The sequence below is a fragment of the Ursus americanus genome, chromosome 18, assembly GCF_024610735.1.
Source record: "Ursus americanus isolate L20-20 chromosome 18, mUrsAme1.1.p, whole genome shotgun sequence".
Lineage (NCBI taxonomy): Eukaryota > Metazoa > Chordata > Mammalia > Carnivora > Ursidae > Ursus > Ursus americanus.
The window spans coordinates 1-237,655 of NC_142144.1; the positions used below are offsets into that span (position 1 = coordinate 1).

The 237,655-nt window shown below is 50.7% G+C and overlaps 1 protein-coding gene, 1 long non-coding RNA gene and 1 pseudogene across 3 annotated transcripts; all 3 read right to left on the reverse strand.

Moving 5' to 3' along the window:
- Nucleotides 1–16,957: 16,957 nt before the first annotated feature.
- On the reverse strand, nucleotides 16,958–18,044 carry LOC148108528 (histo-blood group ABO system transferase 2 pseudogene; annotated as a pseudogene).
- A 7,651-nt stretch (nucleotides 18,045–25,695) lies between these two features.
- Nucleotides 25,696–49,447, reverse strand: LOC148108529 (uncharacterized). Of its 2 annotated transcripts, XR_015727534.1 has the most exons (5): nucleotides 49,346–49,447; nucleotides 49,080–49,212; nucleotides 48,532–48,631; nucleotides 27,400–27,837; nucleotides 25,696–26,723 (listed from the first exon to the last, which is right to left on the reverse strand). It is a non-coding gene; the product is annotated as an uncharacterized LOC148108529 (long non-coding RNA). The 2 variants fall into 2 exon arrangements; XR_015727536.1 differs by lacking the exon at nucleotides 49,080–49,212 and having other exon boundaries at nucleotides 49,346–49,445.
- Nucleotides 49,448–73,279: 23,832 nt separating this feature from the next.
- Nucleotides 73,280–226,587, reverse strand: CACNA1B (calcium voltage-gated channel subunit alpha1 B). Its single transcript, XM_087869664.1, has 43 exons — nucleotides 226,416–226,587; nucleotides 225,644–225,796; nucleotides 224,204–224,394; nucleotides 215,306–215,409; nucleotides 212,059–212,174; nucleotides 211,404–211,460; nucleotides 210,245–210,334; nucleotides 201,872–202,081; nucleotides 197,547–197,659; nucleotides 193,294–193,406; nucleotides 190,891–191,022; nucleotides 190,585–190,657; nucleotides 182,049–182,166; nucleotides 179,544–179,611; nucleotides 176,537–176,646; nucleotides 168,446–169,237; nucleotides 167,285–167,502; nucleotides 134,552–134,678; nucleotides 131,420–131,549; nucleotides 131,063–131,122; nucleotides 129,890–129,996; nucleotides 127,065–127,161; nucleotides 125,244–125,404; nucleotides 122,165–122,302; nucleotides 121,188–121,389; nucleotides 120,743–120,907; nucleotides 120,333–120,443; nucleotides 119,833–119,916; nucleotides 107,572–107,688; nucleotides 107,126–107,191; nucleotides 105,631–105,722; nucleotides 103,252–103,396; nucleotides 97,542–97,669; nucleotides 91,669–91,765; nucleotides 88,529–88,637; nucleotides 82,420–82,527; nucleotides 81,780–81,892; nucleotides 80,690–80,817; nucleotides 79,180–79,315; nucleotides 78,896–79,012; nucleotides 77,499–77,706; nucleotides 77,005–77,249; nucleotides 73,280–76,603 (listed from the first exon to the last, which is right to left on the reverse strand). Exons 1-43 carry the CDS (start codon nucleotides 226,585–226,587, stop codon nucleotides 76,073–76,075), a joined length of 6,552 nt encoding a protein of 2,183 aa, XP_087725790.1. The 3' UTR covers nucleotides 73,280–76,072.
- Nucleotides 226,588–237,655: the final 11,068 nt, after the last annotated feature.

Sequence of the window (237,655 nt, forward strand, 5' to 3'; positions counted from 1 at the left end):
CGAAGGATAATGGAATATGAAACCGGAACACATAGATATGGCAATCAATATGATCATTGCATGGGCACATCACCAAGGAGGTCATGCTGGCATAACAGAGAACATAGAGGAAGCAAAATGTATACTATTACCAACGACTCACTGAGAGAGAGAGAATGCCATGATTGCCAAAGTTAAAACCAAGAGATCTCTAATGAATACCCCACATAAAGTCAAAGCCGACAGACTCTTCCAAAATATACAAATTGAATATAACCAACCCTTGTCTGTATCAAAGAATAAACTATACCCATGTACCATTATAGACACATGGTCAAAAATAGTGTTCTCCTATTCTCAGAAAAAAATGCTTTAAACACTATTATCAAAGCATTAGAAATCTGGATTCATTGCTATGGTATCCCAATCATTATCAAATCAGATCACGGCACCTGCTTCACAGGAAAGCAAATACAACAGTAGGCTAAGGAACAAGGGATAATGTGGAACTTCCACTTACTCTACAACCCAACTACCACTGGGTCAACGGAAAGGTCGAGTAGCTTGAGAAATCAAGGAATCAATCCCATTTAAAATTGCACCAAAAGCCATAGGATACCCAGAAATAAACCTAACCAAAGAGGTAAAAGATCTGTACTCAGAAAAGTATAGATCACTTATGAAAGGAATTGAGGAAGGCACAAAGAAATGGAAAAACAGTCCATGCTCATGGACTGGAGGGAAAAAAATGTTAAAATGTCTTTGCTACCCAAAACAATCTACACATTCAATGCAATCCCTATCAAAATAACACCAGTATTTTTCGCAGAGCTGGAACAAACAATCCTAAAATTTGTATGGAACCAGAAAAGACCCCAAACAGCCGGAGGAATGTTGAAAAAAGAAAGGAAAGCTGGGGGCATCACAATTCCAGACTTCAAGCTCTATTACAAAGCTGTCATCATCAAGACAGCATGGTACTGTCACAAAAACTGACACATTGATCAATGGAACAGAATAGAGAACCCAGAAATGGACCCTCAAGTCTATGGTCAACGAATCTTCAACAAAGCAGAAAGAATATCCAGCAGAAAAAAAGATGGTCTCTCCAACAAATGGTGCTGGGAAAATTGGACAGCCACATGCAGAAGAATGGCACTGGAGCACTTTCTTACACTGTCCACAAAGATAAACTCAAAATGGATGAAAGACCTAAATGGGAGACAGGAATCCATCAAAATCCTAGAGGAGAACACAGGCAGCAACTTTTTTGACCTCAGCTGCAGCGACTTCTAGCTAGACATGTCTCCAGAGGGAAAGGAAACAAAGGCAAAAATGAATTATTGGGACTTAATCAAGATAAAAAGCTTTTGTTCAGCAAAGGACATAGTCGACAAAACCAACAGACAACCTATAGGACGGGAGATTTTTACAAATTTCTTAACAGATAAAGGGCTACTATCCAAGATCTATAAAGAACTTACCAAATCAACACCCAAAGAACAAATAATCCAGTCAAGAAATGGGCAGAAGACATGAATAGACATTTCCCCAAAGAAGACATACAAATAGTCAACAGACTCATGAAAAATTTTTCCACAGCAGTTGCCATCAGGGAAATACGAATCATAAGATACCACCTCACACCAGTCAGAATGGCTAAAATGAACAAGTCAGGAAATGATAGATGTTGGCGAGGATGTGGGACATCCTCAGGAATGGGACAGACGTAGGAACCCACCTACACTGTTGGTGGTAATGCAAGCTGGTGAAGCCACTCTGGACAACAGTATGGAGGTTCCTCAAAAAGTTAAAACTAGAGCTACCCTATGACCCAGCAATTGCACTACTAGATATTTACCACCCAAAAACAAACGTAGTGATCTGAAGGGGCACCTGCACCCCAATGTTTATAGCAGCAATGACAGTTAAGTGTCTGCCTTGACCTCAGGTCATGATCCCAGGATCCTGCGATCAAGTCCCGCATCAGGCTCCTTGCTCAGCGGGGAGCCTGCTTCTCCCTCTGCCTGCCACTCCCCCTGCTGTGCTCTCTCTCTCTCTCTTTTTCTCTGACAAATAAATAAAAAAAAATAAAATACAATTTAACAAAATAAATTGTGTTGGGAAGCTGGATATTCCCATGTCAAAGAACAAAGATGGACTCTTCCATTTCACCTTTTACAGAAATGAACTAAATAATGAAAGTCCTAAAACTGTCCATCTCCCATAAGAAGACATAGGGGAAAAGCTTCATGACACTGGATAGGACAATGATTTCTTAGGACACCAAAAACATAGCAACAACAAAACTAAAAGGCAAGGAGGACACATGAAAGTAAAAAACTGTTGTGAATCACAGGACACAACAGGTGAAAGGGCAACCTACAGAATGGGAGAAAGTGTTTGCAAATCATATATCCGATGGTGAGTTAATATCCAGAATAAATAAAGAACTCATGGGGTGCTGGAGGGCTCAGTCATTAGGCGTCTGCCTTCAGCTCAGGGCGTGATCCTGGCATTCTGGGATTGAGCCCCACATCGAGCTCCTCCGCTGGGAGCCAGCTCTTCCTCTCCCACTCCCCCTGTTTGTATTCCCTCTCTCCCTGGCGGTCTCTTGCTCTGTCAAATAAATAAATAAAATCTTTAAAAAAAAAAAAAAAAGAACTCATACAGCACAATAACAAAACAAATGACTTGATTTTAAAATGGGCAAAGGACTTGAATTGACTTCTGCAAAGATGTATGCAAATGACCAACAAGCATATGAAAATACACTCACATGACTAATAATCAGAGGAAACTAAACCACAGAGCTATCAGCTCACATTCATTCTGATGGGTACTGAAAAAAAAAAAAAAAAAGACAACCAGAAACAGAAAACTCCAAATGTTGGCAAAGATGTGGAGAAACTGGAACTTTTGTGCACTGTTGGTGTGATTGTAAGATGGTGTACCACTATGGAAAACAGTATCAAAGCATCTCAAAAACTAAAAATTCAGGTACAGTATGATCCAGCAATCCCACCTCTGGGTATATATTCAAAAGAATTAGAAAGCAAGTTCTGGAAGAGATATTTGCACACCCATGTCACAGCAGCACTCTTCACAATAGACAAACGGCCAAATGGTAGAAGCAACTCAAATGTCCACCAATGGATAAATGGATAAACCAAATGTGGTCTATCCATCAATGAAATATCATTGAGTCTTACCGAGGAAGGAAGTCCTGACACCTGCTACAACATGCATGAACCTTGAGGACACGAGGCTCCGTGAAATAAGCCGTCACAGAAAGACAAATACTGTAGGAATCCACAGCTGGGAGCTCTCCAAAGTAGCCATATTTCCGGAAATAGAAGCTAGACCGGTAGTAACCAGGAGATTCAGGGAAGGGGGAAAAGGGGGAAGCTGTGATTTAATGGGTGCAGACAGTCAAAGGACCATCAGAGAAAGACAAATACCATATGATCCCACTCATATGTGGAATTTAAGAAAGAAAATAGATGAACATGTGGGAAGGAGGAAAAGAAAAAAAGCAGAGAAGGAAACAAACCATGAGAGAATCTTCATGATAGAGAACAAACTGATGGTCCCTGGAGAGAGGGGGTGGGGGAGGGGCTAGATGGGTGAAGGGGATTAAGGAGGGCACTTGCTGTGATAAGCACTGGGTGTTGTATTCAGTGATGAATCACAGAATTGCACCCCAGAAACCAATATTGCACTGTATGTTAACTAAAATTTAAATTAGAAATTTAATGGCAAAATTAATGTTATGATTTTTTACAATTTTTTAAAAGTACATTCTGTAAGATTTCATTTTCTAATAAGGATTTTATTTATTTATTTTAGAGAGAGAGAGCGCATGGCACGAGAGTGACAAGAGAGTCAGGAGGTGGAAGGAGAATCGTGAGCCCACGCTGCACTGAACACAGACCCTATGTGGGGCTCAATCCCACGACCATGAGATGGCATCCAGAGCTGAAATCAAGAGTCAGTGGCTTAACCGACTGAGCCACCATCCATCTCCTTGGGCATTAGTGTTGTTCCGTTCCCTGCTCTCTCCACCACTGCTGTGCTGAACACTCCTGGAAATACAGCCAAAGCACTGGGCCAGAGTTCCCGGGGGTGAGTCTGAGGACAAGCATGCTAGGTGATGGGTGCACCTGCGGCCTGGGATGGGTACTGCCCACTGTTCTCCCAGACAGGTGTACCCGACACCCTTCTCTCCAGGGCAGCTGTCGGGGCCACCATGTCCTCAGGCACCTGAGGGCCACCCGGCCCAGGAATTCACCTTCTCCCACAGAGAACAGATGGTACTTCTTTCTCTCCAGGAATAGGAACCCTGATCCCGGGAAAGGAGAGCACTCCTGGGACTCGTGGCCCAGCCAGGCAGCCATGGGCACCGTGTATGTGACGGAGCCAGAGCGGCTGGACCTTGGAGGGAATGTGTGCCTTACACCAGCCGTGTGCAGGGCAGGCAGGAGCAGCAGCCCCTGCTTCCTGGGGAGCAGTGATGTGTGCAGATGGAAGGAGGCAGGGGCGGAGCCTTCCCAGCCACACCACAGTCTCTCCCTCCGTCCTGAAGCCAGCAGGAAGGGAGCCCCGAGGGCGGAGATGAGACTCCAGGAGGATTCCCATCCAGGGAAAGGGGACCTGCAGCCCCTGGAAGGCATTGAAGCCTCCAGCCCCACCAGCCCACAGGCCATTTGCACAGGATCACCTCCAGCATTTCCTTAGCACATTGTCCATGTTCGTGTGTGGACAGTGATTGGCCCACTCAGTGCTGGTGCATTTCCAGAGGCAGACTAGAAACCGTCCAGTGCCTGCTAGTGGGACAGAGGACCCCCACCCAAAGAAGCCAAGGATGTCCCTTTTCCTCCAGAGCTGGAGAAGGCAGCCACTGTCCCGGGGCAGGACCTGGTCCAGGTGTGTGTCCTTTCTGAAGTCCCCGCGTTCAGTGGGCATCGCTGTGCCTGAGAAAGGCCCCCTCAGCCTTAGAGTCAGAAGCAGTGAGGGGCTGTCTCTGGCCCTGGCCCAGGATCACGACCCAAAACCATCCTGCCTTTGGGAGGACATGCCCCTCTCCCCTCCCCAGGTTCAGGACGCCCGGGACCCTGCAAGAGCTCTTCATTCGAGGCAGAGTCCTGGAGAGCATGTGTGTCTCATCAGCCCAGCAAGTGAAAGAACCACCCCCCCCCAACAATGCTCAGGTTCTAACCGAAGCAGAATTTCCATGTACTCTTCAAGTCCAGATTTACTGTGTGCAGCAAGGACACCTGCCCCTCCCCACTAGGTAAGTGGGTGCTGGGGAAGGGCTGTCTGGGCATGGGGACAGCCTCCTCCCCTCTTACGTGGCCTTGGGGGACCCCAGGGAAAGTCTTCCTTGCTCTCCTTCCCTCAGAGGGAGGGGCTGGCCTCATGCTCCTGGGGTCCCCACTGAGTCCCCACTCCTGAGGAAGAGCCACCCATGGACCTCGTGTCAGGAGTGTGGTCTGCCACTGCTCCTGGGCTCCCAGCCAGGGGCCTGGCGGCTGTGTGGAAGGCCTAGATTGCTTTTGGGGGGAGGGGTGCTCACTGGTGACCCCACTCACCATCCCCCACAGTGGTCTGCAATCCAGGCTCTGTGCCCAGCGTAGGTCAATCACCAGCACCCCACATGTTCCTGCTATGGGAGCAATCATTCAGCATCACCCCATTGCACAGAGCAGGAGAGCGGGCCCCAGAGAGGGGAGGCAAATGGCTCCAGTCACAGGGCTGCTCTGCAGAGAAGCTGGAGGCCCAGCCCTCCCAAGCCCCCACTAGCCCACCCAGAGACTCCCTGAGCCCAGAGTGAGCCCTCCCCTGCCTGTCCAGCCACTCACTGGTCCCTGAGTTTGATGAGGGCCTGTTCTTCTTGGCTCTGAAGGTGTTGCTGGTCGACTAGGAGGGGGAGTCCAGCAGGAGAGACAGGCTGTAGCTACAGGACAGAGAGACACGTCTGAGCTAGCAGGAGCCACACTCTGGTCTCCGTCCCAGAGCCTGCCCGGGAGCTGGAATCTGGGTGCCCTAGGGGCCAGCATGCAACAGTCTCTGCTGACCAGGGAGCCGTGGCCTTCAGGGAGAGTCCACTCTGTCCTCTCCCTGCTCTTGCCCGTCCTCACCTCTCCTCACTGTGGGGCTCCGAGACCCAGAACCAGGCCCCATAGGGCTGCTCGGTATCCAGCTTGTAACGATTTTGCAGCCTCCAGAGCAGCTGGATTTCCTGGGGCTGGAGGGAGGACTGGCTGCAGACAAGGACTGGGCTGGGGAGGATGCAGGGCCTCGTGGGGGGGTGGGTAGGATGGGGCAGGGGGCAAGTCCTGGGGCCATTGCTCATATCTAAAAAGGGCTGAAATCCCTGAATGCCCACGGGGTCCCTCATTAGAGTAACAACACCCTCACACTCAGGCACCCTGGTGGTGGGCCCCTCCTCCCTGGCCTCCTTCCTGCCCCTCTGACTCTAGCCAGGGCTGCAGCCAGGGGCAGGCTGGACCTCTGTCCCGGGTCCTGCCAGGAAGATGAGGCAGAATGAGAAGAAGAGAAGGGGAAGGGATGGACCGATCTTCTCCCTGCCCTGAGTCAGCCTCCATTGCTGCCACCAGGTCCCCTGGCCCAGCCATGCACTTAGCTAGACCCTGGGAGGGAGTCTGCATTCCAGGCCAGCTGGGTGGGGTGGGGGGTATTCAGTGACCTTTGCATCCCCAGATATCCAACCCACCTGGCCTTGCACCCTGAGACTTGCTGTCCAGCGTGGGCATGGTTCTGGGGCTCAGCGGACTCTGGGGCCACAGAGCACTTGGCGGTGGTGAGGGAACATGAGGGACCAGTCAGGTGTGGAGCCATGGGTCTTGTGCACGTCCACAGCAGGACTGGGTCATGATACACATGCTGTGTGCAGGTCCCCTGTGAACACCTAACCCTCTCAGTGGGGAGGCCTGTGTGACTGGTGCACCTGTCCTCCACCTACCCCAGAAGAGCGGCCACATTCAAGCATTTCCATGCCCAACCCTCAGGGACAGTTGGGAAGCTGAGGTCCAGAGAGGCAGGGACTGGCCCAGGACAAATGAGGGGTGCAGAGTCCAAGGAGCAGGGCTGCTCTCCAATCCTAGGCCAGCATCAACCCACCCATGAGGTTTGCTTTGGGTATGAGAGCCCCTCAGATCCTTGGGGATAGCTCCCCACCCCGTCCCATGTGGGGACATGACCTTGGGCATCCCCAGGCAGGTAGAGGCATGTGTACCTGTGTGCACAGACACACACACACACACACACACACACACACACACACACATATACTGTGACTGCCCAGCTGGGGGTCAGAAGGGGAGGACACCCTGGGAGTGAGGTGGGTGACAAAAAGAAGAAAGAGGTCAGAGACAGCTGGGCCATGGGGCAGGGGCATCAGGACTCCTGGCCATACCCCAGATCCATAGCATGGGGAGGGGAGACACGTCAGGCTGATGGTCAGGGGGTCCCCAAGGGGCCCAGGAGGGTTGCCAGGGCACTGGGAGAGGACAGGGTCTGGGGTCCGGTGTCCATCACCTCCCTGGGCACCTGGAAGTAGGAACAGAAATCCCCCGCTAGGAGGGGGCTAAGGCACAAAAGTCCTCAGCTTACTCTTCTATCAATTGGGCTGTAGAGATGGGTGTCCCTAGGGTCCCACAGGCTTGTAGAAGAGCCTGCTGGCCTTGGATCTCCGTCCCTGACCCACTGTGCTCCCAGTCCTGGGAAAATGCTTTGTACTCCCTCGAGGTCCTTCTGAGCAGAGGGCAGCCTGGGGGCTTGGGGGGCTGAGGACCTGGGTATGCAGAACGTGGCAGAGCACTGACCACTGGTCGGGGGACCAAGGTCAGGACCCTCCTTGGTGCAGCCTCAGGGTTCCCATTTGGAAGAGGTTCCAGAGTCAGTGCTCTGGGCATGGTGAGGAGGCCTGAGGAAGGAACTGAGCACCAGGACAGGAAAGGGAAACAGGGACAAGGGAGACTTCTGAGGGTTTCTCACATCGTCCCCGGAGCCCTCAGATCCTGCTCCTGTGAGACACTCAGAGACAGAGACAGAGACTGAACACAGGAGAGAGGAAACCAGGAGAAGTCACAGACTTTCCTCCATCAGCTTGGAAATGACATCCCATCCTTTTGCTCCATTCTCTTCCTTAGAGCGCAGTCACAGAGGCCATCCACCCTGGAGGGGAGGGGACTCCCCAGGGATATGTGACCAGGATTCAGGAATGCCCGGGAACCACTGTGGAGACTGCCCCGCACATGGGCACAGACAAGGCCCGGGGACCTGAGCCTCAACTTAATGGGAGCCCCTGGAAGTCTGTGTCACCAGGGGATAAGGTTGGAATCAGTTCATTGCAACCTTCCCACAGGGCCTGGAACAAAGGGGTGGCTTTGCCTGGACCCCAGAGCAGACCCAGCCCCTCTGAGCTGTGTTCCATGCCCCGCCCAGCCCCTGGCTCATCCTTGCATTGCCAAGTGCGTGCCCCAGCCTCCTGTGATAGCAGGTACAGAATGTATGTAGAGGTCCTACCCCTGATGGCGTCCCTAGAAGTAGAAACCAGAACACCCCACTGTGCAGATGGGGAGCCTGGGGAGGCCCTGAGAGGCACAGGGTCTGTCCAGGGTCACAGCCCTGGTCACGAGCAGAAGCCCGGTCTGAACCCAGCTCTGCGTCCTCACAGCGGGGACACTGGCTGCACCCAGGCCCCCTGGGGGCTGTGGGTGGGCTGTGTGGGTGTCACTGTATGGATGGGCCATGGGGGGGAGGGTGAGCATAGAGCAGCTGGGGGAGGGGGGCCCTCGGGGGCTCTTGTAGGAGAAGGCAGTCGGGCAAGGGAGCCCCAGGCAGTGCTGACCTCACTTCCCTGACAACGGACCCCAACAGAATTTGGAACTCGGGTAACCAGGCACCCACATTCCAGAGCCAGCCCCCTGCCCAGCTCATTTCGTTGGAGATCCTCGAACGAAGAACATGTTTGCGTGTTGCATCCCCAAGTCCAGAGGCTGCAGGCTGAGGAAAGCACGCCCTGCAAACACTTTCCCTCGCTGGGGATGTCGTGTCAGGGCTCCCCGACGCCTCTGGCCATTTGGCAGGAAGGACCGAAAGGTGACACCATGAGGCCCAGAGCCGGCCAGCCCAGCCCCACACGCTCTGATCTGACTGTGCAGCCCCAGGTCCCCTCCGTGTGTGTGTGTGTGTGTGTGTGTGTGTGTGTAAGAGGGGTCTTGTAGGGTGGGGCCACTCCGAGCAGGAGCAGGCTGATGAGGGGTCAATGTCCAGTGGGCAGGTCATGTTCACACCCCAGGTCAAGCCTGGCTGGGTGGGAAAGGGTGTGCGGGGGCTACGCCCTTCTGCCCAAGGTTGATCCCGAGCCCTGCAGGGATGGGTCACTGCATCCCAGGTGCAGGGCTGTGCACGCACAGGTCTGTGTCTGATCTGGGAGCAGCAGGGGGCCTGGGCAGGAGGACAGTGAAGACAGCCGGGCAGGGCTGTGATGCCTCTGGGCCGGCTACCGGTCCCTGTCTTTGCAGAAGACCATGGATGAGACTGAGAGGAAGCTGGTGGACACGCCCTCCTCTCCAGGAGCAGGGACAGGGGATCACCTGGGAAGGGTTCTGACTCCGCCCAGGCCACTGTCCCCAGCAGTCATTCACTCAGTGAGTGTGATCCAGGAGCCAGAGCTCACAGAGGCCGAGCCCGAGGGTGAGAAGGCTGGGGCTGGGTGTGTGTGGTGTGTGGGGATGGGTCAGTGCTGGCCCCACAGGGAGGAGCCCCCAGAGGCTGGTGTGGGTCCAGGAGCAAGGACCGGGCTCAGAGCACCCAGTGGGTGGACTGCAGTCGGGGACACGTCCTGGTCAGGGTTCCTTCCTGGCTGCAGCTTCTCTGGGAGCCCCTGGGCTGGATTCTGTTTCTGCAAAGGCCACGAGAGGCAGACAGGAGGGTGAGCTTTTCTCCTCTCACAGCTGCTCCGCCATCTGAGGAACTAGAGCCGGCTCCAAGTTCATGGGCAGCTCCAGAGGGAGGGGTGGTGCCTGCAGTGACTTCAGCAGGAGACCAGGAGCCAGCGGGTGACCTGGCACCTGCCCACGGAGAGCCTGAAGCTGTGCAGGAAGAGCCTGCTGGAGAACCTGCCCACGGAGAGCCTGCCCCTGAGCCTGGCACTGCTCCTGCCCCCAGACCTGCCCCTATCTGTGCTCCTTTTCTTGCCCCTGCCCCAAATCCTGCCCCTGCTCCTGCCCCTGCCCTTGTCTGTGCTCCTGATCCTGCAAAGGATGAAACTCCTGCCCCTACCCCTTGCTCTGCCTGTGCTCCTGTTGCTGCCCCAGACCCAGCTACTGTCCCTGTGCCTGCCAGAGCCACTGCCCTTGCCCCTGCCTGTGCTCCTGTTCCTACCCTCCAGCTCTTGCCCCTGCTCCTGCCCCTTCCTCTATCCCTGCCAGAGCAGCTGCCCCTTCCCCTGCCTGTGCTGCCATTACTGCCCCAGAACAAGCTCATGCCCCAACTCTTGCCCCCTCCCCTGCCAGAACTGCTGCCCCTTCCCCTTCCCCTGCCCCTGCCAGAGACCCTGACCCTTCCCCTGCCCCTGCCTGTGCTTCTGTTCCTGCCCTGGACCCAGATCCTGCCCCACCTCCTGCCCCTTCCCCTGCCAGAACTGCTGCCCCTTCCCCTGCCCCTGCCAGAGCCGCTGACCCTTCCCCTGTCTCTGCCTGTGCTCCTGTTCCTGCCCCAGACCCAGCTCTTGCCCCAACTCCTGCCCCTTCCCCTGCCAGAACTGCTGCCCCTTCCCCTGCCCCTGCCAGAGCCGCTGACCCTTTCCCTGCCCCTGTCTGTGCTCTGGTTCCTGCCCTGGACCCAGCTCCTGCCCCAGACCCAGCTCCTGGCCCAGCTCCTGCCCCTTTCCCTGCCCCTGCCTGTGCTCTGGTTCCTGCCCTGGACCCAGCTCCTGCCCCAACTCCTGCCCCTTCCCCTGCCAGAACTGCTACCCCTTCCTCTGCCCCTGCCAGAGCCGCTGACCCTTCCCCTGTCCCTGCCTGTGCTCCTGTTCCTGCCCCAGAACCAGCTCCTGCCCCTACTCCTGCCCCTTCCCCTGCCAGAACTGCTGCCCCTTTCCCTGCCCCTGCCTGTGCTCTGGTTCCTGCCCCAGACCCAGCTCCTGGCCCAGCTCCTGCCCCTTCCCCTGCCCCTGCCTGTGCTCTGGTTCCTGCCCTGGACCCAGCTCCTGCCCCAGACCCAGCTCCTGGCCCAGCTCCTGCCCCTTCCCCTGCCCCTGCCTGTGCTCTGGTTCCTGCCCTGGACCCAGCTCCTGCCCCAGACCCAGCTCCTGCCCCAGATCCTGCCCCTTCTCCTGCCCCTGCCTGTGCTCTGTTTCCTGCCCTGGACCCAGCTCCTGCCCCAACTCCTGCTCCTTCCCCTGCCAGAACTGCTACCCCTTCCTCTGCCCCTGCCAGAGCCGCTGACCCTTCCCCTGTCCCTGCCTGTGCTCCTGTTCCTGCCCCAGAACCAGCTCCTGCCCCTACTCCTGCCCCTTCCCCTGCCAGAACTGCTGCCCCTTTCCCTGCCCCTGCCTGTGCTCTGGTTCCTGCCCTGGACCCAGCTCCTGCCCCAACTCCTGCTCCTTCCCCTGCCAGAACTGCTACCCCTTCCTCTGCCCCTGCCAGAGCCGCTGACACTTCCCCTGTCCCTGCCTGTGCTCCTGTTCCTGCCCCAGAACCAGCTCCTGCCCCTACTCCTGCCCCTTCCCCTGCCAGAACTGCTGCCCCTTTCCCTGCCCCTGCCTGTGCTCTCGTTCCTGCCCTGGACCCAGCTCCTGCCCCTTTCCCTGCCCCTGCCTGTGCTCTGGTTCCTGCCCTGGACCCAGCTCCTGCCCCAGACCCAGCTCCTGGCCCAGCTCCTGCCCCTGCCCCTGCCTGTGCTCTGGTTCCTGCCCCAGACCCAGCTCCTGCCCCAGATCCTGCCCCCTCCCCTCCCAGAACTGCTGCCCCTTCCCCCTGCCCCTGCCTGTGCTCCTGTTCTTGCCCTGGACCCAGCTCCTGCCCTGGATCCTGCACCTGCCACTGCTGCTGACCCTGTCCCTCCCCTTGCTCCTGTCCCTGCCCCTATCCCAACCCCTGCCCCTACTCCTGCTCTTGCAGGGCTCCCAGAGCCACATCCAGAGCCCACAGCCCTGCAGGGAGAGCTCCTTGTGCAATTACCCTTAGTTCCTTCACCTGAACCCGACATCCCGCCAGAATGTTTCATCCCCTCCCCCTATATTCTTTCTCTCTGGTACATATTGACTGTTACTTTATCTTTTCATGTTCTGTATACTGTTTATTATTTGTTTTAAGTAAAATTACTTGTTTTCAATTGAACATGTCATGCACATGGAGTATATTCACAATGTTGTGCCACCCCACCAGAGAACATTGCTGCAGAATATCTCCTTCCCCAAAGGAGTCCCTGAACCAGAAGCCCTCCCTGCCCATTTCTCCCCCAGCGCACACCCTCAAAACCCCTAAGCTGCTCTCTCTGTTTCTTTACCTGTTCCGGATGTTTCTGTAAGTGGAATCACAATAGGTACCTTCGTGCCTGCCCACCTATTTTCAAAGGGGACTCTTTTTTTCTGTGTTTATCTGACATAGCATTTCCCTTATTCGATACTGAAATCCCCGATGGATTACAGATCAGACATAATCACAGAGACCACTTCAGGACTTATGGGCACAATCTCAGGGCCGAGACCCCTGCTCCTGCTGGGACACCACGGCCTGACCTCAGACAGGAAACAGCTGGCTCTTCCTGTGACCCACACAGAAACCAGGGAAATGCAGAAAGCTAGTAGACACACCACAATGGGCAAAAGCATTGCTCACAACCCAAGGCCAGAGAAAGGTTTCCCCTGCCTCTGGTCCAAACCGCGCTCCAAGTCACTGGGTTCCACAGGGACAGAGACCAAACACATGCAAGTCCAAGGGGGAGGATAGGCACGTGGGGAGTATGTGTCAGAGATGCGGGAGCTCCCGGGGAAGGACTCTGGCAAAGGAAACCCTATGGAGGCAGCACTGGTCACGTTCAGATCAGCAGGTTTCTGGTCAGGGAACCAGCAGCCCTGGGGAGAATGTGAGGACACAGAAGTCCCCTGCAGGTCCCCTGGAGAGAAGGGTGACGGGCACCCCTGTCTGGGAGAACAGTGAGCGGCACCCATCCCAGGCCGCAGGTGCACCCACCACCTAGCATGCTCGTCCTCGGACTCACCCCTGGAAACTCTGGCCCAGTGTTTCAGTTGTATTTTCAGGAGTGTTCATCACAGCAGTGGTGGAGAGAGCAGGGAATGGAACAACACTAATGCCCAAGAAGATGGATGGGATCCTCGGTCCCAATCCTCATGAAAGGATGCCCTGTAGCTACTGTCACAGCTTCCTCCGGGGCACAGGATCTGGGAAGCCCCTCCTGAGACTCCCCTCCTGCCACCCTGCTCCTGGGAACATTCAGAATTGTCTGAGGAGGAGGTGGAGAGGATCCAGGATGACAGCAGGTCCGAGGAGAAGGATGGTCAGCACTGGGAGGACAGTTGGACGTGCCCTGAGCCACCATCCAGGGCCCGGGCTATGATGCCCTCGGACCTCACCCCAAATAATGGCTCCTGATGTAGGGACCCTACTTCCGTGGTTTCACTCCCTCCCTTCCTACATCATTATTCACTCCGTCATTCATTACCCCCGCCTCTTTCCTGCTCCTCCACCCCTTCCATCCTCCCTCCCTCCCTCTTTCCCTCAGTCCCATCCTCCCTCATATCTTCCTTCATTCAGCAGAGGATCTGGGGTCCCTGCTGTGTACTGAGCACTGGGGCTTCATCAGTGAGCACCCCCAACCCATGCAGTCACATCCACTGTGGGTGGTGACAGGGGCCAGTCCTCAGGGTGAGCAGGAGTGATGAGCACCAGGAATCTGCTCCTGAAAACAGAGACCAGTTGCACAAAGAAAAGAATGGAGAGACTCACTCTCAGTATTTCCTCTAGAAAAATCTAGTCTTGAAAAGAAAGTATATCCTAGACTTAATGCAATGTGAGTTCTCATGGCAGGTACGCACTGATTCCTAGAACCAACGAAGAGTAAATCATCCAGTCTTGATGGGGGTTTGTGACAGACCTTTTCTGACCAAATGACAGCACTTAACCAACATCTCCAGGGCCTCCAAGTCTTCCCAAGGCCTCTGTGATCCTCTGACTCTTCCATTGACCTCCTTGGGAAGCTCTGTCCTGTTGTCTTCCTTGTCGCCTGTCTCTTCTGGAACCCTCTGTGGCCTCCCCACCAGGGCCACCCTCACCAGGATTTCCCGTGACCTGTGGCTAGGTGCCCGCTTCCTGTGCTGGGCCCCACGAGCCCCGTGCTTTGTGCAAGTCCTGTGTGCTCACTCTGGGTCACTTGGCATCTCCCCTTACAGCGGGCTACATCTTCCTGCGCTGGGTCTCCTCTGAGCAGTCTGAGAGGCCGGACTGTGCCCATGTCACGGGCACTGAAGCGTGAGTCTAGAAGGTCCAGATGACCCACTCCCAGTCCCAGCATGTAGAGAACGGGCCGAGGGTGGTTCCCAAGCAGAGGAGGACTTGGGCCCAGGGGGCCTGAGGGAGGGCATGGCATAGTGAGCCTGAAGAAGGAGAGCGAGCACCGTGGCGGCCTGGTGCTCAGGCCTGCTGGGAGACCAGGTCCCACCTGCACTGGCTCTGTCCCCAGGACTAGACGCCATCAGGGTATCCACACTCCCAGGCTGCAGGCTGGCAGTGACTTGCAGGGGGGAGGCACCGCTGGTGCAGGCGAGAGCCCTCCCCAGGGAGGAGGGGGCAGGTGCTCCCTCAGCAGCAGGTGCACTGGGGAGGGCTGAGGGGGCATCAGCAGACAGCAGTGGCTGCAGCTGGGGTCTCCACACAGGCCCCTGCCTCAGGCCCAGCACGAGATTGGATGGCCTTTGTCCCCGAAACACAAAGTCTGGCCCAGGACCCCTCCCTCAAGCCCCCACTCCCAATCCTTTGTACTCAGCTCAAGTGACAAGAAATGGCCAATAGTTTAGGTGGTGCTGGGTGCACAGGGACATTTGTTTTTCTGGCCCATGCTGTAACACTGCTGGCATTTTAAAGATCTCAAGGCTTTGATTCAAAAACTGTAGGAAGATAGCTTTGTAGCTTTCTGGAAACTCTGTGCCTTGCAGCCCTCCCATCCCACCAGCTCTGCTCAGAATCCCTCCAGGCCACAGACCCACAGTCTTGGGTCCTCAGATGGCCCAGACGATGTGATACAGGTGGGGCAGCAGGACACACTGCGGATTTCAGCAAACCCCCTCCCCCAGAAAGTGAGGGTACCACTGGGCGAGGTGTCTGAAAACAGCCAGGTCAGGGTTCCAGGAAGACACCAGAGGCACAGGAGGAACTGGGGAGCATCTGAAGGTCAGGTGGGGACAGTCAGAGCTTCCAGGCCCTATTCCCTAACGCTCCTCATCACTCAGCCTTTCTTCCAGTGAATCTGTTTGGTTTCTGTTTGCCCCAACTGTTACCCGTTGCCCTGGGCAGCAGAGACTCACATATGCCTTTAAACGTTTAGGACATCGAATGCCCTCCAGTAGCCACCTCACTACAGTTGGTGGTAAGCAAGAAGTCACTGAGGTCTCCAAGGGTCTGGACTTGGTGTTTCCCTCTTCTGAGATGGGGACAGCTGTGGAAGGTGCAGGTGGCCGGCTGGGGGTGGGGGGCAGGCACCTGACATGGACAGATGGGGTAGGTGAGGCCCGAGGCCCCGGGGGTGTGTGTCCGGCATCTGCACTGAACAGGTCTTCAAAGCTGCAGATTGGCTGGGATCATCTTCAGGCTGAGAAGGAAGATGAGGGGAGCAGAGGGGAGCAGAGGAGGCTCAGCTTAGAGAGGAGAGGGCTGAGCCACTGCTTTGGGGGAAAAGTGGGTCAGGTCCAGGCTCATGGGGACAGACCTTAGGCCACTGTGTTATGTGAAATAAGCCAGTCCCTAAAGGACAGATACTGGAGGACCCCACTCGTGAGGGACGGAGAGCACTCCAATTCACAGAGGTGGAAGGAGCTGCTGGGTGCCGGGGCTGGGGAGGGGGAATGCGGGTTAGGGTCTCGTGGGTAGAGGTTCAGTTTGGGATGACAATGAAGTTGTGGCGATGGATGGAGGTGGCGGGTGCAGAGCAGTGAATGTACGTATTGCCGCTGAATTGTACCCTGAAACGTGCTTAACAGTATCAGTCATATGTCTATTTTTTTTAAAGATTTTATTTATTTGACAGAGATAGAGACAGCCAGCGAGAGAGGGAACACAAGCAGGGGGAGCGGGAGAGGAAGAAGCAGGCTCACAGCGGAGGAACCTGATGTGGGGCTCGATCCCGTAACGCCGGGATCACGCCCTGAGCTGAAGGCAGACGCTTAACCGCTGTGCCACCCAGGCGCCATGCTCTGCCCCTTATTGATGACTGAGCGCACAGTAGGCACTCAGTGAATGCTTGCTAACACATAGTGCAGAGAGAGTCCACAAGTGCAAACCCTCCAGTGGGCACTGAGGGATCCCAACAGGACGCGCATCCAGACGGAGCCAGTGCCCACATCTCACAAACACCAGCACAGAAATAGCCATTTAAAACCAAGGCAGGAACCAGAAATAACCCAGAGGGCTCCATGCTCCTGGAGGCCGTGCTAGCGGTCACAGCCTCTTGGCGGTCAGAGAGGTGGCTCGGCGCACCCCTGACCCTGAAGGCCCATGGCTGCTGCGAGGTGCAGGGACTGGGAGGAAGACCCAGCCAGGGCCCATTCTGGCTCCAAGGCTGCTGCAGGGCCGCTCCCAGCCCACCAGGCAGTGTCTGTTTAGAACCAGGGAGAAAACCTTTTCCCTCAATTGTTCTTTTTAAAGATGGTTGCTCAGCATTGACACAGAAAAACATTCTATGTAAAACTGGAGCCGTTCACAGCTGCAAATGACCCAGAAATCATCGAAATGCACTGACCACAAGGAAAGGAACTTGTGCCCCAGGCAGGCCTCCTGTGCATGGGGGCAGCTAGGGGCCCTGGACATGCCCGAGCGGGCAGTGCTGGACTCCACAGTTGAGGGGACAGAAGAAGGAATCTGCTCTTATGGCTCCGCTCAGAGAGGCCACCCTGACGGAGACAGGGCGAGCCCCTCATGCGTTCTGGATGTCCTGGTGATTCTTGGGCACTGCCCGAATCTCAGCATCTTCATGACCCGAGTGGGGGGAGGGCAGCCCAGCAGCCTCAGGTCCCATGTGGCCTCCGGGGCTTGGTGGGCTTGAGGTTCAGGTGGCTCTTGTCAGGCCACATGGCCTCCATCCCATTGGCCAGGTCGACCCCCATTGCCTGGTGACAGGCCAATGTCAATCAGTGAACCTCCACCACTGACCCCCCAACAAAGGCCCCCATATAGTAAAAGTTGCCCTGGTGCCTGGGGATGTGGGCCTGGGACTGTGGCCGGCGCGCGTTGCTGAAGTTCTCATTGGCCACCCAGTAGAAACTGGGCTACAAGGTGACAAAGGGGGGGGGACAGGATCTCCATACCCACGTGGTCATGGAACTTCATGTCCACATCCGCGCACACCAGGTCGTCCACCTCACAGAGGAAGCGCTGCTCACAGAAGCGGCTGATCATCGCCATGTGCTGCATGGACACATCCTGCCAGAGCGGGGCGCCGCAGACCCCGAGGACCACCACCCTCTGGCCTTCCCAGAGAGGCACACAGGCCCAGCAGCTGGTGGTTGGTGAAGACGTACTAGGTGACCCTGTGTCCGCCATAAGGCACCGCGGACCTTGAGGACCACCACCCACTGGCCCTCACGGAAGGGCACACGGGTACGGCAGCTGGCTGATCGCTGAAGACGTACTAGGTGACACTGTGTCCACCATAAGGACCACCGCCCTCCGGCCCTCACAGAGGGGCACACGGGGCACAGCAGCCAGCTGGTCAGTGAAGACGTAGTAGGTGACCCTGTGTCCCACCATGAAGTGCTTCTTCGCCGTCTGCAGGACAAGCTCCAGGAAGACCACATAGCTACGGGGACAGGGGACAGGGTGAGAGGAGGGTCACTGCCAGAGGCTGGCAGCAGGACCCCGAAGCTGAGGGCCATAGACCTGTGTACCTTCTTCAAGGGGGCAGGCCCTGGGCTGCTTTAAGCAACAGCCACTCTCCTGGCCTCTCCTGAGTGAGCCTGCCCATGCGGACTCCCTACCTTCTGCTCCCAGAGATGGGGGCCGTCAGCACCCCATCTTACAAAGGGGTGCCTAAGGCTTAAGAGGTTGGAAGCCCATGCAGCCCCACATGGGCTCTAGCATGCTGGAGCCAGGAACACTCCCCCTGTGCTGAGCTCCCGGGCAAACCCCCAGTTCTGTCCCCACCTGTCAGGAGAGGAGCACCTTGGGGCACAGCCCTTGTTTCTATGCCCTACAGTCTGGGTAGAACCAGCAGGGCCGGCCACCGGCCCCATTTTGTTTTGCGTGGGATGTCACTGTCCCCCACAGAGCTGTCTCCACCTCCTGTAGGGTCCTCCCTTGAAGGCTACTGGGCATCCTGCTGACAAGGTCCTCAGTAAACCCCTGGTATTCCTAGGAGGGGTCACCCTCGAACTCCCCCAGGTCAGGAATCAGGTCCAGCCCATGGTCAGGGAAGGGGAAAGAGGACCTCTGGAAGAAGAAGGAGCTTGCTTAGGCCCCAGCCTTGAATCCAAGGGTGTAAGCTCCCAGGTCCAGGTCTACATCTCCCCAGACAAGAAGTTGGGAGTCTTGTCCAACCGCCTCACATGACTGGTCCCCCTTTGAGGGGACTACCTGCTCCCCGCCATAGGGAGAGCAGCTCCCCCATCATCAGGCAAGTTTGGTGAGCCCCTCTGAGACTGATTTTTTATGCAGACACTAAGGCTACGTCCTTACACCTGCCCCATCACGGGCAGGTTAGCAAATTGCTCACATCGGGAAGGCAGGCACTACATTTAAATAGCAGATAGGCACGCTCAACCAGCAGACATGAGTCAGGTTATCAGGTGGCAATTCGGGGCCCAGCCAACAGGGAAACAAGCCAAACATGAAGCAGGGGGAGAGAAGAGTGCTCGTGGCAGAGGGCACAGTGAATGCAAAGTCTTGGACTCAGGCCTGAGGCACATGTGGGACTATCATACCCCTGGGTGGCCCACAGAGGGGCAGGCTGTGATGGGAGAGGTGAGGCTGGAGAGGATGGGCAGGAGGGGAGCAGACCACAGAGAGGCCCAAATGTTATGTGTCGAAAAGATCACTCTGGTTACTGGAGGAGAATGGGCTCTGTGCGTAAGAGGACAGGGAGACCCCTAACCCTAACCCTAACCCTAACCCAACCATAACCCTAACAACCCGTAACACCAATCCTAACCACTAATACCAACCCGAATGAAATCATCACAAAATCAGCAAATACATCCCTACACCTGTCTTAAAATAGATGTAAGCCTGATCAGAAAAATTGCAAAACCAAGAGCTCTTAAATATATTGTACATCATAAGTGTCTCTTCACAAACATCTCAAAGATTGTTCAATATAGTGAAACCAAGCAATGTTATACTCCACAATAAATTTTTAAATAAAAACATGTGGTCATATTAATTGATGCAGAAAAGGTTCTAACCAAAATCCAAAGTCTGTTGCTGATATAAACACTCATGAAAACAGGAATAAGGGGTAATTTTTTTTTCAATAAATCTATAGCAAACACCATGCTCAAGTCTGAAAACTGACAGCTCTACTCTGAAATCAGGAACAAGGACAGGATGCTGGCTTTCACAGAAGGGTAGATACTGTGTGATTCCACCTGTATGAGGTGTCTAGAGACAGAAAGTTGAACGTGGCTGCAGGGCTGAGAGGAAAGGGGAATGGGGAGTTGGTGTTTCATGCATACAGTCTCCCTCAGGGAGAAAGAAAAAGTTCTAGAGAATGATGTACCACCGTGTGAACTCAGCTAAGGCCAGACAACTGTGAACCTGAAATGTTTTAAGTGGTAAACGTTATTTATGTTTAGTCACAGTGAAAACATGAAGGACTGATGCATGTCACCACGTGGACGGACACTGAAAACATCCCAAGCGACATAAGCCATCCAGAGAGGCCACCCAGATTGGAGCCATCTGTGCTCCTAAATCCATCAGGGTTGTGCAAATACGGGAAAGTCTCGGGAGCAGTTCCGGAAGAAGAAAACTGGATCCGAATGGAGCAGGACATTTCAGACAGTGGGGCAGGTGGCGACAGTTCAAGTGGACCTGTGGTCTGGATTATAATATGGAAACCGTGATGATTTCCTCGTTCAGGGCTATGTGGTGGTTCCGCGGGAGCGTGTCCCTGTTCGGGGTAAAACGCACTGAAGTAACCCGTGTGGTAAAGAAACGACAGCTGGGAGTCCGAGTGTGGAGATAAAGCGTATTTGTGCTGCTGTGACAGGTTCACTGCCCCTTGAAATCACCACAGAGTCAAGTACTCTTACAAACAACCAGGTCAGCACCAGGTCACAGGAGCAGAGCCCACATCAAGCTTCCTGATGGAGGCCAAGTCCTCCCAGACCCAGTTCACCCACCGCGGAGAGGCCACTCACCAGTGTAGGAGGCCACAGGTTAGCAAGAGACTCGTGGGAGGATGACATCGGGGGCCCCTGTGTCTCGGGTGCAAGAGAAGCAGCGGGATCTGGAATTCGAATTTTCCACACACTCCACCAAAAACAGGTTAGAACTGTGAAAATGCATGAAGGGAAGGCTCAGTCAAGTGGACTAGGGTCGCCAGAAGGGGCGCTGGGCGGGGAAGCCAACCGCTCAGTGTCAGTCACAGGAACAACTGTCAATTACAGACCCCACATTAGAAGCCCCACAGCAGAGACTCATGAGTCACAGGCCCCAAAGGGGAAGACGCGGGTTTTACCTCCTCCAAGAAGTCACCACCCCTGCAGCTCAGTGGGTGAGAACCTTCCATCACCCCGAACCCCGCTTTTCTCCAGAATGACCCTCCCAACTTCCTCCTCCTCCTCCATGAAATACTGATCAGGGGACAGCCCTGCTCGCGGACACCCGGGAGACACCGATGACCGACATCCAGGCAGACGGACAGCCCTGCTCTCCAACACCCATGAGATACCAACAACAAATGTCGAGGGAGACGGACAGCCCTGCCCTCGGACACCCGGAGACACCGACGACAGACGTCGAGGGAGACGGACAGCCCTGCCCTCGGACACCCAGGAGACACCGACGACAGACGTCGAGGGAGACGGACAGCCCTGCCCTCGGACACCCGGGAGACACCGACGACAGACGTCGAGGGAGACGGACAGCCCTGCCCTCGGACACCCGGGAGACACCAACGACAGACGTCGAGGGAGACGGACAGCCCTGTCCTCGGACACCCGTGAGACACTGACGACAGACGTCGAGGGAGACAGTCAGCCCTGTCCCCCGGACACCCGGGAGACACCGACGACAGACGGACACCCGGGAGACACCGACGACAGATGGCGAGGGAGACGGACAGCCCTGCTCTCGGACACCCCTGAGACACCGACGACAGACGGACACCCGTGAGACACTGACGACAGACGTCGAGGGCGGCACGCGGAGACCGGAAGACACTGCGCTCGGGAAGAACCGACGCCGTGAGAACACCTGCTCTCCCCACAGCCGTCTGTCTGCAGAGCGCGCGCCGTCGCTACCGAACCTCCAGACGCCAAACCGACAGCCCGGACCGGGTGTGGACGCGGGGAGGACCCTGCGGGGCCGAGGCCAGGGGAGCACGAGCACCAGGTGGGCGGCCGGAGGCTCCCTGACTGCAGACTGCCTGCGGAGCCCCTGGAACCGGATCCGTGTGCGCGTAAACACGGACCCGCGGACCAGCCCAGCGGATCCGAGCCCAGAGAGGGGAGACCCCACAGCCCCGCGCACAGCCCCGCCAGGGACCCCACGGCACCGCACACAAACCACGGAAACCCCACCGTCTACACAGCGCGCCCTTCCTCCGCGGGGTCCTGTGAGCACGGACCCCTCGGCAGTCCCTGCTCAGGCGGCTTCTCCTCACCTTCTCCTCCCGCGGCGGGTGCTGAGGAGACCTGGTTCTGTGGGTGTGGACACCGCTCCATGTCCTCCACTGCGGGTCCTTTCGGTGTGGACGCGGAAACACGTCCTCCACTGCGGGTCCTGTCCGCGTGGACGCAGCCCCACGTCCTCCCTTAGTCTCCACAGCGGGTCCTGAGGAGGCCGGGCTCCTGTCACTGTGGACACAGACCCACATCCTCCACAGCAGGTCGTGGAGAGGCCGGGCTCCTGACCGTGGATGAGGCCCCACGTCCTCCCGAAGCCGGGGAAGGGGGGGGCGTCAGCACAGAGGGTCCTGAGGACTTGGAACACCTGCCAGCTCCTGGAAAGCGCGTGCCCCGCCTGGATCGCGGAGCGGGACTCGGGCGCCCCCTGCGGGCGGTGGGGGCGGTGCAGGGTGCGGTGCGCTCAGTTCAGTGGAGGCACCTGTCCGTTCTGGGGTCCAGCTGAATCCATTACATTTTAAAAATTCAAACCGAAATGGAGTCCAATTACCCCCGACATCTCCAGAAATAAACAATTAATTAGAAACCATACAGAATTAAGTGAAATGCAGGCACAAGCTTTACAACTTACACCAAAATTCATTCAACATTGTAGATAAATTTAAAATGTAAAACTGTCAAAAAGAAAACATAAAAGAATATCTACATGACCTTGGGTTTGGTGATGAGTTTTAACACAACACCAAACGCCAATCCACTAAAGAAAAAAAACTGATAACATGAACTTCCTAAAATTAGAACTTCTGCTATGTGAAAGACCTTGCTCAGAAACTAAAAGACAAGCCACAAACTGGGAGGAAATATTTGCAAAACATATATCTGGTAAAAGATCTGTATTCAAAATATACAAAAAACTATCAGAACTGAACAATAAGGAAACAAACATCCTAACTGATAATGGGTAAGGGTCTGAAAATGCCTGGACAAAGAAGATATGCAGACACAGAATAAGCTTAAAAAATATGCTCGACGTCATCATTAGGAAAGAACAAGTGTAAACGACAGTGAGACAGCACTGCACACCTATTCCAAATGCTGAACTCCAGAAACAAGAATACCAACTGCTGGAAGGTGAGGAATGGCAGCAACTGTCCCTTCAGAAGACAGTTTGGCCATTTTCTCCAAACCTAAATAAGTCTCACGTTAAGGTCCAACAACTGTACTTCTGGTATTTAGACCACTGCTTTGAAAAGCTATTTCCAAACAAAAACATGCAGTTATGCACAGCAGCTCTATTCATGGTGGTTACAAACTTAACGAAGCCAGGATGTCCTTCCAGTAATGAATCCATAAGCACACTGAGTGCATCCGTGTGAAGGAAGCAGAATATGCCAGGCAAAATGTGCCTCTTTGGCACAAGGGTTATTTGGGTGGATTAATTTTAAGAAACAGCAGACATGGGAGAATCTCTGACAACTGGGTAGAAGTTGCTGTTTGGTGAGTGAAAGGTACGCTGATAAAGGAAAGCTCCATTGGTAGGCCTGTCTCCCTCTGTATCAGGAACAGAATGACTAAATCTCAAGAAACTCTTACTGAAAGAAAAAGCACAGACTTAAATCTGTGTAACAACCATTCCCTCACTTACTGTGCTCACCTGATAACATCCCTTAACTGGCCTTCCCACCACCTAAAATCTTTTGGTCTTTAGTTGAAGATGGCATTTAGAGTGAGGGCTGGGTCACTTCAAGGGGTTACTCCGTTTTCCTGGGTATCTCCCATGAATACAGGACATTTGAATGATATTAAACCTTGACTTGTTTTTCTCCTGTTAATCTATTCAGCAATAAAAAGAAATGAACCATCACCCTCACACAGTGACATGGATGAACTTTACACGTATTTCTCTAAGTCAAAGAATCCAGTCTGAAAAAGTTACACACTGAGTGACCCCATTTGTAGGAGATTCTGGAAAAGGCAAAACTAGAGGTGATAAAATGATCAGGGGGTAAATTCCATCATATTTTAATGATTTATACCTGCCATTACTCATTTGTCAAAACCCAAACATTTTGGGGCACCTGGCTGGCTCAGTCGGTGGAGCATGCAACTATTGATCTAGGGGTTGTGAGTTCAAGCCCCATGTTGGGTGTGGAGGTTACTTAAAAATAAAATCTTTGCGGCACCTGGGTGGCACAGCGGTTAAGCATCTGCCTTCGGCTTAGGGCGTGATCCCGGTGTTGTGGGATCGAGCCCCACATCAGGCTCCTCTGCTATGAGCCTGCTTCTTCCTCTCCCACTCCCCCTGCTTGTGTTCCCTCTCTCGCTGGCTGTCTCTATCTCTGTTAAATAAATAAACAAATAAAAATCTTAAAAATAAAATCTTTAAAAAACACAAACAAACATGTTTACATCCCCAAAAGTAAATCATAAGCTGCTGAAATAAAGTTACTTAGGATGTGGGAGTGTCGCAGGGTGGTGTAGGGGCCAAGGGCAGGCTGCCCCAAATCTGCCACTTTGACATATAGATATTTTAAATAAAAGTTAGTTAAGAGACAGCCTATGTAAGAGGGACACTCAAACCCTCCTCTGTCCCCCTGGAAGCAGGAAATCTATCCGCACATGAAGATCTCCCTGTACCAGGAGGTGAAAAGACTTCCTAATCACCAGAGATGGGAAATTTAGAGCCCAGAAGGCTGCATAAACAACCCTTGTTACTTTTGACTAACTTACTACCCCAGCCTGAATTCTGTTTAGAATTCCTTACTAATTGAGCTCCCAAGGTTGTTTTCCTTCTTCTGTGAATTTCTCACAGATTTATTTTCTCTTTGTCCACAAAGTATAAAACCTGCCTGCCTTCGTCATTTAATCATGTGTACATGATTAAACTTTGTGGGCTCAGCAGTTGGGCGTCTGCCTTCGGCTCAGGGCGTGATCCCGGCATTCTGGGATTGAGCCCCACATTGGGCTCCTCCGCCATGAGCCTGCTTCTTCCTCTCCCACTCCCCTGCTTGTGTTCCCTCTCTCGCTGGCTGTCTCTCTGTCAAATAAATAAATAAAATCTTTTAAAAAAAAAAACTTTGTGGGCTTTTTCCCTCCTGTTAATCTGTTTCATGTCAATGTATAATTCCCAATCCAACTGAAAGAACCTTGAAATGAGCAAAATTTCTTCTACCCCTTCAGTGGGATACAGAAAATGACAAAGACTCTAACTGTACTGGAAATGTATGAAAAACACCCACTGCAGGTTGTATGGCAGAAGATGCTGACCTAAGTAAACTTTGGAAACAAGTGGAATCTGTAGACTAAAGGAAAAAGTTCTTTCCCATCAGGGTGGTAGCTAACAGATCTGAAAACTCCCCATCTGTAATCTGGAATGGAGCAATGAATTAAATACATGGCAGGTGGTGAGAGCCAGTTTGTCACTGTTGGAGTAGAAAGCTACAGATCAGCCAAGGAAGAATATCACAATACAACCAGGTTGGAGACATCAGAATGAACTCCTCTTCGGCTCAATACGGATACACACAGTACCACATGGACATCTTTAATTAGGTGTGCTTACATTGGTTGGAACACATGCATATATTGCCTTCCATTGTCTTCTGAGCACATTCAGTTCCCACAGGCAAGACTTTAATACCATTCTCTAATAAAAGGAGCCAGAGCTCTTCTAAGATATTGCTAATAGTAGGACTGAGACTGTAAATATAGGAGCCAGGATAATCTTGAAGTATCAGAAAGTAAAGAAGTACCACAGAAAACCCTACAAAGATGGAATGATGTCCACAGAAAACAGGAGACAATGGAAAACACTGGTAAAAAATAAATGATTTGTTAAAAAGAAACCACAGGCCCCAAATGGAGTCACTTAACATTAAGAGACCCGGGTCAGCAAACGAGGTCTTACCACCTAACCCAACTGCAGTTTCACACACCCCCACCTCCAAGTAAACTTTAACCAGTCAACCAGGAATATGTACTGAATGGCCCCTTCTGTTCCCCTTAGGAGGGCAACCCTGCCTTAAACAATGCATTGTTTGCTAGCGATTTCCTTTTTTCAATTCCCTGTCTGCTTTTAAAAGCCTTTCCTTCCGTGCAGCTCAAAGGAGGTCCTTTCTATTTGCTAGATGGGATGCTGCCCAATTCATGAATTGTTCAGTAAGGCAATGTGATCTTTTAAATTGCTCAGTTATATTTTTTATTAACAGATTACACAGGTTTTTACAATTGGGGTTGAATAGACCTCTTCTAACAGAATTCCAAATAATAAATATAGACAGACCCTCAGCTACCCATCAAGGAGGTGCAGCTGACTCCCCTCTCCTACAGTGTGTGGGCTCCGCACAGTGTCTTCCTGCTCACGAGGACACACCATAGGCACCTGGGAAAGTAACTTCATGGTGGGGAAGCCCGACCAACACAGCCTCAGCCAGGTGACCAAGGTTAACACAGACAGTGACAAGTGTTCCTTGCTGTACAGTGATGACAGAGCACTTCACCTCTGTGATCCGCTTCCCTGAAAACCACAACCCCCGTCTAACCATGAGAAAAACAAGTAAATCCCAATGCAGGTCTATGTACAAAATGCCTGACCAGTCCTTCTCAACACCATCCAGGTCATCAAAACAAGACAAGTCACAGCCAAGCAGAGCCTAAAGAGACATGACGACCACATGTCATGGGGTGCCCTCATGGGATCCTGGAACCAGAAAAGGTAGAACAGAGGGAACCTGGATAAGTATGGACTTCAGTAAATAATAACGTATCAACATTTGTTCATTAATTGTGACAATTTATGACAAATTTAAAGGTTAAATAAGAGAAACCTCTTACATCAGACTGAAAACCTAGAGGAAATGGGTGGTTTCCTAATAAAAATGCACATTAACAAAATAGACCCTAAAATAAGGAAAAAACAAGCAGACCAATTAGCCATCCAGGGCCTCTTCCTCGTGCTGATTCTCCTCTCACTGTTCTGGGGTTTTCCTCTCTGGGGCAGAGAAGGAACAGGGACAGAACTACTCTGGAGCTCTGCTGAGACCTGACCTCACTCACTGTCTTCCTCTCCCCCAGCCATGCTCCTCCCAGTGAGGACACGTGCACGGGGAGTCTCAGGGATGGTCAATGCTGATGTGTCACCTAGCACTTTGGATGGCAAGGGACTGGACACACTTACTGAAGTAAAAGAAGTTAATATATTTTAATGGTAGAAATATGTTAATACTTGCAAGAGACAAGTTAGCAGTGGTTTTGGACTGGCAGGTCCAGAGGCTGACAATCATCCTGCTAAGTGCTCTGGGGTGGCCCCATTCCCAGGCACAGTCTGTCTCACTGCATCTGGGGCCTCCCACAACTCCAGGCTGACACCCACTCACCATCCGTTCTACTGGGAAGGGTTTCTCTTTCCCTTGGGTTCCATGTAAAGTCATGACTTTCAGTGTCTTTGGCCCAGCTTGGGTCACACTCTCATCCTTGAAGCCATTAGAGCACCCAGAGAACAGAGCATGGGGTTGGGTAGACTTGGATCGTACGCCCATCTCTGAGGTGGGTGGAGAGTGGGGTCTGTCCTCTGGAACTGTTTGGATGGGAGGCAGGTGAGATGTGGTTCCCAAAGGCAAGCTGAGATGCTGGACTTGGACGTGAGAATGGATGCCAGGCTGGGAAAGCAGCAGATTCCACATCACTGGTGGCAGACTGCACAGCTGTGGGATCTGAAGCCCAGGGAAGGAAGGAGTCACTTAGGGTCAGGGGCTGCAGCTGCCCATCCAGTGCTCTTGCTGTTCTCCCACGATGGCAAGACGCTCTTCCACTTGCTGAAAAAGCAACTTTGCTGTTGGTGTGAAACAAGACTCCTGCCCTGGGCACTGGGTCCTCTCGTCTCAGAGACTGGAAGGCACACAGACCTCACTCGTGTCCCTGGGAGGAGGGAGCCCCGGAGTGACACCTGCCCCCACATTAATCACCCATCCCCAAAGAACAAACTGGCTCATTTTCCAGTCTCTTCTCTGTCTTTTACAAAGAGCAGAGACCAAATGTGTGGATGGTGAGGAAATTATTGCTCAATGAAGCAGTGGGAGGCTCAAGGATTATCCCACAGCACAGAATCCACACTTGGCAGGCTGTTCAAAGGCCACAGACCCTGGGTCATGCATGCAGTCTCAGTGAGAAACTGCCTGCTGGGACACACAGTTGTTCCTATATCCTTGATTCCTATTTTTTTTTAAGATTTTATTTATTTATTTGACAGACAGAGAGACAGCCAGCGAGAGAGGGAACACAGGCAGGGGGAGTGGGAGAGGAAGAAGCAGGCTTCCAGCACAGGAGCCTGATATGGGGGTTGATCCCAGAATGCCAGGATCGCACACTGAGCCAAAGGCAGACACTTAACGACTGAGCCACCCAGGCGCCCCCCTGTATCCTTGATTCCTAACAAGTATGCATGGCAAATATTTGCATTATAACTGGAGGCCAAAGGACTGCCAGGCCAGTCTGTTGTATGGCTGTTGTACCCAGAGCCACACTCTGTATTTGGAGGATTATTACCGCTCTTAGCAGGCTCAGAGGCTGTGAGGGAGGAGGTGCTTGTCTCAAGCACACAAATGTTAGGAATGAAAACATCCCATGGCGCTGTCTACACTGCCCATGGACCTGTTACGTTGCCAGGAGCGCAGTCAGCTCAGTAACCTGCTGGGGGTGGTCAAGATCCAGACTGGCCTGAGCTGGAGGACCATAGATGTCTGCCTGGATGGTTGGAGGCCAAAGGTTGCCCTTTCTGAGACCTGTCTACTGCTAATCACTCAGATAGGACCAAGGATCCAGCCAGTTGCAAGAGGGCCCCACCAGCCCCACAAGAAGGCTGTATATGGGAGCAGGTAGGCCTCTGCACCCGGTCCTGTATGGATCCATACATGTCTGCTGCATGCTCTCGTGGGTCAGGGCTGTGCTGGAACCTGGGGCAGCCCAAGCAGAGTGGGATCAGTAACTGGTATAAGCTCTGCACAGCCCTTGACTGGAGTGCAGCTGTGTTTCAAACAATCAGTGCCCAGAGGGATATCTCACTCTTCTTCTGTTAGAGCCCAGGACTGAGGGACAGAAGAAAAAGACTCCAACTCAGGCCATGACTCATGTGTGACTCTGGGTAATTCCTGTCCAATGTGGTGGCCCAGAGACATGGAGGAGGGGAAAGTGAGCCCATTAGGCATAAACCCAGACCCTGACCCTGATCTTGACCCAGAACCAGACCCTGGCCCAGACCCTGACCTGATCCTGACCCAGAACCTGACCTAGACCCAGACCCAGACCCTATACTAGAGCCCGACCCAGACATTGGCCCAGACCCTGATCCTAACCCTGACACTGGACCAGACTCAGACCCTGACCTAGACACAGACCCAACCCTGACCTTGGTTCAGACCCTGACCCTGACCTAGACCTAGACCCAGACTCAGACCCATACCCTGACCCAGACCCAAACCCGGGTCCAAACCCTGACCCTGACCTAGACCCAGACTCAGACTCAGACTCAGACCCAGACCCAGACCCTGCCCCAGCCCAGAACCTGACCCTGACCCTAGCCCTACCTCTGGACCAGACCTAGGCTCTGACCCCTGACCCCTAACCCTAAACCCTAACCCTAAACCCTAACCCCTGACCCTAATCCGACCCTGACCCTAAACCCTAACCCCTAAACCTAAACCCTAAGCCCTAAGCCCTAGCCTCTATCCCTAACCCCTAACCCCAGAGCATTCAGGACAGGAGAACCGGGAGGGCCCCCGGAGCCCCCCACAACCTTCGGCGATCCCCAAGCCCCAACCTTGAAGCCCATGCTCACCCTCCCCTGTGTCTTCACCTCAACCCACTGCGGAGCTCACCACATAGCAGGCAGATCCGGCCTGCGGGGCTCCTGGGCTCTAACCCTAACCCTAGTTCATCTGTGGAGGGGCCCCTCCCCAGGAGCCTGGAGCCTCAACCGCGGGGATTTGGGACACTTGAGCCCCACCGCAGGACTCTGTCTGCCACCCCGCAGGAAACCGTGCCCCTTGGGAGGCCGTAGAGCATTCAGGGCGGGAGAACCAGGAGGGCCCCCCTGAGCCCCCGGTGAACTTCGGCGGCCTCCCGCACCCCAACCCTGAGGCCCACGCTCACCCTCCCCACGCCCTCACCTCAGCCCGTGTAGCTCGCCGTACAGCCAGCAGATTGGGCCTGCGGAGCTCCTGGGGTCTAACCCTAACCCAAGGTCAGCCGCGGGGGGGGGGGGGGGGGGGGGCCCTCCCCAGGAGCCTGGCACCGCAGCCCCCGGGGAATTGGGATACCTGTGCCCCACCGCAGGACTCAGCTTGCCACCCCACAGGAAACCGTGCCCCTTGGGGCACTACGGAGCATACAGGGCACGAGAACTTGGGGAGGCCCCCGGAGCCCGTCCCCATCTTCAGCAATCCCCCGTGCCCCAACCCTGAGGCCCATGCTCACCCTCCCCCACATCCTCATCTCAGCCCTCTGTGGAGCTTGCCGCACAGCCTGCAGATCGGCCCTGCCAGGCTCCTGGACCCTAACCCTTACCCTAGGTTGGCCACAGAAGGGCCCCTCCCCAGGGTCCTGGTGCCCCACTCCGGGGGATTGGGGACACCCGAGCCCCACCATAGGACTCAGCATGCACCCCACAGGAAACCCTACCGTTTTGGGGCACAGCAGAGCATTCAGGGCAAGAGAATTGGGGCACCCCCTAGGAGCCCCTTCTGGTGAACCCCAACCTTTGTGGGCCCTCCCGGGTGAAACCCCAAGGCTCACACTCACCCACCCTTGTGCCCTCATCTCAGTCGGCCCGGGAGTTCTCTGAGCACTGGGCAGTTCGGACCTTGCTGTCTCTTGAGGCCTAACCTAACCCTGGGTCTTCTGCTGAGGGTCCCCTCCCTGTTTGCCTGCCTCCAAGGCAGCAGGCATTGGGCTCGCCTCTGCACGACTAGAGGACTCAGCCTACCCCACAGCAGGAAACTGTCCGTTTGGGGCTGCAGCAAGGATTCATAGCAGGAAAATCGGATGGCCCCCCTTAGCCCATCCCAGGGAACCCCCACTTTCAGAGATCTCCCCGGATCCAATTACTAGCCTCACACTGACGTTTAAACTCGCTCTCCACGGAGATCTTTTGAAATTCACAATTCCAACTGATGGCATCATCCAGTCAGTGCCTTACCCAGCTTTAGGTCTTGAGATGGATTAAAATAGGAAGTCATTTCACTGATGATGACGTACTGGTGGCCAAGAGATACCTGCATAAATGCTTCATATCACTTGGCTTCAGGGAAATACAAATCTAAACCCCTATAGATGCCATATCACACCAGGCTGAATATCTAAAAATAAGAAGACATGAAACTACACATGTTGGAGAGGATGTGGAGAAGGGGAAACCCTCTTATACCCCTGTGTGAATGCAGTCCGGTACAGCCACTCTTGAAAATGGTACGGAGTTTCCTCAAGAAGTTATAAATAAAGCTACCCTATGCCCCAGCAATTGCACTACTGGGTATTTACCCCAAAGATACAGAGGTAGTGAAAAGACGGGACACATGCACCCCAGTGTTCATAGCAGCAATATCCATAATAGACAAACTGTGGAAAGAGTGCAGATGACCATGGACAGATGAATGGATAAAGAAGATGTGGTTCATATATACAACGGAATATTACTCAGCCATCAGAAAGGATGAATACTTACCATCACACCAACCTGGAGCTGGAGGGTATTATGCTGAGGGAAATAAGTCAATGAGAGAAAGACAATGATCATATGCTTTCACTCCTATGTGGAATATCAGAAACAGGGAAGAAGAGCATAGGGGAAGGGAGGGAAAATAGGATGGGAAGTCATCAGAGAGGGAGAAAAACCATGATAGACTTAAGTATCGCAACAAACTGATGATTGCTGGAGGGGGGGGTAACTGGGTGAGGGGCATTAAGGAGGTCACGTGATGCAATGAGCACTGGGTGTTACACACGACTGATGATTTATTGAAGACTACATCTGAAACTAATGATGTACTGTAAGTTGGCTAATGGAATTTATTTTTTTTTATTTTTTTTTTAAGATTTTATTTATTCACTTGACAGAGAGAGAGACAGCCAGCGAGAGAGGGAACACAAGCAGGGGGAGTGGGAGAGGAAGAAGCAGGCTCATAGCGGAGGAGCCCGATGTGGGGCTCGATCCCAGAACGCCGGGATCACGCCCTGAGCCGAAGGCAGACGCTTAACGACTGTGCCACCCAGGCGCCCCTGGTTAATGGAATTTAAATTAAAAAATAAAAGAATTCAAACAATCCTAAAAATTTGTATGGAACCACTAAAGATACTGAACAGCCAATGCAATGTGGAAAAGAAAAACAAAGCTGGAGGACTCACAATTCCAGATTTCAAGTTATACTACAAAGCGGCAGTCATCCTAACAGGATGGTACGACACAAAAATAAACACAGTGACCAAGGGAACAGGATAGAAATTCAGGCATAAAACCACAATTATGTGGTCGATGAATCTTCCACAAAGCAGGCAACAATAAAAAAAAGGGAAAAGTACAGTCCCTACAACAAATGGTGTTGGAAAAACTAGACAGCTATGCACAAAGAATGAAATTAGACTGCTTTCTTACATCATACAAACAGAACAGTTTCAAGAGCTCAGTGTGACCTGAAACCATAAAAATCCTACAAGAGGGCAAACAGTAGGGGACGCCTGGGTGGCATAGTCGTTAAGCGTCTGCCTTTGGCTCAGGGCGTGATCCCAGCGTTCTGGGATCGAGCCCCCATCAGGCTCCTCTGCTAGGAGTCTGCTTCTTCCTCTCCCACTCTCCTGTTTGTGTTCCTTTTCTCACTGGCTGTCTCTCTCTGTCAAATAAATACATAAAAATCTTAAAAAAAAAAAAAAAGAAAAAAAAGGAGGGCAGACAGTAACTTCATGACATGGACTGTACCAACATTTTTCTAGACTGTCTCCTGAGGCAAAGGAAATGAAAGCAAAAATAAACTATTGGGAATACAGCCAAATAAAAAGTTTCCACACAGCAGAAGAACAATGAAAACGTAATAATAAGACAACCTACTCAAAGGGAGAAGATATTTGCAAAGATCATATGCAATAAAGGGATAGTGTCCAAAACATATAGAACTGATACAACTCAAACCCCCCAAAACAAATAATCCAGTTAAAAAATAGTGAGAAGACAGGAACAGACATTTCTCCAAAAAAAAATACAGATGGCCAACAGTCCCGTGAAAAGATGTTCACCATCACCCATCATCAGGAAAATGTAAATCCAAAGGACAATGAGGTATTACCTCACACCTGTCAGAATGGCTAACATCAAAAGCACAACAAAGAGCAGGTGTTGGGAGGATGTGGATAAAGGGGAATCCTCGCGAACTGTGGGTGGGAACGCAAACTGTGGTGGCCACCGTGGAAAACAGTATGAAGGTTCCTCAAAAAATTAAATATAGAACTACCCTATGATCCAGCAATCACACTACTGGGTATTTACCCAAAGAACAGGAAAACAGTAACTTAAAAGGATACGTGCACCCCTTTGTTTCTTGCAACATTATTTACAATATCACAATATGGAAGCAATCCAAGAGTCTGTTGAAAAATTGATAAACGAGATGATAGATGTGTATATTCACACGCGCGCGCACGCACGCGCGCACACACACACACACACACACACACTGGAATATTACTTGGCCATAAAAAGAATGCAACCTTGCCATTTGCAGCCACATGGATGGAGCTAGAGAGTATCACCCTAAATGAAATCAGTCAAACAAAGACAAATACCATATGACATCACTCTTACATGGAATTTAAGACACAAACATACATACATAAAGGAGAAAAAGAGACAAACCAAAATACAGACTCTTAGCAATAGAGAACAAACGGATGGTTACCAGAGGGGAGGTGGATAGAGGGAGGAGTGAATAGATGAAGCGGATTAAGAGGACACTTTTCTTGATGACCACTGAGTAATATATAGAATTATCGAATCGCTCTATTGTACACCCAAAACTAATGTTAACACTGTATGTTAGCTCTACTAGAATTAAAATAAACTTTTAAAAAATATTTTTCTTTCAGTAACCTATTTGAAAAAGCTTCTGCTGTGCAATGTGCATAAGCCCTACTTGGGAGGATTCACTCTACAATAATTATTCACTCTATGCCTTGAATTCAAATTTCACTGAGTTCTTACACTCTACGTGTAGATCCCAGCCCACAGGAGCCATGGTCCTTTTCTTTCCAGGCTCAGCACCTATGCATTCAAGATTGGAAGTAGAGACAGATGCCATTTCACAATCCAGAAAGTTGTTATTCTTTCTGTTTTAGTGTGAGATAGTCACAGAGTGTGGGACAGGTTTCAGAGCGGGTTTGTTATATATCCTGGATCCATTTGGCTAATAGGTTCTGTGTGTATGGGCTTCCTTCCAAGCACATACATGGAAGATGCAAAGGTGGGTGGGCTCAGTGCGGGATAAGAAGAGGACCAAGTACAGACAAGGGTACGAACCCTCCAGGATTCGTGATCCAGGAACTCCTACGGGAGTGGGTACGGGTGGTAGAATCCATGGGAAACTCCAAGGTCACCAGGTGAACACAGGAGGCACAGGTCAAGGAATCTGGATATGCAGGGCTTGGAGGCTGCTCTGAGCTACCTCTGGGAGGGAGGGAGGGAAGGAATGAGAAGCAGACATTGCCTGCCACTCGACCATGCCATCTGCCCACCGCTCTGGCACACGTCAGTCTACACAGCTGACACAGCCTTGGCTCAGGATGGGCTGGCTCGGGTCCCTCAACCCTCGGTGGGACAGCTGGCTCCAGGGCTCAGGGACATGCTGAGGGAGGTGAGAGGGAAGGCTACCCCTCCCGAGTCATCCTCTCCTTGAGCAGACAGCCCCCCAGGACTGCTGAAAACACACTAACTGGTTTGAAAGACATGCCATGGATGAAGTAAGGCATAAAGAAATACAAAACAATGTTCGTTTTTAAGTTCAGAGCTGTCATCTCAGGAAGCGGGGAGAGCTTCCCTAAAGAAGACTGCGAGGAGGGCAGGCCAGGCTGAAAAGGGAGACGTGGCTCTCCTGATTGGAGACCTGCAGCTCCCCTCCAGGGCAGGGCATCATCCTCACCTCATGGAGGATCCATGGAAGTGTTCCTTCAGGGGACTGACAGGGCCAGAGGTGCATCTCGAGAAGGCTACCCTGGCATTGGACTGCACAGGGCACCAGGAACGAGGGCCAGATGGAGGACGGGCAATACCCCAGAGGCCATGGGGCAAGATTAGAGGCACATGACCTTGGAGATGATGATGAAAAGCAGGAGGTGGCAGCATGGAGCCGGCACGAAAGTGCCATGGGAACAGTGCCCACAGCTACACTGACTGGGTGCCTTCTGTGCCAGGTGTGGCTGACTTCAGTGGGCTCCAGACTAGTCCTGACCACAGCCCTAGGAAGTGTGCACCACCCCCGGCCTCCTATCCCCTTGCAGCTGCTAGGAATCATGGTCACAGACCCTGGTCAGCTTTCGTGGAAACCAAGCAGTGGCTCCCCTGCACGCTGCACCTCTGGTGGTGGTCCAGTGTGACCCTCGTGCCTGGCCAGAGACTGATGTCTACCTGTCTCCACACAACTCCGCAGACAGGAGGGTGTCCCTGAATTCCACAGGACCTGATGAGACAGATCCACAGAACCCAACACCCAGTGGGTCACTTGGGACCTCACCTAGGGTCATGAAGCTCACCATGCCCTATTTCTGTCACTTCCCACAGAAAGCCTGGTTCTGACCCCCACAATACCATACAGCCTGGTTGCTGACGTGTGGTCATGCCATGAACCCACATGGCACGTTTCTTTTAGAGAAGGCTACGCCTACACCTCCTAGAAAATATTTCTAATGAAGTACAAGTCCATCAGGACTACGGTGTGAACGGTAGCACACAGCCTGCATGGTAGTAGTCAGTAATTCTAACAAGAGCTGACCCCCCCCTCCCATCTCACAAAACCTTCCTCTGTCCCCACAGAACTCACGGTCTGCCCTCAGAAAAACCCCCAGGAAACAAACCTTTAATCTGAATGCTCCCTTCACCTTCTGGTTCAAATCTTGTCCAACCACAATGATATGAAACAAGAAAACAGTCTCAAGAAGAAAATGGGACATGATGGGTAGTAAGGAGGGCACGTATTGCATGGTGCACTGGGTGTTATACGCAACTAATGAATCGTCGAACTTTACATCAAACACCAGGGATTTACTGTATGGTGACTAACATAAAAAAAAAACATTTAAAAAAAAGAAGAAAATGGGACAGTCAAAAGTATGTGGAGATTGGGGTGCCTGGGTGGCTCAGTCATTAAGCATCTGCCTTCAGCTCAGGTCGTGATCCCAGGGTCCTGGGATATAGCCCCTCATCAGGCTCCTTGCTCAGTGGGGACCCTGCTTCTCCTTCTCCCACCCACCTGCTTGCGTTCCCTCTCTCGCTGTCTCACTCTCCGTCAAATACAGAAATAAAAAAATCTTTACGAAAATATGTGGACATTTAACAACATGCTACTGAACAACCAACAGTCAAAGAAGAAATCAAAAGAAATTTTAGAAGTACCTTGACACAAATGAAAAAGAGAACCTACAAAAACTTATGAGATGCTCTCCAATAAACAACCTGATTTCATGTAGTAAAGAATTAGAAAAAAAAAAAACAAGCAAAGCCCCAAATTAGTAGAAATAAGGAAATAACAAAAAGGAATGCATAAATAAATCCAATGGAGACTAAAAAGACAAAAAATCAATGAAAATAAGAGCTGCCTTTTTTGGAAAGATAAACAAAACTGACAAACTTAGCTAGACTCACCAAGAAAGACAGAGGACTCGAATACAATCACGAAAGAAAGATAATGGATTCCTGTCTCACATCAAAATCAAAAGAACACAAGCAGCAAACTCTTCGACCTTGGACACAACAACTTCTTGCAAGACACGTCTCTAAAGGCAAAGGAAATAAAAGCAAAAATGAACTATGGGGACTTCATCAAGATGAAAATCTTCTCAACAGCAAAGCAAACAATCAACAAAACTAAAAGGCAACCTACAGAATCGCAGAAGATATTGGCAAATGATATCACAGATAAAGGGCTGGTATCCAAGATCTATACAGAACTTCTCAAACTCGACACCCAAGAAATGGGCAGAAGACACAAAGAGATACTTCTCACGAAAAAATGCTCCACATCACTTGCCATCAGGGAAATACAAATCAAAATTACAATGAGATACCACCTTACACCACTTAGAATGGTTAAAATGAACAAGGCAGGAAATAAAAATTGTTGGAGAGGATATGGAGAAAAGGGAACCCTCTTACACTATTGGTGAGAATGCAAGTTGGTACAGCCACTTTTGAACAGTATGGAGGTTCCTCAAGACGTTAAACACAGAGCTACCCTACGACCACCAATTGCACTACTGGGTATTTACCCCATAGACACAGAGTAGTGAAAAGAAGGGGCACGTGTATCCCAATGTTCATAGCAGCCATGTCCACAATAGCCAAACTCTGGAAGGAGCCAAGATGTCCTTCAGCAGATGAATGGACAAAGAAGATGTGGTTCATCTATACAATGGAATATCACTCAGCCATCAGAAAGGATGAATACCCACCATTTGCACCAACATGGATGGACCAGGAGGGGATTATGCTAAGTGAAATTAAGTCAAGCAGAGAAAGACAATTATCATATGGTTTCACTCCTATGTGGAATGGAAGGAATAGCATGCAGGACATTAGGAGAAGGAAGGGAAAAGTGAAGGGGGAGAATGAGAGGGGGAGATGAACCATGAGAGACTATTGATGCCGGGAAAAAAACTGAAGGTTGCAGAAAGGGAGGGGGTGGGGGGACGGGTTATCCTGGTGATGGGTATTAAGGAGGGCACGTGTTGTAATGAGCACTAGGTGTTATATGCAAACAATGAAGCATGGAACACTACATCAAAAACCAATGAAGTACTGTAGGGTGACTAACATAATTTTTAAAAAATAGGAAGATATGAAATCCACACAGAAAAACTGTCACTATTTGCAAATGACATGAAATCCCTAAAGATTCCACAAAAAACCTGTTAGAATAAACAAATTCAGTAAAGCTGCAGGATATAAAGTCAATATACAGAGACCTGTCGCATTGATTTTTTTTCAGATTTTATTTATTTATTTGACAGGGAGAGAAAAAGCACGAGCAGGGGGAGTGTCAGACAGAGGGAGAAGCAAACCCTCGCTAAGCGGGGAGCCCAACACGGGGCTCGATCCCAGGACTCTGGGATCATGACCTGAGCTGAAGGCAGACGCTTCACCGATGACCCAACTTCTTGCATTTCTATATACTGATGACACACTTTCGCAAAGATAAATTAAAAAAGCAATGCCATTTACAATTGCATCCAAAAAAAAAATCTAGGAATAAAAGTAACCAAGAATGAGAAAGACATGGTACACTCAACACATGGCAGAAAAGAAATGAAAAATATGTGTGTCCAGGGGGGCAGAATGTATGGGTCAAAGATTTGGAAGGCGACACAAACAAATGGAAGCATACGCCATGCTCCTTAACTGGAAGAGTTAATTATGTGAACATGTCCATCATACCCAAAGCAATCGACAGATGTGATGAAATCCCTATCTGAATTCCAGTGGCATTATTCAAGGAAATAGAAGACAGTCCTAAAACTCGTATGGAATCACAAAAGACCCCAAATACCCAAAGCAACCTGGAGAAAGAAAGGTGCAGTCAACACACTCCTGGATTTCAAGCTGGATTACAAAGCTGTTGTCATCAAAACAGGATGTTACTGGCATAAACACAGACACCAGGTCAGTGGAACAGAACAGAAAGCTCAGGAACTTACCCACACGTAGATGATCCTAACTTACGACACAGCAGCAGAAGATATGCCATGAGGGAAGGACTGTCTCTTCAGTGAGCGGTAACAGGCAAACTGGACACTAAATGCAGAAGAATATAACTGGGCCACTTTCTTACACCACACACAAAATTTTTAATGGATGAATGATTTGAACATAAGACCTGAATCCATAAACCTCCAAGAAGACACAGGTACTAAGTCTCTCGACATTGGTTTTGGCAAAGAGTCTTCAGATCGGACACCAAATGCAAAGGCAACAAAAGCAAAAATAAACAAGTGGAACAACATCAAACTGAAATCTTCCACACGGCAAAAGAAACCAGCAAAAACTTAGAAGGCCACTGAGCCAATAAGAAAAAAATATCTGCGAATCATATGTGTGAGAAGAGGCTAATATCCAGAATGCACACAACACTCTTACAAATCAAAACAAAAAAAAACTGTATAAAAAATGGGGGGAATATGTGAATAGATACTTTCCAAAGATGGCACACAGGTGCCAACAGACAGAAAAAGTTGTTCGACATCACTAATCATCGTCAGGGAGACATAAGTCAAAACCACAATCGGCTATCCCCTCACAACTGTTGCAACGGCAATCGTCCCAGAGGCAGACGACGGGACCCTGTGCACTGTTGGTGGGAATGGAAATGGGTGCACCCACTGTGACAAACGGTATGGAGGTTCCTGAAAAAATAAATACAACTACCACATGACCCAGTAATGGCTCTACTGATTATTGATTTGGAGAACACAAAAACACTGCCTCAAAAAGACAGATGCACTCCCACGTTCACTGCAGCATTATTCACAATAACCAGACATAGAAACAAAGACTTTGGGAGCCTTATGCCAAGTAACTCAGACACAGAAAGACAAATACCAGATGCTCTCATGTACATTCCACGTGGAATAAACAAATACTGAACGCATAGATACTGAGAACAGATGGGTGGGTGCCTGATTCGGGGATGGGGTGGTAGAAACGGTTGAAGGTGGTCAAAGGCGCAATGTTTGAGTGATAAAATCCAACAGTCATGGAATGTTCTGTCCAGCAGGGAGACTAAAACTAACCCCGCAGGATGGGGTATAGGTTTCCCTGCTCTTTGAAAGTACAGTGTTCCAAGGAAACCTTCCACAGAAGAAATGGTGTCAAGAAGGAATGACCATTAATTTATATGGAAAAATTAGAAAGCACGCTCAGACTCCAAAAATTCCTTCTCTTTGGCTTTTCTTAGGCCTCAGGACACAACTCCTAACGGATGCCAAAAATAAATGGAGATAAAGCACAGCAGAGCCTCACAGACACAATTCAAAGCACTGGTGGCTGGATGCCAAGAGCGGTTCCCAGCGGAAGGAGCTGGTTGGGGTGCACGCCGCCTCTGTCATGCTTCTCCCCAAAACAGACACGGAACGCGATTCTCACTGTTTGACTTTTTTCATAAGAGGGAAATCTTCTTCAGGTCTCTTCCTCTTACTGAAGCCGGGTAATAACGTAGATCTTTCAAGAAAGCCAAGTGTCTTACTGTGAACATTTAAAAAGTGGGGGATACCTGTACTTGAATGTTGCTGAGGGAGGAGATGTGAAAGGTTCTCCCGGACACAAACTTCAGCAGATCCACTGGGAAAGGCACCTTCCTCAGCATGCGGCACACGGACTACCTCCTACCCCCAGAAACCTTCTCCTTCCCCTAGCTCAGGACAACCCACAACAGCTGGGAGTTACCCCAGTTCCTCCTTTCTCTCATTTCCAATATCTAAGCTGTCGGCAAATCCTGTGAGCTCCATCTTCAAGACGCACCCAGAATAGGACTAACCACTCCTTCCAAGGCCACCTGTCTGGTCCACACTGAAGCTCATCTCTTGCTTGAGTTCCTAGAAAAGGGTCATCATTGACCTTACTTGCCCATCCCCAACCCTCTGTCATCTGTTCTCAACACTGAAGCCAGGATGGCCTGGTGAAACAGGGTCCCGTGGGGTCACAGCCCTGCAATGGCTTTCTGTCACGCTCTGTCACGTCCCTGAGGTCATGTCCTAAGCTGTCTCCTGTAGCCATAGGGCCTTCTTGCTGCTCCTGGACGCGCCTCCTATGCTCCTGCCCCATGGCCTTTACACATGCTTTCCCTTCTGTTTAGAATGCTCTTGATGTAAAAAGGAGAATTACAGACCGATATCCCTGATGAATATAGACGCCAAAATTCTCAGCAAGATCCTAGCTAATAGGATCCAATACATTAAAGGGATTATCCATCATGACCAAGTGGGATTCATCCCTGGGATGCAAGCGTGGTTCAACATACACAAATCGATCAGTGTGATAGATCACATCAACAAGAAAAGAGTCAAGAACCATAGGATCCTCTCAATGGATGCAGAAAAAGCATTTGACAAAAAACAGCATCCTTTCCTGATTAAAACACTTCAGAGTGTAGGGATGGAGGGTACATTCCTCAAGCTCAAAAACCCATCTATGAAAAGCCTACGGCGAATATGATTCTCAATGGGGAAAAGCTGGAAGCCTTTCCCTTAAGATCAGGAACAGGACAAGGATGCCCACTCTCACCACTATTATTCAACACAGTACTAGAAGTCCTTGCAACAGCAATCAGACAACAAAAAGGAATATAACATATTCAAATCGGCAATGAAGAAGTCAAACTGTCTCTCTTCGCAGATGACATGATACTCTATATGGAAAACCCAAAAGACTCCACCCCCAAATTACTAGGACTTATAGAGCAATTCAGTAATGTGGCGGGATACAAAATCAATGCTCAGGAATCAGTTGCATTTCTTTACACGAACAATGAGACTGAAGAAAGAGAAATTAGGGAATCCATCCCATTTACAATAGCACCAAAAATCATACGATATCTCAGAATTAACTTAACCAGAGAGGTAAAGGATCTATATTCTAGAAACTACAGATCACTCTTGAAAGACATTGAAGAAAACACAAAAAGATGGAAAAACGTTCCATGCTCATGGATCATAAGAATACACAGTTAAAATGTCTGTGCTACCCAGAGCAATCTACACTTTCAATGCCATCCCGATCAAATTACCAATGACATTTTTCAAAGAACTAGAACAAATAGTCCTTAAATTTGTATGGAACCAGAAAAGGCCCCGAATCGCCAAGGAACTGTTGAAAAGGAAAAACAAAGCTGGGGGCATCACAATGCCGGATTTCCAGCTGTACTACAAAGCTGTGATCACAAAGAGAGCATGGTACTGGCACAAAAAAAGACACATAGTCCAATGGAACAGAATAGAGAATCCAAAAATGGACCCTCGGCTCTTTGGGCAACTAATCTTTGATGAAGCAGGAAAAAACATCCAGTGGAAAAAAGACAGTCTCTTCAATAAATGGTGCTGGGAAAATTGGACAGCTACATGCAAAAGAATGAAACTTGACCACTCTCTCACACCATACACAAAGATAAACTCCAATTGGATGCAAGACCTCAATGTGAGACAAGAATACATCAAAATTCTAGAGGAGAACATAGGCAGCAACCTCTACGACATCGGCCAAAGCAACCTTTTTCATGACACATCTCCAAATGCAAGAGAAACAAAAGAAAAAATGAACTTGTGGGACTACATCAAGATAAAAACTTCTGCACGGCCAAGGAAACAGTAAAAAAAACTAAGAGGCAGCCCACGGAATGGGAGAATATATTTGCAAATGACACTACAGATAAAAAACTGGTATCCGAGATCTACAAAGAACTTCTCAAACTCAATACACGAGAAACAAATAATCAAATCAAACATGCGCAGAAGATATGAACAGACACTTTTCCAATGAAGACATACAAATGGCTAAAAGACACATGAAAAAATTTTCAAGATCATCAGCCAACAAGGAAAATCAAATCAAAACCACACTAAGATACCACCTTATGCCAGTTAGAATGGCAAAAATGGACAAGGCAAAAAACAACAAATGTTGGAGAGGATGTGGAGAAAGGGGAACCCTCTTCCATTGTTGGTGGGAATGCAAGTTGGTACAGCCACTCTGGAAAACAGTGTGGAGGTCCCTTAAAAAGTCAAAAATAGAGCTACCCTACCTATGATCCAGCCATTGCACTACTGGGTATTTACCCCAAAGATACAGACATAGTAAAGAGAAGGGCCGTAGGCACCCCACTGTTCATAGCAGCATTGTCCACAATAGCTAAATTGTGGAAGGACTCGAGATGCCCTTCAACAGACAAATGGATTAAGAAGATGTGGTCCAGGGGCGACTGGGTAGTGCAGTCGTTAAGCATCTGCCTTTGGCTCAGGGCGTGATCCCGGTGTTCCGGGATCAAGTCCCACATCGGGCTCCTCCGCTGGGAGCCTGCCTCTTCCTCTCCCACTCCCCTGCTGTGTTCCCTCTCTCGCTGGTTGTCTCCCTGTCACATAAATAAATAAAATCTTTAAAAAAAAAAAAAAGAAAAAGAAGAAGAAGATGTGGTCCATATACACAACAGAATATTACTCAGCCATCAGAGAGAATGATTACCCAACATTTGCAGCAACATGGACAGGACTCGAAGAGATTATGCAAAGTGAAATAGGTCAAGCAGAAAAAGACAATTATCATATGGTTTCACTCATTTATGGAACATAAGAAATGAGATAGGTAGGAGAAGGAAGGGAAGAATGAAGGGGGGGTAAACAGAAGAGGGAATGAACCACCAGAGACTATGGACTCTGGGAAACAAACTGAGGGCCTCAGGGGAAGAGGGATGGGGGATTTGCGCTGGGCTAGTGATGGGTATTAAGGAGGGCACGTATTGCATGGAGCACTGGGTGTTATACGCAAATAATGAATCATGTAACACTACATCAAAAAATAAGGAGGTACTGTACGGTGACTAATAAAAAATTATTATTAAAAAATGCTCTTGATGTGATATCATTCACCTTCTTTATATCTTGACTCAGGTAACACCTTCTTAGTGAAGTCCCACCTGGCCCGTATGTGAATAGCAAACACCACCCTCACCTCCCCTTGTCTGTCTCCTGTTTTATATTTCCATAGCACTTATCAAATGTCTCCAGTCCATCTCGGCAAGCAAGAAACCAAGGCAAAAACTGTTCGCTTAACCACCGACTTCCCCCAATGTCGTGCTCCAAATCCCCAGGGGAAAAGATGCCCCAGGCTCTTGCACAGCCAGGATGCCTGGGACACGGCGGTCCACCTCCTGCACCCTGAACACCATCATGAAAGGGAGCCATACAAGGAATCCACCTGCACAGGAAACCTGAAACCAGACACCTTCCTCGATGACATGTGAGCACACACGCTTCCTCCCCTTGCCTGAGGTGCTCATCCAAGAAAGCTGAGCAAAGACGCATCCCAGGGTCCAAATCTCCCTCTGGCTGAGGTCCTGGGAAAGAGACATCTCTCCTCCCTGCACCAACCACCTGGGATTGGTGTCCGGAATCCTCCTGTGCTCAGGCAGAGCGGTGCTCCTGTCCCTCTTTCCTGTGAGGTCCTCACAAACCAGTGGTCAGGAAGGAGCCTGCAGCAGTGTCAACAGGCCGCCCAGCTCAGCCTCAGTCCTGCACGTCCGCCCCACGCAGAACTGGACCTTCACAGAGACTGGTGTCCTGTGTGGCCTCAGAACCTAACGGCAGGAGCGGAGATTTCAAGGTCCAAAGGAACACTGACCTCTTCCACAAAGCACAGCAACGTGGAGAGAGGATTTCTCAGGGGTGTGGCTCTGGAAGAAGTGCTTCTGCTGGCTGAACTCAGACACCAGGCAGAGGACATCTGCTGTGTGTCCTCCGAGGAAACAGGCAGCACACTGGGCAAGAATCCATAATGCTGCCTGGGGGCTGCTTCCCACTGACCACCCTGCTGAGCCGAGGGCTTGAGAACCAATCAGGAACCAACTGTGTTATCACATATGCAGCCAGAGTGCTGCCGGGGCGGGGGGGGTGGGGGTAGGGGTGGGGGGAAGTGACCCCAGTCCCGATCCTTGTAGCAACCTGGCCTGCCCATCAAGAGCGACGGTCCAAGACCATGACGTCACAACCCCCCAGCTATCTGATCCGACCACCCTGCCAGGCTAGCACCTGCTCAGTGAGTCCTAAGACCCAGAGAATTCTTTGCACTCCAGCTCAATCCTTCTCACAGAGAAGCAATCTCCAGCCTCAGAAAAGCCTCATCATTAGCTCTGGAATTCCCTGGGTTGTGTCTACATTGGCCCACACAGGGGTCCCATGCAGACCACTCCGCAAATGCCCTAGGGTTGCAAGCCACTTTCAAGCTGCCCTTAGAAAGGCAGAAACTGGCCGGGTTAGGCAGACCAGCCAAGTGACTCGATGTGCTGCAAACTCGGACAACGTCCTCCCTGAACACCAGCGCTTCTGAGCCCAAGCTTCCAACCTTCGCTCACTGGGCACTGAGTACCACGTCGGCATGAACACTGCTCTTCGATTCACTGGCCTCCCAGTCCTTCCAATCAGAAACCCAGCTTCAGACACCACTCTAGTTTCCCTTCAGAGAGAGAAGTCAACTGATGGAATAAAACACTCCCTGTGCACAGCACACTTCTATCCACATCGAATTCCTTGGTCTTTCTCATTCGGGCAGCCCTACAAGACCCACACCAATGAGAGATACCTCAAGTTCAATCATCACGTATATATTTGACCTTGTGTTGTTCCTTTTGCTATGTGTATCTCAAAGTCAATGTCTATATTGCTTTCTTAAAACATCAATAATAATAATGACACTGTCACCTAAGGGTTAGGATCACCACAGCCAGACAACATGACTCTGGTCCAGATAAGGACGAAGACACAACCTCAGCCCATGAATCAAACCCCACACCCTCAGGAATCCCGACACACCTCACGGGTGAAGAGTTCCTTTGCTACATGGAGTTGTCTGCGTCCAAAGGATACAGGCAACCCCCAGCATTCATTCTGTTTTCTTCGTCAATTCCCCAGCTCAAGTCGCAAGTGACTCACTGGGTCAAGCTTCCAGAGCCCAGGATGGGCCTCCAGGTAAGCAGCACCCCCCCCCGCCCCCACCCCGGGAAAGGTAATGGGGGGGGGCTCGATTTCCTTTGGGAGCACAATGTGCCACTCCCCAAGCTCCTAAAGAACCCACACTCCTTCTCCCTTTCTCCCTCTCACAAAGGCCACCAAACCCTGTGACAGCTCTGAGGCTGTTTTAACAAATAATTTCTAATATCGGAATGTGGCTCGCAGAAGAGAAAAACATGAACACCCACAAAGGATTCTCTTAATATTTCAGAAGACTGTTTTTCCATTGTTTAATTAAAACAGGAAATAAAAGGCACAGATAGCCCCTTCCACTAGCAGGTCCTATTCACTTCACTGATGGAAAGTAGAGCAGGAAATAAAAGAGTAACAGATGTTCTGAGGACCCACCATGTCCATCACCTCAGGTTTGAAACTTCTCACGCATGCAAGGAAAGAAGCACCACCAAACATCTCGGCCTGGCGACTCTGACAGTCTGAACTGGAGTGACAGGGACAGACGATGAGGCTGTGTGTGCTGGCTGAGGCTGGTGGCCCAGAAGAAGGGGCTCGGCCAGCTCTCCACCTGTGCCTCACCTGTCCTCAGACAGGAACTTGCACACGGCCCTCACCTGTCACAACTCTCACACAGGAGACCCACAGCCACCCCTGGAGCCCACCCTGCCCACACCCTGCTGCAGAATGCACTCAGCTCTCCTCTGGGACCCCTGTCAGCTTTACCCAGACCTGGAACTCCCCCGTCTCCTGCAAAGCTCCCGGATTCCCCCTCTTCTTCTAAAATCACACTGGCTCAAGGCTTTCATGAGAAAGCTATAACGCTAACTAATGAAAGGTTCACACTTACTTTCCCCTTCTGTAGCCTTTCTCTCCTTCTGTCCTACCTGTGCAAACTGTAACATATCAGTGGAACATGAACGTGCTCTGAGACCTGGATCTTTCATTGCAGCTTTCTGAGGACTCCTTATGTGATAAGAAACTAGAGTATCCTACAACAGGGTGTTTTACAACTATCATCTATAGAATAGTACAGCCCAATTCACTATAATTTTACCTCACTCTTCATGAAGCAGAACACTTTTTCCTTTCTTCTTTTACTTAAATTCCAGTTAGTTCACATGCCATGGAATATTCGCTTCAGGGGTAGGATTTAGTGATTCCTCACCTGCATACAGTACCCAGTGCTCATCACAAGTGCCCTCCTTAATACCCCTCACCCATTTAACTCTTCCCCCCACGCCCCTGTCCTGCAGCAACACTCAGTTTGTTCTCCAAGGTTGAGTCTATTTCCTTGTTTGCCTTTCTCATCACCCCTCAACTCTGTTCATCTGTTTTCTTTCTGAAATTCCACATGAGTGAGATCATAGGATATTTGTCTTTCCTCACTGATGTTGCTTAGCTTAATACACTCTAGATCCATCCACATCCTTGCAAATGGTAAGATTTCATTCTTTTTGAACCTGGGTCATATTCCATTATATATATGTACCCCACATCTGCTTTATCCATTCATCAGTGCATGGACTTTGGGATTCTCTCCATAGTTTGGCTACAGTGGACATTGCTGCTATAAACATTATGGTGCATGTACCCCCTTTGAATCTGCATTTCTGTATCCTTTGGGTAAATACCTAGGAGAGCAATTGCTGGATCATGGGGTTGTTCAATGTTTAACTTTTTGAGGAGCCCCCACACTGTTTCCCAGACTGGCTGCACCACTTTGCATTCCCACCAACAGGATGGGAGGGCTCCCCTTTAAGCAGAACATTATCTGCCGGCAATTTCATAAAAGGAAACAAAACCTCTGGGAGATGCACCCAGGGTCAGGCAAGCAGTTGCAGAATTCATGCCAGGGCTCCTGACGCCAAGCCCCTTGAAGCCACCAGCATGCCACTATCCAAAAGAATTCCCACACTCTCCTTCTGACTCCACCACCAAAGAAACTACAGAGAGAATATGGCACCTCAAAATTTCGAGATAATACATTTAGTAAAACTAGAAAGTCAAGCTCAACTTTTAAACAGGAACAGGCCGCTTTGGATAATTTTGAATTTTCCCTCCACCCTAATTTTAACTCTTCCAATGAAAAGACTAACCAATGATGAAACATCACCTTTGACAAATGACAAGACATCATCCAAGTCTGTATCTGATGACAAAAAGCCACCTAACTCTAGATGCTGGCCACTCAACCATATCTTAGGCCCAATTGAATAAACAGTGTTAGACGAAGGAACAAATTAGATGTTACAAACAGGCACAGAGTGAATCTCACCTTCCCTTTCTAATAAAAGAGGGTTCCTAGGAAACAGATGTTCAAAATACATTTGTAAGCAATAAATGGACAAAGAAATTGTCATCCCCTGCAAAGTTCTACATGTAGGGAAACTATGTAACTCTTGCACCAAATCCAGAATGCTGACAGCTACTTAAGTTTTACTTTGAGGCTCAACTAGAGAAAAGAGAAAAGCCCAGCAGGTTTTGGGAAAATGAGAGGTTTTACCTCCAGTCCTGACATAGATAGGACATTTCACCAAACGTACGTGTGCTTTCTCTGAACGCTGGCGTCCTGTGACAAGCTGCCTCGCTGACTCAGATGCTGAACTCGGGTCTTGTGGAGCCAGAGCAGAGAAGTGCTGTCAGCTGGGGAGAAGAAGGCACCTCTGACCTAAAGCCTGCACACCTGCTTTGGTTTCTGGGCGAAGGGGCAACACATGCTTGTTGTTTAGCAGCAATTATCTTCATTCTAAATAGACAATGACCTTGCCTTTTCTGGAAAGCGGACTTACTCTCCTAAAGAAGCCCTCAATTCGTCTATTCCAAATGCAACTGGTTTACACCCGCCTCCAGGCCCCCACCTGGAGGATTTTCCAGCACGATTCTAACAGCCAATTACCACTAACCTGGGGGCACATGGGGCATAATGCTGAAGTTGGGGGACGGCTCTGGGGCTTGTTACCACCACACGTATGCCTGGGGGAACAGGGAACACCCTGCTGAACTCGGGGTACTGCTCAAGCTCCATCACCTGCACTGTGTCAGGGAACCGGGAGACACTCCACTGAAGATGGGGACTGTGTGCGGCCCTTACCTGCACTCTTCCCGGGGAACACAGGAAACCCTGACATTCTGCAACCCATCCCACAAAAGCTCAGGTGAGCGGGCGCCCTGGAGTTCACGGGTCTGGGGAATACGGCCAGTTGACGGACATCGGGCAGAAGAGACTTTAAACGGAAAAAGAAAACTCACCTGAGTCCCCATGATGAACTCTCTCCACGCGCCCTTCCAGAACCCCGCCTCCCACCCGGGGCGCACCCTACCCCCGGACCCCCACGCCAGTGCACAGCGCTCACTCACCAGCGGGGAACTCCGCAGGGCAACTCTCTCTCTCCCAGCGTCCCTTCTTCTGCCCCAGGTCGGCAACCCGCTGCAACTCCGGGACCGCCCACAGAGACGTAGCTCCACCCCCACACAGTGATTGGTCGGGGAGGGTGGTGCCCAAGCCCCTTGGATGCCGGGCAACCCGCCCTCGCATCCCGCAACCCTGCCAGTGCAGGGGGTCCAGGAGGCGCCTCACTGCCCCAACACCCAGCGCAGGCATGGGTGGGGTCGTGGGCCGGGCCCCACTCACACACCTGGCCCCTTCCGGGGAACCCTCTAGCTGCAGAAGACCCTCAGAGCCCTGCCCCTTCCCTTTCTGCACCAGCCCTCCCTGCTGGGGTGTGCCTGGTTCCAGGCAAGGTCAGCTGCTCTCAGACCCTCCAAGGCTTGGGCTTTAGGAAATGGGATGATTTCATGCATTTCCAAAGCAACTTTAAGACTCCAAAAGTAATGCTCTAATTGGGAAGAGCTTCACCTTCTGGTCTCACCCATGGAGTGGACAGTGCTTCTCAGACCTTCAAAGCATCCTTCTAGGATGAGCCCATTTGTGCTGGAATCTATATACACATGCTTGGTTCTGCAGGGAGGCGTCCAGGATGGAGAACAGCCGCCCTTCTGTGCTGTTGCTGTTGTGAACCAGGAACATTTATTTTTCACTTAAAAAGAAAGTGTATTGTTATTGTCGACACTAAATGAACTAAATAAACATTTTAGAGAGAAGGGAAGAGAGTTTTATTCAAACCCAAGTCAGGACAGCTGCCTGGGAGACACAATCTTCAGTAAGAAGGGAGTGCTCGGGGAAGGAACATTTGGGGCAGGGTTACATATTTGTTCTGCTTTGTTTTACGTACAGAGTTACACACCACGATGAGGAAGAAGATTCCAGAAAGTTACAGACTTGTTCTTATGTTTTCAGTATGTGCAAGTCAGTACGACTTTAATCTTATGGGAGCCAAAGAGGTTCTTTATTTTTTCTTATCTTTATGTTGGCATTTTTGGTTATTTTTTTCTTCTCGAAGCAGATGTCCAACATGTGCTTAGGGCAGAAATAGGGCCCATGCTTTGAGGTTTTGCCCAGTCATTTTGAGCTGGGTAAAATGTTAAAGGATAGCTTCCCTGGGAGCCCAGGATCAGGGCCCACAGATGATATAAGATAAAAATTACTTTTATCATTATAATTACTCCTAAATGGAGGAATTTGAGACAAAAGCACCTTTCACAAGACTACCAAGAAATCAAAATGATGCCTACAGAAGGTTACCTGCTCCATGGTCAACACAGGTAACAGAAGTGTTCACAGTCTCTGGACTCCTCCCCTTGTCCTGCCCAAATCTCGGAAGCACACAGATCATTTAAAATCAGAATTTTAGGGGGCCCGCCTGGGTGGCTCAGTCGTTAAGCGTCTGCCTTTGGCTCAAGGCGTGATCCCGGCACCTTGGGATCGAGTCCCACATCAGGTTCCTCCGCTGGGAGCCTGCTTCTTCCTCTCCCATTCCCCCTGCTTGTGTTCCCTCTCTCGCTGGCTATCTCTCTCTCTGTCAAATAAATAAATAAAATCTTTTTTAAAAATAAAATAAAATCAGAATTTTAGAACTGCTGGACACCTTAGAGATGTCTGGCACCATTCCGTTGGACTACAGAGTAAAACACAGTAGCTCATTGTCACAAACTAACCTAAACATGAAGTGCCCCCTGGATGCACTAAGTTCTTTCTCTGCAAATGTTGACTAATGTAAGTCACATCATACCATATAAACACTGCGATGGCTGGGAAGTAAATAATCACAGGTAAGGGAATATTTTAGCCATGTTTATAAGCATTGGCTCACTTCGTAGAAGAGGCTGAGTGTTTTTAAATACTATTTCAGACCTGTCTTACAGCACACTCTGAACATAACAGAGCCTGAATCGACTAAAAAAGATAGTTGGTTTCAGTAACTTTAATACCAGAAAAATATTATACTGTCTCTATTCCTAAGGATCCTGGAGTATCTCACCAGAGGTCCTCCACTGAGATAATTATCTTCATGAACACCGTGGGCAGAGGTGAAAAGGCCAGCTGAATTCATTCCAGTTGGCCACACGACAAGAAAATGCTGATACTTGATAGGTTTCCAGATCGAGAAGCCCAGAGATAAGATGGAAATAATACCCTGTATGGAACAACAAGAGATTTGGAGTCAATTTGGGGATCCCACTTAGGTTTCTGACACTAAAATCCTCTGTGGCTCGTATTGTCTGAGTCCCCATCTAACCATCTAGAAAACGGGCCTAATAATATCTACATCCTAGCTGAGAAGTTTAACAGGGACTATGCTACAAAGAGCCAGTATGGTGTCTCTTAAGAGCAGGTGCTCAGGAAGCCATAATTACTATTGAGTCTATTTCTTTTCCAGAAGAAAGAACACATGTTGAATCCATGTTTCTAATAGATGACTCACCAGATGATTTTCAAACCTGAAGGAAGGTCAAGAAGCTACTCTGTGTCATATTTCTCTGAGAAATCATGTTTTTGCAGTGGTGAGGAAAATACAATAGCACCATCATCACTAGGAGTGGGGAGTTTCCCATTACCATACGGCCATGTTGACGCCCTTAGCTCAGGGCCACCAGAAAGGGAAGCTGGGGGCGGAGGCACAGGCCAAGGCTGCTAAGTGTGGCTGGGGCAGGCAGAGCTCTGAAGCTGAACTCCCGTCTAGATTAGGATAGTGAGGTCTCTTCACAGATAGAGGGCCATTGTCTGTGAGCCCTGACATGGAAAGGTGGAGAATTTCTATTGCGATTCCCTCTCTGACCCTTAGGATATGCAGCAAAGTTACATTTAATTTTTTAAACATTGAGGGACTTCCTGGTTTTCTTTTCATTATGACTACAGGCTCAATTCCCCTGTGGTCTAAGAATAGAATCTAGTTAATGTCAGGCTTTTAAAATTGTAGACTTGATTTGTGACCCAGCGTACCATCTATTTGGGTAATATTCTGTGACCACTAGAAAAGAATGTATTCTGCACTTATTAGGTAATGTTCCATATATGTCAATTAGGTGACATTTGTTACCAATGTTTTGTCTGCTTTTTCTATCAGATACTGAGAAAGGTATATTAAAATCCTCAAACAATGCTGCTCTATTCAACATTGCATTGGAGAATCTACCCAGAGTTATAAGGCAAGAGAAACAAAAGGTATAAGAATTGAGGGGATAATTGTCATTATACACAGATAATATGATGGTGTACACAGAAAATCCAAAATAGTCTATAAACACACTATTAGAATTAAAAATGGAATTTAGAAATTTGAGATGGACCATAGCTTACTGTTAGACCGTTTCTGGAAGATGTGTAGAAAATGTTGATCTTGGGGTGGGACACAGACTGCACTAACCTTTTGAAAAGATTCAGTGGGACTTCATACAAATGTGACGTTTCTCCTTATCTCATGACCATTAAGAAAATGAAAAGGCAAGCCATAGACTGGGAAGTAAAGATTTGCAACACACACTGACAAAGACTCGTCAATAAAGAATTCCTATGCATCAACCATAAAAGACAGTCTATTTAAAAATGAATACTTCAAATGTTGGAGAGGATGTGGAGAAAGAGGACCCTCTTACACTGTCGGTGGGAATGCAAGCTGGTACACCCACTCTTAAAAACAGTATGGATGTTCCTCAAGACATTTGACCCAACAATTGCACTACTAGGTATTCATCTCTAAGATACAAATGTACTGATCCAAAGGGGCACCTGCACCCCAATGTCCACAATAGCCAAACTGTGGGAGGAGCTGAGATGTCTTTTAACAGATGAATGGACAAAGAAGATGTGGTTCATATACACAATGAAATATTACTCAGCCATCAGAAAGGATGAATACCTACCATTTGCATCAACATGGTTGGAACTGGAAGGGATTATTCTAAGTGAAATAAGTCAATCAGAGAAAGACAATTATCATATTATTTCACTCATATGTGGAATATAAGGAATAGCGCAGAGGACAATAGGGGTATGGGGGGCACTGAATGGGAAGAAATCAGAGAGGGAGACAAACCATAGAGACTCTTGACTCTGGGAAATGAACTGAGAGTGAGGAAAGGGAGGTGGGGGGAGGGTAACTGGGTGATGGGCATTAAAGAGGGCACATGATATGACTAATGGTGGCTATTATACTGAACTAATAAATCACTGAACATTATATCAAAAGCCAATGATGTACTATACCTCGGCTAAAAATTAAATTAAATTAAATTAAATTAAATTAAATTAAATTAAATTAAAATGGATGTTTCTCAAAAGATGGCCAATAAGACTGGAAAGGGTGCTCAACAGTATTATTTTCAGGAACATCCAGGACCTTTCTAAAATGAAAACATACACACAAACCAGTATTCCCTAGATGGATGACATCCTTATTTCTGAGGACAACTTGGAGAACAGACGAGCATCCAAGTCAAGTGATGGAATTCCTGACACTCAGAGGATGGACAATTGACCTAAGTTAGGGCTGAGGACCTCAAACTACAGTACAATTTGTAGGCATCATTCGGTCCTCTAAAGGCAGACAACTACCACACCCCTTCCTACACCACACAGGTTGTTTCCCAACCCCTACCATAAAGGAAGAAGATCAGAAACAGATAGGACTGGTAGGAAAGAGCAAAAATCACATGTGGGGATTATCCTGAAACACACTGGTCACGTAACTACTGTAAGGAAGTGTAGGGAACTGACATGGACGCAGACCCAAGAGGTACTTCTTTGGGAAATGCTGTCTGAAATCGTCACATGCTGGCACCAGCTAATGAGGGCTCTGAGCATACCCTAGAATGCGTATACTCACAAGGGTTTGCGACATGGTCTCTGAGGACTGAAACTCTTCAAGACCTCAAAGTTTACCAGATTGACCGCTTGACTAAGAGATTCCCATGTTCTGAGAACAGATACCAACTAATTGGAGGCTCACCTGGGCTCTCTCAGAGGCCCTACAAAAGGCTGGACCATTCACTGAAAATCAATCGAAAGGAAGAAAGGAAGAAAGAAAAGAAAAGAAAAGAAGAGAAGAGAAGAGAAGAGAAGAGAAGAGAAGAGAAGAGAAAAGAAAAAGAAAGAAAAGACACCAATGATACAAAAGCTCCAAAAGGCTATTCTGGAGTGGGAAAAGCAGATCCCAGATGAACAAAGCAGAACCACTCCTGACCTTAAGTCCTACTACAGAAATGATAATTTTCTGAGTAGGATAGACAGACAGACAGTCCTACGCGTCCAATGAGGGTCAGCACAACATGCAAAACAAATAGCTAGAAAACTAGTGATTGATGAATCTGTTCAAGAAACCCAGAATGAGATGTATCTGTTCTCAGACTCATGGCAGTAACTAGTGACACAAAACTGTGGTTGGAAATAGGTCAGAAAAATGACTGCCCAGTAGAAAATAAGAACATAGGAGTTAAGAACATATGGCAGAAATTAGCGCCGGCTGGGGTGCCTGGGTGGTGGCTCAGGACATGATCCCAGAGTTCTGGGATTGAGCCCCGCATCGGGCTCCCTCCTCTGCTGGGAGCCTGCTTCTTCCTCTCCCATTCCCCCTGCTTGTGTTCCCTCTCTCGGTGGCTGTCTCTCTTTCTGTCAAATAAATAAAATCTTTTAAAAAAATTAGCCCTGGCTGACATTTCCATTTTCATCATGCATGTTTCTGTACATCAGAAGAATAACTCTAAAGTAACCAAATTAAACACCAGGCAGAGAACCTCATTAGGAAAATGAGTGAGGCCAGAATACCTAAAAGCATCATTTAAAAAACCAATAATTTTGGGGGGCACCTGGGTGGCACAGCGGTTAAGCGTCTGCCTTTGGCTCAGGGCGTGATCCCGGCGTTGTGGGATCGAGCCCCACATCGGGCTCTTCTGCTATGAGCCTGCTTCTTCGTCTCCCACTCCCCCTGCTTGTGTTCTCTCTCTCGCTGGCTGTCTCTATCTCTGTCAAATGAATAAATAAAATCTTTTTAAAAAAAAACAATGATTTTTGGCAGAAGAGGAAAACAATTCAAAATGGAACCATCCATGAATACGAAGGATAATGGAATATGAAACCGGAACACATAGATATGGCAATCAATATGATCATTGCATGGGCACATCACCAAGGAGGTCATGCTGGCATAACAGAGAACATAGAGGAAGCAAAATGTATACTGTTACCAACGACTCACTGAGAGAGAGAGAATGCCATGATTGCCAAAGTTAAAGCCAAGAGATCTTTAATGAATACCCACATAAAGTCAAAGCTGACAGACTCTTCCAAAATATACAAATTGAATATAACCAACTCTTATCTGTATCAAAGAATAAACTATACCCATGTACCATTGTAGACACATGGTCAAAAATAGTGTTCTCCTATTCTTGCCAGAAAAAATGCTTTAAACACTATTATCAAAGCATTAGAAATCTGGATTCATTGCTATGTTATCCCAATCATTATCAAATCAGATCATGGCACCCGCTTCACAGGAAAGCAAATACAACAGTAGGCTAAGGAACAAGGGATAACGTGGAACTTCCACTTACTCTACAACCCAACTACCACTGGGTCAACTGAAAGGTCGAGTAGCTTGAGAAATCAAGGAATCAATCCCATTTAAAATTGCACCAAAAGCCATAGGATACCCAGGAATAAACCTAAACAAAGAGGTAAAAGATCTATACTCAGAAAAGCATAGATCACTTATGAAAGCAATTGAGGAAGGCACAAATAAATGGAAAAACAGTCCATGCTCATGGATTGGAGGGGAAAAAATGTTAAAATGTCTTTGCTACCCAAAGCAATCTACACATTCAATGCAATCCGTATCAAAATAACACCAATATTTTTCACAGAGCTGGAACAAACAATCCTAAAATTTGTATGGAACCAGAAAAGACCCCAAACAGCCAAAGGAATGTTGAAAAAAGAAAGGAAAGCTGGGGGCATCACAATTCCGGACTTCAAGCTCTATTACAAAGCTGTCATCATCAAGACACCATAGTACTGTCACAAAAACCGACACATTGATCAATGGAACAGAATAGAGAACCCAGAAATGGACCCTCAAGTCTGTGGTCAACAAATCTTCAACAAAGCGGAAAGAATATCCAGTGGAAAAAAAGATGGTCTCTTCAACAAATGCTGTTGGGAAAATTGGACAGCCACATGCAGAAGAATGGCACTGGAGCACTTTCTTACACTGTACACAAAGATAAACTCAAAATGGATGAAAGACCTAGATGGGAGACAGGAATCCATCAAAATCCTAGAGGAGAACATAAGCAGCAACTTTTTTGACCTCAGCTGCAGCGACTCCTAGCTAGACATGTCTCCCGAGGCAAAGGAAACGAAAGCAAAAATGAATTATTGGGACTTAATCAAGATAAAAAGCTTTTGTTCAGTGAAGGACATAGTTGACAAAACCGATAGACAACCTATAGGACAGGAGATTTTTACAAATTTCTTAACAGATAAAGGGCTACTATCCAAGATCTATAAAGAACTTACCAAATCAACACCCAAAGAACAAATAATCCAGTCAAGAAACGGGCAGAAGACATGAATAGACATTTCCCCAAAGAAGACATACAAATAGTCAACAGACACATGAAAAATTTTTCCACATCAGTTGCCATCAGGGAAATACGAATCATAAGATACCACCTCACACCAGTCAGAATGGCTAAAATGAACAAGTCAGGAAATGATAGATGTTGGCGAGGATGTGAGACATCCTCAGGAATGGGACAGACGTAGGAACCCTCCTACACTGTTGGTGGGAATGCAAGCTGGTGAAGCCACTCTGGACAACAGTATGGAGGTTCCTCGAAAAGTTAAAACTAGAGCTACCCTATGACCCAGCAATTGCACTACTAGATATTTACCACCCAAATACAAATGTAGAGATCTATTTCCAGAAATAGAAACTAGACTGTTAGTAACCAGGAGATTCAGGGAAGGGGGAAAAGGGGGAAGCTGTGATTTAATGGGTGCAGACAGTCAAAGGCCCGTCAGAAAAAGACAAATACCATATGATCCCACTCATATGTGGAATTTAAGAAAGAAAATAGATGAACATGTGGGAACAGGGAAAAGAAAAAAAGGAGAGAAGGAAACAAACCATAAGAGAATTTTCATGATAGAGGACAAACTGAGGGTCCCTGGAGAGAGGGGTGGGGGAGGGGCTAGATGGGTGATGGGGATTAAGGAGGGCACTTGCTGTGTAAGCACTGGGTGTCCTATTAAGTGATGAATCACAGAATTGCACTCCAGAAACCAATATTGCACTGTATGTTAACTGAAATTTAAATTAGAAATTTAATGGCAAAATTAATGTTATGATTTTTTACAATTTTTTAAAAGTACATTTTGTATGATTCCATTTTTCAATAAAGATTTTATTTATTTATTTTAGAGAGAGTGTGTGTGTGCCATGGGAGTGACGGGAGAGGCAGGAGGTGGAAGGAGAATCGTGAGCCCACGCTGCACTGAACACAGACCCTGTGTGGGGCTCTATCCCATGACCATGAGATCACATCCAGAGCTGAAATCAAGTGTCAGTGGCTTAACCGACTGAGCCACCATCCATCTCCTTGGGCATTACTGCTGCTCCTTTCCCTGCTCTCTCCACCACCGCTGTGCTGAACACTCCTGAAAATACAGCCGAAACACTGGGCCAGAGTTCCTGGGGGTGAGTCCGAGGACGAGCGTGCTGGGTGATGGGTGCACCTGCGGCCTGGGATGGGTACTGCCCACTGTTCTCCCAGACAGGGGTGCCCGACACCCTTCTCTCCAGGGGACCTGTGGGGACCGCCATGTCCTCAGGAACCTGAGGGCCACCCGGCCCAGGAATTCACCTTCTCCAGCAGAGGGCAGATGGGACTTCTTTCTCTGGCCAGGAATAGGAACCCTGATACCAGGAAAGGAGAGTTCTCCAGGACTCCTGGCCCAGCCAGGCAGCCGTGGGCACCGTGTATGTGACGGAGCCAGAGCGGCTGGGCCTTGGAGGGAATGAGTGTCTTAAACCAGCTTTGCGCAGGGCACGCAGGAGCAGCAGCCCCTGCTTCTTGGGGAGCAGTGATATGTGTGGAAGGAAGGAGGCCAGGGGGGAGCCTTCCCAGCCACACCACAGTCTCTCCCTTGGTCCTGAAACCAGCAGGAAGGGAGCCCCAAGGGCGGAGACGAGACTCCAGGAGGATTCCCATCAAGGGAAAGGGGACCTGTAGCCCCTGGAGGGCATTGAAGCCTCCAGCCCCACCAGACCGCAGGCCATTTGCACAGGATCACCTCCGGCATTTCCTTAGCACGTTGTCCATGTTCGTCTGTGGATGGTGATTGGCCCACTCAGTGCTGGTGCATTTCCAGAGGCAGACTAGAAACCAGCCAGTGCCTGCTAGTGGGACAGAGGACCCCCACCCACAGAAGCAGAGGATGTCCCTTTTCCTCCAGAGCTGGGGAAGGCAGCCACTGTCCTGGGGCAGGACCTGGTCCAGGTGTGTGTCCTTTCTGCAGTCCCCACGTTCAGTGGGCATCGTTGTGCCTGAGAAAGGTCCCCTCAGCCCTAGAGTCAGGAGCAGTGAGGGGCTGTCTCCGGCCCTGGCCCAGGATCACCACCCAAAACCATCCTGTCTTTGGGAGGATGGGCCTCCTTCAGGAGCCAGGGAGAAGACTGGCCCCTCTCCCCTCCCCAAGTCCAGGATGCCCAGGACTCTGCAAGAGCTCTTCATTCGAGGAGGAGTCCTGGAGAGCGTGTGTGTCTTGTCAGCCCAGCAAGTGAAAGAACCAAACCCCAATGCTCAGGTTCTAACCAATGCAGAATTTCCATGTGCTCTTCAAGTCCAGATTTACTGTGTGCAGCAAGGACACCTGCCCCTCCCCACTAGGTAAGTGGGTGCTGGGGAAGGGCTGTCTGGGCATGGGGACAGCCTCCTCCCCCCTTACATGCCCCTGGGGGACCCCAGGGAAAGTCTTCCTTGCTCTCCTTCCCTCAGAGGGAGGAGCTGGCCTTGTACTCCCAGGGTCCCCACTGTGTCCCCACTCTGGATGAACAGTGACCCATGGACCTCGCGTCAAGAGTGTGGTCTGCCACTGCTCCTGGGCTCCCAGCCAGGGGCCTGGCGGCTGCATGGAGAGACTAAATTGCTTTTCAGGGGAGGGGTGCTCACTGGCGACCCCATTCACCATACCCCACAGTGGTCTGCAATCCAGGCTCTGTGCCCAGCGTAGGTCAATCACCAACACCCCACATGTTCCTGCCATGGGAGTGAACATTCAGCATCACCCCATTGCACAGAGGAGGAGAGCGAGGCCCAGAGAGGGGAGGCAAATGGCTCCAGCCACAGGGCTGCTCAGCAGAGAAGCTGGAGGCCAGCCCTCCCAAGCCCCCGCTAGCCCACCCAGAGACTCCCTGAGCCCAGAGTGAGCCCTCCCCTGCCTGCCCAGCCACTCACTGGCCCCTGAGCTTGATGACAGCTTGTTCTCTTGGCTCTGAAGGTGTTGCTGGTCGACTAGGAGGGGGAGTCCAGCTGGCAGGACAGGCGGTAGCTACAGGACAGAGCAACACGTCTGAGCTAGCAGGAGCCACACTCTGGTCTCCCTCCCAGAGCCTGCCCGGGAGCTGGAATCTGGGTGCCCTAGGGGCCAGCATGCAACAGGGTCTGTGCTGACCAGGAGTCATGGCCCTCAGGGCCCTCTGCCCTCTCCCCGCTCCTGCCCGGCCTCACCTCTCCTCACTGTGAGTCTCCAGGACCCAGAACCAGACGCCATAGGGCTGCTCGGGCTCCAGCTTACAATGATTTTGCAGCCCCCCGACCAGCCGGATTTTCTGGAGCTGGAGGGAGGACTGGCTGCAGTCAATGACTGGGCTGGGGAGGATGCAGGGCCTCGTGGGGGTCCAGGATGGGGCAGGGGCTCAGTTCTGGGATCCCAGCTCATGTCTGAAAACGGCTGAAATCCCTGAATCGCCATGGGGTCCCTCATTACAGTAACAACACCCTCACACTCGGGCATCCTGGTGGTGGGCCTCTCCTCCCTGGCCTCCTTACCACCCCTCTGACTCTAGCCAGGGCTGCAGCCAAGGGCAGACTGGACTTCTGTCCCAGGTCCTGCCAGGAAGATGAGGGAGAATGAGGAGAGGGGAAGGGGAAGGGGCAGACCGATCTTCTCCCTGCCCTGAGTCGGCCTCCATTGCTGCCTCCAGGTCCCCTGGCGCAGCCATGCACTTAGCTGGACCCTAGGAGGGAGTCTGCATTCCAAGCCAGCTGGGTGGGGGGGTATTCAGTGACCTCTGCGTCCCCAGATGTCCAACCCACCTGGCCTTGCACCCTGAGGCTTGCTGGCCGGGGTGGGCATGGTTCTGGGGCTTAGCGGACTTTGGGGCCACAGAGCACTTGACAGTGGTGAGGGAACATGGGGGACCGGTCAGGTGCAGAGCCACGGGTCTCGTGCACGTCTGCCACAGGGCTCGGTCATGATACACGTGCTGTGTGCAGGTCCCCTGTGCACACCTGACCCTCTCAGTGGGGAGGTCTGTGTGCCTGGTACACCTGTCCTCCACCTACCACAGGGGAGTGGCCACGTTCAAGCATTTCCATGTCCAACCCTCAGGGACAGTTCGGAACCTGGGGTCCAGAGAGGCAGGGACTGGCCCAGGACAAACGAGGGGTGCAGAGTCCAAGGAGCAAGGCTGCTCTCCAGCCTAGGCCAGCCCCAACCCTCCCATGAGATTCACTTTGGGGGTGAGAGCCCCTCAGATCCTGGGGGATAACTCCCCACCTCATCCCATGTGGGGACATGACCTTGGGCATCCCCAGGCAGGTAGAGGCATGTGCACCTGCATACACACACACACACACACACACACACACACCACTGACTGCTCAGCTGGGGGTCAGAAGGGGAGGACACCCTGGGAGCGAGGTGGGTGACAAGGGGAAAGAAGAAAGAGGTCGGAGACAGCTGGGCCATGGGGCAGGGGCATCAGGACTCCTGGCAATACCCCAGATCCATAGCATGGGGAGGGGAGACACGCGAGGCTGATGGTCAGGGGGTCCCCAAGGGGCTCAGGGGGGTTGCCAGGGCACTGGGAGAGGACAGGGTCAGGGTCCAGTGTCCATCACCTCCCTGGGCACCTGGAAGTAGGAAGAGACACCCCCCCCAGTGCAGAGGGGGCTCAGCTTACTCTACTGTCAATTGGGCTGTAGAGACGGGCTGTCCCTAGGGTCCCACAGGCTTGTAGAAGAGCCTGCTGGCCTTGGGTCTCCATCCCTGACCCACTGTGCTCCCAGTCCTGGGAAAATGCCCTGTACTCCCTCAAGGTTATTCTGAGCAGAGGGCAGCCTGGGGGCTGAGGACCTGGGTATGCAGAATGTGGCAGAGCGCTGACCACTGGTCTGGGGACCAAGGTCAGGACCCTCCTTGGTGCGGCCTCAGGGTCCCCATTTGGAAGAGGTTCCAGAGTTAGTGCTCTGACCAGGGTGAGGAGGCCTGAGGAAGGAACTGAGCACCAGGACAGGAGAGGGAAACAGGGACAGGGAGACTCCTGAGGTTTCTCACATCGCCCCCGGAGCCCACAGATCCTGCTCCTGGGAGACACACAGAGACAGAGACAGAGACAGAGACAGAGACAGAGACAGAGATTGAACACAGAAGAGAGGGAACCAGGAGAAGTCACAGACTTTCCTCCAGCTGCTTGGAAATGGGATCCCATCATTTTTGCTCCATTCTCTTCCTGAGAGTGCAGTCACACAGGCCGTCCCCCCGGAGGGGAGGGGATTCCCCAGGGATGTGTAACCAGGATTCGGGAATGCCCGGGAACCACTGTGGAGACTGCCCAGCACATGGGCACAGACGAGGCCCGGGGACCTGAGCCTCAACCTAATGGGAGCCCCTGGAAGTCTGTGTCGTGAGAGGACAAGGTCGGAATCCGTTCATTGCAACCTTCCCACGGGGCTGGGACACAGGCAGGAGGGGGTGGCTTTGCCTGGACCCCAGAGCAGACCCAGCCCCTCTGAGCTGTGTTCCATGCCCTGCCCAGCCCCTGGCTCATCCTCGCATTGCCAAGTGTGTGCCCCAGCCTCCTGTGATAGCAGGTACGGAATGTATGTAGAGGTCCTACCCCTGATGGTGTCCCTAGAAGTAGAAGCCAGAACACCCCACTGTGCAGATGGGGAGCCTGGGGAGGCCCTGAGAGGCACAGGGTCTGTCCAGGGTCACGGCCCTGGTCACGAGCAGGAGCCCGGTCTGAACCCAGCTCTGTGTCCTCACGGCGGGGACACCGGCTGCATCCAGGCCTTGCGGGGGCTGTGGGTGGGCTGTGTGGGTGTCACTGTATGGATGGGCCATGGGGGGAGGGTGAGCATTGAGCAGCTGGGGGAGGGGGCCCTCGGGGGCTCTTGTGTCGGGGGAAGTCGGGTAAGGGGACCCCAGGTGGTGGTGACCTCACTTCCCTGACAACAGAGCCCAACAGAATTTGGAACCCAGGTAACCAGGCACCCACATTCCAGAGCCAGCCCCCTGCCCAGCTCATTTCGTTGGAGATCCTCGAACGAAGAACATGTTTGCGTGTTGCATCCCCAAGTCCGGAGGCTGCAGGCTGAGGAAAGCGCGCCCTGCAAACACTTCCCCTCGCTGGGGATGTGGCGTCAGGGCTCCCCGATGCCTCTGGCCATTTGGCAGGAAGGACCGAAAGGTGACACCAGGAGACCCAGAGCCATCCAGCCCAGCCCCACACGTTCTGATCCAACTGTGCAGCCCCAGGTCCCCTCCCTGTGTGTGTGTGTGTGTGTGTGTGTGTGTGTGTGTAAGAGGGGTCACGCAAGGTGGGGCCACCCTGAGCAGGAGCAGGCTGATGAGGGGTCAGATGCCCGGTGGGTAGGTCATGTTCAAGGTCAAGGCTGGCTGGGTGGGTTTGGGTGTGGGGGGCTGTGCCCTTCTGCCCAAGGTTTATCCCGAGCCCTGCAGGGATGGGTCACTGTCCCGGGTGCAGGGCTGTGCACACACAGGTCTGAGTCTGATCTGGGAGCAGCAGAGGGACTGGGCAGGAGGACGGTGGGGACGGCTGGGCAGGGCTGTGATGCCCCCGGGCCGGCTACCGGTCCCTGTCTTTGCAGAAGACCATGGATGAGACTGAGAGGAGGTTGTTGGACACGCCCTCCATCTCCCTCTCGGAGGAAGTCAGTTCAGAAAGCTCTCCAGGTGCAGGCGTTGGGGACCACCAGGGAAGGCCTCTGACCCCGCCCAGGCCACTGTCCCTGGTGGTCCATTACTGGACTGTGGTCCATGAGCCCAAGGGTGAGAAGGCTGGGGCTGGGTGCATGTGGTGTGTGGGGTTGGGTTAGTGCTGGCCCCACAGGGAGGAGCTCCCAGAGGCTGGTGTGGGGCCAGGAGCAAGGACTGGGCTCAGAGCACCCAGCGGGTGGACGGCAGTCGGGAGACGTCCCGGGGAGGGTTCCTTCCTGGCTGTGGCTGCTCTGGGCGCCCCTGGGCTGCGCTCTGTCTCTGCAAAGGCACAGGGAGAGGCAGGCACATGGGTGAGCTTTTCTCCTCTCACAGCTGGTCCACCGTCTGAGGAACTAGAGCCGGCTCCAAGTTCATGGGCAGCTGCAGAGGGAGGGGTGGTGCCTGCAGCGACTTCAGCAGGACACCAGGAGCCAGCGGGTGACCTGGCACCTGGCCACAGAGAGCCTGAAGCCGTCCAGGAGGAGCCTGCTGGAGAACCTGCCCACGGAGAGCCTGCCCCTGCGCCCGCCACTGCTTCTGCCCCCACCCCTGCTCCTGGCCCTTCCCCTGCTGCTTCCCCTGCCCCTGCCTGTGCTCCTGTCCTTGCCCCTGACCCAGCTCCTGCCCTGGATCCTGCACCTGCCAGTGCTGCTGACCCTGTCCCTCCCCTTGCTCCTGCCCTTGTCCCTGCTCTTGCATCTGTCCCTGCTCCTGTCCCTGCCCCTAGCCCCACCCCTGCCCCTACTCCTGCTCCTGCAGGGCTCCCAGAGCCACATCCAGAGCCCACAGCCCTGCGGGGACAGCTCCTTGTTCAATCACCCTTAGTTCCTTCATCCGAACCCGACGCCCCCCCACGATGTTTCGTCCCCTCCCCATATATTCTTTCTCTCTGGTATATTTTAACTGTTATATTATCTTTCCATGTTCTGTATACTGTTTATTATTTATTTTAAATAAAATTAATCGTTTTCAGTTGAACACGTCATGAGCAAGAAGTACATTCCCGACGCTGTGCCATCGCGGCACAGAACACGGCGGCAGAACATTCCTTCCCCAAAGGACACGTTGAACCGGGAGCCCTCCCTGCCCCTTTCTCCCCCAGCCCAGACCCTCGCAACCCCTCAGCAGCTTTCTCTCTGTGTTCCTTAATCTGTTCTGGATGTTTCTGTAAGTGGAATCACACAATAGGTGCCTTCATGTCTGCCCACCTATTTTCAAAAAGGGACTCATTTCTGTGTTTATTTGACATAGGATTTCCCTTATTCGATATTGAAATCCCTGGTGGATTACAGATCAGATGTAATCATAGAGGCCCCTTTAGTAAATACGGGCACAATCTCGGGGCCTAGACCCCTGTTCCTGCTGGGACACCACAGCCTGACCCCAGACAGGACACGGCTGGTTCCACCTGTGACCCACACAGGCACCAGGGAAATGCAGAAAGCTGGAAGACACCACAAAGGGCAAAAGCATTGCTCACAACCCAAGGCCAGAGAAAGGTTCCCCTGCCTCTGGTCCAAACCGTGCTCCAAGTCACTGGGTTCCACACGGACAGAGACCAAACACATGCAAGTCCATGGGGAAGGATAGGCATGTGGGGAGTATGTGTCAGAAATGTGGGAGCTCCTGGGAAGGACTCCGGCAAAAGAAACCCTATGGAGGCAGCACAGGTCACCCTCAGACCGGCAAGCGTCTGGTCTGGGGACCAGCAGCCCTGGGGAGAACATGAGGATGTGGAGGTCCCCCGCAAGTCCCCTGGAGAGAAGGGTGACGGGCACCCCTGTCTGGGAGAACAGTGAGCGGCACCCACCCCAGGCCGCAGGTGCACCCATCACCTAGCATGCTTGTCCTCGGACTCACCCCTGGAAACTCTCACTCGGTTTTTCACAGATGTATTTTCAGGAGTGTTCATCACAGCGGTGGTGGAGAGAGCAGGCTATACACCGACACTAATGCCCAAGGAGATGGATGGGATCCTCGGTCCCAGTCCTCATGATAGAATGCCCTGTAGCTACTGTCACAGCTTCCTCTGGGGCACAGGATCGGGGAAGCCCCTCCTGAAACTCCCCTCCTGCCACCCTGCTCCTGGGAACATTCAGAATTGTCTGAGGAGGAGATGGAGAGGATCCAGGATGACAGCAGGTCCGAGGAGAAGGATGGTCAGCACTGGGAGGACAGTTGGACGTGCCCTGAGCCACCATCCAGGGCCCAGGCTATGATGCCCTCGGACCTCACCCCAAATAATGCCTCCTGATGTAGGGACTCTACTTCCGTGGTTTCACTCCCTCCCTCCCTACATCATTTATTCACTCCGTCATTCATTCCCCCGCCTCTTTCCTTCCCCTCCACCCCTTCCATCCTCCCTCCCTCCCTCTTTCCCTCACTTCCATCCTCCCTCAGGCCCTCCCTCATTCAGCAGAGGATCTGGGGTCCCTGCTGTGTACTGAGCACTGGGGCTTCATCAGTGAGCACCCCCCAACCCATACCGTCATGTCCACTGTGGGTGGTGACAGGGGCCAGTCCTCAGGGTGAGCAGGGGTGATGAGCACCAGGAATCTGCTCCTGAAAACAGAGGCCAGTTGCACAAAGAAAAGAATGGAGAGACCCATGCTTAGCACTTCCTCTAGAAAAATCTAGTCCTGAAAAGTGATGAAAAGTAGGTATATCCCAGACTTGACGCAATGTGAGTTCTCATGGCAGGTTCGCACTGATTCCCAGAACCAACGAAGAGTAAATCATCCAGTGTTGGTGGGGGTTTGTGACACAACTTTTCTGACCAAATGACAGCCCTTCAGCCAACATCTCCAGGGCCTCCAAGTCTTCCCAAGGCCTCTGTGATCCTCTGACTCTTCCATCGACCTCTTTGGGAAGCTCTGTCCTGCCCGATGGACAGCCCTGCCCTCGGACACCCGTGAGACACCGACGACAGATGTGGAGGGAGACGGACAGCCCTGTCTTCGGACACCCGTGAGACACCGACGACAGACGTCGAGGGAGACGGACAGCCCTGCCCTCGGACACCCGTGAGACACCGACGACAGATGTCGAGGGAGACACGCGGAGACGGAAAGACCGACGCCGTGAGAACACCTGCTCTCCCCACAGCCGTCTGTCTGCAGAGCGCGCACCGTCGCTACCGAACCTCCAGACACCGAACCGACAGCCCGGACCGCGTGTGGACGCGGGGAGGACCCTGCGGGGCCGAGGCCGGGGGAGCACGACCACCAGGCGGCCGGAGGTTCCCTGACTGTGCAGACTGCCTGCGGAGCCCCCGGAACCGGATCCGTGTGCGCGTAAACACGGACCCGCGGACCAGCCCAGCGGATCAGAGCCCAGGAAGGGGAGACCCCACAGCCCCGCGCACAGCCCCGCCAGGGACCCCACGGCACCGCACAGAAACCACGGAAACCCCACCGTCTACACAGCGCGCCCTTCCTCCGCAGGGTCCTGTGAGCACGGACCCCTCGGCAGCCCCCGCTCAGGCGGCTGTTCCTCACCTTCTCCGGCGGCGGGTCCTGGGGAGACCCGGGTCCGTCGGTGTGGACGCGCACCCACGTCCTCCACTGCGGGTCCTGTCGGTGTGGACGCGGAAACACGTCCTCTACTGCGGGCCCTGTCCGCGTGGACGCGGCCCCACCTCCTCCCGAAATATCCACAGCGGGTCCTGAGGAGGCCGAGCTCCTGAGTGTGAATGAGGCCCCACATCCTCCCGGGGCCTGGGCGTCAGCACAGACGGTCCTGAGGACTTGGAACGCCCGTCAGCGCGCCGGAAAGCGCATGCCCCGCGGGAGTCGCGGAGCGGGACTCGGGCGCCCCCTGCGGTCAGTGGGGGCAGTGCAGGGTGCGGTGCGCTCAGCTCAGTGGAGGCACCTGTCCCTTGTGGGGTCCAGCTGAATCCATTACATTTTGGAAATTCAAACCGAAATGGAGTCCAATTATCCCCTGACTTTTCCAGAAATAGAAACAATTAATTAGAAACCATACGGAAGTAAGTGAAATGCAGGCACAAGCTTTACAACTTACACCAAAATTCATTCAACATTGTAGATAAATTCAAAATGTAAAACTATCAAAATATCAAAAAGAAAACATAAAAGAAAATCTACATGACCTTGGGTTCGGCGATAAGTTTAAACACACGACACCAAAGGCCAATCCACAAAAGAGGAGAATTGTTAACATGAACTTAAAAAGGGTATAATGAAGGGGGGGTTCTGAACAGAAAAGGGAATGAACCATGAAATACTATGGACTCCGGGAAACAAACTGAGGAATTCAGAGAGGAGGGGGGTAGGGGAGTGGGAATAGGCCAATGATGGGTATCAAGGAGGGCAGTATTGCATGGTGCACTGGGTATTATACACAAGTAATGAATCATGGAACATTACATCAAAAGCTAGGGATGTACTGTATGGTGACTAACATAATAAAAAATTATTATAAAAAAATAAATAAAATGTAACCACTAAAAAAATAATTAAAAATAATAAAATAAAACTTCTGCTCTGTAAAAGACCTTGCTCAGAAAACTAAAAGACAAGCCACAAACTGGGAGAAAATATTTGCAAAACATATATCTGGTAAAAGATCTGTATTCAAAATATACAAAAAACTATCAGAACTGAACAGTAAGGAAACAAACATCTGAACTGATAATGGGTAAGGGTCTGAAAATGCCTGGACAAAGAAGATATGCAGACACAGAATAAGCATACAAAAATATGCTCGACGTCATCATTAGGAAAGAACAAGTGTAAACGACAGTGAGACAGCACTGCACACCTATCCCAAATGCTGAACTCCAGAAACAAGAATACCAACTGCTGGAAGGTGAGGAATGGCAGCAACTGTCCCTTCAGAAGACAGTTTGGCCATTTTCTCCAAACCTAAATAAGTCTCACATTAAGGTCCAACAATTGTACTTCTGGTATTTAGACCACTGCTTTGAAAAGCTATTTCCAAACAAAAACATGCAGTTATGCACGGCAGCTCTATTCATGGTGGTTACAAACTTAACGAAGCCAGGATGTCCTTCCAGTAATGAATCCATAAGCAAACTGAGTGCATCCGTGTGAAGGAAATATGCCACCCAAAATATGCCTCTTTGGCACAAGGGTCATTTGGGTGGATTAATTTTAAGAAACAGCAGACATGGGAGAATCTCTGACAACTGGGTAAAAGTTGCTGTTTGATAAGTGAAATGTACGCTGATAAAGGAAAGCTCCATTGGTAGGCCTGTCTCCCTCTGTATCAGGAACAGAATGACTAAATCTCTAGAAACTCTTACTGAAAGAAAAAGCACAGACTTAAATCTGTGTAACAACCATTCCCTCACTTACTGTGCTCACCTGATAACACCCCTTAACTGGCCTTCCCACCACCTAAAATCTTTTGGTCTTTAGCTGAAGATGGCATTTAGAGTGAGGGCTGGGTCACTTCAAGGGGTTACTCCGTTTTCCTGGGTATCTCCCATGAATACAGGACATTTGAATGATATTAAACTTTGACTTGTTTTTCTCCTGTTAATCTATTCAGCAATAAAAAGAAATGAACCATCACCCTCACACAATGACATGGATGAACTTTACACGTATTTCTCTAAGTGAAAGAATCTAGTCTAAAACGGTTACACACCGAGTGACCCCGTTTGTAGGAGATACTGGGAAAGGCAAAGCTAGAGGTGATAAAAGGATCAGGGGGTGAATTCCATGATAGTTTAATGATTTATACCTGCCTCTATGCTCAGCCGGTGGAGCTTGCAACTCTTGATCTTGGGGTTGTGAGTTCGAGCCCCATGTTGGGTGTGGAGATTACTTAAAAATAAAATCTTTTAAAAACACAAACATTTTTACATCCCAAAGAGTAAATCATAATCTACTGAAATTAAGTTATTTAGGATGTGGGAATGTCACAGGATGGTGTAAGGTCCAAGGGCAGGCTGCCCCAAATCTGCCACTTTGGCAGATAGATCATTTTAAATAAAAGTTACTTAAGAGACAGCCTATGCAATGAGGACACTTAGACCTTCCTCTGTCCCCCAGGAAGCAGGAAATCTATCCTCCATGTGAAGATGTCCCTGTACCAGGAGGTAAAGAGATTTTGACATCACCAGAGTTGGAAAATTTGAAGCCCAGAAGGCTGTATAAAAACCTGTGTTACTTTTTACTAATTTAAGACCCAAGCCCAAATTCTGTTTAGAACTCCGTACTAATTGAAGCTCCCAAGGTCAAGCTTTTTTGTCCTGTGATTTCATCACAGGTTTATTTTCTCTTTGTCCAAAAAGTATAAAACCTGACTTCCTTGTTCATTTCTTTAGAACTCAGTTTCATTATTGGGTCTCCATGTGCATGTCATTACACTTTGTGTTTTTTTTAATCTCCTATTAATCTGTCTCATGTCAATTTCATTCTTAGTCCCGCGGTAAGAACCTTGGACCAAGGAAAATTTTTTCCTCCCCTTCAGTGGAATACAGAACATGACACATAATCTAAATGTATTAGAAACATATGGGAAAAAAACCCTCACTGTAGGTTGTATGACAAAAGTAACTTTGGAAATGAATGGAATCTGTAGATTAAAGAAAAATGTACCGTACGTACACAGTGGACTCTATTTGATAAAGTTCTTTCCCATCAGAGTGGTAGCTAACAGTTCTGAAAACACCACATCTGTAATCTGGAACGGAGCAATGAATTAAATAAATGGCAGGTGGGGAGAGCCAGGTTTGTCACTGTTGGAGTGGGAAGGTACAGATCAGCAAAGGGAGAAGATCACAGTCTCCACATGGTGATGGACCAGGTTGGAGACATCAGTATAAACTCGTCTTTAGCTTCCTATGGACACAGACAGTTCCACGTAGAAATCTTTATAATTAGGTGTGTGAACATAGATGGAAATACATGCATGTATTGCCTTGCATTGTCTGCGGAGCACATTTAGCTCCCACGTGTAAGACTTTAACACCATTCTCTACTAACCAGGGCTCCATGAAGAAATTGCTGGCACTGGAGCTGAGACAGTAAGTATAGGAGCCAGGATAATCTTGACGTATCAGAAAGTAAGGAAGTGCCAAGAAAAGAGCCACGGAGACGGAATGATGTCAATGGAAAACAGGAGCCAATGGAAAGTGCTCTCAATCACCAAAGCAGGAATGAGCCAGCGACCAAACACTTTCGTGCCAGAGCATAACCTACCCTGGTGTCCACACTGGTAAAATAAATGAGCAACAGACCCAAAATAGAGTCAGCTATGTCAAGAGACCCAAGCCAGCAAACCAAGAATTACTGCCTAACCTAACTGCAGCTCCACACACCTTCACTTCCACATAAACTTTAACCAGTGAACCTGGAAAATGAACTGAATGGCCCCTTTTGTTCTCCTTAGAAGGGGAACATTGTCTAAAATAGTGCATCCTTTTCTAGTAATTTCTGTTTTTCAATCCCCTCTCTGCCTTTAAAATCCTTCCCTTCCCTGCAGCTCAAAGGAGCCCCTTTCTTTTTTTCTAAATGGGATGCCACCCGTTTCATGAATTGTTCAGTGAAGCTAATAGGATTGGGATCTTTTAAATTACTTGGTTGGATTTTTATTAACAAATTACATAGTTTTGTATAAATGGGATTGAACGGACCTCTCCTGTAAGAATTCCAAATAATAGATGTAGATACTCAACCATTCATCAAGGAAATGGAGCTAACTCCCCTCTCTAAAGTGTGAGCTCAGGGCAATGTCTTCCTACACATGGGAAAGAGTAACTTCATGGGGGTGGGGGGAAGCCTGACCAACACTGCCTCAGCCAGGTGACCAATGTTAACATGGACAGTGACAAGTGTTCCCTTGTTATAAAGTAACGACAGCCCACTTTACCTCCCTGATCTGCTTCCTCAAAACCCATAACCCCAGTCTAATCGTGAGCAAAACAAGTAAATCTCCATGTGGGACTTTCTACAAAATGCCTGACCAGTCCTCCTCAACACTGCCAGGGTGATTGAAACAAAGCAAGTCTGAGAAACTGTCACAGCCAAGACAAGTCTAGAGAGACATGAGCACATGTCACGTAGCACCCTGCACGGGATCCTGGAGCAAGAAAAGGTGGAACAGAGGGAACCTGAATAAAATACGGACTTTAGCTAAAAATAACCTATCAACATTTGTCCATTAATTATGACAATTTTGTAGAAAACTAGAAAAAGAAGAGAAATTAGGGGTACCTGGGTGGCTCAGTCAGTTAAGCATCTGCACTCAGCTCAGGTCATGATCCCAGGGTCCTGGGATCGAGCCCCACGTCGGGCTCTCTGCTCATCAGGAGCCTGCTTCTCCCTCTCCCTCTGCCACTCCCCCTGCTTGTACTTTGTCTCTCTCTCTGTCAAATAAATAAACAAAATCTTTTTTAAAAGAAGAGTAGAAATTAAAGGTCAAATAAGAGAAACCTATTGCATCAGACTGGAAGCCTAGACGAAATGAGTGATTTCCTAATAAAAATGCACATTAACAAAATGGACCCTAAAATAAAGAAAAAACAAGCAGACCAATTAGCCATCCAGGACCTCTTCCTGCTGCTGGTTCTCCTCTCACTGCTCTGGGGTTTTCGTCTCCTGGGACAGAGAAGGAACAGGAACAGCGCTGTTCTGGAGCTCCACTGAGACCTGACCCCACTCACTGTCTTCCTCTCCCCCAGCCCTGCCCTGCCCAGTGAGGACACGTGCACGGGGAGTCTCAGGGATTGTAGACCCTGATGTGTCAGCTGGCACTTTGGATGGCAAGGGACTGGACACACTTGCTGAAGTAAAATAAATTAATATGTTTAATGGTAGAAATAAATTAATACTTGCAAGAGACAAGTTAAGAGTGGGTTTGTAAGACCTGGCAGGCTTAGTAACTGGCCATGGGGATTGTCAAGACCCTGCCTGGCCTGAGCTGGAGGACCACAGATACCTCCCTGGATGGTCAGAGGCCAAGAGTTGTCCTGTCTACTGACTGCCTACTGCTGATCACTCAGATGGGACGAAGGATCTAGCCAGTGCCAGGAGGGCCCCACCACCCCACAAGAAGGCTGCACATGGAGGCGGGTAGGCCACTGCAGTCAGTCCTATATAAATCCATACGTGTTTACTGAGTGCTCTTGTGGGTCAGGTCTGTGATGGAACTTGGGGATCCCCAGGCAGAGTGGGGCCAGTGGGACCCTTCCCAGGTAGGAGGGCGGAAGAACGCTGTATAACCTCTGAGGCCCTCCACAACTCTTGAGTGGGGTTGAGTTGGATCTCAAACAGTGAGTGGCCAGGTGGACATTTCACTTTTCTTCTGTTAGAGCCCAGGAGTGAGGGGCAGAAAACCAGTGCTCCAGCTCCCCTCTGACTCACGTGTGACCCTGGGTGAGTCCTGTCTATCCTGGAGGCCCAGGGATATGGCAGAGGGGGAAGAAAGCCAATTATGCCCCGATCCAGACCCTGACCCCGATCTCGAGCCTGGCCCTGACCCCAACCCATGACCCTCACCCCAAATCCACCCAGATTCTCAGGCTGATCCGCACAAACCAGTTTTCTCCAGAGAGCTCCTCAGCTGTGCACTCCTGCCCACATGCCCACAGAGGTGGCCCTGCCTCTCGAGGACGCACAGATTGCTGAATCCCACACCCCTTGCATACATCACCCAGCAGCATGGTGGGGTTTGTTTTGATTTTTTGCTAAGTTTTATTTTAATCCAAGGACTTTGATTCATACAAAATGTCATTGTAGAAACAATAGCAGAATCCAAAGTCTGGGTGATCAATATTACTCAGGCAGCAAACTCGTCAATCACAGGATTGTTTTAAAGCAGGTCCCAGTTGTGTTGCATGGTTGGGACTTCTTTTGGGTTTTTTTTTTTAACACTGTTCTTAAATATAAAGTTTTGCAACAAACCTTTGATTTATATCAAATATAATTAAAAATTAACAAATGAGTACATTGTATCAAAAAGTACGAAGATCTACATTTTCATGCACATACTTGTATATATGTATATACGTATATATTTTACATGCACACATAACTTATTCAAACTACAGCCACTGCTTGACTGGTCCAGATGCAGACAACTGGTTAATGCATTTCAAATTTGGCAACTCACTATGAGATTTCAGTGGAAACATATGATAGCTGAGAAGAGACGATACAGAAACAAAACCCAAAGTCAGGAAAACAAGACACAGTATCTCCTCCCCCACTCCCTGTAGTTTTCACCAATTCCAGGGTCTGGAAGAATCCAGACACACTGGTGAGGCTCTGTGGGGCTAGAACAGTGATTCTCCACCCAACATGGCCTGGGAAGCAGCTGTGGTTCTGCGACAGAATGGATACATTCAAAATAACATGGGCCAGAGATGAAACATCAGTATCAAAATACACATCCTTCTGCTTTGCAACAGGAGCACAGCAATCTCATGCACAGTCTGAGATACCATTCCAGTTATTATTTCCTATTGCAGTAAAATACTCTGTAATCTTAAAGTTTCAGAGTGTTGTGCCTTCCAGTAAGGAAATTCTACAAAATGGTTTGGTCACAATCATGCTGAAACCCTAGAACAGGTGGCGGTCTTATGTGATTTATTTCTATTGAATGTGTGTCTTTTGTTGCATAGCCCTATGGGTTAACGACATCCACTCACTGGGCCACACCTCCACACAGAGAAACGCACACGCACATCACAGGCCAAGTTTCTTTGAGTCATGGGGTAACAGCCAATGGGAACACTCAAATGATCCAGCAAAGAGATCATCTGACATTTCCAAACATGGAGGATGCACCAAAATCTAATCATCTAAATATCCCTTTTGTTCATGAAACAAAGGGTCTCCCAGCATTTTATGCACAGCCTCCTAACTATGGTGTTTCCCTTTTGAGAGTGGCCATGAGGTTGGATTTCTCTTTCGCTTCCTGCTTTCCCATGTCTTATGCCACAAACAGTGCTGGGCTTCAGATGCTCCCCCCTGAGCCGCTGTAGCCAAGCTTCTCCTTGCCCCATCGCTTCCTCCGAGCTTTGGCCTCATTTCAGTCAGGGCATCCCAAGTCACCGCATCTGCTCAGACACAGGCCCTCCTCCCTCCTGCCCCAATGGCTCCATCTCCACTGCCCCCACCTCTCCCTCTTCCCACCACCTCTCCCTCTCTCTGGCCGTATCTGAAAAGAAACTTTCACGACAACAGATATCATGCCCCCTTTGGCAGGCATCCCATCCCTGAGATTCAGATGTGGAACAGACTGAAAACACCCCATACAAGGACACGCTCTACACCGCTCTGTGGCTTCCCAGGAAACCCTTCCACTAGTCAGAGGAAAATGGGGAAATGGTCACTTCGCTTCCAACTACAACCGTCTCCCTGGATGTTATATGAGTGTTCCCTACTGACACCAGCTTTCTACTTGGTTGATATTTGGAACTGGAAACAGTTCCAAGGATTCACCCACACTTCACAAAGGCTTCACGTCACCACCCCCAGGAGCCTGGCACGAGAGGGCTCAGAAGTCAGGCACTTGGTCGAGAGCAGCAGGGGCCAGGGGAGCTGGGGGACCACCCAGGCTGGACGCAAGAGCATCTCCTCGCACAAGCCACACACACACACACACACACACACACACACACACACACACACGCCGAAGAGCTGAGAGCTTCCTACAGGTTGGGTTTTTTAAAGTTATATTACTATTTCCTTCCCCATTTGTCTATTTTTCTCTTTTTTCTAGATCAAGTATACGGAATTGACAAAAGAGGGAAGGGTGTCGCAATTAAAAACCAAAACCAACAGCAAGAATTTTTTCCAGATTTGGTCCCTGTCAGGGTTGACAGCATCTGGGAGAGGACAGAGGGTGTGTGAGTGTACTTCTAGGGTCCGTTTGCTGTTTCAGGTACAAAGAGCCACGCCGGGCGTGTCTGTGTTTGTGGGCGTTGACAAGAACGCATGGTGCCACAGGCCGGGCTCCCGAGGCTGCTGCTGTTGACCGTCATCTCCGTCTTGTCTGGCCAGGTGTTTAAACATGCCAGGCTCCTCTGTACCACACACTTGGATAAAGGATGGTCTCCACAAGATCCAGACCTCCTAAAAATGGCTCCAGGCACACACCCCAGATGCTGGGATCCATCACACAGGATTCAGACTGGCAGGGTCCTACTCAGCACATGCAGCCACTTCCCATGTGGGGTCTGTGGTATGAGACCCAGGCAGGCAGCATACAGGGGATAGAGAGAGACACGTCCCTCTCCGGAAGGGCTTTAGGAATTGGTCCAGCGTGAAAGAGGAGGCAGGGGTGGGGGCGGTGGGGGGGAGCAGTGGGGCCTCCCCCCAAGCTGGCCCCAAAGGCGGGGCCCCTCCTCCCAGGGGCTGCTGCCCCCGCCTTGGTGCCCCTGAGTGTCCCCGGGAGCCCAGCGTGGATGATAAAACTCATCGACTGGACGCGCCGCCGAGCCAGTGCGTGGGGGGGCGGTGCACCTAGCACCAGTGGTCCTGGTCGGGGTGGTGGTAGCTGTGCCGCACCCGGCCGCCCGAGCTGAGTCCCAGAGTGCAGTGGTAGCCGTTGGGCACGCGGCGGAGGGGGTGGGGCTGGGAGGTCAGAGAGGACACGTAGGAAGTCCGGGAGGAGCGGCCCGAGTTGGTGGCCACAGCCTCCTCGAAGGTAAGCGTGTCCTCAGGCTGGGTGCGGGCAGTGTCCTCACTGTCCAGACGCTGCCCCAAGTAAGGGTCGGAGCCGATCCTAGAGCCGGCGGCCAGAGGCTGGCTGAGGGGGTCTCTCTGGAGCAGAGCGTTGTGTTCGGAAAGGCCACGGCTAAGCCGGCCTGGGGAAAAGGTGGGGAGGCTGGTCTGTGCCCCAGCAAAGTGCACAGGCGAAGAGTTGGCCGTCTTGTAGGTGACGCTGGGCCGGGGTGTCAGCGGGGTCTGGGGGAGCTGTCTCCGCCCACCGCGGCCAGGGGTGCTAGCACCGGATGTTGACAACAAGGGGCTCCCACTCACTGAACCTCCACCCTGCAAGAAAAGAGAACAGAGAAAAAAAAATCAAAGAACTAGACCAGAGGCCAATGCGGGTGAGAACCATGGAGGTGGGGGGTGAGGCATGGAGAGAGGTGGGCACCCTGGGAAGAAGACAGGTAGGGTGCGTGGTTGGGGGGGGCAGGAAGAAGCTGGTGCCAGTTAGGCCTGGGGAGGTGCTCAGGGAACAGTGGGTGACAAAGGGACAGGCACGGGGAGAGGAGAGACCAAAGGCCAGTCCAGGGCAGTTGGGGAGGGAGGTTTGGGCTGGTGGGGGAGGAATGGGGCAAGGAAGCGGGGAGTGCAGACTCAGGCCTGCAAGCCAGGACAAGAAGGAGGATTCGGAGCATGGGGAGGGGGGAGCTTGTAAGGAGGGGCAGTGAGGGGTCCTGTCTTACCGGTCTCGGGGGTCCTGGCTCCTGCCCAGCTGTTGGTGATGTGGGGTGGCTGCTGAGGGAGGGTTTGGGCTGCGAGGGCTCACGGCCCCCAAAGCGGTCACAGGAGTAGAAGCGCTGCTTCTCCGAGGACGAGGAAGAGGGCTGCCTCCGCTCTTGGGACCGGCCCCGCTCCTGTCTGCGCTCCCTCCGGCAGCCTGTGGGCCCCTCTCCCGGGGGTGGGCCTGGCCCCGCAGCGCTGCTGGGTGCTGGCCAGGAAGAGGAGAAGTCAGCACAGCGAGCCAGGTGGGGAGACAGACCCCCACCCCAGACCTGGTCCCCAGGGCCAGCAGGGGGACCCAGGAGAAGAGCTGAGGTGGGCGGGTGATTCTGCCAGTCCCACACCTGGGACTCTCCACCCCCTACTCAGGGCTGCTTGCACGGTTGAGGCACGGAAAGGAAGAGGGTCTCAGATCCCTGCCTCAGGCGCTGGCCATTTGAGGGATCCCCACACGCACCGCCATCTGTGTCTGCGGACAGGCTGGGCCCCTTCTCCAGGGACTTCTGCTTCCGGTCCCTGCGGCGATGGCAGCGGTGGTGGTGGTGGGCCACAGCCTGGCTGGCTGGGGCGCGGTCCAGGGCAGCGCTGCAGAGATGAGCCACGTGGGGGCGCTGGGGCGCCAGAGTGGAGATGGAGCGCTTCATGGGGCTGGCGTTGGGGGCCGGCTGCGGGTGGGATTTGGGTTGGCACACGGTCTGAGAGAGGGCCCTGGGGCAGGCTCCAGGGCGGCCAGCAGCAGCCATGACACTGAGGGTCTGGGGTTCAGGAACCACCAGTCCCCTCCCTCTCCTCTGGAAAGTTCTTCCCCACCCAAGCCCACGCTTTCTCCCAGAGCACGTGGTGCAAGGTGCTGTCCATCTCTGCCAGCAGGGCCCAGACAGCCTGGGGGACAGGGAGGATGCCAGGAAAAGGGAGGCTGTGGGCCTGGCTGAAAGAGAACCTGAGGGATGGCTTCCTCTGCTGGGCTAGGGCCATGGGGCTTCTGCCCCAGGCTGAAATCAGGACCTGTGAAAATGGGCCCTCCAGGTGGAGCTGACCCGCAGCCTCTACTTGGCATCCTCAAGCTGCCAACGCAGCTTGGACAGGGTCAGGAAGGGGAAGAGGGCAGAAGCCACCACTAAGGGAAGGCAGACACAAGTTTAGAGAATGAAGTCATTTTGAATGTGCAGAACCAGGCACCACAAAAGGAGGCAGGGACAGGGCCAGCCCCAACCAAACACCAAAGGTTCTAGGCTGTAGGCCATGTCCCTCTAAAGCCCCTCACCCCCTCAACAAGTGAAAGCAGGGCCCCCTGACACAGCCTCAGGTCTGCAGACCCCGCTCTGAGTCCTTGTGAAAGGGCCCACAGCCCCCTTGCCCTAGACCTTTCTGCTCAGTAGTCAAGGCAACCCTGAAGGAGCAGGGGATGGAGGGGTCCACCTCCAGTGTCCAGAGAAAGAACAGGCAGGTCATCCCAGAGCTTCAATGGGGAAAAGGGAGGACCAAGGTGTGAGGCATCCCGGGGCGGCGGGGGGGGGGGGGGGGGGAGCAGAGTGCAGGCTGGGGTGGGGGAGGTGTGTCCTAGAGAGAGGGAAAGGCTGGGTGAGGGACGCTGGGCTGGGAGATGGAAGCCCCAGTACCCCAGTGGGAGGCCCAGCACAGGTGGGTGGTGGAGACTCTTGGCAGGCTCAGAGGACTCTGGCTGCACCTCTTGAGACCATCATGGCATTCTGGGAGCTCCCAACAGGGCTGACAGTGTCCAAGCTACAGTGCAGGTGGGAAGCCTTCACATAGGACACAAGGCCTCCCCAAGCCAGGTCTCCTCACTCCCCACTCCCCACCCTCCCACAACCCTGACCCTCCCAGACCACCCACCTGAGTCTCTGCAGCCAGGCGGGGCATGGAGGCCGCTCGTCCTTGGCTCTCCAGTCCAGGTTGGGGCTCCCCGTCAGGACCTCTCAGGGTCATGCTCTGCATCTGGACATCCACAGCCTGGGCATATAGCAGGCCGCAGTCACACCAGCCCCCACTCCACTCACCTTCTCCCCCATCCTGGGCTCCCCCCCACATTCCTGCCATCTCCCACCATCCCTGTCTCACTCCCATCCCTATCTCATCCCCCATCCCCAGCCTGACTCCCCAGCCCTGGGAGCCCTCACCGGTTTTCCTGACTGCACCACTGGGATCTCCGTAGAGTGGCCACGCTCCAGGGGTGTCCTTGCCTCATAGGGTACCTCCTGGGTCCTCTGAGTGCCCCAGGAAACAGACTCCTTGATGCCACTCTCTTGGGTTTGTCTGCAGAGAAGAGAGGATTGTCCTATTGGCTCAGAGGCCTGTGGGTCATGGAATGCCCATCAAGGACCCGGCTCCAACCTGCCAGGAACCTACACAGGCCCCTTCTGCTTGGGTTAGAAGCAGCCCAGAGGCATGAGGCCGCTCATGGGCCTGCAAGGAATGTGGACCCAGTGCCAGGGCTCAGAGCGGATGGTCAGAGGGGTCCTCCGCAGATGAGTCTGAGGGAGGTCTGGGCCCACCGCTTCCCGGTCTGGGGACATTCAGCAGGCTCCTCAGCCCTACACAGGGCCTCCCATGTGTAGTGGGAGCAGGGATGGTTCTTGGCAAGGACAAGCCCACAGGTGTCCAGGGTGCATAACTCATAGTATGGACATCCTGTCTACGCTGGTGCACGGCAAACCCTGACCACTAAGTTATGGGAAGTTTATCACTAGGCAAAACCTACCCAATTAACAGCCCAAGACCCACAACCGGGCTTCAGAAAAGAACATCCAAACATGTACAGATGAGGAGGAAATCGGAGCCCTAAAAGCATGCATGCTGTGCCCAGTCTGGTATCAGGCCCCGCACCTCAGCCCTTGCTGGATGACGCAGAGCACAGGCCCCCCTCTTTGGGCTCAGCCAATGATTTGCTTTAGCCAGTGGGGTGCTAGGAGACATGGGAATGCTGCTGGCCCTGAGGAGGGTGGCTGAGAGGAGCCTGTCCGCTACCACTCCTCAGTGAGCGACACGCGGCGCTAGACAGGGGACCGTTACATCACAACACTCGGTGCTGGGTGGTTCTTACCAAGAATCACTGTGGCAAGAGTGAGGGGATAGGTAAGAAGGATGTTACCAATTTGTCTACAAAATACAGTTGCTTCAGAAATCACTACCAGAGTGGAGATCTGAGAGGAAAAATGTCTTAGAGGAGTTAGGAAGACTAGACACATACAGGCCGTCAACAGAATGGGGTGGGGATTGAGGTGGAAACAAATATTTTTCTCAATGGTCAGTGAGGAAGCAGAGGCAGAGGCCCCTCACCGGAAAGGGCAATGCGCACGCACAACGGGAGGTGACAGCGGGAATCATCGGCTGTCTAAATCCGTCGACCTCAGTGCCGTCAGAGGCACCTGTGTAACGTTTCAGGAATTAGCTTTAGAATCCACCACCACAGATGGCTCCAGCAGCCGACCTGGACCAGCTTTCAGGCAGCACCCCCGGGGAACCATTTGGGTGGAGGTGGGCAGGGGGTGGACAGTGGAGCCAGTCTCCCAAAGTGGTGATGGGATCCGAGGGCTCCCTGTCCCTGCAGCACTGCCTGCAGGGAGCCCCTCTGGGAGGTGGAGAAACCAGGAGAACTGCCTCCTCCTTGCACCCTGGCCAGGTACTCACACTGCCCCACCATTGCTGAGGGATGCCGAGCTCTTCTGCCGAAGGAAAACCCGGGCTCCTCGGAGCACAGCCGGCTGTGTCTGCTCCAGTGTGGCCTTCAGGGGGTGGAACAGGGACACAGGGCCCATCTGTGGAAGGGGCGCAGAGAAGACGAAGAGCTCTAAGGGCAGAGATAGGTGTGCCAGAAAGCTGCCCTGACCCCAGCCCTACGTATGAGGTAGCCAGGGGCTTACTCCCAACCTGGCCTGTGAGTGACATCGGGAAAGTCATTTCACTTCTTGGAGCCTCGGTTTCCCTACCTACAAAATCTGGGGACAGCATCCAGTTACAAATGTAAAAAGATTTCATCTCACCATCGACTTGGATTGATGGGTAGAGGCTGCATGAACCCCAGATTAAGCAGAATTCTGAGGAGATTTCAAGGCTCAGGGGTGGGGGTGGGGGCATGGATGGGTGACTGCAACAGACAGGGGAACGGTGGGGGGTGGGGGGGTTGTGCACCAGATACTTCCCATCCCAAGATGGGTGAATGACCCGGTAAGCTCTGAACACCAAGCAACCTTCTAGACAGAGTCTACATATTGGTCACTGAGGCTTCGGCTGTGTGGGAAAGTTGTTATCTTTGAAGGATGAATCAGGAAGATGGGGCCCCAAAGTAGCCCAGTCAGAGTCAGGAGTGGACCCATCAGTTTGAATCTCTCTGGTCCCTGCCCATGTGCATGGTAATCAGTTTCTCCTCACATCTCCCCAAACAACCTCCTCAAGTATTCTTCAAACGTCTTTCTTCTACCACTTAAAAAAGTGGTATCTCCAGGGAACATGTTCTCGGCTCCTTGTCTACCGCCCTGGAACACTAGCTCTCCAGGTCAGGGCCCCCCAGTACCAGCAAGAGACCAGCCATTGGAAAGCATACAGGCTGCATGGAGTTTCTGACTTTGAGGCCGGGGAGGTGAGGCCCACAGTCAGAACCTCTCATCTTCCTTCTCCTGCTGTGCAATCTCCAGGAAGGGTACGGGTTCCCCCTGACGTCCAACAACTGATGGGTGCCAGAGCCTGAGGTTTACTTCCTGGCAATCCTGGAACCCGGTACCTGGGACAGGCCTCCCGTGGCCTGGTGAATCTGGTCTCTGGTGGTCTTGTTCTGCTTGTAGAAGTCAAATATCATCAGAGCTGCATACACTTTTCCCACTGTCATCTCATCGGCTGGAGGGAGAGAAAACAGAGGATGGGGTGTGGAGGAGGAAGGCAGGGTGGGGCATGGGAACAGCCCCTACCACGAGGACTCTGGGACACGCTCGGGAAAGGGCACAGGGCTTGGCCAAAGTTGCGCGGCCCCCACATGGCATCTTTGGACACTGAGTGCGTGCCCCCAGCAGATACACTGACTCTCCACAAGGCCCTCCCTCTCCCCCCAGTGAAGTGGATGTGGGGTTTAGTCTTTAATCACCTCATCTCTAACTGTAGGAGTTTCCCTGCTGTTCTCTGGATTTTTTTAAGTATAACCGCCCCCCCACCGCCGCCAGGAATGAGGGTGACTGTGGTCAACAGAATAAAGCCCAGGTAATGCCCTCCCACAGTCCCTATGTACCCACTGGTAAGACCATTTTCCCTACAGGTGGAAACTAAGTCTAGGCTATTGACAAGATCACCCTGGCCCAGGCCTCCTGGCTCTGCCTCCGGGTGGGACACAAAAAGGGGGTGAACAAGGGGAATTTCTTGATCTCACTTACGTTTATGGGGTGGCACCAGTAAGTCCAGGGTCTTCTGGGGCAGATTGGCCCACACAGAGGAAATCTCCTTCCTCAACTCTGCATCACACTGATGCTGCTTCGTGCCAGCTGGGGCGGGACAAGGTGTGGAGGGGAAGAGAGATGTTAGGAGCAGTCTCACAGCCCCCTTGCGGGACCAGGCAGGGAGAGATGTGGTGTGGGGGGAAATGGGGCAAGGACAGCGCTAGGAGAAAAGGCGGAGCAGGAAGAAGCGCGGCCAAAGTGGCTGTCAGAGCACCCTGATGGGAACCTGCCTAGAGACAGAGGCATGTGTGCATGCCCTGGGAGTGGAGAAGGGATATGGTGGCAGTCCAGCCGTTCATCCACCCGTTCAAAACCATCAAGGGAACACCTGGTACCGTCCTAGGTGATGGAACAAAAGCAAAGGGGCTACCTTTGTGGCACGATGTGGCTTGAAATCAACAATAAAGTGGCAGTAAGTTAAAAATCTAGTGTGTTGGGTGCAAAAAAACCAAGTGGGTAGGGATGAGAAATATCAGGAGGCTGCAATTTTGGACAGGGTAGTCAGGAAAGGTCTCACCACAAGGTGGCGTGTGTGTAAGACCCTAAAGGCAGAAAGGGACCAGGGGAGTGCAAAGGTCTTGGTGTGTCACATAATGAGCCAGGAAGGCAAGGCTCACTGAGCAGGCGATGGGGGTGGGGGGATAGCAGGGAGCAGATGCTGAGATGGGAAGCAGCAGAGGGTGCTAAGCAGCGGGATAAATTGCTCTGATTTATCTTTTTGAAGCATCAGGTTTACTATGGTATAATGTACATATGGTGAAATTCACCCTTCTCAGTTATCCCATTCTACGAACTTTGGTAAATGCATAAAGCCACGTATCCACCCCCACAACTGAGACACGGTGCAAGGTACCACTGCCGAAGTCCCTCTGTGAACCTTTGTAGCTGACCCCTTGGCCTTCTCCCATCCCATCCCTGGTGTGCTTCCTGTCTCGGTTTGTTTTGCCTTCTCAGAATGCCACACAAATGACATCATAGGGTGTATTGGCTTTTGAGTGTGACTTCTGCACTCAGCATGGAGCATTTCAGATACATCCGTGTTGCTGAAGGTAGTGGTAGTCTGTTTCTTTTGGTTGCTGGATACTATGTTATTGTATGGCTAGACCACAACTTCTTTATCCATTCAGCAGCTGTGAACATTTGAGCTGCTTACATTTTGAGTTGCTTATGAAATAAAGCTATGAACGTTCGCATATATGCTTTTGTGCAGATGGGTGTTTTCTTTTCTTCCCACTTAGGAGTAGGACGGCCGGGCAATACAGTCAGAAACTGCCAGACTAGGATCACAAGAATTCCATGTTACACATTCTCACCAGGACTTAATATTGTCATTTGAAAAAGTATTTTAGCCATATTAATAACCATGTAGTGTTATCTTCTTGTGGCTTCACTTTGGATTTCTCTAATGATCAATGACGTTGAGCATCTGTGTAGGTGTTTGCCTTCCATATATATATTTTGGTGACATGTCTGTTCAAATCCTTTGCCCATTTTTATTAGGTTATTTTCTTATTATTGAGCTGTGAGAGACATTTATCTATCCTGGAAACTGATCCTATATCAGATATATGTTTCAAAAATATTTTCACCAATGCTTTAGCTTGTCTTTTCATTTTCTTAAATGTCTTTTTGAAGAGCAAAAGTTTTTAATGTTGATAAAGTTCAATTTATCAATTTTTCTTTTATGGCTCATGCTTTCTGTGTCTTAAAAAATCTTTGCCAAACTCAAAATTGCCAAAATTTCTCTCCTGTGTTTCCTTCTAGAGGCTTTATAATTTCACATTTTACATTTATGTCTGTGATCAATTTCAAGTTAATTTTTGTAGGAGGTAAAACGTACGTGCTGTGGACTGCGTTGTGAACTGCCCCTGTTCACGTGTTGAAGTCTGAACCCTCACTGTGGACTGCGCTGTGAACTGCCCCTGTTCACGTGTTGAAGTCTGAACCCTCACTGTGGACTGCGCTGTGAACTGCCCCTGTTCACGTGTTGAAGTCTGAACCCTCACTGTGGACTGCGCTGTGAACTGCCCCTGTTCACGTGTTGAAGTCTGAACCCTCACTGTGGACTGCGTTGTGAACTGCCCCTGTTCACGTGTTGAAGTCTGAACCCTCACTGTGGACTGCGTTGTGAACTGCCCCTGTTCACGCGTTGAAGTCTGAGTGACTGTATAAGCCCGAGAAGGATGTTATTTGGTGAAATGAGGTCAGAAGGGTGGGGCCCTGACCCATAGAGTTAGTGTCCTTATGAGAAGAGACACCATTTGTTCACTCTCTGCATGCACTCAAGGAAAGACCATATGAGCACACAGTGAGAAGGTGACCACCTACAAACCAGGAGAACAGGCCCAGGAATGAAACTGACCTTCCTGGCACCTTGATTTGGACTTTCAGCCTCTAGACTGTGAGAAATAAATGTCTGTGTTTAAGCCACTCAGTTAAGGTACTTTGTTATGGCAGCCCAAGCAGACTAAGACACTAAATGTCAAGATTTTTCCCTTTTGGCGGGGGCGGGGGGTGGGGGGGGCATACAGTTGTCTAAATTTTTCTAGTACCATTTGTTGAAAAAATTACCTTTTCTCCATTAATCGCCTTTACAAATTCATCAAAAATCCACTGGCAATGTAAGTGTGAGTCTCTATTGTGTTCCACTGACCCAAGTCTCTGTCCTGTCACCAACACAACAGGCCTCAATTGACATGCTTTATAGAAAGTCTTTGACTCAGGTGGAGTAAGTTTTCTAACTCTGTTCTTTTTTCAAAATTGTTTGTTACTCAAGTTCTTTTGTTTTTCTACATACCTTTTAGAATCCATTTGTATATTTCTACCTAGAAACCTGTTGAGATTTTTATTGAGTGAACATTTTTTCTATTGATCAATGTGGGAAGAACTGACATCATGACGATATGGAATCTTCCCATGCATGAAGATGATCCAGTGCTTGATTTATTTAGGTCTTCTTTGATTCTTTCAGTCAATGTTTTGAAATTTGCAACGTACAAATCTCACATATATACTTTTTAGAGTTATCCAGCAACACAGAAGTATTTCATGTTTTTGGTGCGATTTTAATGGAACTTTTTCCCATTTCAATTGCTCATTGCTAATATATAGAAATACATTTGCTCCTTGCATGTTGACCTTGTATCCTGCAACCATGCTATACTTGTGTATTGTTTTAGTAACTTTTTTTTAACGGCTTATAACAATAGAAATTTATTATCTCAGTTCTGGACTCCAGAAGCTCAAAATCAAGGTGTGAGCATGACTGTGCCCCCTCCCAATGCTCAAGTGAGGAGTTCTCCCTAGCCCGTTTCTAGGTGTTGGTGGCTCCCAGCCATCCTTGGCTTTCCTTGGCTTGTAGATGCCTCAATTTTATTCACTTTTTCTTAGTCTTTCCGATTTTCTGCATAGATAATCATGTCAGTTGTGAAAACAGGCAGTTTTATTTCTTCCTTTCCAATTGGTATGCTTCCTATTACTTTTCTTAACTTATTACAATGGCTAGGACCTAAAGTATGATGTTGAACAAGTATGGTGACAGTAGACATCCCTCCTTTGTCCTTGATCTTAGGGGAAAAGGAGTCAGCATTTCTTTGTTAAGTGTGTCATTTGCTAAAGGTTTTTCATAGATATCCCTGATCGGATTGAAAGGGCTTCCTTTAGTTTCTACTCTATGCAAAATTTTAAAAATCATGAATTGATACTTAATTTTTGTGAAATGCTTTTTCCGCATCTATTGAGATGATCATATAGTTTTACTCCTTTGATCTATTAAATTATATTGATTGATTTTTAAACTAGAACTCAACGTGCATTCCTGGGATAAACCCTACTTTTGTCATCAAGCAAATAGATATATATAGCCAGATTTAGTCTGAGAAAGTCATGTTGAATATTTTTGTGCCTATAGTCATGAGGGATATTGATCTGTAATTTTCTTTTCTTATAATGTTTTTGTCTCATCTTGGTATCACAGTAATGTTAGCATCATACAGTAAGCTGAGAAATATCTCTTTTCTGTTTTCTGGAAGAGTTTATATAGAACTGGTATTATTTCCTCCTTAAATGTTTGGTAGGCTTCACCTATGGAGCTAACTGGGCCGGGGATTTTCTTTGTTGGAAGGCTTTTAACTATAATTTAATTCATTTAATAAATATAGTGCTACTCAGATTATCGCTTCCTTTTTTTTAACCCACTCAGGTTACCCATTCTTGAATGAGCTTGATAGCTAGCATCAAGGAATTTTCCCATTTCATTTAAGTTGTTGAAATTATTGAAAGTTATTCATAAAATTTCCTTGTTGTCCATTTAATGGCAGCAGGACCTGTAGTGGTGTTCTCTCTTTCCTTCCTTTTATTGGTTATTTTTATCTCTTTTTTTCTTGATTGGTCTAGCCAGAGGTTTATTAATTTTATTGGTTTCGCTTTTAACATGATCATTCTGGTTGTTACCTTGAAGGCAGATGAGAACAGAGGCAGACCAGTTGGAAGCTACTGTAAAAATCTAGTCAAGACCCAAGAGAGAGTGGCTTGGACCAGGAGCTGGCAGTGGGAGAGGGCAAAGAAGTGATCATATTCTGGTATGTTTTGAAGGTAGAGTCAGAAGATACGACGAGAAATCAGATATGATTAAAACTGGGGCAAGGATTAAAAAAAAAAAAAAGAGGAGGTGAGAATGACTCCAAAGGTTTTGGCTTGAGTGCCGAACTGGAAGAACAGAGTTTCCACTGATGGAGACAGGAAAGACCACGGGGAACACGCGGCGGTCAAGTTGGGCCAAGGGAACTTTGGCGTGCTTATTGGGCCTCCAAGTGGAGATGGTAGATAACTTTTCTCATTCAGCTCCTCACATGAGACTGCAGGTCTGGGGTTCGGGAGGAGGCCTGCACTAAAAACACCAAGTTGGAATCCCCAGTATTTAGAGCCATCAGAATAGGTGGAATGACAAAGGTGACAAAGAGAACAGTCTGAGGGGCACAGCGACATTCAGAGGGTGGGAGACATGAGAAAACAGAATAAGGAACATCAAAGGGAGTCAAAAAGAAGGAGGGGACAGCCGAGGAAAGGCTGAGCTACAGATAGGTAAGATAAGGACCGAGCACATGGACGTCACTGAACAGCGTAGCGAGAGCGGCTCCAGCAGCATGGCAGTGGAAGCCCAACTGCGGCCCAAACAAGACAGACCAGACAGACAATACAGACCAGTCTCTCAAGGGGCTGGTCGCGAAGAAGGGAAGAATAAACGTAGGGAAGCCAAGGGAGGGAGAAGAAAACCTTTTAAAGATGGGAGAGATCATAGCGTGTTTTATGCTGATACAAAGAATCCAATAGGGAGGGAAAAAATGACAGGGTAAGAAGGAGGGTGCCAAATTTCTGGCGCGACATCTTTGGGTAGATGATGAGAACGAGACCTAGAGTGCGAGGGCGGTTGGGGTACGGGACTGGCCTTGACTCATCCACGAGGAATGAAATGGCTGAACTCAAGGGCATGAGTGCAGCCAGGAGGGTGGTGTGGGGGCAGGGAGAGTGCAGATCCCCTCTGGTGGCTTTAGTTTCTCTCTGAAGGTAAAGCAGTCATCATGGGAGGGTGAAGGTGGAAAGGACACCCTGGAGGGTTGTTCTCTCTTAGATTTGGCACAGGCTACGCAGTCCTGTCAGTTAGCTCGGGAGAGGACCTGACAGGGATTGGGCTCACTACGGGGAGTGGACAGAAGGCACACAGACTCTCCACCCTGGAAAGTTGCTAGCTCATGTGAACCTATGTTCTGCCACCACACGCTCTAGTTCTGGGTAATCTGGACAGGTCATTTAACCTCACTGTACCTCAGCTCCCTCACATGAACATGGGATCGTTACAATGCTCGCAGGCAGGGCAGTTCTCAGGGGATAAGGTCCGTGCCCAACAGAGGCACCATGGGCAGCTGTCCTTGGTCCCATCCGGACAGGCCTCCTCACCTCCCCTCCCTGCACACCCACCTCGGGGTGGCTCTGGAGTAAGACTGCCCGGCCCTGGCTTGGTGCCCTCCCCAGATGCTGCCTTGCTCACCTGGAGCCAGCTTGATCTCCAGTGCAGTCCGAATGAGGGCCATCAGCGTGGACGTGAAGTGGACAGTCATGTCCTCATTGGAGATGGGCATGTTCATGCGAACCAGGCGCTAGGGACAAGGGGAGCAGGTCAGGGCCAGGCCTACCAAGGTCCCTCCACCACAGGACTACAAGGTGCTCGAGGCCCCTAGAGGCTGGGCTTCGCCTCCTGGGGGTGGCTTCTGCAGGTGCCCAGGCCCAAGCAAAGTTGGGTGGCTGAGAGTTTTGCCAGCATTCATACTCACCCTTGGACCCCCACCCTCATGGGAGCTGAGGCTTCTCCTAGCTGTAGAAAAAGAGAAGTCCAGGTACAGACTGTAGCATAGCACCAAGCCAGAAGCCTGGAGCCCTCTGAAAGAACAGGCACATGCTTAGCCAGAAGGACTCCTGCCCAAGGCTGGAATAAGGGGCATGTGGCCTAGGCTGAAGAGGGAGGGGTCTGGGCTGCAGAACTGAGGCTGGGGCACCCTGAGATGGCCCACAGAGAAGAGGGAAGATCCCCGTCCTTACAGCTCTGCCCAGTGTCTCTTCTCCACCGGCAGCCTGGAGCACTGGACAAGGGGCGGGCTAGCCAAGAGCACAGCTCTGAGCTCTCACTCCCAGTGAGGCATCCCTCCACCCCAGGAAGGCTTCTGTCTCTCACCACCCAGCCAGGGGGCCTAGAAAAGGCAGCCGGCACCCTCCAGTTAGAAGGACCCAGAACAGACAGGACCGCACAGGGCCACCGTGAAGGCTGGTAGGGTAAGGCTCAGAGCCATTGCACAGGAGTAAAAGTACTCCGAACCAGACTGGGGGCAGTGCCCTGCTCCTTTACTCCCTGCTTTCCCATCAGGTGAAGAGCCCCTTTCCTCACCTTGTTTTTCAAGGACAGAACAGCAGGAAACAGACGTGTGTCTGTACCACAGACCTCCGGGTATACCCAGTAGCTTCCCAGAGCCCCAGGCTCTGAGAACTTATGTGCTGTCCAGGAAGAAAAGTACCCTGGTGTGTCTGGAATGGCCTCAGCATGGGAGGTCACCTAGCTGGCCAGGTGGAGCCCTAGGGGTACCATGACCCACCTGTCTTCTCCCAGCAGTCTCTTGTCCTCTACCACGAGACAGAGCTAGAGATGGGGACACAGGGCCCCTCCCTGGGGTCTGCCTGTCCTCTGCCAAGCCCGTATCCTATGACACAGCAGCTTCTCTTCCCCTCTGGGGAGGGCCCCCAGCCCTGCCCCCAGTGTCTTGGCCCTAAATCCAATCCTCAGCCTAATAGAGATTGGGTGGCTAGAGACATGAGCCCTGACTCTGCCCCCCTGAATGCTGGCAAAGCCCCACCTGGCACATCGAATCGTGGTCCCAGGACCTCACACATCACCTGTGTGATGCACACCAGGAAAATCGGCTTTCCAGAGCACAGTGTCCCTGTGGACCAGCACCGATGGCAGTAGGAGAGGCATAGGGATTCCTCGCCAGGGAAGTCAGGGAGTCAGGCACCAGCGTGAAGGAGGAACAAGCAGGTGATTTCCAAGAGAAGAGAGCTCTGTCCAGGGCACCTTTACCAGAGGCTCTCCTCTGCCTGTCCAGGCCCTAGAAAGGCCGGGATCTCAGGAAGCAGCAGAAGGATAAGGCCAGGGTAAACAGAGAGTTATCTCTACCCTAGGCCTCGACCCTCCTGGTCACAGCACTCTGCGCATGTCCTGGACCCTCCCCAGCTCCCCAAACCCATCCACTCCTACCCACCCTGAGGCCTGCCCTGGTCTGTTCATGACCAGAACCTTGGAACTGGCCAGCACAGCTGGGGAGGGGCCCTAAAGCCTAGCGCATCAGGGCCCTGCATGCCCAGCCTGGCCGCAGGTATCAGTGTGGACAGAACTCTCCGTCTTGGGAACGCAGCTACAGCCTTGCGTGCAGGCCTCCAGGCAGGCGCGACATGCATGCCAGGCAGGGGAGGGCTGAGGGAGACAGCAGAGGCATCTGCCGATGGCTCGAAGGAGCCACTTAGCTTCCAAAGGCTGTGCTGAGCCAGGTGACAGAGACAGGCCCAGATCTCGAGCACAGAGACAGACAGCGTGGACAGAACCAGAGAGATGAAAGCTCTGCTGGGAAGCTCGCTCAGAGGGAGGGCAGTGGTAGAGAGGCTCCAGACACGTGCTGGTTGAGCCACAGGACTCAGGCTGGCTCTGTTTTCTGGGAGCAATGGGAGCTGCAGGAGAGCTCTCGGTGCAGAGCCGCGAGTGGGGGGGTGCTGGAGGAATGGAAGGTGCCTATACACCAAAGCGGGGGGGGGGGGTGACTGAGGGCACGTGGGCAGGTGGGAGCAGGCTTGGGACTGGGCCATGTGACCTGCTCGCCCCCCAAGGAGGGAGGCCTGGAGATGTCCCTCAGTTTACCCCCTCCTTGCAGCTCAGCCTCCCGGGCTCCTCAGCAATGGAGGGAGGGGGCATGGGACCACCCGGGCCCCTGAGGCTGTCCTTACCCTGCAGCAGCCCTCTGAAGCCCCAGGAATGACAGCAGGACGCCTCTCCCTGGCACCCTTTCCTTCTTAATGCCACAGTGCCTCCTTCCCACTGTGGAACTTACAAAGCCCTGGAGATGCTTCCTCCCCAGGCTGACAGCAGCCCAGACCTGGGGAAATTCTGCATGTGCGGAGCTGGGAGTGGGTTCCTCAGAAGCGCCAGAAGCCCTGCAGGCCCCTATTACCCCAGGGTCAGACCCGAAGGGCTGGGTAACTCCTCGCTCAGGCGCTTATGGGACAGAGAAGCTGAGTGTGGTCCTGAGCCCAGAACAAAAACAGCTTCTGTTAAAAAGGTGGTCTGTCCCCTGGTTTCCACGATACAGAAGGAAAGGAAAAAAGGCAGGTGGAGGGCTCTGGCTCCGTCTTCCTGAGCCTCTCAGGGGCTCTCAGAGGGGGCAGACCTGCGGGAACAAGGGGCCGGTGCAGAGACACCATCATGGTATCTGTGTCCCTCTGTCTGGGAAAGTAGAGGACATGGTTGGAGCAGAGAAAATGAACAAACAGTGAGACAGCAGAGCGGCAGACAGACAGACGGACAAGCCCCGAGAGGAGACGGGAGACCAGCCCCAGCACAGCCAGCCTCAGGGTGCAGGGTCGGGGGTCTACCTTGTAGGCAACTCGAGCAGGGCATTTCTTCCCCAGCCCCAGGGGTGGGGACATGTGTTTCAGCATCTCAAACATGTCATTGTAACTGATGCGCCCACTGGAGACCCGGCCCAGAGAGGCAGAGGCAGGGTGGGTCCACAGGAAGGGGTGCGGCAGGATGGGGGCGGGGGGAGGAAGCAGACAAGAAAACAGATCCAGTTAACCAGCGTCAGATTACATGCCAAAAGTCAAAATACGTAAAATGAGGGACTTTTCTGCTTGACTCGATCCCCTCCTTGCCCCTCCCAGCCTCACCTCCACACTCCAGCCCCACGCAGGGCAGCGGGCAGGGGTGACATCTGAGCTAATGAACATGGAGGGATGAGGAAGGGCTGCATCGGGGCGGCTTTGGGTTGTCAACTTCTGATTTTACACTTTTAGAAACCACAGATAATGCCAAATCAGAAAAGAGCTGTTTCACCATGCCGGGAGAGCTGGCGGACAGAATCACATGACCGATGAGGCCGGCCTGAGAACCACGGCAGAAACATCAGCTTTCCTTATTGCTCAATTTGCTTCCAAGTTAGCCTAGAGGCTAAAAAAGTGGAGAAAAAAATCTAAAACAAGCCAGAAAACTAGAGCGGGAGCCCACGCTGTTCTGCAAGGAGCCCCGAGGCTCTAGAGACAAACTTGACGGGTGAGTCCTGCTCCAAGCCCAGAGACGCCCGAGGCCGCCCAGGGCAGGGCTGCTGCTGGGAGTCAGGGCTGGGCAGGAAATGGCAGACTGCAGGGTGGGTGGAGGGGGGTGGGGGTGTGGTGGGCAGCTGGGGTGGGATGTGGCTTGGAGCCACTCTTGCACCCTCCTGACAGCACGCGGACAGAGCTGGGTCCAACATACGGGACAAGGCTCCAGATCCAGGGAGGTGTCTGGGGGCCGATGACTGTGTCTTCCCAAGATAGACAGGCCACCAGGCCTGCAGCCTCACCTCCACCCCTGGGGACACCTGCCTATGGGACCCGCTTGGGGTCCCAGAGACACAGTCGGGTTCAGGCCACCCAGGAGAGAAAAGGGACAGCTTTTTCCTGACAGGCACATCTGCCCCAGGGCCTGGCCCTCCTCCCAGGGTTCCCAGCCTTGGCTGAGTGGATTGATCCAGAGGTGACACAGGAGGGCCTGTCTTTGGGCCTCCACTGCCTCTGTCCTCGCCTCCCTCAGGGACCAGAAACCCTTTGGTTGTTGGGCTCTTCAGACTGGGAGGGGCAGCTGCTCCTGGTTGCTTGTGCCCATGCTCGCCTCCTCTGGGGCCCTTGGCCTCCAGCCCGTCTGACCATTGGCCCACCCTCGAGAGCCTGGAGACAAAGCCAGGTAAGACAGCTGCTTCCTTGGGCACAGGCCGGGCCTGGCCCCCGCTCCCACCCAGCAGCCGACCCCTGCCCTCAAGGCCCAGCCAGAAAGCTTCGTGTGCACTGCCTCAGAAGGCTGCCTCTCCCCAGCTAGCTGGAGGGGTCGGGAGATCAGATGGGGACCAAAGCGTCCAGGAGGTTGGAGTGCGGGGCAGGGCAGGACAGGAGGAAAGAGAGGTGAGGTGTCGTCATTCCCAAACCAGGCAGGGAGTGTGTGCTGTGTTTGCATTTCGGGCAGGGAAGAGTATGTTGGATGGAGGCTCTGAAGTTGCAAACCTTGTAGGCCAACCTACGAGGGCAGTTCTTCCCTAAGCCAACGGGTGGCGCAATACAACGCAACAAACTGTACAAATCCTTATAATGAATCCGGCAACTGGAAAGGAAACGTCACAGGTTATGGCAACCAAGGCACGAGGAGCCCGTCCCGCCCGCCCACCCAGCCTGCGACAGGAAGAGGAGCCCGGCGGCTGGACAGGCAGCTCCCTGCGGGGAATCCTGGGGCTCAGAAAGCCCCAGGAGGTATGACAATCCCAAGACAATGTCCAGAGCCTGAGGCAGGCAGGAGACACACATTCCAGAACAAGAGCTGGCCCCTGTCCCAAGCCCCCACTGTGCACACACTGAAACCATGGGTCCATCTCTCCCCGGGCCCTGTTCACGCACCCTCTCTGGCAGTCCCTACTCGTGCTCCCTGAGTGTCTGAAACCCCATGCCTGGCTCTCCTGACTGCCCCTACCCCCCAAATCTCCTGGAATCTGCTGGTCCAGCTAAGCACCCCCTTGTCCCAGGGTAGGCACCCTGGCCAACAACGACGTTTCTCTTTCCTGTCCAATCAGCTATAAATTACTTCTGGAAAAGAGGGAAGAAAGAGGAAGGCCCACTATGGCCTCAATGAAGGTGCTTGCTAACCTCACTGGACCCAAAGGATCATCACCAAGGGTCTGGAAGCATGACGAAGCCCCCGTCCCCAAGAATCACCCAACCCAATTCACAGCCTCATCTTCTCTCTTCCACCATCGAATCCCTCAGATGGCACCAGATGGAAAGTGGGGGCACAACCCTGTCACTCCAATTTAAAACCTGTCCTCGCGGTCTATAAAACAAAGTCAAAGCTACTTGTTTATCCCAAATTTCAAGACCTTCTCAACCTGTCCAAGCTGCCCTCCAGCCCCTTTGCAATGCGTTCTCTTCTCCAACAGACACAATCAGACCCCCTTCCCCTCAGCCCTCGCCCCACCCCCTTCTCTAGAGCTCAATCCGTCCTGCCCTCTTAAGCTTGGCTCAAATCCCACCTCCTCTGACTCACCAGCCAGATGGGGTCTCTCCCTCCTCAAACACCCCCGGGCTCACACTACGGCTCCTCTGTTCTCCCACAGTCCTGCTGGACTCAGCGTCCTGAGAGCACGTGCTTGCTTCACCTACACACCCCCGGTCCCCAGCACACGCGGATGCTCAGGAATGTTGACTGGGCAGATGGATGAACACAAAGATGAGTAGACACATCGCTCACAGGTGTGATTGTGATTCTCCTTTCGAGTCTCTACACATCACCAGAAAGTGAGGCAACAACAGGGAAGATGGGAGAAGGCGGCACCAGAAAGCAACAACCCCGTGCCTTCATCTCCTCACGGCATGCGTGTGTGTGCGCACACATGTGCACATATATACCCACGCACACGTGCATTCACACACTTGTACACACACAAGCACAACGCCCCTGTACACCCATGCACACGTGCACTCACACACATGTGCACACAAGCACACACATGTGCACTCAAACATGCACTGCACTCATACGTTTGCACAATCACACGCGGGCATGCTCGTACGTGTACACGCAAACCATGTGCATGTGCACACATGCACACGTGTATGTCTGCCGCACACATGCATATACACATGCCACATGTGTACACAGACCTGTACACACAACACGCACACACATGCACGCATGTATACACGTGCACACACTCACATAGCCACACAGGTGCAAACACACACGTACACACACACATATGAAAGCCTGGGAAATTTCACAGAGTTTCGTTGTTTTTTAAGTCTCTCCAAGAAAGAGGAGACAGCAGAGTGGCCACCTGGGATATAAAGAGGACCACACCCTTGCATCTGCCACGGAGGCTAGGAAGGGCTCAAAGCACCCTTGGTCCCGTGCCCAGGATTCCGTCTCCTCATCTGCTGGGCCTTCCCTCATCCCCTTCCATCTGGAGGCAAGCTGTGTTTTCAGCCCAGGCCACATGTGGGAGCAGCAAGTCTGACTGTGAGTTGTGGGTCACACCTGTGCTACTTTTGGACCATGGTCCTGTGTGCTATTTTGCAGATGCCACCTCTGGGATGACCCTCATATATGCCGTCCACTCTGCCTTAGCACATTCTTCACCACACTCCCAACGGCCTCTGCCTTCCAGAGGCCCAATTTTCAGAACTCTGGATTTGGGAAACAGTCTGACCCCCTGTGCACCACCACAAAGCCACAGTCTGGCCCAAGTCCGTTTCCTATATGTCCTAATTCTGCTCCACCTGTGGCTGGACTAGAGGAAATCCTGGGTCTACCGTTCATCAAGATTCGGGGGAAGCCCTCCCCTCTCACAGGCCTGCACTGACCTGCTTTCGTCCTGCACATACGGACATATCTCCAAGTCACACCCCATACGGTATCTCCGTTTCCCTGCAACACAACCTCTAGAATCACTGTGCCCAGAAGCAGCAGCATCTCTTGAGACCACAGTCCAGAGGACCCTCCTGGAATGAGCCTCAACCCTGCCTCACTTGGAGTCTCTCCCGCCCTCTGACCTGACTGGGCCCTCCTGACCAGAGAACCCACGCCTACCCCCTGAGCCTGTGGATGCCACAATGAGACTGGGCACCGCAGGGCCGATGTGCTGATGCATCAGCAAAATGACAGGACTCCCCAAGGCCACAAAAACGGTCACCTACACCATGAAACATAAATAACACCCATGCTTGTTCTACACTGTGTGAAAACTGTAAAATTTTCACTACAACAGAAAACACCCAGAGACACTACAGGCATGGAAATGCCCTAGGGATGCTGGTGCTGCCGGCGGTTTCAGGGCTTGCCCAGCCTGGGAAGGGTCTCACACAGCATCTTCCGGATCCTCACACGATGGGGTAGGGGCTCCAGGAAGGCTGCAGGAGAGGAGGGTGAGGGAGCCCAGCCAAGCTCTCAGGCCTTCAGGGGCTCGGGGTCCCAGAACTCTGGAGCAGTCCCCTTGCTGAGCTTACATTTAGGGGAAAACAGGTAGAACCCTCAGGCACTCTACTGGCGGTAGGGTCCTCACCGTGAGGGTAGTGACCAGCTCCTCCAGGCCTCCACCGCACAAGGGGCGACCAAACACGGAGCTGTGCGAGGGGGACGTGGGCAGGCTAGGGAGCCTCGGAGAGAGGAGGTGGGAAGTGGCTACACGTCATCCCCACAGTCTGTTCATTCCCTTCGAGCATGGGAAGGGATGGGTGCCCACCCGCCTACTGACGCACTCTTCATTCACGTTCGTGTCTGCTGAGTGCTCACCGTGAGCGAGGCCGTGAGCAGGCCTGTGCCTTCCCCAGCAGCCGGGTCTCTTGGCCCCTCCATGTCCTGTGCTGGCCTTGCAGAGAGCATGCCCTGAATAACTACTCAAGTATTCGCTTGAGAGAGTGAATGAATGAATAAGCAAGAGAAGGAGCGAGTGATGAAGGAACAGACAAATGGGCAGATGGTGAGTCCATGCTGCTTTGCTAGCCCTGAGGATGAGTATGTCCTGGGTGTGCAGGACTCTCCCATGGATCAGGGAACAACCTTCTAACCCAAGGCAGTCCCCTCATGACACACTTGCTCTGTCTCACTTAATGCAACACAGTAAACCTTTCCCACCATGACCAAAGGGTCTTCAACGTACTAGACCCTTCCTGGTAGCTCCTTTAATTTCGGTAAAAGTTCACCAAGCGCCTGCTATTTGCAGCCTGGGCTGGGGACACAGAGGTGCATGTTGGCTCCTGTTCCCAAGGGAGAGGGCAGAGAGGGAGAGGCCTGAGCCAACCGGCGGGAAGATTGTCATTTCTGCCACAAAGGCCTCCAAGCTTCATGAGGATTGTGAGGCCCCAAGGGAAGGCCTTCCTCCTGTGTCTACACCCTCTCCCTTGAGCCCTCCATGCCCCTCATGTGACAGACCTGTGAGGAGACAGTAGACTACCATTTGGCAAGAGCCCTGAGCCTCACAGACTCCCCTGGAGCCTCTTCAGTGCTGGACTGGGGGTCTCACAGAGCATTTCTCAGCCCAGGCAGCTGTGTAAGAGCACCGTGGGCATGAGAAGGAACGTATCACCTAGGGGGACCCAGCACCACCCTATGTGGGCCCCACCAAAACCTGAGGGGGATGCCTCGTGTGACACAGGTCTGATACCACCCAGCCCTGTCCCAAGATCCATGGCATGGACCACCCTGAGGACCACGGAGCACGGGGGCCACTCACCACGCGGCCGGGTCGTACTCAGCCCAGACCCGGATGAACTCGTCCAGGTGGTGAGGCCCTAGGATGGAAGAGTCCCGTGTAAGGTACTCAAAATTGTCCATGATCACGGCCACAAAGAGGTTCAACATCTGCAGGACAGGAAGGAGAAGGGGTGACATAGAGAGACCTCAGGCTGCTCTCTACCCTAGCCCTTCCCCTCCAGTCAAAGTCTGTGAATTAATAGCAGCATTTGACACAGACCACTGCCTGTGGTCCCGGCAGCAGAGGCCACTCTAACTCAGCCAGAGCCCGTCCAGCCCTGTTCCCCCACAGCCTCCAGGCCTCCACTATACCACCACCCACCCCCAGCTGTAGCAGCCTCCTACCCCTGGGTCTGGGTCCCGCAAACTAACCCGAGCCCCTTCCACTCCCTGCGTCTGCTGCCCTACCCTAATTCATGTCTACGACCCCTCCTGCCGACCTCCCATCACCATCCTCTTCCCTCCTAGGTAGCCTTCAAGGAAAGCAGTGACTTTGGAGTTAGTAGTTTGGACTCTAGAGGCCAAAACCTCAGCTTCTTTTTTTAAAATTAAGCTGAAATTCACATAACACACATTTAATCATTTTGAAGTGTGCAATTCAGGGGCTTTAGTATATTCCCAATATTACACAACCACCTATCTAGTTTCAAAAATCCTTTATCACCCCAGAGAATGCCTTGTTCCACAAGTAGTCACTCGCTTACTCCCCCCCTCCCATTCCCTAGCAATCTCATCGACAGGCTTGTGTGTTTCGGGTGCTCCATATAGAAGGAGTCGTATGATACAGGCTTCTTTCACTCTGCGTGATTCTTCGAGGCTCATCCATTCATTTGTAGCATGTGTCAGAACTTCGTTGCTTTTCAAGGCCGAATAATATTCCACGGTGGGTATACACCAGTGTGTTTATCTACTCATCCGTTGATGGTCCATTGATGGACATGTGGGTTGTTTCCACCTTTGGGCTGAACTGTTTTCCACAGAAGTTGCTGCATTTAACATTCCTACCACAATGTGCAAGAGTTACTATTTCTCTACATCCTTGCCAATGCTGGTTATTTGCCATTGAAAAAAATTATTATTGCTACAGCCATCCTACTGATTGTGAAGCAAATGTGTGGTTTTGAGTTTCCTTAAGGCCCAAAGATGATGAATATCTTCATGTGCTTATTGGCCGCTTTGTATATCTTCTTGGCAAAAATGTCTGTTCTGATTCTTTGCCCATTTCTTATACGGTTGTCTTTTGTAGTTCAGTTCTAAGAGTTCTTTATGTGTTTTGGATATTATCTCCTTATAAAATATGTGGTTAGTAAATATTTTCTCCCATTCCGTAGATTGTATTTTCACATTTTTTATTTTATTTTTTTAAAGATTTTATTTATTTATTTATCTGACAGAGAGACAGCCAGCGAGAGAGGGAACACAAGCAGGGGGAGTGGGAGACAAAGAAGCAGGCTCCCAGTGGAGCAGGGAGCCCAATGCGGGGCTCGATCCCAGGACTCTGAGATCACACCCCGAGCCAAAGGCAGACGCTTAATGACCGAGCCACCCAGGTGCCCTGTATTTTCACATTTTTTATAATCCCCTTTGACACACAAAAGGGTTTAATTTTGAGGAGTCTAATCTATTTTTTTCTTTTGTTGCTTGTGATTTTGGTGTCGAATCTAAGAACCCTTTGACAAATCCAAGATCGTGAAGGTCTGCCCCCTATGCTTTCTTCTAAGAGTTTTGTAGTGTTAGTTCTTAATATTTAGGTCTTTCATCAATTCTGGGTTCACTTTTGTATATGGGGTGAGGCAGGGGTCATCTTTATGTTTTTTGCATGTGGACATCCAGTCATCTCTTCACCATGTCCTAAAGAAACTATTCTTTCCATACTGAGCAGTTTTGGCGCCCTTGTCAAAAATCAATTGTCCATAGATGATATGGATTTGTTTCTGGAATCTCCATCCCACTCCATTGGTCTATCCTTATGCCAATACCACATTACCCCTGCATCAGCCTTATTAAGGTATACATAACTGACATAATTATAAGATACTTAAAGTGTCATATTGTGGTGTATATACATACATACACATTGTGAAAGCATTCCTACCATCTAGTTAAAATTAACACATCCATCACATTTTTTTTGGTAGAACATTTACATTCTACCCTCTTAGAAAGTCTGAATTATACAATACAATGTTATCAACTATGGTCACCATGTTTTACTTTACATCCTCAGACTTCATTCATATTATAGCTAAAAGTGTGTGCCCTTTTACCAACTTCTCCCTATTTCCCTAACTGTCTAGTCCATGGCAATAACTCTTCTACTCTTGTTTCTATGGTTCGACTTCTAAAAGAAAATTCCACATGTAAGTTATACATGTAGTGTTTGTCTTTTTCTGTCTGGCCTTTTTCACCTAGCATAATGCCCTCAAGATCCATCCATGTTGTCACATATGACAGAAGGATTTCCTTCTTTCCCATGGCTGAAAAATACAGATGTGTGTGTGTGTGTGTGTGTGTGTGTGTGTGTGTGTATACTCACACACACACACCACATCTTCCTTATCTAGTCACCTGTCGACGGACACTTGGGTTGGCTCCGTATCTCCGCTCTCGTGAGTAATGCCACGCTGAACATGAGCACGAATATCTCTCTTCGATATCCTGTTTTCATTTCATTTGGATGTATATGCAGAAGTGGGATTGCTGGATCATATTCTAGCTCCATTTTTAATTTTTTGAGGAACATCTATACTGGTTTCCATAGTGACTGCACCAATTTACGTTCCTACTGACAGTGCACAGGGTTTCCCTTTGCTCCACATCTTCGCCAACACTTGCTATGTCTTGTCTTCTTCGCAACAGGCCATTCTAAATGTGTGGGGTGACAGGTCTGTGGTTTTGATCTGCGTTTCCCTGACAATGAGTGATGCTGAGCACCTTTTCACGTACCTGTTGCTCATCTGAATGTCTTCTCCGGAAAAGTGTCTCTTCGGCCACATTGTTTTGACTCGTGGTACTTTTACAGTAAATTTTGAAATAGGGAAATGTGAGTTCTCTCACTTGGTCTTTAATCTGTAAGATTTTGTTGTTGTTGTTGTTGCTGTTATTTGGGGCTCCTTGCCATTCCATAGGAATTTGAGGGTCAGCTTTTCCATTCCTGTAGAAAGGCCACTGGAGCTGACAGGGGTCATACTGAATCTGGAGTTCACTTTGTGAGGACATTCCCACATTACCAATATTAAGTCTTCTGATCCATGGACATGCACATCTTTCCATTTCATTAGGTCTTCTCTAACTTATCTTAGCAATATTTTACAGTTTTCACTGTACAAGTTTTCATCTCCATGGGTACTTATCTGTTCCTAGGTATTTATCCCTTTCGATGCTGCTGGAAATAGAATTCTTTCCTTAATTTCCTTTTCAGGGTGTTTACTGCTGGTGCATAGAAACATAACTGATTTTTGTGTGTTGGTTTTGTTCCCTGACACTTTGATTAACTCATTTATTAGTTTTCGTAGTGTGTGTATGTGCGTGTCTTCTTCAGGACGTTCTACATAGGGAGTAATACCATCTGCAAACAGAGAGAGCCTTACTTCTTCCTTTCCAGTCTGGATGCTCTTTATTTATTTTCTTGCCTCACTGCTCTAACTAGGACTTCCAATACAACGTTGAGCAGAAGTGATTAAAAAAATAAAAAAAAGTGGGCATCTTCGTCTAGTTCCTGATATCTGGGGGGCAAGTTTGTAGTCTTTTACCACTGAGTATAATGTTAACTGTAGGTTTTTCATAAATGCCCTTCACCATGTTACGGAAGTTCCCTCCTATTCCGAGTTTGCTAAGTGTTTTTGTCATGAAAGGGTGTTGAATTTTGTCAAATGCTTTTCTGCATCTATTGAGATAATCATGTGGGTTTTTTTCCTCATCACACTGGTTAACTTCTGAATGTTGAAAATGCATTCTTGCACTCCTGGGATAAACTCCATTGGATCATGGCATATAACCCTTTTAATGTGTTGTTGGGATTAGTTTGTTAGTATCTTGTTCAGGGTTTTTACTGTATATTTATCAGGGACATCAGTCTGTAGTTTTCTTTTTCTGTGGCGTCTTTGCCTGCCTGTAGTATTAGGGTAATGCCAGCGTCACAGGGCGTGTTAGGTGTTCCCTCTTCTACTTTTTGAAAGAGTTTGAATAGGGGACGCTCGGGTGGCTCAGTCAGTGAAGCGTTCGAGTCTTGATTTCAGCTCAGGTCATGATCTTGGGGTCACGAGATCGAGCCCCATGTGGCTCTGCAACCAGCATGGAGTCTGCTTGAGATTTTCTTTCTCTCCCTCTTCCCCTCCCCCCTTTTAAAAAACGGAAAGAGTTTGAATAGGATTTGTGTTAGTTCTTTTTTAGTACCATTTTCTAAATTGCAGGGAAATATACAAAGCACAAAGCTTACAACTTAGCCACTTGTAAGTGCACCGTTCAGCAGCATCACGCACACGGACGCCGCTGTGCAATCAAGCCCACCCTCCATCTCCAGAACCCTTCGCTCTCCCACAACTGAAACCCTGCCCCCATTACACACTAACTCCCACCACCTCCCCCAGGCCCTGGCGCCCACCACCCTGCTCTCTGTGTCTATGAACTTCACTACTCTAGGGGCCTCAAAGAGGTGAGACCATACAGTTAGTTTTCCTGTTGTCACTGGTTTATTTCACTTAGCATAATGACTGCACGGTTCATTCACATCGTAGCGTGGGTCAGAAATGCCTCTCCTTTTAAGGCTGAATGATACTCCCGTACATGTTCACGCCACATTTTGTGTACCAATCCCTTGTTGATGGGCACTTTGGTTGCTTTTATCTTCTGGCCGTCGTGAATAATGCTGCTATGAACGTAGGTGTACAAATATCTATTCAAGTCCCTGCCTTCAATTCTGGCATATGCCCAGAAGTGGATTTGCTGGATCATACTGTAATTCTATTTTTAATTTATTGAGGAACCACCATACTGTCTTCCACAGCTGCTGCACCATTTCACAATCCCACTGGCAGTGATGAGGGCTTGTTTCTCCAGCACCCCAGCAAACAGCAGGTGCAGCTTTCGCTCTCTTTTTCTCTCATGTCCGTGTTTAATCATTAGTCATGTTGGCTTTGCCTTTAAAACGTAGCTCAACTCTCTTCATCCCCGCCCTTCCCTAGGCACTGGCACCTCCAATCATCGCCCCGACCGCTCTTCAGCCTCTCCTGACCAGAAGCCAGAGCAAGGTTTTAAAATGTCAACCAGATTGTGTCACGCTCCTGCTTAAAGTTTCCCAGAGGCGTCTGCTGACTTGGGATAAAATCCACGCTCCTAGGACTTAGTCCACAGACTTCCCCAACCACCAGTTTCCTGAGGCTCGTCCACCCCAGGCACGCCAGCTGGAGTGCTGCTTCTTTGTATCTCATCACCATGGCAGAGGCTAAAGACCAAAGGACAGCTGTCCCATGGAAATTTAAAACCCTTTCTGAGAAGGAAAGGCAAGTCTCACAGGAGCTCATTACTGAGTGGGTCCTTTTAGAGGTCATCATCTCCGAGGAAACAGGACCATCGACACAGAATCAGCTTGCAATGTGACATGAATCAGTATCAGGGATCAGTGAGAGATGTAGGGAGACCGGGGATGGACTGAGACAGGTGGACACATGGGCACAATGACCAGGACTTACCAGAAAGGAGCAAAGGAAGATGAAGGAGACGAAGTAAAAGTAGGCGAAGTCACTCCCACACTCACTGGCATTGGCGTGCTCGTCGCAGGCTTGGTTGCTGAGACAAGACAGCATGATCTCGTGCCAGGCCTCCCCAGTGGCACTCCTGAGAGGAAGGGAAGAGCCATTAGGGCCACAAAGGAAGGCCCGGACCAGCCTGAGGAGGAATCTCAGAGGAGCTGGCTCAAGTGCACACCCTCTCTGGGATCCCTCCCGCAGAGAACCCACTCAGGTGTGAGGTCTGGGTAAGAGATACCTACTTCTTGAAAAGAATCCTCTGGCATTAGGGTTTCAAACTGATCATTAACTCGGAAAGAACTAGTTACTGAAAATAAGGCTCTGCACCAAAAGTCAGGACCATGGTGAGCACCCCTTCATGGACCTCTGGCACCTCAAAGCCAACACAGCCCTTCCTGCCTCCACCGCGGCATGTGCCATTCCGGCCTTCCTTGCTTCAAGAAATGGTGACTCCATCCCTCCAGTTTCTTAGGCCAAACATGTTGCAGGCATCCCTGGCCCCATTCCTTCTCACCACACCCTATTCATCAGCTCACCTACCTTCAAAACACAGCTAGACTCTTTCCGCTTCTCAACACCCTGGGCTAAGCAACAATCATCTCCCCCGAGCGGCTGCAATATCTTCCTAACGCACCCAATAGCTGAGTGGCTCCACTAAACACAGGTGAGATCAGGTCACTCCTCCTCTCAATGACCCCTCACTCCTTGCAAAAGCCAAACTTCACACAACTGCCCACAGCTTTGTGCCACTTGCGGCCTGCTCTTTCCCAGGTCTCTGCTCAGTCCACTCCAGCCACACCAGCGTCTGCTGTTTCCCAAGAACAACCCCAGCACCCTGAGTGGCCACCCTGAGTGGAGGACCCTTCCTCATGGACTTTTGTCCCTGGGTATGCGGACAGCACGAGAGCCAGCTGTGCACTAGACTTGCAGGCAGACCAGAGGCCTGGGTCCTCCCCCACTTGGTGCGCCTGTGTGGCTGGCCAGCTCTGCGCACAAGCTGAGCCCACTCCCCATTAACAGTGGCTCGGAGTAGGGGGCTCTTCTTGCAGGGCAGCTGTCCTGTGCCAGGCCTGACTAATACTGGTGCTCACACGTGACACAGAGATCAGGAAGGAAAAGAGATCTTCGAGAACAAAGACTTAAAACTAGCAGGATTCATAGGCCTGCCTCAACTCTTATAGCACGAGGCAGGACATTACTAAATGAAGAGATGAAATGAACATAATAGCTAAAGTCCAGAGAAATGATGTCATTCAGAGAAAGTGTAGCCTAACGATACTTGTCCACCTGATTAAAAAAACAAGAGTCAGACAACTCTGCAGGAAGCTTAGCAAAGCAGGTTGGTCTGATCTCCGTGCACAGAAGGAAGAACTTCCGCGGGCCCTGGGATGCATCTGCCTGAGATGAACTGTGTTGGGCAACCCCCAGCACAGGCCTTACGAGCAGCCTGATGCATTTGCATAAATAAACACGCATGTGGGGCCCTGAAGAAGGAGCCCCAGGCAGGGTCTTACGTCAGCACCCCTCCTCCACAAGTCCCTACAAAGAGCGCCTTTCTTCCCTCCTAAGGTCATGGTGGTGGGCTTGCCTTAGTGAAGGAGACTCTGGAGGCAGTGAGACATTCACCCCTCTCCCCTCTGCCCCCAAACCAGGGTGGTCAACAGCCCCCAGTCCGCAGAGAGCACGCCACGTCTCAGAGCAGCAGCTGGCACTGAGCCCCCTCGAGCTCACCTTCACAGGCAGGCGTCTGAGCCAGAAGCAAGCCACTCTGGGGCTTGACTTGGAGCCTCGAGCCCAGGGAATTGCAGTCCCGTGAGCCGTGGGGGCAGGTGGAGGCACACTCACCCCAGCGGGTCTGGCCAGGTGAGCTCCTTGGGTCACTGAGCAGCACACTCGGTGTCCACAGCAGTTCCCATTGCCCTGCTTCCCCCTGAGCCCACAGACCCCTGAAGTCAACCAGGTGAGCAGATGGGAGCTGATGGCCAGCACACTGTAAAAGGCCCTGCCGAACACCTGTCCTCCCAGACCTTTGGCTGCACCCTCACTAGAGGCCTTTTGGACGCCACCGGGGATCAGAGCTGAGGTGGTCAAGGCCAGCCTCACCTGGGGCTCTCAGGTTGACCTCCCTCAGGGGTTTCCCTTCCATCTGTCCCTCAGCCCAGGAGCCCTTAGGGAAGGAGAGCAGAAAGAGGGGACAAGAAGCTGGGAGGGCCCACTGAGGGGAAGCTAGCACGAGCCCGGGGTCAGAGGGGGGTGGCCCTCTGGGTCAGCACACACCCTGTTCCTCCTGAACGAAGGAACCTCTGAGCCAAAACAACACACCTGAACAAGAGCATCAAAGCCTGTAAAAACGTCCGGAAGTTGTTGTGCCGGTTGATGCTGGTGTCATCATCCAGGGCGATATTTCCAAAAACCTGAAATGAGAAAGAAGGCTGCAGGCTGATGTTGTTGGGTCCTCAGGAGCTGTGGCCAGGCAGAAGTGGGTGTGTGCACGTGAGGACACACAAGGCACAGGACCCTTAGCCACCACCACTGCTGCAGGTGCTGGAGGGGCCAGTAGTTGCGGCAGTATCTGTGCATTCCCAGGGCAGAGTAAACCTCTCCAGCGCCAACCACGTCATGCCCCACCCTGCTCAGCATGCCCACAGGTGCAAGCCTGCATGCCTAGTACAAACGGGACCCGTAGCTGAGTTTCCACGGGCTGTGCTATACATACGACAGGAAGCATTTGAAAGTTCATTCTGTCATCAGTGACTCTGAAGCAGTAATTATATTGGTAATAGCTATGAGATCAACTTGAAAGTTTCTTTTTAAATTTCTGTGCAAATACCACGATGGGCTTTTTATCCATTTGACTGATTTCTTTTTAGGGTTAGGAGTGCAAACAAGTCAGTAACTGTACGTGGCTTAAAATCTGAAATCTGGCTGAAAAATTTATGAACTATCACATATTCACCAAAATCAAAGTTCAGGGACCCTTACGGTCTTATACATCCACGAAGCAAAGCAGGCAAAAAATATATATTTGCTTTAAATAGCATCGGATCTCAGCAAATTTTAAAGTAAGAGAACCTTTTCAATCCCTGAAATAGAGTTCAAAATCAGTTTTCAGCTAACCTTTAAGACAATGGCTTCCCCACTACAATTTAATGTTTGGATCCGTCTCCCACCCCACTGCTGAAAAGCGGCCAGATGCCAAAGACTTAAAACTGGAACACCGTTTTGTGTCTTTCAAATGGTTTTCCAAATAGCTGACAAAGGGTTCTTTGGCAAAATAACAGCAATCCAAACTATCCAAGCTGAATTTGACAGGACAGTGATCTGATAGGATCCTGTGGACTTTTTTTCTTCTGTAACACGTCATTCCCTGTAAAAGATGAGGTCAGTCTCTGGACTAACGGAGTGACCAGCTGGTGCTCTCTCTGCAGGCCGCTCAGCACCAGGCAGATGGGCTCAAAAGCTCCACCCCCACGGGGGCCCAGCACCCAATTAAACATGCCCACCGACACCCTAACAGCCCGATGGGGTTGCACTCAGGAGCACAGCAGTGCATTTTCCCACAGACTGTGGGACTAAGCTTTCCCTAGTGGACTCTGGGTGACGAGCCCCAACTCGTGGTGCCCAACCTCAGTGTCATTATAGGTAGAACAGCCTTTCTGAGAATCAAGTTCATAAAGTGCTTAAAGCGACACCTGCCTCATAGAAATGTTCCCCAGGTGTCAATCTGTCATTGTTACGGGTTGATGGCCCGGATCAGAGCCCTTGTGCCCCAGGACACAGGAGCCCCTTTTGCCCCCGTCCCATCAGGTGTGCCCACCTGCATGCCGATGATGGCGTAGATGAAGAACAGCATGGCGATGAGCAGACACACGTAGGGCAGGGCCTGTGGGCACACAGGGCACGGCAGCTCCAGGAGGGCTGCCCAGCTACCGTGCTCCGGCCTCGTCCGCAGCGCGGACGGGGGCCAGGTCTCTGGGGCCGCTTAGACCCCAGCGACCGCAGATCCACCCCAGTGACCATGCAGCCCCTCTACCAAGTGACCGCCTCGGTTCCTTCATCTACGGTCAGTCACAGAACCCACCTCCGCGTCAGTGCGCACCATCAAGGTGTTCTCTGCGTCACTTACAATGTCTTTGTCACCTACAACAGGGTGACGGGTGCCAACAAGGAGCCTCCGGGGCGAGGGGCTGCTCTGGTGGCGGCCACGCCACTGTGCATCCCAGAGGGGAGGGTCAGGGCACGAGGGCCGTGCCTGGGCTTCACCTTGAAGGACTGGACGAAGGTCCACAGCAGGATGCGGATGGTGTAGCCCTGGCGGAGCAGCTTGATGAGTCGGGCAGCACGGAAGAGGCGGAGGAAGCTGAGGTTGATGAAGTTGTTCTGTGGGGAAGAGAGGCTGTTTTCTAACCTGCGGAAACCGGCCTCCTGCAGCTGCAGGCGTGCTGCCCCCACCCACCTCTCCCTGGCTTGCTGTGGTCCCGAGGAAAGGTGGATACAAAGAGAGATTGAACGAAAAGTCACTGGTGTACAGTATAAGCAGCAATCAGCCACCAGAAAACCGTCCAGAAGTAAAGCTTGTCCTGCAAATCATTTCTCATGCAGCAAATCAAAGACACCCCTCCCCCCTAGGCTCCCCTGCACCCGACAGGGAGAGAGAGAGAGAGAGAGAGAGAGAGAGAGTCTCAGAAGCAGCTCCTTGCTGCCAAGTGGAGCCAGGAGACCAACTGTGGGTGGGCCTCTAACACTGACCGCCTCCTGCAAGACACAGCCAAGCCGTCCAAGTGCCGGGCAGGGCTGCTTCTCCACTGAGAGCCTCTGAAGGGCCCTTCCCTTCTCCACACAGCTGGTGAAGCCCCTGCCTGCCCGGGACCTGGCAGAGGGGCAAACATTTCCTCTGGGGCTGCTCCCGGTGCCTGCAGACGAGTCACCACGGGAAGTGTAAGCGTTGGAGATCCTGCTGCCCACATCACGGAAGCCACTTACGAAATCCGCAAATGGTCTCAACTCCAGAGATCCCGGGATATCTAGCACTGCTCCCTCATCTAAGAGGTTCAAAACAGAGCACAAAAAGAAGGAATAATCTCTGGATTCCACCGATTACCTGGGAGTGAGGCTTCCACCCTGGCCCAGGGGCACCTTGAGTTCCTGGCACAACCCTTTCAGGGAGCATGGCTCTGGACGGTGTCCACGACATGGGGGTGCTTGTGGCCCTGGGCAGCTCCCCACCCTCTGCCTGCTTAGAGACCAGGTGCCCCCACGCAGCCTGAGAGCAGCTTCCTGCCACTTTGGTGTTTTAACATATGCAAGCAGCTCAGGCTGAGACACATCGTATTGCCAGATTCCGTGGTAAAATGAAGAGAAAAGAGAACACAACATGTTGAATGAGAGCAGCAGCAGGAGAGCACGTGCAGGAGGCATGGGGAGCCTGGGGAGAGCTGGCTGCCCTCCCTCCAGGGCTGCCCATCTGGTCTTGGCTGGGATGAGGCATTCAGTGGGGAGGCAGATCTCACTCTTACTTCCAAGGACAGTGGCCCCAACCCAGCCCTTGTCTGCCCCTTTGGTTCCCACCAGGGTGGCTGGAGACTCTAGACTGTGTCTGCTGGGGGGTGAGATGTTGGAGCCATGGGGTGGGAGTCACAAGGTTGGTAGTCACAAGGAGGTGCTGACTGTGGTCTGGATCAGCAAGAAGGCAGAAGTGGACCTCAGGGTGTGACCCTGGAGGGCACACAGGTTTGTCTACAGCTCCCTCACCTGCTTGTGCTGGGGAAAGAGAATCTCAGTGGTACAGGATGGCCAAGAAACATCCACACTTGCCCCGTGGGCCCCAGGGTTCTCAGATGAGCCAGTCACCTCAGGAGGATGGGCACAGAGATGGAAAGGAGACTTTGCCTACAGTGCTGGGAAAGCCTTTGCACAAGACAAGAAAGCAGAGGAAGGGGAGGGAGCTTCCAGGTGCCTGGCCTCCTCAAAGGTCTGCACTTTGAAAGCACCTGCTCAGTTGGGTCTGGAGGGGCCACAACTGTACTAACACAGTCAGCAGGTGCCCAGCCCAAGCACTCTGCTCAGGCCACTGGCATGGACAAGAGCATTTCCTGGAGACACTGGGGAAAATATAGGCTCTGGGTGAGAAAGAAGGGAAGCAAGACAAGGGGGAAGGCACTGTCCATCCCCACAGTGCACAAACGCAAAGCTCCACACGTCACCTCCTACTTTTTGTTGAGACTCAAGTTCTCACCCCTCCTCCCAGACATCTTTTCTCAGGGCTCCAGTGGGCACTCGGGAGAGGGGTGGGGGTGGCAAGAGACAGACAGCCCTAGAGAGCCATAAGGACGGATGGTGACAGCAGCCACAGATACTCCGAGCACAGTGTGGCAGGCAGAGCACACCAGGGCCGCACCCAGGGCGGGAGCTGCCAGGCACCACCATGCAAAGTGCATGCAGGAGAGCGGGGGGCCAGCAAGCACACGGCAGCCTCCCCATGGCTCTGGCCTCAGCCAACTCCTTGGAGGTGGTCAGAGTCTGCCCCATCCTCCCACAGTCCATGGTTTCTGTCACACCAGAGAGCACCCACTATTCCACCTACTGTTTCAAAACCGTGCCCTTCCTTATTGCCACCTGCCTCTGCATCAGGAAAGGTCTAGAGCGCCCCAAAGATGCATTATCGCACCCCTCAACGTGGCAGCTGATTCACCTTGAGGGTACACTGGTCCCTGGCTCCTCTGAGCCCCTTGCTTCCTCATCCACAAGATGGAGACATTAGGACATTGTGCCCAGACGGTGAGGAGTCCGATATTTAAGGGGTTTAAAGGTACGCGGGGCATTGTGAAACGGCCCCCACAAAGGTGATCAGCTGGCCCCAGACCCAGATCGGCAAGCCCTGCATCCAAGTACTTCACTGCCACCAGTCAGGTCACAGCAAAGTGACCTGAGCACATCTGCTGGGGGTCGCCCTCCACGCTGACGCCAAGGTCCCACAAGCGTCCCCTCCTTGGCTTTCTTCTCATGGGGCAATGATGAAGAAAAGAAAGAAGAGCTCTGCATACCCCAACATGCACAGCATGTCAGGCGCTGATGTGTGCTCTGAAGGAAGAGGAAGGACACGGGGCGGTGGGGGGAGGTCTTCCTAAGTGGACAGGGAATGACCCCAAAGAGGCCTGAGTGAGATGAGTACTTCTGCAGCAGAAAATGGCATTTTCTCAAAACTCAAGATTTTCTGCTCCACTTGTGAAATACTTATTAATGTTCATTTTCTGTAACAGGAATCTCAAATATTTGCCACTTTATGTGAATTTCCAGTCATAGCCTCAGTTCAGTCTGCTCCTGGTATCTTTGCTCTCCTCTCAAATATCCCCGAAGGCCTGGAAGGAAGCCCCGGGTCACGCCACCTGCACTCCACACGAGCTCGCTGAGCAAGGCTGCGCTAGCACATCAGCGATGCCCGGAGGCAGGAGTCCTGTGCTCCACTGTCTCTGGGGGCAGACCATCTTCCCACTCCGTCAGGCCTTACACAACCCCTTCTGAATCGTGAAGACAAAATCTCCAATCCCTTCCAGCCCTGAAGCCCAGAGAGGATTCCCTATAGAAGGACATGTCCAGGAAGAATGCTGTAGGAGACACCATCAGAGGCCACTGGGGAGAACCAGCCATGTTTGCTGGTATGACGGGGACACAGCAGGAGGGAGATGGTGTAAGAGAAACCACGGACTCTGCAGGATTAGGTCCAAACTCGTGTCCTACAAAATCACTCCAATTCTGAGCCGAATCCCAACAGGAAAAACTGGGCACTTACCCCCTTCACTCAGAAGACCCTACCTCCTCTCTAGACCCAAGGCCAGTTCCTGGATCAAATGGCTCCTGGGAGGGCCCTCGGCAGCCCCTGCTGGACCCCAGGAGCTGAGGAGAAGAGGCCAGAGGGGATGGGTACCGCCAGACTCTGACCACACACCTCAGGAAGGCAGTGGTGAGAGGTCACAGGACGTGGAAGAAAGAAAAGGAGCAGAGCAAGCAAAGCTAGGAGTTTTAAGAACTGTTTAAAGTCATGAAACCAACCGTTTCCTATATGTGATGTTTTCATGGATGGATATTTGCGTATTATTTACAAATTAGGGTGTTTGAGCAGCAGGTGCACAACATACAGACGGAGACATGGTTTTCGCATTGTATGTTGGTTGGGTGGCGTGAGTCAGCAGGTAGGTTAAGGTAAATCAAGAAAACAGAAAACAAAAGAGAAAATGAGTCATCAACACAAGCAAAAACTCAAACTTTGAATACCTCACTGGAAAATTTTAGGATTTTAGTAAACTTTGCATATTTTGCTTAAAATGCATCAAATCAAAACATATTTTTGACATCTGTAGCTTATGCAGACAGGGTGGCGTTCATTTGCATTCCTGTTTGTAATGCAAATCCAAAGATGACTCACAGACACTTATTTTTTTTATTTCCAGGCAAAGAAATCAATGTCAGTTTGATGCTTGCTTAGGAACGCCGTCTCTACATAACCCTGTTAAGACTATTACTCTGTTTTGATTAAGTTGGAGGTGGGAACTGACACTCATATTTTTGCCTAAGGAAAAAAAAGTACATTCACAAAGTAACATATGAAGTGACTACAAATGAACGAAAATAAAGACGCCACTAATCCACACGTCGGCTTCCTTTCATCTTTTCCCCTCTAGGCGGAACAGGGTGAAGGACTGAGCTCCGAGAGCACTAGCGGCCAGGGCGCAGCGGAGCTTCCAAGCCAGGCAGCTCCTCAGCCCTCCCACCAGCCCTGCTGGGCATCGGGGCTGATGGCACGGCCATGGGGGGCTTATCTGAAGTAAGGTCTGATACGACCACAAGCTACCCTGGCCTCGAGTGTCCAGCAGCTGAGGAACAGACACCAAAGAGTCTCGAGTGTCCGGCAGCAGGGCTACAGAAGGTCTCTGCCTTGTGTGTGGGCCCCTTTGGAGATGGAGGTGTCCCTAGAAGCCAGCTGGGCATCATGCTGTCTGCATGTCTGGCAACCCCCGCCCTTGATGCCCGCTCATCAGTCTGCCCTCTCTGGCGAGGAGCCACACAGGAAGAAACCCCCAGAGCAGTGCCCGTGCGGATGGGAGCTCAGTGTTTGGGTCCCTTTATCCCCTTTCTCTCGGGAACAAAGATCCCTGTGTCCAAGCATTAGGCCCGTGGGGATCAGCAGCCAGCTCGCTCCTCCCAAAAACCACACTGGCATGAACTATATCTGGATGAGAAGCCCTTGGGCAGTGCCGCAATGGCAACGGTTGGTGTCACAGCACATCCTCGGGTTTTTTGCGAAAATGGCAGCTCGGAACTTTTCCCCACATTATTTGGATTATTGATTTTTTAAAACCATGAAACATACCACATACACAAAAGAATATGTATAAATATGTGTATGGATGCAGATTTTAAAGACAAATAATAAAATCTCCATGTACTCATCACCCAGCTTAAAGAAAACAGAATGTCACCATTACTTTCGAAGCCCTTACTGTTTCCCTTTCTCCTCCCCAGATGTAGCAGCTACACTTAATTCTTGTTAATAATTGCTTCTCTTCACTGTCTTACCACAAACTCTTAAAACGTGTCATACTTGACTTTTCTTAACCTTTGTAACGGGACTCTGCTGTACGCGGCCTTCTCGGACTTGGGCAGACTTACACTGACCGTGAGCGAACTCTGCTTCTGAGAAGCAACCCTCTTGGTGTGGAGACCACGCTCTAGTGCGGGTGTCACTGCACTGTGTTCACGTACCAGAACGATGGGTGATTCTGCTGCTACTGTGAGCGGTGTAGCCACGGACATCTGTGTGAGCGTGTCTCCAGGCCACCCGCCCAGACACCCTCTGGTGTGTACCTAAGAGGAAAGTTGCTGAGCTGCAGACATGCGTATGTCCAACTTTCTAGGGATTGCCACACTTTTCCAAAAAGCTTGTCCAACGAACACCCCCAGCGGTAGTGTGGAGGCTCGGCTGTCCCACTTGCTAACCGTTGGCATGGCCGGAATTCCTGTTTGACAAGCCAGAGGGTGTGAAATGGCATCTCAAGGTCATTTCACTTTACGTTTCTTTAATTACAAGTAAGGTTGAGCAGCTTTTCCTATGTTAATTGGTCATTTCTGTTTCTTATTCTTTTAGTAAAATGCCCAATTATACCTTCAGCTTTTTCCATTTGGTTGCTTTTGTTTTTCTTAACGATTCACAGAAGAGCCTTGCACAATCTGGACACTAACCTTCGTTAGTGGTTTGGAAAACCTCCCCGCCCTCCGGCCATGCCTTTGTCACTAAATGTTGGTGCATCCAAGAGCTCAGTAGCTCCTTCTTTTCTCCCCTTTATTGATCCCATTCAGTCTCATGGGTCTGATATCATCTTATATGCTCACGGTTCCCAACCTTATGACAATGGCATGAATCTCTTCTCCAAACTCCAGGCCCATCTGTCCGACAGCCTGTTGGATGACTCCCTCGGGAAGGCCAAATCTAACACGTACAAACTGCTCCCAGTCCACATGGACAAACAGCCCGTAACAACCCTGTTCCACCCACGGTCATCCCCATCTCAATTAGTGATAACCATGTTCCCAAGTGCTCAGACTTTGATGCCACTCTTGCCTCAACTTTCACACCGGCATCTGGTCCACCTGCAGCTCTACTGGAAAATACATCCAGAATGACGGTCTCTCACCTTCGCCCAAACCCCCAGCACCCCTGCCGCGGTGCTCAGTGGCACTCATATCCTCACAGGCCCCATACTCAACTGTCAGGATCTACATCTTTTTTCCCTGAGAATTTTCCCAGGCCAGGACACAAGTGCCAGAGACCCCTCTCACCAGCAGTCTTCAACTAGTGGCTGACAGCACTTGCTGAAAAATACCCCAGTCGCCTTGCCACTTGCTGGGATAATGGAGGACCCACAGTGGTAACTTCATAGTACCTTACGTTGGCCGGACCACTTCCTTGTTCCCCTGGTATTCCTGTGATCACCTCCCAGATAAATGACTTGTACTGAACTCCTGTCTTGGGGTCTGTTTCTGGGATAACCCAACTAACCCAAGTCGCCTAGCCTCTTCCGCCTGGGCGCTGCACTGTATTCTCAGTCAGAGGTTGGGTCTGAAAAGCCAGATCATGTCACTCCTCTTCCTACCTCACTCAAAATAAAAACAAAAATTTACTGCAACTGCAAACCCTTCCCTGCTCCCCATTTCCTCTGCCCATGCTGCTTCACCCCTTGTACGCTGCTCCTGCAGCAGCGTGCCCACGTCCTCCCTCGGGCGTGCAGGTGCAGGGCGGGCGCAGGGCTCGGTGTTGCTTCCCCAGGCCCCCCTGCTCCACGTCCTCCCAAACCCAGACATCTTCACTCGGAAGTCACCAACTCAGTGACATCTTGTCTGGACACACAGCCATCAAAGGACCCCCACCCTGTGTCTCATAGCTCTTCTCCGCTTTGCCTGCTCCCAGTGCCTCTCATGGTGTCGCACCGTGTCTCTCTCACTGGAACGAAACTCCAGAAGAGCAGAGATTTTCATCTTCTGTCCCAGCACTTAGAATACTGCTTAGCACGTGATAGGCAGTGCATAAATATTTATAACGGACACATGAAGGAATGGGATGCAAATATCCCCTCCCTCTTCATGGATTGTCCTTTCTTCTTTTGATAAACAGAGGCTCTTTATTTTATAGAATTTTTTTCCGGTTATGGATGGTGCTTCCTATAGTTTGTTGAAGAAACCAGTCCCTATCCCGAGGTCTTAAAGATAATCTCCTGTATTTTCTTCTGAGATTTTTAAAGGTTTTTCCTCTTATATTAAGTACTTTCATCCAGTCAAAATATATTTTTTTTGTGAATGGTCTGAAGATCCAATTTCTGTTTTTCCCTATATTGATCATCATTATACCCACATCAATTGTTGAATTGTCTCCCACTAAGTAGCACAGTCATACATCAAGTTTCCATATAGGAGTGATTTTGATTCTAGGTTCTTGATTCTGTCCATTGGCTCATTTACGATCCCCGAGCCAGCACCACAGTCTTAATGTTCTAGCTTTATAATGAATCTTATCATCAACAAGAACAGTATGTCTCCACCACCACTGCCCCAGCAGCACCTTCTGCTCTTAAGTATCTCAAGTATTTAAGGGGCCTTGGCTCTTTCTAATGAGTTTTAGAAGCAACTTGTCAATTTCCAAAACAGACAGACAAAACAAAAACAAATTCACTTATTGAAATTACATTGAATCTACGGATCAGTTTGGGCAAAACCATCTCTCGAATTGACACTATTTATTATTTGACGTGCTGTATAACACCATCTATTTAAGTCTTCTTTACGATCTTTCACTGCGGTTTAGGACCTTTCCACATGAAGTGTTGTTAGGCTTACAGTCAGGACCGCTGCTGCTGTAATGACACGCAGTCAGCTACTCACTCAGGTTCTCTACTCAGCAACCATGTTCCTCAGCAACCATGTTAAACAACCATGTTAAACCATGTTAAAAATCTTATTGGCTTAAGATTATTCCAGAGTTCATCCGTAGCTAATAATGCTATCTATGAATAATGACAGCTTTGTCTATTTCTGTTCTAATACTTAGGTGTTTTATTTAATTTTCTTGTCTTATTCATTCAACAAGTGTCTATTGAATACCTAAAATGTCAGGCACTATTCCAAGCACTGGAATATGGCAGCTAACCAGACAAAACCTTTATCCCCATGGAGCTGACATTCAATTTATTGAACCGACCAGGGCCCGAAGTTCAATGTGGAAAAGAAGGAGTGATTATAGGTATTGTCCTTTTCTAATTTTAAAGGGAACTCTTCCCAAATTTCACCATTACGTGATGGTAGCACAGGATTTTTGGTAAATTCTCTTCATCAAGTCAATAATTCCTAGATTGCTAATAATTTCTATCATGAATACAATCTGAGTTTTATTGAACGTCTTCTCTGCACCCAGGACAAGGTCACATTAATAGTGTCATTTGACCTGTTAATGTAAATGAGATTTTGTGATGCATTTTACATGCACATTAATGAGTGAGAGTGGAGTATGATCTTCCTTTGTTATCCTCGATCTTTTAAATGATTGTGTTGCACAGATTGCACTAGTCTCATATAAATAGAGAATGTTCACTCTTTTTCTACTCACTGGAAGAATTTGTTTAGGGTAAGAATGATCTCTCCTCATATTTTAGGTAGAAGCCTAATTAATGCATAAGACTACTATAATCAGTGGTATGAGGCAAGACAAATTAGTTACCACACCTCACAATTCCTATTCCTGATAGGCTTCCTTGAGTTTTGGAGATGGCGTACACCCCTTAGGAAATACTGTTGTGACCCATTTATCAGATGACACAAAGCTGCTAGGTTTGAGAGGATTCAGAGCAAGAGAGGGCTCTCTAGCAGATCCAGGCTACAGTACCAGGAGCCCTATAACTTGGGCCGTAAGATACAACAGACTCCACAGTGCTAGGGTGTCTGTGGTAGAATAAGACACCGTGTGGAGTCTCTGGAAAGCCCGCCTACAGAAGTTAATGCAAACACCTAGGGTTCTGGAGCAAGGCCATGTCATCTGCTGAAGACATCACCAATGAGAGGGGCCACTCCTGGCGACTGGGTCCTGGTGGAGACTGTGTCTGACCATGAGACAACTGTTTCTATGACACCAATACTTCTCCTTATGAGTGTGTGTTGCAGGCCTGCCAATAATCCAGTATTATGACAGAAGTGCTGCATCCAGAGCCAAACCCAAGCACAGCTAGAAGGCACAGTCACATGACAGGTGGCCCAGTGCCCCAGGCCTCTCACCATTGCTGCACCTGTCTTCCTTAGCTCACTCCTACCCCAACATATCATGGCATGATCACTAAAGCCAGGAGGAAAAACTCAAACCTGATATATGAAGCAGTTGGCTCAACACTTTGGTGCAGCCTCACTAGAACCCCACATAGACACGACCTGAAATACAGTGGTGAGCCAGAGCTCTAGGTAGTGAACCTGATCAGCCACGGTGTGGATGGAGAAAGAAGATGCCCATGGTATGGATTACAGGACCTTAGGCAAGAGCTAAAGCTTGGCCAGGGCTCCAGAGGGAACAAAGTTTGGGGGAAAGGCATCCAGATGGACCTAGGGAATGGATGCGACACGCATGCAGGTCCTTATATTACACATCGATGTCCACCACAGAGCATCCATAGCTGTAGGGGCCACTAAAAACCAGGCCCAACAGATGACAGCCAGCCTCTATTCTCACCAGCTCCAATGTTCACATAGTAGACCATGAATGGAGTGACCACGATGGCTGAGATGAAGGCTGTGCCTGAGCCCAACAGGTGGGCTCCCTCTCAGCAAGGCTGATCCAGCCATGGCCACTACTAAACATCCAGCCCATTATGAGCAGAAGTCAACTAGGCCTCTACAATGCACCATGCTTTAGGCTGTCAACCAGCCACTTGGTGGTAATTTGCTTACATGGGAATCCTTTCACCTGGAAATGGCAGTGGTTTGTCTCAACTGGGATCACTCATACTCTGGGTGTGGGTTTGTCTTTACTGATGGAATACCTTGGCCTGCACCAGGATCAGAGATTTACCCATATGGGATTCCGCATAACATCAACTCAGAGCAAGCACAAGGATGTACAAAGCAGCAGGTGACTCAGGATCCAATGGCATATCTTATTCAACATCACTCAGGATGGCAACCTGATAAAATATTGAAAAAGCCTCTTAAAGGCACAGATGAAATGCTGGCTTGGCGATGTACCTCACGGGGTTGGGGTACTGTCCTTCAAGATGAACTGACAGACAAGAGATGGTACTTGGTGTCCAACTGTTGCACAGACCTAGAAAGCAAGGGGTGGAAGCAGGGGTGGCCCCGCTCACTATCATCCAGCAACCCTAGGTTTGTCCTCATCATCTCTGTAAGTTTAGGTTTGGCAAATATAGAGGTCCTGGCTGAAGGGGTAGGGAAGGCTTCCACTGTGCAACACCAAAGTCATGGTGCGCCCCCCATCACTTGTGCTCCTTATGCCATAAGACCAGCAGGCACAGCAGAGTTTCCAGGCTGGCCAGGGTATTTGGTGCTGGTTATTGAGAAGGGCAGGGTTACCACTACACAGGGTAGGAAGAAGTCTATCTGGAAACCAGAGGGTTCACTAGGGCCTTTCTAGATGCTCTATGACCAGTCTTAATTATGACTGGACTACCATGGCAGCCAGAGCCACACAAGGGTATGACAAGCAAGGGCTTGGGCTACATAGGGTGACCGTGTAGGCTGCCTCATCCGGCCCAGCAACCACAGCAACAGAAGGCTGGGCACCAGTCAGGGAACCCTAAAAGGGGGATATGGAGAATAAGTTAATGAACATCAACTTAACTCAGACTAGCTCTGGCTGGTTACCAACCCTCTTCTCCAAGACATTGTGACCAGCACCATCCTGAAGAATGAAGGAAGTGAACACAGTGTGAGATGTGGGCAGAGCTGAGTGGGGCCAGGTTAACAGCAGACACTCATGCACTCCAGTGCGGCCCTGTTACCATGGCGCCTGATATTCCTTCCTCCCCAGTGGTGCCAGAGCTTGCTTTGCCTGCACGTGGGGTGCACTGAGAAGGGCTGGAGGTATCTGACAATTGAAACCTCCAGGTGCAACCCTTAGCTGTGGACTAATCAGTACAGAGGCAAGAACTCTACAGCACTGAGGTGTGACCACCCTGTCTCCAAGCCCCCATGGGGGATGAACCAACTTCACCCCAACGCTTGGCTCCAGACACAACATTTCTGATCCTTCTTCTCTTACCCATCCATTTCCCCAAACCTCTCTCTCATGGTTTTGTCTGTGAGTGCTTCCTAAGAAATGAGTTGTACAAGAAACCCACCTCAGTGTCTGCTCCTAGAGAATTCAACCTAAGACAGAGACGAGATTTTTTGCTGTTTAATTCTAACTTAATACATTGTACTCAAAGAATATTGCTTTATGATTCAGATTCTTTGAAATTTGTTGAGACAAGTTTGTGTTTTAGCACTTGGTCAGTTTTTACGTATAATCCGTGTATGTCTGATATGAATGAGTATCTCGTTTTATTTACACACACACACACGCACACACACACACACACACACGTAAAACAAACCTGATATTCTAAAATATTCTAAATTCCTGTTGGTTTTAATTCATGTAATTCTGTGCCAAGTTGTTAGATTTGTTAGACACACACAGATTTAAAAGATTCTTGTCTTCCTGTTCAGTTGTTATAATGGAGCTCCTAGGTGACTCTCAGACCACCAGACTAGAAGACCTTTTTGAAACCACTTTCTTATCCAAGAAAGAGCATTTCCCAAGACAATCCCCAATCCCCAACTCCACCTCTGGAGAGGAGCCTCCTTCTTTCCAGGGGCTCCTGGGGAACTCTGGCAAGAGAGAAGGGGCTAACACTCAGGACCTGGAGGCACACTGAGGGAGCACCACCTAGAAGGAAACCAGTCTGGGGCCCCGGAGGAAGGACAGGAAATGCTACTTACCGCAATCTCTGTTACTAAAATATCAGTAATACTTCCCAACACAGTGACAAAGTCAAAGACATTCCAGGCATCTCTGAAATAGTTCTAGAGAGAAAAAAGAGCAGTTACTGCTAGAGGCTGATAAGGGTTCTGCCAGGCAAGGAGTTGCAGGAAGAGCCCCTAATCAGGAAAGGAGCAAAGGGACAGATGGGGAACCCCAGGTGAGACACCACAGCTGGGTAAGCAAACACCTGTGGGTCTGGGCAGGTGCAGAACTGAGAGCTGTGTGTCCAGAGAGGAGGAACCTGGCCCCGCCTGTCTCCAGGAGCTGGGCTAGGGGCAGAGCTCAGGCAGCTCAGAGTACTGGAGCAGCCCCTTCCTCAGGGCCCCCGCGACGTCACATTTGCTCTGGGGGCTTGGGGAATTCCCAGCTCCAAGCTATAAGTCCCTGAAGGTCCCCCTACAGAGAGGGAGCCAGAATGCAGACCACCAAAAAGCCAAGAGGGAGCCAAGGCACCTACCAGTACCCCAAAAGCGATGATCTTCAGCACACATTCCATGGAGAACATGGATGTGAACACGATGTTCAGGCATTTCAACATTAGCTCATATTCATACGGTGCGTCATAGAACTGCATGGGGAATGAGTGCCATTGGCCACAGGTTCGACTGCCCCCAAGACACCCCACCAGGGACCACCCTGACCTCCTGCCAGAGCACGCACAGAGAACTGCATGCCTGCCCGGGGTAGGGCCACCTGTCCCGGCTCCCCCGCTGCGTTCTCCCAGCACACTCTCACCGTCTCAGCCCGCAGACAACCCAGGGCACTGGGCTTCTGTAGGCATCCCATGCCGACCAGGACATGATCAGCTGCAACTACGGCTCTCACACCCCAGCTGGCACCCGCCATACCCGTGCTTGGCCCACCTACCTTCATCATCAGCACCACTGTGTTGAGGGCGATCATGGCCATGATGAAGTACTCGAAGGGAGGTGAGACCACAAATGTCCATGTCTTGTACTGGAACGACTGCTTGTCCTGGGGCATGTACCGCGTCAGGGGCTTGGCACTGATGGCGAAGTCGATGCAAGCCCTCTGCAGGGGGAGAAAGGAGCACTGGGAACATGGCAGGGGTGGGAGGAACCCCACACTGCACCACCCACTGCACCCCACACCTGTCTCCTCTATCCTCACAGGCAGCCCTGACCAGCTACATTCAGTCTCTCCTTGCACCTGTGCTGGCCTCCAGCTGTGCGGCGGTGAGCGAGTCTCATGTGGAAGGGAAGTCCAGCGGTCCTGCCCACGCTGCCCATCAGGGGAGCCCAGCAGAGCATTCACTGCACATGCACGTGGGGCAGAAGAGGGAGCCACCCACCTCGTTCTTCTCCAGGCTGCATTCAGACATCACTTTGTCCCCCTGCTCCTGGAAGGTGATGATGATCAAGGCCACGAAGATGTTGACGAAGAAGAAGGGGAAGACCACGAAGTAGACCACATAGAAGATGGACAGCTCCATGCGGTACCCGGGGCTGGGGCCTTGCTCCTCGTAGGTGGCGTCCACAGAGTGTTTCAGGACCCTGCACCAAGGGCAAACACCAAGTGTCAGGGGGACCCCTGAGGACAGAGCCACGGGAAAGTCAAGACCTGCATCGCAGGTGAGGCTTCCAACCCTGAGCCCAGAGACGGCAAGAGGAAGGGGGAGCTCAACATTGCAGGCCCAGGCCCACTCCCCAGGACCTCAGTCTCCTGAGGTAGACTACCTTCCCGATAGGGTTTGTACTCAGGGCTGTTGGAAGGCAATCAAGGCAAGGTCTCCAGGGGCCAGAGGTCCTAACCACAGGACAGGTGGAGGCTCAGGAGTTCTGCCCTGCTTACTCCTGGCTCACATCTGCTCATGCCCAGCATACCAGTTCATACCCAGCTTCGCCTATCTTTAGAAAGTCCTGGGCTCCTGGCACAGCATTGATCCTATCTTCTGAGCAGAGGTCCTCCCAGTCCCAAAGGAAGTCCCCTGTCATCCAGTGTGGCACTGAACATGTAAATCCCTCTGTCCACCCTTAACTGAGGCCAGAAGGGTAGGCAGGAGACACTGAATAGCCCCACCCTCCCTCTGGTCTTCAGCCACTCAAAAACGATTTTCAGGAAATCACTATGCTGTGCACTTTGCCTTAATCTTCTGCTCTTCCCAGGCTGCCCACTCTTGGACGGCAGAACCATGTCTTACCCGTAGGTACAAGAGCCTATGGTATATTTGCTGGGTGATTAAAACACGAACAGATGCAGAGTTTGGGACTCCCTGCCCGAGCTGCCCCTTTGCTCTGGCCTGACCTGCTACAATGAGCGAGCACTCACATGGGCCACCCCTCTCCTGTGGACACTGTGAACAGTGTCAGCAGAGCCCAGAGCACGTTGTCATAGTGAAAATCGTACTTCTTCCACTGCCGTGGCTGGGCTTCCACCTCCTCCTTCTCATAATCCAAATACTGGCCCCTGGAAATGAGAACAGAGGTCAGAGTTTAAAGACAAAGGATCCAACTAAACCCATTTGTCTATGGTCAACTGATTTTTGAAAGGGCTGTCCATCCAGTGGAGGAAGAACAGTCTTCAACAGAGAGTGCTGGGACAACTGGTGTCCACTCGCAAAAGAAGGAAGCGGGACCCTACCTCACTCCATGTACAAAACTCAGCTCGAAATGGACCAAAGACCTAAAGATAAGAGCTAACGCTAGAGGGGCGCCTGGGTGGCCCAGCGGTTAAGCGTCTGCCTTCGACTCAGGGCGGGATCCCGGCGTTATGGGATCGAGCCCCACGTCAGGCTCCTCGGCTATGAGCCTGCTTCTTCCTCTCCCACTCCCCCTGCTTGTGTTCCCTCTCTCGCTGGCTGTCTCTATCTCTGTCGAATAAATAAATAAAATCTTTAAAAAAAAAGAAAAGAAAGAAAGAGCTGACGCCAGAGAGCTGTTAGAAGAAGACACAGGGGGCCTGGAATGAGGGAAAGGATTGTGAGATATGACACCAAAATCACTAGCAACAAAAGAAAAAAGCAGGTGAACTGGGCATCATCAAAATGTAAATCTTTGTGCTTCACAGACGGCACCAACACACAGAATGGGACCAAATATTGGAAAATCGTCTCTCTGATAAGACTTTAATCCGGAATATAAAAAGAACTATTATAATCAGTTATAAAAAAGACAAATACCCCAATTTTAAAAAACGGGTAAACTATCTGAAGAGGCATTTCTCCAAAGAAGAAATACAAATGCCAGACAGCACATGAAAAGTTGCTCAGCAGGGTAAGTCATCCAAGAAAGGCAAATGGAAACCACAGTGAGGTATCACTTTATACCTAGAGGGTGGCTGTAACTGATTTTTAAAAAGGAAAATAACAAGCACTGGCAAGGATGTGGAGAAATCAGAACTCTCCCACTCTGCTGGAAAATAAAATGGATCAGCCATGGTGGAAAAGTCTGGCGGTCCCTGAGACCGGTAAGCAGAATCACCACAGGACCCAGTGGGCCCAGGGCTGGGCAGGCACTCCAGAGACATGAACACCACTGTCCACACAAACACTTCGCACGCATCAGTCCCAACAGCCAACAGATGGAAACAACCGAGGAACGGATAAACGAACTGTACCGCACCACGGCACGGAATAAATGCAGCCATACGGGGAATGACGTTCTGACACACGCGATAGTGCGGGTGACCTCAAAACCACGAAGTCAAACACGACAGACCACGTATTTACGATTCCCGTTATACGAACAGGGGAATCTAGAAAGACAAAAAAATAGATTCATGGTTGCTAAGGGCAAGAAATGGGGAGCTAATGAGTAATAAAGGGTATGGGAGTTTTTTGTGTTGTTTTTTAACTTATGAAAATGTCCTAACGTTGACTGTGGTGGTGGCTGCACATATCTGTGAATGTATTAAAAAAATCACTGAATTGTGTAATTTCAATGGATGAATCACATGAATTATATCTTTTTTTTTTAAGATTTTATTTATTTATTTGACAAGAGAGACAGTGAGAGCGGGAACACAAGCAGGGGGAGTGGGAGAGGAAGAAGCACGCTTCCCGCCGAGCAGGGAGCCCAATGCGGGGCTCAATCCCAAGACCCCGGGATCACACCCTGAGCCAAAGGCAGACGCTTAACGGCTGAGCCACCCAGGCACCCCTGAATTAGATTTTAATAAAAACAAAGAATATCACTGAATGGGGGAAAGGGTGCTGGGTCAACGGGATATCCAGCTACAGAAAATTTATCTTTATCCATATCTCACCTAACACACAAAAACCAACCCCAGACAGATCCCAGATCTAAATGTGAAAGAGGCAAAATAAAATTTTTAGAGGAAAACATAACATGTCCCTGACCTTCAGATAGACTTTCTGAACAGGACACAAAGAGTGCTAAATGTAACAGATAAACTGGACTATACGACAATCAAGACTTTGTTTTTTAAAAGACACGTTTTAAAAAGTTGAAAGTACCCCACAAGGGAGGAGAAGACAACCATAATCCATAGATCTGATGAAGGATGACTATCGAGGACTTTACGAAATTTCTGAAACCAATCAGAAAGAGAAAGACAACCCACACAGGAAAACAGGCGAAGGCTTGCACGGACCGTTCCCGGGACACCTGAGCGGTCAGTCACCTGCAGAGGCGCCCAGCATCACTGGCACCACGCAGTGCAAATCACGCCACAGAGAAATGCCACCAGCCCGATGTCAGAAAGGCCAAAGAGCCAAAGACAGAAAGCACGAGTTTCCCCGCTGGGGAGTACCGGAGCTGTCACGTGTGTGGCAGGAGAGTGACTGTACACACACACGTGGCAGCACCTGCAGAAACTGAACACAAGCACAGTGCACAGCCCTGCAACCGCACTGTGAGGCTGGCACTGTGTACATGCCGTCCCAGCACACAGGCCCCGGAGGAGTCACAGCAGCACTGCTCACAAGAGCCTGGGCCTGGGAACGTCCCCATGCCCACCAGGCACCGAGGGCTAAGTACGTGGTGACGTGCTCGCAGGAGAGAACACTGCATGAACACAGGCACCTGCACCGTCATGTGGGTGGAGAAGGAGCTGCCCGCCCTGCCCTGTTCAGCACCCGCACCTCTACCTACTTCCCTTTCCCCTGCTCCTCCCCACCGAGGGCAGTTCTCCTGTTTCCTCCAGCCCCTTGGTCCTAGAGCCTCCAGCAATACGCCAGTGGCCCCCTCGCGTTCCCCATGTCTACGGGCAGGAAGAGCATGTCGCTCGGGAGGCGCTGGTCCCTGAGTCCGCTGAGGAAAACGTGCCGAAAGTCCCTGGTGTGGCCCTGGGGACAGAGGCACACCCGCCAGCTCTCTGGTGACACGCAGGCCCCTCCCAGAGCCCTGGCCTCACGGGGCTCCCCACCCCCGGCCCTGCGTCGGCTTACCGGCAGTCCCTCTCCAGCCCCTTGGACTCGTCCGTGCAGTAGAAGAACTTCCCTTTGAAGAGCTGCACCGCGATGACGGCGAAGATGAACATGAAGAGCATGTAGACGACCAGGATGTTGAGGACGTTCTTCAGCGAGTTCACCACACAGTCGAACACAGCCTGCGGGGACGGGGCTCTGCTCAGGCGCCTTAACGCGGGAAGCTGCCTTCCGCGGCCTCTCCCAGGACCGGAAGAGTGGGCAGGGGGTGCTACAGGGGCTGGCACAGCAGACGGGCTGACCCTGGCAGCACATTTGCCGGACAGGCCACCTAAGTGAGGGTGACCAGGTCAAGCAGCGTCAGGGGGGCTGACACGGAGGGAAAGGGGTGGAGATGGACATGTGGCCAGCCCCCTGCTCCTGCATCTGGGCCTGCCGGTGGGTCACGCTTGGCCCCTGCCCATCAGTGGGAACCCATACGGGGCAGAAAGGCAGCGACGCTGTGGCCAGCTCCGAGCCAGGGACTTGGGGCATGTTTTGGTGTGGCCCAGAGATGACTCTGTCACCTATTAGCACCACTGTCCGGGCTTCTTCTCAGGATCTTTCCTACCCGGAAGCTCAGCTTGCCCTGAACTCCCTGGCTGACCCTGGACTGCTGACCCTGGCCCTGGTCCCTGTTTCTCAGAGCTGAGGAGATCCCCCATCCTGCTCTGGCTGTGCAAAAAAGCAGGTCCACAACCCTCTGCTGAGACACTCCTGGCACACTCAGACACCAGCAGCTGCCTCAGCAAGGGCAGCCACGGCCCACGTGCCCAGTGTCCGCGACACCCCTGACCTACCAGCCCAGGTCCAAGTCCCCACCTGACACAGACGGCCTCTGGCTGCCCTCAAGCCACCCCAGCCCACCCCTTCACAAGCACACTGCCCTCTATAAACCCCACACGGCTTCACCTCTGCACGCTGTTCACAATACTGCACTGCACAACTTGGTGGGATGAAACGAGTTCAAGCATCACAGCATTCCTCACCGTGGGAACACGCTCAGTAAACTCACATCTTAGCACAAGTCCAAGGGTTTGGGTTCACACTCCTCCTTTTATCCAGAACCTCAGCCACACCAATCCTGTGGGCCCAGCCCAGGAACCACTTCTCAGGAGCCCCTGCCCTCCCTGCATCTCCCTCAGAACCCTCTGCCTCTCTCGGCAGCCCCTTCATTCTTTGCTTTTAAATTTCATTTCATTTCGTTTCGTTTCATTTCATAGACAGAGAGGAAGGGCAGAGGGAGAGAAAGAATCCCAAGCAGACTCCCCACTGAGCACGGAGCCTGACGTGGGGCTCGATCTCACAACCACGAGATCACGACCGGAGCCAAAGTCAAGAGTTGGATGTTTAACCGACTGACCCACCCAGGTGCCCCTCGGCAGCCCCTCCTTCCCTGTACAACAGCTGTTGGTGCTGCTGGGTCGAGGACAAAGAGCCTTCCAGAACACTCCTGCGAGGAAGCTCTCTCTTGTGCAGCAGCGTGGAGCTGAGGGAGCTGGACCCACTTACACAGTGTGTGATCTGAGCAAACAGGTGTGGGTCCTCCCTCAGCTCTGCTCATCCCATCCCACGTGGGAGGCTGCAGCCAGACAGGGTTAGTTATAGGGGCACAGGTGCACTCACAAGACACAGGACGCGTGCACAAAGGCACACACACTTGTGCGCCCACGTGCACAGACGTGCACACACGCATACCTACATATACACACGTGCACAGCACACACATGTGCACACGTGCCTACACTCACATATACATGCACAGCCCTGCACGCTGCTCAAGCCCCAACTCCAGGCTCTCACCTTGAGCTTAGGCAGCCGTTTTATGGTCTTGAGGGGCCGCAGGACACGCAAGACTCTCAGGGACTTGATGGTGTTGATGTCTTTCCCTTTGGATCCTCTAGAAGGGAGAAGCCACACATGCAGACAGGCAGGGTGCGCACCTATGCCCAGTTCCCACAAAGCCCACTGGGCTGCACTCCCCCGTGCCTGGTGTCTTAGGCCCCAGGATGCAAGACCTGGGAACAGGGAGGCCTCTGCCCCGCAAGCACCACAGGCCACCACACCTCCTCCTGTGGGTTGCATGACCAAGGCCTCATCCGAGCAGACAAAGGCCAGCACCAGGTCAGCCGCACCTGATGTAGAGGGAAAGCTGGGCTCCCAGATGGGAAGAACGCCTTCTCACAGACCACGTCAACCGTTTCTATGCTAGTGGTCCTCTAACACCCACCCCAAACCAGCTTCATCTGGCTGCCATGTTGAAACCAACAATGGGAATAAAGAGGAGAGGAGGGGGCTGGCCCCAGGACTGCAGACCTCGCTCAGGGCCAGCACACGAAGGCCTACAAGCCATTAGTGCAAGAGCCTTCTGGAAGGGCTGGTTTCTCTTGCTTTTCAGTCCTGGTAGAGGGAGGTGAGGGGAACATGTCTGGCTCTCCCTGCCTGTCCTTGCTCAGCTGCGTCCACACGCCTCCAGATGATGTAAAACGGACTGAGAGGGAGAGGAGGAGAGGGATGACAGGCATGCAGGAAAGGAAGGAGTGAAGGAGAGTAAGAAGAGAGAAAGTTAGATGAATACTGAGGTGATGTGAGGGACAATGCAATGCAAGCGGTGGACAAAGGAAGAAAGAAAGATCAAAGGAAAGAGAAAGAAACAGAGAGGGAGGGAGGGAGGGGGAAAGAGCCCACAGAGAGACAAAGAGAGCAGCAGACAAGAAAACCCGGACTGGGGGAATAAGACAGGGAGTCAGGAAAAGAAAATTCAGGCACCAGATGCAAGCTGGGAAATCCGGGACCAGGGGGCCCGGGTCGGGGGCCCCTCACAAAGGAAGGCGGAGCAGGCCCAGGTGGCTCCCTCAGGCTGCCAGGGGCCCAGTCATTGTCAGACTCTGGGGGCTGGCCTTCTCACCAGCCCACAGCCAGGGCAGCTATGGGGGTGGGGGGTGACCCCCATCGACTGCCTAAGGAGGCAATTCTCAGAAGCAAGGCCACACCCACCCTCAGCAGTGGCTGAGGACTCGGGACTGGGAGTCCCATTCCATCCTGCTCAGAGGTCACCTCCCTCCAAGTTCCCCAGGAGCCTGCGCATGGGGAGAGGGGGCAGGGCCTCTAGTCTTCTTTGGGCTCCTGCTAAGCTCTAGGGAAAGTGAGCTCTGAGGCCCAGGTAGGATCTGTGGGTTAAAGAGAGCTGGGGAATCCCCAGTCCCTTACCTCTGCCCCAAGACCCAGCCAGGGCCTATATTCCAGAACCAGATCGAATTCCCTCTGAAACACCCAGCCTCCAGACCACCGTGCCAGGTGTCTCTGTCACCCCAGGGTTCCAGACACCCGCCCCCAAACCAGGTTCCTCCAGCAGCCCTGCTGAGACCAGTACAGAGAGAACGGGAGGCAGGGTGGGTGGGCAGACACCTGAGGGTTGCAGAAGGGAGGGGCACTGCTCTGGTTTGCTAGGGGAGGGCTCTCTGCAGGGACAGGCCTCAAGGTGGTCTGTGCTCTGTGTCTGGAGGCCTCATTTCACACTTGCCAGCTCACAGCCTTTCTCTTGCTCTGAGGCCACCTGGCTGGACTGTACCCCTTCCCCTGTCTTACTTGCAAGCCCCTCGCTGACACTTCACATACAAGAAAACCGGGGAAGACCCCCAGTGAAGATGCTGCTCACTGCAGGGGGGCAGTTATGAGAACAGAGAAGCAAGAAAGCCCCGTTGCCAGAGAAGAGATGTGGGAAGGTGCCCCGGGATGTCCAACATCCCGGCAGTCATGGTTACAGCAGCCCCCACCCAGAGCCCTCCCTGCCCTCAGGGCCCCATTCCCAGCTTCCGGCACTCAGTCGCCAAGGGCTGGCCTTGCCCCAGCCCCAGCCCCAGCCCCCAACCCAGCCCCCAGAGGCGAGGCAGCAACACATGGCCTGGGGACACGGCTGCTGGCAGCATGCACTCTGGACAGTGAAGGAGGATGAGCGGAGGTGAGGCGTGGTGGGGGGCTGGCCCAGGAGCGGCCATGCTGTGCTGTGATGTGGGGCAGTGCGCGGGGCAGAGGGAAGGCATTACCCCATGAAGCTCCTACCGGGAGTCCAGCAACAAAGAGACAAAGAGAAGAGAGTCAGTGAGGGAGCCTCGCCCTCCCCGAGTGCTCAGAGAAGAATACCGTCCCTCCGACCTTCCTGATCTCCGGGTCTCCTCCGCAGCTCCACCCAGGCCCCCCACACCTGTCCCATGCCCACCACCATGCAGGGTCTGAGGGAGTCAATCCAGGCCCAGCCACAAGGGAGCTGAGTGTCGTCCACTAGGGTGTCCGAGAAACCGGAGGTCTAACACTCCGATAGGGGAGGATGCCCACCAGCGCCCACCAGCTCTCGCTGGCCAAGCAGTGCAGCCGAGGTCAGGGCACGTAAGTTGTTCTGGAAGACCCTACCGGCAGGCACCAAACAAACCAGAAGCCTGCCCGCCCAACGTCAGAACCACAAGCCATGGCAGGGACAAGTGGGCCTTGAGATGCTCTCAACCCCACACAGGAGGGGGGCTACACACAGCCCATGGAGGCCAGTGGGGTCCCCTCCTTCCCTTACCCCCACTCCCACCACAGCTCTGGGACTGCAGCCCAGCCAGACCCAGAGAAGACATGGTACTTACGAGAAGGCAAATGCCACCAGGGCCCCACTGACCACGATGAAGTCCAGAATATTCCATAGGTCCCGGAAGTAGGCCCCAGGGTGCAGCAGCAGTCCCAAATCGATCATCTTCAGGGGAGAAACACGTATTAGATGCTGAATATTTCAGAAAGAAAGGCAGGGCCAGGCCCTAGACTCATGGGGTTGGGGGGAAGGATGCCACTCAGATCACGCCCTCTGAGGGCCTCAGTGGGCCTTTGAATCTCCATGCCATTGATCCCAGTATCCCTACAGGGTCAGGACTGGCTGAGATCTTGCCTGGGCTCCCAACCCCCCTGGAGACCCCCCTCCCCTTGCTGGGCTGCAGGCATACACCCCAGGAAGCTGCTGCCGTGCCCAGACCCTCAGAGGGTGAGCTGTCTGCAGCAGGAGGAAGAGATGGTGGGGTTCACAAGGACCCGGCTCTGCCAGTCCTGAAGCGGTGATTTCTGGCAAGCACCTTAATGTCTCCAAGCCTCAGCTTCCATGTCTATAAAACGGGGTGACAAGAGAAATGTCTCTCCCGTGAGTTTGTAAGAGGAAGTGAAGAAGTGGAGGTGATATGCAGATACACACACACGAAAGTCAGCAGGCCACAGGCACACCCCCAGCTGCGCTGGGGGCAAAGACGGCAGCCGTGTGTGCACACACGCAGCCACTTGTCGGACGCAGATGAGGAGCGGAGCCCGTCAGCATTCGGACAGAGTGGACCAGCACGAGATGGTCAGCCCTTAACCGAACAGGCAGCACTAGAGCTCTTCTAAACAAAAGTCTTCCGCACCCACTCACCACGATGTTCGGGTTTTGGGGACCTCCCTCTTCCCTGCCTGACGTCACAGACAATCCTGAGGGCGGGCTGAGCCCCCACGTGCACGTTACCGCCAGTCTGTAAGCCTTGGTTAGCGGTGCAGTGGAGACAGGAATGGCACTGGGGAGCTCCCCCAAGCTGGCATAACGCTGTGGTGAATCTCTGGTGAACTGGCCTCTGCCTCCACAACACACGTCAGCACACTCGTGTGCTTGCATTCTCTCACTGAGCACACACCCAGGGCACACCCACCAGGCGCCCTCATCAGAGGCTACAGGCCCCAGCCTGTGTCAGCCATGAGGGTGGATGAGGGAAGCACTGGGCCGCCAGGGCAACCACATATCTCACCTTTATCACCATCTCAAAGGTGAAGACCCCTGTGAAAATGTAGTCCATGTACTTCAGAGCCTAGAATCAACAGGAAGGTTCCTGTCAAGGGCTGGGCCGACAGCTCGAGCCCGGACAATTTCAGCAGCGTCATGCTTTTCCTGCAGGCCTCTGAACAGACAACTCCTTGGCAGGTGTGCCTGTGAGACAAGCCCCCTCTGGCAGCAGCTCTGGCCCTGGGCACATGCCCCCTCTTCCTGTCTGTAACTCAGGGCTGGGTCAGGAGGCGCCCGCAGACCTGCATCCCCACACCCCTAGAGGGAGCAGACAGGACCCTGGAACGGCCCAGCCCCTCTCCAGCCCGAGGGCCGTGCTCACGTTGTTCCTGGGCGAGTCTGTCCGCACCGGATCCTCGGCGGCCAGGGCAATACTGCTCAGGGCGATGACCACAAGAATGACCATCTCGAAGTACCGCATGGTCACGATGTAATGGCAGAAGCGGCGGAGCCTGCAGAGCAAAGCACAGGCGGCCCGAGGCCCAGCGCTGAGCCGGGCGGGTCCCCCTTCCCGGAGCGCATGCTTGGCCTCTCCCTGTGGAAGGTGTCACACCAGAACCAAGTTCTGCTGAGTGTCCCTGTGTTTGGGAGACAGCGGCCAGGTGACGGCTGGTGCCTCAGATTCTCGAGAGGGTGTCCCAGGAAGAGGGGTGGGAAGGCTGCAGAAACCCACACACATTCACCTCCTGTGTGCGGACTGCTGTGCCCTCTACAGATTCACAAAGGGCGGGGAGGGGGGCCGAGGCTGCTGTTCAGAGAGGACAAGGCTGAATGAAACCAGCACTCCCGGGAAGGTCAGGTTGGGTCTCAGTGGGAGGTGGGACAGCAGGCCTCTCTGGAGAACTCGGGAAACCTCTCTGGGTCTGTGCCGGCCCGGGCGTGCCTGAGCCCCCAGGGCTGTGTGTGTCCCCTGCCCCCTGCCGCACTAGACAGCGTTACTGACCACCATTCTGTTGTGTTCAGGCACGTGCCGGAGCCCGGGGCCCGGTGGTGAACAGGGCGGACAGGCACCAACAGGGGACTCTCGGATGCTGACAAGTGACAGGCAGTGACCAGGAGATCTGGGAAGACCCCTTGGGGGCAGTGAAGCTGATCCCAGGGGATAAGGGGGAGCAACCACAGAGCCTGCACACAGGGGAGGTGGGGACAGACCTGTGTCTCTCCTCTGCCACCGGCCCCTCTCTCTCACTGCCACCTCCCTATTCTCAGGGCCTTAGGTCTGAAGGGACCTTCCACCTCCCAGCCACGCCCACCCACTTCTCTCTCCGCCTCGAAGGGACTACTGTGCTCTCCTCTTCGCCATGACCACCGCCATACTCTGGACTCCACACCGACCAGAGTCCCCCTTCCCGGGCCCTCTGGTGACCCCCCCGGCATGCCTGCCGCTGTACAGACACCTCTCTCCTCCCTCCTCAAGGACGCTCCATCTCTGCCTCTTTCCTTCTGCATCTCAGGACTGAGTATCTGCCCTCACTCAGCTCTCCCCCTGGCCCATGCCCCCGAGTCCACCAGCCGGGACACCTCTACTATTTGTCCCTGCTCTGCAGGGTCTGCCTCCCCCGCCCCCAGCTCGGTGGGGCCCCAACTATCCTGCAGAAGCTCTGGGTGTCATCCCTGACATCTCCTTCCCCTCCACATCTAATTTATCACGTTCTGCAGATTCTCTCCAGAATGTCTTCCCAAGCATTTCACTCCCAAACCTCCCCACACGACCACCGTCATCAGATCTCCACCGTCTCTTCCTGCAAACCTTGACTGCATAAGCTCTGTCCAAGGGCTGTGCTGAAGTGCAGCCTGACTGTGTGCCCACCGCCCCCCAGCTGCCTGCCGCCTCTCTGCTCTTTGCAGCACTAGTGCAGCCTGACTGTGTGCCCACCGCCCCCCAGCTGCCTGCCGCCTCTCTGCTCTTTGCAGCACTAGTGCAGCCTGACTGTGTGCCCACCGTCCCCCAGCTGCCTGCCGCCTCTCTGCTCTTTGCAGCACTAGTGCAGCCTGACTGTGTGCCCACCGCCCCCCAGCTGCCTGCCGCCTCTCTGCTCTTTGCAGCACTAGTGCAGCCTGACTGTGTGCCCACCGCCCCCCAGCTGCCTGCCGCCTCTCTGCTCTTTGCAGCACTAGTGCAGCCTGTGTGCCCACCGCCCCCCAGCTGCCTGCCGCCTCTCTGCTCTTTGCAGCACTAGTGCAGCCTGACTGTGTGCCCACCGCCCCCCAGCTGCCTGCCGCCTCTCTGCTCTTTGCAGCACTTTGCATCTAAGTTGTGGCCTCTCCATAGGGCACGCAGCAGCCCACTGGCCTCTGTGCTTTTCCACTCGGTTCTGTCTTCAGCTGTTCTGAGCCTGATGCCCTCACTTCTGGACCATTGTGATTTCTCTTCTTTCCACAAAGAATGCTTGTTCCTTTCTCTTCCCCTTAGTGCTCATTCACCTTTAGGGTTCAACTGAGATCCCTTACTTCCTCCAGGAAGGGTCTCCGACCTTCCCCACCTGCTCCCAGACAGAGAACCTCTCTACCTTCCCTGCCCACGCTCCCAGCAGAGCAGAGTAAGCTCCCAGGAAGCATGTGCTGAGTGAAAGCATGAAGAGAAGGGGCGACGGTGGATAGTGGAGGCTGGGTAGAGACACTGCACGCTTGGAGAGATGGGGACAAAGGGTGCAGCCTGACTCCATCGGATCCTGCTGCCCTCTGCCCCCCCGCCCCACTCCACCACACTGGCTTTTATTACTTACACCTTCACTTCATCTGTTGCCTCTGCCAGGGATGGTCTCCCTCCCTTTCCTCACCAGTCTCACCTCCCACTGAGACCCAACCTGACCTTCCCACCCTAACATCAGCACCCCAGCAGCTCTGTGCTTCCTTTGCACTTCCCTCCAGGGGATGTCTTAGGCCCCTTACTTATTTGTCTGGTTTGCTCTCTGTCTCTCCTACTTGCACAGAAGCTTATCAAGGACAGGGGTCCTTGTTTGTTCTGCTCATTATCCTGTACTCCCAGCACCTAAAATGCTGTTAGTGTATAAGTACTGGGTGACCTAATGCAGCGACTGGACTGAGGAGTGGATGAAAACTGCTGGTGACCTCATGATAAACGGAGGGGAGAAAGATGGGCAGACATGTGCGTGAACATGGACCACACACGCAGGCATGCGTGGACAGTGGGCACGAAGGACACAAACTGGGTGTGTGTGTGCGGCGATGAACGGTCACTGCAGTGGGGGTAGCAGCTCTGGGGCTGACTGTCTGTGTGTCTGTGGACAGGCCATGGACCTTCCCTGTGCCTTCGTGTCCACCTGTGGGTGAGGTAACAACAGTATGTGCTGACAGACTGCTGTGATGACCATGAAAATGCATGGACTCGGCACCCGCCAGGTCACGTCTAGCACACACTGCGACCGTGCACACAGACCGTGGCCACGGACATGGGACAGGCACATGGCATGGGCAGGCGAAGGAGACTCACAGGTTGGTGGGGCTTAAACAAAACATGGAGCTGTATGGGACGATGGGTCGGGGGCCACTCCTCATCACATCATCAGCTTCCACCTCCTTCTTCCCCTCGGCTTGGCTCTCCAGGTCCACGTTACCACCTACAAGGACACATGGCCACCAAGTTAGAGGTATGGTGCACGTGAAGCCCACATCACACAGGTCTTACCCAAACAACAGACACGGTCCCAGCCCCAACCGCACAGGCCTTCAGGGACCCAGCCAGGGAAGGGCATGTGGCTAAGAACACAGCTTCACGTGGGACTCCCTCCAATCATGGTCAGATCACGACTGAGGACTGAGCCAGCACTGGAGGCCCCTCCTCCCCTCTCACTGCACAAGGGTCAGGGCGGGAGCTGCACCAAGCACTGTGCCCTTGGCTGGGGACACCTCTGCCTCCACTAGGGGCCTCTGGTCTAGATGTTCTAGGAACACCAAAGTCCCCCTTGGCCCCAGAGACCAGGGCCAGCAGGCTCTGCTCCCCTGGTTCAGGGCTCAGCGCCTCCTTGAGAAAAGGTACCGTGTGGCTGCCTGGTGAGACTGCCCCGCTTGCCTCTGCAGAGACCTCGGGCCAGCAGGACAGGGAGGAGTGGGGGCCAGCCCTGGACCACAGACACTCTTCTGAACCCGGGAGTCCAGGCGGACCCCGCTTGGGATTCTCTCCTTCAGGACCCTGGCAAAGGTCTGCAGAGCCTGGACAGTGACCCAGGGAGGACTTCAGCAGAGCCCACATCTCGTATGGGCTCCTACTCGGCTCCTCACTGCTCACTCCCCTGTCCCTCAGCCCCCACGTCTTATTAAGGAGATTCTGTTAGCTAGATTCTTGTTCTTGGTAAGTAGATTCTGGTGTCTGTGAGTAGTGCTTTTCTCGCAGTGACTTTCCATTTTTCAGTATCCTAAAGTATGTTTCCATTCTTGTGGGTAACGAAGTTCCCAAGACGTCAGGGACGCCCAGGAAGACAGGGCAGTGACTCGGAGCCAATGCCTACTGCTGTACCTCATCTCTACTTCTTACAAGAAACAAAAGCAAAGAGGATGTTAAAAGGCAGCAGAAACGAGGGTGGTTACCGCCGGAGCCCGTGTGGCCGCGCGTCCCAGAGAGGACAGCTGGGCGGAGAACAAGCCCTAGAAGTTTGTGGAAGAGCTCCCAGCAGCAGCGGCCGTTCCCTGCTGGTGGTGTCGTTATATGATCTCTCAGAAAGCAGTGTGGCAATAAAGCCCTAAAAAAATCTATTTATTGATTTAATCTGTGACCTGTATTCACAAAAGTGTTGTTGTGAGTTCTTCTACAATAACAAAAAATTATAAGACATCCAATCATAGGAAAAAGACTAAGTTTAAAACAGTCACAGGATTCACCAACTACAGATATTAAAAATGCCTACGAAGAGTTTCAATGACAAAGGAAGTTTATGATATTAGAAGTTAAAAAAGGCCGTATATGTGTGTGACCCAGATGAGCTCAACTCCAACACAATAATATACACGGGGAGAGAAAGAACACCAAAACAATAATAATAATTGTGGTGATCTCTCAATAGCTGACAGTAATTTTAATTCTCTTCACTATACTTTTAACATTAAAAAAAAATTTTCCAGGATGAGCATGCATTTCTTTTAAACTAAGAAACATTTATTATTTTAAAACCACAGCTTTTCCTTTCGGACCCCCCACGATAACAGTAAGGCAGGACCAGTACGGACTCAATGAAGAATTTTGCTGCTCGAAGTAAGTGGAACGAAGATGCCAGAAACCGGATGGAAATACTCCTCCTGAAATAGATTTGCAGCAACAACAAAAGTCATCAATTAAGTCAAAGCAGACCAAGAAAAGCAGGAGAGGGTCCAAAGGGAACTGCGAGAGACTGAGCAAGTTCATTGTTAGAAGCAGGTTACTAAAAAAAAGGCTTGACAGTAAAATTAAATCATGAAACAGGACATGCCGTCCTGCAAAATGGCCAGACACAGAGAGCATTCCCGAGAAACAGCCACATGCTGGACGTGGTCCAAGAGCTTTAACGCCGCACGATAGCACTCACCGGCTTGCGCTGTCACCTCTGTGTTCCAGACTAAGAACCGAGACGTTACCTCGTGGGGTCATGATGTAGCAAGGCTGGGAGAAGGGCCTGGAGCCGCGGGCTTACTACACGGTAGGGAGCTACAGGAGGGTTCCTACTAGACTGCTCTCCTCAAAGAGGGCTAAAGTGAGCCCAGACCGGGGGTGTCCTGGGCTTCCGGGAAAGCAGCGGTAATGACACAAGCCACCCTCATCTGGCCCCACAGATCGGGCAACCCGTCTCAACTTGAAGAGAATTTCAGCCCTACTGACATCCTGCTATAGAATTTCTCTCCTATACATTCAGAAGGGCACTAGCTATCTACCACCCTTGGGAGAACTGAAAAAGTAGTCCGTCAATTCATTTTCTATAGGGCTTCATTATCTCACAAAACCCCAGCCAGGAAATGGTGGATTCAGGTCAGTCATACATAAACTCAAAATAAAAAATATCACCGAATGGACCAGGAAGCAACGTCAGCATGAATGACAGACAGCAGAGACAAGTAATAGTGTTACACCCTCCACAGACTTCAGATACAAGAATTTTAAAAAAATTTAAATGAAGAATATAAAGTAGCTAAATGTAAATATGTAAATAAATTAAAAAAATGAATCTTAAAGAAATGAAAAAACAATAAAACTCTATAAAATTAACCCAGCATTTCCATGACCTGTGACAGAGAAACGTAAAATGGACTCATTGTCCCACTGAAAACAGCTACGAAAACTGAACAAAATATATAATGTAACTGTTTAAAGGCCCTGGGAACAAACCAACTTGGACAGAAGCCAAGAAGCTATAATGCTTGGAAGAAGGGAGCCACAGAGATGAGCCCGTGTTCCCCCAGCTTTTCCCCTAAGGCCACGTACCTAGTTGTGGTGCAAGGAAACAGAACCCAGTAGAAAGCAACAGGGAGGAAGAGGAAAAGACTGGAGTTTGGGAATGACGAAGTCTCTGGGAACGAGGGGCAAAACCCCAGAGTGAAGTGCAGGGGAGACGTGAGTCACTCCATCAGCCCCGATTAGGTCCCTCCCGTCACCACTGCACATGTGCGAGAGGAGGCTGGCCTCCGCTAGAAGCAAAGGCCCTCCAGGAAGCTCACGTCAAAGAGGAGAGCAAGGCTGAGGCTTGATGCTGGGTGTCAGTGCCAACAGAGATGTCACTTTGCTGGCACTGCGTTTCATCCGGGTCGTTCCCGTTTGTGTTAGGGTTCTGGTTACAGAGTAGCACAGGCGTGGCATCATTGCCCTTTACCCTGTCTTTCCTATAAGGCCTATTATTTTCAGTGCATGGCATCTTCAAGAATGCACATGTCACGTTGCAGCAGGAACGTCTGTAGTTACGAAAGACAGAAAATGATGTTGATCAAAAACACAAGAAATAATAAGTGTTGGGGAGGGTGTGGAGAGAAAGGAGCCCCGTGCACTGTTGGTGGGAAGGCAACCCGGGGCAGCCACTGTGGAAGCAGTGCGGAAGTCCCTCAAAAAATGAAAAATAGAATTACCACATGCTCCAGTGGTTCCACAACTGAGTATTTACCCAAAGAATAGGAAAATACTAATGAAAAAGATACGTGCAACCCTTAAGTTTACAGCAGCATTTCTTACAAGAGCCAAACCATGGAAGCAGCCCAAGTGTGAGGTGAGAAAGGAATGGGTAAAGAAGATGTGGTTATATACACAACAGACTATTACTCAATATTAAAAAGAATGAAATCTTGCCATTTGCAACAATATGGATGGATCTAGACAGTATTATGCTAATTGAAATGAGTAAATCCAAGAAAGACAAATACCACATGATTTCACTCATATGTGGAATTTAAGAAACAAAACATTCGAACAAACAAATTAAAAAGAGACCCCAAAAAAACCCACAAAACACACACACCCAAACCCAGACACTTATATACAGAGAAAAAACTGCTGGTTGCCAAAGGGGAGGTAGGTGGGGGAACATGTGAAATAGGTGAAGGAGATCAAGAGTCCACTCGTCATGATAAGCACTGAGTGATGTACAGAACAGCTGCACCAGGGGCATCTGGGGGGCTCAGGCAGTTAAGCATCTGCCTTTGACTTAGGTCATGATCTCAGGGTCCTGGGATCAAGCCCTGCGGCAGGATCCCTGCTCAGTGGGGAGTCTGCTTCTCCCTCTCCTTCTGCCCCTGCCACCCCACTGCTGCTCATGCTCTCTCTCTTTCCTCTCAAATAAAAAAAAAAAAAATCCTAAAAAAAAAAAAAAAGAATTGCTGAATCACTCCATTGTACACCTGAAGGTAATATAACACTGTATGTTAATTACACTTCAATGAAAAAAGAAGGAAAATGATATAAAGATCTAAGATGCAATATAAAAAGGAAAGCCAAGAAATTGATGGATCTAAATAAACATGATCTCTATAAAGTCAAAACAATAATAATACCTACTTTGTAAGATTAAAAAAAGAACTAAAAGGGTGTCCTACAAAGGACAACAATAACAAGGGAGTTGAGAGAAATGGGACTGCAACCGCTGCTCTAGGACCATAGCATTGCTCAAAGGGGAACTTAGAGTAAAAAATAACTATAGACTGTTACGCAGGCATGATAGCCATTACAAGGACAGCCACTAAAAACAAAAAACAGATATAGAGTCCATAGCTTTTAAACTAGTAGAGGCGAAAATGTGATACTTAAGCAAATAAACAACCAATTATTCAATATTTCTAAAAGGAAGGAAAAAAGAAAAAAGCACAGGAAAAATGGAACAAGTGTCACAATCTAAACTGCATGAAGCAAGTCCAAGTAAACTAACATAATAAATACAAGTACAACCCACCCGGCTATTAGCTAACACAGGTTATCCAGCTGCATTTCTAAAACATACAGTTATGTGCAGTTTCCAAGACACACGCCTGAAATATAAGGCCACGTAAAGGTCACAAGTCAAAAGACACACCTGCCAAATGTTAAAAAAAAAAAGTTCAGTTCTATATTCGCGTCAGAAAAATACACTTTAAGAAACATCATTAGAGTGACAGATGGTCAGCATAAGAGGACAAGAGGCTCAGACCTTGAAGGGTTCACACACATATAAAAAACCCCAAATACAGAAAGCAATATATATCTTAATAGAAGTTTGGGTTTTTTAATGAAGAAATAAAACAAAAAGCCCCACAAAAGAGATTCAGAGACACAGAGCTACTATTTTAGAAACATATACAACAGTACTTGGTCATCTGTTAGACTGTTTTTTACAATGAGCTGCATGTTTCAAACTATTCAAAATAACTGCATTCTATAAATAAATACATACATACACACACACGTCCACCAAGAACTGACAAGTCTAAAAAAATAAAGATTTCAGTGCACCTCACTCAATTATCAATGGGTCAATCTTGGCAAAATATTAGTGAATATACAGAATATTTAGCAATACAACCAAAAACTTGATTTAACAGACAAATATAAAAAGGCCAGTGATCAACTGAACATAATTAAACAAAAATAAATTTAAAAATAATTTTTTTAGAAGGCCAGTGTTCCCTAAATTAGAGAAAACATATTCTTCTTTTCTTTTCTTTTTTTTAAGATTGATTTATTTTAAAGAGAGAGAAAGCATGAGTGAGAGGGGCAAAGGGAGAGGGGGCGAGAATCTCAGGCAGACTCCACACCAGGTGCAGAGTCTGACTTGGGGCTCGATCCCACACGCCTGAGACCATGACCTGAGCTGAAACGCACAGTTAGATGCTTAATGACTAACCCTCTCAGACGCCCTGAAGACATATTTCTCTTAAGCACATGTGGAAACATTTACAAAACTTGACCATGTGCCAAGCTGTAAAGCAATTATAAAATATCTCAAAGGAAACCATCATACAGATCATGTTCTCTAAAAACAGTGCAATTAAGTTAGAAATTAAGGTATGGGGCGCCTGGGTGGCACAGCAGTTAAGCGTCTGCCTTCGGCTCAGGGCATGATCCCGGCGTTGTGGGATCGAGCCCCACATCAGGCTCCTCCGCTATGAGCCTGCTTCTTCCTCTCCCACTGCCCCTGCTTGTGTTCCCTCTCTCGCTGGCTGTCTCTGTCTCTGTCGAATAAATAAATAAAATCTTAAAAAAAAAAAGAAATTAAGGTAGTAATCAGAAACAAAAAGATTAATTAGGATTTAAATTTTAGAATTAGAAATTGAAAAACAGACTTTAAAGAGTTCATTGGTCAAAAATTATGTATTGAGGCAGTATAACTGTCTATATAAAAAAACAAAATAATCTACAGAGAAATTATTTAGGGTAACAAGAAAGCTTACTTGGCAACTCTGTGGCTGGAAACAAAGCCAACAAACATAAAAATACAGTTTTGTACACAATATCACTTAAAAAACAGAACAAGCAAAATAACAAAGAAAACAAAAAGGAATTTTAGGGCAGTGAAACTACTCTGTAAGATACTATAAAGGTAGATATATGTCATTATATATTTGTCCAAAACCTTAGAACATAAAACACCAAGAGTGAACTCCAATATAAACTAGGAACTTTGGTGGAGGCTCATTGACTGTAACAAACGCATCCCTTTAGTGGCGGGGGGTGGGGGTTGCCGATAGCAAGGGAGGTTGCACTTGCACATGGGCAGTGAGTATATAGCAAATCTATACTTTCTGCTTAATTTTACCGTGACCCAAAGCTGCTCTAAAAAATAAAAAGATAAGCTGTTTAGTATAAGAGAAAAGAGATAAAAATACAAAATCAAAGAAGATAAAAATCCTATAATCTTACATTTGAATTACAAATGCCAAAACAATATATGATATATTCTCCTCTTTAAAAAAGAAAAAAAGTAAAACATCCATTTACCAAAAACAAACAAACCAAAAAAAACCCCTCAACAACGTAGGTTGTAGAGGGAAGGTACCTCAACATAATAAAGCCCTTGTATGAAAAACCCAGAGCTAAGATAATATTCAATGGTGAAAAGCTGAGAGCTATTCCCTTAAGATCAGGAACAAGACTAGATGTCCACTCTCACCACTTTTATTCAACATAGTACTATAAGTTCTAGCCACAGCAATCAGACAAGAAAAAGAAATAAAAGGCATCCAAATTGGTAAGGAAGAAATAAAACTTTTACTATTTGCAAATGACATGATACCCTAAAGAGAAAAGCCCAAAGACTCCACTAAAAAACTATTAGAACTCATAAATGAATTCAGTAAAGTTGCAGGGTACAAAAATCCATATATAGAAATCTGTTGCATTTCTATACACTAATAATGAAATATCAGAAAGATAAATTAAGAGACTAATCTCACTTACAATTGCACCAAAAGTAATAAAATAAACTTAACCAAAGAGGTGAAAGAGCTGTATTTTGAAAACTATAAAACACCGATGAAAGGAATCAAAGATGACATTAATAAATGGAGAGAGACTCCGCGCTCATGGATTGGAACAAATACTGCTAAAGTGTCCACATCACCCAGAGCAAACCACAGATTTAATGCAATCTCTGTCAAAATACAAACAGCATTTTTCACAGAATTAGAACAAATAATCCTAAAATGTATATGGAACTAAAAAAGTCCTGAATAGCCAAAGCAACCTTGAAAAAGAAGGACAAAACTGGAGGTATTACAATCCCAGATTTCCAGGTATATTATAAAGCTGTAGGAACCAAGATAGTATGGTACTGGCACAAAAATAGACACATAGATTAAAAGAACAAAACAGAAAACCCAAAAATAAACCCATGTTTTTATGGTCAATTAATCTATGACAAAGGAGGCAAGACTATGCAATGGAAAAAAGTCTCTTCACCAAATGGTGCTGGGGGCGGGCCGCCTGGGCGGCTCAGTCGGCGAAGTGCCTGCCTTTGGCTCAGGTCATGATCCCAGGGTCCTGGGACCAAGCCCCATGTCAGGCGTCCTGCTCACTGTGGAGCCTGCTTCTCCTTCTCCCTCTACTCCTCCCCGCTGCTCACTCTCTCTCCCGTTCTCTCTCTCTCAAAAAAAATAAATAAAATCTTTAAAAACAACAACAACAACAAATGGTATTGGAAAATTGGACAGCTACATACAAAAGAATGAAACTGGACCATTATCCAACACCATGCACAAAAATAAACTCAAAATGGGTTAAAGACCTAAATGCAAGGCCTGAAATGATAAAAATCCTAGAAGAGAAAACAGTAATTTCTCTGATATCGGCTATCGCAACATTTTTCTAGATAAGTCTCCTGAGGCAAGGGAAACAAAAGCAATATTAAACTATAGGGACTACCTCACAATAAAAACCTTCTCAACAGTGAAGGAAACATTGGACAACAACAAAAAAGGGCAACCTACTGAACGGAAGAAGAAATTTGCAAATGACATCCAATAAAGGGTTAGTATCCAAAATATATAAAGAGTTTTACCAGTCAACCCCAAAAAACCCTACATAATCCAATTAAAAAATGGGCAGAAGACATGAACATTTTCCCAAAGAAGACACATAGACGGCCAACAGACACATGAAAAGATGCTGAACACGACTCATCATCAGGGACATGGAAGTCAAAACCACGATGAGATACCACCTCCCACCTGTCAGAATGGCTAAACTCAAAAATACACAAACAAATGTTGGACAGGATAAAGACAGAAAGGAACACTCGTGCACCACTGCTTGATGTAAACTGGTGCAGCCACTATGGAAACAGTATGGAGGTTAATCAAAAAGTTAAAAATAGAATTACCATGTGGTCCAGCCATTGCACTACTAGGTATTTACCAAAGAATACAAAAACACTAATTCAAAAAGATACACACAGGGGCACCTGAGTGGCTCAGTCAGTTAAGTGTCCAACTCTTGATTTCCACTCAGGTCATGATTTCAGGGTGGTGAGATCGAGCCCCACGTCAGGTTCCAAGCTCAGCAAGGAGTCTGCTTGAGATTCTCTCTCTCCCTCTGCCCCTCCTCACCACCACACGGGTGCTCTCTCTCTCTCAAATAAAAAATAAATAAGTCTTAAAAAAAAAAAGATAACATGTACCCCTGTGTTTATGCAGCATTATTTACAATAGCCAAACTGTGGAAGCAGCCCAAGTGTCCATCAACAGACGAATGGAAAAAGAAGATGTGGTACAGACACATACAATGGAATATCATCAGCCATAAAACAACGGAATCTTGCCATTTAAACACCAGAGATGGGTCTAAAGAGTATAACACTAAGTGAAATAAGTCAGAGGAAAACAAATACCACATGATTTCACACATATGTGGAACTGAATAAACAAAACAAACCAGCAAAGGAAAAAAGAGACAGACTCTTCACTATAAAGAAAAAACGGGTGGTCGCCGCAGCGGAGGGGGAGGCCGGGGATGCGTGAAACAGGTGAAGGGGATTAAAGGATACTTATCATGATGAGAACTGAGTAATGCATACAATTGCTGAATCACTATATTGCATACCTGCTAATATAGCACTGCACATTAATTATACTGGAATTTAAATAAATAACAATTAGTTATTTAAATTTAAAAGGGAAAAAAGTTCTGAAAAGGTTGGAAGCAATAAAAACCCAGTAGCAGCAACCACATTGCTAAATAAACACCGTTTCCCATCAAAGGAGCCGCAGCGTCTGAGATCGGGCTCCACAGCAGCAGACCGTAGGATGAGGGCCACACGCAAGGGACTGATTACCCCCAGAATAAACCGGAGGGAGTGAGGAAAACAACGGGAAGAGAAAACAGCCAAGCAAGAGTGCAGTTTCAGATAAAACCATGCAACAGCAGGGTCAGGCTGTTCCCACAGGACTCTGGGGTCTGAGTTAGACCTTGAAGTTGTCCCAACCTGAAGCCACAGGGATGGGCTTTCCTACCCTTTACACCACCCCTTCGTTAGCTCTGGTCACTGGGGAGATGTATGTCCACCGCCTGTCCTCTCCCTCCAGTGGTCAATGGCAGTCCTCCAGGAGGAGCTGAAGGTGAGACCACTGAAGTAAAAGGACGGAAATGTGTAGCAACAGCCAGTGTGCAATACACAGGTCTCCTTGGAGAGATGGCCAACTCCACGTCTGGGGCAGAAAAGGTACATAATAACCCTGGAACACGTTGTCATAGATGAAAACCGGAAAACAGGGGCGCCTGGGTGGCACAGCGGTTGAGCGTCTGCCTTCGGCTCAGGGCGTGATCCCGGCGTTATGGGATCGAGCCCCACATCAGGCTCTTCCGCTGGGAGCCTGCTTCTTCCTCTCCCACTCCCCCTGCTTGTGTTCCCTCTCTTGCTGGCTGTCTCTATCTCTGTCAAATAAATAAATAAAATCCTTAAAAAAAAAAAAAAGAAAACCGGAAAACTACCAAAGACAACTTAGGCATGTGAGGTCAAAAAAAAGCCAACCATAAGGGGCTCCCACTGGCCAAAGATGGGACAATCTGAGCACCAAAAGCAACACTGAGTTCCAAGAACTAAAGCACAGCAAACACATTAAAATAAAAAAACTCATACTGGTAATTCTCATAAATCTCTACTTGGCCATATTTGGAGTTTCTGGGCCCCAACTCACTACTGTAAAGATCCATACACAGGGGCACCTGGGTGGCTCAGTTGGTTAAGCATCTGACTCTTGGTCTCAGGGTTGTGAGTTCAAGCCCCACATTGGGCTCTGCACTCAGCAGGGAGTCTGCTTGTCCCTCTTCCTCTGCTCTTCCCCACTCCAGCCCCACCACTTCAAATAAGCAAAATCTTTTAAAAATATAAATAAATAAATAAATAAATAAATACCCATACATAAAGGGACAGAATTATATCTTGCTTAATACAAATACAAACAGTATTCCAAATAGTCGATGAGGAAAGTTCTTCCTTACAGTAAAGGTAAAAATAATAAATGCGTAAAGAATGACAGAATCATAAATTCACCATTGTGTGATACATAATGAAATAACGGACCTGGGTAACAAACATCAGTGTCTACTAAAACCTTTAGGGGAAAGGCTGGTAGAGAACTTTACGGTGGAAGGGTCAGGCCAAACCACTGTAACATGACCCAAGGGAAAGCACTGTGACACTATACACCTCGCATCTCCCGTGTACGGCAGCAGGAAGCACACCACCTAGGAAGCTTCCCAGAAGAGTTTAATCTGATTCAATCAAGTCTTTAGATCTGTAGTTTACAAACAAGGGCATTTGGCAACCTCTGGAGACATGTTTAGTTGTCCTCATCAGAGGGTGCTGCTGGTACCTGGAGGGTACAGGCCAGAGACGCTGCTGAGTGCCCTAAACACCACAGGGCTGCCAGCACCAACCAAACAGGGTTCAGAAGATCTGCCTGAGACCCAGTCTCCAGCGACCAGGGGACACTGAGGGTGGAGGGGTGTATTACATGGCGCCGTGATGCAATCAACCAAATGCAGAACGGGGAAGTCCTACAGGACAAACGACGTAGTCTCTTCAACACAAAATGGCACCCACAAAATAAGAGGGAGAATTGTTACAGAGTAAGAGACGCAGACGAGCACACCTTGTTTTGATCCTGATACTAACAAGCCAATTATAAAACGTTATTGTTTAGATAATTGGTAAAATTCAAACTTGGAATAGATATTAATATTATGAAATTATTATCTCTTTTAAAGATTTTATTTATTTATGCGACAGAGATAGAGACCGCCAGCGAGAGAGGGAACACAAGCAGGGGGAGTGGGAGAGGAAGAAGCAGGCTCATAGCGGAGGAGCCTGATGTGGGGCTCGATCCCAGCACGCCGGGATCACGCCCTGAGCCGAAGGCAGACGCTTAACCGCTGTGCCACCCAGGCGCCCCGATATTGCAAAATTATTATCAATATCGCTAGGTGTAATCATGCTTTGTGGCTGTTACACCCTGGTTAGAGATGCTTACAGGCACAGTTAACCCTAAAATAATATACAAAAAGCATAGAGAAAAAAAGGAGAAGGTTCAAAATGAAAATTATAAAAATGTGGGTAATTGCTTATGGGTGACAGAATATGAGGGTTCATTATACTGTGTCTCTACTTTCAATGTTTCCATTTTCCACAATTTTTTTTTCCTTTAAGCAGCCTGGAGAGAAGACAGAGCCACACAGAAGAGCAATTTAGACTAACGGCTCGTTTCTCCAAAAGAATGGCAAGAGGCAGAAAGACAGTGGACTGGTTGCGCTATGGACAGAAAATAATTAACAAACTAGAATTCCATATAAAACAAAACTACTTTTTCCTAACAATGGTAAAATAAAGATTTTTCAAGCAAATTGAGAGAATTTACCACCATCAAACCTCACTAAAAGAAATCAGAAAAGATGTTCTTCAAACACAAGGGGGGAAAAGCCATATGGACGAACCAAAATACGAGAATTGGTGAAATATTAGAAGGTATAATGTTATCAACAGAAAAAAAACCCCACATAAAGAAACTTCTGCCATGTGGAAATTCAAAACTACACTTATAAATAAGTCAGGGATAAAATAAGAAATCATAATGAAACCTGGAAAAAGATTTAGAAGTATGAAAACTATGGCATTTCAAAACTCATAAGACACAACTAAAACCCTTCTTAGAGTAAAGATTAAAGACTTAAACACATTAGCAAAGTAGAGAGCCTAAATGCCAGGAGCTGAATAACCAACTAATAACTGGGAAGAAGAATATTATGATGAAGATAAAGAAAGTGGAAGAAAAAATAATAAATAAGAAGAGAAATATAACAAAAAACAAAGATACAGTGAAGAAGATCAAGAAAGGCAAAACTTGAGACTACCAAAAATAGAGAGTCTATTTAACTTGACAAACATTTAGAGAAAAACGGGGTTACCAAGAGAAGGAAAGAAGGAAGGAAATTAGAAATGTCACAGTGACCGCAACTACAAATCCAGCAGAAACTAAAAAGATAAAAGGTCGTCCCACAGATAATGGCAGTCACCTACACCATATCCTCTATCAGGTACAGAACCAGCAAGGAAAGGTAATAGAATAATCCACAGTCCCTACCTATAGCATATGGGAAATAAGAAAAGTACAAGATTGAACTTACATGTAAGTGAGGAAATGAAACCTGAAACCTGTACAATCAGGCATCAAGCAGGGATTGTGTGGAGCAGGGAAAGGAGAGCAGGATCAGGGTGACGGTGGGACACGGACACATGGACAAGCGTTTGTCCATGGAAGACAGGGTCCCACCCTAAGCAGAGGAATACTGAAGTCAGAGCCCTACTACTGGGGACTCCCGGGAAGTACACTGCTTCTGGAGGCAAAAGGCATACTTGGAAGGGAGAAGCACACTTCAGTGGCTTTTTGATGAAGGGGACGAAAGAAACAGGTGTCTGCGGTCCAGGGTCCTCCAGCGATAGGGGGTCACCACTGAACTGGAACTACACAGCACTTCCAACGGGCCACCGCCGAATAACGAGCCTGCATTTCACTGTACTAACAGAAGAGGGTGCTCTTGAACCAGAGAGCAAGGAAGCCACCCGAGCCCTTCCGGCTTCTCCACAAAATCACATGTAATTACTGGTCTAGGAAAATTCAACAGGCTTCCTCGTTATGAGAAGATGGAACCCAACATTCCTACAAAGCTTCTACCAAAAGGGAACAGAAAGTAAGTGTGAAATGTTTCAGCTAATAACAATACTCCACAAAAACCAACTGCAAAGTAGAGGAAAAGCAAACCACAACACAACTTTCCAACATGAGTCAAATATAATTAAGCCAGCAATTGCTAATAAGAAAAACCACCACAACTACGATTAAAAGCTCAAAATAAAAATATATGGAAAACCAGGAGATGTGAGGTGAGAGCTGACCAAACAAACTCAGGAGAGAAACTGAAAAAGAAATCATTTGAGAAATGAAGTTAAAGAGAAAGAGAAGACCGCCTCAGGAACTGCAAGGAGTCCGAGGGAAAACAGACATGACTGAAATTACAGCAAGATGAAAAGAAGACAGGGGTCAAATAAGCCAAGAGGAAAAGTATGAAACAGAATGAGTTTTCAAAAGAATCGGAGAGAAAGTGATATACAGAAGACAAAGTAGACCAACAACTATGAGCACCTGAAAAACAAAAGTAAAACAATGTAATAGAACTAACATTTAGGACTATAATCCCAGAATTTTTTCCTGAAATGAAACAGCACCTGTCAATTGATTTTTGATAAAAGTGCCAAAGAAATTCTATGAAAAAAGGATAACCTTTTCAACAAGCAGCAACAGAACAAATGCATGCCCATGCAGGGGGGAGGGGGTGGGGAATAAAAACTCTTCTAACCTCACCTCATGCCATATAGAAAAATTAACTCAAGACGAGCTCTTGGAAAGATCCATCCCACTAAGCACAATGAAAGCCCCTAGGCATCCTATATAAGGCAAACATAAGATTCTGAAAGGTGGAGAGAAGCCAGATCAGTTAGGGACCTTGGGGCCTGAGGAACAACACGGCAATAAGTTTTTCTTTTCTGGGTTTTGTCTATGCCTCATCTAATCTTGGTGCAGGAGAAGCCAGCAACCCAGAAATCTCAGCAGCCACAGATATTTAAAAGCCCCCCAAAAAACCAGCTCTCCCTAATGACAGGACCAGGAAAGATACAGCCTAGCAAGACAGGAAACTTATAGACAATAGCCACTCCATTACAGCCAAGCACACCAGAAGAAACTGCAGCTCTACCTTGGCTCATATGAGCAGAGACCAAGTCGGAAGTGCAGACTTCTATCCTCAGTAGCCTGTAATGAGGTACCCCAAAGCCCCTGCCAGGGTGGGATCAGAGAGAGCCAAGTAGGGAGCAGAGACTTTCATCCTCACCCTGTGGGAACAAGACCCCCAATCCATGTGATATCAGTAAAGATCACATGGGTAGCCTGAACTGCAATTTCTACCCAGAAATACCCTTCCTTTTCCCTGCCAGAGTGAATCATAGTAGAAAGCCAGGACTTTACCACCACCCAGAGGTAATGAAGTCTACCCCACTGTGTCAGTGGAGGTCGTGTGGGGAGCAGTAACAAGGCATTCCCACCTCTCCCAGATAGGGTGGTGTCAGTGGAGGCCCAGCAGGAACAAGGAGACTGCTCCCACTGGGTGTGGATGTCAAGGAGTCGAATGAGAAACCTGTGCTTTCACTCCCATCTGTCAGTAATGAGGCAGTTCACCCACCCTCCCCCCACTGGAGGGGTATCACAGTAGGCCAGCTAAAACAGAAAACTTAAGTAAAACTCAGAGGTCTATAATATAATATTAAAATATATAGGGTTCAATTTAAAAAATCACTTGTCACACCAAGAACCAGGAAAATGTTAATTTGAATGAGAAAAGACAACCAATAGACACCAAGATGATACAGATGTTAGAATTATCTGAAAATAATTTTAAAGCACCCATCATAAAAATGCTTTGGCAGACAATTAAAAACACACTTGAAACAAATGAAAAAATAGAAAATCTCAGCAAAGAAATAGAAGATATAAAGAATTAAATATAAATTTTAGAACTGAAAAATACAATAACTAAAATGAAAAACTCAGCAGATGGGCTCAACAGCAGAATGGAAGGCACAGAGGAAAGAATCAGTGAGCTGGAAAACAGAACAATAGAAATTACCCACTCAGAACAACAGAGAGAAAATAGACTGAAAAAAGTGAACAGAGCTTCAGGGACCTCTGGGACTAGGACAAAAGATCTACCATTCATGTCAACAGAATCCTAGAAAGAAAAGAGAAAGAGGGCGGAGCTGAAGATGTATTCAAAGACAGAATGGATGAAAAAAATTCCAAATTTGGCAAAAGACACAAACCTACAAATTCAAGAAGCTGAGCAAATCCCAAACACAATAAACCTAAAGAAACCCATGCCAAAATACATCATAATCAAACTTCTGAAATATAAAGACAAAGAAAAAATCTTGAAAGCAGCGAGAGAGAAACAACAGCTTACCTATAGGAAGAAAACAATTCGAATGACAGTGGATTTCTCATCAGAAACCATGGAGGTCAGAAGGAAGAGGCACACGTTTTTCAAGTGCTGAAAAAAAAAGAACTGTCAACCTAGAATTTACACGCAATGAAAACATCCTTCAGGAATGAAGGGAAAATCCAGACACTCTCAGATGAAGGAAAACTTAGAGAACTTGTCACCTGCAGACCTGCCCTAAAAGAAATACTAAGGAAGCCCCTCTAAACAGAAAGTAAATTATGAAAGAGGAAATACTGGAATATCAGGAAAGAAGAAAGAACAACAGAAGTAAAAGTATGGGTAAATACAACACACTTTCCTTCTCCTCTTGAGTTTTCTAAACTATGGTTGACAGTTGAAGGAAAAATTATAACACACACTGATGTGTTTTTAAATATATGTAGAGGAAATAATTATGACATTTATACATAGGAAGGAAAAAGAGAGGTAAACCTACTATATTTCACTTAAACTGGTAAAATAAAAACCCCAGTAGACTGGGATAAGTTATATATATAATGTAATATCTAGAGCAACCATTAAAAAAAATACAAAGATATACACTCAAAAGTACTACAGATAAATCAGAATGAAATTTTAAAATACATACAAGTAACCCACAGGAGGGGGGAAAAAGAGAAAGAAAAGAAACTAGGGAAATAAAAAACAGAAAGAATAAACAAAAATTCAACAGCAGACTTGTTATAACATATACAATCACATCAAATGTAAATGGTCTGAATATGCTAAATAAAAAACAGAACTGAACTGGATTAAAAACATGACCCACCCGTACGCTGTCTATCAGAAACTAACTTAAAATATAACCATATAGCTAGTTTGAAAGGAAAAAGGTGAAAAAGATATACCATGCAAATATTCATCAAAATAAAGTAGGAGTAGGTATATTCATATTAGATAAAGTAGATATCAGACCAAGGACAATTATCAGGTACAGAAAGACACATTACACAATGATAAGAGAGTCAGCCTTCCAAGAAGATAGCAATTCTAAATGTGTACGTACTCAACAGTGACGTAACATACATGAAGCAAAGCCGTTAAAACGGAAAGAAGACACGGCCAAATCCACACTTGTACTTGGAGACTTGAGCACCCCTTTCCCAGCAACTGACAGACCTGGACAGAAGATCAGCACGCGCACAGAACCCAGCACCATCCACCAACAGGATCTAACTTACATCTGCAGAGCACCCGCCCCGGGCAACAGCCGCACACATTCTTTTCAAGGACCCACAGGACATATATCAAGAGATGCCATATCCTGGGCCATAAAACAAGCCTTAGCAAATTAAAAAGAATTAAAAACATGCAAAGTATGTTCAATGACCACAAAAATAATCAAACTAAAAGTAACAGAAAGATAATAGGAAAATCTCCAAACACTCGGACACTAAACCACACACTTCTAAATAATGCATGAATCAAAGAGGAAATCTCAAGGGAAATTTTTTAAATGGAACTGAATGAAAATGAAAATATATCAAAATCTGTAAGACATAGATAAAGTAGTACTAAAAAGAAAATTTATAGCACTAAATGTTTACATTAGAAAAGAGGAAAAGCCTCAAATCAATAATTTAAGCTCCCACCTCAAGAAACCAAAAAAGGGCAAAATAAACCCAAAGCAACAGAAAGAAGAAAATAATAGAGCAGAAATAAAATGCAATTGTAAACAGAAAAACAACAGAAGGGGCGCCTGGGTGGCACAGCGGTTAAGTGTCTGCCTTCGGCTCAGGGTGTGATCCTGGCGTTATGGGATCGAGCCCCACATCAGGCTCCTCCGCTATGAGCCTGCTTCTTCCTCTCCCACTCCCCCTGCTTGTGTTCCCTCTCTCGCTGGCTGTCTCTATCTCTGTCGAATAAATAAATAAAATCTTAAAAAAAAAAAAAAAAAGAAAGAAAAACAACAGAAAAAAAATAAATGAAAAAGAATCTGATTCCTTTTTTATTTTTTTAAGATTTTATTTATTTATTTGACAGAGAGAGACAGCAAGAGAGGGAACATAAGCAGGGGGAGTGTGATAGGGAAAAGCAGGCTTCCCGCTGAGCAGGGAGCCCCCCTTGCGGGCTTGATCCCAGGACCCTAGGACCATGACCTGAGCCAAAGGCAGACGCCTAACGGCTGAGCCACCCAGGCGCCCCAAGAATCTGATTCTTTGAAAAGATCAGTGAGATGAACGAACTTCTAGCAAGACTCAAAAAAAAAACAAAAACAAAAACAGAGAGAGAGAAGGCACAAATCACCAATTTCAGGAATGAGACGCGGCTGTCACACAGATCACAAAGACATCAAAGGGTAATAGAGACGTACTACAAAGAATCACACACACATTTGACAAAGTAAATGAAATTAACTGATTCCTTCAAAAGCACAAACTACTACAACTCACCCAACATGAAATAGATAACATAGCCTCATTACTATTGAGGACTATTTTTTAATTCCAAAAAGATATATTTCATTGGCAAATTCTACCAAACGTCTAAAGGACAATTAACACCAATTCTATAAAATCACCTCCAAAAAACAGAAGAAGAAACACCTTCCAATTCAAATCATGAATTTAGTACCATTATGATACCAAAACCAAAGACAGCACAAAAAAATAAAAAGGAAAGAAAGAAAAGTACCAACATCCCTCATGAATACAGAGGCAAAACTCCTTAACAAAATAGTAACAAGCACAATTCAGCAATATATAGAAATAGCTGCACACAATGACCAGTAGAGTTCATCCCAGGGATGCAAGGCTCACTTATATTGGAAGACCCATCAATATAAACGACCATATTACAAACGAAAAACTGCATGATCCCATCAACTGATGCAGAAAATCATTTGACAAAATTTAGCACTGATCGAATATAAAAACTCTGAGAAGAAAAAGGAATAGAGGGGAACTTCCTCAACTTGGTAAAAACATCTACCAACACCCCCCACAAAAAAAACCCCAAAACTAAAAACTACAGCTAACATCATACTTCACGTTGAAAGACTACATGTTCCCTCCTTCCACAAGATGGAGCAAAAGAAGGACATCAGTTCTCACCAGTGCTGTTCAATACAGTTCTGGAAGCTGACAGCACAACGAGAGAGAAAAAGGGAATAAAAGACACACCCCAGAAAGTGAAAAATGAACTGTTCATTAGCAGATGACCTGATTCTTTATGCAGAAAATCCCAAGGAATCTACGAACACCTGGGGGAAGTACAAGCCACAATGACACGACACCAAATGTCAGAATCTATAGCACACAATACAATTAGTGATCAGAGGAAAATTCATAACCTTAAATAATCATGTAACAAAAATTAAAGAATAAAGTAAGTAAACTCAGTCTAACTGAGGAAGCCAGTAAAGGAACCACAAAGTAAACAAAAAGGCAAGAGGGAAATAATAAAGATAAAACTGGAAAGTAACAAGTTAAAAATCAAAACCACAGTAGAACTAATAAATAAAATAAAATGCTGGTTCTTTTTATGAAAACCTACAGAATATATAAATCACTAATGTAATCAAGGAAAAAAAGAGGAATACATAAAATACACAGGATAAAAAAAAAACGACAAGGAGGGAAAAAACATGAAATTTTTTAAAAAACTTAAGTGACTTATTTGCATAACTATATATATGTAAATTGGAAAACCTAGATCAAATAATCATTTCCAAGGAAATTATAATTTACCAAACAGATCTCAGGAGATAAGAAGTTTAAACAATATCCATACAGAATAGAGACATTATCAAAGAATTGTCCTTCCCAAAGAAACCAGAGCCAGATGATTTCACAAGGGAATTCTACCAAATCTTTAAAGACCAAGCAATCCTGATGCTACTTAAACTATCCCAGAAAAGGAAAAGAAGAAAACGTTCTAATTCTTTTTGTGAATCAGTAAGAGGTGTATCATACAGGCCACCTTGGGTACATTCTCCCCACAGAGTGGCCCTCAATTTTATAATACCGTCACTTCAGGAAAACATGCATCGCACATTACAATGTTGTTGGGGTGTTTTTGGATGACATTTGTTAGGAAAAATGTTTACTTCCCCCAAACCCAATATAACATTTTTTAAAGATTTATTTGAGAGAGAAAGAGAGAGAGCTGGGGAGGAGGGGCAGAGGGAGAGGAAGCCGACTTCCTGCTGAGTGCAGAGCCAGACCCAGGGCTCAATCCCAGGACTCTTGAGATCTTGACCTGAGCAGAAATCAAGAGTCCGCTACTTAATCGACTGAGCTACTTAGGCGCTCCTAAATATAACATTTTTAACCAAAAAAATGAGGGAAAAACGCTCAGCCAAGATTTCAAGTTCAGTTGGTTGACTATTAGAATTATGTGTGGGAAAATATAAATACATAAATAAGTAAGTAAATAAATAAATAAATATTTAAGAAAATTTTAAAAAATGTTTAAAGAATTATGTGTGGATGTTTCTGAAAAGTGCAATAAGCTTCAATAAAGGAGGCGATGGGTATTAAGGAGGGCACGTATTGCATGGTCCACTGGGTGTTATACGCAAGTAATAAATCATGGAACATTAAAAAAAATAATTAATTAATTTAAAAAAAAAAAGGAAGTGTCCAAAGCAATTGCTTGCTAACAGCTATTTTAACTGTGGTGATCAGGGAACAATGTGTTAAGCATTTTGTGTCCTAATATGATAGTTTTTACTTTTCAGTGTTTAACTGTGCTTTAGTTATATTTTTAAAGATTTATTTATTTATTTTTGAAGAGAGATTGCTAAAGAAAGCACAAGCAAGGGGCGGGGCAGAGGGAGAGAATCTCAAGCAGACTCCCCGCTGACCATGGAGTCTGACACGGGGCTTGATCTCACAACCTGAGATCATGATCTTAGCCGAAATCAAGAGTCAGACACTTAACCGACTGAGCCACACAAGTGCCCCCGTTATATTTTTTTAAAATTTATTGGAGATTTTGAGTGCAACCAACTTTAATACATTATAATTGTATAGTACATTATAATTTTCCCATTTAAAATAATAGGAAATGGAAACATTACATTTAGTTTTCACTAATGGATTAATGAAGCTAAACATAAGGGAACTATATGGCATTCACATCTAAACCTTATGATACTTGAACATAGGATAAGAAAGCTACAGAACACATCTCATTTTAAAATGTGCAATTACATAAGACTGATGAATCACTGACCTCTACGCTTCTGAAACCAATAATACATTATATGTTAATTAATTGAATTTAGGTTTAAAAAATAATAATAAAATAAAATATGCAATATAATGATTGATAAGAAATACATATTTGGTCACGCAGATGACCACAGTATGCATTTGGCCTTCATCCACAGTTCCTGAGAACGCTTCAGAGTCATAAAGGTGGCATAGGTATCCTCTTACTAATGAAGGTGACTTCTGGACTCCACCCAAGGATTGGAGCTGGTTGCTAGGAGGACTAACCACACGATTAGAGGGTTGAGACGTTCAGCCTCCACCCTGACTTCCAGGGAGGGAATAGAGGCTGGAGGATGAATCAGCCAACGGCCATGACTATTTCAGGACTGTACCAAAGCCTCCATAAAAACCCAAAGACTGGGTTCAGAGAGCCTCTGGGTTGGTGAACAGGTGGAGATTGGGAAGAGTGGCATGCCAAAAGAGGGGGGGAAGCTCCACACTCTTTCCCCAGACCTCACCTCTATATCTCTTCATCCAGCTACTGATTCCTATCCTTTATCATATCCTTTCACAAACTGGTAAATACAAGTGTTTCCCTGAGTTCTGTGAGCAAATTAAAGAACTTCAGGGGGAGGTGTTGGAACCTCCAATCTCTAACTGATAGGCAGAAGCACAGCTGACAGCCTGGGGTTTCTGACTGGTGTCTGAAGTGGAGCGTGGGAAGCAGTCTTATAGGACTGTACCCTTAAACTGTGAAACCTGATGCTATCTATTGGTAGGTAGTATCAAAACTGAGTTGAATTCTCAGACAAACCAGACAAGGCATTACAAGAAAAAGAAAACGATAGACCCGTATCTCTCATGAACATAGATGCAAAAATTCTTTAAAAAATATTAGCAAATCAAATCCCAAGAAGTATAAAAAGAATTATATACCATAACCAAGTGGGATCTGTCCAAGGTATTCAAGGCTCTTCCAACATTTGAAAATCAGTTAATGATCACATCAACAGATTAAAAAAGAAAAGTCACTTGATCATATCGATAGATGCAAAAAAAGCATTTGACAAAATTCAACACCCATTCATCATAAAAACTCTCAATAAACTAGGATTAGAGGGAAACTTTCTCAACTTGATATAGGCTATCTTCAAAAAACCTACAGCTCACCTCACACTTAATGATGAGAAACCTGAAGTTTTCCCACTAAGATCAGGTCTACAAGGCAAGGATGTCACCTCTCACCACTCCTTTCAACATCATGTTGGAAGTCCTTGCTAAATGCAATAAGACAAGAAAAGGAAATAAAACTTATACAGATTGGGAAGGAAGACATAAAACTGTCTTTGTTCGGAGATGACATGATATCTATATAAAAAATCCGAAAGAATCAACAACAACAACAAAAAACTCCTGGCACTAGAAGTGATTTTAGCAAGGTTGCAGGATACAAGGTTGATACACAAAAGTCAATTACTTTCCTATTTATCAACAATGAATAAATGAAATTTGGAATTAAAAGCACAGTATCGGGCTGGGAGTTAAGATGGCGGAGGAGTAGGAGACACCGTTTTCAGCCGGTCCTCCGAGTCGAGCTGGATAGGTACCAGACCAGCCTAAACAACCACGGAACCAGCCTGAGACGCAGGAAGACGCATCTGGATCTCTACAAATGAACATCTCCAGCGCTGAGTATTGAGGTACGAAGCGGGGAGCCATGAAACTGTGCACAGATATCGGAAGATAAACGGAAGGGGGAGGGAGCCGCCATGTTTGGGCGCCGGGAAGCGGTAGCCACTTGCACAGGAGAGCGAGCGGGGCTCGCGGACGGCACCCGCAAAACAGCAGACTGAGACGTGAGCCGGGTGCGCGCGCCACCAGGCATCTCGCGGAACACCGGAATCCCGGCGCTCACTGGATCCAGACTGAGACCGGGAGATCCGGGAGCGCGCGCGCGGCGGCTGGCGGCTGGCGGCATTAGAAACACAAAGGACAGAGACGCGCCGGCCCTGGAAGTGAGGGCTGGGACGCCGGGTGTGGGGCGCACATCCCGGGACACTGCAGGGTTGAGCAGCACCAACAGTAACAGAGTTAAAGTGGCCAGAACATTAGTAGAGAACGGGCCGCAATCCCTCTGTTCTGTGACAGAGGCTGAAATTTGGCCGCTGCTGCTCTCTCAGAAGAGGCACAGCAAACCGCCAGGGAAAGCCGCCAGAGAACAAAAGCCTGGAAATACCGGCTCAGGGAGTGCCCATCCCCATCCCCCCTCGCAGGGGACGCCTAGACTCTACCCAAACAGGGATGCCTGAGTATCGGCGTGGCAGGCCCCTCCCCCAGAAGGCAGGCTGAAAAATCAAGAAGCCCACAACCCGGGCGCCTGGGTGGCGCAGTCATTGAGCGCCTGCCTTCGGCTTAGGGCGTGATCCCGGCGTTCCGGAAAGGAGTCCGTCATCGGGCTCCTCCGCTGGGAGCCTGCTTCTTCCTCTCCCACTCCCCTGCTTCTGTTCCCTCTCTCACTGGTTGGCTGCCACATAAATAAATAAATAAAATCTTTAAAGAAGAAGCCCACATCCCTAAGATCCCTATAAAACAAGGGGCACGGCCTGGGACCCAGTCAATAATTTGGGCTCTGGAAACCCCGCAACCTCTCTTCATCAGAATGACAAGAAGGAGAAGCCCCCCCCCAGCAAAGAAAAGACAGTGAGTCTGTGGCCTCTGCCACAGAAATAATGGATATGGATGTAATCAAAGTATCAGAAATGGAATTCAGAGTAACGATGGTCAAAATGATGAGTAGAATTGAAAAAACTATTAACGAAAAGGTTACTGAGAATATAGAATCCCTAAGGACAGAAATGAGAGCGAATCTGACAGAAATTAAAAATTCTATGAGCCAAATGCAGGCAAAACTAGAGGCTCTGACGGCCAGGGTCGCAGAAGCAGAGGAACGGGTTAGTGAATTGGAGGATGGGTTAATAGAGGAAAAAATGAAAATAGAAGATGGTCTTAAAAAAATCCACGCCCACGAATGTAGGTTACGGGAGATTACTGACTCAGTGAAACGATCCAATGTTAGAATCATCGGCATCCCCGAGGGGGTGGAGAAAAACAGAGGTCTAGAAGAGATATTTGAACAAATTGTAGCTGAAAACTTCCCTAATCTAGCAAGGGAAACAAACATTCGTGTCCAAGAGGCAGAGAGGACCCCTCCCAAGCTCAACCACGACAAACCTACGCCACGTCACGTCATAGTGCATTTCGCAAATATTAGATCCAAGGATACAGTATTGAAAGCGGCCAGGGCAAAGAAATTTCTCACGTACCAAGGCAAAAGCATCAGAATTACGTCAGACCTGTCTACACAGACCTGGAATGAGAGAAAGGGTTGGGGGAGCATATTTAAAGCTCTTTCAGAGAAAAACATGCAGCCAAGGATCCTTTATCCAGCAAGGCTGTCATTCAGAATTGATGGAGAAATAAAGACATTTCAGAATCGCCAGTCACTAACCAATTTTGTAACCACGAAACCAGCCCTACAGGAGATATTACAGGGGGTTCTATAAAAGTAAAAAGGCCCCAAGAGTGATACAGAACAGAAAGTCACAGCCAATACAAACAAAGACTTTACTGGCAACATGGCAACATTAAAATCATATCTCTCAGTAATCAGCCTTAATGTAAATGGTTTGAACCATCCCATAAACGCCACAGGGTTGCAGATTGGATAAAAAGAAATGACCCATCCATTTGCTGTCTACAAGAGACTCATTTCAAACCCAAAGATGCATTCAGACTGAGAGTAAGGGGATGGAGTACCATCTTTCACGCAAATGGACCTCAAAAGAAAGCTGGGGTAGCAATTCTCATATCAGATAAATTGGATTTTAAACTACAGACTATAGTTAGAGATGCAGAAGGGCACTATATTATTCTTAAGGGAAGTATTCAACAAGTAGATATGACAATTATAAATATATATGCCCCCAACAGGGGAGCAGCAAGATACACAAGCCAACTCTTAACCAGAATAAAGAGACATATAAATAAAAATACATTAATAGTAGGGGACCTCAACACTCCACTCTCAGAAATAGACAGAACACCCTGGCAAAAACTAAGCAAAGAATCAAAGGCTTTGAATGCCATACTCGACGAGTTGGACCTCATAGATATATATAGAACACTACACCCCAGAACCAAAGAATACTCATTCTATTCTAATGCCCATGGAACATTCTCAAGAATAGACCATGTTCTGGGACACAAAACAGGTCTCAACCGATACCAAAAGATTGAAATTATCCCCTGCATATTCTCAGACCACAACGCTCTGAAATTGGAACTCAACCACAAGGAAAAATTTGGAAGAAACTCAAACACTTGGAGACAAAGAACCATCCTGCTCAGGAATGACTCGATAAACCAGGAAATCAAAAATCAAATTAAACAATTTATGGAGACCAATGAGAATGAAAATACAACAGTCCAAAACCTATGGGATACTGCAAAGGCAGTCCTAAGGGGGAAATACATAGCCATCCAAGCCTCACTCAAAAGAATAGAAAAATCTAAAATGCAGTTTTTATATTCTCACCTCAAGAAGCTGGAACAGCAACAGAGGGACAGGCCTAATCCACGCACGAGGAAGCAGTTGACCAAGATTAGAGCAGAAATCAATCAAGCAGAAACCAGAAGTACAATAGAGCAGATCAACAGGACTAGAAGCTGGTTCTTTAAGAGAATCAATAAAATTGACAGACCACTGGCAAGACTTATCCAAAAGAAAAGAGAAAGGACCCAGATTATTAAAATTATGAATGAAAAAGGAGAGGTCACGACGAGCACCATTGAAATCGGAAGGATTATTAGAAATTTTTATCAACAGCTATATGCCAATAAACTAAGCAATCTGGAAGAGATGGAATCCTTCCTGGAAACCTATAAACTACCAAGATTGAAACCGGAAGAAATTGATTCCTTAAACAGGCCAATTAATTATGAAGAAATTGAGTCAGTGATAAACAACCTTCCAAATAACAAAACTCCAGGCCCGGACGGTTTTCCTGGGGAATTCTACCAAACATTCAAAGGAGAAATAATACCTATTCTCCTAAAGCTATTTCAAAAAATAGAAACAGAAGGAAAGCTACCAAACTCATTCTATGAGGCCAATATTACCTTGATCCCCAAACCAGGCAAAGACCCCATCAAAAAGGAGAATTACAGACCGATTTCCCTAATGAATATGGACGCCAAAATCCTCAACAAGATACTTGCTAATAGAATCCAACAGTACATTAAAAGGATTATCCATCACGATCAGGTGGGATTCATACCTGGGATGCAAGCGTGGTTCAATATTCGCAAATCAATCAGCGTGATTCATCATATCAACAAGAAAAGACTCAGGAACCATATGATCCTCTCAATCGATGCCGAAAAAGCATTCGACAAAATACAGCATCCTTTGCTGATTAAAACCCTTCAGAGTGTAGGAATAGAAGGTACATTTCTCAATCTCATAAAAGCCATCTATGAAAAGCCTACTGCAAATATTATTCTCAATGGGGAAAAGCTGGAAGCCTTTCCCTTAAGATCAGGAACTCGACAAGGATGCCCACTCTCGCCACTATTATTCAACATAGTACTAGAAGTCCTTGCAACAGCAATCAGACGACAAAAAGGGATCAAAGGTATTCAAATTGGCAAAGAAGAAGTCAAAATGTCTCTCTTTGCAGATGACATGATACTCTATATGGAAAACCCAAAAGAAGCCACTCCCAAACTATTAGAAGTTATAGAGCAATTCAGTAACGTGGCAGGATACAAAATAAATGCTCAGAAATCAGTTGCATTTCTATACACGAATAACGAGACCGAAGAAAGAGAAATTAGGGAATCCATCCCATTTACAATAGCACCAAAAACCATACGTTACCTTGGAATTAACTTAACCAGAGACGTAAAGGACCTATATTCTAGAAACTATAAATCACTCTTGAAAGACATTGAGGAAGACATAAAAAGATGGAAAGATATTCCATGCTCATGGATCGGAAGAATTAACATAGTTAAAATGTCCATGCTACCCAGAGCAATCTACACTTTCAATGCTATCCCGATCAAAATACCAAGGACATTTTTCAAAGAACTGGAACAAACAGTCCTTAATTTTGTATGGAAACAGAAAAGGCCCCGAATCTCCAAGGAACTGTTGAAAAGGAAAAACAAAGCTGGGGGCATCACAATGCCGGATTTCGAGCTGTACTACAAAGCTGTGATCACAAGGACAGCATGGTACTGGCACAAAAACAGACACATAGACCAATGGAACAGAATAGAGAGCCCAGAAATGGACCCTCGGCTCTTTGGGCAACTAATATTTGATAAAGCAGGAAAAAACATCCGGTGGGAAAAAGACAGTCTCTTCAATAAATGGTGCTGGGAAAATTGGACAGCTACATGCAAAAGAATGAAACTTGACCACTATCTCACACCATACACAAAAATAAACTCCAAATGGATGAAAGACCTCGATGTGAGACAGGAATCCATCAAAATTCTAGAGGAGAACATAGGCAACAACCTCTACGACATCGGCCAAAGCAACCTTTTTCATGACACATCCCCAAAGGCAAGAGAAACAAAAGATAAAATGAATTTATGGGACTTCATCAAGATTAAAAGTTTCTGCACATCCAAGGAAACAGTCAGAAAAACTAAGAGGCAGCCCACGGAATGGGAGAAGATATTTGCAAATGACACTACAGATAAAGGACTGGTATCCAAGATCTACAAAGAACTTCTCAAACTCAATACACGAGAAACAAATAAACAAATCAAAAAATGGGCAGAAGATATGAACAGACACTTTTCCAATGAAGACATACAAATGGCTAACAGACACATGAAAAAATGTTCAAAATCATTAGCCATCAAGGAAATTCAAATCAAAACCACACTGAGATACCACCTTACGCCAGTTAGAATGGCAAAAATAGACAAGGCAAGAAACAACAATTGTTGGAGAGGATGTGGAGAAAGGGGATCCCTCCTACATTGTTGGTGGGAATGCAAGTTGGTACAGCCACTCTGGAAAACAGTGTGGAGGTCCCTTAAAAAGTTAAAAATTGAGCTACCCTATGATCCAGCCATTGCACTACTGGGTATTTACCCCAAAGATACAGACATAGTGAAGAGAAGGGCCATATGCACCCCAATGTTCATAGCAGCAATGTCCACAATAGCTAAATTGTGGAAGGAGCCGAGATGCCCTTCAACAGATGACTGGATTAAGAAGCTGTGGTCCATATATACGATGGAATATTACTCAGCTATCAGAAAGAACGAGTTCTCAACATTTGCTACAACATGGACAGCACTGGAGGAGATAATGCTAAGTGAAATAAGTCAAGCAGAGAAAGACAACTATCATATGATTTCTCTCATCTATGGAACATAAGAACTAGGATGATCGGTAGGGGAAGAAAGGGATAAAGAAAGGGGGGGTAATCAGAAGGGGGAATGAAACATGAGAGACTATGGATTATGAGAAACAAACTGAGGGCCTCAGAGGGGAGGGGGGTGGGGGAATGGGATAGACCGGTGATGGGTAGTAAGGAGGGCACGTATTGCATGGTGCACTGGGTGTTATACACAACTAATGAATCATCGAGCCTTACATCGGAAACCGGGGATGTACTGTATGGTGACTAACATAATATAATAAAAAACCATTAAAAAAAAAAAAGGTATAAAAAACTTTTCAGCAACTGTAAAAAAAATAAAAAAATAAAAATAAATAAAAGCACAGTATCATTTATATTTACTCCTCCCAAAATGAAATTCTTAAGTATAAATCTAACAAAATATCTACAGGACCTACATATGAAAAACTGAAACTCTGAGGAATGAAATCAAAGAGCTAAACGAAGAAGTGTTCCATGTTCATAAACAGGAAGAGTCAATACTGTCAAGGTGCCAGTTCTTCCCAACTTGACCTAGAGATTAAATGCAATCCCAATCAAAATCTCATCAAGTTATTTTATGGATATTAGCAAAATGATTCTAAAGTTTATATGGAGAAGCAAAAGACCCAGAACAGCCAACACTTCAATATAGAAGGAAAAGAACAAAGTTAGAGGACCAATGCCACCCAACTTTAAGACTCACTATAAAGTTACAGTGATCAAGACAGTATCGTATCAGTGAAAGAACAAACACATATAATAACAGAACAGAAAGCTCAGAAATTGACCCCAGAAATAGACCCCAGAAATATAGTCAACTGATCATTGATAAAGAAGCAAAGATAATCAGTGGGGCAAAGATCATCTCTTCAACAACTGATGCTAGAAAAACTGGATGTCCACATGTGAAAATGAATATGGACACAGACATTACATCCTTCACAGAAGTGAAGTCAAAATGGCTCCTAGGCATAAATGTGAAATGCAGAACTATAAAACTCCTAGGGGATGACACAGGAGAAACCCTAGATGACCTTGTTTACGATGATCTTTTTTAGATTCCACACCAAAGATACGATCCATGAAAGAAATAAGGGGTCAGCTGGACTTCACTAAAATTAAGAAATTCTGCTCTGTGAAAGACAATGTCAAGAGAACAATTAGATGAGCCACAGGTGCAAGAAAAAAATCTGCAAAAAACACATCTGATAAAAAAAACTGTTATCTAAAATTTACAATGAACTCTTAAAAATCGAGAATAAGAAAACAACCTAATTAAAAAATGGGCTGGAGATCTTAACAGACACCTTACCAAAGAAGATAAGGCAGATTGCAAGTAAGTATATAAAACAATGTTCCACATCACACATCATTAGGGAAATGCATATTAAAACAATTTGATACCACTGCACACTTACAGAATGGCCAAAATCTGGAACACTGACAATACCAAGTGCTGGCAAGGATGTGGAGTAATGGGAACTCTCATACGTTACTAGTGGAAATGCAAAATGGTAGAGACAGTTCAGTGGTTTCTTACAAAACTAAACATACTCTTGCCATATGATCCAGCCATTACTCTCCTTGGTATTTACCCAAAGAAGCTAAAAGCAAGTTCACACAAAATCTTGCACACAGATGTTTATGACAGCTTTATTCATAATTGCCAAAATTTAGAAGCCTCCAAGATGTTCTCCAGTAGATGAATGGGTAAACTGTGGAACACCCAGACAATGGAAATATTATTCAGTGCCAAAAAGAAATGAGCTTTCAAGCCATGAAAAGACATGGAAGAACCTTAAATATATATTGGGAAGTGAAAGAAACCAATCTAAAAAGGCTATGTACTGTATGATTCTAAATATACTGCATTCTGAATAAGGCAAAACAATGGTCAGTAAAGAGATCTGTGGTTGTTAAAGGTTGGGGAGGGGGAGGGATGGATAGGCAGAGCACAGAGAATTATTACAGCAGTGCAAATACTCGGTATCATATTATAATGATGGCATATGTCATTGTACGTTTGTCCAAACCCATAGAAGGTACAACACCAAGAGTGAGCCCTGAAGTAAACTGTCGACTTCGGGTGATTATGATGTGTCAGTGTAGGTTCATCCTTGGTCACATATGCACCATCTGGTGGGGAATGTTGACAGTAGGGAGGCTATGTATGTGTGGGGGCACAGAGTAATGGGAACACTCTGTACCTTCCTCTCTGTTTCATTTTGAACCCTAAACTGCTCTTTAAAAAATTAGGTATCAGATTTTTTTCAAATAAGAAAATAAAAAAGTCAGCAAAATGACATGAACAGGTATCTCACCAAATAAGAAATACAGATGGCAAATAAGCATATTAAAAGATGCTCACCATCATATGTCATTAGGGAATTGCAAAACAGAACAATGAAATCCCATTACATACTTATTAGAATGGCAAAAATACAAAACACTGACAACACCAGATGTTGGAGAGGGTGTGGAACACCAGGGTCTCTCATTCATCGCTGGTGGGAATACAAAATGATACAGCCACTTTGTTAGAATGTTTGCCAGTTCTTTACAAAACCAAACACAATCTCACCTTACAATCCAATAGTCATGCTCTTAGCTATTTGCACAAATAAGTTTAAAATGTATGTCTATACAAAATCCTGAACATAGATGCTTATAATAGCTTTAATCGTAATTGCCAAAATTTAGAAGATGTCCTTCAATGGGTGGATAGATAAACTGTGGGCGATCCAGACAACGGAATACTATTCAGTGCTAAAAAGAAATGAGCCATCAAGCCATGAAAAGACATGGAGGAACCTTAAATGCGTCTTGGTAAGTGAAAGAATCAGGCTACACACTGTATGATTACAACTATATGACATTCTGGAAAAGGCAGAACTACAGAAACAGTAAAAAGATCAGTGGTTGCCAGGAGTTGGGGAAGAAGGGCTGCGCCTGACTCATGGACAAAATCCAGGTGGAAACCCTGGGCTCATCCTCAAGCTTCGCCAGAGAGAATCAGACCAGGGGGTTGCTTTCCAGGAGTCTGGGAAGACAGACCCATCAGTACCCATGAGAGGTGAAAAAAGAGAATGGGCGAGGGAAAGCTTCCTCCCAAGGAAGCAAAGAGGAGGGGAGCCTAAGCAGCCAGAGCCGGCCACCTCCCATTGCTACCCCTGGCATTGTACACTGGTTCACAGGCCCCAGAAGAAAGCACCTACACAAGAGATAAGGGGTGTACGCACATGCCTATGTGTGTGGACACATCTGCAAAAGCAAGCAGGCATGTTGTGGTCAAGACCTAAATCCTCATCTGGCCTTGCATGTCAGCTCTGCTTCTGTGGCCTCTCCTTCTCCCCCTGCAATGCTTCCTCTATCTTTGGTGCTCACAAGACATCTGTGCACCTTCTACACACAGTGTGAGGGGACTGCATTTGATCCCTACAGGTCTCTCCCTACTAGATGGAGTGATCTGAAGACAGGAACAGCATCTGGTTCACCCTGTACCCTCAGTGCCTGCACATGGTCAGGACCTCTTGAATGTGTGAGTGAGTGACTGAGGGGAAGAAGAAAAGGGCTCAGGCAAAGATCTCTGGGGACCTCAGAGCAGGGATGATAGGGCACGTAAGTCGTGGGAAGACCACCGACTAGTTGTCAGCCCCCATCAAGTCTGGGGCCATGGTCCGTAGCAGCTTTCATGTAACTGTGAAAAGTCATGACCGTCCTGAGGTCTGTCTTCCTGATGAGACTATTAGCCCCCCAAGGGCAGCTCTGGTCCTGCTCCCTCCTACTGTCCCCAGCACTCTAACACCATGCCTGGCACTGAGCTGGTAACTTGCAAGTGTTTTTGGAAGAGAGGAGAATAGAGCTTAAATGACACATAATAGTAACAGGCTCCTCTGGGCCACTGGAAAACAGAGATATCAAGGCACAGACGCTGACCACAAAGGACTTCCTCTCCAGTTGGTGGCACAGTTCACACAGGCGTGCTCTGTCCCCAAGCAGCTATCATGGACGGGGTGGGGGAGAGCAAACTGGGCCCACACAAGGTGGGCCCTGCCCCGCTGATACAGGGAGATACTCACTGGGAACAGCCGTGGTCTCCCCAGGAGGGCCGGTCAGCGTCACTGGGATATGCACAGTAGCACTCAGGTCTGAGGGTTGACTGCCCATCCGCGTGACATTCCGCTGATTATCTGCATCCTCTGGCTGCCCCTCCACCTTCTGTAGACACGTGCTGGGCAATGCATGCACAGGGCCCACACCCACTATCCCACTGGCCTCCAGCTCACAGTGTGGTTCCCTGCAACCAAGAATGCACATCAGAGTCAGATGCAGCCCCAAACTGCTATTCAGCCTGCAAAATCCAGCTCCTTATGCCCCTATCCAGAACAAATAAATCCCTGATTACTTCCTCTGCTACTCTGGCATTTCATACGGTTTTTATCCCTTTGCACATTTCTGTGTTTTCAGGTCTGAAAAGTAAAATGGCGCTGACTCACATGTCTGTCCCTGGCACAGACCAGGCATGGCTGGCATCACAATATGTATAGAAAGGAACTGTTTGCAGAATGAAGAAGCCTGTAAGAGGATGTTTCCCTAAGCTACTCCACCTAGAGCCCCAGCAGACCAAAAGGCCCAGCACGGAGCTCTGCACAGTGCCTGCACTGGGCTGGTCCTGAGCGGTCCCCTCCAGGTGCAGGAGCTCTGGGAGGCTGCTGGCCTTAGCCTGGGGGCTCCTGTTACCCCAGGTTTCTCACTGAGTCAGAGTCAGATCCTGGCCCAACTAGAAACAAGCTGGACGGGGCTGCTGTGGAAGGGTAGGAGGCCCTCTGTGTCGCGGCCACCCAGCCTGCCCCTACTCCCTTCTACCATTCGGCCCAGTGGCCTCCTCAGGCCTCCCTCAGGCTCTCTCCAATTTTCTCTTTTCCCTGCCCCACTATGCTCTTCCCACGCCAACATGTCCCAAACCAGTCCCAACAATTTCCCTCCCCCATGCCCTCTTTCCCGCCCCGGTGCCTTAGAATAATGGCTGACGTTCACTGAGCATATCCTGCCCCCCACACAGTTTTAAGCATTCTCCATGTCATCCCAACAAGGCAGAATTGTCACCACCGCAGAGTGAAATGGAGACAGAAGGCGGGGGGGTTAAGCCCGAACAGAGGCCGCTGCACCCCCACCCCTTTGGACCCTGCCCCCTCTCTGGCCAGCAGCTCCATCCACCATCCGCATGCGCACTTCCTCACTTGGGCTGGTGGTTCCGGAGCTCCTTCTCCCTGTCCCGGTCCTCGACCTCGCCCTCCTTCTCCGCTGCCTCCTTTTCTGCATCCTCGTGCGTGGGCAGCGCCTTGTGCCGGGCCCGGTGCCGACGCGCCGGCTCCTCCCCGCTCCCGGCCTCCCTGGGGCCGGCCCGGGGGCCGCCGCGGTGGCGCGCTCGCCGCTCGCCCTTGGCCCCAGCCGCGCTGCCTTCCTTGCCCTGGTCGGGCGCGTGCCGGTGGGCGCGGTGGCGCCGGGGCTCCCGCTCGGCCGCCTCCTCCGGGGAGCCGCGCCGGTGGTGGCGCCGGCCGCCCTCGGGACCCGGGCCGCGGCCACGCTCACTCCGGGCCTCCTTGCTGCGGCTGCGGTGCGGCCGCGGCCGCTCTTCCCGGGCCCCGGGCTCCCCGCCCTCGGCCTTCGGGGCGTCCCCCCTGTCCTGCTCCCCCGCTGCCGCCGGGGCAGGGACCGGGGCCGGGACCTTGTCGCGGTGCCGGTGGTGCCTGCGCGGCGGGTCCGCGCCCTCGGCCGCCTCCGTGCCCTCGGGCCGGACCTTGCCTCCCGCGGGGACCCGCGGCCCGTCGCGGCCTAGCTCCACCACGAGCGGCCGGTCCAGGTGCGTCTTCATGTCTGGCCGCAGGTGGCGCGTGGTGGCGTAGCGCAGCCTCTCCTCGGGGTCCATCTCGCTGTACAGCGCCTCGCAGCTGGCCCGCAGGTTCCGCAGCCGCAGCTGGCTGGCCCGCTGCTCCCACACCGAGCGCGCCTTGGCCGAGTTCTGCGGCCTGCTGTGGGGAGACGGGAGGTGAGCGGCCGCCCCCTGCGCCGCCCTCCGACCTCTCTGCCTCACAGGGGAAGCCACAGATGGACGCAGCGATGGAGGGATGGCAGAGTGGGCGTAGGGAGGAGAGGGAGGGAGGACAGGTGTCAGGAGCCCTCAAGACCCCTGGCAGCCGGTGCAGAACAAGTAGGGGATACCCAGGGTAACAAGAATCCAGCACTGCCCCCACCCCATCATGATCCCATAGATTGTGACAGCACCAACCTCGGGGTGGGGGGTGGGGGGCTCAAGGCCACCCTTGAGCAGGTGTACGGGGGCTCTTGGCCAAGGGATGCAGGGCAGTGGGAATGACAGGCACCAGCATGAGGTGGCAAACAGGCTTCCAGGGCAGGTGGGCTGCTGGCCAGGAAGACCATCATGGGGAGAGGAGGGGGACAGCGTCCAAATGGGGCAGGACTGAGGAAGAGGCAGGAGGCAGGGAGCCCCCTGCGGCAACCCTGGGGTGCCGGCCTTGCTGCAGCATAGAGCAGAGCTACCCAGGGAGGGACTTCTCCATCTCCACTTCTAGAAAAACAGCCACTGGCCAGGAGGAGACAGGGGTGTTTGTGAGAGACCCCGAGAAGAGGCAGGTCCTCAGGAATGGGGTAGACAGTAGCCTAGGGAGCAAGGGGCCAGGGGCAGTGGGCCCTATCAGGGGCAAAGGGTAAGCTGTGACTGCTCCCTAAGGTGGCCAGCCCCACCCGGGCAGCTGTCACTCGGCTCAGTGACCACTTGCTCCCAGGAGCCCAGCAGTTAGGTCTAGGGCTACAGATGCTGCCTCCTGTGGTCCTCAATGCCCTCCACTCTCCTGGCTCCACGAGGAGCCCCTTCCATCCGCCAGGGCAGAGAGGAGCCCTCCAGCACCAGGAGTGGCCTGTGCTCCAGTCTCAGCCCTCACTCACAGGCTACCAAAGGTTTGACCACCCTCCAGCCTCACCCACATGGTCACATGTGGGGCTCCACAGCCCAGGGTACATGAGAAGCCCTTTGCATTCTGGAATCTGTGCTGAATAAGGCCTCCAGAGTAGGTGACCCCAGTCCCACCTTGGTCAAGCAGAAACCTCATCTGAGGCCAGAGTCTCGTCCTTCAGCCTCTGGAGGTTTCTGCACCCACCATGGTGGTGGTGGTGGCATCTGTATTGTTCAGAGCCACACTGTACTGTGGGCTGCAATGCCCATCTCATCCAATCCTCACAACTATCTCTTGTCCCTATTTCACAGATGAAGACACTGAACCTAGAAGGCGTGACTCATAGAGGGCCCCATAGCAAGTCACTGACGGAGCCAGGATCAGACGCAGGAAAAGGCAAAACGGAAAAAAGGTATCCTAAGAGGTGAGGCCTTGGCCAGAACCCAGCTGCACTGACAGCAGAGTCACAGCCTGAGGGGCCCCAGACCAGGGTCCAGGCTGGATAGGCCACCAGCATCAGGGCCCTGGGCCACTGGGCACCATGCTGACCTGCACAGACAGAGATGGCCCAGTGTGGGAAAGGCCCAGTCCCTCCAGTTGGCCTGCACAAGCTGTGTGATGCCGAATCCTGCCCCTTTGGAGGGGATGTCCAGGCTCCAGTGTGAGGAGCCATTTCCAGGGCAGTGCCTCAAAAGTATGAAAGCAGAAGAGCACGATGTCTGTCCTTCACGTGGGAGCCCGTATGGTAGGCAGGCAGGGCAACGCATGGGGGACAAGTGTCGGCCTCTCTGGCCATCTGCTAACCGACACCTTCAACTGCCACGCCAGGCCCTGACCTGTGTCCTCTGATACATCAAACCTGTGCTTCCCTGCTCCTGGGGACACCTTGCAACAGACCCACCACCTTCTGTGTCTTTGACTTCAACCTGAAGCCCCGGGGACCCACCCATCCCAGCCTGGCACCAAAACAAAGCGCCCAACTCTGAACAATGCTGAACCATGTGAAATGGATGATCGGAGCCCCGAGGGCCGACAGCCAGTCCAGCAGCCCGACACATACCTGGACTCAGCACCTTTGGTCAGGAGGGTTAGTGTTAGAAGCCACCTAAGACCTGGGGGGCAGTTCTCTGTCAGAGCAGACAGGCAATAAAGATGGTGGGGACAATGTGGTGACTGGGAGCTCAGGTGAGGATGGCCTCCTGATGACATGGCTCTGCCCTCAACCTGGCCTGACCCCAGCTGCAGCTCCTTCTCTCCCACGGACTAGCTAAGCTTCACAAAGAGGTGACTTGTCCACTAAAGTAGAGGGTGCCACAGGGCTGGCAGACTCCCCTCAGAACTTCCCAGGGGAGCAAGACACTGAGTAGCTGGGTCATGTGGCCCCTCTAGGCCCCACCTGGCCCCGCTCCTGCTGGGTCTCTCTGCCTCTCTGGGCCCTAATGCCACCTGAAACTGTCTGCACCCACCCACCCCTCAATGTCCTGGCTTCCTCTCTGGGTACGTCTCTGGGTCCGTGCTCCAGGCTCCCCCTTCCTGTGGGTGTCCGAGTCGGCCTGCACCCACCTGGTCGCTGTTCTGTCCTTGCTCCGTCTGGCACATAAAGTGGTGTGGCCACCCCTAGTCTCTCACTCTGCACCTCTCCACTGAGTTCACAAGCAGCAAGAACACGAGAGTGAGGGCCAGGCCACCATCTGACACACTGTGACAATAATGCAGACAAAGTCCTTCTTTAAAAAGACTCTTTTAGGAGTCACACGGGGATGCCGCCCCCACAATGTCTTGACCCCAGCTTGCTGGTATAGCCCTATTCAACCACACCCAACCCAGGCGCTGTGGATACCTGCAGGGCCCAAAAAGGAGCCTCAGTGGCACCGCCCAGCTTTGAGGGCTCTGGGCTGAAAGAGCCAGTTACCCGTAGCTACTCATACGGGAAGCAGCCCTCACTATGACACCATCAGTACCCACATCCACATCTTACTCCAGCCCGTGCATCAGTCCTCCAGGATCCAACAACAGCCAGCAGCTCCAAGTGCTTGTGAGCAAGCCCAGCTTAGGTCTGTGCTGGCTGAGTAGGGAGCAGGTGGCACCCAGAAAGGGCACCTGGCTTCCCCCATCCAGGTGCACCGAGCACACCCAGCTGCTCCGGGGACTTGTCTCACCTGCCGCGTTGGTCTCGCCTTTGAGAGGAAGCCCCTGGAGGCAAGCACCCCAGGACCACTTCCCCTGTCAGACTGACGTCACCTCCAAGAGGGACACACTGGGTTTCTGTGGGTCTACCTCAGGCTCTGGCTGCTCTAACACGAGACGGCAGCTCTGCTCTTGCTAGGACAACTCCCTAAGGGTCACAGATACATCCCTCCGAGTCTAAAAGGGATGGACCCCATGAATGTCCTCAGTGAGTCCTACTGAACACTGTAGCTCATGGGAACCCCAAGGAGACAGCGCCCACTGGCGCCCAGTGGCATATGTGCTCAAGACACCAGAGACACGGCACGTGGACAGACGGCAGACAAGAGGGCCAGGAGGGAGAGGAGGGGGGCTGAGCTCAGAGAGTGACGCCCGCGAGCAGGACTTGGGAACGTCAGGAAGCATGCCCACCGTCCCCCGTCAGCTGCAGAAGGCTTTCTTGGAGCTGCCCCTGAAGCAAGTGATTTGAGGTGGAAAAGCAGTTAGGAGTGGAGGGAGGTGTTCGCACGAGCTGCCATGAAGCCACAGATGGAAGTGGTAGCAGAGCAACTCACGGTGAGTTTACGCTGGAGACAGATGAGCTGCGAGATACAGCACCTCGAGTGTGCTTTACAAAACTGCACATGCAAAAAACAGAACAAAACAAAAGTGAGAAAACCAGAGAGGGTTCTAAGGGACACAGAACACGTTTAAGCCACGTCGGGTCAGGGCGCAGGCCGCAGTGTGCATCTGGGCAGGAGGCCGGGGTCGCTTCCGTCAGAGTGGACACCAGCTGAGACCTCGGGGTAAAAGAGAGGTTGAGAAAGACGGAGCATCGGCGAACAGGGACACTGAGAAGAACACAGCACGCCCCACCGGCGCTGGAAGACAAGAAGCTGCGATCCGGGGGCCCATGCGCTACAGCCCAGCACATTCTGCCCCACGGAGGGCAGTGGGGTTGGAAAGAGCCAACACCGTGTGTCCCTACATTCCAAATGGCTCTCCCCTGCCACTTGGAGTCCCACTCCTATGGGGCCGTAGTGGGATGACCTGTGCATCTGCCTTGCTCTGAGATGGAGCAAAGCCAGCTAACACAGACACCTCACCGTTGGGCTCCACCTGAGCCTTGCTGCCTGTCCACCCTGCTCTGCCCCAGGCCCCCGACTCCTTGGCTCCTCAGGCTCTACACCCAGGTGCCTCCAGCTCACCGTGACCCTCACAGGGGCATGCAGGCTACATCACCAACCCACTTCCCTCGGGTGTACTCCAGCCATTTCCCCAGTGACCTTCTGGAAGCTTTTCCAAAACCAACAGAGAAAGCAAAAGTCTCTATCATGCTTCCCCTTTAAGGTAGTTTCCCCAGGGGAGGACCATGTGGCTTCCCACCACCTCCTTCTCAAGGCCAAGTCTACACCCATTTGTGAGGAGCTCAGAACAACTCATCCACCTGCAGGTCCTGGGTGCAGACAGGCGTGGGTGTATGTGTGGGTGTGTGCGTGTGTGAGAAGGAGTGTGCAAATCAGTGTGCGACGGGTGTGAGTGCGTATATGGTGTGTGACTATGAGTGTGGATGTCAGTGTGGGAATGAGTGTGAACGTGTGTGAGCGTGTGTCACAGGGCGTGCCGGGGGACCGAATCATGGGACGGAGGGAATGTGTGCAGCAGCGCTCAGAGGTCCAGGTGAGGAGAAGGGTGACCGAGGGCAGAGAACCGGGAGGGCCATGCCAACCTTAGCAACCCTTCCCTCCCAGGACCCTGAGGTGGCTGTCCCCCGAGGACTCAGCCCAGCCCTAAGGGACAGGGACAGCCCTCTGAGGAGGCGTGGCGCCCCATCCCCTCAGGCATGTGCAGCTGCACAGAGCCCAGGGAACGTCTCAAACACCAAGGACACTAAGGGCCCCTCTGCACCCAAGGCTTCACAGAGAACATCTGGACCAGTCCTCCCACTTCACCGACCACACCCATGGCTGCAGGGAGCAGGTTAGGGGCCTTACTCTCACCCCAACCCAGCCGTGGGGAAGAAGCAGGCGTTGCCCATCCACCCCCCACTGCACACCCCACTCACCGGGAGAACAGAAACAGTTGGGAGGGTGGGGGGCAACGGACAGACAGAGGACAGACAGAGACCAGGAGCTCTGAGCCTCAGCCCACCACCCACACACCCAGGCGTTCAGACCTGGTCCAGTGTGCAGGGTCTTCAGCAACCACATCAGACCACCTGCCACCCGACAGAGGCAGACTGAGGACATGCCACAGGGGACAAAGGCCCAAAGCTGCAACCCAGGAGAACCTGCAGGACCCACAGCTAGCCCAGGAAGGGGGAACACAGAGGCCAACGCCTGCAAACACCCCAGGCTGGCTTGACAGGAATGAGGCGACACCAAGCTGTGAGGCAGAACGCCCACCCAGGAGAAAAGACGCACCAAGGTGGTGCTCAGGTCAACAGCTGGTGCTGCAATACGCCCTGGGCCTGGCTGTGCCATTCTGCAGCCTTGTACCTGCAGAGCAGTGTCCCCACACGAGGCCAGGGGCAGAGGAAGAACATCCAGACCTTTCTTGGTGGCCTGACATGTTCTCCACGGTTGTGCTGAGGGCCCCAGCACACGCCTCTCTGAGGTCTCAGCCCCGATGGGAATGGACACCCTGCCGTAACCCCTACAGCACAGGGAGCTCTGGCAGGTGCAGGGCCCACGGGACAATGCACTCACCTCCACGAGCACAGAAGGCAAATGCTGAACGGAAACCCACAAGGCCCGTGATTAAGTCAAAGGCTCACCACTACCTCTGCTAAAGCAGGTTACAACACTCAGGAGAAGGGGCCACCTGCCGGGTCACCACTACCTCCTCAAAGCAAGCCCAGGACCAAGCCAACCAAGTCTCTGAACCGGCCAATCAAAACACAGAGACAAGTGAGCACCGAGTCCCCCAGTAGCTGTCTGAGTCATGGCTGCTGTGTCCTGCCTGGCTTCCTGCAGGCCCCTCGCATCCCTGCCTGGGCCCCCTATGGGCCTGTGGCCTCCTCTAGCTTCTTCTCCCCCAGAGGCCAGTGCTTCCGGCTTGGCTTAGGGGCAGGTCCTCTGCAGAGGCCTTCCTAGAAAACAGGCCATCACCCTGGGGACTGCCAGACAAGAACAGGGCTGCTGTGGTGCACGCTCACACGTGCAGACACACGCACGCTCTCACACCTGCACCCCACACTCCCAGCAAAGTCATCCACCTGGCAGCACACACACTCAGCAGCACGGACGCATGTGTCACCACAGATGTACCTGTGGCTGTTTCCGGGCAGCAGGGAGAGGGAGGGAGGCCGGCTGGATCAGCACGGAAATGGGACGTGTGGGGCGGAGTGGCCGTGGCACCGAAGACAAGTCAGCAGTTCCCGGGGCTCAGCCTGGCCTACAGAGTGAGAGCTCCTCTGTGCTCTCTACGGCCACCCTGATACTAGGCCAGACTTCCTCCCTCCTACCCATCCCTCCCTGCCCCCCGTGGGTGACCTCCCCCAGCACACTGCAGCCTTGACCCTGGGCCGGGCACTCTGTCCCAACTCTGAAGGCCCTGATACTTCCCAATGAGGCTCCGCAATGTGCCTTGAGGCTCAGCTGAACCTTGGGGTGACCAGTCAGTCTCCCCACGGAAGCCTGGGCCTGCCTTCAACTTCTGTCATCACCAAGGCTTCCCCTTGACCTCTGTCCCCATACTGAAACCTTGAAGACATTTTGGGAAACTGCATTAAGTCTCTTGGGCTGCTGCAGTACCAGCTAGAATCTTTTGGCTCACAAAATACATTCCTAAAAAGCTGAATACAAAACGGACATACTGACACGTTCCCTCGGACTCACAATCTTTGTCCAGCGAGGGGCCCTGGAGTGACCCAAGAGTGCTGAGGAGTAGGTCAGAGCCAATCCCACCCACGATGGGAGGGCCATGCGTTGCCACCCCTTGCTCCGGCTCGAACTGGGAGAAGCCATGGAGGCTTTCCCTGGTGAACCCTGTCCTCAAAGGCTGCTATAGGAGGGGAGACTTTCCTTCGCATCACAGCTCCTGGGGGCAGGGAGGGGGCCGTGTCTTAAGAAGCTCCCGCCAACACAAGGGATTCGGAGGAAGCCCCCAGAGGAAGCGTCCTGCTGAGGGCCCGGCTGCGAGACTCTGCAGCAGCCCCGCCGCCCTGCAACCCACGCCCAAGAGCCTTACGCAGCAGCAATGGAGATGTTCGCCGCGGACATGGGACTGACGTCAGCCACTTCTTTGGCTTTTTGCAGAGCAAGCTTCTGGTTGGCTGCTTCTTCCATCTCCTCTTCGTCCTGTTTGAACAGACAGAAGGGTGCAACTAGCCTTGGGAGTGCTGCGTCTACTCCAACGAATCAGCTCTTCCTCCCGCGGTCTCTGAGTCCTTCCTGCCCTCTGAAACTGTGGGCCAGGCAGTGGCTCCAGCACTGAGCACCGGTTCCACGCAAGCTCTCTGGTGGCCTTCAGGGACCCCCTTCTCTACCTGCTGCTCAAGGCAACAGCCCCCAAGATTCTTGCCTCAATACCTCTTGCCATGGGCCATCTCCCAGGGTGCTCACAGCTGGTGACTTACACCCCACTTGTGAGCTCAGGCCACAGGGACCCAGCTGCTGCCTGCATGTTTGTCCCACAGCGTTTCCGACTTGGCGCAATAAAAATGCAAACCCATCCCTCCTTCCCTCCCACCTGCTGCCCCCACCCCAGGAGAACATGTCCCACTTGAACAAAGTCAGCCTCTACCCCAGAGCTGTGAGCAAAGGCAAGGGGCAGGTCTTTGCTCCCTGAGGCTAGGTCCCGGCCCAGCACTGGTCACAGGAATTGTCACCAGGAGTGGGTCTAGCAGGGACACCTCCTAGCCTTTGAGCTTTTCCTACTTGGACCCATCAGGTCACATGTGTCTACCTGTCCCCAGCTGTAACTGTGAAAAGTCCCTCCCTGTGTCCACCTGGACAGCCACTTGCAGTGCCTGTGTTCCCTTCACCACCGAGTTCCTGAGGAGGGCCCCACAGCTCTCTGACACATGTGTTGATATCCTGCCCTGCCTCTGCCCTCCATGGGAAGGGGAGTGGACATCTGGGCAGACCCTCTGGCCTTGACCCCATGTCACTTGGCAAACCCAACAGGCTCTGCTCCTGGGATCTGGATGAAAAGCTCTGGGCTGAGCCCATGGGCCCATGGAGGGAAACTAAGGCCTCCATGTCATCCAGCTAGACTGCCGAGACCTCCATTCTTTCCCCCAAATCCCCAATCCTGAGCCCACCTGGCTTCCATGGAAGGTGACATTCCCAGTGTGGCCCAAAATGTCCTTAAATCTTCCCCTAGAGGTCCCCAAATAGCAAAAACTAAGACCCCTGTTAGCTGCCTGCAGATTTCCCATAGTGCAAACGTCTTCAAGCTTCAGGCCCAAGAGAGCAGGCAAAGCTCGATCTAGCACAGAACGCCCCTGTCAAGGTCCTTCGGGCTGCGGATGCCGTCCCGGTCGACAGCTCTCCAGGGCGGAGGGCGAGCTTCTACAAACCAATTCCACTGACTTCATTCCCACTTTGAAAAGGACATGATGCTGTAACACGTTGTGCGAACGTAAAGGAAGGACAGCCGGCCCAGGAAATGCCCCACAGCCTGACACAGCTAGGCCTCCACCTGCTCCGACTTCCAAGTGAAGGGAATCCCCGAGTAAGGGCGGTTGGCCCAAAGGGGCCACTGCACAGGCTGTCTGTGCGTGGAGACAGGGCCCCAAGGACATCGCTTCCCTGGTGTGTCCTCACCCATAGCACAACTTGAATAGACAGTGAGAACTTCAAGTTCAAGCTCACCCCTGCCCCAAGACAGTTGGTGCCCAGACCACCAATGTTCCTGGGCACCCCCAGCTCACGTGGTCCCAGAAATCCTGACAACAAGAGGTGTTCTGTGGACGTAGGGCTCCCCCCACCCCCCGCCCCAGCAGCCCAGCCAGGAGCAAGAACAATCACTCTCCAGCCACTCCTAGAGGGCAAAGCCCAGTCTCGGCTCTGGCTGACATAGAAATGAGCAGGCCAGTGGGACTTCCAGGTCCTCAGAAGGCAGCAGCCAGAGCAAGGGAGGCATCTATACGCACAGGAACCACCACAGCCCAGGCCTGGGCCGGGAGAAGAGGAAGTCTGAGCAGCAGCAAAGGAAGACACACGAATAGGCCTGCCTCCACCCGGAGCAGTCCTTCCAGAGAGCAGGGTGGGAGCAGCGGGGGCACCTGCGCGGCGTGCACGGCCAGAAGCACCAGGGCAGAGCTGCCCCTGTGCTGACTGCAGACGCGTCCCGCACCTGCCTTCCTCAGGCAAGGCCTGAATCGAGCTCAGCCCCGAAACAGACATGGCGCTGAGAGTCGGGACACGCTGGATGGTAAGGGCTGGAATGCACCAGACACACACAGGGATGTGCACACGGGCATGCACACGGAGAGGTGCGCACACAGGCCACATGCTCAGCCGAGAGAGCAAGCACACGGGGCTTCTGCTGCAGGTGGTCTGACCAGGCAAGGAGGACCCTCCACACTAGGAGCCAGGGTTTATCAAAGCACAAGCCTGAGGCCGAAGCAGCAGGAGACCTAGCTGCACCGTCCATGGCTGAGGGTGAAGGTGACCAGGTGGGGGGCTGTGTCATCGGGAAGGAAACCACAGGGGAAGACGTGTATGATCACGTCCCCCACCAGGCTCCAGGATGAGAGATGACTACCAGAGGCCGCCCACTGGGCACTGCCACGAGAAGAGGCTGCCCTGCTGAGGCATAGACAAGCCGACAACGGGGAGCAGCTGTTCCTCCAGGCGCCAGCCAGGCCCGGCATCTGAGGACAGAACTGCCCAGCGACCGCCCGAGCTCAACTGTGCACACTCAAGACTGACCACAGGGGCCCCTCACCGCCCAGGGACGAGCACAGGAAATCCCACACCTCCCTTTAGCTCCCTTCGGCTGCCCTTCCTGGCAGGGCATCTCCCACGCTTCCTCCACACCATTCGCCACACCCAAGTGGCAGCCTAACTTCTACGTCTCCAGGACCTTGAGGGGACTCCCCCAGACAGCGGTCACATGAGTCTTTAACCCTGGCCTGGCCCTCTTCCCGGCTCTCTGGACTCATGCAGAGTGACACGGCCTGCCGCCCACACCCCCGCCCCCTCTGCTCTTCCTGGGCTGCAGGCGGTGTCCCTACGCACGCACGTACCTTGGTCAGCTCCTGAGCATTGGCGAGGTTGTCCACGGCGATGGCCAGGAAGACATTCAGCAGAGTGTCTGGTGGGCTCCAGCTAAGGAAGGGAACCCTTCTGCCCCCACCCTCCGTCTCCCACAGTCATACCCCAGCGTCCCCCATGGAGACCTGGGCCCCATCTCCCCAGCTCCTGACTAGCCTTCAGCCTCCTTCCCTGGGTGGCCACATACCCGTCAAGCCCCCTTGCCCCTCTGACCCCTCTCACACCCCAGACCCAGCCTAGCCCAACTGCCGGGGCTGCTGCCTCTCCGCACTGCCCGCCTCCAATTTCTCCAGCTCAGGCCACTGACCTGAGTCCCTTCGAGTTTCCTGGGGCTAGAGCCACCTCTTCCCACAAGCTCCTCTCCTGGGCACCTCAGAGCAGCACCTCCCCAGAACCATCCCCTCCCCGCACTCTGCACTGCTCCCGCAGACCGGGCCCTCCCCAGTCATCTCATTCCTTGGTGGCGCTGACATGTGGAGCCAGGTCGCCCTCTGTCGTGGGTGCTGAACGGCAGCCCTGGCCTCGGCCCAGCAGCTGGGTGCACCAACACCTTCTCCTCAAGGCAGCCAAACCCTCTCAGACATTGCCGGTGTCCTCTGGGGGCAACGTCACCCCAGTCAGAGCCTAGAACTGCGCTCTTTAACCACAGGCCTGGGGATTCACCCCCGTTCCCCAACCCAGGCTGTAGCTGTTCCTGCCAGGGCGAGGCCTGAGCAGCAGCGGGCTTTGTTTGAGGCCGACAGCGATGACCGTTGCTGGTCGGGACCCAGTCTGGCAGGGAGATGACCCCGAGACTCAAAGCCAGCCACCTGCCGGGGTACCGCCTCATAGGCAAGGCTGCTTGGGGCTCCAGCAGAGCACAGAGGACAGGACACTGAGGCTGGGGGCCACTTCCCCACACTAACCACAGCCACGAGCACCTCAGAGGCCTTCCCACACCTGGAGAGCTCAGGGCCCAGCCAGAGAGATGCACAGAGGCAGAGGGAAAGATTCCCATTGGCTAGTACGAGGCCTGACCACTGACACACCTGGCCTGACCATGCAGGGTCAGAATAAGCTGGCAGCTTACATCGGAAACCGGGGATGTACTGTATGGTGACTAACATAATATAATAAAAAATCATTAAAAAAAAAAAAAAAAAAAGAATAAGCTGGCCGGAGCTTCAGGCCCCTGCTCAGTCTCGGGGAGCGGCACCTCCTTCTGGACAGCCGTTATTCCCCACCCCCACCCCCACCCCCACCATTTGAGGTCAATGCAGGCCCCTCCTCTCTCTGACAACCTGGCTGCCACTTCCAGGTTTCCTGTCAGCCAGCCCCCAGTCCCACCACCCGCTACACAGTGAGACCAACACTGCCCCTCCGGAGCCCCCTGACCCCTCCTTCCTGGGGCTCCTGCTTAGCCCCACAGAGGCGGGGCTCCCTGCCCTGGGGTCCAAGACCTGAACTACACAGGGCTGACAGAGGGCACGGTCCCTCTGGGGCGAGTGGAGGCAGAGAACAAGGTCTGCAGGGTCACAGGTCACAGGCTGGCACGAGAGCCAGCAAGGTGGGGGCAAAGAGGGGCAAACAGGGTCGAGTGCCCAGGTGTGCCTCCAGGGAAATAAGGCAGAGCCGGCAGGTCAGTGTGGGAGAAGACAACTCCCAGAAGTGCGTGGCCTGCTCAGGTCTGTCTCCAGGCTCCGCAGGCTATTTACTGCAGCGGATCTCAAAGTGGGGTCCTCAGGCCGCAGCATCAGCACTCACAGGGGAGCATGTCAGCATCACATCTGTGGGCTGCAACCTGAGCGTTAACCACCCCTGGGGGACTCTGGTGTACAGAACAGTTTGAGAACCCAGGTGCCCCTGCTCAGCCTGAACTGCCCTCCTGAGCAGTGGGGCCATGTTCATGCCTCGCCTCTCCTGGTCCCCAGCACCACCCCCCCACGTCATGAGCCCTGCAGCCTCCTCTTCCCAGGTGGCCTGCCTGAGGCAGAGCTGCCACCAAGCTGCTGGGCTTTCCCTGACCCCGCAGACCCACCCTCCCATCACGAGGGCCTGAAACTCAAGCCCAGCAGGCACCCACCACAGGAAACCTTGCTTCATATTTCCCTACAGGTATGATATTTCCAGCAGGGAACAGCTCTTTAAAAGCCCAGTGCCCAAATTTATCTACTGAATTAAAGTGGACAAACAAAGCAAAACAAAACCCATTGCTGTCAGCGTTCAAAGCCCATGTCTTCCCGTGGCAACCCTCCTGAGCCTGCCGCTGACCATACCGTCCCCCTCTGGACACCGTACGTGCAACTTGTGCTTCCACCATCCTCGGCCCCCACAGCCTCCGGACCCCCAAGCTCAGGCTGCCTGGAGAATATTCACCACTCCCCATCGTTCACACTTGATGAAAAGGCACGTCTCGTATTTGTCCTCCTGGGGGAGGAGGGAGAGGCAGGCCCAGACCAAGCACTAAGCACACTGCACCCAGCCCCACAGAAGGATACAATTTCCAAACAGCGTCAGGACAATGAAGTAAAAGGAGGAGAACATGCCTTTGCTGACTCCACCTTGCGATTCGATCCCGTGGTACATCACTGCGTTCCAGTCCTCTCCTGTTAGGATCTGTGGAGGGACAGCACCACAGGGCATGCCCGCATGGCCACCTTCACCCCCACATACACACATGAGCACGCTCAGGGCCAGGACACGGCTGCGCCCCAAGAGCCAACAGGCACATGTGCACACACACACAGGTTTCTAGATGATGGTGCTTCTGGAGGTCAAGGTGGCCCATGGTCCTTCAGAAAAACTTCCGGAAAGACGTGGCTGCTGAGTTGGGCCAGTCCTCGAAAGATAAATACGCTCTAGGTCTTTGGCCCAAAATGGAAGGGAGTGCCAAGCCAGAGGAAAAGGTGAGCAAAGGCGAGGAGGAGAATTGTAGCAATGAGCTGGAGAAATGGGGCCGGGCAGGGGAGGCAGAACTCCCCACTCCCAGAGCTGCCAGGGCCGTGATGTTACGGTCTAGGAGACAGTGGGTCCAGCAAAGAGGGTGGCTAACTGCAATCTTTGCCCCATTGGGAAACATGTCTCTCTTTGCTACTGTGTTTTTGGAAACGTACAAGAGGAGAACGCCACAGACATTCACGTGTCCACCAATCAAAACAGACACTGCTCACGTTTGTCCCATTTGCATCAGGTCCCACTGCCCGTGATCACTCCGACAGACGACCCCAATCACAAACCTGGTGAGGAACCATGTCAGGAGAGTTCCACTCACACAACACGCAGGTATCTATACACAAAATGCACCACGCGTGTTTTAAACACTCACAGGAAGGCATCAGACCACACACCGTTCTCCAGCGTGCTCTCTTCACTCAGTACCGTATCGTTGAAGTGTACCCACGCGAGGCACCAAACCCACTTAATCCTGTCCCCCGCCACCCACACGCCTCCTGGCTGGCACCTTCCTTCTTTCCGGGGTTTTGCTACCGAGTCTCACTGCGCACCCAGAAGGTCTGCCCACAGCTGGGATGGCCAGGCGGCATCTGACTTTACGAGAGGCTTCCAGCGGGCTCACCCTAAGCTGCTCCCGCCTGAGGAGTGAGGGCCGGCTGGCCAGCTGGTGTCCTCTGGGGCCTCTTCGACCGCCCCGCATTCTGGGTGCTTCGTCCTCCTCGCCCCGTCTGCAGGGACCACTGGAAGTGCTCGCAGCTGGCTTCTGCTGTATGACAAAGTGCCACGCGTCGAAGAATTCCTCTCCATTAGAAGGCAACAAAAATATTCTTCTGTATTTTCTTGAAACCATTTTAAAGTTTGGTTTTTCAGTTAGGTTTTTGATCTGACTGGAGTTTGTGGTTACTGTTCTGTGTACACACGGGGGTGAAGATCAACTTTTTTCCCCAGTGGAAAGCCAGTTTCCACAGACCGACTTTACAATATTTTGTATCCATCCTCCTCCTACGGCCAGCTTCCTACCTAGCCTGGCCGTGTTTCTGCCTTCTCTGGTCCGCTCTTCTGGTGTTTGGTCTTCATACCTCACAATCCTCCCACTGTAGCTTCGTAAAAACTCTTGACACATGGTGAGGCAACCCCTCCTTCCTGAATCGTCTTGGCGATTCTTGGACGTTGACCCTTCCACATTATCAATATGCTGAATTCCAAGAGATTAAATTAGGAGAAGAGACGCCTTTACCACTTCCAGGCCTCCCCGTTATAAATACACCCCCTGTGTCCCCAGAGGTGATAACAAGTCACAGTTCCATGTAAAAGTCTTGTATACTGCTTGTAGATTTCTGGGTGCTTTATAGTTTTTATTGCCTCTGGAATGAAATAGTTCATTTTAACTGAATTTTCCAATCGAATCATCAGGTCATAGGAAGGTTACATTTTTGTATGTTGATCTTGTGTTCGGCAGCACAAGTGAATTTTATGCACTTGGTAGGACTCACCTTACACCTGCCAGGCCCAGGGCAGCAAAAGAGCTGTACAGATCCCTTGTCTTTAATGGTAAGAAAGCTGTCCCAGTTTTTAATTTTTTCTTGAGCTAATTTATGTGTTTGAGATTTTCCTATAAAAGTGCATGTTTCATCTTAGTTTTCAAATCTCTGGCCATAATATTCTTCGGGATTTAAAACAATCTCTTCCTTTCCTGCAGATAGGCCTCCCTTCCAGGCTACACTTTTCATCTGTGCTTTTTCTCTTGGCCAGTCTTGCTGAGATGCTGTCTACTATATTAGACTTCCTGAGAGCAAGCTTTTTATGATTTTGTTGTCCTGGTGTTTTAGTTTTATGTCACTAATGTCTGCTTATTAACCATTTCTTCCTGCTTTCAATTTTTCTTTGGTTTACCTCTTCTCTTTTCTAGGTTTTTAAGATAAGTACATCACTAGTTTATTTCCAGTCTTTCTTTTATTTTCATGATTGCATTTAAGATTATAAATTTTCCTCTAAGCACTGCTTCCACCTCATTCCATAAGTTTTGATGTCATTACTCACTTCTAAGTATTTTGTAAAGTCTGTTGTGATGTCTTATTTACCTCGGTCCTTCAGCTTTCAAATCTGGGGAAGGTTTTAAATAAGTTTTTACACATGGTTTGTTTATTTATGTTACATCAAAAATGTGCTCGATAGGGTGACAATTCTTCAATATTTGTAAGCATTTCCTGGGTGACTTAACAAGTGTTCTGTTTCCGTGAATGTCCTATGTGTCCCAAGTGATGACTGTTTTGTTTGCTCTCAGCTGGGTGCAGAGTTCTACAGACCTCAGCCTCATCCTACGGTTTGACAGGAATGTATTACAAAGCTCTCGTAAGATGTGGATGTCCATGTGCTTCTGTCAGTTGCTGCTCCGTATATTTTTAGGCCATGTTGTTAGGGTCACGTAGGGTCATGATTGCTGCCTTCTTTTTGTTGTTACATAACATACTTTATTTTTACTAAAGCTTTTTCCCCTTAACTTGTATTTTGGCTGATGTTAATATTATTTCAGCATTCTTTTCGATGATTTCTACTTAGTTTATCTTTTTGTATCCTTTCATTTTTTAAGTTATGTACTATTTCAAACAATCAGAAAGGAATGATGAATAATTTTTAACAACCCTCCATGTAGCCACTACCTGGCTTGAGAACCACAGCATTCAAAAGGAGGTGGTGCCCCTTGAGCAGGACTCCTCCAGCCCACCTCCCAGCAGCACAGCACCCTGAATCTGGTGTTTATCATTCCCATGCAAGCTTTTATACTTTCACTGCATGGATGCCATAAATAATATTGTTTTGCATGTTTTCATCCTTATTTAAATAGTATCATATGTTGTGTATTATTCTGAATCTTACCCTTTTTTCACCTAATATTATCTTTGTAAGATTTGTTCATGTTAGGGGCGCCTGGGTGGCATAGCGGTTAAGCGTCTGCCTTCGGCTCAGGGCGTGATCCCGGCGTTCTGGGATCGAGCCCCACGTCAGGCTCCTCCGCTATGAGCCTGCTTCTTCCTCTCCCACTCCCCCTGCTTGTGTTCCCTCTCTCGCTGGCTGTCTCTCTCTCTGTCGAATAAATAAATAAAATCTTTAAAAAAAAAAAAGATTTGTTCATGTTAACACGTTGAATTCTAGGTCATTCATGTTCCTGCTGTACAGATAATACCACACTTTTCTTATCCATTCTTGAGACGATGGACATTTCCGGTGACTTTCAGTTTTTTGGTTTATAAACAATGCTGCTATGATGTCTCACGCGCATCTCCTTGTGCAATTGGCCAGGAGACGTTCCAGAGCACAGACCCACAACAGGAACCACTCGTATGCAAGTTCTAGTTATCAGATTTTATGACATTTCTACCCACAGTGGTTCTACTAACCCCACCAACAGCATAAAGGAATCCCATTTCTCCACATCTTCTCTAAAACTTGACATTAGATTTCTTAATTTCTGCTAAATTGACAGGTGGAGAGGTTGTCTCATGGTGGGTTTAATCTGCGTCTCTGGCAACATTGGTGATAGTTCTTACAGGTTTATTCGTCAGCCCGACTTCCTCTCCCATGAGATGCTTGTTTACACTCTGCCTTCCCTATGACATTATTTGTCTTTTGTCTTTGATTTGTGGAAGGTCTTGATACGTCCTGGACACAAACTCTTCAGTGGTTATTCTAATACTGTGGAAATGTCTTCTCCAAGTGTATAACTTTTTTAAAACCTTTTCGTGGTGTCTTTTGATGCACAGACATTTCTACTTTAACCGTCAAATTTGTCAATATCTTCCTTTCTGACCTGTGCTTCTTCAGAAGGAGTTCCCTACCTTGAGTTAGTACCATTACACTCCTGCGCATCCTCCTAAAATTTCAGATTTGCTTTTCACATTTAGGTCTTAGTCAGTCCAAACAGATTTCAAGTATGGAACAAAGTAGGAACCCAATTTCATGTTTTGCTCTACAGATAATCAAATTGTCCCATACCATCTGTAATCACAACACTTGAGTTTTCTGTGTATACGAATATTTTAGCTGTGAATATTCTTTCTTCCTTGTCACTCCTGAGAAATTGTGTTTCATATTTTCTTGTCCTACTGCACTAAGACCACTGATACCAGCATAATCTGCTAAGAGTTTTTACTTGAAAGGAGTGTTGGGTTTTATCATGTGATTTTATCTTTTTAGAAAAAATGTATTGTAGGGGCGCCTGGGTGGCACAGCGGTTAAGCGTCTGCCTTCGGCTCAGGGTGTGATCCCGGCATTGTGGGATCGAGCCCCACATCGGGCTCCTCCGCTATGAGCCTGCTTCTTCCTCTCCCACTCCCCCTGCCTGTGTTCCCTCTCTCGCTGGCTGTCTCTATCTCTGTCGAATGAATAAATAAAATCTTTAAAAAAAAAAGAAAAGAAAAGAAAAAATGTATTGTGCACATCTTCAGACATACACAGAGTGAACTGAATCCCCGTGTTCTTATCATCCAGGCTCCACAGTGAACAAATCTCCCAATCTTGTTTTTCCTGCCCTCTCACTCTGTGCCACGGTCTTGCTGGAGTCACATGTTTTTTTCTGATCACATGGTTTTTTTCCTTCCTTAATTGGCTATGATGAATTATATCAATAGGCTTTCCAACATTAAGTCACCTTGCATTTCCAGGATAAACTCAAGTTGATCATAAAAATAATTTGTTAATTTATAAGCATATCTAGTTTGATTAGTCATTACTTCCCTTCTGCCTCTGTGTTTGTGATCATGACCTAAGACTCCCACTGACCCCTTCTTCTTCACATGAATGTTCACCTTATCTTTTCTGAGGAAAACAATAGGAAGAGCTCAGTCACTGACTCCCACCTGTGTAGGCAGGCCATGCAGTGTGGGCAGTCACCTCTACCTCATTCTAACGTGAAGATCTCCTTCTACGGAGCAGCACAAACCCCATTAGCATAACGTACGATGCATGTTTCCTGAGTAGACATGTGTGACTTTATGCCCACCTCTGTATGCAGTGACAAAGCTCCCCTTTCTGAATGTTCATCTGAACCCTAAATCGAAGGAACCCACTTATCCCCACATGGGGAGCCATGGCTTTGGAAGTTATCCCCTGTGATCTCCTTATTTACTGCAAATAAAAGTTTCCCTATGGACTCTGGGGAACAAACTGAGGGCTTCGGGGGCGGGGGGGAGTGGGATAGGCCGGTGATGGGTATTAAGGAGGGCACATATTGCATGGTGCACTGGGTGTTATATGCAAGTAATGAATCATGGAACTTTACATCAGAAACCAGGGATGTACTGTACAGTGACTAACATAATACAATAAAAAATATTATTATAAAAAATAAAAAAAAAAATTAAAGTTTCCACTGTGCGATAACCCTCCCCTGCCCGCAGTCTCTTCCTATAAGTCACCAAGCAGTGGACTCATATTAGTTCGGTTATGGTTTTTTTATCAAGGTTATTCTAGTCTCATAAAGCAAGCCAGGGACCTTCTTTTTGTTTTCTCTGGAGTCATCTACATAAAATTGGAATAACGTCTTTCTTAAATTTTAGTAGAAATCACTCATAAAGTTATCAGAACATGGTGGCTTAGGTAGGCAGATTTTTAATCATTCAATTTCTGAAATAGTTCAGGTCTTTAATTTCTTCTTGGGTTAGTGTAATATTATTTTTTTCTTCTAATTCATTGGCTTTACTAAATGTATAAACATCTGCGGTGCTTTCGGCAATCAGGGAGTTGGTAACTCTCCACATTTGCATTTGAATGTGTCCAGCTTGCCCTTGTGGTCTAGATTGGCATTCATGCGGGCTGTCCCCCAGGGTTTCAAAGTTCCCTCCCTGACCCTCTTGCCATCGGACTGTCATTCTGTGGAGAATCTCTTTCTAGGGTTGTTTTTAAGATTTTCTCTCTACACGACACATCTAGGTTTGACATTACTTGTGCTCACCCTGCTTGACCATCCGAGTACACACCCTCTGAGACTCGCCTGGAACGGTGCTGGCATCCTCTCTCTCACCCGACACGGGAGCTTCACCCCCAAGTTCCTCCACGTCTTCCAGCTCACCCACCCTTTCTTAGGTCGTGTCCAGGGTGTAGTTTACACTTTACTTTTCTATTTAAATAGCAATATATTTCATTCCTAGGATTTCTACTTAGTTCTTTTTCATATTAACCTATTCTTGGTTCTCAGGTACTTTTCTTTCGTGATTTTGTGTTCTGTGCTACAAATTCTCCCTCGAGCACGTCTGGCGCACAGTCACCTGCATTTGCTGTCTTCTTCCCATTTCTTTGGGACTGAGCTCACCTTCCGACCGCAGACGTTGTTGGCCCTCTTCAGTGGGGTCAGCTTCACCATGGCTCAGTCTGCACGCTCACCATGAGCAGACCTGATGTTGTTTTCTTCCTGGTCACACACTCGCCCTACCCCTTCCAGCCCCATTCAGAAGCAAGAGCGAGCTTCCATCCTGGGGTCTCAAGCCCCGGCCCAGCACCATCCACGGAAGGTGCAGGCCTGGCCTGGCCAGCCATCTGACCTTGCAACCTTCTCGGCTTCCTCCAGCCATAGTCGCCCTCTCTCATCTCTGCTCCTCTGCTCCTCGAAGGGCCACACACCTTCCCCAGCACCAAGTCAGGCAGGCCACACATGGATGCTTCTGATGCCCAGCCTGCCTGCCACACCCAGACCACATCCCAGGTGCCCGGCTCCCTGCACCTCTCCTCACTGTTCCATTTCCAGCCCACAGTTTGTTTTCGGCTTGGCTGGGTCCTTTTAATTTCTAGATGTATTTATTATCTTATTGCCATGTTCCAGAGCAGAGGGGGTCTGAGGTCCAAACCAGAGCATCATCTGACCAGAAGAACCATCATTTTCCTCTAACTTTGACTTCCCCTCTGTCCCACACCACCACCATTAACCAACCACATTCCACTCCTTTCCTGCAGCAAACAGAACAAAGCAGAGCTCTGTCGACATGTCGCCTCCCTGCTTTGTGAGCCTCCGCCACGGCTCCTGCTGGGCCAAGCCCCTGAGCCTGGCCCCAGAAGGCCCATCCAACCTGACCTCTGCCAGCCCCAGTCCTTCTGCCACAAACCCTATGCCTTCGCTGCCCTGACTCTGCTCACCTTCCTACTGTGGTATCTGGAACACATTCCCGCCGATTCCCCTTGCCTGACTTTCAAGATCCCGCAGGGCAGCCCTAGCGCCCCACAGCAGGAAGGGCTCCTTCCCATCAGGTCACACTGCCCAGGAAAGGTCATGGCCACCCTCTGCTGGAGGCCCCAACTTGGAGACCAAGGGCAGCCCCAGAGTCCAGGGGGCTAAGCTGAGCCCCCGGGCCTGAGCGCACATGGCCTGTTGGGCTTCCCCAAGAGCCGTCCTGGGTAAAACAACAACCCACCCCAACCAGCTCACCTGCAGGCGTGGCGTCCGAGGACGCTTCGTAAGACAGAGACATTCGGCATTACCCTACCAGTGAGGCCAGTCATGGGGGGCATCAGGGTGCTATAGCCCTGCAAGGGAGCAAACTGCTCAACCAAGGGGGTCTTCAAAGGGAACCCCTCCAAGAGGGCAGAGGTCACCTGAGTGACAAGGTCTGCATCACAGAGGACTCGGGCCGAGAGCCTCAGCTTCCCTAGGAGCCACGTGTGGCAGGTGTGTTCTCCAGACACAAAAGAGAACTAAAGGACCACTGGGCCTGACAGACGGGGGGAGAAGCATGGGTAGCGCTTTGTCGTTTTATTCTCAAATGGTAAAAGACAGCTGTGACACCAGATCCTCAGGGCCGGGAGAGAAGTTGGCGGCTTGACGCCCAGTGGCCACAGGACTGTTGAGTCCCCCAGGCAACTACGCATGCCTCTTGGGACCCGGTTTCTCTCCAGACCCAGGCTCTAGACTTGGCAGAGTCCCAGGGACTGGAGACCTCCCTCTGCTCATCTCCCACTTGTTCTCTTCTGTTTTCTGGAAAGTTCTGTCTGAAATGTTGGCTGGCGGGGGTAAGCAGAGGCTGACAGGGAAGGCTGCCTTCCCCGCACCTGGAAAGCTGAGCAGGCCAGGAGTGTGCCAAGAGCCAGGAGTCTTACCTGGAAGACAGTGAGAATGGCCGCAGGGAAAGTGTCAAAGTTCGTTGTCGGGGTCTCATCCTGAAAGTTGAACCTGAGGAAAACAAGAAGTCTTGGGAGGAGGCCGCCCCATCGGGAGCCAAGGGACCTGGCGCCTCGGCTTGCAACGCTGTCCCAGGCTGTGGGCGAGCTGTGTGCTCAGCGCCATTGTCGCCCGGGGGACCTCCAGGTGGAAGACAGGTGGAGGGGGCCTGGGCAGCATATCTGCTCTGAGCTCTGCCTTCCCAGTGGGGCCTCCAGCTTCATACGCCCCCCGGGCCCACTTACTGTCCCCCGAACAGCTGCATGCCCAGCAGAGCGAAGACCACAATGAACAGGAACAGCAGGAAGAGGAGGCTGATGATGGACTTCATGGAGTTGAGCAGAGACACCACCAGGTTCCGCAAGGAGCTCCAGTACCTGTCAGGGCAGGGGGGGTCTGTCCACACCCAGCTGCGCCCACACGGAGGCGCATGCCCGCGTGCTGACGCCACACTCCGGGGCTCTCACAGTCATACCTGTGGCTTCCGAGACCTTCTAAACCCCACGGGCCCCACTCCTGGAGGCCAGAGCACTTCTCTCCAGAGTTCCAGACTCCTCCACTGGGGGCTCTGGGGGGCGGCGGAGACCCTGTGTCCATTGCTGGACTCACCCTCATCTCCCGAACCTGCCCCTGTCACTCTGCCTGGCGGAACGGCGCCCAATCCCTGTCCACCCCTCGACACCCGAACACCTTCCAGGTATCTCCACTCAGACCACAAGTAGAGAAGGAGCTGAAGCAGATGTAACCAGCCCCACACCCTGCATCCAGCAGGTCCTCAGTGCTGTGATGGGTGACGTATAACCCGGTGTGAATGCCCCTCTCACCAAGGGCCCAGGATACAGCATGGATTGGGGGGGGGCAGTGCTGCGAGACCATTTCCCTGGCATCCCACAATGCCCACCCCTCCATCACACTCTTCAAATGCTCCTGGAGGTCAGAGACCATGTCTCTGGGCATGTCTCATGCAACTGGACCCAATGACACACAGGCCCCACTAAAGTCTGTGGTGTGGACGGCTCACTCGCTGGGTGACTGTGTCTCGAGAGCTCCTCCCCAGAAGAGGCAGGGCACACGGCTTTCCCTCCAGCCACCTCGAGACACACTACACACCTCTGTGTCTCTGTCTGGGTGTCCTATCACCCTGGAAACGTGGGAGTGGCAGGACAGACAGCAGTCACTGTGCATCCCTGGGCCCTCAAATCCTGTCCTCCCAAGAGCCAGTGGCACAGAGGCTCACCTATCTTCCATGGATTCTCTTACAGTGCACTTGAGGGTTCATGGAAGATGGGCTGGAAAACTCTGGAAAAGCCAGTCCACCTCAGGACAGGGGCTGCCTGGCTTCTGGAAGGAAGCAGAGCCTGTAAAACACCAGGCCCCGCAACCAAGGTACAGGCAGCTCTCGCAGTCAGGTCCCAGAGCCACGTACCAGCACAGCTGGCAAAGCAACAGAGGCCTGACCGCAGGCCTCACAAGACACGCGGCAGTGTGTGTGGACCAGCCAGACCAAACTCGTGTCCCAAACTCGCCTGCAGAGACACCATCGTGTCCTCAAATGGTCTCAGATTTGGATTTAAAACAGATTGGAAAAGACCAAAAGAACTCCCATCTACCCTGGGAAGGTCAGTCGGGTTCTGAAAGGTCACTGGAGGGGTGACCTAGAGCCCGGGGCCTCCTGCACGGGCTCACTGTTGACAGGTCTGCGACTTGGGTCCTGCAGCTGTCATGGCCCAGGTTGCTGGGGAGACTGCATGGAAATCTGTGCTGAAGCAGGTGTGGGCCAAACGAGTCCAAAATTCAGGGTAGGTGAGGTCCCTGCCGTGGCGCGTGTGTGGCCCCAGCTAAGACCAGCTGAGCGCAGAGCAGCCTTTGCTGTGGGTGAGACGGCGACGGGTGAGGCGCGCCCCTCTTCCCACCACTGGAACCCTGGCAGAGAGACCCAGCACTCTCAGTCACTGCATCACACCTCCACCCTGGGCCTCAGCCCCCTCGCAGACAAAACGGAGCAACTGGCTTCCAGGGTTACGTAAAGAACCAAGTGGAATAGAACTGAGAACACGGGCCTGTCACCGTCCTCTCGCCACGGCTTAAATAGGGCAGCGTCAGGCGCAGGGTGGAGAAAGCAGGCCTGGGAAGGGGAGCCACTAGGAACCAGCCGGCTCCGGTCAGATGGTCAGAGTCAGCGGAGGCCTCCCTCCCTCTCTGGGGGCGGGGCTGCCGGGTAGGTGGGCGGACTTGGGGCGGGATGATTAAAAAAAAAAAAAAACCTTCCATCTGAGAACTTCTTTTTTCTCTGTTAACTATGAAGCAAAGTAATCCTTTGAAGGCTGAAAGATGGCACTGCTGGTTTCAAAAGAGGGGACAGTATGGAATTGTGGGAAGCAAGCTCACTAAGGAGCTAGGAATCCTGCTGGCAACTTTGAGGCCAATGGGGAACAACCCCGAGGATAGATTCGCCCCCAAGGGCGAGACAAGGTCATGCTGGGCCGGTGCTTTATAACTGTCTTTTGTATTTAAACCAATTACAAGCACAAAAAGAGATCCAGACAGCTGAGTTCAAGGCCAGCACCATGAATTCCTGGGAACAGGCGTGCTGTGTGGGCCCGGCTCCCTGCGACGCACCCCCCTCCCCCGAGCCACAGGTGACCTACTTCGTGACTTTGAAGATTCTCAGCAAGCGCAGGGCCCGCAGCACACTGATCCCGAAGGAGGTTCCTGGCTTGATGGCCGCCCAGACCACTTCAAAGATGCTCCCCACGATGACCTGCACGGGACACGGGGTCAGCCGCGGGCACGCACGCCCATCCCACACCCGCCCGGCGGCCTGGGGCGCCTCTGCATCACGCTGAGCTCCTGCAGCTGTCGGGGAGCACATTCCAGTCCTGGGGCTCCCCTGCCCCCAACACGCCCACCCTGGACACGCACAGGGACACAGGATGCGGAGCGAGGTGGGCCTACCGCTCTCCTGACCGACCAACTGCAAACCAGATGGGCTTAACATCAGCGTCCTCCCACGGCACTGAGAAGCTGGTGAACGTGCCAGCACCGAGGCCCCGGCCCTGACTGGAGACCCCTGTACAGTTCAGTGCGGGTCCATCAGGCCGCACGTCTGCGCTGGCAGGTGCACCAGTTACAGGCCACCCCAAACGCACAGCCATCCTCTGCATACTGCTCCACGCTGAACACAAAGGCATCGTTGAGAGAACGTCCGACGTCCTGCTGACGTCCAGACAGCCCAACCGCGGCTCCCCAGGCAGCAGCATGCAGGGGCCAAGCTTGCCGCCATCTGTCCTTGGGGACCCTGAGCACCTCCACCATGTTCCACGGCATACACACAGCGTCTGGATGTTGTCTGGGGCTGGGGCTCTCATTTTCCTAAATCCACGTTCTTATTGTTGCCCTTCCAGCATCTCTGTCTTTCCTCAATCCTCAGAATTTGTTCCCATTCATTCATGATGCAGGTGGCCCCTGAGATGTCCCACAGTGGTCTCCACTACTTGGTAGCCCCGCCTTGTCCCTCGAGGGCTGGTTGGCCCTAGTGACTCACTTCTAGCAAACAGACTGGGACAGAAGGGATGGGCTGTCACCTCTGAGATTCAGTCACCAAGACAGGCTTCCTCCTCGGTGCTCTCAGCTCTGCTGCAGGTCCCCAGCTACCGTGATGTAGGACACGAGGGAGCCTGGGGAGAGGCCCCCGTGACCAGGGACTGAGGGCTGTGGGCCACAAGCAGGAGCTTGGGCGTGAGCTCCCCGCCCCAAAGAGCCTGCAGTTACTGCAGCCTTGTGGGAGACCGAGAGCTGGGGGCCCCCAGTTAAGTCCCACCTGACTCCCGACCCACTGACATGAGAGATAACAAATGTTGGTTGGTTTAAGCCACCAAACTTTGGAGTAATTTGTTACACATCAAGAAAAACAATACACATTTTGGAGACACAAGTGGAGTGCTCTCCAATGTGGCAGTGGCTTTGGAGCCAGAGAAGGGGCATGGAGCAGCATGTCCGTGAATGCCTACAATGCCCTAAACGTGCTGTTCATGGGTTCTGGACAGTGAGGGAGTGTGGATGCTGCACGCAGGGTCTGCAGGACAGTGGGCAGAAGCCCTGTTGTGTGCCGGCACGAAGTTCGGCCGCACCGTTGCCCACAGTTAATGTGAAGAGAAGAAGGTGTGCCACATGGACCGGGAGGTCTCGGAGATCTCCAAGCAGAGTCTGCAGGTGCGACCTGGGGTCCTCGGGCCGCCCACAGTGGGTGTGGGAAGAGGGAGAGGCAGAGGGAAGTGCTATCAGCCAGGACCTGCCAGCTTTGGAAATGCTCTGCCTCTCCAGACAGCAAAGCGTGCCAAGTTGGGAAATGGCACGGTCCACAGAGAAAGCCAAGGCCTGGGGCAGGACCGTGACACTGCGGGAGCCCGGCCCTGTGGAGATGGCCTCGCATGTCAGCTCGATAAGCAGCAAGTCCTCCAGGGCACTGACGTGCGCCGGCCTCAGCCGTCTCAGCACGGGCACCCCACGGGGAAAGGCCTGTCGCTACAGTCTAGGTAGGGTTTTGTCAAGGGGAACCCAGGAAGATTCACAACATACCCACAACACTGAAAGACTTCGCTATGCAGAAACATCACCGGCTTGGGTTGAAAGGGACACAGACAGTACAAGACAAAAAACAGGCCTTTGGATCCCTCAAATTCTACTGGTAGGAAGCAGGCTGAGAGAACTGTCCAGCTGAAAGCACAAGCTGTCTTTCCCACAACAAGAAAGGTGATGCAGAGGCCAAAACCAAAAACCCAAAAGGCTTCCCAGTCCTTAAGAACTAATCCCAGGATCTCCAACTTCTCCCAACTGGATTCCTGAACTGCTATGGGCCAGAGACTCCCTTGTGTTTCCCACTGTCCCCTCCGAACAGGAATGCCTATAGCAGTTCACCTATGCCCATCCGGCCACTGTGCAGGTGACAACTTGTCTCTTTAGTTCCATGGGTCCACAGGTGGGGAGGGACTGAGCAGCTGTCCCTGAGCAGCCTGGACCATACCTGGGCCCGATTTGGATGAAGAGGCCCTGAACTCTGAAATGACGCTGTCATGGCAGGCAGCTGGGAAAGCGGGAGGACACAGGTGTCTTTTACATCAGGAAGGCCATGGGTCACCGGGGGCCAGAGCGTGGACTGTGGCAGGCAGCCTCTCAGACGGTTCCCAGTGACCCCTGCCTCCTGGGGTTCATGTCCCTGGGTAATATTTCCCACCCCTGTTAAACGTGGACTGGGCCAAGTGACTCACGCCTAACAAATATAATATGGCAAAACCGATGGGCCGTCTCTCTGAGACTGGGTTTCTGTGGCTTCTGTCTTGGGTACTCTCAGTCCCCCTCTCAGATCACAAGCTGTCACATCGTGAGGACACTCAGGCAGCCTGGAGAGAGACCCACGTGACCGGGACTGAGGCCTGCCGCCAACCGTATGAGTGAGCTCGGAAGCCCCACCAGCAGCCATGTGATGAGCTTGAAATCAAGGCTTGGAATGGCTGTGTCCCAGCTGTCGGCTTCACTGTGACCTCCTTGGGACCCCCTGGGCCACAGGCACTCGGTTAAGCCAGGCCTGGACCCCTGACCCACGGGAACGGTGAGACGGCACACACTTACTGTACGCTGCTGAATTTTGGAATCGTTTCTTAGCTTATGTGCATCGTTCCCATGTCCTGGAATCCAGTTAGTTCAAACCCGAAGACGAGATTCTCTGAGCTCTCCTAACCTCTTCGGTTAAGCCTGTGTGCACCACAGGCTTTCCTTGTCACTAAGCAGGCAGGGGGCGAGAAGCCATGTCAGAAAGAACCGCAGGTGTGCGTGTCTCAGGGGCACCCTGGGCAGCACCGCCCCTCCTTCCCCACAGCGATCCGGCAGCGCTGCCCGGCGCAGACACGCCACTCCGGGGCCAGAGCTCCCGGGTCCACACCGCCCCCCGCACGAAGCATCTGGGCAGCCTGGGGCCAATCATACAACATCTCCAGGTGCTTGTCTACAAAGCAGGGCAGTCTCTGTGAGGGTTTAACAAAGCTGCGGACACAATGTTCCGTAGACTCCACTGACCGAAAAGTCAACGTCACACTGAATTTTCGAGTGGAAGTTTTACTTCTACCTACATCCAGGCTCCCCCCCGGCTCCTCAGAACTCTCCCTCACGGTTGGTACTGGCCCTTCTCCTTCAGAGCCTCCCCTGGGTCAGAGCTCACCCCTGGGCTCTGGGCTCGGCATCAGGGAGCTGGCTCGTCCTCCGCCGGCTGGAAGCCTCTGCAACTTCCCGGGCTTTGTCCCAGGGACTCTTGGGAACACCTGCCTTTGAGGCCTCCCTGACCTACATACGTGGGTGAAGGGACCCAGGCCAGGCCCACAAGGAGGGCTGGACCCTCGTGCCCTGTCAGGCCTCCCCTGAAGCCTGTGCCCAACCAGCCCAGAGCCAGATCTGCAGGACAGTGAGGGATCAGGACCACAGCCCCCTTGAGCTCTGCTGGGGACACTGAGCCCTCTGCAGAACAGCAGCCCGTTTGAAAGATGGTTGCAGGCGCAGAGGGGGCACAGAGGGGGCGCAGAGGGGGCGCAGAGGGGGCCTTCAGCCGGTCTCGAGATTCTACGGACAGGGTCAGAGGTGGGAAGGAGGGCGTCCTGCAGCTGACACCACCATAAGACAGGGCCTGACAAGGACGGGTCTCCCCTTTGTCAAAGGCCTCTCCCTGTCTCTAGGAAGCCTTCCTGACCCACGCAGGGTCCCAGTACGCTCAACGACCTGGGTCCTGCGGCACAGACCCCAGCACGTGCTGGGTACAGCACAGTTAGTTGGGGACTGTGTGTTCTCTCAAGCAAGGATACAGCTGGACCTGCCTGGACCCCCGGCCGGCACCTCTCACGAGGCTCTTACTCACCCCAAAGTCGAAGCAGTTGAATGAGGACCGGAAGTAGCTTCTGGGCCCCAGGCCATACATCTTCAGGGACATCTCTGTGAGGAAGAGACCCAGGAAAACAAACTCTGCAAAGTCTAGGAGAAGCCGGAGAAGAGGGGGATTAGCTCTCAGCCTCCTCCCACCTGGCTCCAGCCCAGACTGGAGGACACCAGACCTCTGGGCCCTCCCAGGGTTGAGCCCTGCAGGCCTGGTCTGTGGCCCCTGAGCTCGGACATCAGCTCAGGAGGAGAGTAATGAATGGACTGGGATCGGGAGGGGCGCAGAGAGAGGCTTACTCCCTCTGAAAGGTGATGCCTGCCCAATGCCTACGGCCCAGGGACAGGCTCCGCGGGAGGTGAGGTCCTGGGGCCACACAGCACTCCCCAGAGAATGGCCTCAGACCCACCCTTCCGCCTTCAGGCTTGCCCCCCAGCTCCTCATCAGGATCACCGTGTCTTTCCATGACGACTTCCCCGACACCCTTCCTCAAGACATCACCGTGTTTGGTCTTCACTTGTTCATGTGTTCGCCTGCCACCCGAGCATTGCCTGCCCCGGCCAGCACGAGGCTCCCAGAAGGCGCCAACACTTGCCGCCTCCTCACTCTAGGAGTGGGCACCTTCACCTTCCTGCAGGTGCCTCTCCTGCCCAGGCCAGGGGTCTGGCCAGTGGCTGCGCGGCCCCTCAAGGGTCTCGGGACCAAAGCGAGGCCACACTGGAACTGAGGGCCACGCTGGGAATTCCAGGCACACAGACAAGACACAGCCCCTAGCGCGAGCAACACGGGCGGTCAGAGCGAGAAACAACAGGCAGTCTGGGAGCTGCACAAAGCCGCGACAGCAAGAGATGCAGCCGGGCTCTGGCACTGGCCAAACCAGGAAGTGCAGACGGCAGAACCAGGTCGCTGTCTTTGATCCTCTCCCCAGGTGCTGACTGGAATCAGCTCGTTATTCTGTACAGGGGCCCAAAGGCACCATGGCCTCTGGCCCCAGAGCAGCAGGGGCCAGAAAAGCAGCTCAGAACTCAGGGCAGAGCCTGCCCCAGGGGGTAGGCCGTGAGCAGGAATGGAGGGTAAGCTTCGGAGAGTCCGGTCACCGAAAGATCACCAGCCCAGCCTTCCTGGGCCTCTGGCATCCAGACTGGTTGGGAAACTGGACCTCAAGCAGCTCCTGATAAAACAGACAACAGAAGAGGGGACCACGCGGCTCTGCTGTCTTCCACAGCTCCCCCAAGCACTACACTACAGAGACCCAGCAGCCTCAGTCAGGGGCAGGTCTACAGTAGCCCGGACTCTGCAGGAGCAGAGACACCAGCCCCATGGCCTGTACGGACACACAGTGATCTGCATGGCCCAAGGTCTCGGGTGGGGAAGCCCCTGCTATGGCTTGGTAGCAGCTCACACGAGCCTGGCCTCTGCAGCCAGCCAGAAAGTCACCGCGGCACCCAAGCCAGGCGTGGAATAAGGGATGAGAAGACAAATCGGACTCCCTGGAGAAGCCAAGAAGCCCGTGTCCCAGGCAGAGGAACCCTCTCCAGCCAGGTGACTGACCGACACCTGGTCCTGCCTGCGCTGAGCAGCAGGAGTGAGGGGTGGTAGGGAGGCGGCGCCCTGCCCCCAAGTCCAGCTCAGAATGCCCCAACAGCCTGCAAAGATCCAAGGCTCCTGGCCACCACGTCCCAGAGCCCCTCCACTTGAGGTCAAAAAGGCACCTGCCCCTGCCCTTGGGGCACCCCATAAGAAGAGCTCAGATCCTGAAGGAAGAGGCCACAATGACGGGACTTCCGGCCACCCACACACCAGACCTGGGAGCTACAGCCGCCCAACCCTGCTCCCAGGAGATCCGTGTGAGAGCAGGGCAAGGAGCCGGCACCAGAGCTGCCAACGTAAGGCCCCCTCAGAGAGAGGGAGCAGCGCGAGACGGGGTCCCCCAGCGTCCTGCCTGCCCTTTCACCCTCCTGAGGAAGACACCCCCTCGGCTTCATATGCTCAGCCTCCCCGCTGAGGCCAAGAAAGGGTATCTATTCATTCACTCCTGAACCATCCGAACAACGCACAGGCGCTGGTGCTGCTTTGAACGTGCAGAGGAGACAGAGCTGACCCTTCTCTCCAGGCGTTCACACACCAAGGGGAGCAGAGGCCGAGAACGTAAACAGGGTTCTGTATCATACTAACAGGACAGTGCGCTAGGGGAACACAGGGACAGAGGAGAGGGCGGCCAAGCCTGTCTTGTGAGGGGCCTCACAGAATGACGATGCCCAACAGCCAGCTGCTGGTCCTCGCCAGTTAAGCTTCGTTCTCAGGGGTTCTGGTGCTGCACTGCGGGTGGGTGCTGGATGGAAAGACAGCTGAGGTGCACAGAACCCATTCTCTGCAGGGTGGCCAGTCTCAGGGCCGAGCCCCATGGGAACTGCAGTGAAGCTAGTCCTGGCGGGGACCCCCCCACCTCTGCCTCAGCCTCTTGCAAGCCCTGCCCTACCTGGTTGAATCAGCCTTTCTCACCTCCAGCCCAGCTGCCAAGGACAGAGCCCAGGGAGCAGAGGTGTGGAGATGCAGCCCATACCCGCTCTCCCGCCAGCCATCCTTCCTAGGTAGGTAATGCCGATGAGTTCAGAAATTCCCAGGGAACCACAGAGAAGACAAAGAAGCAAGGGGAAGAATCGTGGCCAGGGATGCCTGTGGCCTGGCCCAACACCTGGGCACTCTGAGGCCTGTTGCTCCCGCACAGCACATGTGTGACCAGGCCCTGCCACTTGCTGCCTGACCGCTCAGGTGACAGACCCCCAGGAAACAAGGAGTAACCACAAGACTGACTGGACACCATCAGCTTCTTCCGTGGGAAGGGAAGGCCTGGCTAGGAAGCTCCAGGAACAGCCGCTCGGCTGGCTGGGTCAAGAGCAAGCCCACCTCCCTGGTCCCCACCCAACCCCCAAGGGTTAGGAGACTTTATCCCGAGGGGACGAGGAGGGAAGTATGAACCTCGGTCCCAAGCAGAGTCCCAGACACTGAAGTACAGGCCCCAGGACACACGGATTAGGGGCCAGAGCGGGCAGCTCAAAGCACACCAACGGCCTCTTAACTTTGCTCCCTGGGGAACCCGAGCCAGGTTGCCTTCTGAAAACTCCCTGGGCCCCTCTGGCTTCTGCTGTCTCTACGCCCTTCCCCATTACACAATAAGAGCTTTCAATACAAGTTTGGGAAACCGCAGTCTAGCATTGCACCCCCAACAGTCACCTCCACCCACATTTTCAAGCGGTCTGTGGAGACGTCAGAGTCTGGAGCTCTTAAGAGCCCTTCCAGAGCTGCCTAAGCTCCCGCTTAAAGCTGACAGACTCAGTGGTCTGGAAGAGGGGAGTGTGGCCGGCCCACCAGGAGCCAGGCTCTGATCCAGGAGGGTTCTTCTTGGGAAAAAAGACTCTCTTGACACAGTGGGGTGGCTTCAGGCATACAGGGCTCCCATGGAGACAGCAATGGGAACCCAAAATAGGCCGTGTCCACATCAGCCCCAGGTACCAAGCAGGGCTATTGCAGCTGACCCCCAGGGAACAGGAAGGCGGAAGGCCTGACAGAAACTACTAGTGAGCCTTCATCTCTAGAGCTCTCATCAGGTGGGACGACCCAGACCAGGCTCCCCATGGCCTGCAGAGCCCTAGGGTATGGAGGGTTGGTCCTGGAAGGTCAGCCCTGGTCCCTGGAGATGGGCAAGGAGCCTCAACCACCCCGGTTACCTTCCTTCTTTCCTCCTTGGAACTGTAGCCTGGGCCAAGAGAAGTCATGACTCAGACTCCTGTGGCCTGTCCTTAGGCTCATGGACATGGGCGAGTCAGCCCTGGTCAGGTGCAAAAAGCAAAAAGAAAAATGCAACAGCCAAAGAGCCCAGGAAGAGCCCTAGAAGCCAGGACTCTTCCTCCTCAGGAGTGCAGGGAGGGAGCTGCAGCTTTGTGGCCGATTGGAATGAGGGGCTAAATCCCCTGGTCCGTGGGTCTGAAGCCCTTCCAAGGGAGGACGCAGGTCCATGTGGCCTGGCTCGTGCCTGCTAACCCATCAACTTCCTCCCAGGATGCCCTGGACCCCGCCTCATTTCCCACCACACTGACAGATGGGTTTCTAACCCATTCCAATCAGCTAGACCTCCTGGCACCTGGGACGGGGAGCTCAGGCCCCAGCGGAGGCCCTGGGGGCACTTCAGTCAGTGCAGGGGTCCTACCCAGGGCATTCCAAGGCAAAAGGCTGTGAACCGGGATTTCCAGGCTGCAGACCAGAGGCTGCTCAGGAAGAGGGGAGGGGAGGCCCAGGCCACAGCTACGTACACAGCGCCGTGGTGAGCCGCTGCGGCTGGTCATAGTGCACCATGGCCACGCACAGTGTGTTCAGGGCCACCACGCACAGCACCACCCAGTAGAAGCTCTGTGCCTTCACCACGCGCCGGATGAAGAACCGGAACATCTTCTCCTTCCTACGGAAGTACGACGAGCTCTCGGTCTTCCCGCTCTTGAGGCTGGCACGGGCGAAGGGGGACCCTGGGGGAACAACAGACTCACTGAGGACACACGCTCCCTCACAGACGTGTGCCCCGTGGACACACCCTTGAGGACATGCTTCCCCTCCCCTCTCAGACACACAGCTCCCCCATGAGATCCCCTTCACGGGCACTTGCCCCAGCCTGGGTCTAGCTCAAGGCCCCAGTTCTAATCACAGACACCACGTGTGTCAGACCCTGAGTGTTACTGGCATTTAGCTGATTACCCCTGTGCCTCCCTACAGTGGGTCCTGACCCCACCCCCATTTCACAGGTGAGGGACCCAAGAGCCTTGGTGGTCTCCATGGTTACTAGGCTCCAGATGGTCCCCAGCACTTCCTGGCCACCTTCCAGCAGTCCCGATGCTCCCAGGCCATCCCAACTCCTCCGTGGGCCTTGGAGAGCACTACAGCATCTGGTCCTCCCTCCTGCTTCAACTCAGGGATCAGCAGCCACTAGCTACCTGTTTTTTTTAAGGATCTGATTTAATTATTTGAAAGAGAGAGAGTGCAAGTGAGACAGCACAAGCAGGGGGAGCAGGGGAAGGAGAGGGAGAAGCAGACTCCCCGCTGAGCAGGGGGAGCAGCGGAAGGAGAGGGAGAAGCAGACTCCCCGCTGAGCAGGGGGAGCAGCGGAAGGAGAGGGAGAAGCAGACTCCCCGCTGAGCAGGGGGAGCAGCGGAAGGAGAGGGAGAAGCAGACTCCCCGCTGAGCAGGGGGAGCAGCGGAAGGAGAGGGAGAAGCAGACTCCCCGCTGAGCAGGGGGAGCAGCGGAAGGAGAGGGAGAAGCAGACTCCCCGCTGAGCAGGGGGAGCAGCGGAAGGAGAGGGAGAAGCAGACTCCCCGCTGAGCAGGGGGAGCAGCGGAAGGAGAGGGAGAAGCAGACTCCCCGCTGAGCAGGGGGAGCAGCGGAAGGAGAGGGAGAAGCAGACTCCCCGCTGAGCAGGGGGAGCAGCGGAAGGAGAGGGAGAAGCAGACTCCCCGCTGAGCAGGGGGAGCAGCGGAAGGAGAGGGAGAAGCAGACTCCCCGCTGAGCAGGGGGAGCAGCGGAAGGAGAGGGAGAAGCAGACGCCCCGCTGAGCAGGGGGAGCAGCAGAAGGAGAGGGAGAAGCAGACGCCCCGCTGAGCAGGGAGCCCCATGTGGGACTCGATCTGAGCTGAGATCATGACCTGAGCTGAAGGCAGCCACCCAACCGACCGAGCCACCCAGGTGCCCTGCTACCTATTCTTAAGTACGTTGACTAGAACCCAGCCAAGCTCCTTGGTTTGCATCTGGTCCATGGCTGCTGTCCTGGTGCAGAGCTGAGGTGAGTATGGCCCACAAAGCCCAACACAGTCTCCGGAATGTTTGTGCATGAAGCCACCACGGCCTTCCCTCGTCTCCACGTACATGCCACCTCTGCTCTGCCATGACCCTGACCGTGAAATGCTTCCCACGCTGGTCTTTTTCCACAGCTGGCTGCTTCTCAGCTTCACATCTGGACTTTGATGTCACCCCCACAAAACACCCTTCTCTGGGCACTCCTTTGGAAAAGGGTCATTGGCCCCTCCACAGCAATCACAACCGCGTAACATCTGCCCCCGTATTGGCTCATTGACCTGTTTTGTGCCCAGCTTCCAAACCAGACTGCACACTCTGTGAGGACAGGAGGGGACAGGGCTTCCCTGAGAGCCCCGTGCACTCCTTGACAGACGGATGAGCAGTCTTCATGGGTGCTTGGAGCTGGTGAGTGTGCATGGCTGTTTCTCAGGACATGCCATGTCTCTGCAGCACATCAGGGTCTCTCTAGTGTTCTCAATAAGAGCCTGGGCATGAGTGAGCCTCCGAGAGTTCAAACCCACTCAGCTTGGGCATCGGGTCCCTGGGTGTGTGTGTGTGTGTGTGTGTGTGTGTGTGCACCCAGACTCTCAGTGGCACACTAATAGCATTTCGGGGCTCGTGTTTTCTTAAATTCACTGAAATGAGCACAGGCCCTGAGGCCTTCGGAGAGACTTATCCGTGAGCTAAGCAGCTGCATCCGGGGGAGACGCTGTGACCGACAGCCCCAGACACAGAAGGAGCGGTCCACAGGACAGGAGCCATCAGCCAGCCCCCTGAGAACCCTCGCAGTGCCCTAGACGCCACACCCCATCCACACTCATGGAAGACACTGCTCCGTCGCAGCCTCGTGGGGCAGCCAGGACACAGCCCCACAATCCACGTCCAGACAGCAGACACCAGCCCCTGCAGCTGGTCAGAGCGACCTCATTCAACAAGAGCTCTGGGCCAGCCTTACGGAGGCTGCAAAGTGCCAAGGCCGCAGCCAGACGCACCCACTCCCTCCCAAAGCAGCAATGAGGCACAGAGGGAGGCAGGCAGTGCAGACCAGGAGAGACCTACACAGAGTCATGCACAGACCCGTCCGGAGAACCGCACGCTCAGATCCCCCCCCCACTTCCTGCGTCGTTTAGAAACAAAGTCACACACACACACCCTGACCATCTCACTCTCCAAGGCACAAGCACTCACAGAATCCCACAGGTTACGAACACACACGGCCACACCGGGAAGGAAGGTTAAGAGGACGCGTGACTGGTACGAACTGCTTTGTGCACACACACGTGGCCAGTGAGACAAGCAGCAAGTTCTCCAGCAGAGGCTCCACGGCCATACCCACTGGCTTACTGGACCGCACCCAGTAAGACCAGTGAGCCCCTGCCATGCGAAAGGCCTCACGGGAATGCTGCCCTGCACACCCACCAGCACCCACATGCAAACAAGCACACACATCGCCCCTCGTCAAGGCACACCCAGACAGCGGCGTCCTCAGCCATGTTTGCACAAAACCACGCACCCCCACATGGCTCTTGAAGCCCCACCCATCCCCCCAACATACTCCAAGAGACAGGAGGGGGAGTGGGAGCCGGAGCCCCGGCACGCTGAGCATGGTGGCTCCCTCTCAGTTCCCAGGGAGAGCGTTTCCACATGCACGCCACAGCAGAACCAGAGACCCGCCTGCCTTCTGGCCTCCATGTGGTCAGGGAACAGGGACACGCAGGCAAACATCGCACAGGTCCTGGGTCTCTGGAGACTGAGGCACGGGCCCCAGAGGACAGCCTTTCCCAGCAAGCAGCTAGAGTGTGCTCAGGTCAGCTCTGGACCGTGACTCCAGCCCAGCTCTTTGGTTAAATCCGGGGTCCACAGTGAACATGAACACATGTCACATCCAGAATCGTAGCTCTGGGTGGGGAAAACCCTGAGAGACTGGGACTGCTTCTTTTCACGCTGTGCATTTTCTATGTTTAACTTAATCAGTGTATATTCTTTATAATCCAAAGGCTTATTTCAAGGAAAAAAATGTGTCATCAAGCTAGGGGAAATCAAGAATTAAATCAACCTATGAATGACAGCACAGTGAAGCATCAGTGAGAACAATGCATGACTGTACGTAATATGTGGATTTCTCTCCACCACGCCCAAAGGAGGAGTTCATTGGTTAGTATAAAGTCTATACTGGGCCTGCATAACAACACCCATTCCTTCCACAATCATGTACAGAGTTCAGGCCCTAAGTGGCAGAGAGAAGGCAGAATGAGTGAGATCCATCCCCGCCCTCAATGACCCCCCCAGAGGCCACTGAAGGGACGGAGGAGAAATGTGCTTCCCTCCAGCTTCGCGTGGCATTCACCAGCATGGGGTAATGAAAGTAACGTTTGACAAGAAGCCATGGAGACACAGACCCCCGTCACCCTGCCCTAGGCACGTGGCCTTACAGGTGTCACACAGCCCAGACAGTCCTCACGCAAAAACAGATCACAGGCAACCTGGACCTCGCAGGTCATTTAGGGGTCAGTGAAATGATGCGGGTACATGGGGCTCAACCCCAGGCGCCAGTGACAGAGGGGATGGAGCACCTGAGACACCGCCATCCTCAGCACAGATGGAGGGACAAGGGAGGCGCTGGGCATGAGGAAACCCATGCTTGCCTTCTTTCCTCCCTGCCCAGCCCCACACCCAAACGTGTCCTGAACCTGCCGAGGCCCAAGGCCCTGAAAGCAAGGGAACCCATGGGCCCTGCCAGGGACCCAGGAGGAAAAATCAGCAAAATCCCAGGGACTCAAGTACAGCACCAAACCAGTCAAAATACAACGGAAAGGAGAAACTTTTTGGAGAAACAATAAAATTCCCTTCAGCAGATGAAAGGAAAGGAGGTCCACTCTTACAACCCACCAATGGCCTGAAGGCTGAAGCATAAGCCACACGCTGATGGAGGGGAGAAACCATGAGGGACAGAGGGCGAGACTTTCAGGAGCAAAGTGGGAGGCAGAACAAGAAATAACAGGGGGGCGCCTGGGTGGCACAGCGGTTAAGCGTCTGCTTTCGGCTCAGGGCGTGATCCCGGCGTTACAGGATCGAGCCCCACGTCAGGCTCCTCCACTATGAGCCTGCTTCTTCCTCTCCCACTCCCCCTGCTTGTGTTCCCTCTCTCGCTGGCTGTCTCTATCTCTGTCAAATAAATAAATAAAATCTTAAAAGAAAAGAAAAGAAAGAGAGAGAGAGAGAGAGAGAAAGAAAGAAAGAAAGAAAGAAAGAAAGAAAGAAAGAAAGAAAGAAAGAAAGAAACCAATGGGAAAAGCCGAGCGTGAAGGAAGGCCCAAGCTGGCAGGCACAGCAGGGGCTTCTGATGAGGGACAGGAGGCCCGGCCTCCAGTGCCTCTGCGGCAGAAGGAAAGCAGCGGCCAGGGTGACAGCACGGAGCAGCAGGAGGGGCCAGCAAAAGTGCCTCACACCTCAGGGAGGAGGTCACGGGAGGGTTGGCAAGAAGCCAGAAGCCTCGGGAAACCAGCCCAGCACAGGACAGGGAGCAAGCACAGGATGCCGTCGGTGCGGCAGGGGCCGCAGGAGACAAGGACCTCGGGCAGTGAGGCCACGCAGGCCAGGCTGGGCCTCTGGGGGTGCACGCTGTGCCTGCTAAGCAAGGGTTCCGGGGCCCCAGCAACCACAGGAGCTAATAACAGCCTAGGGCTAAAAACACCGAAGTCCTCAAACAGGAGGGAGGAGGCAAACACATCGCAAAGCTCCTATCTTCTTGACCTTTGGGGCAAATAGGGGCAGAGTGATGGCAATTACACCAACTTCCTTACGGAAACAAGGCATCTCGGGGGTAAGGGTGGTAAGAAAACAAGATACAACAGTGAAGAAGCATGGCGGTAATGATGAGAGCCGGGGAGGGGAGGTGGCCGCTCGTGGAGTCAGCGGGGCGGGGGCGGGGGGTGGGGTAACTCTGGAGACGAGTCAAGAAGAGCAACCGCGGTCTGGACGTGGACAGAAAGGAGGCCACCCAGCGAAGCGTCACGCAGAGGACAGGCACAGCCCTGGGTGCTCGTAAAGAAGAGAGGAAGAACAGGTGCACGGTTTAAGAAATCAGGAAGATAGAAAAGCAAACCAAAATAATTTAGAAAGAGGAACTTATTAAAGATACAAGAGTAAGTAATGACATTTCAGACAAAAATAGAAATCGGGTGATGTGTTCACTCACACAGATTAGCCCCACACGATCCAAACTAATAAAGAGCGCGCAGAGACAGGCGTTCTCCCAGAGCGGGCGCCCCAGCGCGCACGCAGCACAGGCTCCCCGGACTCTGGGCGTCAGGCCCCGGCTCCACCCTCAGGCACCGGGCGGCCCGCGCCCTCCGATGCCCACGCGCAGCTGGCCTGTGCGCGCGTCCTCAGAATGTATCCAGAACCTGAGCACCGGGCACCCCCGTGGCTGCCACCGCGGTCAGGTCCCTACTGCGGCCTCTGAACGGCCCCACGTCTGCCCTGCCTGCACTTGGGGCTCTCCTGCACCCCAACTGGAGCCGGACGGCGTCTGCCCTCTGCAAATCCACCAGCGGCCAGGGTCCCTGCTGGGCCCTCGCCCTCCACGACCTTCTGATCTCCTGTCGCGCTGCTCCCCCGTCCCCCATCCCACCCCACTCCAACCGCACCGGCCTCCCTCACTGTCTCCACTTGTGCTACGCTCCTTCCTGTTGCCGGAATGTTCTCTCCCCTGGGGCTGACGTCCTCACTTCCTTCAGCTTTACTCAAAGGCGACCTTTCCCCGGGGCCCTTCCGTGTAAAATCCCACCCCCGCCCCGGCCCTCCAAGCCCCTCGCTTCCCCAGACGGGGCACCCACACGCTGCATGATTTCGTGTTCTACTGCCACCGCTGGGTCAGGAAAACCAGACCGGGGGGCTCCCTCGGCTCCTCAGCGCTGCAGCCCGTCCGTGCGACGGGTTCCTGCACACGGTGCGCACGTCAGAACACTTGCTGAGAGGGTGAACGAACACCGTGAATACAGGAGAGAGGAGAAGTACGAGAGACAGTACGGGCACCTCTACAGAAACGAGTTTGAAACGCTGAGGAAATGGAAAACTGCCTCACAAAGCGTAATTTCTAAAACTGGTCCAGGTTCTTTTTGTTTTGGGTTCACGGTTTTATCTCACCTTTAAAGAACAGATTATTTAGGTGTTACTTAAATTACTCTAAGCCATGGAAAAAGACTTCAAAAACTCTTTCCAATTAATTTTACAAAATTGCAATAAAAACTTTAGGTAAACTAGAAATAAAGGGGACGATTTAAATATTACACTCGTGTGATAAATTTGTAAAAATTGTAACAAAACTTAGATCCACAACACACGTTCTTAGTCTCTTACTAATTAGCAAACACAAACCACCCAATAGAAAAACGGACAGGGTATCTGAAGAATCACCAAAACCCCATTTCAAATGGGAACCCGACACTTAAGAGACTCAAAATCACTGGTAGTGAGTGAAACGAGGACGGCGGTCCAAGAAACATCACGTGTGATCATCAAGTTGGGCTCGAGCTAGCAAAGCCCTAAGCACCTCCGGCGCGTAACCGGGAGGGACGGTGCTAGCAGTGGACCCGGCACCCTGCTCCGGGGTCTGCCCACAGGGAGGGAGCGCTGGAGAGGAAGGACAGGTGTTACAGGGCTCGGTTTGGGCAGCACCGGTCAGGATGAAGATCAAACAACCTAAAGATAAAAGAGCGGCCATCCACACAGAGCAGCCAGACAAGTGACAGCGAACCCACGGGGCACTGAGCCCGCCTCGGAACTAGGTTTCTGAGGGGAGTGGTCTCCAAAAGGGACGAGGAGAAAAATTTGTATGAAAATATTTCTGTAACATGCAAAGATCTCAAAACTCTACATGTGTGTCTGTGTACGTGTGATGTACAGGTGTCTTCTAGCTGAGAAACAGGGAGAAACCCCAAGCTATTGACATGTGTTTACTGGACCTGTGTGGGGAGAAAGAGAGGGAGAGGATAGACACACAGACAGACAGACAGGCAGGCAGATGACAGATCGAGAGATACATAGATTGACAGCTAGGTGCAAACATAGAGACAGACATACATTGATTGATTGATCGATAAATGCACAAATAACTTCCATTAAAGAGTTGTCTCATAAATGTAACCACATAGTGAGCAGCAGACCCCTGCTCGCCTGCTCAGGGACTGCTGAAGGTCAAGGCTGTCTGCACCACGTCTGACTGCCGTGCAGGCCCTTCTCCACCTGCAAGTGGAGACCCGGGGCTCAGCCCTCTTCTGCTGCAGAACGCACAATAACAGGGCATGTGGTGGGAAAGGGCCCGGCACTTCTGGTACCAGCCTTAGGAAGGGAACTAAAGCAGCTCTGTGTGATTAAATTCACCATTTGAGAAGAAGGGAATGAAGCCAGAGGCCCAGGAGCATGGAAGACAGACAGGGGCGGTGTAGAAAGATAGCCAGACCCTTTCGGTCCCTACAGCCAGTGACGCACATGCAGCCCTTCAGCTGGGGTGCCGCCCAAGGCTGTGCATCCACACGGGGGACGGCAGGGCCAAGAGCAGTCAGAGCACAGCTCCCGTACAGAAGCGGCGGGCACTGGGCAGCAAGGAGCGTCCAGGGGCTGTACACACAGCCCACTCCCACCGCCTGGCTCCGGGAAAGAAAGCTGAGCACACACCACAGGGCAGAGGCACTTGACTTCCTGCCATCAGGATGGACACGGGAGGGTGGGAAGAGAGGGAAGGAAGCTGGCCCCAGAGGGGACAGGCAGGAAGCTAGGTGCGCTTCCTATATCCGGTACCAGGACAGGCCCCGTACAGCCAGGAGGACTCGAAAAGACTCACCAACAGCACAGAGGTCTGCAAACCGGTCCTCCCCCTCCTCCGCGTGGATCAGGTCATTCCGGCTCTTCTTGGTGGCCGCTCTCTTCAACACTGCTTTAAACAAGGGTGGGGGAGGGGCCTGCATGAGCCAGCACCCAGCTCACCGGCTTCAGGGTGGGGGAGTCTCAGCTGAGGGCGCGAGCATCTTCCTGGGATCTCCTATCCTGGCCCCAGGAGCCCCTCTCAGTCTTCAGAGCAAAGGGGATAAGGAATTTGGAGGAGATGCCACTTTCCCTTTTCTCCATGATGATGTCAGTGCTACCAGGGAGACCAGGAGACATCTGTGCAGGGCAAGGCCAGGGCTGCAGCCGGCTTCTCCTGCAGCCCACACGCCGAGGCCAGGTAAGAGCAGAGAGATCAGGCAGGTCTGCAGAGGGGGCCAGCACAGACTGGCTCAGAGCCCCAGATGTGGGTTCAGCTGAGGCCACAGCAGACGTGGCCAACCTCTCTGGCCTCGGCTTTGGTGTGAAAAGAGGACGGCCTTCCTGTCCCTGGGGCTGTGCCAGTCTCCAGACTGGTGGCCATGGCCATGCTGACTCTTGTCCCTGCCCCAGTGGCCCCACGCTGTGCTAGGAGTCCTGCCATGGCTGTCTGGGAGTCACAACACCCCGAGCCCCGGAGACAGATACAACTTGGCTTAAACCTGAACTTGAAAACTTCTAGAAGCAGCACTGTCCAACGGAACTTTCCATGATGATGGAAATGGTCTAGATCAGTGCTGACCAGTACAGTGGCCTCTAGCCCCATCTGGCTATTGAACACTTGGAATGGGGTGGCAGGAGCTGAGGAACAGGTCTTTCACTTTCATTTCACTGCAGCGTACTTACAGTGTGAGCTTACACGGTCACCAGCGAACTGCCGTGTTGGACAACATAGCCCTCAGGGTCATGCTGCGAGCACAGGCTCCTCCGAGCCCCAGGCTGACCCCTTGGCATGTGTGGTGTCTGAGCCCACCACCAGCTACATCTGGTCCAGTCCACGGCACACAACGCCCCAGGAGCGTGCCGTGACCTCCAGAATGCCGCTGCCCAGGACCGTGTGTGTTGTCATGGACGTGCATCCCGGGTGTGGGCACCCACACGTGTGTGCTGGGCACAGAGTGCTAACAACGGTCACCTACCATCCAGAGGGGACTTCTCCTCCGCATTCTTGTCCTCCTCGGCCAGCATGACTTCCTCTGTGAGTGAGACACAGCCTCAGGTTGGAGCCTTCCCATCCCGACCCCTGACCAGGGCTCATCCCCCAGGAACACACCAGGATGAGGCCCCCCTCTGCGGCAGGACCCTGCCTTCTCAGCCCTTACAATTCCAGAAGCCTGTGGGGCTGGTGGCTGAGCTGCTATTGAGACAGACACCCTCTACGTGTCCCACAGGCAGTGTCCCCTGAGGGGCGCCTGGCCTGTTCCCATGCGCACATCACCGTCGCCTGAGAGCAGCCACACCACTGGGTGAGTTCCTCGCTGGCAAAGCCCTTAAGGAGGCACAGCGGGCACCCCATATGGAGGAAAGTATGCTGGCCTGAGGCTGGGGGGCAGTCAGAAAGCACGGAGCCAGGTGCAGAGCACAGAGCAGGCTCGGGTCAAGGGTAGGGCTTGAGTCTGACAGGAAGAAACTCGCCCTAGGCGAGGCCATGGCAGAAGCCTCCATTAAAAACGCCAGTGTCCCCAGGGTCAGGACCCCGGATGTCAGCTCCCCTCTCCTGGACTGGTCTCATCCTCCCCAGGGCCACTGGCAGAGGCCAGGCCAGGAGCACTGCAGCAGCCCCGCGTTTCTCACCGGCCTTGAAGATCCACTCCAGGTACCCATTGAGCTCCCGCTCAATCTGCTGCTGCCGGCGGAGCTTCAGGAAGGCCCGGCGGTTCTCGACCCTCTCACGCTCCTTGGCAAACTCTCTGTGTTGTGCAGGGGCCAGAAAAGGAAGCAGACTGGGTGAGTGTGAGCACAGCCACCGGCCCCATGGGTGTGAGGACACAGAGGCAAAGGGAACCAGGAAGAGGCTGGGACATGACATGCAGGCCATGGGCTGCCCCTCCCCACCAGGACCTCTTCCAGCCTGAGCCCTCCGAGCGCCCAGGCGAACCCTCCTTCCTCAGACTCCTCCAGCACATAGGGATAGCACTCAGTCCCCAGAGGGGGTTCCAGAGAGCAGGGACAGTTCACATTCCCCTGCTCAGAGCGGGCCGAGGCACACACACCCCAGCTGCCAGGCTCTGCCGTCTGCCAGCCTACAGAGAACTTCTAGGCGAGAACTGCCCAAACTTCCACTTTGTGTCTTCTGTTGGTTCAGACCCAGAGCCCTCGCTAGGAGGGGAAGGACGGACAGGAACAGGGCAAGAAGGGACTGGATGGGGCAAGCCAACGATGAAAGGAAAACATTCCAGAGCCACATCAGCCAAACCTGGAGGCTCACGGTGACCAGGAGAGAGCTCCCTGCCCTCCTCGGCCCTCAGCAGCCCAGCCTCAGCCTCCAGACAAGCTTCTGGGCTCACACCACCAGAAGGACGCCATTCACACACACAGGCACACAAGCACGCCCAAGTATACATGCACCCAGCGTCCAGCGTGCCGAGCCTCTCAGCCCAGCCTCCAGGTCCCCAAAGGACAGGTGCGCACACTCCCGCAGCAAAACACCGTCTCTGTCCTCAGCTAAGTGGCTGTTTCTCCTCTAGGAGAAGCAGCTTCTGGGCTTGGTGCAGTGAGCCCAGCAGACCTAAGTCCTGGCGCACAGCCGCAGCAGGAGAGGGAGCTCGGCTCTGGCCAGCACCAACTCAAGCTCATGACCAGCGTCCACCAACCCATCCCTTGCAAACCCGGAATCTGCAGGGACACAGGGCCCCCACCCTTCCTCCCCTCTCCATCAGGCTCTGTCCCTTGGCCGTGATGAGGGCAGGAGGGCCTGGGGTGCAGGGGTGGGGCAGTGACAACACCATGTGAGTCAGTCTGAGGCCACCAGCAAAAACTAGCTGCAGCAATCTAGGCCGTGCACAGAGCGGCCACTTCTCAAACAGCAGCCAGCAGCGGGCCTGTCCTCCCCAGGCATCAGTTCTCTTGGCTCAGGAAAGCCCCAAGAGGAATCCCTGCTCCTGCTCCTTGGGATGCTTTGTGGGTAACAGCCTGGGGCATGAAGAGCAAGGCTGGTGGGCTCCAAGCCAGCCCCTCCAGCAGCTGTTGCCCAGACATGGTAGAGCCGTGCCTGGACGGAGTCCTGCAGGGCGAGCTTTCCCGGGGCCAGGCTGTAGATGAGGCGCCTAATGAGTGCAGCCAGCACGAGACCCCCACGCCGCGTGCTGACCACTGGCTTTAGGGCCCTTGCCATTCCCAAGCCTGGCTGCACGGGACCCCCACGCCTCATGCTGACCGCTGGCTTTAGGACCCTTGCCATTCCCAAGCCTGCCCAGGCCTGAAAGAGAACCCTGGGGTCCCTTTGCTGGGCCTGGATGTCCGAGGGAGGGCTCAGCTGAGACTAATTAGGAAAACCATCCCATATCACCCCATCCCCAGAGGCCAGGGTGCTCACAGGTGGGAGAAGGGCTGGGAAGTCATGAAGTTCGTGGCCCTGCTTAGTCAGGAACCCCACAGCCCCAATCCCCAGTTCTTTCTGCACATTCTTCAGGGCAAGCCACACAAAGCCACCCTGAGCAGGCAGCTCTCCCAACTCACCATGAACCCACTCATGTTCCTACCACCTCCCCACCATGCACTGTCCTCAGCACAAAGCCCACACTCCACACAAGCCTGCCGTCTGCCAGCCCCAGCACCCTCTCCCCTCCACACCCTCTGGTTCCAGCTCTGAGCACCCTTGCAGCACGCACACTGCACCCCTCTGGGTACCTCTGGGCCCCCACCCCAGCTCTTCTCTGCCTGGGAAACCCTCTCCCCTCCTTCGCTGGGTTCATTCCTGGTCTCCCTTTGAGTCTCAATGGAAATGCCCCTTCCCTAGGTGGCTTCTCTGAGCTCCAGGCCTCCTCCACATCCCCCATGCAGTTCAGACTATGCAATTCCATCAGACTAGAAGTTGTACATTCATCCACTGCACTGTGGGTGTGCCTGTCCCTGAAGATGCTTGGAAAGACGTGCTAGTGACATACCCCTTACAGGAGAGGACTGAGGCTAAGGACACATTCCAGAGCCAGAGCATGCAGGCCTTGGCCCCCAACCATTGTCCTCTCAGTGGCTGTTCCTTTCCAGGCCAATAAGATAGCTGCCCCTTGGGTCCACCAGCCTCTCCCCCAGCCTAGCTCAGGAGCCCAGGGCCTGAGCAGGAATCTTCAGGGTGGGCAGGATGGAGAGGTTCTCCTCTAGTCTTACAGGGGGTATGATACCAATGTGGGAACAGAGCACAGACCAGGCCTTCCCAATCCAGCTTCCTCAGACTGATGGAAGGGCAGGATCCCCAAACACCAGTCCCATCTGTGCCCCTAAGCACACAGCACTTCTGTAGCCATTGGCCCCATGCAGGACAGAAGAGTACAATGTGGGGTCAGGAAGCACCTTTCTTCAGTAGGGAATCCCAGCCCCTCACCCTCCCTTGTTCTCTCCTGGAGGAGCTCAGCACAGAAAGGTATCTGCAGAGGAGAAGCAAGCCGGGGGTCAAGGCTGGAGTGGAGAGCCTGGTGACCACTACAGCCAGGATACAGGGCTGCTCCATCGCTCTCCACTCTAGCAGCAGAGGGACCCTTTGGGCACCAGGGCTGCCCAAAAGCCCCACCACGGACCTAGGTGAGACCCAGCAGCAGCCTCTCCCCCATCATCAGGGGACAGGGTGAAAGCCAAGGGTGGGACAGAGGTAAGGAGGCCAGGGCAAGGGAATGGTGAAGAGAAAGGTTGGGATGGCAGCACAAAGGGAAGGCTGGCCAGAGCTCAGGATGATAAGAGTGAGCACCACAGAGGGTAGCCATGAGGCCAGGTCAGGCTTCACCTTTCCCACATCACACATACCCACATCTGACTCCACCGTCTGTCCCCTTAGACTGAGAACACAGAAGGGCAGGCAGGCAGCACACAAGTCCGCATGGCCTCTTACCCTGAGAGCACACCCAGCACCAGGTTGAGCATGAAGAAGGAGCCAATGATGATGAGAGGGATGAAGTAGAGCCAGTTCCAGGTGTTGCCAGCTGCATCATTGGTCTGGAAGCAAAAAGGAGGTGAGGAAAAACAGGGGGACGAGACAAGCCCTGGCGGTAGAAGTGCCCTTGACCCCTCCTCAAATACCTGGAAGGGGCTAGGCTGGGAGTGTTCAGGTGTTCGGGGGGTCCAGGAAGGACCCACATTAGACCTGCCTGCCCTTGCCCCACAGAGCTTTCTTTGGAGCTGCCTTGGAACTCTCAAAGGACCAAAGACAATTAGCACTCCTGGTCACTGCCCAGCAGAGCTGAAAAGCCAAGGAGTCATTCCAGGGAGCCAAAGGCTCTCGAGACACCTGGAAGGCTGCATGCCCAGCCTCTGCTTGGACACCTTCCCTATTCTTCCCAGTCCAATAGCCCGACTATTGGACATACCAGTCAGCTCTAAAGACATTTCTCCTGAATGGAGCCCACAGGCCCCAGGCCCAAGTCTGATCTTCTGTCTGTAGCAGCTTCCACAGCTCAGAGGCAGTGAGGCCCATGCCATATTTCCCCCATATCAAAAGCAAGCCCACAAGTCCCCAAGGAACAGTTCTCACCATGTGCCTGGCTTAAGCCAGAAGCCGTCACTCAGGCATGATCCAAGAACTGAATAAAAATAAGGGCATCTCTCCCAGACCTTTTGACTTTAATAGCCTGGGTCTCATGACATAATACCAAAAGTGTTCTGTTTTCAAATGAAACTCATTTGCCATGCCAAGAACCAGGAAAATCAAAAACTGAATGAAAAAAGACAATCATTAGATGCCATGATGGTTAATTTTATGTGTCAATTTGACTGGGCCACAGGGTCCCCAGATATTTAGTCAAAGATTATTCTGGGTGTTTCTGTAAATGTGTTTTTGGATGAGATTAACATTTAATTGATAGAGTACAGCAGATTGCCTTCCATAAGCTGGTGGACCTTATTCAATCAGTTGAAGGTCTGAATAGAACAAAAAGCCCAACTCTCCTCCAAGTAAAAGGAAATTCTCTAGTAGACTGCCTTCAGACTTCATCTGCACCATTGCCTCTATTGGGTCTCCACCTGCTGGCTTTCAGACTGGAACTGTATCACTGTCTCTCTTGGGTCTTGAACCTGCCAGCCTAAACTTCAGATTTGGACTTGCCAACCTCCATAATCACAAGAGCCAATTCCTAATAATCAATTGATCAATCTCTCTCTTTCTCCCTCTTCATACATATCTACACACACACACACACACACACACACACACACACACACATATATCTTACTGGTTCTATATTTCTGAAGAACCCTGACTGATACAGATTGCCAACACTAAGATGACAGAGATGATAAAAGTATCCAACAAAGATTTTAAAGCAGCTATCATAAAAATGCTTCAAAGAATAATAATATACACACTTGAAACACACTCAAAAATAGAGTCTCAACAAAGAAATAGTATCAGCAAACAAGTAGAAGATACAAGAAGAACCAAGTGAAAAACCTGGAACTGAAAAACACAATAATCAAAATAAAAACCTAAATGGAAAGGCACAACAACAGAATGGAGGAGACAGAGGAAAGAATCAGGGAACAGTAAAAGAGAACAATAGAAGTTACCCAGTCTGATAAGCAAAGAGAAACCTGACTTTAAAAACAAAAGCAAACAAGAAACAAAACAACAGAGCCTCAACAACCTGTGGGACTATAACCAAAAAATCTAACATTCATGTCATCAGAATAGCAAAATACAGGAAAAAGAGGAGAAGGCTGAGAAGTACCCAAAAAAATAATGCCTAAAAACTTTTCAAATTTGTCAAGAGACATAAGCCTACAAATTCAAGAAGTTAAACACTAAACAAGGTAAATCCAAAGAAATCCACAATAAGACATATCATAGTCAAATTTAGGAAAACTAAAGACAAGTTACTGAAAGTGGTAAAAGAGAAATGACACCTTACTCATAGGGGGAAGACAATTCTAAATAAACCACGTGTCAAAGAAGAAGTCTCCAGGGAAATATAAAAATACACTTAACTGAATGAAAATGAAAATACAATATATCAAATTTGAAGGGCATAGCTAAAGCAGTGCCAAGAGGAAAATTTATAGCACTAAAAATACATACATTACAAAAGAGGAAAAGTCTCAAATTGATAATCTAAGCCTCCACCTCAAGCCGCTAGGGAAAAAAAAGGGGGGGCAACATAAACCCAAATCAATCATAAGCAAGTAAATAATAAATATAAGAACATAGAAGTGCCTGGGTGGCTCAGCTGGTTAAGCACCCAACTCTTGATCTCAGCTCAGGTCTTGATCTCAGGGTTGTGAGTTCAAGCCCCATGTTGTGCTCCAAAAGGGAAGGGAAGGGAAGGAAAAGAGATAAGAGCATAAATCAACAAAATTGAAAATAAAAACTATAGAAAAAATCAATTTTAAAAAAATTGGTTGACAGAAATCTTCAAGAATTAGGTAATGCTGATGGTCACACCACCCTGTGAACATACAAGAACCATCCACTGTATACTTTAAATTGGTGAATTTTATGGTATGTAATTATATCTCAACAAAAGTGTTATTTTTTTAAAAATCCATAGAAGAAATCTCTTGACCCAGACCGTAGAATTCTACCAATTCTCTAAAAAGAAATAATACCACTTAGTTAAATCTCTTCTAGAAAATGGAAGAGGAGGAGCTACTTACTAATTCATTTTCTAAATCTTGTTTTGCCATCATACCAAAACCAAAGACAATTCAAAAAAGAAGGAAATTACAGACCAAAATCCCCCATGAATATAGATGCCAGAATCCTTAATGAAATATTAACAAATTGAATTAAGAAATATATAAAAATAATTTTATACCATGACTATGTGGGGTTTATTCCAGGGATGTCAAGCTGTTTCAAAATCCAAAAGCCAATCAACGTAATCCACCATATTAACAGGCTTAAGAAAAAAGTCACGTTATCATATGCAGAAAAATTATTTTACAAAATTCAACACCCATGCATGATAAAACCTCTCAGAAAAGTAGGAATAGGGCAACTGCCTCAATATGACAAAGGGCATCTACAAAAAAATTTTTTTAAAAACCTTGCAGTTAACATTATATTTAACAGTGAAAAACTGAATGTTTTTCCCCTAAGATTAGGAGAATAGAAATATGTCTCTTCTCCCCATTCTTATGCAACATAATGCTGGAAGTTTCAGCCAGTGCACTGAGGCAGGAGAAGGAGCTGGAAGGCATACAAACATACGTAGGACTTGTATGCTGAAAACTGCAAAATGCCGATTAAAGAAATCAAAGGTAATCTACATAAATGGAGATATATACCATGTTCATGGATTGGAAGACCCAGCATAGTAAAGATGTCAATTCTCTCAAATAGAATAAAATGGGAAAGATCAGTCTACCTGGTTTAAAAGATTTATTATACAGCACAGCTACCGTAATGAAGATTGTGTGGTATTGGTAGAGAGGGACACATAGATCATTGGAACAGAAACCGACACACACAGGGCATCTGCCTGGCTAAGTCAGTGGAGCATGCAACTCTTTATCTCAGGATTTTGAGTTCAAGCCCCACATTGGGTGTAGAGCTTGGTTTAAAAAGGAAAGAAAAAGAAAGAAATAGACCCACACAAAATACACCCCGCTTTCGTGGCAGAGGTGTGAAAGCAATTCAAAGGAGAAAATAGAGCCTTTCCAACAAGGGGTGCTAGAGGAACTGGACATTCATAAGCTCAAAGGTAAGGAAGGAAGGGAGGACAAAGGGATGGGAAGAAGGGAGGGAGAGGTGGGAAGAGAGAGAGAATCTCAACCTAAACCTTACACTTTATACAAAAATTAACTGAAAATGGATCATGGACTTACATGTAAAATGTAAAACAATAAAACTTTTTTAAAGAAAAAGTAGGAGGAAATCTTCAGATTTTAGGACTAGGCAAAGAGTTCTTAGACTTGACCCCAAAAGCCCAATTCACAAAAGGAAAAATTGATAAACTGGTCTTTATCAAAATTAAAAATGCTTGTTCTGTGGAAAAAAAAATGCTTATTCTGTGGAAGACCAGGTGAAGAGTATGAAGTTAATGACTAAGAAACAATATTTGCAAACCACACATGTCACAAAGAACTCGTTTCTAGAATTCATAAAAACTCCACAGTAAAATAACAATCCAAACAGACTGTGGACAAAAAATACGAAGAGAGATTTCACTGAAGAAGATACACAAATAGCAAATAAGTATGAAATGATGCTTAACCCCACCAGCCATTAGGGAGCGCAGATTAAAACCATAAGGACGCATCAGAACACACTTACCAGAATGGTAAGGTTGAAAACAACGCCCACACCAAATACTGTAACGATGCTACATTATTCACACTGCTGGTGGGAGTGTAAAAAAATACAGTCCTCTGGGAAATTTTTAATTTCTTAAAAAACTAAACATGCAACTACTACACAACCCAGAAATTGCACACTCAGGCATTTATCCCAGAGAAATTAAAACTTGGGTTTGCACAAACACCTGCATACAAATGTGTCGAACAGCTATGTTCACAGTAGCCCCAAACTGGAAACAATCCAGATGTCCTGTAACAGGTGAGCACACCACAGAAGGCTGCTCAGGGATAAAAAAGAACCAGCTACTGACACACAGTAATCTGGATGAAGCCCCAAGAATCATGTGAGTGAAAGTGACCCATCCCAGAAGTAACACACAGTATGGTTTCATTTCCATAACCCCCTAGAAATGACAGCTATGGCAAACAGACTGTGGTTCACAGGGATGGAGGGGGGGAGGGTAAGAGAGAAGTGGGTGTGGCTACAGAAGGGCTACAGCGGTCCTGATGGGATGGAACCTTCTGTATCTCCACTGTGTCAGTGTCAGCGTTCTGGTTGGGATACACGCCCTCTCGCATCATTAGAGGACACATGGGACCTCTCGGTAGATCTCCGACAACTGCATATAACCCTTCAGTCATCTCAAACCAAGCTCAGTTTTACAAAAACAGCCCATCCCCGTCTCTCCCTGCAGGTACCTCCCACTACACGTCCTGGGAAGCTCCTTGCGAGAGCTGACTCTATCTGCCCTCCCCCTTCATGCTGCCTTCTCCAGCACGTTCCCAGGCTCTACCCCCACCTCTGACACTGCTCCTGTCGGGCGCAGCAGCATCTCTCTCGACCTCTCGCAACATCTGACTTGCTTGATCACTTCCTGGAATCTTTTTTCCCAGCTCTGCTTCTGAGACAGCTCAGGGTGCTGACCCTACCCTGCCTCAACGACTCCACCCTGGTCCCTTTTGCCGGCTCCTTCTTTCCTACTTGGCTTCTGAATGTTGGAATTCCCCCGACAGCCAAGTTCGGAGACGACTCAGTCTTTGGCCTTCTTTGCTTCTCCTTCTACACTCCTTGCTGAGACAGCGACATCCTTTCCCATAACGCTGAACACTATCCATGACCTCAGATGGACCCCCTCAGCCCTGCGGTCTCCTCTGAGCTCCCTGTCACACAACCAGCTGTATACTCAGCGTCTCCCTTGAATGAAAATAGTTCTCTGAAACATTATGCGGCCAAAGCAGAGTCCTTGGGCTCCACTACTCTCCACTGAAACAGAACTGAGCAAGTATCTTGCTCCCAAGTCTCTCTTCTGAAGAAAAGGCAGCACCTTTCCCAGGGGTCGAAGTCACATCGTCTTTGGCTCTTCCTTCCCTCACATTGTGCACCCACCTGCTGAGCGGGCCCTCCCTGCGCTCACTGCAACATGAAGCCTTTGCACCCATTTATCCGAACACCCCTCTTCAGATCTTTATGCAACCAGTACAAGGGACACGTGCAAAATCATACGCACCTTCTCATCAACAATCTTATGTGCCTCCTACTGCCCCTTCGAACATACTCACGTTCCTGGATAAAAATCTGGGTAAGTCCTATGACTCAGCTGATCACTCCGGGGTAATAGAAAGTTCTACAATTACTTCAAGTAGAAAACACAGTCTCGATTCAGTAATTAAGTGTCCAGTCCCAGCTGGCTGCTTTCACTGGGAGACAGAGGCCTGGCCCCTCTTTGCCCCTCCACGCCTAACACTGTTCCTTCTTCCTCAGCTTGCCGTTGGGTTACTGACCCCAACGCTATCCAAGCAGACGCGGGAGAGGAGGGGGGGCAGGCAAGTTTTGCCGTGCATGGCGCTGTCCTGAGATCATCTCATCTCTCCAGGCCTGACAAAAGTTTCCTGCCAACTTGTCTCTCACAAGGCACTTCTGTGAGTTCTTTTAGGACCTCGTTTGACTTCACTTTCTTTTCAAAATGCAGGCAAGGCATTTCTCCTTCAGTCAGAGAACTCTCCCACCCACCACTGCCAGTTTTTCAGCAGTCCTTTCTGAACAGATGTTCTCTGCTGAGACCTCATCACTCCTCTGGTCAGAATTTAAAAGGGCTCCAGGCTGCCAACTCCCCCTGGGCTAGCTGGTCCATCAGAAGCACTCACACACCCTCCTTCTCTGTTCCCAATATCAAGCATGCTCTCCATCTCTCTCCGTCTGCCCCACTGCCGTGGGCCAATGGCTCCTGCCCTCAACATACAGGTGCAGTCTTGGGCCTCCACATTCTAGGAGCATGTCTGAAAGGACCACAGAAGCCGCCCTCACTCACTGGGTTGGAGGAGAGGGGTACGCTCCCTCTCCAAAGAACCCCCTTTAAAAACTTATCTGATTTGCAAAAACCCACCCTGTTAGTAGGGAGAGTGGACCCAGATCTTGGCCACTAGATCTTGGCCACCTGCTCTGGGCACCAGCCTCAGAGCTCACCACAGTCACTGCATCCTAGTGCCCTGCCAAACCCCCAAAGCAGAATCCCACGGCACCTGCATGTCTGGCTTCCAGACCTTGCCAGGCCTTCCTTTCACAAGGTCCTCTAACTCATCACTCCCTGCTGCTCACCCTCCTTTGTTGTCTTCAAAGCACTTGCCATTATCAGGCCTTTACTGAAGGCCTCCTGCTTGCCACTGTACAAGGAGCATCTCGGGGAGTGCCCAGAGAATGGGTCCCAGGGAAATAAGTGTCTGATGACTCCTCTGTGGCTCTCCTGACCAGTGCCTCCTGCCCCAGGGTCAAGTTCCTGCCCAGCCCCCCACCCAGGGCACAGACCCACCAGTCTGAGTCATCTGGGCCGATGGCCAAGTCCCAGTGGGCATTGAAAGTTGTAGAAACCTGTTCTATCAGTCCTTGTTCAAGTGGGGTTGGCTGGCAGGGATGTGGCCAGCTCAGAGCTATTTTTAGGGTCTGTCTTTGGGAAATTATTCTTTGATTGGCTGCAGGAAGAGAACAGCCAAGCTCCTCATAATCGCCTTTGTGCCCGTTCCTCTTTTCCTCAATTAAACGGAGCCTGTCATGAGACACGACTCCCACTCCAAGGAGGGATCTGGTTCAACGGACTTTGGGCCAGCTTCTCCTTAACTTCTCATCTTCCCTGTGCCTGCTCAATGAGCATTTACCAAGCATTTGCTGGACGCTCAGCCCTGAGATCTCTCTGGGTCTCTATGAACCCAGGGAGAAGGCACAGAGCAAAGGGTCCTAGTCTGTCCCTTTCCTCCCATCCATCATGCCACCAAACTATACCACCATCATTTCCTCCCCAGGATCCTTGAGGCTGGGAACACAGGACTCCAGGCACTTGTAGCCCGAACCCCACCTCAGCGTGCAAGTGGCAGGTTCAACATAAGTATCTCGTACTGCAGGGTCCTCCACCCATAGTAACCAGGCAGAGCACATGCCAGCTATCCAGAACACAGCAATCTACCAGCCATAGCTTTCCAGCCAAACCTTCCCAGATTCCTAGCTCACGTGTACCTTCTTTCTCTACCTCCCAAAGCCCCCAAGGGCCTGATTTAATTGTGCTCATGCTCTGGCGGCTCACAGGGCTCTAGGGGGTGGAAGGTAGCTAGGGCTTTCATCACATAAAAAAAGAGACAGCATTCTGCTCATTCATGGGAGAGTCCTCCAAGAAAAGCTTCACATGGAGGGGAGGTGGGAGTGAGATGGGTCACCAGGCAAGAGCCTTAGACCAGCTTCTGTCACGAGTACCAACCCAGACTGCCCTGTATACACCACTGTGATGGGCAGGCATTCTAACGGGCAAGAAGATCAAAAGGAAACAGTACCAGAGAGACACAGCAGAAAAGACAGAAATGTGCAAGACACACGCTCTGACCCCAGAATCCCAGCATCATCAGAGAGGTCTCCCTACTCGTCGGCGCCGTGCAGCCCTAAACCCAGCCCTGCTGTCTTCCGCAGGCAGCATACAGACAAGGAGAGGCCAGCAGGCTTTACTCGCCCTCACTCCATCCAGAAAACCCCAGCAGGATGGCACAGCTAGTAGTTCCCAGCAAGCTGCCACTAGTCTTAGGGCCTTGAACAAATTAAACAACCTCTCCACGCCTCAGTTTCTTCCTTGTATGATGGGGTTCTTGAGATAATTCTATGAGTTAACAGGGATGAGACACTTCACGCGGGGCATAACCTGCGGCGAGCCTGAGGGGTCATGCTGCTGCCATAGTGACCATCAACAGCAGTTGCATCCCTGAAGTGTTCGCCTGGCCCTCAGTGTCACTTTCATACGAGAAGCTGTCCTGGAGACTCCAGGACCAAGGTCAAGAGCTTGAGTGGACAGCGGTGAGAGTGGGCCCTGGGTGGAGCCATCTGAAGGAAGGGGCCTGTATTTCATCCTATGGTGAACAAGGGAGCTTGGGGCTGGGCAGAGGCTCTTAGGTTCAGAAACATCACCCCAAATGAGACCCCAGGAGCTCCAGGGCCCACCCACAGTCCCAGCGCCAAGACGCGACTCACGTTGTACAGGATGTCAGTCCAGCCCTCCATGGTGATGCACTGGAACACCGTCAAGATGGCGAACAGGATGTTGTCAAAGTTGGTGATGCCAAAGTTGGGCCCTGGCCAGTACTCCCGACACTCAGTGTCGCCCTCACACAGCCGGGCGGGGGCCTCTTTGCCACAGGGGAAGTCACCCACTGGGTCTGGATCTGCGAAGAGAAGAACGACACACAGACCCTGAGCCCAGAGACACCCAAGTTCTCCACCCCCTGCTGGGATTCCTGGGCTGCGGAGACCTCATCCCAGGGAGGGGGCAGGAATCAAGCACCAGTGGAAACCCTGCCTCGACTTCCCACCATCCCTCTGCGCACCGGCTCTCTCCCTGCGCCTACAATCTGCCTTCCCCTGAGCCCAGACTAACCCTCCCAGGAACTACTGGTCAACCTCTCCCTCTCGACTAGAGCCTGCCCCTCACTGTTTAAACATGAGACTTATTCACCTAAAAATCAAACAAGACAAAGTCCCAACACCCAAGTCTTCCTACCACCACCACCCTGATCTCTCCTTCGTTCACAGCCAAGCTACCGCCAAGACCCTGACGTGCAGCTCTGCCTGTCACTCTGGCACCAGGACCACACTGGAGTCAGCCCTGCAGGCCCGGGTCATCAGGAAGGTCAGCTCAGAGCCCAACCAACACGTGCCCAGAGGGTGGCAGGGGGCCTCACTGCGCTGGCCCCTCAGGGTCGATAGGTTTCCGCCAGCCCTGACAGGAGGCTTTTAAAAATGATTTAAATTGTAGTAAGAGCTTTCTCTGCATCGACTGAGATGATCATATGGCTTATCTGCTTCACTGCAAAACGCACCCGAACCCAACCCATTCTGGCCACAGCCGCCATCTCTCCTGGGTCAAGACAGGAGCCCCCTACTCCAGCCTGTCTGTGCCTTGGCCTTCCTGGAGCAGCCAGAACGATCAGATGACGTCACTCCTCACTCAGAGCCCTCCACCGCCTTCCTGACTTCCCTCAGAACAAGGCTCGGAGCTGCCGCCACGGCCACGAAGTCCGCAGGATTTCCCTCTGTTCTCGCTGCTCTTCACTCTGGCCTCCGCACGCACTGCTCCCTGTAACGGGAGCTCTCGGGCCCAGGGGGCGGCCCAGCAACCCCTCTCACTGCACTCTGATCACTGCTCCATGGTCCCCTCAGGAGAGAGGCCTCCCCCGGCTGGTTTCTGTGAAGCAGGCTCCCAAATTATTCTATTGAAAATTCTCCTTTTGTTTTTTCCTGGAAGTTACTCCAACCTGCCATCATTGCTTTATGTGCTTGTTCACGTATTTGTGTTTTCCAGGTTGTGCTGTGTGTGTCCCCCACTGGAACATAAGCCCCACCCCATTCACCTGGTTCCTAGAGCAGGGCCTATCCCCAGGACGAATGAGTCTGAGGGGTGCTGCCAGGCCTCACCTGTGCTGTTGGGGAAACAGGCCTTGTGGAATTTGCCCATGTAGAACTCGAGGCCAATGATGGCGAACATGAGGATGGCGAAGAAGAGAAGCAACCCGATCTGCAGGAGTGGAACCATGGCCTTCATGATGGACTTGAGCACCACCTGCAAACCTGGGCCAGAGCAGCCACGGCAGGCAGGTCAGAGCGGAGTGGGCAGGGCAGGGGCTCGGGTGGGGCTGTGGGCAGGCTAGCCAGGGCCTGGGCTGGGCAGCACTGGGGGTCCCGGAGCCCCCAAAGTAGGGACAGAGCAGGGAGTATGGGGAAGCATGAGTCTTGGGGGAACAGCACATGCTTACAGGAGAGCCCTCAGCGCAGGGGACCAAACCTAAGTCTTAGAGGGAAGTAGACTGAGTAATGTCCAGAAGCAGGGGAGAAGCAGAGCGTGGGGTGTCAGAGTATGGAGTCTGGGGGAGAGATGTGGACCTATGGAGGGCTCTGGGGGAGCGAGAGCAGAGAACCCTAAGGGGAAAGGTGAGGGGGTGTTGGGAAGAAGAAGCAGAAGATTCTGGAGGTAGAGAGCAGGAGATCCTGGGGGGGGAAGCACAGGAGTTCCCGACAGACCCAATTCCTTAGGGGCAGTGAAGCAGGGGACCTGCTCCTGGGAGTGTCGGACCACTAACCACAAGGCATGGGTGTGTCCAGGCCAAAGGGACTCCTCACAGAGGAAGCTCAACACCATGACCCCCTTCCCACCTGGCCCCAGCTCTTAGATACAGACCTGAGCCTTCACCTGGCAGGGTCTTGGGGCAGAACAGGGGCTTCCCTGCGGCGGCCTCAGGGGGACGCAGCCCTAGGTCCCTGCCCACCCGGGGCTCTGAGAGAAACCCAAAACCAAACTTCCACTGCAGTGGATGAACAGGGGCCGGGGTCCTGTTCCTGCCCAGGCTCAGCTCCTTGAGCATCTGAATCCAGGAGCACGTCTTCACCTGGCCTCAGCTGTCCATGGCCCTGTCCAGCCTGAGCCAAGACAGGTGGTCCTTTGCAGCCTCTGGCCATCTTCTCAGGCACCCTACCCACCACCTTGCTCAATCTCTTATGTGTGTGGAAAGAAGCAAAGAGCTGGAAATATAGCAGAGAATGTGAGGAGGAGTAAAGCTTCCAATGGGGGAAGCCAAGTCAGGGCGAAAAAACAGGGCCATTCTCTGGGCTCTCACAGACAATTTCAAGGCTTCTTCACACCTAGTTCCTGGGGGGTCAGGAGCACAGAGACCCGAGGCAGCAAAGCCAAAGGGGCCAATAGTCAGGGCTTAACTGTGGCCATGGCTGTGGGGGGGTTGGGGGAGGAGGTTAGCAATCCAGGTAGGCTTGGGCCCAATCGCTCTTGCCAGACTCACTCGGAATCCCAGATACCAGCTTCAGGGGCCTAAGGACGCGCACAGCCCGCAGGGTCCGCAGGTCAAAGTCAGTGCCAGCTGTGGCCAGGATCCTGGCAGGAAAAGAGAAGAAGGGAACTGAAGTGAGAGAACACACGCCCCACCACCCATGTCCTTTCTCCCAAGAACAGTGACACCATTTTGCCTGTGTCCCCTACTGTCCAAACACAGGGCTGGCACAGGGTGTGAGACTTGCCAGGCAGGAAGAGGCAGGGATAGATTTCAGACGTCCCCACAGTAATGTCAGCAATGGCTGTTTCCAGCGTGACCATCCCTACAGCTAGAAGGAATCACCTTGAGAGGACACTTGCTCTCTGGCACCTGGCCTGGCCTTGAATTTGTCCTCCAACTAAATCCAGGCCAGAACCAGGTCCCCAGAGCAACCCCAGCTGTACAGCAAGCCGCCTCACAAGAGGTGATGAGGAGTGGAGATGGGTAAAATGGGGGCGGAGGTTCCTGAGCAGGCACCACACACGCCCTTCTTCACCTTCTCCCAGGAGAACAGTGGGGTGGGGCAGGGAACGTGGAAGAGAGGGTTCAGGGGATTCAGGAAAGCCATCATAATCCATTCCATTAGCAGAAAAACAGAGTCCAATGTCTCCCATTTCAAAAAACAAAAGATCTGATATCCACCTCTCAGCACGGCACATTTCTTTGCTCCCTTCACACCAAAGCTCAATCAGAGTGTCAGTCCTGGGTCTCCCCACCGCCTAACCTTCCTGTCCCCGTTAGGTTCTCACCTGCACCGTTCCACCGAAATGCTGTTCGAGCCTGTGTCTTGCCAACTTCGGTGCTCAAGTCTCCCGCTCTAAATGGTCTCTTCTCTGCCCTTTGGTCAACTCCCTCATTTCCCTTGAACTCCCCAGGAGCCCCTCCAGGTCTCAACTGCCACCTTTGCCTCGTCCACCAGACTCAAGAAGTGGATGCCCTGGGGCGGCCTTGCTTCTTCCCCAATACCCACTCAGTGAGCACTACTCTTCCACTGTTATTTCAGCCAAAACCAGGGTGTCACCCCAGAGTCCTCTCTCCCCTCACTCTACATTCAATGCACCAACAATCCTGGTGGCTCTGCTTTTAGAACGCATCCTGGACTCTTGGTTAAGAAGGCTTTGCCCCCCCCCCCCCGCTAGGGATACACGGCAGTGAGAATAGAATTTGAGATGGAGGGGCGCCTGGGTGGCTCAGTCGTTGAGCGTCTGCCTTCGGCTCAGGGCGTGATCCCGGCGTTATGGGATCGAGCCCCGCATCGGGCTCCTCCGCTATGAGCCTGCTTCTTCCTCTCCCATTCCCCCTGCTTGTGTTCCCTCTCTCGCTGGCTGTCTCTATCTCTGTCGAATAAATAAATAAAATCTTTAAAAAAAAAACAAAGAGATGGAGCTACGGCCAAAATAAGGTGAAACTCTCAGTGGAAAAGAAAAGAAAGGCAACAAGAAAATATCTATTCAAACCAAAAGTCCAGAGCGCGTGAAGAAGCCCAATGCTATGAGAGACGTTCAACTATCAAAACTGACGACGGGAAGATTAATTTTGTTCTGATGAAATCAACACATTATGAAACAAACACAGCCAGAAACAGGTAGGTATTTTAAAGACTAGCTAGTTTTGTCAATAAACAAATAGTTATTGAAAGAATATCAATAATAATAATGATGATAAATGAACTCTGGGCTGAAGACACAGTTTGAGAGCATTAACAATTTGGAAAATAGTACAGAGCCTAGTTCTGAAGATCTCACCCACAGACATCAAAAAGCCAAAGAAGGGACATGAGAGAGAAAGTGAGCAAGATGGAGGTTGGAGCATATGCCCAGCACACATCCGGTGTGAGCTGTGGAAGAGGACGGGGAGATGGTGGAGAAACAACATTTGAGGAGGTAGCAGGTGAGAAATTTACAGGATTAAAAATGACTTCTCAAATTCAAAGTGCATGACAAGTACGAATCAAAGAAAGAAAATACATCCAACCAGAAACAGGGAAGAACTGCAGAACACCAGGCGTAAGAACAGACTGAGAAGTTCCCAGAAAGGAAAAGAAAAGACAAAATACCTAGAGAAAAAGGGTAATTAAAAGAAAAGAAGGGGCGCCTGGGTGGTGCAGTCGTTAAGCGTCTGCCTTCGGCTCAGGGCGTGATCCCGGCGTTATGGGATCCAGCCCCACATCAGGCTCCTCCGCTGGGAGCCTGCTTCTTCCTCTCCCACTCCCCTTGCTTGTGTTCCCTCTCTCGCTGGCTGTCTCTATCTCTGTCGAATAAATAAATAAAATCTTTAAAAAAATAAATAAAGAAAAGAAAAGAAAACTTCACTTTGGCAAAAATATGTGCCAGAAGACAGCCAAGTCACACCTTCAAAGAGCAGCGGAAAGTAACAGTCGCCTTGGAACCTTATATTCAGCTAAACTGTCAATGAAGAGTGAGGGCAAAGTAAACATATTTTCTGATATAAAAGAATTCATCACCCCAGATTCCAACACAGTCGAAGATTCCAGCAACCCTCCTATCAGAATCTGAAGGCCTGAATACCAAAATTCAGTAAGGCCACATGAGATGAAAACAAAATTAGCAGCTTTGAGGCTGGGTGGCTCAGTCAGTTAAGCGTCTGGCTCTTGGTTTTGGCTCAGGTCGTGATCTCAGGGTTGTAAGATCAAGCCCCGAGTTGGGCTCCACACTGGGCATGAAGCCTGCTTGAGATTCTCTTACCCCCTCTGCTCCTCACGTGTGAGTGCTCTCTCTCTCTCAAATAAGTAAATAAACCTTCTTAAAAACGAGCAGTCTTGATGTATTATATAGTTTCAATCTTCTCTCTCTTTCCTGTCTCATCTGTCTATCGAACTCTACCCCTAACAAATAGAGAACACAGCCTTTTTTGAGTACATGGGAATATCTTCGAAAATTGCCCATGTCCAGGGTTCCTGGGTGGCACAGTCATTTGGGCATCTGACTCTTGGTTTCTGCTCAGGTCTGATCTCAGGGTCGTGAGAAGGAGCCCCGTGACGGGCTCCACGCTCAGTGAGGCGTCTGCTTGAGTTTCTCTCTCCCTCTCCCTTTATCCCTCCCTGCCTTGAATAAATAAATAAATCTTTTTAAAAAAGAGAGAAAACTGTCCATATCCTACATCATAAAAAAAGCCTCAGCAAATTTCAAAGAATTAGTAACATACATTATCGCACTTCTGCTATTCAATAAACGTATTTAAATGAGAATACAACTATAAAAACACACTGTAAAAGAAAATTTATAGGTACAGAAACCCTCAAAATGTACAACTAAATAACTCATTAACTAAAGAAGTAAAAAGAGAAATTACCAAATATTTGGGACCCATCAACAACGAAAATACTACATATTACAATTGTGGAGTTCAGTTAAAGTGATGTTTAAGGGTAAATTTATAAACTTAGATGATTTTTTTTGAAAGACTGAAAATAAATAAACCAAGCACAGATATGTCTGAAGAATCTTAAAAAAGAACAGCAGAGTAAATTTACAGAAAAGAGAAAAATGGAAATAATAAAGGTAAGTGTAGACATGGTTCAATCAGAAAACAGAGATCTAGAAAGCTGAATCTGAAAGTTGACTAGAATGAACAAGCTTCTGGCAGGAATCATCAAGAAAAAGAGAGTGTGTACACATCTGTACACAGACACACACATGTCGAAACGCATGACACTTTCATGCATGCGCATGTATGCACACACATGTATACACGTGTACATTCACGTAGTTACATACAGGGAACGAAACTGCAGGCAAGAGAGATTTTTAGAATCACAAAAGAATATTATTAACAATTTTATGCCAATGTTAAAATTTTGATGAAATGGATATATCCCCCCAAAATGCAAATTATCAAAAGTAATTGAAGAAGTAGAAAACCTGAATAAACCATGAATGACTGTATTCGTTTTCTATCACTGTGTAAAGACTTGCTACACATTTAGTAACCTGAAACGGCACCGAGGGGCTCACAGCTCTGGAGGTCAAAGTCAGGGCGCACCGCAGCTAGGTTCTCTGCTTCGGGTCTCACAAGGCTGAGACCAAGGCGTCAGCCAGTCGCACCCTCACCCAGAGGCTAACCTAAGGCACGTGGTGCTTCCCAGCCCTTCACGTTGTTTGCAGTAGGAATGGCGTTCCCATTGTCCTGCTGTCAGCTGGGGGCTTCTCTTAGCTCCTGGCAGCCACACGCAGGTCCTTGCCACTTGGCCCTCAACAGTCCCTCTCACACCTCTGAACTCTCTGCTTTTACGAAGGGCTCAGTCCCTTTAAAAGGATCGCCTAATTAGATTGGTCCTTTTCGGTTAACTCAGTCACCCGTTTAATAAACTAACGATGGCAGTGATCTGTTATCACACCCACGTCCTTCCCACACTCAAGGGGAGATGACCACAGGCAGGGATGGACACCCTGGGGGCTCTCTCAGAATTCTGCCTACCAAAACCACTTACAAAACTGATTTTGGATTCAGGCATCCTCTGGCAAAACATCAGATCCCGACAACCGTACGAACGAGTTCTATGAACATTCAAAGAACAGATCATTTCTATGTCACACAAACTGCTTCAGAGAATAAAAATACAGGAAAAGCTCCCCAACTCATTTTATGATCCCAGTATAATCTTGATATCAAAATTGGAAAAGGACAAGAAAATTTTATACACATCTCACTTATGAACACAAATCTTAAATTACAAATTAGAATAAAACTCAAAGGTACATATTTTAAGAGTATATAATGGCCAGTTGTCATAGGAACATAAGAATAGTTCAATAGTAGAATAACTATTAATGTAATCCATCACATAAAAAATCAAAATAGAAATCATGTCATCATGTCAAAAAATTTCAGAAAAATTATTAAGTGAAATTTCAATATCATTAGACAAGAACTAGGGATAGAAAGAAAAACCCCTTAAACGGACAATATGTGTTAGGAGCAACCCTCTTTAAATTCAGGAAAAAATACAAGTATACTATTTAGATCATATGGAGGTCATAGCCAAGGCAATAAAAAAAAGAAATAAAATATATAAAGATTAAAAAGGAGAATACAAACTGTCATATTCACAGATAATGTGATTTCTATACAGAAAACCCAAAAGCATACACTGAAAAACTATAAGAGGTAATTAGAAAGTTCAGCAAGGTTGTGGAATACCAAATAAATACCCAGAATTACATTGTTTTCATTTACGATTAGAAAATACAATTTTTAAAAACTATCATTCTAATGGGTCTGCAACTAGAAGTGGTAATGGCTGCACAGCTCTGACTTACTGAAAACCACTGAACGGTACATTCTAGAAGGGTGACTTCCATGGTGTGTGAATTATACCTGAATAAAGCTGTCATAAAAATATTGTTCATAATAGCAACAAATCAAAAGTATCCAGGAATAACTCAATAAAGTAAGTATAATACCTTAATAACAAAAGTTACAAAACATTCTTGAGAAACAACGGGATAAGAATGAACCATATTAATAGATGAGACAATTCAACATCATTAGATGTCCCTTTCCCCCAAATTAATCTACAACTTGAATGCAATTGCAATACAAATCCCAACAGATCTCATATGTAGAAAACCCTAAATTTGTTTTAAAAAAATGCACCAAAAACTACCAGAACTAATGAATTCAGCAAAGTTTCAGGATGTAAAGTCAAAACAAGAAAACAAGCTGTGTTTTATACACTTGCAATGAACAAGCAAAAAAGGAAATTTTTTTAATCCATTTACAATAGCATCAAGAGAGAATGAAATACTTAGGAATAAAATTAACCAAGGAGGTAAACTATATGTACACTGAAGACTACAAAACGTTGCTGAAGGAAATTAAAGAACACTAAACAAACTTAAAGACATCCCATGTCCATGAACTGGAACCTTAATAATGTTAAATGTCCACACTACCCAAAGCAAACTACAGATTCAATGCAATCCCTATCAAAACTCCAATGACATTTTTTGCAGAAATAGAAAAATTCATCCTAAAATTCACATGGAATCTCAAGGAACCCCGAATAACCAAAACAATCTTGAAGGAGAACAAAACTGAGAGACTCACATTTTCTGATCTCAAACTTTCTACAAAGCTACAGTAATAATGTGGTACTGGCTTAAGGACAGACATATAGACCCACAGAGCACAAGAATAACCCAGAAACCGGTCCTCACATACACAATCAATTGATTTTCAATACGAATGCCTACGACGTTCAATGGGAAGACAGTCTTTTTACCAAACTGGACTGGGAAAACTGAATATCCGCATGAAAAAATAAATGGGACCCTTATCGTATATAGAAAAAGTAACTCAAAATGGATCTTTGCTCATCTAAATGTGAGACCTTCAACTATGAAACTCTTAGGGAAAAAAATAGGAGAAAATCTTCATGGAATTGGATTTGGCAATGACTTCTTGGATATGACACCAAAAGCATGGGCAATAAAAGAAAAACACATTGGACTTCATCAAAATTTAAAACTTTTGTGCATCAAAGGGCCCTGTCAGGAGAGTGAAAAGACAACCTACAGAATGGGGGAAAATATACACAAATCGTTTATCTAATAAGGGATTAATATCCAGAATACATAAAGAACTCCTACAACTCAACAACAACAAAAACCCAATTTAAAAATAGGCAAAGGAGGTGCCTGGGTGGCGCAGTCATTAAGCGTCTGCCTCCGGCTCAGGGCTTGTTCCCAGCGTTCTGGGATCGAGCCCCACATCAGGCTCCTCCGCTGGGAGCCTGCTTCTTCCTCTCCCACTCCCCTGCTTGTGTTCCCTCTCTCGCTGGCTGTCTCCCTCTGTCAAATAAGTAAATAAAATCTTATAAATAAATAAATAAATAAATAAATAAATAAATAAATAAATAAATAAATAAATAAATAAAATAAAAATAGGCAAAGGGGGGCGCCTGAGTGGCACAGCGGTTAAGCGTCTGCCTTCGGCTCAGGGCGTGATCCCAGCGTTATGGGATCGAACCCCACATCGGGCTCCTCCGCTACGAGCCTGCTTCTTCCTCTCCCACTCCCCCTGCTTGTGTTCCCTCTCTCGCTGGCTGTCTGTATCTCTGTCAAATAAATAAATAAAATCTTTAAAAAAAAAATAGGCAAAGGACTTGAATGGATGTTTCTCTAAAAAAAGAAAAAAAGACACACAAATGGCTAATATGTACATGAAAAGACGCTCAACATCACTAACCAGTGTGGAAGCCAAATCAGAACTACACTGAAATTCCACCTCACACCCACTGGGACGGCCACTATAGAAAAGAAAAGAAAAGAAAAGAAAAGAAAAGAAAAGAAAAGAAAAGAAAAGAAAAGAAAGAAAGAAAGAAAGAAAGAAAGAAAGAAAGAAAGAAAGAAAGAAAGAAAGAGAAGTGTTGAAGTGTTGGCAAGGATGTGGAGAAACTGGGACCCTGTGCACTGTTGGTGGGAATGTAAAATGGTGCAGGCGCGTGGAACACCGTGTGGCAGTTCTCCCAAAAGTGGAACATAGAATGACCATGTGGCCCAGCAATTCCACCTTCAGAGCACACACAAAAGAACTGAAAGCAGGGTCTAAGAGATATTTGTTCAGCCGGCTCATAGCATTACTCACAACAGGTAAAAGGTGGAAGGAACCCAAGTGTCCATTAACGGATGAAGGGAGAAGCAAATTCTTGTATTTACATACAGCGGGGTATTAATCAGACAAAAAAGGAAGGAAATCCTAACACAGGGTGCAACACGGATGAACCTTGAGGACACGGTGCTGAGCATAATAGGCCAGTCACAAAAAACAAACACTGCTCGATTCCACTCACATGAGGTGCTCAGAGCCGTTAAAATCATAGAGACGGAGAGCAGAACAGGGGCTGCCAGGTCTGAGAGGAGGGCCGGGGAGTTAGGGTTTAACGGGGACAGAGTTTCGGATTTTCAAGGTGAACAGAGTCCTGGAGACAAAGGGCAGTGTTGGCCGCACAACACAGTGAGTCCGTGTAACACCACTGACCGTGCACTTAACAGTGACTCAGATGGCAAAGTTCATGTTCTTTGTGCTTTGCCACAATTTTAAAAATTAGAAAATAAAAAGAGGTCTAAGTGCAGAAAGCAAACTCTAAAACTTTGAAACAAACAAGGAAAAAATTCTATGATTGTAAGGTAGGGAAGGGTTTCTAAAGAAGACATAAAAATCCCAAACCATAAAGTAACAGGTTGATCAATTTGACTACAGTAAAATTTAAACTACAACATGGAAGATACTATGGAGAAAAGGCACATAACTGACATAGAATGTCTCCAGAATATAGAAAGAGTTCCTATAAATTCGTATTAAAAATACGAATAACCTGTCAGAAAAATCAGCAAATTGCAAAAGAGAAAAGAAGATGCTCAAAAGCACTGGTGAGCAGGGAAATGCGACCGCACTGCAGAGGAGACATCGTTTCACCCTCCGTGTGGCCACGTCCCAGCGAGCGAGGTCAGCAGCAGCCCTGCGGGCAGAAGAGAGGACTGCAGAACCGTTCTGGACAGCATTTGGCCACTTCTAGAAAACTTTAAAATGAGCATCTCTGTGACTCAGAAAACCACTTCTAACTGCATATGAGACGTGTCACACCAATGCGTGCAGAAACACGTGCAGGCGTGTTCACAGCAGCACCGTCTGTAAGAAAACCGGTGCTCACCGCGGGGCACAGGAAAATTAACTGTGCTGTGTGTACGCGTAAAACACGGATGGGCACGTAAAATCAGATAAACCTGCACATACGAACGTGGAAGATGTTTAAGATAATGTTAAGGGGTAAAAATGCAAGTTGCGAAGTAATGATAGGTCTGTGTAAATCCGTACACACAGGCGACTCTGTCCGTGAGCTGTGGATACAGACCCGCGTGGCAGGAGCTGGAGAACTCACACACGCGTGCTGGCATCCCAGCCACAAAGCAGGACGGCCGCGACAGCCAGCGGGGGAGAGAGGAGAGAAAGTTCCACTGAGGGAGTGAACGCGGGAGAACTGAACTATCGCTGCAGCGTTTCCCTTCTCTAAGCGAGCCCTCCAGCCCTAACTGCCGAGCCACAGGCCAACGCGAGGCAGGAAGCCCGTGTGTCAGCTCGGGGAGCTGCGGGCAGGGTCCAGCCTCGGACAGACGCAGCAGGGTCAGCGGCTGAAGGGCACGCGGGAAACTCCAACGCTGGCAAGAGACAAAACACACAGGACGAACAGGAATTTCTCCCTTCGCTCAGGGCCGTCTGTCCGCCAGGCACCACGATCCCCACCAGCAGACCCTGAAACGTCAGTAAAAGGACCTCAGAAGTACTGCCAGCCAGCAAAGACCCCGAAGACAAGGAAACCGCTTTTGACGTGTCAGAGTCGTCATGGTCGTGGGACAGGAAACCAACTTTGTTTTTTAATGAAGGTCTTAAAGGTGTTTGGACCCAGGCAAGAATGTATCTGCAATCTTAAGAACCATAAAAACACAGAATCTACCCATAAAAACAGAATTACAGCCAAACAGCAGCCACACATGCTCTGAGGCCGCCAGCACCGAGTGGGGAGAAGCCGGCGTGGCCGCGCCCTCAGCCCACGCGGTATCACAAAACGAAAGGGAAGGAAGCCCCAACTTCATCGTTCTATGATGATGGTTTCCTCGGGGGGTGACCGTATGATAACCCTGGGAAGACGCACAATGAAACATGGAAGTGTTCATAGAAGTCAAACTTTCTGCATTATAGTTTAGGTCATGATTAAGCGAATTTGCCGGAACACACCAGCACCCCGAATGCGGTTGCTTCTAGCATCACATTTGCCCTGTGATTCTAATTTTACAAATGTAACGGGAAAAGTTGATTTAGACTTGTGAGTTCAAGTTGAAAACTTAAGAAATTTGTAAAAAGGACTGGAACATTTTAACGAACTTATGATTCATCATCTTTACACTTTAATTTATTGGGTACGCAACACTTAAGCACTTAGGAGATCCAGTTACAGTAAATTTGTAAAAGAAATTTTAAACGTTTGACACTAAGTTTGTGAAATGGAATAAAACATTATTTAGTCACCTTGAAAGTCACTGTTAAAAATTGCTAAATGTATAAATATAATGTTTCATAAGCTGAATCTAAAAAATACTTTTCCATTTTACTGTGAAATCACCGGCGCGTCACCGTGAGCGTGGGGTGTACGGCAGGATGTGCTGGTCTGCGTCTGTCGTGAAAGGATCACCACGACAGGTCCAGCTAACACCCATCATCTCACAGAGGTCAATTTAAATGAGATGTGGCGAGCTCCTAGGACCCCCTTCACAGCGTTCCTGTGGGACCCGCGGCAGCTACGGGCACCGTGTTGCTCGTTGCATCCCTGGTACTCATCGTCCTGATACTCTAACTGGAACTTTGTACCTTTCGACCACCTTACTCCAACCCCCCCCACCCCCAGCTCCCACTTCTGGTAACCACAAATCCGATCTCTTTTTTTATGAGTTTGGTGTTTGCTGTGTTTTGTTCTGGCTTTGGGTTCCACATAAAGGTTAGACCATGTGGTATTTGCCTTTCTCCTTCTCACTTCACTTCACGTAATGTCCTCTAGGTCCATCCACGTGGTCACAAATTCATCTCAATT

Bases quoted from the DNA above. Each gene is read 5' to 3' on its own strand.
- CACNA1B (XM_087869664.1), bottom strand. From the start codon at position 226,587: ATGCTCAAGGAGCTGAGCCTGGGCAGGAACAGGACCCCGGCCCCTGTT. The intron at 107,689-119,832 runs GTAAGTAGCATT...TCTTCCCCACAG, and splicing joins TTTTAGTAACAGAGATTGCG to AACAACTTCATCAACCTCAG. The intron at 88,638-91,668 runs GTAGACCCCCGA...CCTTGTCCCTAG, and splicing joins CTGCTCGAGTTGCCTACAAG to CGCCTGGTTCGCATGAACAT.